The sequence below is a fragment of the Ammospiza nelsoni genome, chromosome Z (genome assembly GCF_027579445.1).
Source record: "Ammospiza nelsoni isolate bAmmNel1 chromosome Z, bAmmNel1.pri, whole genome shotgun sequence".
Taxonomy (NCBI): domain Eukaryota; kingdom Metazoa; phylum Chordata; class Aves; order Passeriformes; family Passerellidae; genus Ammospiza; species Ammospiza nelsoni.
The window spans coordinates 42086465-42373630 of record NC_080669.1 but is presented as its reverse complement, the minus strand read 5'-3'; the positions used below and the strand labels follow the sequence as shown (position 1 = coordinate 42373630).

General features: G+C 39.4%; 11 protein-coding genes and 1 long non-coding RNA gene across 24 annotated transcripts; 7 read left to right on the top strand and 5 right to left on the bottom strand.

Moving 5' to 3' along the window:
- Positions 1 to 6123: 6123 nt before the first annotated feature.
- Positions 6124 to 8634, top strand: LOC132086419 (E3 ubiquitin-protein ligase TRIM7-like). 3 transcript variants are annotated; one of them, XM_059492086.1, is made up of 3 exons: positions 6124 to 6247; positions 7272 to 7374; positions 7701 to 8634. In XM_059492086.1, the coding sequence occupies exons 2-3, from the start codon at positions 7299 to 7301 to the stop codon at positions 8207 to 8209; spliced, it is 585 nt and encodes a 194-aa protein (XP_059348069.1). In that variant the 5' UTR covers positions 6124 to 6247; positions 7272 to 7298; the 3' UTR covers positions 8210 to 8634. The 3 variants fall into 3 exon arrangements, with proteins under 3 accessions (XP_059348069.1, XP_059348067.1, XP_059348068.1); XM_059492084.1 differs by having other exon boundaries at positions 6199 to 6408; XM_059492085.1 differs by lacking the exon at positions 6124 to 6247 and adding an exon at positions 6470 to 6985.
- Positions 8635 to 9001: 367 nt separating this feature from the next.
- LOC132086418 (C-type lectin domain family 2 member E-like) lies at positions 9002 to 11995 on the bottom strand. The gene is made up of 5 exons (XM_059492083.1): positions 11938 to 11995; positions 10911 to 11009; positions 10046 to 10218; positions 9599 to 9705; positions 9002 to 9215 (listed from the first exon to the last, which is right to left on the bottom strand). The coding sequence occupies exons 1-5, from the start codon at positions 11993 to 11995 to the stop codon at positions 9002 to 9004; spliced, it is 651 nt and encodes a 216-aa protein (XP_059348066.1).
- Positions 11996 to 14403: 2408 nt separating this feature from the next.
- On the bottom strand, positions 14404 to 23237 carry LOC132086851 (uncharacterized). Its single transcript, XR_009420445.1, has 3 exons — positions 23122 to 23237; positions 21887 to 21988; positions 14404 to 14538 (listed from the first exon to the last, which is right to left on the bottom strand). It is a non-coding gene; the product is annotated as an uncharacterized LOC132086851 (long non-coding RNA).
- LOC132086850 (killer cell lectin-like receptor subfamily G member 1) lies at positions 14444 to 17489 on the top strand. Of its 2 annotated transcripts, XM_059492787.1 has the most exons (6): positions 14462 to 14531; positions 15198 to 15296; positions 15606 to 15746; positions 16186 to 16340; positions 16565 to 16674; positions 17088 to 17489. In XM_059492787.1, the coding sequence occupies exons 1-6, from the start codon at positions 14462 to 14464 to the stop codon at positions 17254 to 17256; spliced, it is 744 nt and encodes a 247-aa protein (XP_059348770.1). In that variant the 3' UTR covers positions 17257 to 17489. The 2 variants fall into 2 exon arrangements, with proteins under 2 accessions (XP_059348771.1, XP_059348770.1); XM_059492788.1 differs by lacking the exon at positions 15198 to 15296 and having other exon boundaries at positions 14444 to 14531.
- Positions 23238 to 30847: 7610 nt separating the features above from the next.
- Positions 30848 to 40071, top strand: CDC37L1 (cell division cycle 37 like 1, HSP90 cochaperone). Its single transcript, XM_059492490.1, has 7 exons — positions 30848 to 31073; positions 32351 to 32632; positions 34917 to 35007; positions 36985 to 37100; positions 37377 to 37499; positions 38358 to 38513; positions 39461 to 40071. Exons 1-7 carry the CDS (start codon positions 30969 to 30971, stop codon positions 39560 to 39562), a joined length of 975 nt encoding a protein of 324 aa, XP_059348473.1. The 5' UTR covers positions 30848 to 30968; the 3' UTR covers positions 39563 to 40071.
- Positions 40072 to 43210: 3139 nt separating this feature from the next.
- AK3 (adenylate kinase 3) lies at positions 43211 to 54256 on the bottom strand. Of its 2 annotated transcripts, none has more exons than XM_059492492.1 (6): positions 54242 to 54256; positions 53504 to 53821; positions 49277 to 49396; positions 46255 to 46427; positions 44483 to 44601; positions 43211 to 43559 (listed from the first exon to the last, which is right to left on the bottom strand). In XM_059492492.1, the coding sequence occupies exons 2-6, from the start codon at positions 53649 to 53651 to the stop codon at positions 43436 to 43438; spliced, it is 684 nt and encodes a 227-aa protein (XP_059348475.1). In that variant the 5' UTR covers positions 53652 to 53821; positions 54242 to 54256; the 3' UTR covers positions 43211 to 43435. The 2 variants fall into 2 exon arrangements, with proteins under 2 accessions (XP_059348475.1, XP_059348474.1); XM_059492491.1 differs by lacking the exon at positions 54242 to 54256 and adding an exon at positions 45449 to 45508 and having other exon boundaries at positions 53504 to 53822.
- Positions 54257 to 61847: 7591 nt separating this feature from the next.
- Positions 61848 to 95005, top strand: RCL1 (RNA terminal phosphate cyclase like 1). Of its 2 annotated transcripts, XM_059493009.1 has the most exons (9): positions 61848 to 62004; positions 64608 to 64679; positions 65511 to 65686; positions 71795 to 71869; positions 73123 to 73247; positions 75762 to 75887; positions 77383 to 77539; positions 86959 to 87062; positions 93134 to 95005. In XM_059493009.1, the coding sequence occupies exons 1-9, from the start codon at positions 61857 to 61859 to the stop codon at positions 93282 to 93284; spliced, it is 1134 nt and encodes a 377-aa protein (XP_059348992.1). In that variant the 5' UTR covers positions 61848 to 61856; the 3' UTR covers positions 93285 to 95005. The 2 variants fall into 2 exon arrangements, with proteins under 2 accessions (XP_059348992.1, XP_059348993.1); XM_059493010.1 differs by lacking the exons at positions 61848 to 62004; positions 64608 to 64679; positions 65511 to 65686 and adding an exon at positions 71276 to 71307.
- Positions 95006 to 110569: 15564 nt separating this feature from the next.
- JAK2 (Janus kinase 2) lies at positions 110570 to 197826 on the top strand. Of its 7 annotated transcripts, none has more exons than XM_059493146.1 (26): positions 110570 to 110637; positions 111238 to 111298; positions 148264 to 148408; positions 152642 to 152892; positions 158882 to 159005; positions 159800 to 159917; positions 160321 to 160466; positions 161625 to 161946; positions 163703 to 163822; positions 166174 to 166331; positions 167043 to 167154; positions 168802 to 168988; positions 171088 to 171215; positions 171733 to 171867; positions 173230 to 173317; positions 175296 to 175423; positions 176184 to 176322; positions 177596 to 177747; positions 178790 to 178940; positions 179203 to 179339; positions 180524 to 180713; positions 181222 to 181346; positions 186746 to 186918; positions 187804 to 187921; positions 191320 to 191433; positions 193627 to 197826. In XM_059493146.1, the coding sequence occupies exons 4-26, from the start codon at positions 152673 to 152675 to the stop codon at positions 193732 to 193734; spliced, it is 3393 nt and encodes a 1130-aa protein (XP_059349129.1). In that variant the 5' UTR covers positions 110570 to 110637; positions 111238 to 111298; positions 148264 to 148408; positions 152642 to 152672; the 3' UTR covers positions 193735 to 197826. The 7 variants fall into 7 exon arrangements, with proteins under 7 accessions (XP_059349129.1, XP_059349130.1, XP_059349131.1 ...); XM_059493147.1 differs by lacking the exons at positions 110570 to 110637; positions 111238 to 111298 and adding exons at positions 113271 to 113366; positions 114000 to 114111; XM_059493148.1 differs by lacking the exons at positions 110570 to 110637; positions 111238 to 111298 and adding exons at positions 135967 to 136029; positions 136132 to 136414.
- A 9702-nt stretch (positions 197827 to 207528) lies between these two features.
- LOC132086815 (relaxin-3-like) lies at positions 207529 to 210487 on the bottom strand. Its single transcript, XM_059492735.1, has 2 exons — positions 210260 to 210487; positions 207529 to 208195 (listed from the first exon to the last, which is right to left on the bottom strand). Exons 1-2 carry the CDS (start codon positions 210474 to 210476, stop codon positions 207828 to 207830), a joined length of 585 nt encoding a protein of 194 aa, XP_059348718.1. The 5' UTR covers positions 210477 to 210487; the 3' UTR covers positions 207529 to 207827.
- A 5884-nt stretch (positions 210488 to 216371) lies between these two features.
- Positions 216372 to 225431, bottom strand: PLGRKT (plasminogen receptor with a C-terminal lysine). Its single transcript, XM_059493084.1, is given in 4 exon segments — positions 216372 to 216451; positions 223799 to 223917; positions 224850 to 225017; positions 225325 to 225431. Coding segments are annotated over 4 exon segments (474 nt in total).
- Positions 225432 to 247331: 21900 nt separating this feature from the next.
- On the top strand, positions 247332 to 259710 carry LOC132086460 (programmed cell death 1 ligand 1-like). The gene is made up of 10 exons (XM_059492160.1): positions 247332 to 247515; positions 248591 to 248797; positions 249760 to 249806; positions 251896 to 251964; positions 252648 to 252998; positions 253477 to 253758; positions 254942 to 255052; positions 256651 to 256701; positions 257649 to 257714; positions 258687 to 259710. The coding sequence occupies exons 4-10, from the start codon at positions 251910 to 251912 to the stop codon at positions 258707 to 258709; spliced, it is 939 nt and encodes a 312-aa protein (XP_059348143.1). The 5' UTR covers positions 247332 to 247515; positions 248591 to 248797; positions 249760 to 249806; positions 251896 to 251909; the 3' UTR covers positions 258710 to 259710.
- Positions 259711 to 263144: 3434 nt separating this feature from the next.
- Positions 263145 to 277483, top strand: LOC132086609 (programmed cell death 1 ligand 2-like). 2 transcript variants are annotated; one of them, XM_059492421.1, is made up of 7 exons: positions 263145 to 263179; positions 269575 to 269643; positions 270855 to 271217; positions 272263 to 272544; positions 273898 to 274038; positions 274803 to 274844; positions 276929 to 277483. In XM_059492421.1, exons 2-7 carry the CDS (start codon positions 269589 to 269591, stop codon positions 277009 to 277011), a joined length of 966 nt encoding a protein of 321 aa, XP_059348404.1. In that variant the 5' UTR covers positions 263145 to 263179; positions 269575 to 269588; the 3' UTR covers positions 277012 to 277483. The 2 variants fall into 2 exon arrangements, with proteins under 2 accessions (XP_059348404.1, XP_059348405.1); XM_059492422.1 differs by lacking the exon at positions 273898 to 274038.
- The last annotated feature ends 9683 nt before the right edge of the window (positions 277484 to 287166 follow it).

Here is a 287166-nt window from a genome sequence, read left to right as displayed (position 1 = left end):
TAGCGCCAGCCATGGTTACGGACAGAAGGGAAGGCAGGCAGCGGCAGCTGGGGCCCAGGAGGGACGAGTTAGTGACGAGGCGAACTCTCACCCCTCCGGCTGCGCCGGGGGAAGCAGAGTGGGGCCAGAAGGGGGCTCCAGGAGACAAGGATTAAAGCAGGCGAATGAGCAGAGTTCCCTGGAGCTCATGTGGATACCAGCTTGCAGCGGGAGGGTTAAAGTGAAATAAAACCCCACCGCTGTGTGTATTTTAACTATAATAACGTTAACGGAGTTTCAATAGACTATATCTCATTTTAATATAAGACATATATATGTTTAAAAATAATTGCAATTTTTATTATAGAGCTATAAAATAATAAGAAACACATAATATTTAAAATACTAATCAGGAATTGTAGCTACGAATAAGGTAGATAAAACATTAAAAGCAGTCTGATGTTCCCAAACAGTTGTAAAATCCGCTCTGCCCCAAAACTGCTCAGCTTTGGCTTTTTCACGGGGAAAAATAATTAGGGAGAAATTATGAGGAAAAAAACCGCACCGGACATTCGTAAATCGCAAAAAACCGCCGTTTATAGCCTCAGATTTGCCTCTGCCGGGGGCGTGGGGTAGCATGGAAAACTCCTTGTCATTGTTTGATCTCGGCCAGCGGCGCTGTGCGGTCCCGCCACTGCCTCCTCCGGGTGTGGAGCGCGACAGGGCGGGACTGCGAAACCGAGCCCAAACAAACCCGAAGATGGCTGTCTCGGGGCAAAAAAAAAAAAAAAAAAAAAAAAAAAAAAAAAAAAAAAAAAATTATTTTTTTAATTATACTTCTAAGAAACACCCGGAAGATTACTTTGGTTATCAGCAGACCAACCTAATGCTTAGTCAATTCTTAATTGTTTCAGGCACTTACTGTTCTTTTCAAAGGAGGATCTCAGCCTACATAAGGATTCTGCAGCAGCAAGAAAAGTCAGGAATATGCTAGGTATAAATATTTTCCCAGGAGTTTTCTCCTCGGGGTGAGGTGGCGGTGAAGGGGCTACACGCGGGCGAGGCGAGGCAAAGAAAAAAGCTGCCCCTCGGAGTGGCCGCTGCCTTAGGTAGCGGTGGCAATGCGGTGTGAGCTGCCCCTCGGGGTGGCCGCTGCCCGCGTCCCAAAGAGCTGCGCCGCGGGACGGGCAAGGCGGCGGTACCGGGGCCGAACCGAGCCGTGCCGGTGCCACCAGAAGAGCTGCCCCGAGGGCGAGACGGCGCTACGAGAGGCGCACCGCGCGGGTGGTGCGCTGCGAGCTGCGAGCCGCGCTGGTCGCTGCCCAGACCCCGGGAGCTGCACCACGGTACGGGCGGGGCGGCGGCAGAGGGGCCGCACCGAGGCGGGGGTGGGGGGCGAGATGTGAATGGAACGTACAGAGCAGAATAAAATAAATAGAATTAAAGAGCCGCAGCGGGGGATGGCCGCTGAGAGCTGCACGGCGGGACGGGACAGGCGCGGTCCCGTGGGGAGCGGCCGCTTATCGTGTGAGGGCAGGCGACAGCCAGAGCCGCGGCAGCCGCTTCCAGCGGCGGGGAAGAGCGGGACGTGCTGTTCTCAGTCAAGGCTGTATAGCTTAGGACCCGGGACAGGCCCGCCACCCTGCACCCGAGAACCGGGACCGGTGTATGCCCCTTACTCGCCTGCTCCCTTCTTCCTGGCCGAGCGGAACCAAGAAATACCTTAAAATCTAGCCTATGCATACACACACACACACACACACACACACGAACAGGCGCTTGCACAAAAGAAAAATTGAGGGTGGCTTTTTTGTTTGTTGGGGGTTTTTTCGCCTTTAATTCATGACCTACATGATGAGCAGCAACAGAAGATTGGTCAATAATTATAGCAGCTGGGAGGGGAATTTTCATAAAACCATTTGTCTCCCTAGGAGTATGGGCAGCACCTAGAATGAGGATGCACAGGTGGCATCTTGCAGAGTCCATCTACTGTGTCCACGTTCTGCATCTCCTGGCAATGACCCCTACTAGCTACTAGCCAGCTCCTGACCCCAGCAGAGGGCTCTCTGGCCTCATCCTGCTCCTCCTTCTCATCCCACTACACCCTTTTTCTCTCGGCCAAAAGCTGTAGGAGAGGAGTCGTGCCAGTCTCCAGCATCATCTTTGCTGTGGGGAGACCCATGGGGGAATCCGTGTCTGGGAGGAGGGAAGAAGGTGGGGAGTGAGGAGGTGAAGAGCCTGCTGTTGCTCTTCCCTTGGACAAGATCCTCTTCCTCCTGAAATGCCTCTGACTTCTCCCCAGATAACTAAATGATCCCAAAATGCAACTGAATTCCTCCCAAAAGAACTCTGAATTCCTCCCCCCAATATAGATGAATATCTGAATTATCTGAATATATCTGAATATCTGAATTATCCCAAATACCTCTGCATTCCTCCCCAAAGCCTCCGAGTTCTCCTAAAATATTTGATTTCTACCCAAATACCTCTGAACTTCTCTAGGGTCTCCCACAGAGCATCGCTTTGGTGGCAGCAGGAGCTCAGGCTCTTCTCCAGCTGCTTGGGGAGCCCCGAGGGGAGGTGGAGCCTCATTTCACTCAAGCTGGGAAAAGAAATTAGAGGGACAGGTGTTATGTGATGGATGTAGCAGCCAAGCACCTCTCCACAGCTGGAGCGATAAGGATGTGAAGCAACCAGTTGCCACATACCTGCTTAGGATCCTCCCAACATCCTAAAAGGAAAAAGGGAGTTCAAGACCCCATAGGCAGCACTTTGGGACAGCTTTTGGGTAAGAAAGGCACTCATCTGGAGCAAGCATTTGGCCTCCAGCTGCCCGATGAGTCTATGGAGCTGTGCAATTCCCTCAGCCACCCGCAATGATTTTTCGGCGTGGGTAGCTGTGGAGGTGCCGTCCAGCTCAGCCAGCCGCCGCAGCACGGGGCGCCCCCGCTCCGCCAGCAGCGGCGCAGCCGCTCAAACTCAGCCTCGATGCAGCGCCGCTCAGCTTCACTTATCTCCTGGAGGAGACAAGAAATCCGCATGCAACCCTCAGACCTGAATTTTCCCCTTTTGAGTTAAAGGACAAAGTGCTTCTGCTGTAGCCAGGGGGGGCTGTAACACTGGGGCAGGGCTGGGGATGCAGCTAATTAGCGACTGATTACGTACTTCACCCTGATATGGTTTGGCACTGGCACAATGCCAGTGCCCTTATGAGAATACCCTCTCCCTGGTGTCTGCTGTGAGATGTGACCAGGAATAAGCAAAGCAGGCTCCTACTTAGAAATAAAGAAAATTTTATTAGCTAAACTACAAGAAAATAACTAAACTACAAGGACAGAAAAAAAAAAAAAAAAAAAACACAAGGAAAATGAAAACCTTACAAAAGCATTTTCCTCCTCCCCCCACCAAATTTCCCAGTACAATACATCTCCCAAATCACCAACTCTCAGTCCAGCACCACCCTTTAGAATACCCAATCTTCAGTTTATCAAGAGTAAGGAGTCCTTCTTGTGCCATAGGATTCCCCCAGAAACACCATTGAGACCTTTTGTGTTTCCTGTCACAGGTGACACCGCTCGGAAAAGCCTTTGTCGTGGTGACATCTTCCTTTCATGCTCAGTGCTCTCACCACTGCACATGGACCAGAGCTGCTTCTAGGGTTCCCCTTTAAGGATGCTTTGCCCAGTTCTAACAAAGAGCTTAGTCTCTCACTTTTGGGACACCTGTCCCCCCCAAATTTCACCCCCTGGGGCTGAGGGGTCTCAAAAACAGAGATCTTCTCTTCCACTGAAGTGAGAGAACCAACCACGCTCCTCACCTGTTGTCTCTGTTCGTTCACTCTTACACATAACATCACTGCACTCCCTTGGCTCTGAGCCATCGCCTCCCCCTAAATGCAGTCTCTGTGTCACAGGGAAAAAAAAATGGTTCAGTCTATGGCCACACAAGAAAAGTCCATCCAAAAGGCCACTCTGTCATCTCTTCCCCCACTCAAAAGTCTTCTCCACTTCCCTAGTGGCCCATCCCCTCTTATCTCATCTCTTATCTCTCTTCTCATTCAGCTCCAGGAGGATCAGCATTTGCAAGATTTCTATCATGCAAGAAAAGGGTTAAATATTTCAGTCTCTGCCTGTCCCAGAGCTTTGGAACTACCACGATGCCCTGCCGGGCACCTTCTCGCTGCACTCCGCCTTCTCCTGCTCGCCGGCTGATATCAAATTCAGACGCCGGCTCTCCCTCTCTCTCCCATGGGGTGAGGGGTGGGCGGAATGGCTGCCCGATGCCTCCTGGGGCTCCTCCACCCTTCCATCCTCAAGGGCCTCCTCACCCCCCATCTCTGTCCAGCCCCAGGCCTACCACATGGCTGCCCCTCACCCGCCCAGCAGCAGCAGCTGAACAAGGCAGGGAGATCCGACCTCTTTGCCTCTGGAGCCTCTCGGAGCAGCAGCTCTGCTTTTTAACCCCTGTGTTCTCAGAGGCATGTCCAAATGTCCCAATGGCCACACCAGGTGCCAATATTAAAATCTGAGCACCCATTGGTTTGACTACAGCATTCTAGAATTCCCATTTTTCAGTCAAACCACCACAACCCCATGATTCTCCTTTTGCCTCCCTTTTTGCCATTCCTCTCTATATTCTGTCCAAAACCAATCCAGGTCCTGAGAAGCAGGGGGGAGTGTTAATTCCATGTTAACACATGTCCCTTTGTGACTCAGTCTGGGATGACAATGAGCAGCACCATTACATTGATTTAAAGTGTGGATAATAAGCAGCTGCACATGGAGGTGGTGTTTGCCAAACCTGCCCAGGATCTGCGCCAACCACTCCAACTGGATGTAGGGCTTTACAGGGTGCCAGGATGCCTCTTGGATATGATCCCACCCGTTTCTTCAAGAGGGGCTTGGGGAAAAATAAATACCCAAAGGCTCATTCAGACTGCCGTAGAACCTGTATCAGGTAGTCCTGGTGTCTCTTCACTCTCTCTCCGGTCCAGAAATTCTGCCAACACCTTCCTTAAGGATTGCACATGAGACTGCATTTTCTCCTGAATACACACACACACACACACACACACACACAAAAACCAAACCAAACCAAACCAAAACAAAAAAAAACCAAACCAAAACCAACCAAAAAACCCAAAAACAACAAAAACAACAAAACAACTTACAAGTGAAACAATCAGCTTGTTTCTATAATCCTAACTTCAAAATCTTACATTATTCAGGGGAGGAAAGCAAATAATCCCCCTAAAAAAGCCCCCTCATTGCCTTCCCTGGAAAGCAGGGATCAACTCATTTTGTGTTTCTTCCACAGCTAGGAGCAGGCACTAGAGCTTTGCTTTCCCAAGAAGAAATTAAAATATTTTCACTTTGCCCCTTTTTTCCACGGGGAGAGAGAGGGGGAAGGACTGATGGGTCACAGGAAGGTGATCTCACCTCAGAGATCTCATCTAGTTCTCCAAAAGTCTTCATGACTACAGCCTGTGGTGTCTCACTCATTGCCTCCTGAGGGGTTTTTGTCTCTTCAGCACCAAGAGATGAAGTTCTGGCCAGTGTCAGCACAGGGATTTTGTGTGGCTGCTGTGGCCATGCTGCCCTCCTGGCGAGGAGAAAGGAGTGCTGGGGGTTGGCCATGGCACGGGGTGAAGCTGCCTGCCCTTGAACCGCCCCTGATTGTTCCTGTGCTCAGTTCACAAGCTGCCCCAGCTGGAAAAGCAAACGTCATCACCCACAAGTAGTCTTTAAACAAATTTTAAACAAGTTTGTCTTATTTCCAGGCATTGCTGTCACATTCCTCACCTCAAAGCTACTCCAAACTTTGCCTTGTTCACCTCCATCATGTGTAAGGGGCCAGAGTCAGGTTTGGGGAACTAGGGAGGCAAAATTTAACCGATTTTTCCTTTGTGGTGCCATGCAATAATGGGGTTTTTTGCAGTGCTTTAATTTTCCTCCCTTTCCTCCCCAGTGCCTGTGTTGAGAAAATAAATGGCCCTGATATGGGGGAAAAAGGGGCAATCAGATGGTGCAGGTGTCCAAACACGTCATGGCCCCATCTGCAGGCACGAGATTGGAGGGCTCCTCCCTTCTTGGCTGATAAAAGCTGGCAGAGGCTGAGACAGGACTGAGCTTTGGCTGAGCCTGTGCCAGAGAGAGGAAGAAAAAAATCCCAAGAAAAACGCAGTGGAGAAGCAGCCAGTAGAAGAAAACCATCTGGAGGAACGCACATACAGCACCAGGACAGCAAGGAAAATACCAAGAAGGTTTGAGTAAGAGGGAAAATCCCAGTGCGGATAGGGGGGTTACATCACCCTGATGTCTGGGGAGGGGGGAGAAAGGGGATTTTGAGCCCCCTCCCCATCCCATGAACTCAAGAAGGGAAGGGATTTACCCTTGCTTTTGTCTCAAGATCTTTGTTTTGGATTTAAAGGTATTTTGCAATGGAGGGTCATGATGATTATTTACTTCTCTTCTACCTGTAGCAATCCAGCCAGGGAATTTGGGTGAGAAACAGCATGGCTCCTGATTTTATCTCCATTTGGGTGATTTTCTCACCTTTTTCTCACTTTTACTCATTACCCTGCTGCTTTAATCCCCTTATCTGCAGATTTGCAGATGAAAACACAGGGAAAAGAAGCAACCTGTTTGTTTTCAACTCTCACAGCATGGTTTATTCAATCATTTTGGGGCTTTATTACTCATGCCAGGGCCCTTTAGCATGGGCAATCCCTTGTTTGCGTGCAAAATCCCACACTGACTTCCAGAGGAAGAATTTGAAGCCATTTGGTGCCAGCTCTTATCTCCCCCATACACATTTTCTCCAAGATCAATAACAAACTTCCCCTCTCACAAGATTTCTCTGGATATGAGAGATGAATGTGGCTTATCTCAATTTTAGGGACTTTCCTCACTCAAATAACTTTGTCAGATTTGACTGGTGAATGGTGGAGGCAGAAACAGATTTAAGATGGACAGATTCAGCCTTCAGCCAGCTCAAGGATTTGGGGGTATAATAATATCTACAATGGAGATGGGTTCATTCTAATGTGCTACTCTTGTTCCTTTCATAGTCATTAGGGAATGAATTGATTTAACCCATCTCCAAGGGTCTTCCCATAAATGAACCAAGCTATGTTGCAACTGTTGAAGAAAAATAATGCTATTTTCTTGAAGTAGTTTGATTAAATGTAGTGGTTAAACACATTTTTTTACATAGAAAGGGGCAGAAGCTGAGATAGCAATGAAGGATGATAATTGGATTTTATCCTTTCTTTCCTTGTTCTGTGCCTCCAGTCAGGAAGAGAGGACTCTGAGGGTGCAATGGCTTTCTTCCTCAAACCACGGCCACGCACATGGGACCTTGCCCTGGACTACCATACCGCCAAACAGTTTGAAGGTAATCAGAGGCAGCTCAAAAGGAGCAAAGTACCTATTCCTTGTGTTTTCTGGGCTGAGATGTTCAATGGGGTTGGAGATTCTCCAGCTCCACCTTCTGTCTCCCTAGGGCCTCTGTCTCGAACCTCCATCTCTTTGTTCTTCCATCTCCAGCCTCAACTGGATATATATCCTCCATCTCCTACTTCCACCTCTTCACACTTATATCTGCAGCCTCACCTTTCCTCTCCCTTTCTCTTTGAAAAGTCACCAGTGAAGGCATTTTGGGGGTGCATTTTCTCTGGGCTTAAATTTGGCTTCTGATCCATTCTCTGTTTTGCTTTTCAGTGGACGTAACCCTGGATCCAGCCACAGTGGGCCCAGAGGTGATCCTCTCTGAGGACCTCAAGGAAGCCACCTGGGGCAGACCTCGATGCCAGAGGCCTGAGGGTCCAGGCCGGTTCGACACAGACCCGTGCATGCTGGGCAGCAAGGGCTTCACCTCGGGCCGCCACTACTGGGAGGTGGAGGCCAATGGGCGCTTCTGGGCCGTGGGGGTGGCCCGTGAGTCAGTTCAGAGGAAAGGCCGGGTCCTCTTCAAGCCCAACACTGAAATTTGGGGCTTGCAGAAGTATGATGAGCTCTGTGTTGCCCTCACAGCTCCCTCCCACACCTCTGTTCCACTCTTCAATGGGGAGATTGGGGTCTACCTGGATTATGAGGTGGGACAGGTCTCTTTCTACGCTGTCAGCAGCCGCCAACGCATCTTCACTTTTCCTGCCTCCTTCAGTGGGGAGAGGGTCTTCCCCTACTTTTGTGTGCTCCTCTCAACCATTAAACTGTCCCCCAAGGGCTGATGCCCTGAAAGGATCCTCCCAAAAGCTGGTTGCATCACAGTGGTTGGAAATGCTGGTTGATGCTCCTCAACTCTAATTTTCCAAGTCTTGAAGTAATTTCTAACTCAGTTCATGGTCATTCCTTCATCTTAGATGTCTCTGTTTTGGGTTGTGCCATGGAGATATTGGGTCTGACCTCAGTACGGCTCATCTCAAGTTGCTAAATTCATGCAAAGCTTGTTAAAAGGAGCTGGACTTCCCTGAGCTTGTTTTGAGCTAAAATCTTCATTTTTTTTCTCCCAAATACAGCTTCCTCTGGAAGGTTCCTTTTGCTGACCTCAGTGCCTATGATTGGCTGGGCTTCCAGCACAAATTAAAAATCTTGATTTTTGCAGACTTTGTATTAATACCAGCAGCTATTCCTCATATTAAAACTTATAATTTAATATTGTTTTATATCATTTAAATCCCCTTGTTATCACAAGGATGTGCTCACATCCACTGCCCCCACTCTTTTCCTCTGCTGTTCCCTATGCTTGAGACTTATTTCCAAGTACTTAGCATGTAAATATGCTCCAGATAGAATAAATTTCTTTTTCTCTAAGAAATCTGTATTCAGGCCATCACCAAGTTGCCCCAAACCCAAAAAGAGCCCCCAGAGCTGCCCTGCCACCCCACCCCACTCCCTCAGAACTATTTCATGTGGATCCCCAAAGTCTGCCTTGTCCCAGAAACACTTTGTTGGCCTCTGGAAACATCAATAACCCCTTGCCCAGGGATTCCAAAGTCTTCTTGAGATTTTCTTTCATGTCCCTATGGTGCACCAGATATCTGGGAGTGAGAAGGCCTCCCTGCAGCACCCAAGGAGCTGACACAGAGGTTTGGAGGCCGTCTCATCCTGTTGCCCTTGCCTGAGCTCTGCAGCTCATGTTTATTACAAATCCAGCTCCTCTCAGTGCTGCAGTGGGAGGAGCTGAGCCCATTGTCATCCAGGTAAGCACAGAGCCCACTACCATGGATCCGAAACCTGGAAGTACAGAGGACATAACCCATTTCAGATGGAGCAGCAGGAAAAAGGAGAAAAGTAACATATAGGCTTCCCTTCAGTTCTCAGGCATCCTCATGGGCACCAGCATGCCAAAATACTCACACTGATCTATTTCTAATATGAAACCCAAAGCTTTGCAAGAGAGAAACAAACTTAAAATAAAAAATCCAAACTTAGGATTTTCTCACCAAATGCATCACTCCCATCTTTTAGGTCAAAGGGGAAAACAAAGACCAGTTCCAGATGCAATGTTGCCCTTCCCAAATATTGTCCCATTGCTACCTCAAGTACATGAAGAAATGCACATTTTGTGGCAGAGGAAACACCAACCAACACCTTAATAATGAAAAACATGGACTCACAGGTGAGATAGAGGTGAGCGATTCACCCACATCCATGGCTGCTCCTCATCCTCCCGCAAAAGGCCAATCCAATGCTCTGAGATGCCTTTGTACCTCATCACAAAGCTCTGAAAGAGAGGGAAAGATTTTTACCTTCTTCCAACCAAAGCCCTCCATTTTACCAGTTGCCTATGCTGCTTTAGGGCTTCTTTGGGGCTTGAACATTTCAATCTGCTACCAGAAAATGTCATCTAGAAACAGGAGTTTATCCCTACAGTCCTTGCAGCAGTTGGCTTTGGTGAGGAATTTGAAGAGACCCATGATGACATATTCTCAAATTTTCCCCAAATTCTCACCCCAGATCTTCAAAAAAGACCCTGGAAGAGCAGTCACAGAAACCAAAAGGTTTCAAATACAGTGCTTTTGGTTTTTCCCCCCCATGCCAAGCAAGTTCTCATGTCTCCTTACCAAGTCCTCCGTGCTGTCCAGCATAGCCAAGGAAGCACCAAGTGCTGAGCAGTTGTCCTGGCTGTATGTCCAGTTCCCTTCAACCTCAGAAAAATAGTAGCATTTTCCTCGGTACCTGATCCAGTCAAAGGGGCACTGAAAGCAGGGCTGGGCATGAGGCTGAAAAGCTTGCACTGTCATTAAGAATAGAACAACGTTAACGAGCAGCATCTTCCCCTTGTCTCTCTGGGGTGGAGAGATCATCCTCCACCCCTTGGCTTCCAAAAGTCTTCACCTGTCTCAACTGTAGAAGAGAAAAATTAAGATACCAGGAGAGATCCTGTGAGAAAATAAGCTCATCATGGCCCAGCTTGTGATGTTGGATAAGAAATACAGGTGCTGCACGTTCAGAGAAGGAAATAGGGTGGTAGACTTCAAAAAAACACATTTTAAAGAGGAGTTTCAGAGTAGTTCTATCGCTAAACATGCCCTTGGGTGTTGCTCTCTGTCATTAATGCAAAAGTAGTGAAAAAGACAGGGCAAATGTCCTCTTATTCCTGCACACTTCTTGACTTGGTGGGACTCATGCCAACATCTCCAGGCCCCTTCTTCTCTGAAAAGAATACTTCTGTGTGACTGTACTCCTGAAATGGCTCTTCCTGTTGATTTTCTAAGGGTTTCTTGATGACATCAGTTCCCACACCATGGGGATGGGTTTGTTCTTCTGTAGAAAGACTGCTCTGAAATGTCCTTCTCTCTCTCAGAGACTACAGCAGCTTGGGTGGGCTTTGTCTTCCGCAGGAACATGGAAATAAATCTGTCACAAATTCAACAAGCCAAAATATCTCAGAGACATTACCTGTGAGACTAAAACTTCGACATTCACCTGCAAAAGCGATGGCTGTGATGAGCAGAGCTGTGAAAAGCACTGCCAGCATCACCTGGCAGGCGACACGTGCCTCTGGCTTCATCTCCATGCTGTGACCTGCAGGAGAACAGACCTTCAGTGCCTCTGCAGGGGCTCCCAGGGCAGCAGCACGCCACAGGCCATGCCAGGAGTGTCAAGGGTTGGTCTTGTGCCAATGGCACCGGACTTGGGGTCATTTTGTGTGAGAAACACCAAATATTCTTCTTCATGTGGAACAAAAGTAGCTATTTTTTTATTTATGGGAGCTCTTTGGGGAACAGTTTCCTCCCCAGCTCCAGATGCAAACTCATGAAATGTACCACAATTAAAAATCTGATTTAATTTCTGGGATTTACCTCATTATTAAAATTCAGTGGTGTTTTTTTTCTCCACCTAAACTAACACACTTTGGGTCATGGTGCCTCCATTTCCGTGTCTTGTGATCAAGAATATGCACTTTCCCTTCACCATGAGCAAAGAAAATTCTCTTTTCTAGAGGTTTTATACAAAAATCTTAGTGTTTTCATCTAGTACAACTTCCCCATTTTTTGTTTAAGATTTTCCCTTTTTGTTTCCATCATATGAACCAAATGTTATGGGAAAAACCCTCCTCTCACCTCTTCTTCCTGGAAAAAATATTAGAAAGTAAGTCAGAAGCCAAATATTTAAAAAAAAAAAAGTTATATTAAAAAATTTAAAATCAACAAATGAAAAATCAACCAAAAAATGGAATATTTGTGGGTAAAAAAATATGCCTAAAGAATCAGTTACTCAAGAGCCTCAGGAAAGTTTAATGCTAAATCTGAATAACCCATCGTGTCTGAAATTGGTCTGTTTAGAGCAAAAATTCTTTCTGCTGAGTGCAAAAATTTTCCCTCAAGGGAAGTGCCAGAAAAAGATTTTCCCCCCTACAACCTTACTTCAGCTGGGTTTGATCCTCAAATTACAGAAGTATCAAAATAAAACCCAAACCCAATGATTCTACAGTTCACTGCCCTACAGTTACCTGCCCGCTTGTTCCTTTCCATGCCCAAAAATCCGGAATAAACTCTTATTTCCTCCATTTTTGGGGTTCCACCTCTACAGGTGCTCTTGCCTCACCTGCCAAGCAAAGTTTCATCTATCAGAGGTGTCACAAAGGCTCTCCATGCTCAATTCAAATTTTCTCACAATTTAAAATTTTATCCCTGTTCCATATTTAAACTTTTCTCCCCCCCTGAAGTTTTCCTGCACATTTAAAATTTTGTCCCTGCAATTAAAATTTCCTCTCCCCCCCAGTTAGTTTTATCTGGTTAATTATACTTTTCTTCCCTCAGTTAAAATTTTCTCCCTCTATGTCAAGTTTTCTCCCTGCAATTACACTTTCATCCCAAATTAGTTTTCCCCACCTATTAAAATCTTAAAAATTAAAATTAAAGTTTCCTCAGGTAACATTTTCTCCCTGCAGTTAAAATTTTCTGCTGTAATTAAATTTTCCTCCCTGTAAACTTTTCTCCCCATTTAAGGTTTTCCCCCAATTAATGCCTTCTCCCCTCAATTAATATCTTCTTTTCAGTTAATATTTTCTCTCCAAAATTAAGGTTTTCTCTACTAAATTAAAGTTTTCTCCCCCCATTTAAAATAATCTTCCCTTATTTAATATCCCCTCATTTAAATTTTCTCCTGCAATTAAAAACTTCTCCCTGCAATTGAAATTCTCTCTTCCAGTCAAAATTTAAGACCACCTCCCCTCAGCCCCCAAGCCATCCCAAACCCTGTTACCTGTGTCTGCTCTGTGGGAACAAGCCCAGTGCTGAGGCACAACCTGCTCCTGTGAAGAGAAACTCAGTATTTTAAAAAGAATGTTGTTTGGGGTTATTTTATTGTACTCTTAGGGATTTTCCTGTGCCTCCTCGAGGGCAACGAAGAAGGGGCCACCTGCCCACCCACGGAACCAGGGGTTCCCCTCCAGCTCCACCCAGCAACACTTCACCCTCTTTCCCAGCATTTCCGGAATTTACTCTCAGCTAGGGAGATGGACAGTCCAAAAATGCTTTCTTTAGTGTGCAGTTGGAGGAAACACTGCTGGAGATCACTCTGTTCCAGGATGTCAGGGCACCCCAGAACAGCGTTCAGGGATTCTACAAGGGAGAAGTACAGTTCCCTTCAGCACATTTTATAAGGTTTTTTACTGTAAAATTATAAAAAAATAAGTGTTTTTGCAATTAAGCTACCCAGCTGCAGGTTTTACCCTAAAACCTAATTTATTTTGTATTTTTAGGGGATTTTTGTAATCGCTGGTCACACACCACTGGAGCAGCTGCCTTTGCAGAGGGCAGGAAGGCTGGCTGATAGCAGCTCACCACAAAAACTTTCTGTGACAAAGAAAAGGCTGAGGGGGGAAAAGAAACTAAAAATAATCATGAGACAATAAAAAAATAAAAAATAAAAAGTACATAAACACAAATTTAAAATTAAACTATTTATTTTACTTTAACTAAAAATTCTAAAATTATTTCAAAATAAAATAACACAGTGCTTTTCTTACTGAGGCCTTTGGGTTTATCTTCTTATTTACCCTATTTCTGTGTGCTGGTAGCTACTCATGGAAAATTTCTGCATTTTGCTTGCTTTTTTTGGGGGGGGGTGTTTGAGGAAAAAAACATAATTTTTGCCTCTGTAAAAAGGTGTTGCTTTGGGATACTGTGGCACTGACTAAAACCTGGGCTTAACACCAAAAAACCCTAAGAAAAGGGAGGGGGAAAGGTTACTGTAGGCTGGAAATTGTTGGTGGTTCCATGCAGTAGTCAAAGAATCCCAAACCTGGAGGAAACATAGGTCTAGATGGTGTAAAAGGACACATCAGGAGTGGGAAGATGGGCTTGCAGGTGAAAAAGTCAAAATAAAATAAAGTAACAAAATAAAATTCATTAGCAGCAGGCAGCCAGATGGAAATCCAAATTCTTACCTCATCCTGGGCAGGAGCTGGGCAACCCTTGACCACATTGGATCTCTTTGCCCCAGGATAAAACAGAGACCAAATATTATGTCAAAACCAGCAGAATAAGTCACATGGAGCAAAAGGCATTTCAAGTCACTCCCAGCCCACATTCTGAGGAAGAAACACCAAATGTCACCTGTCTCTTCCCCACCTGCCTGTGGTCACACTGATCTACCTCCTCACAGTCAAAAACCTTATTTAAAGGCTTTTTGAAATGATTATTTATTAATTCTGCTTTTATAGATGTTTAACACAGCCACCAAACCCACAGATGTTTCTACACCTCCAGGTGTGCCGCCTCTTCCTGGCTGCAGGACACCCATTCTCTCTTCACCAAGTTCCATTTACAAGGGAAGGGTGTAGAATACACACACACACACACACACACACATATATATATGTTCATATATACAAACTGAAAAGCAGATAAAAGCCCCGGCCAATACCATTTCCTGGAGCAGATGCAGCTGTGAGGGCGTAGTTCACAAGGCAAGGGGTTGTCCAAGGACAGTGTCACTTTTGGGCTGCTTCTGGGACCTTCTGCGCAACCATGGCTGGGGAAATTGTTTATGCTGATTTAAGGCATCCTGGGGACAGTTCTTCTGCTGAGAAGCATCATGGTAAGTGCTATTTTGGGGAGAAAGTGCTTGTTTCAAATTTTGGGAAGTTTTTTGGATTTGTTTACTTTTAGGTTTGCTTGCTTGCTTCATCTCCATGTTAAGGTTTCCAAGATCATGGAGAACATTGTTGTGGGTGAAATGTCTTCTAAGGTAGCATCCTGGCTTGAAAAGAGGAGAATAAGAGAAAGGAAGGGATGGGAGAGCGTGACAGATATCTGGAAGCCATTTTGCTTCTGAGACTCTTCACCTGGTGGGCAAAATGCATGCCAAGAAACCTAACATGAGCCAACACACCTGGATGGGAAGGAAAGCTGCTGAGATCCTGTCTGGAATCCTGGTGGAAATGAGAGCTGGAGTGACGTTTGTCTCACCAACTCCCAGCTCTAGCAGGAGCTTTAAATTAAGCCAATTTCAGAATGGTTTCCCATCCCCCAAGATCCATCATTGGGTGCCCAAGGATGCTCCTGAGGCTCCTGCAGACCCTCCTCCACCTGAGAAGCCACCCTCACCCTAGACCACATCAGTGGTGATTTACTTCTTTGGAGGAAGCAAAGAAGCTGTAAACTTCTGCTCAAGCTCACCAGCTTGAGAGAGGGGCTTTCTTTTTCCTCTAAACCCCCAGTATTTTCATCTTTCATTTTTTAAAGCAAATGTGGCCTCTTTCAGCACCTGCCTTCTGTCCATGGTGGCACAGGCTCCTTCTCATAGCTGGGGGGCTGGGGCAACTCATCCTGCTGGTCCTGGTGGTGGTGCTGAGTGTATGGGGTGAGTAACCAGCTCTTATCTACATCTCACACTCCAGTGAGCAGCCAGGGAGGGGAAATTGGGGTTTATTTCAACATTTAAGTCTTTGGAGGGGACAAGGTTGTCCTGTAGAGATGCGACATCAAGAATAAGCCCATTCTGAGTAAACCTGGATTATACCCATAGCTATCAAAGAAGAGTGAAGAATACAAGCCATGTTTTTCAGGCTGGCTTAAGCAACTGTATAAGAAAATGAAACCCAGTTTTGTGGGGTTTGTGGTTTTTATCCTCAAATGGCTGCAGCTTCTCACCCCGGATTACTGCTCCAAGTTTTTCAGGGGTCCCCACAGCCAGTGGTGAGAAGCGCTCCACAGCTAGGCAGTGGGATCCAGGGAAGGAACCAAGTGGAGCAGTGCATGTTTTCACCCCTGGTGCGGTATTTCTGCAAGCCCCAAGGGGACAACCCCACAGGTAATCCCCCTGTCAATCTGACTCTTCTGGGAGATGTTCAGGTGAGACCTTTGTGGGGATCTTCTACTGCAAGAAGAGAGACCCTTGGGGTTGTGAGACCACAAGAGTTATTTGGCAAAGAGGAGTCTTGCAAGGAAGAATCCTCTTTTCCATGCAATTTGTGCTGATCCCTCCTCCATGGAGGAGCAGCATCAGCCCTAGGGAGGAGGTTCCTTGCCACTCTTCCTCCACCTCCACTGGCCAATAATGTCCTTGTGGTCACCCAGCCTCAGTAACCTTCCTTCTCTCCAGTGGCTGGTAAAACCACATCGATGTGAAAAACCCAGCAATGGGGAAAGAGCTGGGGTGTGGGATGGGGTACCTTCAGTACCTTCAGCTGGTGGCTGGGGAAGAACCTGAAAGCCTTTCAGAGTGTCTCATGGCTTTTTCTCCCCTTCAGCTTATGCTGGCTGCAAGCTGTGTCCCCAGGACTGGCAGCTTCACGGGGAAAGATGCTACTGGCTTTCTGAGGAACTGGGAAACTGGACTCAAGGCATGAAAAGCTGTGAGAACCAGGACTCCCAGTTGGTGGTGCTCCAGGACAAGAAAGAAAAGGTAAATAGGGAGAAGAAGGCTTAAAAAGGACACAAAAGTCCTGATTTTTAGGTGGGCAGGGAAGAAAAAAGTGCCTATCAACAGGAGGGTTTGGAGAAGCATTCAAAGTATAGGGGAAATTCATGTCTCATGAATTTGAGAGTCAGATTTACTCTGTGAATTTGATTGCCATGAAACCCTCCAGAGGGAGATTTTGGGAGCAACTGGTCACTTCTATTTTCCAGGAGCACATCAAGACTGTTACAGGCAAGAGCCCACCACCAGTGTGGATTGGATTAAGGTCACATCAGAAGGTGTGGAGATGGGTAGACAACACAACTTTCAACCACAAAATGTGAGTATATCCACAGTCTGCTGGTGTAAACAGCAGCTTTGCTCCATTCCAGACCCAATTCATGCTCTGACCCATCTCTCCAAGATGTTGGAGTTTCTGCAAGAGTCTCATATTCCCCCCAGCAAAGTTCTGTAGAACAAAGGTTGGGGAACTGTACCGGAGCACAGTAACCCCACAGCTCCCACCAAACCCATGCAAAAATGTGTGGAGCTTTTCATGCTCCACACGTGGTCCTCATAGATCTTACTGCAGGTACAGCAACTCTCCTCAAATCTGGTCATCCTCCAGCAAGAAATTATGCATGCACAGTGAGACAGTGCAGGAAAAGGGCAGAACAACCCCACCCCACATCTCCTTTTCTGCAAGATTTGGAGAGTTTCCTCCTCTTCAGCAACACAATTTTTGTTTTACAGGCTTGGCACCTCTATGCTCGAGATGGATGAAGGGTGTGGGACACTGAGAGCCAAGGACTTTGAGGTTAAAAGATGTGATGCTAAACACAAGTGGGTTTGCAAAAAAAAGCCTTTCCTTCTCTGCTCTGTGACAGCAGAAGATGGAGAGAAAAGCGATGCCTCCATCTGACAAACATGCACCCCAAAATGCCCACCCCACAGGACACTTGCTGCCAATATTTGGGGTGAAATAGCCCCATCCTCACATTACAGCTTTGCAGCAGATTTCAGGGTTTGCAAATCCTCTTACCATGAGGATCAAGACCAGTTTTGGGGGCACAGATGAACCCCTGAGCTGGAGGATCAGAAAGGCCTGTGCTTTGGGCACAGTGTTGATAGGGCTGTGGCATCAATAAAAGCTTATCAAACTGGTTTGCTTCAATTTATTGAAATAACACAGGCAAGAGCACGAGTGGCACATCATGCAAAGTTCATATATAAACATTGCAAATTTCAACTCAAAAGAGCTTTTATGAGTGACAGATATTGCCTGTATGCATCTCTCCAAGCACAGCTGAGAGTGTCAGCACATTGATGCAAGTAACTGGGTAGATGCAGGCAGCTGGGTTTTGCTCAAGTTTTGAGGATCTGGAGGGGTTTGTTTTTCTTCTGAGTTGTTTTGTTGTTGTTGTTGTTGTTGTTGTTTTTGTCATTGTTTTAGGGTTATTTGTTGCTGTTGTTTTGGAAAGGTTTTCTGTTTTGTTTTTGTTTATTTGTTTGTTTTTTAGGTTATTTTGATTGTGGACTGGGGTTTTATTTGGTTGGTTTTGTTGTTTTTACCAAATTCCCTCCCTTTTTTGGATCTCCTTCAAATGGTAGAGAAGCGTGCAAGATGCAGGGAAACTTCTTCAGCTCTGGATTTGGAGGGAAGGGAAGGGAAGGGAAGGGAAGGGAAGGGAAGGGAAGGGAAGGGAAGGGAAGGGAAGGGAAGGGAAGGGAAGGGAAGGGAAGGGAAGGGAAGGGAAGGGAAGGGAAGGGAAGGGAAGGGAAGGGAAGGGAAGGGAAGGGAAGGGAAGGGAAGGGAAGGGAAGGGAAGGGAAGGGAAGGGAAGGGAAGGGAAGGGAAGGGAAGGGAAGGGAAGGGAAGGGAAGGGAAGGGAAGGGAAGGGAAGGGAAAGGAAGGGAAGGGAAGATTTGGTTGATATTCAAGAATCACCTCCTACAAGATCAACAAGCGCCATCACAACAAGTAGAAGAAGAAAGGCGGCTGGAGACTGGAATGACTATGTTGTTCCTAACTGAACTCAAAAGGAAACACACACCGCAGTGAAAGCTGGGACAGATTGTGCAGGAGGGATACAGAGCTGTAGTGATAGCACCAGGAAAGCCAGGGCCAGCCTGGAGATGAATCTAGCAACATTTCTGCACATGAAGGGTAACAAAAGAGAGTTCTATGTGTAGTTGTAGCAAATAGCAAAAGGAATAAAAGGACAGCCAGGGAAAATGTGAACTCTTCCTGGATGGGGTAGAGGTGCTGATAAAAAAGAACATGGAAAAGTCTGGGATATTCAATACTTCTTTGCCTCCATGTTTTCTAGTAAAACTGTCCTTGAGGAATCCCAAGCGCTAGAAGACAGAGGAAAGTTTGGAACATGCCTGGCCCTCCACAAAAGGAAAAATAGATTAAAGAGAGCTTAAACAAACAGTACATATATAAGTTCCTAAAGCATAAGAAGTTGGACCCACAAGTGCTGGGGAAGCTGCATGATGCCACTGCAAGTTCACTCTTTATTACCTCAAAATGCCATGGCAACTGGGAAAGATTCCTGAAGAGTGGAGGAAAGAAAATGTTACCTCTATTTTCAAGAGTGGCAACATGAAACATCAAGGGTACTACAGGCAGAGCAGCTTCAACACAATCTCTGGGCAGATAAAGGAACAACTAATCCTAGAAGCCATTTTTCCAAACAGGTGAAGCACAACATGGTAGTCAACATGGATTTATGAAGAGGAGGCCATGCTTGACTAACCAGATAACTTTCCACAATGTGGATGATGTAACTGTTTTGGTGGATGATGGGAGAACAGTGGAAGTTGTTTACATCAATTTCAGTAAGACTTGTGACACTGGCTCTCCTAACAGACTCAGAACAGCTGGCAAAATACAGGTTAAAGAAGCATACAAAGAGGTGCATTAAAACAGCTTACCTGCCATGCCCAGACTGCTGTGATCCCTGGTTTAGAGACAAGACATTAGTGGCGTATCCAAGTTTTGGGACCAGCACTGTTAAACATCTTCACCAATAACCATGAGTACATCTTTCAGCAAGTACACAGTACACAACTAGAAGGACTAGCTGATCTATAAGGTGATTGTAGATCAGAGATAAGGTATGATTCAGAGGCTCTTGGTCCAACAGAAAAAGGATGTCAGAGAGAAATCTCTTAAAGAGCAACAAGGATGAATGCAGATGTCTGTGTCTGGGGACGAAAAACACAGCATACATGCTGTGGCCTGGCTGACTGAAGAACAGCCCTGCAGAAAAGGATTTGAGGACTTTGGTGAACAAGCTGACTATGATATAGTGATGCAAGCTGATGGCAAAGGCAGCCAACAGCCTCCCAGGCCACATTAGGAAGGGAACTAAAAGCAATGTGAAGGGAGGTGGTCTTTTGTCTCTACTCATCTCTAAAGCCACACATAGAGCACTGTGTCCAGCTGTGAGCTCCCCAGTACAAAAATAAGACAGTGAAGCACTACAAAGATGACTAGGAGACTGGAACATCTTCCAAATGAGGAAAGCCTGAGAGAGCTGAGACTGCTCAGCCTGGAGAAGAGAGGCTTGGGGGTGCCTTACCCACATGTACACATACCTGAGGGGTTGGAATGAAGAGGGCAATGCCAGGCACTTTTCAGTGCTGCTCAGAGACAAGAGGCAATGTGCACAAATTGAAAACCATGGAATTCCATCTGAATACAAGAAAACACTGTTCTACTGTGAGGCTGGTCAAACACATTGCCCAGAAAGGTTAAGACATTCAATGAGCAACTGGGCATGATTTTGAGTAACAAGTTCTAGCTGTGAGCAAGAGAGTTGGTCTCATGAAATGTTTTCCAATAGAAACAATTCTGTTATTCTGAGATTGTGCAGTTGTCTATGACTATCTAATGCGAGGATATAGGGAAGATTAAGCCAGGCTTTTTTTCAGGCAAGAATAAATGGTGTAACTTTTAATTAGATGGAGGGAAAACTCTTTTTTTACCATGGTGGTGGTCAGCCCAGAGTAGCTACGAATCCTCTGTCCTTGGAAATATTCAAAACTCAACCACACACGGCCTCAAGCAGTTTACTCTAACCACACCTGCTTTAAGGGGAATTTGGACTAAGTGGCCTCCAGAGGTCCATCTCAAGCTGAAGCATTTCATGATTCTCCATGGCTGGATTTAAAAATGTAACTCATAACAGCTCAACATATTTGTGGTAGCACTTAAAATACACATGACTCTTAAATATAGGGTTGGTAAAACATGCATACTGAGGAATACAAGACCAGGACCTAGGCAAAGGCAAGTTACTCTAGCTAGCTATCATTTTAGATTGGAAATGCTGATCACCTGAGATATGTTCCCCTATATATATAAATAATCAGAAGAGCACTGTCCTAGTAATTTTTAGTGCTTTGAAACATTCAGATGGAACACCCCACTGACTAAACTCAAAGGCTTACAGATGAAACCCCAGAAACCTTTTCCATTAACTTGAATGACTAAAAAAAGAATTTGATGGATCTAAGGGGGACAGACAAACATTGCCATATCACCAGGTGCCTCAGCCTACTTGGCCCGTCAGTAAGTGCAAACAGGCCCAGAGATTTCAGAAGGAAACAGGAGGCCTAGCTCAAAAATATGAAAAAAACCTGCTCATTAAATCCTTACCAAATATTGAAATGTACAGATTGGTTTATGTCCAAAATAAAAGGAGAAGGTTAAAAAGAAAAAATATTTTAATGTGTCTTTTGAATTTGAAATTCAGGAATATCTTTTCCTTTCCTAAATATTCCTAACTCATTAACCTGATTTTCACCAGAAATTTGTCTATGATATCTAGATACAAATGCAATAGTAAAAGTAGACTCAAACAGACTCAGTAATAGGTTGTAAAAATTGGAACCAGACCTTCATCCTTAGCATAAATGCTTACCTAATTTTTCCTTCTGTACTGAAGTGGAAGCTCTCCAATAGTTGTCTTCATGCAGAACTCTATTTTTTGGTGCTATTCCCTTGATAATAACTGTTAATCACTGCATATGCATCACTCTTATAATCAGAACACTTCAAAACCTCCATTGAAACTGCATAATCAGAAATTACTAAAGGAGGCATTTTAGCTAAAGAAGCCTTACAGCAAATTCACCAGCAAATAACAGTGGCAGTTTTCCTGTGAAAAGCAGCACTTTGATTTTAGTCTGCTCTTTTAATTGGTATAAACTGTACCAGAAGGGGAACACGATGCACAAGGCCAGCATGTTCCAAACACACACTTGAGGCACTGACCCAGGCACTTGGTAGTGACTTTGACACTTCCTCATAAAGCCAGTATTGTGAAGAAAGGGGAGGAGAAACCCTTGATCTACAAAAAACACATACAGTTTTTAATTGTAAGTAGCAGCTCCTTTTGTACCATGGTGGAGGTGGACTAGCTTAACCCAAAAGACACTTTCTAAAGTGATGTGAAAAAGAAATTCAGATTTGCTTTTCAAGGCAGGTAATGCCATGAAAAATACTGTAAAGACACTAATGAACAACAGCCATTCACTTACCTTAGACTTTGAATTGTGCATTTCTAGAAGCTAGTCTCTTTCTTCCACAAGAATGACAGAGAAATCATGGTACGGTACCTTCAAACTTCATTTGCCCCTACCCTTATGCAAAGAGGATAATATATAAGCAGTAGTGATAAAGAAGGAAAGACGTAAGGTACACTTGGAAGGAAATATGATGACATATTAGTAATTTGAATGCAGAATCTGGCTGGCCCAGACCTAGCCAGAGAAATGAGGTGATGCTGCCATTTCTCCTTCTGGATCTAAGCTAGTTTGAGGGTACCCTCAAATCACCTGTTCTTTTAAAACATGTCACCACCTTCTTTGTCTTCATCAGGTTCTTAAGGACCAAGTTAAAAAATTGTACAATGTAATGTTTAGTTAACCTGAGCATATATTTCTAAATTTCTATTCCAAATGTATGGAAAGTATTCCTGTATTAGGCAGAACTTTGTAACAGTTAGATTTTTTTTTAAGTCCAGTATTTCTATACTTGCAATTTATATATAATACCTGATTTTGTGATGTGAAATAATGCCATTACTAGTTTGTAGAGTAAGCATGAGAACCTTCTGAATGAATCAGTGCAAAAGTGAGTTCACAGGAAAGATGACCCTCCCTGTTCAAAGCTATTGTATGCTGAAATACACTCATATTAATAAAACTGAAGTCAGTTTCATTGCTTCTTTTGCATAATCTAATCCATAATGTAGTGAGAAGTATGAAAAAATAATTATTCTAGGCTGCTGTTTCTCCTTCTGGAAACAATGAACCCTAGAAAAAATAGGCAGTGGGAGGCCTTACAAAAATAAAATACCCCCAAGAGAAGAGTGAGAACAGGCAAAGTGAAAAAAACAAGGCATGTACATGAGATAAAGAAAATGGACAGCAATCTGGCATCCCCAAGGGCCACTGGCACAAAGAATCTTGAAAATCTTTTAAGTGACTGGACCTTTCACACTATCTGTGGAGGAAGGCATATAGCTCAACATAATGTTTTGTTATTAGATCTTCTACCAGCCTACAGGGTGTGACTAACAAATTTAATTGTTAGGATGGCCTGTACTTGGAACATTCTCTCAGCACTTCTATATTCAAAAGCGCACAGGAGCACTCCCCTCTGCTCAAGAAAATTAAAAAGAGAGTCAAACTCCATTCCACACAAAATTGCCACTGCCACTCCAGTCCCTTCTTCAGACACGTATGATAAGCACTAGTTTCAGGCAACTTACCGGAAAATAAGGAGAAACTGTCATCGCTAATTCTCTATCCATATCACAACAGGCAGGAGTCAGCTTGCATTCTGGGAACAGAAAGTCTCCTGTACTCCCTTCAAAAAATGCGCAGTCATCCTCTACTAAAAGAAGAAAGAGACACCTATCAAAAATAGCTGTCAGGGTTGTTATATAGAATTGCCATTGCTGTGCAATGAAAACTTCATACATTTATAAATGTGAATGAATGAGTGAATGCTTTTGACAGAATGCTGCTCGTCTCGCGCACAGTGATGCTTTCAGAAGCAGGTGGTGGTTGGAACATTAGTGGGCCTAGGAAGCGTGGTACAAGAATGGCACATATTTACAGGATTAAGAATCCTGCAGATGTTGGAAATCAGCATACTGTCCTTCTCTGTTGTCAGGGAACATTTCAGTTTGCATTCCTGAACACAGCAAACAAAACCAGAGAAATACAGCAAGCCCAAACCATTTGGTCCTGTATTTGTATATAGGAAAGAACACAACAACATCAGGGGTTTTCTGCCTGCTTGACTAAAAGATAACTACTTCTCCAGAAAATGGCTTATTCAATATATCCCCAGAACTCTTACTTTGCTGCAGCTGATTACTTTGTTTTCTGAACAGGAAATTAAGAGGGTAAGAGGTTGGGAAACCATTTATGTTTGCACTGGTTTTGAAAGATTTGGTTTAGCAGAGCAGTCCTGAAGTTTGATGCTGTCATTAACTTTCAAAGCATTAAAGAAAAGTACATTGGGGATGGACACAACTACAAGACTTGAAGGCACACTACTTATTTAGGTTGTAGAGAATGTCCACAGCTGTGATAGAGGATGTTGTGCTAGTGCATATTTTATAAAATATGTATAAGGCATATGTTTATACACAGATTACTAAATCTTGATCTTGATTTTTCAGTGTTTTCAGTACAATTAGAAACTGTCTCACACAGGGAAAAGAATTAAATATTCTAATCCACCTACTGCAGGAATAAAATAAAAACTTTTGATATGAAATTACAACACTTCAATGTTTGTTCAGCAGATGTGTCATCATAAAGTAGTGTTGAAAGATAATCACCATAATTTTCAAAATGTATTTCCTCCAGAGAGCCAGCATGTAGTAAATGAACATTGTGTAATTTGGCCAACGAGCCATACAGCATGCAAGCAGTGTCCTACAAACTGAGGGTGTAAGTATCCATGCATTACAAGCAAAAAGGTGATGCCAGTCTCTCAAGGACAAGGCACAACAGTCAACAACTTTGGCTTTGCTGAAAGTATGGCATTATCAGTACACAAATCCTAATCAAATGGGGGACCAGTGGAACTGCATGGGAGTACAGCTCAAAAGATAGCAGTGCAGGGACAGATAATAAAAGTTGCACTGATTAACTGGCTTGACTTACATATATGCGCAAAGTTCTGTTTTGTTCCCCAGGGATCTCACTGCTTTTGTCTGAATTCCAAGACTGGGAACTGGTCATCACACTGGTACCTGTGCAAAGTTGAGTGCAGATGATGAAGGAAGCAAGCTATCCTGATTACTTTCACAAGATAAAACATGCTTTATGTTTTATAACATAAAGCATATGAGGGACTCTGCATATGTGGATGGGGAGAAGTAAGGTACCCCAGATTACCATGACCAGATATGATGTACCTGGGATTGTACATACTTGGATGAGGGAGCTGAATCATCCTGGGTTACCATGGCAAAGTCTTGTCAAGCCCTACAACACACTTGTCTTTAGCTCTTTTTTCCCTTCAGAAGCCTATTAACTGTGTTCTGAGTAAAGGAGGTCAGTGCTGCGCCATACAGGTGGCACAGACAGAGAAAGAAAATACTTTCATAAGCTCCCAGCACAGGAGAAAAGCTATATGGCACACTGTCAAGCATCTGGTTTATAAACTATAGCAGAAACTAGAGCCTTCCTGAGGTGTGACACTAAGATGGCCACAATGTATATTCTGCTAAAAAAGCTGCTGCCTTCACTTGGACAGGTTCTGTGTCTTTACAGAAGCGGGGACATGTTCACTTCTAATCAGAGGAAAAGCAAACCCTGCAAACCATGCTACAAGGCTGACAATTTTCAGTAGAAGTTAATAGTGAGTTTACCACATTTGATTGTATTCAAAGTTTCATCTTTTTTAGTTGCACCGCTTTTCTGCCTTTCTAATGGATCCCAGCTTTACAACAACCAAGAAAAACTTTTGTGAGCTTTTGACACTCTGAAAAGAAGGCAATACTAAGTTTTGCCATATGAGATCTGACTTCTGCCGTACCAAGGACATAGGCAGGCACTGGTTCCTCTTGTGAGGAATAGACTTTGCGTTTGTCAATATCTTTTAAATTTAAAAAGTTGAAAGAAGATAGTATACCCCACAGTACAATAAGTAAGCCAAATCTCAAAGCTGCATAATTTTGTAGAGCCAAACAACAACAAGAATTAAAAGAGATGGCATTTGATGGATGAAGGACATGTCAGTACTATGCAGAATAAAGAACAGATATTCTAAAGGGCCAGAATATGGTGATGATATTGTTAAATCCTTTGGCATTACGTAAAAGAGTCTCATCCCTTTTAGAGGTATCAGTCTTTTCCGTCCTGACACACAGAAAAAGTATGCTATGCCCAGGGGACAAACAACCTTTATACACTACACCTACTCATCTGACAGCATGATACCCACAAAGCTTGCATGAAAGTAATCATACAAGAAAATGAGCACTCTCTGTACTAAGCTAGATCACTCTCTTTTTTTTCCCTTGTTTAGGCTTTTATGTAGAGATAATAATAATAGATTATCTCAATTTAGTTTTTGCATCCTTCTCCAGTATCGCTGAGATTTTTGAACCAGGAATAATATCACAAATTACCCTTTAATATATCAGCAACTCTTCAAAGCATAAAGCAAAAAGGAAAGGGAAAGATTACTATCTCAAGCAAAATATCTTGGAAACAAATACCAAATGTACAGGAAATATTTGTTACATGGGGAACATAAAGCATTTTTTTTTATTTGATGTAACAGAATAATAACCAATTTTAGCAAATAGCCTGCAGTTTTAGAACATACATGAATGCTCCATAATCCATGACCTCAACAGTAGCACTCACCTGCCAACCGATGTCCATTTGCCTTTTTTCCATCTTACAAGAACACACTATATGAAGCCTGAAGATGACTATCTAACAAGATGAACTTTACATTTTTGTGTTCTGGTTGAATGTAACCAGAAAACTAGACTGCTATCAGAAATAAGAAGATCAGGATGAAGAAAATAAATATCATGACTGATCCTAACAAATCATTCAAACTATTCAAATCAGAAAAGAATTTTTTTTCTACTCAAGTGTGTATCCACAATATACAAGAAATTATGGAGTAGAAAGAAATACCAGTGGAGGAGGTCCTTAAAATTATAAGGGAGAGAAAGCTAGGGGGCATGACATAAAACTAACACAGTTTCCTTAGTATCCTGATACTAATATCCTTTACAGTAACAAATCAATTAGTATATGGAAAAATATTTACTTGCCTATTACCTGAAGACACAAGATGAGTTAATTCAAATTTTATTACATTAAGTGAGAGATGAAAAATAAAATATAGCAGGGTGTCTGAATGATAGAATAGATGTACTGTTTACACCTGGGACTGTAATCAAAAGCTACCCATACAGAAAGGAATGGAGGAAGAACAGCAAAGGAATGAGAAGAGTGGATAAATGATAGATGAGAAAGGAGATAGATGCAGAGCTACTTTCTACTTTGGTTCCTTAAGTGTTTGTTCTAATATTATTTTCATTATTACTAGAATAGATACACACATAAAAGTAATATCAGGACAGTCGATCTCTGTGATTGACACCTGATGGATTGTAAATCCATCAGGACAATGGGACAGTCAGTGGCTTCTGCTTGAGCTTCTGTTGATTTTAACAGGAATGGCTTGCTCCAGAAAGACAAAAACCTGAAACCCTTTTAAGACAAAGGAATTCCAAGTGAATTAAAGCTAAGGGATGAAAATATTTTAACTAAACATGTGCTTCTGTAGGTATGACTGACTGTTGAAAGTTTACTAGCAATGGCAAGACAGAATGTAGACAGGCCATTGTTATAAATATTTCTTTTCTCTCCTACATCCCCCTACAAGCAATAGATTTTGGCTTTTAAAAGACTGCCTAACCATTAAATGTGACATGACTTGTCAGACTTCAAAATGCAAAACTGCTGATAGAAAAATCAAAAGCACAGTGTCAGGTCAGCCTAGTGTATCACACTAGGTGTCAGGACACAGCCTGTCCTAAGAATGGAAAAATCATGTAATTTATTTGAGGGCAGCTTGCTTATAAAGGCTGACATTCAAGTGGCTCAAATAAGTGCAACATAAAGGGGGACCAACATGTACCAGGTCATGTACTCTAGAAAGACAGTCATACTCATTATGTGAATACATGGATCTACTTTTTCAATTTTAATTATCACCTATTCAAATATCATACTTTCTGTATTTTCCTTTCCGCAGCAGGATCTAAAGCACCTTCAAATATCTATGGAAAAACAGTAAGAAGCAAATAAATTAATTATAACACTCATTAAACAAACCAGCATTCACAGGAACACTTTAATATCTATTAAAAATAATTCTCATATTTTTGCCAAGCTGCCACTGAGCAAAACATTTAGCTAATATTATAAGTTACTGAGTATTTTAGGATGTGATTTACATTTTTTAAGATATGCAATGTTTTGGAAAAAACAAAGCTGAAATTTTATATTCATTCATATAGGCATCAACTTCAGAACAGCCTGTAATTTGTAGGGAAAAAATATCAGGTTTACAGTACCCTGAGTAAAATTCTTTGAACTGTAAACCAGAAGAACCACAAGTACAATTGGGAAATATATGTTTGAAAAACACTTGAATTCTTGGCCAATCCTATAGGACACATCTCAAATTAAAATATTAAAAGCTGTAACTGTAAACACCTTAAAGGACAGTAATTTTCCACAGAAGTTATGGGGAAATTAGAAAATGTAAGGAAGTTTTCCTTTATGTTTCTCTGTATTATGTAAAGTATGTTTGAATGTCATATAAAAACAAAATCAGTTAAGATATCACCTGTGAAATACCTTTTAAGAAACAAATTCAAATTTGTCTGCCTTTAGCTCTTGTCTATTTTGCTACAATGAATTATGTCTTATTCAAATGCTCTTTGCACACCCTGGAGTGAAGTTCTGACCCCTTTGAAGTAAATTGGAATTTTACCACTGATTTTACTTGGGCATAAATGTCAGACATTCTACCTATTTAGAGAAGATGCATTCAACTGCATTCTTCTTGTTTTATTAATATTTGTTACTCTTTTTTTTTTAAGGCATCAACGTCCTTCTTTGAATGACAGGAGTGTTTTCAGACAATATTTTAGCAATAGTCTTTTTTAAAGAGGGTTGACCTAAGCAACGTTTTCTCTAAGAAAATGTGCTACTTCACTGTTTGTCAACACCTACTGATGAAGGTGACAGGCACAAAAAACCCTAATGTGTGGTAAGAAAAAAGATGAACTTATCTAACAAGACGTACTTCATGTGAATTACTTGGTTTAGTAAACGTGTAAGAAACTACTCTTTGGAAGTGGTTATATTTCCCACTTCTGGTCATAACATGGCTGTGGGGTTTCATTGCATAGACATCGAAGAGTCATGTGCTCAGAGCTGCATCTGCCTTGAGACTGGGAAAAGGCATTAATGAGAATAATAGTTCCATGTGTAGTTTTCCACTTGTGTCAAGGACAACCAGAGGGGAAAGGAAAAGCAATCATGCTACTCAAAGAAAAGCGTCTTGAGAGCCAGATGTAAACAATTTTAGAGAAACACACAGGTAGTAAGAGTAATTTGGAAAACCATCAAGAAGACTTTGGATCAAATAGATAAGAAATATACTGTTCCTCTAAACTTGTTGCATACCTGTTTTGCAGATGGCTTCAGCATGGGCTTGCTTGTCAGTAGCCACAGTAGCCTACACCATTTCTTAAAAAACAATCTTCAAACACAACATACATTAACATATAGTAAGGTACAGGAAAAACACTGAGACTCCTCTTATGATCAGTTCCAGGTATGTAAAGGGGCACTAAAACCACTAGTCCATCATTAATTTAGATCTTCATTTACATCATGTGTCTTCTATACAGACAGAAATCTCAACAGACAATAGCCATATTATTATTAGGGCATCATATTGATCCCAGATCAATCATATCTGAATCAAAATAACTTCAATTATCCTCATATAGACTATTGCTGTTACTAATATTAGGTAAGAACTGTCCATGTGGGCGGTGACCTCTCATTACCACTTATGTCAACATTCCAGATCATAAAATCTTAAAGAAATGTAAAGTTCCATTTGAGGAATGGGCCTAATAATGCATCTTATTATGCTGAGATACATGTGAAAGAACAATAACTTATCACTTGTAAAGATAAATAAGATTACACCTGAATTACATCTCATACAAGACTTGAGACATCCACTTCTATCCCAAAACATACAACAAACCAAAGACACCTTTTCAAAGCACACTTTATGAGACAAGAGAGGAGTAACAGGGGGAAGGTATTCATTCTTTTTGTGTTCGTCCAAGATGCACAAACTGAGAAATATCTTGGTTTCTCAGCCAGAAACACACCAGAAAATGTAATCTTATGAAAGAAAATAATACTTTCACATGAAACTCCTTGGTCTAGTCTTAGGCATGTGCACCAGTCCAGGTCTGCAGGACCCTATCTCAGAATGGACTCAGTGGCCCCTGGTGTTATTACTGATAACTTCAAAATGCTATCATTGGGAGTTCTTTCATTTTGTATTTTTGGCTTTTATCGTCCCCTGTAACAGGGACTAAATTTCATAGGCCTTAGCATTACACAGAAACATTTGATTACAAGAAAATGATTGAATGAAAACCATTATTTTCTTTTTCTTCTATCTGATGAGGACTTTTGTGAGCAACATACTAGTATTATCCCTTTGGCCACAGCAGTAATCCTTTTGTTATATAAACAACACACAGCAACAGGTCCCCTACCTTCCCATTTAATGTAAAGTTATCCTGGCGTATTTTTCTTGCAGACTCCACACCTACAACCCCCAAAGAATCAGTCAGCACCTCGTGTTTGGGAGAAGAGCTAAACAGCCAATCCATGGGTAAAAAAGTTGGGCTACAACGAGGGCACATTTTAATCTCTGCAGGGGCGCTATCACAAAGGTATGGCCTCATTATATCCTAACTTCCATTCCCAGATGAGAGCCAAGCTATTACAACACCCTAGACAGCACCCCAGGAGCTCTTAGGACTGAAGGATCGTATATATATGTACACACATACACACACGTGGTTGTTTGCCAGCGCCGTACAGCAGCCTGCAGAGAGGTGAGCGGCCTTTCAGCGGCACGGAAAAGGCAGGATTAGGGAAAGGCACAGGGACAGCCGACGGCACAGGACCGGGCCAGCAGCAGAGACAGCGATGAAGCAGGGAGAAAGGCGGACGCACGGACAGGGGCGCCCGCCAAAGCAAGGGCCGGAGCCGGGGCCGGGGCCGGGGCGGAGCCGGGGCCGGGGCGGGGCCGGGGCCGGGGCGGAGCCGGGGCCGAGGCGGACCCGCGGCAGGGCCCGCCCCGCCCGCCGCGCTGCCTCTAGTGCCGCCCCTGAGGCGCGCCCGCCACTCGCTCCTCCCGACGCGCCGAGGGCGGGCGCTCCCAGCCGCGCTGCCATCGGCGGAAGTGTCGCTACCCCAGTTCCGGCGAACGGGTCGCGCCGCCGGGACGGCACCGGGCATGGCGCTGTGGCTGCCGCGCTCCCGGGACAGCGGCGCCCTGGAGGAGGAGGACGAGGAGCGGACACAGGCTGCCGCCTTCCGCCAGCGCTTGCCGGAGGTGCAGGTACGCCCGTGCCCCGCAGACCCGGCCCCCCGCCCCGCGTCTGGCGCCCGGGAGCGCGGTGTGGGTCGGTGCCGGGCGGCGCGGCCCGCGGAGGGGCGGCGGCGGGAGCGGGGTCGCCGTGTCGGGACGGGGCCGTGCCGGAGCGCCCGCCGGGGCTCCGAGGGCCGGTGGGGACAGGTGGGGTCTGGCGGGCCGCCCTGGTAACAGCTCCACCGCGGGCAGGCGATGCGGAAGGAGCTGGGATGGAGTTATCCCGGCGTCCCCGTGCTCAGGGAGCAGATAGGGAGGCGGTATGTGTCTCTGTTGGCCGGGGCGAGGCGGCGATTTGTAAACGCGTTGTGAGGAATTCTGTGTGGTCTCGCAAGCAGCTGCCATTACGTTACCCTTCCAACGGTGGAATTTTCTTCTTGTTACTGCAGAAATAAAAATGCTGTAATTCTCAAACAAAGTTGGGACAATAAGTTTGATTTACTTGCGTTAAAGTTTCCTTCAGATAGTCTTTCACAAATTGTCCTTCGTATGCCCCTGCCAGAGGCTATCAGCACTGAAGATTTCATAACGTGGCAGTGGAAGGCTGAGGAACTAATGCATATGGATGCATTTTTCTTCACTCTTGGTGGGAAAGGCTTGGCATATTAGTGAGTGTGAATTCTGAGCACACACCTGGAAATAATATAAATAGGGTTGCTTAAGGTGTCCCTTTTCTCTCCCAGCTATGAGTGGTGACATCCTCAACAGATTTGACCTGAAGGAGCACGTGTTTGTGCTGGGCCTTGGCTGCTTTATAACTTAAATACCACTTCTTGTGCCAGTTCAAGAGAAGATGTTGGCCATTTGTTTGGGTACTAATACTGAAATGCAGGCAGCAGTTACTTTACTGTTGTGATCTGACATCGTAAGCCCAATCCTTTCTTATCAGAAGTTTATATTCAGAGTATTCTCACACTTGGCTGCTGCTAATGTTCCAGTCCTAAGACAGCCAGAGGGATTTCAGCTGTGTCAAAAGTATTTTTGCAGTCTGGAGACTATTGCTGATAGCAGCATATGATCCATGATTTTGCAAATAAACTTAGGGTGACTCAAATTGGAAATCTCTTTCTGGAAGACATAGCTGTACATTGCCATGCTTCATCACTTCTGCTGTTATAATGCTGCATATCTAAGGTGCCTTCCAGGTGCATTTTTATTAGCTTTGGGATTTAGGCCAGTCTGCTTCTATAGAAACTGTAAATCAACATTTTTCTCTCCATAAATAGCATGTCTGATTTTCCTCACAGACATACAGCCAAGGGATTGAATTAGCCTGCCAAAAAGAAAGAGAATTTGTGAAGCACTCTGTAGAATGCACATGGAACCTAGCAGAAGCCCAGCAAAAATTTGGTAGTTTAGCACTGCATAATTCAGAATCCTGTGATCAGGAATCTGCTCAAGCAAGGACTGAAGCTGCCGAGTTGAGATGGAGAGAGGAAGAGTGGAGAAGAAAAGAAGAAGCGCTAAACCAGAGAGAACGACAGAATCTATGGAACACAGATCCTGTTAGTAAAGAAGTTTTTAATAAGGTATGACCTACATCATTGTGCATGGAAGCAAGTACTAACCTGTTTTGTTCATTCCAGTTGTTACTTGTCTCTGAGTGTCTTCTGTGTCATGTACAGCACAAAAACACAATATGTCACTCGCCTCTGTGCCTGGGAGGGTCATGGAATATACCATGGAATAGACCTTTCTAGGAGCTGTGCTCAGGCACCTGTAGGACAGGGAGGTGGTTCGGGACATTCAGCACAGCTGCACCAAGGGCAGGTCCTGCCAGACCAATTCTTCAGTGGCCTTATCAGTGTCCTGTGACGAGGCGGTGGCATCAGTGGATAGGTGAAGGGTTACAGATGTCATTTATCTGGACTTCTGCAAAGCCTTGGATGTGTTCTCATACAGCATCCTTCTCTTGATGAGTGGACTGTTAGGTGGATAAGGAAGTAGTTGGTTGGTGGCATGCAAAGGGTCAATGGCTCAGAGTCCAATGGCACAAGGATGGTGTCCGTCAGGGGTCTGTGCGGGGACCAGTGTTATGTCTTCATTAAAATTAAACCGACGGATTGGGTGCACTTTCAGGAAGTTTGCAGATATCAAACTGAGTGGTGCAGTTATCAGACATGAAGGAAACCTTCCAGAGGACCTGAACAAGATGCAGAAGTGGGTCCATGGGGATCTCATGTGTTTTAACAAGGCCATGTGCAAGGTGCTGAACCTGGGTCAGGGCAACCCCCAGTGTCAGCACAGGCTGGGGATGAGCAGATCCCAGCAGCCCTGCCCAGAAGGAATTGGGGGTGCTGGTGGCTGAGAGGCTGGACATGCCCCAGCCATGGGCACTGCCAGCCCAGAGAGCCACACGTGTCCTGGGCTGCATCCAGAGCAGGGTGGGCAGGGAGGGGATTCTGCCCCTCTGCTCTGCTCTGCTGAAACCCACCCCAAAGTAATGCACCCAGTTCTGGGGTCCCCAATACAAGAAGGACTCCTGTTGGAGCAGCTGCAGAGAAGCACTACAGAGCTAATCAGAGGGCTGGAGCACCTTTGCTATGAGGAAAGGCTTGGAGAGCTGGAGTTGTTCACTTGAAGAAAAGAAGGCTCCAGGTAGCCCTAATTTACTTTCATGTGACCTTTCAGTACTTAAAGCGCCTTATAAGAAAGAGGGAGAACATTTTTTATCACAGCCTGAGCTGAAGGACAAGAGGAAATGGCTTTAAACTCAAAGATGGTAGGTTTAGATTGGATGTAAGCAAGATTCTTTTTTATTATTAGGATATTAGGACGCTGGAACCAGTTGCCCAGGGAAGCTGTAGATACCCAATCCCTAGAAGCAAGAGATTGGACTGGTTTTGGAGCAACCTAATCCAGTGGAAGATGTTCTTGCCTGGGCAGGGATGGTTAAAACTCTTTGGTCTTTAAATGTCCTATCTGACCCAGAGTATGAAACTGTTAGTTTGCCTCTAATACTGTCTACTGTAATACAAATTGTTTAGCATGACCTTTTTTTAATAGGAGGATCTTATCTTTGATTTCACAATTTAATTTCAACAGCTATCATTGCCTTTTCCTGAGCCCTAAAGTCACAAGCAAGACACAGTCGGGTGATAAATTTGGTTAACGTTTTGTGAAGGGTCCCTTCACATGCGCTACACACCGAAATACACACTGAAAAATGCACTGAAGGTGCACATGTGACATAAACTACAGTTTTATGAGTGTAGCAAATTAGCATAATTGAGAAGAATGTCCAATTAAAAACACAGATTTTGAGATAATTCCCCCTCTTTGTTCAACTCTCTTCTGAAGCCCCCATTCCTGTCTAGTGCTTTATGGTGGAGTGTTGTCCTTGGTTTCAGAAGAAACTAGATGAGGATTGAGCTTTTAGGAATGTATTTTGTCTTTCTTGCTAACTGAGTAGGTAAAATTGTAGTTATGAATCTATATAGTTATACAATAATAGGCTGCAGAGCTACAAATGGACATGAAGAACATAAAAAAGCAAAAATGAGTTTCTCATCACTATCACATCTCCTAATTTCTCCTGATCCAGACTGCAATGTACATGATTCTCATTACTAATAAATCAGTAAGTTCCTATATGAAAACAGAAGTTTTTCAGAGATTTTAAGGAAACTTTGAAATTCTGTTACTAGGTAAGACACTTTCTGAAAAAAATCTTCCTCAAATATGATACAACTCTAAAATTAGAACATAGACATTTAAATAGTAACATATTAAAGTATAATAACTCCTTTATGTCACTAAACAGTATGTGTGGATTTTATGTGATAGTACAATCTTTCTCTTTCTCTTCCTCAGAGTTTTATTAATCAAAAAAGAAAAGAAATTGAAGATGAGGCTGTGTCTGAACCACTTATGCAAAAACATGAACAAAAGATTAGACACTTCGGTGAGTGTGTTTTTCCAACATCTTGTGGCTCCTACAGAATTTGTTGATTTGCTCCTTCTTGTACAGAATGAATGCTAATAAATGAAAGACCTAAATGACAGACTGTTCAGTTTTATTTTATCAGGACTCCAGGGATATCCCACACCAGTGGGAAAAGGCAGGGACATTCCTAGACATATAAGTCATGTATATAAAAGTGCATGGGTAATCCATGGCTCTTTCCTTTTTTGAAGGAGATTAAGTTAAATGTTTTATTAAATTATTTTCTGTTACTTGTTAATTTATAAGGGTAATGGCTGATTAAATGGACATATTTGTTAACACCTGCACTGAGAGTATGTATGCTCAGAATTGTGTGTTTAAAACTGTACTTAGTTATCCGCTAGGTGTCACTTTAGCTCTGTTGTAATTTTTAAATCCGACTGAGCACAAAGCTGATCTTGTAATGTAATGTAAAATTTCTATGGTTCTCTGAAGTGCTTGCCATTCGGACTGGTTTCATGCTATAGTATTGTACAGCCATATTTGGAATTCTGGAACAATCAAGAATAAGACTGTATTGGCAGAATTCAGTTGTTCTTACAAAGTTGTTTTTACTTTTTTTTTGGCTTCTGGGTGACTTAAAGCTGTTTTAAAGAAAGGGCTTTAAAAAGAAAAGGGCTTTTAAAGAAAGGGCTGTTAACCTTAGCAAGCCTTTCAAGTATCAAGTAAAGGCAAAACACTGTCAAGAGTATGCAAATAGTAGTAAATTGGCACAGGTTCTTTTAAGTACCTTAACTGTTCAGTGTAATGATATTGGAATTAGAAAACATCTCTCCTGCTGTTCATTTCAGCAGGTAAAAAAAGAGGATATTATCTTGTAGGCTTCCTAGCTGAGAGTTGGGCAAAATTACTCTTTGTCTAAATTCAAATTAGACTGTTAAAGAAGCAGTCTTATTACAGAAGGTAATTTTTTTTTATACTTCCTGTGTTCAAAGCCATGTTATTATTTTAATTTGTGATACACAAGTCCATTGTAGAAAGCCACAGTACATTAATGCTTTCTGAAGTCACTTGTTGCATGCTAGCTGCTGCCGAGCGGCAGTGTGGACTTCGTTATTGCATGAGTCCTGCTTCTGGATCCTCTTCTGGCTTCAAAACAATGAAGAACTTACACAGAGTAACTTGAAAACAGTCAAAAGAAATACAACCTGTTGCTTTCTCTTTCAGCATTTGTTTGCTAGAACTAAGATTAGCTCAGGTCATTACCATTGAATTATCTTCAGCCCTGTTGTAATTATGTGCTGATGGACAGGTGAAGCTGTACATCCAGTACCTGTTGCCAATAATGACTGTCAGAGATAGGACAACTTGAAGAAGCGCTATGAGTATTGAGTTCTGATTTTTACATTTGGCTTGTTACTTGAAGTTAGTGCCATGATACTGCCATTCAAAGTTCTAATTAACTTTCCAATACTGGTGGGGGTTTGTTTTTTGAGATCAAACTGTTTGTATAATTAATTTGAATTCTCTAAAAGTCTAGCAAACTGTATCTTAGAAGCACTTTAATTTTTGACAGGTTACAGGTTCTGTTCTTTTATTTGCAAACATTTAGAGGAATTGTGTTTGTTAGAATCACTTAATGTAAATATCTGTCCATAAAATTTTTAAGCTATTTGGTGTTGTAACTAGTAGATATCTGCACCATTTTGTTAGCTTGTGAAAACTGATTAAAAATAAATTATCAGCATTACTAGAAGTGCATGACTGTTATAATCTACTTTTAGTATCTTCAAAGACTAATTATGCTTTCTAGTAGTGCTCTTTCAGCATTGGTTAGATGTATAAATAAAACCCCCAAATTTAGCTGCATGCTATTATTCTGAGTTTAGTAAATTGCCAAGTTGTTATGTATCCTTGGTATCAATACAGGTAACTTCCTTGCTGCATTAAATAATTTATCTTTTTAGAATATCTTAACTGTGTTTCTCTTATTAGGCATGCTGAGCAGATGGGATGATAGTCAAAGGTTTTTGTCTGATCACCCATACCTTGTATGTGAAGAAACATCTAGGTATCTCATGTTGTGGTGTTTTCATCTAGAAGCTGAACAGGTATGAAGATGTTTAAATCTTAGAAGCGCACATTTTCTTATTTGCATAGTAGAAATGTGACCAATTTCATTAGCTGTTTAACTGTTCTTCCAGCCCCCTCTACTTTATTGATAGTGCATTGTCACATTTATGTCTAGTTATAGCTAACTATGAGTCCTCTTGTTTCTGTAAGCATCAGTTCACATCTGCTTAGGAACTGGAACAAAAGGAAATTCTGCTGAATTTTAGAAATATATCTTTAAATCATAACTTTAACTTTTTTTCTTTTTTTTTCAGAAAAGAGCTCTGATGGAGCAAGTAGCACACCAAGCAGTTGTAATGCAGTTTATTATAGAAATTGCCAGAAGCTGCAATGTGGATCCAAGAGGATGTTTTCGTCTCTTTTTCCAAAAAGCCAAAGTAAGTCAACTTGGGTAATAATGTGAGAAACTCTTGATACAGTACAAGTGTTTTAGAAGGGATTTCTTCCAACCATGTGAGGCTAAATAATTTTTTGACTGATTTAGGCTTATGGGAAAGAGTTTTGATAGCAATTATTTTCTAGATAGAACATTTCGTTATAATTCTGGTTCTGCTTAAATGAAAGCTTAGTGAATTTTGCTTGTTGTAGGTGGAAAGCAAAATGCAGGTGTGTCGCAGACAAGTAATAACTAAGTAACAGCAGCAAACACCAACTGATCTTAAACTGGTCTGACTATTGTAACTAATTACAAACGTTTTCAAAGTCTCCCCTTACTGTGAGGCAGCTACATAAAGTGTCCCTTTCTCATGACTGAAATAGGACAATCCAGAGCTTTGTAGGAAAAAGGTGGGAAAACTGAAACTGTGATTTGTTATAGACTGTGTTTAGTTGTTCAAGACTCTAATGGATGTTAATATTACCTAAACTAGTATAGTTAAAATGTGGGTTAGTTTGTGCTTTACTTTTGATCAAAGGGCTTCAACAAGCACCTGTTGTAAGGATACCTTCTGAGTTGGAATAAATTACAGGCTAAAATTAGGTTTGGTTTTACATGTTCTCTGACAAATCAGCTACTTTACTTATGCATATAAATGCTACAGATTGTCTTAAAAAGAAATCTACACGAAACATAACTTTAAATTGACTAACTTTATCCCTGAGTTGTTCACAGTTGTTATTCCCCAAAAGGTATAACATGTCATTACTGCCTGGATTTTTTTTTTCAGCACTGTGTAAGCTTACAATTCAAAAGAACAAATTGCTAAAGAACGAATACTTCATTTTTTTCTTTGCAGACAGGAGAAGGCTACTTTGAGGCCTTTAAAAGTGAACTTGAGGCATTCAAGGCGAGAGTGAGAATCTGGTCACAATCACATGGCTTTCAGACCATGTTACTCCATGATCTCAATGTCAGTCCTGGCTGTGTGGGAGAATGGACATCTTTTTTACAGGTAGGTTTATTATTTCCAAAATTCAATTGAACTAAGGCAAGATTAGGTCCTGCCTAGAGAAGCTGTACCTTTCTGAGATATAAAGAGGATTATTTCTTGAATTGCTAGTGCTTAGGATATATAATGCAGTGTTATTAATACACAAGGCGTTTATGGCCTTTCTTTTTACTTGCTGGAATTCACAGCATCAGCAAAAGTTCAAAAGTATATGTTTGTTCATTGCCTTTACATTTTCCTTCCTAAAATAAACACTGCATGATAAATCTGATCAGATCTTAGAACTGTATTCCCAGTCATCACCAGAAGCAGTGTAGAATCATGGGATCAGTCAAGTAAGTTATAGAGTCATAGAATGGTTTGAGTTGGAGCAGACCCTAAATATCATCTGTTTCCAAACTCCCTGCCACGGCAGGGACACCTTTCATAGGCCGGACAGCCCCATCCAGCCAGGCCTTCAACGCTGCCAGGGACCTCACAACTTCTTTGGGCAAGAAGAGTCAAGTTTAAGGAAAGTCTTCCTGTAAAAGGGTATACTTAGGTGTTTTTTGCAGTTGCAGTTAGGGCCACGTTCTGTAATGAAGAAACAACTTAAAAGATTGTCACAAATTATGTATTAGGAAAGGAGTCACAATTGAAAGTACATGTTTGAAATAATTTGATTAAAGTACCTCTCAGAGGTAGATCAAACAGCTGAATTTTATATAAATGTGCAGTTAGGTGCTAGAAGTATTAAGACCAAATACAAGCTATGCTAGCAAATTAAAAAAATTCTTGACACAGTGACAAAATACTGGTGGAGGATGTTTTCAGATCTTACTTCCTTTCTATTGAAAATTTGTCTCATTATAACATGGACAATGGAAACAGTCTCTGTTTCTCTCTCTCTGTTTCTCCCTCCATCTATGTAATTATGAAGCATTAAGCTGTCAGTTTTTCATCTGTTGCAGAACACAGGAGATCTACAAGGTTCCATAAACAGAGATGTCTGCAGTTTCAATTCTGTGATACAAAGAGATGAAGAAGAATCCAAAATGATGGACACATTATAGTACTTTTAAGACTGAGGCCAAGTACTCCTTTATTTCCCTTTTTTTTTTTTCCCCAAAGAAACAAACATGGCTATTTTCTTGACACTTATTTTTCTGGGTACTGCACTTTATTTTTGGTGTCAGATTTTTGTTGTTTTGATTTGGTTTGGGGGAGGGATTTTGAAGGGTGAGTAATTAAGAAAAAACTTGTAATATTGTTTGAAATGTGCTGCTAGGTTTTTAGTTGTCCTTGAAGAGCAGGGTTCTTATATTGCCGAATGTGAAACTGGATGTGTTTTCTGCTACTAACCTTGCCTTTCATGACTTTAGAAATTAAACATCTGCACAAGTACAATGTTTACAAGAAGCAGCAGATTCTTGGTAGAATCTGCTATTGTCTTACTACAGATATGGATATGTTTTACTCTGAATATTGGAGATTGCAACTGTATTCATGCTACCTTGCTGACAGTATAAGCTCTCAAATTTGGTTATCACTAATAGCAATAAATCAGTATCTGGTATCAGTATTTCTGATCTGAATGGATTAGATTAAAACACTGGCTTTCTACCTCTACTAAGGGGATATAAATGTTATATTGTACTTTCATTAAACATAACTTGGTTTAATCCTAAAACATAACATCACTTGTCTACAAATGAATGCTGAGTTGTATGATTTCTGGGAGTCTGATTCTTTTCTTGTTCATCAGGCTAACTTCAGATTATTTTTTAATACCCAAGTCTTGTTATGGTTGAAGTCATTGATGAAGGGAACTTGTACAAGGTTTAGGCTAAGACCTCAGTTTAAACAAAAAGCTTTGTTACAAGTCACATAGGGTGAAGTGTCATGCACTGTTTGAAAGTTACTTCATATGTTATTCCACCAAAGTGGGTTTCTGACATTGTCAACTCAAACATTAAGTGGAAAAGCATTAAAAGCTTCTTGTTTAAGAAGCTGGAAATCCAAATACATTTTATAGACAACAGAATCTTGCACTCCAGAACTCTGCTGTGCTTTTCTAACGTGCTGCTATTACAGCAAGTTAGTCATGTATACTTTAATTGTAAAAGTAGCAAAGACAGCTTATGCCTCCCATACATATTCTTCATGCATTACTGAATTGTCCTGATTTTATGTAGGTTTGGAAGACATATTGATTTCAAAAGTTCAGTGGTCATAGCCTACCTTGTTTTTAGTTCATGCAGAACAACCCCACAAGTGCCACAAGCTGATACAGAGTGGCTGGAAAGCTGCCCACAGGAAAAAGACCTGGGGGTGCCATCGACTGAATGTGAGCCCAGGTGGCCAAGAAGGCCAATGGCATCCTGGCCTGTGCCAGCAATGGTATGGCCAGCAGGAGCAGGGCAGGGATTGACCCCCTGTACTCTGCACTGGTGAGGCCACACCTCAAATCTTGTGCTCAGTTTTGGGCCCTTTACTCCAGGAAGGACATGGAGCTGCTGGAGCATGTCTGGAGAGGGGCAGTGGAGCTGGTGTGGCTGTGGAGCACAAGTCCTGTGAGGAGCAGCTCATTGAGCTGGGGTTGTTCAGGATGGTGAAAAGGAGGCTCCAGGGGCACATTATCACTCTCTACAACTGCCTGAAAGGAGGGTATAGCTGGGTGGGGTTTGCCCTCTTCTCTCAGGTAAGAAGTAACAGGACAAGAGGAAATGGCCTCCAGCTGTGCCCAGGGCAGTTCAGGTTGGACATCAGGAGGACTTCCTTCACTGAAAGGTTTGCCAAGCATTAAAATGGAAGTGTTGAAGTCACCATCCCTGGGAGTCTTTGAGAAATGATTGGACATGGCACCTAGTGCTGTGAGTTATTTGGCAGGGTGGTGATGGTTAGAGGTTGAACTCAATGATTTAGGAATTTTTTTCCAACTTTAATTATTATGTGATTTGAGAAATAGATTCCAGTAATTTTCAGTTTTACCTACAGCCAAGTCTGCAGAATATACCAGAGTGTTAGTACCAATGCAATAGCAAATACACTCATAGAAGTAGCTTTCCATATGACTTCTGTTCTCTAGCCTTCTTTTGCAAACAGACTATAGAGCAAGGAGCAGTTCTGTCCCACATGCAAATTTGAGACAAAAAATACAAATTTCTACTGCATCTGGTTAAACTTGGCAAATCCTCCAGGAAAGGGTAAGCAAATACTGCCTCCTCCTTAATAATTAGTTAAATATTAAAGGAAACTTAAAGGAAAACAAGTAACTTCAGGTTGTTTTTTAACTGAATGTTATACGCAAGGGTAGTAAGGGCAATATAGCACAGTGACTTGCTACCCTTAGCAGTGGATCTAACAACCTGTTACACAGTAGAAGTTATTTCTTAAGTTTCCAAGGGGGTAAAACTGGATGCTGCAGAAATACATGTCAAATAATGAGATTTCCTTCCCCTCCTCCTTCTGGTTCACTGAAATTTATGTATGCTGATGAAAAAAATTTGACTTTTTAATTGAAATCAAAATGTAAGAATACCAGCAGCAGGTATTTCCTCAAGAGGACAGTACAAGTGGTCAATCTTCTTGGCAAGCTTTCTTTAAATGAAAGGAAAACTGATTGTACTGGTAGCTGCTGTTTATGTTGTTAATTTATAGTCGGGGGAAAACTTCACAAATTCTACAATGGCTATCTCTTTTTAGACTGAAATATGTCTGAATATTTTTAATGCTAAAACTCGATGTGCAGATGCAGTCCAAGGTATGTCAGCACCCCAGCTCTGTAGCTGTTTACAGTCACTGCTAAAGGAGATTGGAATCTGCATTATTAGGACACAGCTACTTCAGACATTACCTAGACCATTTGTTCCTCAGATTTTGCTGACTCCTGAAACTTCCACTCTGATGAGCATTAAAAAAGGGCTGGGAGGAGTCACTGAAAAATAGCAGTGTCTGCAGTCCCTGGACTGTTAAGAACTGTGGACTGTGGAAGTTTGTATTTCCAGTTATGTAGTGAATTAACACAAGAGCTGGTCAGAGACAAGAACCACATGAAAACCAGTCCAGTTGCTACAATAAAAATTGCTACAATAATGTGCCAAAGTTAGTATTTTGACCACTGGAAATCATGTCACTGGCATCAGTGAGCACTTGTTTCCAAAGATAGTACAAAAGGCATTCAGTGGTCAACATCATATAGCTAGCTAGTTACAGGTTTACCAGATTACACAATCTGTTCAGTATCTTTTTACTGATGAAGTCTTGCCGGGTCACACAAAATCAGAGGCTTTACCAAATGTGTTACACATCATTGAAACTCCCATTTTCTGCAAAATAGTTGCTCTGAGGGCAAAAATAGAAACATAATACTTGCTTAGATAATTTGCCCTGGTACAAGTGTAATTTATGGTGAGCAAAATCAAGTCACATCTGTGTAAGCAAACACGAAGCTAATCTTTCCATAAGATCAGTTTCCATACACAGGAGCTCTGGTCTGAAATGACTCTTTGTAGACCAGTCATTGTTCTTCACAGCTTCTGGCTAGCTCCAGCTAGGCACATGTTCAAGGAATGTGCTTGCATGTTCTTGTCATTGCTTTATTTACTGATTGAGTAAATCAGTCAATGTGCTTTCTAATTAAGATGTATTCTGAAATGTGTTTCCTTCATCAATCAATATTGCAAATGTGTTTGCCAAATTAGAGACACAAGAGTACTGGCTTTTGTTAAGGACAGTTACTGTATTTTTGAAATTAGGTATATTTAATATAAAAAAATACAGCATTGAAGTGGTAACCACAGGCAACAAAATTCAGTGTAAGTTAAGGACAGCATTGGACTTAAATTATTGATGAGTCTGGTAGACTACTTGGACAAATCCTTGATTGCAGAATGTCATATAATTGGGAGTGAGCTATGACAGATAAGCAGAAGTTTGACCCATTTTCACCTGGGGTTGGTAGCATCTTTCTGGCTCACATCTGGCAACTTGGTTTGAAGGAAAGCATAGATATGTGGCCAGATCTTATTGGTTTCTGTTCCAGAAAATGATTTCAATAACCCTTTTTTCCTAAGGAAGAAAAAGAAGAAAGCATTACAGATGTCAAATTGATTAATTGTTCCAAAATCTCCACCTCACTTGAAGATTACCCTGGCGGGAGTGTGAAAATACGCATGTGATGTAACACCAAGAAAGCTGTAGCATTGGAAATGCAGGCTGGACATTGATTTCTGCTCAACAGTCCTGGAAGAATACAATGAAGGGTGGTGAATATGGAAATACAAGAAGGACAACCATTGATGTTGTCAGAGTCTGATTTCTTTGTCTAGGCAAGGTAAGACTAGAGCTCTACATGGTGACCTGCTACGAATCTATATATCAGCAGTATGATGCTTGCAGCTTTACGTTAGGAAAGTGTGTATAATTTTGATTCTTAAAAGAACTAGTAATTTATTTCCACTCCACAATGCAAATAATTCTGAATTAGCTACTTATTCCTAAAGAGTCTTGTTAGCTGTGTCTAGTCACAGTCATGTTCTTAGAACAGCCACATTTAAATCCTCACTAACAGTTTCTCTATTTGACCCCTTGCACTTATTAGCAGTGTTCTACTTATACGTCCAGAAAACAAAATATTGTAAATTCTTGCAAAAGTAGGAACTGTCTGTTACTTCACCCACCAGAGCTGTTGTTGCTCATAGCAGTACTATGGAGGTATTGAGTAATGCATAGCGTTCTTTATGAAGCTAAATGTGGCTGGCTGCAGTGACAGGTTATTTTACCACACAGGTTCCAGGAGGTCTCATGCAGCCCTGGAAAATCATACTCATTCTGCTGGGTTGATTTCTGACTGAGTTCATGAAAGCTACACAGCTACTCACATCACACTCACTGTTGTGGTATAATATATTCTGTAGCAGAGAGATCTGCTCATCACTATGCTGATGCACAGTAATATTTTGGAGTGTGGAAGAACAGATTTTACTACTCACCGATAATATTCTAGGACAGGTTTTGTTTGTGCATCGTAAGCCTGGAGCCTCTTGCTGACAGTCTCTGGCTTGTCATCATCACGCTGAACAAGGGGCTCGCCAGTAATGTCATCAATGCCCTAATCATGGTTAAAAGCAAATACCAGAGTATACTTTTTACTTCTCTTTAAGCATGCTTTATGTAATTTTCTATTGAAATAATGATCAATTTCCACTTAATCAGGATGTAGATTTCTGCTTATAAAGAGAGGGTGCTGCATGTGTTCTTGTCTGGAATGTTAAGTTGTTGACTTTCCAGTAAAACAGTCTGTCAGTTAAAAATGTTTTTTCAGTATTGCCAATGAATATTAGATCATAGTAACTTGACTAATTTGTCCTCTGGAACATTCACAGAACGTGAGGAATATGAAGACAAAACCTTCACGTACAAGAGAAAACAATACTGTTGGTAATACATTCCTGTATAACAAGAAATAAGAGACCAATTGGACCTTCATTTGACAATACTAAAATGGGCAAAGAGTTAATGGCCCTGTGATTTTAAGTTGCAAGATGGAAGAGTTATTATTTAACAGCAGCTCTACAAAAAATTGGCATGAGAGTCAGTTGAAGCTTTCCCTACAGAGGTAGGGACCTAATGTGTAAATGTTCCTACTAAGTAAGCAAGCATTTTGCAGGTTTATTAAGATAATAGAGACAACTGCATTTCACCCGTTTAGCTCTATTCCATGTTTTCAATTTAAGTATTGCAGTCCACTGTGTCGTGGTAAGTCTGCTAATTAGTGAAAGGGAAGACAGATCCTAAACAGCAAAGCTCTGGCAGCTGAAGCCTACTCTGGTAAGCCTGAGAATTCTCTGTTCCATCTTGCCTGTGCTTTTCTGCAATTGAAAATAACCATGACTTTAAGCACCTTGTTTTAAACAAAACAAAGGCAATATTTTCAGTTGCTCACTTCCAGTGCTTACCTGGTATTTCAAGCTGGCCTCTTTTCCTGCAACACTGAAATTCGAAAGCTCCAGGGCCTGCTGTATATCTGATGTAAATTAATAGAGCTTCCAAGTGAAATGTGATGCCACAACAGCTAAGTTATTTAGAGTTAAGGATAAAATACAGTTTTAGCTGAGTTGCACTAAAGCAAATTGTTCTTGAAAAAATTTAAGGTAACAATGTACAGTCTTTATCTTCAATCTTCTCTTTAGGATATCTCAATCATAAAAATCTGTTAAAAATTAATCTGTTGAAAAGCTTCCCTGACTTGAAAGTTTCTAGATCCAGTTTTGCAATACTGCAGCTCTTCCCTTGAAAATACCCATCTTGGTTAAATATAAACACAGGGAAAGCATTAAGTGGATTCCTCTGACTGGTTTCCTATATATAAAGCATTACTCCTCTGGAGGAAGGAAAAGAAATCTACATTTTGGACTGTACAGGCTGCAAACAGGCTAAGACCATGCCCAGATCCTGTGCCAGTGCACAAGGCAGACAGTATTCCAGATCAGTGAACAGCTCTAACAAGTACTTACAAAACATCATGGTGTTCTGCTCTGCAGGGGACAAAAAACATTGTCCAACACCTTGAGGTTCTGCCAGGTCACTAACATACCCTCAATACCAGCAGGGTGTTAACAGAAAGATTCTGCACTCCCAAGACATGAGCCTTTTTGTTCTGAGCTGCTGTGTTTTGAAACACATTATGCAAACAATATTTTACTGCAGCTAGCAAACACAATGCAGTACTTATTTAGTGCCATCAGCAATGCATATTGCTTACCTGCACTTTGGGCGGACTGAATTCAAGATTGTAAACTCTGCCACTGGCAGGGTGGATCCAGCGTGCTGTAAGCCGACACTTTATGGTCTCAAATGGCACGTCTAGGTCAATCACAGTGTCTATGTGACATTCTTTATCGAGCGCTTCTGCCTGAGCAACTGTTCTGGGGAAACCTTTTTAAAGGAAACAACTTCATAAAATTCTGAAAGCAGAGTTATAGCAAAAATTACCTGGATTGAGTCATTAAAGAAAATAATTGTTACACGGCAAAAAAAACCAAAAAGCATTGTCATGTTCTATAAAGATGGAAGAGACATTAGATTTTCCAATATCTTTCAGTGTGTCATGGCATTTTAACTTTTTAAATGCCTCCAAGCTTTTATTTCTTCATTTCAGCTAATAATCTTCCCAAGAGTGCAAAAAATAAGTGCAAAAAGACCCTGTATTTATATATACACCATATACCACTACACTGAATAAAAGCACTATATACACATTTGGAATAATAAAACATTCAGTGAAGAGTTTCCCTCAGAACCACCTAGAAACATTTGTGATATATCTTACTTTCAGAGCTGTGTAAGTCTGGCTTAAGGTAGTGGCCATTACAAACCTGTTTTACTCAGTTGCAGTAAGCCAAATATATTTACCAGAGGCAGTACAGGATTTAGAAGGTTTGTGAAAGTTTTAGTATATCAATCTGCCCTCAGATATGATAACTGTGAGAACACTCAGGCTGATCAGGAATCTGTCTCTTCACTTCAAAGGTGCTGCATTTTCCCCCATGAACTCTGTGGCTCCTTATTCTATGCCTTAAACTATTAGATAATCTAGTGGAACTTAAGAGGGGTGCAGTGGGAACAAAGAACAAGACAGGCAACATCTCCACAAAGAATTTGAAATTAAGTATTGAGCAAAGACCTTCAGTGGTCAAAGCTACTGCAGAACATGCTATTGTGTCCTATACTCACTGGAACAGTTCCTCTCCTCAAAAAGCTCTAGAATAGTCTCATTTTCTTCAGTAGCTTCTAATTTGCATCATACTGTACAAGTAAACTTCTTCATAAAGGCAAGCACCGATAGACACAAACTTAAGAAACTCTTGCATAGTGTTGATCTGTCCATTGCATGAGTAAGGAAAAACATTACAAAAAGACAGAGTTTATTAACTCAGACCAAGTCCTTGCTTGTGTATTAAGTCTTTTGCACTTGGCTTGCATCACAGTCATGAGCTGCCCTCATTCTATTTCTCACACATTCACATTATTGCATGAAAGTGCTTCTAAATGGTAAGAGCCAGGTCTTCAACACTGATGTTGAACACTGTTCAAGAACTGCTGTTCTTTCTTGCTATTAGCAGCCACCATGTTTCTAAGTATTGCAGCTGGAAATTTTATTTTGCTCTGGACTGAGTAATGAGAAAATTCCTCAACAAATTGAAGTGCTTTTAGGAAAGTATTTCATTGAAATTGAACTGATATTTTCTACATAGTATTCTCTCTCTACAGAAAAAGATCTGCAAGAGGTGAGGAATTATGAAGATTCCAGGAACACAGAGAAAAGTGCTCTAGATTATACAGCATGTAAATCTAAATGGATTATACCCACAGACACATATGACTCAGACTGCTACATCTGCTATGACTCCAGAAGCCACCAACCTGTTGTAAGGCAGTAAATGGGTGTTTGGCTAAGTGAACATGCAAGCGGTTCAGCAGCTCTAGTTTGAGATAACTGACCCCATCTGTTTGTTCTGCATTGCAGTTACCAAATTTAAGATTATGGGTTAACATTTCAAGAGAACAGTGTTGTTCTTGTGAAGCCCATTATGCCAGAGCTATCCCTAGAGTAATTTACTGGGTCTCATTACAAATGCTGATGCAGACAAACTTTCTGCTGCATAAGTTTAAAGGCAGGAGCACATTAACATGCAGTAGAAATTGATTTATTCTCTTATGGTCTTGACACAATCCTCCTGCTGAGAGCTGCCAGCGGGCACAGCTACTACTACTATACTGCTACACATCCAGATCCACAAGACTGGAACTGTGTGTACATGGGACCTGAAACTAAAGGAAAAAACCCAATATCTGCCATTCTCTGCTTTATGGTGTAGGTTTCATTGTACTGTTCACTGTGGGAATAAAGGCTTTCTCTCAGGAAGGAGCCCAGCTGTGACTAAAGCCATGAGAACATATCACTGTATGTAGGAGCAACTATATAAATATAACTATAATAAAGCACTCAGGGACAGAGGCCACTGTGGATTTTTCACTCCCTCTAAATAGAAAGCCACACCAATAACTTTTTTATCTACTGAGGCAGGTTGTGACGAGAGTTTGAAAAAACACGTATCCAGCCCAGACACTATTTATGTGCTGGGCATCCAAATGTATTCCCAGGGGCTGGAATAACAAGAGCCATCCAGCTCATGAGACAACAGCAAATGCATTTTCTCTAGCAAGAGTGCTGAAGCAATGAGCTTACACTGCAGAACTGCAAAACAGTTCATTCTGGAGAACAGAACCAAACAGCAAATGAAGGAGACCTCTTAGGGCAATTGAGCAATAGTTTTAATTACACTCCACACTGCTGCAGTACTTTTCCATACTTACCTTGTTACTGCATCACATTCCTGCCTTGCTGTTTAGATAATTCCAAGGCCTCATCCTTCAAAAGTTTTCCATTCCCCAAGGACTTTAATAAGAAAATACTTTAAAAAAGAAACTTCTCAATGCCTATTTTAATGGGGAAATACCATATGAATTATCATAAAAAATACCAGAATTGCCAGTTTTGAAATTTTTCTGTAGTGTTGAACTACCTTTTTTAACATGAGTTAAATATCCCTGTAATGTTCTGAGGGCAGAGTACATCCAAAGCATTTGTCAGCCAAAGAAACTGGGGCAGACTATCTGCTGAAAGTTTCACAACAAGCTGGCTAGCAGCCACCAAAGCAGTCCCAAGTTTTCCAGAGCAGATTTTCTCTCCATATACAGTGATATCCAACATGATAACTTACCATCCAATAGCCAGTTGTACTGGTCTAAACCTTTGATCTCACTCAGCATTAGTTGTGTCATGATGTGATCTGGAATAAGCTGCCCTTGGTCAATGTAGGACTTGGCAAGGATTCCCACTTCTGCAAAAGTAAAAGTTGGATTACACTATCTCTGACCTCCAGCAAGTGAGAAAAAGCTACAAGCCTGCAAAAACATTGTTTTGATCGGGTGACAGAGAAAAGTTGTAAACAAGATAGACAGCATGCTTACCAAAATTAAAAAATATCAAGATGATCAACTAGGATCTGACCATACAAATACATATCAGATTAATTAGATCCACCTGTAGGGCAAAACACACACCCTCTGAGTAAATTTACTAGTATGTATTCGAAATATGAAGTTCTAAAAACTAAAGTGAGGAGAGACCGTTAACCAAGAGTCTTCAAAATAAAAAATAGAAAGGAAACAAGTTTATTAAGATATGAGCCCTCAGACTTCCTGAAAAAAAGTTTATTTTCTTAGCTTAGTGGCCAGTTATTAACTTACACTTAGGCTTCATTACAAACATAAATGCCTTTGACAGTATGCAGTGGGACATGCTTGCCAGATATGTATTTTTATGATTACTAGAGTGGCAAGAGCGTGTTTATAGATAGTATACACTATTTATGGGAGTATACAGACACTAGTATTTTCCCATGGAACTGACTAACATTTAGTACCAGTCATTTATCCCACTGGCTCACTAAAATCCCATCCACGCATTGTCGTTCCAGCTATCACACTATGCTCCTACATGGCAGGCAGTAGCATGCTGTAGTTCACCCAAATCATGCATATAGCCAGGAAGAAATTCAGTTGCCTGGGTTGTGTCCTAGGCACAAAGTTGCCATATCTTTCATTTATAAAGCAATTACCCAATTCTGTTACATAACCCAGAATTGCAGCTAGACTGGTTTTATTGTGGGTCTGCAGAAGCCTTTACTTGCAACCAGTTAAGGTCTAGTTACAGAAAACTAAAGAGAGAATGAGATGGATGGAGATACCCAGGCAGATATGACCACTTTCAGCAGAAGGCCAGACCCATCACTCAGTGGATGAAATGTACAACAGGACAGAGGCCCTTCTTCAGGTGAGGCAACTGAAAAGCAGTACATACCCCAAATAATGCAAATAGGATTTGCATTTGGTGATGAGAAAAAACAAAACAAAACAAAACAATTTTCCCTTCCTGGCTGTTCATATCTGTAGTCAGGCTTTGAAAAGTACAAAGACCATTTAGAAACAGGCACTGTGCACCTTGTCCAGACTTCAAAACGTGCTCACTATATGGAAAAGAGTCAGACTGTGGTGCCTGAGTCCTCCAGCACATCACAAACTGGAAAGAAGATGACTGTCTGTCTGTGTACAAAGTGTCTCTTCCCTACCTCCCTTCTTCATATCTTTTTTTATTATTCTGGTGTGCTTTGAACCATGTACCCTGGGGTTGAGAAAAAAAAAAAAAAGTGGGTTGAGAGAAGGAATAAATCATGTCTAGATAGTTTAATGTGTACTTGATGCTTGGCTCTGCTACTGATTTATGTTGCAGCATTGCTCTAGCCACAAGAGCCTAAAAATATTTACAAGACAAGGTTCACAGGGAGCAATTCTAACTTACTTTAGAAAGATTCATGAGTTTTTGGGCCCAGAAATGTTTAGAATATGGCAAGCCATTATTAGACCAACAGAGCTTGAAAAACACTGCCTTTTGCCTCCCTTTACAGAACTCAGATAATTTAGAAAGTCGCTATTACAGAGGGGAAAAAATAGGCAGAACCATACCCAAATAGTCATCTATATGCACTAGCTCCCCGGGGAACAGAGCAGGTTCCCCGTCCCCACTCCTGCTATTGGGAGTGGGATTTCATGGGGTTTTGTAGGTTTTATTTGGTTTAGGGTTTTTTACAGGTTGGATCTGAAACCATAAAGGCATGGCAATCTTCAGAATTACAGGTAACACAGGTTTCTTTTCTTTATAGGTGATGACAGGTATCCATGTTCCATGGCTTTACAAAGGATCAGCAGGTTCTAACCACATTACAGCAGTCAAGCTCTAGCCATAACCAGACAATAATTACCTTAGCATTAGAGAAGTGGTCACAGACTCTCCACTGTCCAAAAGAACATGATAATAACTGCAGAATGATAAGAACACTCATCTTCAACAGGACTTTTCAACAATGTCCATTTTCACAAGACAGCAAATAGAAAATTTGCACCATAAAACTACTATTAGCTATATCTAATTTTCCAAGGGCTTTAACTGCCCATCTTAGTGTAACTCCTTTCCCAAAGAACTGGAAATTGCAGGACTCTTCTGTTGTCAAAACTCATGGATCTTTGCCTTGACTGTCTAGGCTGTCTCAGTTGCCTCTCAGTTGATCTCCTATTTTCAGTGTACTACCTAGTCCTCCTACCTCATACTTCATGTCAACCCTCTGGGAACCATTTCTGAAACTAGTGACTGACTTTCAATGAAATTGCAATAGAGTTTCATCTAGGTTTACTAGTGAATGAGAAACTCTGTAGCAGATTCTGCTTAATTCTGCTGTAGCTTATTTAGAGCAAACTTCACCTCTTAAGCTGTCCGCTGACTTCTTTCCTTATATTCTGGTTTTTAATGTCTCTGCTAAACTTCCATTTCACATGTTTGCTCTCCTTCCTCTGTCCAACCCACCTAGAATTCTTTGCATAATCACTTCTCTGCATCACTTCAGGCTCTCAGCTCAATTCAAGCAATATGATATTTCCACTTGGAATTTCCTCTTCTCGCACAACCTTTATCATGATTCTGGTGCTCTGTGGTCTTGCACAAAACCAAAAGTATTTAGTAAATATTTTAAACCTCAAAACACTTGGTAAAATAACATTTCCTTTGTTTTCTTGGAATGGCTACCCACCACATCTTCCACTGAAAGTTCATAACAGAACAGTTTTGTGACCCTCTGTAAATAAAAACATATGATAGAAACCAAATAGAAATAGCATGAATATAATCGGGTCTGTCTACACAGGTGTACTCCTCACAAATTCTTAACTTACAGTATCTACAATATCAACTACAGTAAAGTCAGTCATTGTACTGAAGTCATTATCCTTACTGAGTAAATAAAGTTTGTGTGAAGACATGGGAATCACATCACAGCTGCTTCGCCTCCAAACATGCTTATGAGTATTCCAAAACTGAGACTGCCAGTTACCTTGGCATAATACTACAGTGATACTTACACAAGTGAATGGAATATTCTACAGCTTGAAGTTGTACAGCCTGAGATGGTTCTTACAAGGCTTTTCACCCCACCATATAGAAAAGCAGATGTGGAAGTCAGGAGGGAACCTTCCATACTGCAAAAATCCACCAGAGAGAAGGACTGTGGTATCTCAGCTGAGGCCAGAGGCCAAGCTAGACCTATTCAGCAAGAGTAATTAGTTTATTTATCTAGTATAAGCATCACTGTATGTAAACACAGACCTTGCTGAAACCTAATCATGATATGAACTCATAAGACAATAATAATTTTAAAAGCTATGCAGTTTGAAAATTTTGCACATTGTTTTTGTTTTGGTTTTTTTTTTTGAAAGCGTCACTATGTTATGCCTGCCAGATCAGGACTAGGCGTAATTTTGGAGTAGGTGTTAACAATTCCAGGTACCCCTACTTCCCCCTCCTCTGGACCTGCCTGTTAAAAGATGTGAATATTTTTCTCTTTTAAGATGCTTCCAGCTGGAGAAACCATGAGAAGCTATCAGAACTATTAGAAACATGTACAAAAACCACTGAGTGCTTACTAAAAGCACCCAAGACAAGGAAGGAATGAGGTGAAACAAAACAACGAAAACAGGACAACCCCGTCCACTTTCATGAAGAGGCTGGCAAGTGTCAGCGTGTGGAGGACCCAGGGCTACCGATATGAGGCCCACTTCGGTGGCCTCTGGCCTCCAGAAGTGCTGTGTGAAGTCACCCCACCTCCGCCTGCGCGGCGGGCACACGGAGGTGGGGAGCAGCAAACCCCATTAGGGAAGCGCCCTCCCTTCTCGGAGGGGAAGGGCAGGAATGCGTGGTGGGAGCGTGTGTCCCTTCCCGGAGCGGAGCTGTGTCACGCCGAGCTCCCGCGGCGCTGCGAGGGGACGGTTCCGGCGGGACGGGGACAGGAGGAGGGGTCGTCGCGCCGCGCACACATCCCCACCCGCGTCCCCGCGCCCACCTGTCTTCTTCTGCATGTTGTCCCTCAGCAGGTCGCCGCTGGAGAGGTGCTTCACGCCGAAGTGCTTGATAATCCGAGCGGAGATGGTGCCTTTCCCGGAGCCCGGCGGCCCCATGATGACGGCGCGCAGCAGTGGCCGCACCACCATGCTGTCCCGCTGTCCCGCTGTCCCCGCTGCTCCGGCCGCGGGCGCGCAGGGGCGCGGCAGGATCGCGGCAGGATCGCGGCGGGAGCGCCGCCTTCCCGAGGAGAGCCGCCTCGCCCCGCCGGCCGGCCCAGCCCGGTCCTCCCTGGGAACGGCGGCGGCAGCTTCTCCGGCTGTCAATCAGGAGCAGGAAGGAAAGATCCTTTACGTAAGTGCACGGGGGGAGGGAGGGATAAATTCATAACGATAATAAAAAGATAAATGAAGAAAATTGAATCTTAGAGCGTCGCATCAGGCCGCATTTATGCATCACTGTTCAACCGGCCATGACCAGCTTCCCCGCACCCCTCAGCCCAGCAGGCCCATTTTGGCTGCTCCCTAAGCCGTCAGCTCCTGCCCTCCCTCAGATACAGAGAATCAAAGAGTCGTTTGGTTTGGAAAAGACCTTAAGGGTCACCGAGCCCAACAAGTAATCCAGCTTTGCTGGTCCATCCCTAAACCATGCCCCAAATTGACACAAGCCCACCTTTTAAGTATCCCCAGAAATGGTGACTCCACCACTTCCCAAACTGAACTAGGACGTGGCTCCTTACCTGGCCGTCACCTAATGACTGCTTGGCTGCTGGCATTGTCACTGCACTGCCCAGGTGCCCTGAGGCTGTGGTTGACTTTGCTGTGCTCCCTCACCCCCATGCAGCAGCCCTGCCCTTGCTGATCTCTCACAAATAAGCTCCCACTGTCTAGCAGCAGGCAGCTGTGTTTTAATGAGCTGGGCCTGAGTTTTGTTTGTGACACTTGAATGTGAACAGCTGCAGGTTGTCCTTGTTTTGAGTAGTGTTCTTCCAAACACCAAGATGTCCTTTCCCACAGAAATTATTTGATGATCCCCAGCTACATCAGAACACAATATTTTGGCCAAAACATTAGATTGTCCCATTTCCTGAGTATTCACAGTCATGTCCACAGCAGAAGTGGGTCTTTCTGCTACAGGTTCTGGAGATGCTGATGGATCTCAATCACAGTCCCAGAAAGGTCACCATGGAAAAGTGAGCAAAAAGCAGAGCTAGGGTCAAAATATCAATTAAATTCAACTTCCTGGTTTAAAACATTGTTTCATTTCAATAGTTTTACACTGAATCAACTAAAGCCATAAGAAAATATTCAAATGACTGTTTGGTATTTTGAAACAGTAAAGAGATAAGAATATAGCCCCCAAACTCCCCAGCCAATAAAATTAATTGCCTTAACAATTAAGTAGGAAGGCAATGGCTTAGCTCATAGAGCTTACTCTGAGCACAAGTCTCATTACCCTGAGAAATGAGAACCTTCAAAAATGAACATGATAGTATCTCTATTCCAGATTGTACTAGGACACCAAGAGTTAAACGTTTGGGGCTTTAGCAGTGTTCCCAGGGCAACATATCAGTCTGCCAAAGCACCACAGCCTTAAACAAAATTTGGCAGCAAAGGCCCATTAAATGTTAGAGGCCAAACAGTACATTTTAAGCTCCACACTTCAGAGACTTCTGAATGGCAGAAGTCCACAAAATGTGTTGCTAAATCTTCCTAAAGCAAATATATGGGAAAATGGAAGGTATTGTATGAAATATATATCCAGCAAATAACTAGACTTGTCAGAGAGATCATTAAATCTAATCTCCAATGCCACCATGCATAAAAAGCAGCAACAATTTATCTGCCTGATAAAAAGGAAGCCTGAGGTTCTGCCTCTGTACAGGCCTATTGAGCAGCTCAGAAATCCAGACAGGAATGCTAAGACAATCACTTTGTTAAAGACTATTTAGAACCTTTCTGAACTTCATAACAGATTCATGAGGAAGGGGTGGTAAAGAATAGAAAGGCACTTCTCCCACACACACAGGTTCTTACTAACCTATGGCCTTTACAGAACTGAAGTGGGTACTTAGATTACAGAAAATAGGTAGTAAAAGAAATTATTGTTCCCATTTCCTTAGCTATCTTTCCTGAAGTCCAAACCTCATTCTAGTAGTTTTGTGAGTAGTTGTGACATACTGAGAAGTGGAAAAGGAAATAATGGAAGAAATGGGGTCAATGGTTCACTAATTTGTATAGAAGTCTTTATACAGCTATTCTGTATTTACAGACATGCAAGTGGTTTTTTGGCAGCCTCATTATGATGTTCGGAAAATGACATTTCATCATCTACATTCAGAGTTAATTATTCACATCTTAACAGAGTAGTCAATGTTTATGTAACACAACTTGCACTATATTCTGATTTATTTTTTTCACACATTTAATGTACTGGTATAAATTAAAAACTTAACTCTTGCTTAGTGAGTATAGAAGTAACCCTCATGGTGACTAGTAATCAAAATCTTGTTTCAAACAAATCCAAATGTTCTTACTAATAAATAATCTTTCATATTACTCAGCATTTTTTCAAACATAAGAGATGCTTTGAAGAGGCTTTTTAGGCCTTAAACCATCAGGAGAGTTTCTGTCAGGTATGCTCCTTGGAGATCTGAGTCCTTTCTTCTGAGTTTGATACAGAATTCTTTTAGTACTGTTGGGTAACTACTTCCCAAGTGTACTTTGTATCAAAATAAAGTGGTTACTTCCATGAGGAAGGAGTCATAGTACCCTAGCTGTCCGGACACGGTACTACAACATGGTCTCCCACATAATTTCTGTGCCTCATTTGGTGGAGGGGTGGAAAATTTGATGGGCATAAGTCCAGCTGGAATAGAAGTGTAGTGCTTAGTGTTTTGTACCCTACCAAAAGTTGTTAATGATCATGTTTTTCCAGGGCCTGTCCTGGCGCCTTGTTTTGTCTAGTGTCTGTGAATAACTCTGGAAGAAGAGAGAGAGCGCGCCCTCATTAGTTTCGTGAGTAACACCAAACCATGGCCTGAGCACATGGGCTTAGGGGCAGGAGGTGAAGCTCAGCAACAACAGATGGGGAAAGGGGCCAAGCAGGACACTGACAAAATTCAGCAGGAGCAGGTACAGAGTCCTGCATCCAGGACACTGCTTCCAACAGTGCAGGCTGGGGACTGACCAGCAAGGAAGAAACTCTGCTGGAGAAGACTGGGGAGAACTGGCCTACAGCCAGCTAAGCACCATCCAGCATGTGGACACTAACATCCTGAGCCATATTAACAGGAGGGTAGCCACTACATCAGGGAAAACGCTTATCCCTTTGTATTAGGCACTTCCTGGCCCACATCTGTGTGCTGTGGCCAGTACTGAGCCCTCCAGCACACACCAGGCATTGATCAGCTGGGGCAGGTTTAGCAGAGAGTGACCAAGATGATCAGGGGATAGAGAAGAGACACTGCCCCAGACAGATGGAACCATGTTTGTTCAAACTGGAGACAAGGAAGGTTCAGGAGTACCTACAGCAGCCTTCTAGCACCCATGAGAATGTTACTGAGAAGGCAGAGCCAGGCTGCTTACTAAGATGAGTGGCAGGACTCAGTAAGTCAGGCAGTGGAATTTAAGTAGTCTCAGTTCCCTGATGTTTTTAAGACACAACTGGATAAAGCCCTGAGCAACCCAGTCTGACGTTGCTTTGGTCCCAGATTGGGCTACCTGGATAAGGCTGTGATGCTGTATTTGTAAACAAGATACCCCATTAATAATGTTTTTTAAAATAATGCATTAAATACTTATCCAGTGAAGGCTAACATATATACACAACACAGCTGAAATTTCTCCCTCAATAAATACATACCATCAAGAACACTTGAGGAGCAGATTTTTTTAAATTAGATATAAGCTGAAATACAGAGAATGAAATGCTGCTCTTGAACTGTCCTCTAAAGTAGCAAAGACATAACTCTTTACAAACCCAAAATGTAGAGCTGTGATTCTTTATTTGGATTTAAATAGTGTTTTATTGCAAAGAGGGATAAAACACTATCATTTTTCTGGTGTCACTTCTACCTTTAGTAAAAAGCCCAATGAATTATTCTTCCCAGATGGCTGAGTATAGCAAATTGACATTTATACATAGCATGGGTTGTTCCAAAACTAAGTTTCTTAGGAAATGTATATTCTTCAGACAGAAATTCATTGCCTGTGCAATGAACACAATGTACACAAGCTTGTGTACACTCAAAACCTTATTTATGACAAAGGTAAAACACACATTATTTATAAAGTGAAAAATCTATTAATATATTTGAAACTTTAGCAGTGTCATTCAAGAATTATTAGTTATTACAGAAAGTTTATGCTAACTTACCATTACTTAGTTTTATTCTTTATTATAGGAATAATTAATTGCTCCATACACACATTAGTTTTTCCCATTCTCCTGGTGTTGTGTTTACCTCTCTCCCCTTTTTGCCTGGGCCCCAAGGTCATGGTCTCACTCAGGTGAGGGTGGTGGGGTTATGGTGAGTCATCAGCATCTGGACTCCCTCACCAGGAAGAATGCCAGGCTTCTGTTGACAGTTCCTTCTTCATCCCTGTAGGGTTCACTTGGAATTGTTTTTTTGCTTGCTAACACAATTTTGCACCTTGCTTTTTCTTCCCTAGTCTGTAGCTCTACATTACATCTGAATTTTTATATAGTAACTTCCACTTATGTTATATAGTTTCTTTGTCTTTTTTGCTAAACCAAATGTGTCCAGGTCCAGACCTGCATCCAAGAAAAGAAAAAATAAATACAAGAAAAATAAATTACCCATTGAAAATCTGTCAAAACTGCTCTCACAATTAAAAGAAGCAGCCAAAGCTGAAAGCAGATCAAAGAACATTCAGACAGTGCAAATCTGACTAGCTTCTGTTCTGATGCCTTGGAAACTCAGTACAAGGCTTATGTCCGGTTACGAGCAATGACAATATTTTGTTGAAGTCGCAAGTTGATAATAATCAAATACAGACTTTTATTATTTGGAAAACATTTCTGTTGTCTCAGTGGTTCTTTTGAGCTGTATTTGGAGTTTGTAATAAGTGCTATAAAAAGCACTTATCACAGATTGTTTAGAAATCCCTCAAAATAAACATAAATAGGAAAAGAAATTAAGTTCAAGTAAAAGAGAAGTTACATAGCTGTATTTCTGAGACTGTGTGTCTCAGAAAGTCTTGGGAGGTACATAAACTAACAGAAATTCAGAAAAAAGTGTTATCTTTTTGCATTCTTGGAGCCCCCATACATTAGCAGAAGGCAGATCTCTTTTGAAAGTTTCTGTAATGACCTTTTCTGTATTATTTATCTCAACTGATTAAACTATCGGGGGACTGTCATGTTCTCCACTGAGTAAATGAAAACTAACATTTCCCTGAGTACTAAGGTAAGCCAGTAATAGCTTTATATTTTGAGGTTAAATTGTAACAGCTGTCCAGATCATGACATGTATATATCTCTGAGGTCCCACTCAGTATCTCTGTGCCACCTCTAGGCAGTTGATAAAAATTATTTTACTGACTCCAGAAATCCTTGAACTTCTAGCACAGCAAGCCACTAGCATTCCCAGGGAAACAAAACCCCTCCTTTATGTCAATGGGTATTTTTATGACAGATAGAGCTTTCATTACAAGGATACTTAGATTTTACCAGCAGAATATATAGGCCAGTGATTTTTTACAGAAGTATCTTATCTCAGTTACATGAGAAAATTCTGACTGCCAATGGAATAATTTTTTGGGAAGACTGTTTTCTGTTTTGTTCTCCCAATTTTGTTTTCCCATGGAAAACAGCAGCCTTGACATAAAGCAGATACTTGCAAATTGTTAACAGATGATAGCAAGTAATTGGAAGTAATTATGGTGGGCTGGAATAATTTCTTCCTGAGGAAAGGCTGAAAGAGCTGAGATTGATCAGCCAAGAAGAAAGAGCCTTGGTGAGTGCTCACTGCTGTCTTTCAGTATTTAGGGGAGCTTATCAGAGAGACAGAGAGAATTTTTACCAAGAAATAGTGACAGTTTTTAACAGTTTTTAAACTGAAAGAGGGTAGATTTACTCTGGTCATAAGGAAAAATTTTTCTACAGTGAAGGTGGTGAGCCACTGGCACAAGTTGCTGACAGAAGTTGTGGATGCCCAGTGGGGACCCGTAAGTGTTGAAAGCAAGGTTGTGTGGAGCTTTTAGCAACTTGGTCCCTGCCCATAGCATGAGGTTGACTAGATGATCTTTAAAGATCCCTTCCAAATGAAATCATTCTGCTTTTCTGTGATACAAATCTTGCAGGCCAGTGTATCAACACAACAAAAATCCTCATGCATGTTGATCACAAAAGTCAGCAAGCAGGTAATAATAGATGGCTTAGTTCCTTCAGTTTCTGTAAAGTGTGCATATCATGGGTTTCGAAAAGAACTTTTAGTCTCTGGAAAACAATTTAGTAAAATAAAAAGTACTATCATTTGTAAGGAAAATGTCTGACTTTTGCTGTACAAGTGTGAAAGGTGCTGTTGACTCTCCTGAGGGACAAGAGGACTTACAGAGAGAGGGATCTGGATAGCACTGGGCAATCACCGGTGACATGAAAATGACAAGTCAAAATGCCAGATTCTGCACCTGGGATAAAGAAATGCCAGACACAAGTCTAAACTGGGAGAGGGGCGGCTCTGGGGTTGCAGAGAGGGTTCTGGGGGTGCTGCTTGGCAGCAGGCTTTGTGGCAGCCAGCAGTGTGCCCTGGCAGCCAGGAGGGCAGCAAACCCCCTCTGGGTGCAGCAAACCCCATCTGGGTGCAGCAAACTCCATCTGGGTGCAGCAAACCCCATCTGGGTGCAGCAAACCCCATCTGGGTGCAGCAAACCCCATCCTGAGTGCAGCAAACCCCATCTGGGTGCAGCAAACCCCAGCCTGAGCACAGCAAACCCCATCTGGGCGCAGCAAACCCCATCTGGGTACAGCAAACCCCATCCTGAGTGCAGCAAACCCCATCTGGGTGTAGCAAACCCCATCTGGGTGTAGCAAACCCCAGCCTGAGTGAGTCCAGCAAACCCCATCTGGGTGCAGCAAACCCCATCTGGGTGCAGCAAACCCCATCCTGAGTGCAGCAAACCCCATCTGGGTGCAGCAAACCCCAGCCTGAGTGCAGCAACCTTGGCACTCTAAAGGGTGACTGTCTCTCTGTGTCCAGCATTAGGGCAGGGCCTCCTGTCCAGAGCTGGGTGCAGCTCTGGGCTCCACCATTTCAGAACCATGGGAAGGTCTGCGAAGGCATCTGGAGAAGGGCAAGAAGGCGTCTGGTGGAAGAACTGGACACCGTGGCCTGTGAGGAGCTGCTAAGGGCTGAGGGCTTGTCTAGTCTGGAGAAAAGCAGCTGAGGGGCAACCTCCTTGCTCTCCACAGCTTCCTGAGGAGGGGAAGTGGAGAGGGAGGTGCTGATCTCTTCTCCCTGGGACCCAGTGACAGGATGTGGGGGAATGGCTCAAAGCTGCACCAGGAGAGGTTCAGACTCGCCATTAGGAAGCATTTCTTTACAGAGAGGGTGGTCAAGCTTGATAATGCCCTGAGCCTATCAATGTGTAAGGGCCATTTGGACAGAGCCCTTAAGAGCCTGCTTTACCATTGAGTCGGCCCTGAAGTGAAGCAGGTGGGCTAAATGATTTTTGTACATCCCTTACAACTACAGTATTCCATTCCAATAAACTTCATGTGCACATAAGTGTAGCCTAACAATTAACATTGTCACACCTCCACTGTAATCGATGTTTCTCTTAAAGTAAGAGACTGAAAGCTTTAGTCAGTCTCCTCCTTCAGGACAGCAGGACTCTGTCAGTATAATTAAGCAAACAGGCTGTCCCAAGGACCGCGAGCAGGACTCATTCCTCCGCCGTTTTCCTTAAGGTAGGAAATAAATTACTGAAAAGTACTGCCTAAGGAACATGTTCCCAGAAACCGACTCATTTGGATGTGAGGGCAGTACCCGTGTGCGGGCACCACGTTCCTCTCCGGACTGTCCTTACCCGCCCGCCGAAGGAGAGCCCACCTCACCCGGAGGAGCAGCGGGCCGGGCTCCGGTCAGACACATCTCCCGACACTTCCACACTCCTTAAGTTTCAACTGAAAACATGCCGGCTGGGAGAGCAGAGGAAAGGGCAGAGGCTGCCACCCGTGCCGCGACAAGCTCAGCCCGGCCCTCCCCCCCACAGCCCCGCCGCCGAGCGCGGCCGCCAAGCGCGGGGGGCGGCGCGAGCCCTGCCCGCCCCCTGCCCTTTGCCCCCGCCGCTGTCCCAGCGCTTCCTGTTCCCAACCACGTGGGCAGCGGGATGGCGGGCGGCGCGGCGGGCGAGGCGCAGTGCCTCAGCTACACGGGATGCAACTTCCTGCGGCAGCGCCTGGTGCTGGCCACGCTCAGCGGCCGCCCGCTGAAGATCCGCAAGATCCGTGCCAAGGAGGAGGATCCCGGCCTCCGCGGTGAGCGGCGGCACCGGCGGCCGTGGGACAGGAGGTCGGGGGGCGGCGGAGCTCCGGCTGTGCCCGGGACCTGCTGCCGGGCAGGGGCAGGCCCCCACTGCGAGCTGGGACAGCCCGGGCTTCATCTGGGCGGGCCCCACCGAGGAGTGGGGACCCCGCTGCGTCCCGGTGTCTTCCCGGGGATGCGCTCTCCCCTGAGCGCCCGCGCACCGTCTCGGGTGTAGCTGTCACACGTGGGTCGCGGGGCTTAGGGGGAAGAGGAGGAGGAGAAGGCGCGGGAGCGGCAGGGGCGGTGAAGGAGGCCGGAGCAGGGGGGCTGTCACGCACCCGCCGGCTCCTGCCGTCAGCCTCCCTCGGTGCCCGGCGGGCGGGGAGAGGGGAACGGGTCAGTACCATGCCCGTCCCGCCGGCTCGGCTCGGCTTAGCTTGGCAGCCCTGCCTTCCGCGCGTCACGCCTTTTCTTCAGAGCGGGCCGTCAAGGGACGAGGCTGGCGTTGCTCTGCCGGGCCGCCCCGATGGGACGGGGCTGGCGGGGCTCTGACCGGCTCGCTGCGTGTGCGGGAGCCTCTCCACAGCCCCGGAGCTGGTTCTCGTTCCCGTGGCAGAGCCTTGGCAGTCGGGATGGCAGAATTAATTAATTCCTTGTCTCTCGTGCCCAAGCGTCGTGTGCTCCCTGTGCTGGTGGGAGCTCGCATTCATGCACTTTGAATAGGTCACGTTTTATACTTTGATTTTTGTCAGGGTTTGCCGAAACAGGAAAGGTGAAAGAGGTGAAATAATTTACTGTCATTTCTGCATTTCTGCAGATTTGTTTAAGGGAAATCTTTCTTACAGAGTACCATCGTCCTTCTCGTACAAAACCTTTGGCATCCCTTGATGAATTCCATCATAACTAAGTAATAAAACAATAGGACAGAGTTTGAGGAAGAAACATTATTGCAGTGTTCAGTTATTTTTTGGGCAAGGACCCCCTGTTATAAAGTTCAGAACAGGGGTAGATAGTTCTCTGTCTCCTGAGGAGCCTTGGGTGTGTAGCTAAAAATTCTACTCAAAAACTGCCAAAGCATTCTTGTGTGCTTGACTTAACATTTACCACGATCCAAAGTATTTGTTTTCACTGTGGAGCGTTTGGTGGTGATGAAGTTTGTTGCTATTGCCATGTTTTTTTAAGAGTATTTGAATTTACTTTTTTAAGTATGGGTTCAAGCATAAACTATGAATGTAACAGGAAAATAATAACAATAAATCCTGATTTGTGTTGATAATTCAGCATGCAGCTCTTTTTGCTTTTCATGACTAGAGCTTTTGTAAACTCTGCAACTGGTGTTCTCCAAGAGTGAAATGTGTGCTCACATGCACTCTTGCACTGGAAGATGCCCCAGTACTTATAAAGTGATAAAAACTTTGTAAGCATATAAGCTGTCATAGTTTAGAAAGAGAGCAGAACCAGTACTGTGTTCAATACTGACATAAATCATATTATGCAAATATTGACAAACTGTAAATTCTGCAGGTGGCTTTGTGGTTTAAATATCTATTACATCCTAGAATCACATGTAGAAAGAAAAACCTGATTACTGTGTAAGAAGTAACACAGGATTATTGCTAAGCAAGTTCTGCAGCCTACAAACAATTATGCAGATGTTGTGGGCTCTTAAAACTAACTGGGTTTTGAATTCTGCATATATTCACCTATCTTCCTTAATACTGAGCCTGTACTGTATTGGGATACTAACATTAGAATGCTAACATATTCTTCCTGGGATGTTTTTTTTCAGGTATTTCTGTTTTGGTTTTGTTTTGTTTTTTGGGGGGTTTTATTTGTTTGTTTATTTTGGTGTGTGTTATTTCCTTTTTGGTTATGGTTGATTGGTACTTTTGGGTTTAGTTTGGGTTAAATCTGCTTGTCCTTTTCATTGTCTCTGGATGAGAGTCCACACAATTGAGGGAAACTGAGGAATCATTTCCACACAAACTGCTATAGTATAGTGAGCACAGTAAGCAAGAAAAGAGGCAGTGGGATGACTTTTGGTTCTCTACCCTAAGTATGTGCATAACTGTTTTGGAAATGGAAAATTTTAGAGTCCACAAACAACTAATTCTGTTTATGGAACAGATATGCAGCAACAGCACTTCACATCTAAGTGTCCCCTTCTTTTAAGCTAATACTTTTACAGAGAATAATATGAAGCTGTTATTAGCTTGTCAAGCTTCGGTATATGGGGTCCTGTTTGCTATGATTTGTCTGTTTTGCTTTGTACTGACTAAAATGTAAATTGTCAAAGGTTTTGTCCTGGACAAGAGCAATCCCTCAAGCCACTGTGGTCAGAAATGTCCACTTTTATTATGTTCTGTGTGCCGGGGAGAGGAGTGTGACTAGTCTAGCTGCTGCATCTGAAGGCATCTCAACTGATTTGAGATGCCTATGAGGCTCACGTTAACATCTCTGGTTTTACATAGAATTGCCTTTTCACAAGTGGTGGCATTATAGCACAACTTGAAGAGCGTTCTTACTCTTGTGAAAGGCAGGAAAAGGTAAAAGAACAAGTAAAGTGTTGAACTTCTAAGAAACTTTACAATTCTGTCTGTGCTCTACTCCTTAGATTTTGAAGCAAGTTTTATTCGCCTGATTGACAAAGTGACCAATGGCTCACGGATTGAAATAAACCAAACAGGTGAGATCTGGTTTTTTTTCTGCTTGGTCTCCAGGATTTATCAGTTTCTGCAGTAGAATGGAAGTCTTGTCTTGATAGAGGTAGGTCTTCAGGTAAGATTGACTGAGAAGATCAGAAATAACAAAGTTGACAAGTTTTGTAATACTTGATCACATGCAAGAAGGTCAGTGCTCTACCATAACTCAGGGAGCTAAGGAAGCTCTATTGCCCAAGAAATTTAGTAAAATTAGTATTTTGTTAGGTATGCAGGATTTCACAGTAGGCAAACATTCCTCTGTACCAGAATTGATTTTTGTAGAAGAAAAAGAAGATTTATCCTCTGCAGAGGCAAACTTCTTAGCCAGACTGCTTGCTTATTCATGCTTAGAAAAGAGTTTGATTAGAGTGAAAAGCATTTCATGTGAAAACTCAGACTCGCTTGGTGTGAGGTTTTGCCTTTTTTTAAGGGTTGTAAAAACTTTAGTTGGCAAGTAAGGCAAATTACTTAGCATCAAATATGCCAAGATTCCAATGACCTAATACACTGATGAAGGTTTAGCTTCTGTGGAGAATAATAATTGCTTATATCAGCATTTTGGAGATTCCTAAGAGCTCCTTGGTTTAAGGGTGAGGGGAAAGGAAGAAAATGGTGTGCAGGACAGACAGATACTCATGTGTTGACCTATTTATTAGTTGCAGACATGTAAATAGTGTGCTGGAAGTGATTTAGCCTTCCATATAGTCTCCTGTCTCCAATTTGCCTCATATGTTGTTACAAAGTATTTTGTGCTCTTTAATGGGCAGTGTTTTACAGTGCTCTCGTTTGGTTTGCTCCCCTGGCCCCTTCCCCAGGTACGACCTTGTACTATCAGCCTGGTCTTCTCTACGGAGGCTCCTTGGAACATGACTGTAGCCCCAGCCGTGGTATTGGCTACTACTTGGAAAGTCTGCTCTGCTTGGCACCTTTCATGAAGCATCCATTGAAGATTGTTTTGAGGGGAGTGACAAATGATCAAGTAGATCCCTCGGTAAGTAATAAAGTTTAAGTATCGAAGAAGGATTTTTTTTCCCGCTAAAATAACAAAATTGGGAAGAAGTGTATAAAACATGTTGAATTTTTAGCATCCCTCACATCCAGAAGTATCTATTGTTGCTGCATTAGTAAACTCTCTGAGTCAAAGAAGCACTAGCTAAGCTAGCGTGTATCACACTCTGAACTTCAGTTTGTAATCCCCCTTACTGAACTGACGTTCAGTTCTGTGTGGCTTCTGTCTTTTCCCCTGCAAACTCCTTTTAGATGCATTGTGAGGCCCTAACACAGGTTTGGTTCTTCTCTTCTCTTAGAATTTCAATGGATTATTTCTCTTGCCCCACACTTGTATTTACTCTATAAAGAAGAAAGTGTCTTCAAAGTATGAGTGCAAAAAGGAAGGAATCTTTCTCTTCTGTTGGGATCTGGACATAGTCATACCACTGCTGCTTCAAGCCTTCTTTCTATTAGAAACAGGAGTCACATGGTGATTAGGCAATTACAGTAGCAAAAGTATGTAATAACTCTCTGGTTCTTCAGAAACATGCCAGAAGGTGTGGTAGGTGAAATGGCTATGAAATGCTTGCCTTGGTTTCTATTACTGATCTGCAGTCCTTTGTTTTGTACCAGTGTTGTTACAGAAATGAGCTGTGGGAGACGTGATCAGAATGCTGAAGTAATGATTAGTGGTCACATGCTATATTTATTTTTCTCCAAAAACTCCAAACATAAACTTCTACCTTTAGAGAACAGCATTACTCTTTACTTTTCGAATGGTGATTGGACACTGCCTGATTTCCTCTGAGTAAATTAAGGACACATTGTAATCTGAAAATGTAACCAGTTTAAATGAATACAAATACCTGTGGTCGTTCAAAGTGTAACTGCCGATAGTACACCAGCCCCTGAGTCCTGCTCGAATTTATGACTTTTCTGCTGTGTTTCTCTGTTCATTTAAAAATCTCACTCTCTCACCTGTGGCTCTGTGAGACATCCCCATGAGTCAAGGGATGACCAAAGTGGGTTGTACACAGCACTATAAGAAAAAAAGAAGAAGTATTTTTTGCTACCCTTTCAGTCATTATGATTAAAAGTACTTATTGTATCTGGTAAGTATTAAGAATCAAAAAAGTCCTTTTTTGTTAACTGTTTAATCACAGTGGAGAAATTCTTGCAGTAATCTGGAGATGAAGAGTGGTCTAATGTTCATATTGCTTTCAAGTAAATTTGGACACTCATCTAAACAATAGGGTCTTGATTCTGGGAATTATCTCCTTTTGGGCATCAGTTTCATGGGCCTGAGATTAAACTATTTGAATTCAAATGGGTGCAATAATTAAGGCCATTTTGTACTTGAAGGGTGCTTGTTCTTGCCAAAATTTAGACAAGTGGGTTGGCATACCTCAGCTGACTCCCAAGCTCTATATGCTGATTGTAAATCACATGCATGTAAAGAGTTACATCTTAAGTTCATTGTGCTATATTAGAGACTACGTTTTTGTTCTTAGTGACAACACAGTAACAAACTTCAGTTACTGTGACTCAGCTCATAATTGCTTGCTGTTAAGTGGTTGTAACTGAATACCAGGTCCTAAAATTGGTTTCACCTTGGCTTATTCTGTTTAACTAGCCTGAGTAAACATTAATCCTGGTGCACACCAATAAGGTACTTAGAAGACTTCTCCAAGTTGTTTGGTATAACATAAGTCTCTGGTGGTTTCTGAGACAAAAAGCACAAATTTAAATGTTACCCTAATTTATTTGTATGCTTATGTAAATGGAAATTTGGTTTTAAATCAATTTTGGTTTTTATTTTTCAGTAGACAGAGGGGGTATATAAACTCAGTGAACAGTTATTACCTATGCTTGTCCAAAAAGAGGTGCTTGAATTTATCTATCTGTATGTTTTCTGCTTTCCAAAGGTGGAAAGGCAAACCAGTGTGACTGCAGTATGGAAGCTTAGGTGTTTTACCTGCTGCTCTTCATGTAGCAACTTCTCTATTTCAGCCTAGTAGCTTGTATTGGATTTGCATGGCTGGATTTTGTGAGCTGGGATTCTACAGACGTGGCTTCTGTAAGAAGCTGACCAAAGTTTCACCTTTGTCTGGCAGAGGCCATGTTGGCTGGCTCCAAGACAGACCCACTGCTGGCCAAGTCTGAGCCCATCAGTGACGGTGGTAGCACTGCTGGGGTAGCAGCTTTAAGGAGGAAAAGTGAGGGGGTGGAAGAGTGGAATAATCTGGAACTTGTGAGAAGAGTGAGAATGCATGAGAGAAACAGCCCTGGAGAGAGCAGGGTCTGTGAAAAATGGGAGGAGTTCTATGCACTGGAGCAGAGATTCCCCTGTAGCCCATAATGAAGATCATGGTGAGGCAGCTGTCTTCCTGCCACCCATAGATGCCAACAGCAGAGCATATGTCCACCTGCAGCCAGTGCAGGGCCCCATGCTGCAGGTGGAGCAGGTGGATGCCTGAATGTGGCTATGAACCCATGGGAAGCCTGTACTGGAGCAGAATCCTGGCAGGACCTGCAGGCCTGTGGAGAGAGGGGCCTATGCTGGAGCAGGTTTGCTAGCAGGACTTGTGAACCCATGGGGAATCTGCACTGGAGCGGTTTTTGAGGAACTGTAGCCAGTTCTTCAGTGGGAGGCAAGTAGCAGGAATATGTGTGCAGCCAGGGGACTGTGACCTTGCTCTCATGGTGGCAGTGAGCAGGTAGGCTGACCCACTGGGCTTTGTGAAGTCTGCTTTCAGCGCTGAGATCTTGGCTTTTACACAGCCATTTACACAGAAGTATTTGTGGGATGTAATTGCTGTGTTGTTGGAGTTTTTACCATAGACATTCTTGTCAGGTGCATGCAAGGGAATATTGTGGATCTGCTGTGAGGACAGTAGAAGAGATTCAGGTGAGAGGAAGAGTTTCTAAAGGACATCTTGTAGAAAGAAAGCTTAAGCTGAGTTCAGTGAGGCACAGGTCAGGCTGCGTTCCTGGAGTGTAAGAGCATGTGTTTACTGTGGTGTTTGTTTACATACATTAATAACCCTCCAACAGGGCCCAATGCAAAGCTCTTTGACAACTGGCATAACTCCTAAAGAGTACCGTGGCCAAGGAACATGCACTTGTTCCAAGTGGGACTGTGCTGACATTATTAATAATAATATCCCTATTATTTGATGCCTCATTAGACACTGGAACAAATCAGCCTGAGAAGATGTGAATGCCACAACCCCTGGCAGTGTTCAAAGCCACGTTGGACAGGGACCTGGTCTAGAGGAAGGTGTCCCTGCCCATGGCAGGGGCAAGTGGAACCAGGTGATCTTTAAGGTCCCTTCCAACCCCAAAACATTCTATGATTGTATGATAATACTGCATAGTATTACTGTGTGAGTGATACATCCTGAACGGGTGAAAGGAATACTACTTGCTCTCACTTGTCAGGAAGAGATAAGCCTTTGGAATACCAGTCTGGACTATTCATTGGCAGCCTACACCTGCAGTGTGTTTTCCTGTGCTGCCACTGGTGAGATCCGATGCTGGGTAGCTTGTGGGACCAACCATGTGGGACTGGTTTAAGGCAGTTAAAAGTTTCTCTGTCTAATGATTATGTATACAGAGGATGCCCTTTGTAAGGCGCCTTTTTGAAGGGAAAGGAGGTGGCACACAATTGATAGCTCCTTTTTCTTTCCTTCTCTATTTATTGTTATTCTGACATTTAGATGTAGCTGCAGTACCCTGTTTTAGAGTAATCATTATTGATGTTTGTGTTTCCATGTGTTAAAGTTTTATACAGCTATACCATGGGGGCTTTGAGTTCAAATGACTGTCATGCTGACATGAGACTAGTATATGAAATTTTATCTTAGGAGCAGTAATTAATCAGAATTCAACAGTTGTCTACAGAAAACAAGCAGGTTTTTCTGCTGAGTTTTCTTCCCACAGTTCTTTCTTCCCTGTTAAACTCTGCTTTTCCCCTTCCCCTTCTCCCAGTCTAGGCCCTTTGTTGTGAAACATAACACCATATGTTAGGTGGGCTTAATGATATGTGCAATGCCAATGGATATACAGGCCAACTGGTGCTTTTCCGTTCCTCAGGTATCCGTGTGCTGCAGAGTCTCTATTTTGTTGGTTTTTTGTTGGTTTTTTATTAATATCTTTGTACTGGATAAGGGATTCTTAAAGTTACTTTTCTACCTTTTTCTTAACTACTGTAGATTTATTTAAAGGCAAGTGATACGTGATTTGCATTTACACAACTTTGCAAATAACCAATATTTATGTGACTTAGAATGTTGTCATTTGTGGTGAGGTATACCATCAGTTGTATGATGCATCTGTTTAGATGCAACTTGGTGTTATGCTGTCTGTTCTGGAAGTGGAATAACTGCCCTCCAAGGGGAGCTAAGTGATGGGGTTTATGGCTGAGGATAGGCAAAAGGATAGAAAAGCAGGTGTACAGCTCAGTTCAGCTGCTGTTTTGTAATTTTCAGTGAACTGCTTCACATCCTGCCCAACTCCCTACTTGTCTGGGAGGCAGAACAGCCTTTTCCCATTCTTCAAATACTGCTGATTGCCTCCTCTGTTTAGGCAGCAAAATTGGAACAGTCAGTCTTATTATTTGTCTGTCTGGTACCTCTAAGTATTATGTCTGGAATTTTTCTGAGAACTGAAAACTACAAGTAGTCTTGAAGTTTTTTGCGTTCTTAACCTGCACAGTAAAGTTTTTATTTTTTACTGGTATGTTTTGTTTCATGAGAAGGAGGAAGAAACATTGGGTAATTTTAATTTGAACCAGATTGGCTTGTTGAGATTTCTGCCAGTGGTATCCACATGCTTGTGCACATGCATGTTAGTAAAGGCATTATTCCAAAAGTCAAATTTGTATAGTTAATGAATACTATTGAAGGGCCAAAGCAAGGTACCTTGGCTTTAAAAAACAGTAAACTTTTTAAGATAAAAGAAGTTAAGCATTGGCTTGCAATTTTGTTTCGTTTAATATACACATTCAAATAGTGATACTAAAAACAACACCAAATGTCTTTCTGTAAAAAAGGAGATATATTGTCCAGCTGGATTTGAAAACGAGAACTACAACATACACTCATAGCTCCTCAGGTACCACTAACAAAATGTTCACAGATTTCTAGGTGAGGTATGTGCTGCAATTTTGTCAGTGGCTTGTGCTCTCTTCAAAGCAGAGAAAATGAAATTCAAGAATTATGAATTTTGGCTAAAGGTGTGGGAAAGAGGGTGCTTTTTATCTGCCTTCTCAAATGCTGTCTACCTCATGACTGTTTCCTTCATCTGTGTTTATCTTTTCTTTGGTCATGCTGTCCTGATCCTGTCTCTCCACAGCTATTTGTCTTGGGTAACTCCCTGTGCTGTTGCACTGCTAAATAATTTATATCATGTTTGGTAACACTACTGAAGTTTCAGAAGAGGGAAGAAGAGGGCAGTCCCTGTAGTCTTAGGAATTAGGAAGAGCAATGGCAAGGATAATTCTGTTCAGACCTGGACCTGGTGAGCACCTGGCTTGAAAGGGAATACACTGATGATGTGTTACCCTCTTCAGATTCTTTTAAGTGCTTGAATAGAAGCTACCTATAAGCTTCTGTTTCTCAGGTAAAAAGAAGTTGTTGATAGAATGATCTTTCTTCCAAATCAAGGGCATGCTCTTGCAGTGATGATTGAAAAAAAATGCAGCAGTCCTTGCATTTATTTGTTTAGATATAGGAATTTTTTAGTAATGACAGAAGAATATTGTTTACTTAATAACATAGGAATGTTCAGAGAAATGTTTCACTGTTCAGAGAAATAAGTACTGTGTTTTACATAATGGCATTCAAAATCAGGCTGAGGAAGAAAGCCAGAACAGGAAATTCTATCTGCCAGTAATTTGTTCTAGGAATTTTTTTTTTAGTAATGATGTATTGTGGTAGGCTAACTAGATTAAGCTCTCTGTGCTGCATTCCCATGTTTTCCCATAAAATACCTTCTATGAAGAAGACTTGTCTCTGTTAGTCACCTCATAATTTGGTGATTGTTTAAATTACTGACTAACCTAACTTCCAATAGAAAGTCTGTTCTTAAAATTCTGTGTTCCACATAGGTTGATGTCCTTAAGGCAACAGCTCTACCCCTTCTGAAGAAGTTTGGAATTGATGGTGAAAGTCTAGAAATCAAGGTAAGACAGCTTTTTCCTTTCTTTTCAAGCATGTGTTGCAATTATGCTCCTGCATAATTTCATAAAAGTCTGGGGCCATGTTCTTGCTGTGGGTTTCTGTCTCTAACAGATAATTCATTGTGGCTATGAGCCACACAGTGATAGAGAGGGTAAGGAGAAAGTAGTGACTTTCCCGAGTCTCCAAAGAAGAGTTAGAAACCTTTTTGCTTTTTGTTGCCTTTCAGTTAATTTATTATCTTTTCGTTTCTACTTGTTCATTCTGTCCCGTGCTTAGGGCTAAGAATTAAAAATGATATCATTAACCCGTTTCACCTGTAGGAGAGCTGAATCTGTGTTTGGGTCGTTGAGGTTTGTCTCCAATTTGGAAAATAGAGGAATGAAATTTTTCTTGAAGACTACAGTCTTCAGAGGCCCAGTAAATCTGGATACAAAACAACATTTGGGTTCTTTTAGGTGGGAGAAATATGTGAGAGGTCTGGCTGCACTACTGGGTCCTGCTGGTGCCTTTCTCTGCAAAGATTCACCCCTAACCCCCACCCTGCCCACAGCCCAAGTGCCCATGTCATTGTCCTGGCACTGTCACCTCTGCTCCTGTGACCCTGCAGCAGGGCTGGCCTTCAGCTGGCCACAGCCCTGCCCTGTCTGGCTGTGGGCCTCCCTACCCAGACCCACTCACCAGACCATGTCCCAGCTCCATCCTTAGCTTGGAATGGTGGGACTGGGTCAGGCTAGACAGACTTGTTAGTGGGAATGAGTTCATTCTCGTCCCTCACATACAGAATATTCTGAGTTGGAAAGGACCTGTAAGGATCATCAAGTCCAAATCTTAAGTGAATGTTCCATATGGGAATCAAAGCCACAACCTTGGCATTATCAGCACCATGCTGTAATCAACTGAGCTCAAATCAAATAGTTCTTGTCTCCTCAGCAACGAGGGGCAGTCTGCTACTAGAGACAAGTCTTAAGCCAAGGTTGTTTTAGTAAAGATGTTTTTGTTTGGTTTTGCACTGTTTCCTATTGAGAAGCCATGCTTTACTTTACTTGAGAGGAACAAAGAAATGAATGCCTGCTTTTAGTTTTCATGCGAAATCCATTTCTGCTTTTAGGATGTGGTTTTCTTGCCTGTATTTACAAAATGCCCCAATACTTAAAACATTTTATTCTCTGAGAAACAAAAGTGTAATTCTGGGGTGTATAGGTACATTCTTTGTACTATTCACTAACCTGTATTTTTCCTCCATTGTTTGTTCTAGATCAACCGAAGAGGAATGCCTCCCAAAGGGGGTGGAGAGATACTGTTTTCTTGCCCAGTGAGAAAGGTCTTGCAGCCTGTTCAGTTCACAGACCCTGGAAAAATCAAGCGCATCAGAGGAACTGCGTATCCTTTTTGTTTGTCTGTCCGTTTTTCTATTTTTAAATGGGTTTGCTTATTAAAAAGAACTAATTTAGAAGTCGTAGAAGTGCACCCACCTTTCTGAGCATGTGTCTAGGTAACACAGGCCAACATTACACAGAGGGGTCATATTCAAGACTGTGCTTCAAAACTCCTGTGTTCAAAACATTGCTATTCAAAAAGCATCTGTAGGCTATTGAATAAATTCAAAGCTGAATGGCACTATTTAAAATCTTTCCAATAGCAAGAAAAAGTTAAAATACCTTCCTTCCCATAATGTAGGAGCACTTAAAGTAATCTTACTTTGTGTGTAAATTCAGTAGTAACCAATGTAGTTCAGTTGTGCATTGAACAGGCAGTTACTAGTCTAGCGGGAGTTAGATGGGGTGATAGTTTAGTGTGATAGTTAAATCTTAGTTGAGTTTACACCTTGCAGCACACACTGAGCTTTTTGGTGTGTTTTGAAAGAAAATTCTTTGGCTCTTCACCTTTGGGGGTACCAGTGCAGGTGGAAGTGGAGAAGGTTTTATTCCACCTGGAGATAAGGGCACAGAATACTCTTGTGAACTCCTTACTTTTTCAAATAGCTGCAAATCTAGCCAATGTTTTGGATTATTTATTTTTGACTTTCTTTTTCTCTTGTGGCCTTTGTATGGTATCTGTCATGAATCTGCTGTCACTGTAGAAAGAAGGTAGAAATCCCTTACATGAACCTGTATTAAGCAGTGGCCAACATGTAGTTTAATTTGTGTTTGAGAGTCCTAAACATGATTTGGCATTGATTACTCAAAAACAAAGCAGGAAGGAAGTCATGTTTTCTGCCAGAGGTGTAGATTTGCAGCCTATTTCTTCTTTTAGTTTATGGCATCCCATCACAACTGTGTGTATAAACTGGATGTTTTGACTACCTTGTGCAATTGCAGCATTTAGATAGATGCAGTAGTGCCAAGCAAGAGCTGTTTTACTGGATACATGTGCTGTAGAACAGAAAGGAGGCAGCTCATTGTGCTTTTGGTGATAAGTGCTGTGGTATATTGGTGGAGGAAGTAATTTTCTTATGCCTCCATTCTGCTCTGTAGTAAGTAGATATGTTTCTGTGTGGAGGAGGAAGCAATGATCATGACTTTACTGCCATTGTTCTAAATTGACATTAATATGCATCACCATTCTGGACCACTTTGACTGATATATCTGATTGAATTCTGGACTTCTACCTTGCTGTAGGCTTTCCTGGGCCTTTGCTCAGGTTTTGATTGATATACCTGGTTGAATTCTGAACTTGGTGTAGGCTTTCCTGGGCCTTTTCTCAGGGATATAGGTTTGCCTTTAAGCATGATGAGAGGCAGACTCAGTTTAGCTATTAGGTGGTCCTTCAAGGCAATAGAATACAAAACATCTGGAAGGATAAGTCCTTATGTCTTTTTTATGTGTACTTTTGTTCCTCCAAGATTCATCTGAGTAAATCTTCCTCACAGCTGTGGAGATTGTATTACAGCAGCCTTTTATATAATCCAAAATACTGAGTGCATCAACTGTGCAGAACAAACAGTTTTCTGAGTATTTTTTAGTGATTTTGCTCTAAGGTCCCAAAGTTTTGAGTTTGCCTACTTCACAGAAGATGCTATAGAAATTTGTAGAAAAGAAAATTCCTCCTGCCAGCTAGGAGTTTTGGGAGTGTATTTCTTTGCATTGCTGTGTGAATGTATGTGCAGATGGGTAGAGGGTGAGTCTGCGTTACAGTTGAGCTGGAATTTAAAGCATAATGTGCTTTCTACGTTTGAAGATCTTTGGGAGTTCTTCTGAAGCAGCACCTGAGTACAACATTAGAAAGGCTGTTCATCTCATATGGACTGTGAGGGGGTGGGTCGGGGTGGGTGGTAAGGTGGTAGGTTCTTTCCTGGAACTTTCAGGTGATGAATGACTAGACAACTAGTGAATTTGATAGCCTCAAAACACTGCAAAGTTGGAGATAGCAAAGGTATTTTTCTTAGAGCCTTTTAATTTTTTTTTTTGTTAGAACATTTGTCTTAAATTTCTTATTCATCTTCCCAGGATTTTTTTTCTGCTAATTCACAGAAACTTCACTCAGGATCGTGTTTTAATAAACTATGAAGAACAGAGCACGTGGAACTTCCTCCTACTTCCTGCTCCTTCCTCCTTTCCTCCTTCCTTCCTACCTTCCTCCAGAAAGTGCAAGATGACAGAACAGCAATTTAAATTTAATGAAGGGCATTTTCAAGATAGATATTTACTTAGTCGTAATCTGTTCTTCAACATATGTTATGTGTACTTAACTTCAAGGTATATCAATGAAAAGACTGTAGAAAGCACTTACATGCATATGGTTCTCTAGGTACAGGAACATAGACAAAAGCTCATAAATAGCTGTATAAAGCAGATGTTTTCTGAAATAATGCACTGGTGCCTCTTCACTTTTGTCAATCTGTGCTTTCAATTTTTTCTTGTGATCACAATGGATTTCTTAGCTCAGAAATGTAGATACTCTGTCCGAGTGTCACCACAGATGGCAAATAGAATGGTGGAATCTGCAAGGGGCATCCTGAATAAATTCCTCCCAGACATCTATATCTACACAGACCATATGAAGGGGGTCAACTCTGGAAAGTGAGTATCCAGAATTTACAGGAAACAGACATGTTATTCTGATTTGTTCATTTGCTAGGCTGTCCTGATCTAATTTTACTGAGTTTTTAGATCACAGCCTTCTATTTTGTTGATTTGAAATAAGTATTTCTCACAAAGAAAGAATGGGTGTTTCACTAGATACATAACAGGGATAGATGTGTTTTCTTAAGCAAGGAATGAAATACATCACTACTGCCACTAAATTTGAGCTCCCTTCATTTTTAAGTCTGTTGCTTTGAAAAGAGATTAAGATCAAGGTGTCACGATATGTTCAGGGAAGCAAGATTCAAAGTTGACTGTACACCTTCTGAAGGAAATTATAATATTAAGGATGGGACTGAGGTGTCTTAAGGAAGTGTTAAAGCAGTATGGGTTGTCTTCTGCTGAATGGCTGAAGGAGTGTCCTCTCACTGGCGAGGACTGGAAAATTAATTTATTGTACTTCCACAGATTTTGTTTAGTGACAGAGCACAGAAGCAGTGGATGCGATTCAGACAATTTTGCTGGTGTCTGTCATCTCTGATGTCTTCTTCCTTGGGGTTGAAAGATTCTGGATAACTCATTTGACAGTTTTCTGTCTGTATGCTCAAATGCAGGCATGCATGTTTTCTTTCACTGTTTCTGCTTTTTGAAATATTTTGTCAAGTTTTGTTAAATTAAAATGTTTATGAACCTAGAAATTGTTGAAGAAACTTTTAGTATTTTTTGTCTTTTCCAATCCTTCATCATATTTAATATGCCAGGGTTGTAACTTTAATGGCTCCAAACTGCTTACAGGATCAGAATTGCAAAAACATTTCTGGGAGCTGTGTAGTCTCAACTTTGTTTTTCATCTGTTTATGAAATTTAAAAACTCAAATGATTTGTGGTAGCAACATTATTTTTACTACATGCAGCTCATGCAGAGAGATAAATAATAGCATGGCAGAGGAACTGAATCACTTTCAATCTGGCTGGCTGGGTTTCTGATGCTACTGTGACATTCACCTTAAATATGAATCCAGTATGATAGCAGTATCCTTGATACTAACTAGTTAGTCTAATTTTGCTAAATATTGCAGCTTTCAGGGGAAAGAGCTGAAGCCTTAAAGAAGGGTAGTTTTGGTTTTGAATGTTGCAGAGAAGAAACACCAGATACCTTTGAAATATTTATCAAGCACAAATTAAATACATCTGAAAGGTACCCTCCTCTATTAAAAAAACCCCAGACATTTCTAAGGTTTATATGGCTCTTCATTTTCTTTTTCATTTTCACGTTTAAAGAGTTTAGTCCAGGAAAAACCAACATAAAGTGTTTTGTGGCAACTGGTACTGGGTTTAAGTACAGTTGTTAATTTTCTTTTTCCAGCGTCAATCTATTGCATCAAACAGGATGTTTGTCATCATATGGGAGGAGCCATTTATGACTTGAAGTTCTTGGCTCATTACTGCAATTTTGTCCTTAAATCAAATGCACTTTTTCCCTTTCTTTCAGATCACCAGGTTTTGGCATGTGCCTTACTGCAGAAACCATCAATGGCACTATTCTCAGTGCTGAGCTAGCCTCAAATCCTCAGGGCCAGGGAGCAGCTGTGCTTCCTGAGGAACTGGGCCAGAATTGTGCTAAGCTGCTGCTTGAGGAGGTCTACAGAGTAAGTGGCCAATATGTTTTGTATATTTGTATATAGATGTAAGGGAAGGAGATGATAAAATAGGTGAAAGGATAGATGGTTTGGTGGCACCCTCAGACAAGCTCGGATCCAAGTGGAGAAAGGATCTGATGCTGCCAGTGTCTTTTTCATCCAGGTAAAGAGTGATTTTGTATGGTTCCTTTAACAGTGTAATGACTTATTGGGGCATACTGTTTCCAATGTCTGATATGTGTTGTTATGAATCACGGGAGCAGCAAATTCTTCTTCTGTTGCTTTTTGTCTGCAACAGAATTCAATTAGCTTCACATGGGCTGTTACTCTTCTAAATAATATGGATGGGTGCCATAATCCATGCTTCGAAACCAGTGGTTGGAATGGGACATTATGAGTGGAAGAACATAGGAGTGGCAGAAGGGGAAAAAAACTTGTCAAGCCTCCGTGTTGATCGCTTTGTAATGATGATGACGACAAAGTTAAATGTGCTGAGAATTGCTGGTTGTATGAAGAATTGTATTAATGGGTTGTTGGAAGGGAGCTAGGATGGTGTTTACTTAGGAATCCTAAGTGCATCACAGTTCTATTCAGAATAGATTTTTTTCTTTATTAAAATGATTTTCATTCGTGGCAAGAATTTCAGTGGAAAAGCAGCTTTCAGTGTTACAAATGATTTGGCAAACATGAATTTCCGATTTAATAAAGAACCTTCCAGCTGCTTTGTTTTCTGTCTCCACAGATGTTTAAATAACTATGTTTTAGCATTGATAAAACATGTTTGGCCTTTAGGAGGCAGTCATCTACAAATTTTGCTCATTATTTAAAAAAACAAGTAGTTACTCTGAACTGTAATAAGGTATATGACTTCACAAAGTGTTTAAACTGCCATTATTGAGATTCTATTTTAGGGAATGCAGTTAAATATAAAAAAAGCCCCTGAACTTCATAAATCACATCCATACCTGTGTTAGATTGTTCATCTGTACCCATTTTATTTTTCTCTTTCCCTGTTGCAAATCTTTTATCTGTTTGAATTACCAGCTGGCCCCTTTTTCCAGTCTTCCATTAATATTTTGTCTATGTTTATTCAGCATATAAACCGTGTTGCTAAAGGACTTTTCTGGCCCAGGCTTCTTGTCTCACGGAGAGGCCAATGCCAAAATGTTGTTCCAGGGTTGCTGGGTACAATCTAGACCCCTTGTATTTGAAACTCTGGCCTGTGTGGAGAATGTAGTCACAGCTAGTGACGGAAACATCTGTCTGTTTCTGCACTGATGTATGTCATGAAGTTATTTTTATTTCAGGCGTGAACTGCAAAAATCTTTTGGTGCATTTGTTTGTGTACATGTCTTGGAAAACATCTTCTGGTAGTCATATGTCCAGACACATCAAAAATCCAGTTTCCACATATTTCTATCAGCAACAATAGGGTTTTTTTTCCCCTTTGGAAACCATTTAGCACTTGATAGATTAAAATAGTGAGGCAGTTTGTCCAGATAATTTGTTTTGCACAGAGTCAGATGTCAGAGAATTTACAAAATGAAGAGAGCTGGAAAGGCCTAAAGCAAGTAACTTTCTGCTTTAGTGTATGGCAGCCATTTGAATATGATGAGTCAAATTCTGCAAAGGACAGTGAGTATCTTAAGATAACAGGGAAAATGTTTGAGGAGGCAGCAGGGTTGGACAAGTCTTTGAATTACAAATAGGCTGTAAGGTTTCAGTGTCTTTGAAGATCAGAATCTGAGTGAGTGAGGTTGTTAGCTGTGGCTTGCTATGGTGCTGCTGGAAGACTCCCTTATGTGTGGATGATTTCTGTCCAAGAGAGACTGAAAAATGCTGGGCAGTGTACAGACTATTTGTCCTTCACTGTAGCAGCTCACTATGGAAAGTTCCAGTTTGCTAGTTTTTGGCTGTTGTGCTTCTTTTTCACTGCAGTGCTTAGTCATTATTTAGTGAATTCACCTCTCCCTCCATCATGGGCAGTATGATGGGTTTTGTTATGTAGTTTTCATCATACATACTTTAATTTATCTATGATACATGTGGTCCTACAGTACTAACCTGAATTTTGAAAGATAAGGTTTCTTCCTAATTTTTTTTCTTTTGTATTTTTGGGGGTTAGTTTGTTTTTGTTTTGGGATGGCCTTTTTTAGGGTGTTTGGTTTTCAAACCAAACACATTTTTGGTTTGGGGTGATTTTTTGTTTGTTTGGTCTTTTTGGTTTTTTTGTTAGGTCAGTTTGATTTAGTGTTGAACACAGAGGGGATATAAAAACATGTTGCAAAGTACACAGTGCTTGTTTAGGTTTAATGTACTAGTTGTTTATGTTTCTTTGCCTAGGTAAGATTTTTAGTGAAACTAAAAATCTAAAAAAAGCAAGAATAGATTACTCTGAACAGGCAATCTTTAAGTCTCACATCTTTTTGCGTCATCTACTTGTTGAATACAGGGCTCAAGGGAGAATTTATTTTCCTGTTTTTAGATCTTCTCTTTATGGGATTATTTCACCATCTGTGTTTTTACCAGGAGGTACTATGCTGTGGGAGCCAGGGAGGGTTGACCAGACCAGGGCACCCTGAGAGCACTGGAGACAATTCTCTGTTTAAAGGCTTTAGGTGTTGGGATCACCCACAAATCTGCTGGAGTTGCAGTTACTGTTGAAAGGGGTTTGGGGACATTTGGGAAAGTGCTTGCCATTGTGTAAAGTTTAAACCTGGAAAATCTAAAGATTTGAGTTTTGCTAAAATCCTTTTACTAAGCCTTCAAAAAGATATTAATTAGGTTGCATGATTGTTGGAATCAGCAGAGATGTTTTAATGCACATTTGTTGATGGAAAGATGTCAGAGCTAATAGAGTAGTAATAAGTGGCACAGTGCCTTAATTGCAGTGGCTCTGCAAGAGGGGGCAATGGAGTGACTGACTAGCATTATCATTACAAATCCATATGCAGTTCTTTCTGAAGCTTAATTGTAGAAGGCCAGTAAGGATTTTAACTCTTGCCTTTGAAAGACATTGTTTATGGCAGCTTTATTTAGAGAGTAATTGGCAGAATGGAAAATATGGAAGAGCTGGAAAAGGATTTAATTTTTACATTCTTGGTACTCATGAAATATAGGGGAGTACGTGTACCTATTTAAGGCTGAATTCTTTAATGAAGAAAGGCCGAGTTGCTAGGGCACCTTGAAGGGGCAGGAGGGCTAAAGCTGTTTGTTTTACTGAACTCGAGCTAAAATGTGTGAAGGATTTCTAGATGGCTTAATTTTCAAGATGGTCTTACTTCAGTGTAGTAAGGCTTTGCTCCATTCTTCTGGGAAAAAAACCAAACCCCAAAAACTAAAATACAAACCATCTGCAATAATTTGTTACCTTTTGCATAACAAATTATTGAGTCCTGCAAATATGTACCACACATGTAATGGAGGAAATTGTCTGTATCCCAAAATACTAACTAACACTTAGTCAAAGCCGGGCTCAAACTCAGAAGAAAAAATCTTTTCGAAACGCTTTTGTCCAATACGCAGAGTTGTGATATTTGTATGTACATGTCAGCTTTAGTATTTGTACAACATTTTAAAATGGATGGGATTTTAAAGGATATGTGTCTAATTGTCACAACTAACTGGATCTGGCTCTGTAGTCAGTGTAAACAATAATGGAGAAACTGCCATAGAATGAATTGATACAGTGTAGAAGCTGCATTCTACATTGGTAATGAGCACAAGCTATTTTGGAACAAATGTACCTTGGCTCTGACTTTGCCTATCCCTATTTCTTTTGGGAGGGTTGTTTCTAATTTTTTGATTCTTGAATAAGTGGCAGGTGGATTGACAAGAAAAAAATTTGGCCTCCTTGGGAATGTTAAGTCCACTTGGCAGAAGTTACTGTTCAGTCATTAGATTACAAGCAATCACTTAATATCACTGTCTGGGAACTGCCTTTGTAGGAATGGTTGCAAATGAGTGGTTTAGATTACTTAAATCAGTGGCAAAATATTGTCAAAAGCAAGTTTTTGTATAAATTTGTTGACGTGCCGCAAAGTTTGATGACAAGGTTCGCTATTGGTTATTACATAGTTGAATCATGCAAAGAAAAATTGGGTTAGAGTGAATCTACAATGATTTATACAGAGAATGGGAATGCAAAAAGGGTAAGGATGGAAAAGGATAAGGCTGCAGAAGGGGTAAGGGAGGTCCTCCCTTTGGGTCACAAAAGTGTATCCCTTGCAAAATGTAGCCTCAGACTTGATCAACAATTTGTCTGAAGAACGTAGCAGCATTTAATCGTTGACTCCTGGAATGCTGAGACAATCAAATACTTCTGTAAGGTGCATGTGCACCAGTGCACACAGTATGGGGAACAAACAAGATGAGCCAAGGACCTGCATGCAGTCACAGGGCTTTGATTTTATTGCGGTGACAGAGACATGGTGGGATAGTTCATGTGACTGGAATGTTGGCATGAAGGGCTACACCCTGTTCAGGAGAGACAGCCCTGACAGTGTCGAGCACTGTCTTGATGAGGATGATGGGCTTATGGATCAGGATAAAACAGCAGACTAGTAAAGATGTTTGCTGTTGTGGGTGTTTGCTGCCTGATCAGGAGGAGGAAGCAAATGAGGCCATCTGCAGGCCTCTGAAGCAGACTCAAAGTCACAGGCCTTGGTTCTTTTGGGGGACTTTACTCCCCTGACATCTGCTGCAGAACCAGCACAGTGAAACACAAACAGCCCAGGAGGTTCCTGGAAAGCACGGATGGCAACTTCCTGACACAGGTAGTGGAGGATCCCCCAGGCAGTGGTGTGCTGCTCAACTGATACTAACAAACAGAGAAGGCCTTGCTGGAGTAAGAGTGTGGAACTCAGCTCCAGATGAGGAGAAAGCAGGGTAGCAAGTAGCCACAACCAGAGACTTTGGGAGAGCTAACCTGAGCTTCTGCAGGGAGATCTTCATGGAGAATGCCATGAGAACAAGCCCTACAGTGTCCAAGAGACCCTGAGGGGTCCAAGAGAGTTAGTTGATATTCAAGGATCGCTTCCTTCAGGCTCAAGAACAGTGCTTCCAAATGTGCAAGAAATCGGGCAAAGGGGAAGAGATCTGATGGATAAATAAAGAACTCCCTTCATTATCAAGGGTAAGCAGGAACTGGAAGCAGGGTCAGGTTACCTGGAATTAATATAGAGAGATTGTCAGAGTATGTAGAAAAGAGACAAGGGAAGCCAAGGTTCACCTGGAATTAAGTTCGGCAAAGAATGTTAAGGACAGCAAGAAGTATTTGAAAAATCCTATCTCTAACAAAAGGAAAAAGGATAATATGGGCCTGATACTAAAATGGAAGTGGGACCCTGTTGACAGAGGACCCAGAGGAGGCAGAGTTAGTGCTGCCTTTGCTTTGGTCATCACTGACAAGACCAGCTCTCAGGGATCTCTGACCCAGGAGACTGAGGACAAGGAAGGCTTGAGTGGAGACTTTCCCTTGCCCAAGGAGGACCAAGCTGGAGTCAGGCAAACCTGGCGTCCACAAGTCCATGGGCCCTGATGGGATGGACCCACAAGTGCTGAGAGAGCTGATAGACACCAAGGTGGGCAATTTACAGCCATCTTTGAAATGCTGTGGTGAACAGAAGTGCCTGAGGACTGGAAGGAAGCAAACATCACACTGGGCATAAAAAGGGAAAGAAGGACCCAGGAAACTACCAGACAGTCAGCCTCACATTAATCCATGATGATTCTGGAGGCCATTTCTATCCACATGGAGGACAAGAAAGTGAACAGGAGTTGTCAGCATGGATTCTTTAAAGGTAAATCATGCTTGACTGACCTGCTTCTCTTCTGTAATGAAACAACTAGATGAATGGATGAGGGAAGAGCAGTGGATATTGTCTACCTTGACTTCAGCAAGGCTTTTGACACTGTCTCTTACAACATCCTCATAGGCAAATTTTGGAAATGTGGATTAGATGAGTGGACAGTGAGGTGGATTAAGAACCAGCTGAATGGGACATCCCAGAAGGTTGTAATAGTATTGCAGAGTCTGGCTGGAGGCCTGTCATTGGTGATGTCCACAACATTCAATACTGGTCCAGTATTATTTAACTTCTCTACCAATAACTTGAACAAACGCACAAATGTTTTCTCAGTGAGTTCACTGATGACACAGAGCTGGGAGCGGTGGCTGATACCCCAGAGGGTCGTGCTGCCTTTCAGAAGGGCCTTGAGAGGGTGGAGAGATGGGCAGAGAAGAGCTGTGAAATTCAGCAAAGGCAAATGCAGGGTTCTGTATGTAGGGAAGAATAACTTGGGCACCACAACAGGCTGGGAACTGACCCACTGGGGAATAGCTGTCTGTATCTTGGGGGACAACATGCTGTCCAGGAGCCAGAGTGTGTCCTGGTGGCCAAGAAGGCCAAATGATTCACTGGGGTGCATTAGGAAGAGCACTGACAGCAGGTTGATCCTGCCTCTCTACTCAGCCCTGGTGAGGCTACATATAGAATGCCGTGTTCAGGACAAGAGAGGCATGGTGCTCCGGGAGCAAGTCTAGAGGAGATGACAAAGATGGTTAAAGGACTGGAGCATCTCTCTTACAAGGAAAGGCCAAGCAAGCTGCTCCTGTTTGGTGTTAAGAAGAGATGACTGAGTGGGGACCTTATGAAGGGAGGGTGCCAGGAAGATGCATCCAAGCTCTTCTTGGTGGTGCCAGGCATTAAGGCAAGAGGCAATAGACAGAAACTGATGCACGGGAAGTTCTATCTAGATATGAGGAAGGTATTTTTACATATCCTCTACAGTGCAGGTGATTGCACACTGGAACAGGTTGCCCAGAGAGATTGTGGAGTCTCATGCACTGGAGAAACTCAAGAACAGTCTGGATGTAATCCTGTGCCATGTACTCTGGGGCAATCCTGTTTGAGCAGCAAGGCTGGACTAGTTGACCTGCTGTGATCCCTTCCAATCTTAACTGTTCTGTGATTCTGTGACTAATATTTACAAAAGTATTCAGTAAGATTTTCTATAAGCTTAGTAGCAACTTATTTGAAAAATTAAGAGATGGCAACATTCATATTACGCTTGATGTAGTATATTTAAATCAATTCATACATGCACACAAATAGACATAAAGATGTATATAAAAAGGTTAAAAATTCCCCTCAATTTTAGTAAAATAATTCAGATGGCTTTGTACCTGTAAACACTTGAAGGGTTAAGCTTTGAAGGTTGAGTGTGTCAGCACAGGCCCTGTCAACAGCTTTTGGTGATTGTTCTCTATGTACTGAAGCCTTGAGGGTTGTTGAGCCTCAAGAGCTGTACCACTTTGAGGGCGGTGCCAGTGGCCCCTTCTTTGAGCTTTGGAGAGCTCAAAGACCCTCGCTTAGTACTGCTGCCAGTAGGGTTGTGAGGTGCTTGGCTTTAGCCTTCTGTCATTCTCCATTCTGGCCATAATCTGGGTCAGTTGTTACTGGAATTTTCATCAAAAGGTGCAGTAACAATAATATTGTTCCACCTGTGCTATGATTTAGACAAAAAAAAAAAAAGTTCCAAGACTGTCCATTAGAATTTGCAGTTTGTTAGGCAGAACTTCCTAGGAGCAGACTGTTTCTGGTAAGCTAAAAAGGAGCTTAACTGCCCAGGAGCCATTAATCAAGGTTAGTGTCTAATGAGAATTCCTGAGGAGATGGTAGAGTGGCTCTAGGGGACAGCACCACAAATGTGCATAGCAGATTGCTACTGCATAGCAGTACTGAGGGTGACTGACTCACTGCAGCAATGTAGGGAGTTTATGTAAGCAGTTAGGACAGGATGGATGCATTGTGTTTTTGTTTCTTAGGACATGGTAGTCTCCATGCTGATTAAAGCTTTTGTATAAATTGTGATATAAAAGTAGATATTTTATAATGTTTTCAGCTCCAGAGAAATAAAACAAGCTCAGAAAATGTGAAGTTTTCATCCAAGTAAGAAGGAGCATTTTTATTACTGACCAAACTACAACTGCAGAAAGTCCAGTGTCAGGAATATCCTTACCAAACTCTTAGCTGCTTTGGTATATGTTTCATTGGCAAATACAGCTGGTAAGATCTGTGGCTTTAGATTGCACCAGCAAATTCTGCAAGTACCCTGTTCACTCAAGATAAAGCAAAATTTTTATCAGTTCTACAGGCAGCATTGAGTTATGTGAACTTCATTTTGGTGTGACAAGTTCACACAGTTAAGAGGGCAAGTACTGTTGTAAGAGCGTGTTTTAGGAGTTGGGTCATGGTAGTGAATGCAATAGAGCTACTTATTTTGCTGTGCTGTAGTTCCTTGCATGTAATGCACAGAGTTTTTTTCAGAAGAATGGAGCTGCAGGTTGTCACACAGAAGCAAGGCCATCTTGAAAATTAAGTCTTCAGTATCCCGCCTTGGAAAGGCTGTGCCTTTCTGCCTCTCACTGAGTAAATGTGCTGAGGTTGTCACATTGGCTGATTCTCTTAATCTGTGTAATCCAAAATATATTTTCTCCCTTGCCTTCTTGGATAGTGTTATGTCTTGAAATTATGATAGGTTACCTTCCTTGTCAACAAAGGTAGCTGTCAGTTTACCTTATTAGAGAATTTGGTTTTAAAAAGGTAAGGTTTTGGTTTCAAGAGAGTCTATTCTGAGGATTTAGCATTAGGCCTGATGCAGCAGAATACTATTCATAGATTTCATGTGCCTGGTCTCTACAGCAGCTTTGACTGAAAGTATCCCTTTAAATTTATATTCCAGTTTTGTAAACAATTCTAATTTCTAATTCTAGCCTTCCAGTTCTAATTAATGTATGCATTATAGTAAATATTTTCAACATACAGAACAATTTACCTTGCATATGACTTACTACAGTCAAATATGTACAAGAGTGTATGTGGTTCCACTTAATTTTATGTATGGCTCTTACACTAGCAATAAAAAAATCTTCTATTTTAATGATGGAGGGGAAATGTTTTACAAGTGTAAACTCATAAAAGTTGGCAGCAAGGGTTTTTGTGGATAAGTGCTAAATAAATTCTAACTTGCCGTTTCCCACTTGCTAACACTGAACTATTTGTCCAAATGTAACTGTTATAATGTAGGGCTGGAATTCATGGATCTTCAGATGCATGTCAACTAGAACTAATACCTCTTTTCAATTTACTGGAAAGAAATTCTTCAGTGTTTACATTCTGAGGTGTTAAAACAGATTAGGAGGAATATTTAATATGATCTTCTTATAGGTTTTATGGCTATTCTTTTCCTAGCCATGTGAAATTGATTTTTCATTGTTAAAAAAATCTAGATTTTTATCTTCTTGGCCCTTAAAAATTGGGAGTGGTATTTCACCTTTTAAGTGTATCTTTTGCCTTTGTTACTCTCCTCCCATCTCAATTTCTGGTTTGTACAGAGATTAATTATTAAAACATTTTGGTTTGCAGGGAGGCTGTGTAGATTCAACAAATCAGAGCCTTGCTCTGCTCCTTATGACCCTTGGACAGCGGGATGTTTCCAAAGTGCTGTTGGGACCTCTGTCTCCATACACGTAAGTTGTTTTGTTCAGTTCAATTACACAGTCTTGTTTTAATTCACTAGTTTTATTGCACAGCTATTTTTGTATATGGGAGATTTTGCCTATGGTAACAAATAGAACAACTTGTACCTGACTTCAAATGAGACAAGTGGTGTAAGTTGCCTAGGGTTTGTTGCTACATGTTAGATGAGTCCCTTACTGTTCTATATTATTCCTGTTTCTGAGAATTGCAGAGACAGGGTTTATTGATGGTTCTTGACGTGGAATGTATGTGTACATCAGTTGGCTTTTTATTGCCTAGTGTACACTACTATGTTTTCCCTGGTGATCTCTCTATAGCTGTGTCATTAAGTGTTGTATTTCAAATAGCTAGCCAGTGATTGTTCCTATGAAACAGCTTAAGACTTTGATTCATGGAGCTATGTGCTTTTTTAAGGTTTTACTGGGAAGCAGAATCCTATCTGGTCCTTCAGTCTCAGTTTTTACTAAAGCTTTGTCTGTAGCTGGTAGTTGTTCAGGGGATAGAAAAGAAATTATTTTCTTATATTGCTAGTTGTAAACACAGGTTACAGAATCACAGAATCATCAAGGTTGGAAAAGACGTCTAGGATCAAGTCCAACTTTTGATTGAACACTATTTCTCAACTAGACCATAGTGCTAGGTCTGGTTGTTTCTTTAATACTTCCACAGATTGTGACTCCACCACCATTATGGGTGGCCCATTTCAATTCTTAACAGCCCTTGCAGTGAAAAAACTCTTCCTGATGTCTAACCTGAACCTACACTGGTGGAGCTTGAGGCTATTTCCTCTAATCCTGTCACTTGTTTCCTGGGAGAAAAGACCAAACCCTCACCTGTCTACAGAGTCCTTTCAGGCAGTTGTAGAGAGCAATAAGGTCTCCACGAGCCTCCTTTTTTCTCCAGGCTAAACACCTCAAGCTCCCTCAGGTGTTCCTCACAGGACTTGTATTCCTTCAGCAGCTCTGTTGCCCTTCTCTAGACATGCTCCAGCACCTCAATGTCTTTCTTGGAGTGAGGGGCTTAAAATTGAGCACAGGATTTGAAGTGTGGCCTCACCCACCAGCACTGAGTACAGGGGGTCAATCCCTGCCCTGCTCCTGCTGGCCACACCATTGTTGGCACAGGCCAGGATGCCATTGGCCTTCTTGGCCACCTGGGCACTGCTGGCTCACGCTCAGCTGCTGTCACCAGCACCCCCAGGGCCTTTTCCTGTGGCAGCTTTGCAGCCACTCTGCCCCAGCCTGTGGCACTGCCTGGGGTTGCTGTGACCCAAGGGCAGGGCCCAGCACTGGGCCTTGTTGAGCCTCACACCACTGGGCTCGGCCCATGCTCCAGCCTGTCCAGATCCCTCTGCAGAGCCTTCCTGCCCTCCAGCAGGTCAGCACTCCCACCCTGCTTGGTGTCATCTGCAAACTGATAGAGGGGACACTCAGTCCCCTCATCCATGTCACTGATGAAGATATTAAACAGAACTGGCCCCAGTACAGAGCCCTGGGGAACACCACTGGTCACTGGCCACCAGCTGGATGTAATTCCATGCCCCACTAATCTCTGGGCCCAGCCATACAAATGGTTTTTTACCTAGTGAAGAGGGTACCCATCCAAGCCATGGGCTATTACTATAGTTCCTCCTTCTAACCCTGCTGGTATGATCATTACACTGGCCAACTTCCAGTCCTGTGGGACCTGCTCAGTTAGCCAGGACTGATGCTACATGATGGAGATTTTCTTGGTGAGTGCTTCTGCCGGCACCGTCAGTACCCTTGAATGAATTCCATCCAATCCCATAAAATTGTAAATGTCTCAGTACTTCATCGTGTATTGCAGAAGATCTATTCTGCTCCCTGTACCCCAGCTAGGGGCTGGTTGCCCTCAAGATGAGTCTTACTGTTAAAGACTGAGGCAAAGAAGACATTGAGGACCTCAGCCTTTTCCTCATCCTTGGTGACAATGTTCCCTTCCACATCCAGTCAAGCATGGAGATTTTCCATAGTCTTCCTTTAGTTTTTAATGTATTTATAAAAACACCTTTTATTATCTTTCACAGCAGCGGCCTAATTGACTTCTAGGAGAAACTAGTTAGGGAAACAAATTATCAAAAAAAATTCATCAAAACAAATTTATCAAAACAATTTATCAAAAATTTAATTTTTCAGACTTGCAAGGGATTTATTAGATCACAGTTATTTCTAGAGACTGAGCAGTTATTCTTTAGCCAGATGAAGGGAGGTTTTTTTTATCTGGAAATGGCATCAAATAGTAAGAGTATGAACTGTCCTTTTTCGGTTATCATGGTACCGGTGCTGTATACGTGAAAGGTACAGTACTGTGATAACTGAAGAATGGTGGTGCCATCACATGAGAGCTAAAAATTACCTAACTGCTCTTCTCAGCTCCTGATACCTTGGAAACAACATTCAGCAGATTTTGAGGGGAAGACAGGGAGTGTCCCATTGCACAAAGAGGGAGTAATCCCCTATAAAGTAAGTATTCATGTGGAAGGTTTCAGAAGAGTAGATATTAGTGTTTGAAGAGCACAGTTAAGCATATGAGACAATCCAATCACTTGTCATTGTGAGTATTTTTTAATTTTTTACCCTTTTTTTCTTCTGTGAAAATCAAGCAACTACACTAGTTTATTTTGTAAGCAGGATGAATTCAAGTTGGTAGGTTGTCACTTCTTCCAAGCTAGGTGTATACAGCAGGGATAAAGGTCAGGAGTACACATACTGAAGCAGCGTATTGTAAAATCTGTGATTCTGTGAGAATCTGTGACTCATCAATCCTATGGGATCTGTTCAGATAGAATGCAGCTTTTTATGTATTCAACAACTAGGGCTTTTTGTGCCCTCAACCAGGGCTGTTTATAAAGGACTGGTAAATTTGGCTCCCAAGCAACTCATTGGATACACAAGCTTATGAAGTAAATTGCAATATCATCATGTTCCATGTCTTTGTCCCTTCTTTTCTTTCAGAGCTGTGACCTCTCTGTATGTAACACTTTCACACTACAGAATCTGAAGTTACTTAAAAGCTGTATTATTGGCTTCCCTGTCCAGCATAATATAGCATGAATGTGACAGTTCAGCTGGCTGCTGAGAGCATCACATGGGGACAAAACACTTTGGAACACATCCATTAGAATGAGGAAACTTCTTATTTTCACAGGAGACATCCATTGCCTCAGCTAACTATGGGGAGTGGAAATGAAACACCATGAGTAGGGCTGTTGTGAGTGGCAGTGGAGCTAACAGTCTGCATGGCCAGCAGCTGCTCTGCATTACCCCTTTCTTAGTGTCTGTATTTCACAGAAGCAAGTGCCTTTCTGTCAAGCTGAGCTTAAAATCAAATGCAGGGTGCTGGCCTCCCACTAACTCACAGAGGTCAGTCTGGCAGGACAGAACTGTCTGCATACAGGTGGATTAGCATGAGCCAGGGGTACATGAAAGAAAGCAACAGGAAAGCCTGTTGTGCCTCAAAAGCCCGAGTGCCCCAATCCATGGCTTTGCAAGGGTTTAGGGCAAAAGGGTTAGGGTGCCTCTGCCCAGCCAAGCTGACACTTCCAGTTTCTCTCCTGACTGGGGATGCTCACTCCTGGCTCCTCAGTCTGTCTCCTCCTGGGAAGGTGTGTGGCAGCACTCAGGAGAGCAGTGCTGGGGCTGCCGCTGCTAGCAGGCAAAGCCTTGTGCAGGCCCCGGTGCAGCTCAACCAAGAATGCACTGCTGTGCACAGGTCTCCTCTTACACTGCTCTGTTAGTTGGTTGCTTTGCTCAATATGTGAAGTTCTTGTGTACTTGTTGGTAATTCTTAACAGGCTTTGAGGTTAAAGATAAACTTTTTTTGGCTACAAGGCCTCCAGTGTGGCTCATGTAGCTGTCCCTGCACCTAAGAAGCAGCTCTGTTCAGCTGCTGCCTTGTTCTTGCCTGAACACAGAGTGTAAATTTTCAGCCAAATGTACCTTCTTTCTACCTTTCACGCCCTCCCTCAGTCTTGCAGCCTGTGCCTGTGTGGTTGGTGTGCCCTGTGCTATTATTTGAGGTGCCCACCTGCGACCAGACCAACCTCAGAGCTAATACAAACCTGCTTTCTGTCACAAACCCCTACTTTCCTGCCTCTTTCTCTTCTATTTGCAGGGTTTGTACCACTTGTGCTTCCAAGCTGGCCTTTTGGTGCTTCTGCGTTCTCCCCTGGTGTCCCCAGGCAGCCTTCCCCTTGCTCGCACCCCAGAGAGCCTTTCCCATGTGTGTAGGGGCTGATATTTTTCTCACTGCTTTTATTCAAAAGGGAAAAGATGCAGAGATGCAGGGTAGCCCAGCTACGTGCAGAGAGGTGTGGGCTGAACTGATCCCACCAACATATTGCAGTTTCCTGATCACCTTTTAGGATTTTTCCCTGAATCTCTGGCTCCACATGGCCTCTGTCATTTTTACAGTTTACACGGCAGCGCCTGCTTGCAGTTCACTTCTCCTGTTTTGGGCTTGGCTGCTTTCTTGTCACACTGCCAGAGCCTGTGAAAGGACCCAGCTAAGGAGAAGGCTGATACAGAGCTTGTGGTCTGTCTGCTTTACTGAGGATTTGTGCCAGCATATGCCCATTTGCCTACTATAGCTGCAACGAGAAACCTTGCAGCTGGGGAGGCATGGAAGAAAAGGTGCTTTTCAGTTCTTTCTTTCAACTGCCAGTTCATTTGAGAGATGAGAAAGCTGGTGTGTGTGCTGAAGCAAGTTATCAGTCCAGGAAGGTGCAGGAGAAAGGATACATTGGGAGGAATGTGCCCACATTCACCCTGCAGAGGTATTTAGCAGATTGCCCCAGAGATACTTGAGATCATCCCAAGCACACACCAGTATAGATGGCACAGCCTCTCTTTTTCCAGCTCCTGCCATTTTCCTCCTCTCCCATGCATATATCTGAGTGCAGGAACAGCAGCATGCCCAGCTGAAGTGTATAAAGCAATTTTGCTCCTGCAATTTTCCTTGTACTCCTTCACAATTTCTGTGGATAGGAGCTGCCAAGAGGCTTTCAGAGGCCTCATGATGCCACAGTGGGACAGGCTTAGGCTTTTGTTCTCCTTCTTCCCATTTTGTGGATACTTACTCTTGATTTGTTGTAATGATGTATGTGTGATTAGCTTGCAGTTATGCTTTCAGCACGTAGAGCAGACAAGGTAATGTGTGAACTGGATATCCACATTCCATTTCTTTGAACTAAGAAAGGTGCATATCAGTTGCTGGAGGAGATTACATCTTTGTTCAAGACTGCAGACTTGCTTGTGGCCATGACTGGAAGAGTCCAAACTTCTGTCAGAAGCAATTACAAATTTTCTTTCGTAGTCTTTTGGTGCAATTGCATGTTCCCTCTTTTGGAGAAGCCAGCAAAAATGTTTTCTTGGATGTTTTTGGTTTTTTCTTTTTTTATAGTTTTTCGTGTTACTCACCCTCCAATCAGTGTTTGTTTAGGATCAGTGTGATTGTTCAGTTTCTTGTTGCCTTTCTGTCTGAAATTATGAAAGGAATTTTTTTTTCCTGAAAATGGGAAAACAGGAAGAATTCTAAGTCTGAATATAATCCTAATGAAACATTTAACTGAGAAGTGGAGAAGTCAGTAATCAGTCAGAAATCAAACACATGCTTTGGGATCTCTCTTAAAGTATGCACCCAAGCCTGTTTATGTTTTATTTCTGCTTTAAACATTGGGCAAGGGAAAGGAGAATCACGAGTTTGTATGGGGTTCGTATAGCTCTGATGAAGAGTCGGCATCAGGAGCAAATAACTTGCCTAGCTACATTTCTCTCCTTTCTTTCTTCTCCCCTCACCATTTTGTCTTGCTGTGTTACCAGCCATTCCTCTCTCTGCTTCTGCAGAGAATGCAGAGGTTTCAGGAAGGGTCACTAGCAACTTCTACAACACAAGTGAGAACAGTGTTTGGAGCTTGTAGCCCTGTTCCTCTGTACTATTTTCTTATTTCATTCACATGCTCATTGCTGGAATCTGTGTTAGTACATAATGCTATTGGACTTTCTGTTTTGTTTCTTAAACAGTATTATTTTCTCTCATTCAGAATTGAGTTTCTGCGACACCTCAGAAGCTTCTTCCAGATCATGTTTAAAATGGAAACAAAGACCGCTGAGGAAGAGCACATGGGTGGGGAGAAAGTCTTGATGACCTGTGTTGGCATTGGATTTTGCAACCTCAGTAAAACTATAAGATAAAAAACATCTACAGACTCTGTGAAAGACAGAAAATGCTGCAAAGATGTAATAAACCCTACCTGTCTCTGTACTTACTCTGGCGTAGGGAGACTTGTGATGATTCCAGTGCGAGGTTACCCAAGCTCACTGCATGTAAACAATAAAGCTGACTTCAGACTATTTAGATCTGTGCTATTTATAAATGCAATGCCAGTATTCTGTGCTGCTTGGAGTGGCTTTCTGGAGTCTCAGCTGACTTGGGACTCTCTGCACTGTATTCCACTGAATGGGACACAAGTGCCTCATGTCGCTGTGCTCTCAGGCCTTAATGAGGTGAGTGCTCTGGTTTTATGTATTTACTGCTTTCACTTGTAGCTTTTTCTGAGAGGTTTAGATAGAGAGGGAAAACAAAAACAAGCTTTGCATTGCGAAACAAATGATCAGAACGGAAATATTAGATTATTGAGGTAATTGCAGAGATAATATTGGCATGAAAATTAAAGGTATGACAGCAATTCTTTGTTTATACATTGTGTGTGTGTGTAGAATTTGTCCAATGCTCCACTCCTGTTTACATTTACTAAATTCACAGATCACAAAATAGTCTGAGTTGGAAAGGACCCAGAAGGATCACTGAGCCCAGCTCTTAAGTGAATGGCCTATACAGGGATGAAACCCATGACCTTGGCATTATTAGCACTGTGCTTTAACCATCTGAGCTCATCTCAGGGTTGCAGCTTCAAAGAAAGATTAAAATATCTCTCTACTATTTTTCCTAATGTTAGAATACCGTAGAGGAGATCACAGCCTATACTGTCTTATTTTAGCCTCTTGCAAGGATGGGCATGGGAGGAGAAACCTCCATGGCAGCTTTTGACTTATCACATATATTCTTTTTAGGTTTGTTTGGCATGCTATACACGTGGCTCACAATTAGTTGTTAAAAGTAGCAAAAATTGCTGTAGGTTTTGAGAAAGAAAAATTTATTCACTTTCACCATCGTATTTTGTGCGTCTGCTCCCTTTTTAAAGTGCCAATAATGCTGTATGGGATGGATTGACAGACGCAAAAACAGTTTCTACCAGGTTGTATATATTTACCCATGAAAGGCCTCAGGTAGATTCCAGGCAAACCTGTGGAAGTTAATGCTGAACTCCTGACACAAGGGAAGAAATTCATATTTGACTTCAGATTATCCTTCATGTGTCTGGAGGAATATAAAACTGTGTCAAAAGCTGCTATATAGAGAGAGCAGATACCAGTGACTGTGTTAAAATGGTTTCACAAACTTTATCTGATGCCACTGTAAAGTGGGCATTACTCTGTAGTACGAAGAATGTATATTGGACACAAAAAGGACTTGGACAGAAGTTCATTATTTGATTACTGTCTTGTTAACTTTTGCAGGCCGTGTGAGTAATTTTTTTACTGTACTTTGTTTGTGTTGCAATCTGTCAGACATGATTTGAAAAAATAAAGTTTGGTTTTTTTCCTAAATAAAGTTTTATTTCCCTTTGAAGTAAAACAGACAACAATTGGGAAAAAAAAAAAGCCTGGAAGTCTTTCCTAAGCCCTTCATAATATAAATGGCTATCTTGAATTAATACATGAAAAAACCAACTATGGGAGTTTCCAGAGAGGGAGGAAAGGGTGAAGCCATTCCTGTAATTTATTAGCTTTCCAAAATTTGACTTGCAGCTAAGGAAATCCTAAATAAAACAATAGGATGTGAAATAAAATAACTTGACTATATTTTTTACATTTTAAGTTAGAAGGAATACAGTCGTGAAAGAATTTACCTTGTTCCCTTCTGTCGCTATGTAATGAAAAAACTAGAAATTTCATAAATTAAAATTACCCAAAATGCAAGTCATTACTGATCCAAAAGATGAAATGTACAAACTAAAATTAAAAGCCACTTGAATAAAAATATAAACCTTACATTAGTTAAAGAATCAAGTTTGTGCCACAGGTCCAATTTCCAAAATTTGCTTAAATAAAAATTTGCAAGTATTGTCACAATTTCAAAAATTAAAAGCTTTATTCTTTTTAAGCTTAACTATAAAGCTGTTTTTCCAAATGTTCCAGTTGCACCAGGCATAGAGATGGCAATAAGTTGCCCAAGCAGCAGATATTATGTTACACAATTACCTGTACTTAACCTCAGTATTAAAATTGGAGTGGTAAGCCTTAGCCCTGCTGCAAATTGCACAGCTCTACAGCACAACACTTTCTGCAACAACTCAAGCCCTGTGAATTTGCTTGTTGCCTTACAGAAAAAAGGAATGGTATATGAAACTGGTAAGTTTTTCAAGAACAGTCACTCTTTGGAGAAATATTAACAATTCCAGAGGAGATTTTAGGTAAGAACTGTCTTAAAATTATATGACCTTCATGTTCTGGGAAAAGTACTTATTAGAAGGAAATCCTGCAGATAAAAGCTGTTTGTTTATCGGCAGAACAGCAACTGACATCTGCTTTGGTGGTCTGATCACACGAGCAGTAAGATAGTTAATTTTAGAGCTGGACAGAGGAAATCAATTTTTGGTGAAAAAAATTCATCGTGTTGGTAGCCACAGACTTTATGGTGAAGATGATAGTTACTAGGAGACACATCTTTCATCTCAGTCCATCTATAGCAGAGTAATACTCAGGTAACTTAAACTTGAAGTGATTAGCTGTACATGAATAATCCTGTGCTCTGAACAATCCATCAGTAATTTAGTTAATCCCTTTGGGTGAACAGCTCTGATAATAAAATCAAAATGGTTTTGGTTGGAAGAGACCTTACAGATCATCTAGTTCCACCATCCCCCCAACCAGGTTGCTCAAAGACCCAATCAGTCTGGCCTTGAACACTTCCAGGGGTTGGGCATCCACAGCTACTGAGCACTGAGCTGCTGTTAGAGCAGCTCACTACCCTCACAGTAAGGAATTTCTTCAAATAGCTAATCTAAACATACCTTCTTTAGCTTAAAGCCATCACCACTTGTTCTGTCACTACCAAGCCCTTTTAAAAAGTTCTTTCCAGCCTTCCTTTAGGTTCCATTAGGTACTGACTTAAAGGTGCTGTAAGGTCTCCACAGAATCTCCTCCAGGCTGTACAAACCCAGCTCTCTCATGAGGAGAGAGCAAACCCTCCTGTCCTCATGAGGAGAAGAGGTGCTCAAACCCTCAGATCTTTACTGTGGGCATCTTCTGGACTTGCTTTAAGAGGTCCAGGTCTTATTTTGGAGTCCCCAGAGCGGAATGCACTACTGCAGGTGCAGTCCCATGAGAGTTGCAGTCACAGTGATAATGTGAAAAGTATTTGTAAAATATGCCTTTACCTTGCATCTCCTGCCAATTTTGTAATACCTGTTGTCAAACTTTCTTCTATGATGTTATGATTGTAGTTTGACTGCACCTTCTGTGGTTATGTCACAAAATCCATGCTAACTTGCTGTAGCAAGTTGTGTGGGACAGCTTCTGGAGTAGAAGAGATTATATTGGAAGCAAAATTGTTTCATTCCAAGTGCACTTTATCAAAGGCATATGGCTAGAAGCCAGTGCAATAACTGTCTGGGGAAGCACACAGTAGGTAATTTATCTGGGCCAAAATAGTAAGTACATGGCTGTCTTGGGTAATGTTTTCAAAATGGTGTTTTGTTACTGCCAGAGCATATATACTTTCTCTCTTCTTCCTCTTCCCCATGGGTAATACAGATTTGTTTCAATCCACAGAGGCATAATTCTGTGCTTGCAAATTCTGACGTTCACTTCCCTGTTTCTCAATCATACTCTTGAGAAACCAGAGGCAAAAAAAGACAAACAAGTGAAGAAACCAATTTTCAGGATGCACAATTTTGTCTGAGTTAATTTCCCCCCCCTTTTTTTTTTTTTAATATTGTATGGCCATCTCCATGCTTTTATTTTGTGTGTCTGATGTGTGTCCACTTCTATTTAATCTGGCTCCTAAGGGATCCCAAGTGAGACACACAACTGCGTCACAGCAACTCTAAACAAAAATGTGGAAGGAGCATCTTTTCCAGTTACTGCTTAGGTCTTGGTAAGCTGTATCTTAAAAGAGCATTCACAATGGGGACTGTAGTGTCTTCCTTGTGCCTGTTGCCTCTGAGCACCACTGACAAGTTCTGAAAAACACCTATAACCTGTTGTCAGTGAGAAGGGTAAAAAGACAGAAAGTCCTGCAGGGAAGAGATTGTGTGGGCTGAATTGTGTGGTGACGGTGTTGGATGAGTAACAGAAGCAAGTCATGCACTGTGTCACAGCATCACAATGTCCAAATAGCACTTAGACTAGATATAAATTGAGTTGTGACATTGCTACAAGACAGAACTATTAGGGTGATTTGTAGTAAATCTGTAGCAATAGATGTCAGGTGTTAGTGCTAATCTCTTTCCTGGAATAGTAAGATTATGTATATACACTAAGAAGAGTGGCCAGACCTGTATTCCCTGTGTATTAGAGAGTATAGAAAAACTCTGTGTATGTAGCAATAAGGAGACCCAGAGAAGAAACCTGGTTTAAGGTGGTATTGATCAAGGATGTAGCAACAAGAAAACAAAGGCCAAAATAAATTCTTTACATGAGGGTGAGCAGTGGCTGGGTGCCCACGGAAATTGAAGCAGCAACTGCTCTGCACAACAGCACACAGAGGTAGGCTGTGTCTTTGCGTGTTTGTCCTCATGCTGTATGTTTGCCACATTGTCACTCCCTCTTCTCAGTACCAGTTTGGCCATGCTTCCCTGGCAGCCTCCGCTGTGCTGCTCACACAACAAACATCAGTGCTCCTTCAACAGTGATCCCATGGTGAAAATCTGTAGGGCCTTGAAGGTGTCTGGTGCTTAATTACAGATGAACTAGTAGGATTAAGGGCTTGATTCCAGTGGTCATCACTACATGGCAATGACACATTCCACTTTACAAAATGCAACAGGCCAGGAGGGCACTTAGTTTTGCAGGATGCCTCAGAAGTTACATGCTTCAGAACAAAATGCCTTACCCCTTCCCACTGCATTTTTAACCTGCCGCCATGTTGCTCCTTGAAAGTTACTTAAATCTTTTTTCAGTCCTAAACTGTCTCCAAGGATAAGAAAAAAACTGCTTTAGCAAATTTTGCATAAATTAGGTATATTTTCTTGACTTTGATGAATGTGGATATATTCCATAAGTTAAGTCTATGGTTCTAAATCATCATCCCTCAGCACATCAAGATAAACAATTTTCTTTGCGTGTCTGGAAATAAGTTTTGATTCTGTATAATATGCTAAAGATTTGCAAGATGCATCTAGATCAAAATATGCATGAATTTTGATTATTTACACTTTTTTTGGTTTTAACATCATGAAAGTGGGGAAAAAAGAGAAGAAAACTACAGGCATACTGTTTTGTTTGTGTGCCAGCATTCAGAAGGTGCTTGAAACAGTATGGCTTCCTGAGAGATTCATAAAACTATTTGTATTTAGAAACACATCTAAACATTCAGAATGTGACTTGGAAAGAATTTCTATTGAAGAATGTTTCTGAGCATTGTTTGTAAAAATCTACTTAATAATTCATGCCACAAGTTTATTATCTCCTATTTTCACTTGGTTTTTTGCACATAGGTAATCTACATAATATATTTTCAAAGAACACATCCACAGTGAGTCCAGGGCTAAATAAGACAGACTAGAAAAAGGTATTTCTGTTTCTTTTGGAATGTGTTTGTCAGGTTGTTAGCAAAAATACTGTACTTCACCATTTATGTCAGCAGCAAGTTTTGTCTTGAAACAGTGTCAAGATCTTGCTCTAGACTTTTTTAAGCAATGATGCATGAATTCAAAGAGAGGAGCTGTTCTGGAAGATCTGGCTTTTTCCATGCTATGTAGAACATCTTAGAAGAACAGGCTATTAGACAAGACACAGTTGAGTTCCTTAGTCAACAAGAGGGTGAGGGGGGCTAGTCTAAAGCTGCATCACCAGAGGCTGGGTATGGCAGCTGCCTAAAGAGGAATTCTTCATTTTAGTTTAAAGTACAAATAAAGAATGGACATCTGTTTCAGTTTGCAGAGTTAAATAAAAATTGTTAGCAGATTTTTTAAAAACTTGAAAATTACAGTAAGAAGCAAAAAGAGAGTATAACTAACAGCCAAGGAGAAGGATATTATAGAATTTTATTACCCTTCTTTTCCGTTCTCAGTCTCATAAGTTTGCACAGAAAAGAGCAAATTTTTGCCAGAAATTGTTGAGTAGCTGTTGAGACATTGTAAGGAAAATACAAGAAATTACCAAAATTGTCACTTGCCTGACACATGGAGTGAAAACTTAATCATATTTATGCTCATGGCATTTTCTTCACTGAATCACTTTCAAAGAAAGAGCTGCTATGAAAGAACTTGTCCGAAATGTCTCTTTTCACACTTTTAGTGTGATTTCAGGGAAGTCTCTCACTGATTTCCTCTGTCTTATGTCTTCTCCAGGCAATAATCGTATATTAATTGATTGATAACAATCAATTAATATACTATTTGAATTGTTATTCTCAAGTCATAGGCATATAAATATTAAAAGGTACATTTTTTGCATTACATGCAATGTAATTCTTGGCTTCACGCATTTTTATCCTCTGTTCCAAAGTCTGTGTTTTGTGCCAGTGGTAAAGAAGAATAAAGTTACTCATTTTTATCCCACAGGGAGCTGGACTAGAAAATATCAAGATTCACAGAACCTCAGATTTGCCTCACTTTATGATGGCTATAAGCTTTTTTGGGCTCTACAAGTCTGAATCTCCCTATTCTATTTCTGCTCTTTTTTAACGTTGGTTTTGGTTTGAGGGTGGTGGGGTTTGATTGTTTGTTTTGGTGAAGTTTACATTCTTGCTTTTGCTTTTTTCACAGAATTTGTTTGGTTTATTTTGTTTACCTCTAAAGACTAAATTTTGCCAGTTTTACTTGAGAAAGCTTTCCATTGTGATATATCCCTTTCTCCACTGATCTCTTCTCACTCCTGTTAGATCCATGATCTTTGCTGTATTGTACTAGCTGGAAGAACAATCCCCACTATGCTGCAGTGGGACTCTGAGTTGCTACATAATTTCACTTCTCTGTTCCCTCTATGCACACAGAATCCTCCCCTGGCCACTCAGCCAGACAGCTTCCTCTCTTTTTTTCCACTGGTCATTGATCTGTCTCACTACAGGGATTTTCATCCAAGATTTCTGAAATAGAAGAGTGAAGAGACAGATTGGATTTTTTCTAAGTAAATCTGCCCTAGTAGTTCCTGCTGTAGAAACAAAGCATTTTCCTCATCTTTCCGTCTCAGAGGTCTCCTTGAAGGCTTGCCATCTTGAAAAGTAATAGTCCTCTGGCTGAATCCTCTGACTTTTGGAAAAAAGGGGAGCAAGAAAGGAACTTAAGCCTAACACTCAGAATCAAAGTTTCTTGCTGACTGGCACTAACATGTATGGCCTGCTTTAAAACTGGTGGAATATTGTGCTACAAAATGGACAATGAGCACATTTTTATAAAGTCCTATGTTTCTGAATTGTACAAGATAAAATCTTGATATAAAGCTCCAGTCTTATGAAGTTGAAATACTTTATTGTTTTAAGACCTTCTGTTAAGGAAGCCAGCCTACTGTTGTGTTTGCTTATCAATACTGGGAGTTTCTGTCATTAACTTTCCACTGGTGAAAACCCTTACTGCATTTCATCGTATAAGGTGTCTACCATTGCTACTGCAAAGACTATCTCCAGCACAAAGACAAGGTTAGCTTAAAAGAAGGAGCTTTGAGGATTAGATACTACTTTTTGTCTTCTTGCTAAAGAAAGCAGTGTGGGGAATAAAAGTCATGAATATATAGAAGCATGCAGTTGAAGAAACTAATATAACTGTGCTACTGTTTCAATTATCTGTTTATATTTAAAATCTATAATGCTATTTTAAAATATTATTCTTTTGCCCACTAGCATTTTTTAGGGAATTAAAAAATAATTCCACACCCTTGCCAGCATATTTTTGCAGAGCTAGCTCATATAAAAAAATCACAGATGCTAACCATAATAGTTCAGTAGTTCCATCTCACCAACCACTTTCATGACAATCCACTTCTTCTGGTGTTACTGCAGCTGCTAGCCAAATATTAAACTCAAACAGCTCTGTGTGGGGCTTGTTAGTTTCACTTTTGAGGGTAAGCAGAACAGTAGCAGTTCCAAGTAAAAGCCATTCCCTCTGCAATCTTTTCAATTTGCTTCCTCTGCCATTTACTGAGTGGTAACCTCTCCATAGGTCAGTAGAATATTTGTTTATGTTGCCTGCTCAAACATTTCTTAAGCACAAACTGGCTCCTGTTGTCACAATTTCTGGTAACCAAAAATATCCATCTGTGTTTTTTGGTAGCTCTAGGCTTTCCGTCTATGGCTGACTCAATTCTGTAGCAGCAGAGGAAGCAGAATAGAAGAGGTTCAAAACCGGGAGGGTTGGACACCCTGTGACTCATCTCAGAGGACTAGGTTTCCTCCACAGGTCTAGCTGTGTTGAAGGCAGTGCCAGGGCTTCAGGGCACTCTTGCAGCTTCTCTGGTCCTGGAAATGCCAGATTCAACATTACTTGGCATTGATCGAAAACCATGACATCTAGCTTTCCTTCATTTCTGTAGATGAGTACTAGTTCTGCTCTTTGAAGCAATTAGATAAATACATGAAAAGTATCTTGGGAATGACACACTCTGAAGCTACTCCCTGGAAGGATCAAGTTAACTCCTGTTTCTGCCTGAGGTACAGCTACCTTGACAATATCTTTTATAACCTAAGTTTGAGGAAGCTTAATGGCAAGTGATATGTATTCTTTGCCCTAGGGAGAGCTTTTTTGCTGTATTTTGTACGTGTGCCTCAGTGTCAGGGAATATTTACTGGAATCGCTTATCTTAAAATCTTCCTCCTCTAAGAGAAGGAGTCAGAGGAAGCTATTTCTAGATCCTGAAACGCTGTCCCAGAGAGCTCCAGTATGTAGTTTATTTCCATTACGCTATAAAGAGTGGAACAAGATATCAATATTTTCAAATTTAATAGTTGCTGGGTGCTTCTTTTAATATAGGAAATTAAAAAGCTGAATGTGATTTATTGCTTTAATTACAAAGAAAGATCTTTAACTGATCTTGGAATTTGAAAATAAGGGAGGAGAAGAAATCAGTGATTTGACATGGGTTTGATGTTGTTTGTACCATTGTAAATACAAAGCAATAGTGAAAATCAGTAGTTAAATTATGTAAAGTCTGATCCCACAATTAATTAATTAAAGCTGTATTACTAAAGCAGTGGCATGTGGGACAGGCCTCTCTCAGCTGGTTTGTAGAGGTCCATACCTTTTTGAATCTAGGAATTTACTTCTTTGTGAAAACCCTATACTCTTGCTAGTTTTAACTAAAATTGGGCCAACGTTTCAAAAGCAAAACAACTATGTTAAAGATACCTAATAATTTATTTTTAACATAAAATATTTTTGTATTACAGTTTTGCCAGTGTGCATATTTGATACCAACATTGATATCCAGCTTTTTCCTGAAATAACTTTCCCAGAAATATTGATAAAGCAGTAGGTCTCATATCTATTTTCATTTTAATTAATATATTCATTTTAATTAATAATTACTTAGCACATTTGAAGAATCAGCAGACTGCATATTTTTATAATTGTATTTCAGACTGGAATAGGTTTCTGATTTTAAGCTCTGCTCATCCTTTTCCAGAGCTATGAATCAAAACACAACTTGCTGCTCCTATGTACTATTAATCAGAAGTAAAACTGAGTAGAAACAAAAGTGAAATTCAGTGTCTTCACTTCATTGTGAAATATTAAGATGAGAATACCATGTGGAAAAATTAACTACAAACAAATTTTTCACTTTGTGTTTACTGTAAGTAGAGACTTCTAGAATCACTTCATAAAAGTTTCTTGTTTGTATATTTGTGTGTGTATATCAAAGTTTCTTGCTCTTACAGAATCATAAAATGCTTTGGGTTTGAAGAGACATTAAAAATAATCTAGTTCTAATGCCCCCGTCATAGGTAGGGACATCTTCCACTATACCAAGTCACTCAGAGTCACATCCAATTTAATCTTGAACTTTCACCTTCCGTCTTCTAGGGATGGACTATTTGCAGTTTCCCTGGGAAACCTGTTCCAGCACCTCAGTGTTCTCACAATAAAGCATTTCTTCTTAATATCTAAGCGGAACCTACTTTCTTCAGTTTAAAGCCATTTTGTCCTGTCACTACATGCCCATGTAAAAAGAGTCTCTGTGGTCTTTCTGTAAGACTCCTTTACAGGAAGGTTGCTAAAACTGGAAGGCTGCTCTAAAGTCTCCCTGAAGCCTTCTCCCTGAAGCCTTCTCTTCCCCATCCTAGCTCAAGAACCCTAATTGAGGTCTCTGGTGATTGATGTGAGTACAGAAGGCAGTTAGGAAAATCTGCAAGGTACGCTTGGTTCACTTTCATGACATTGATTTTCTGTGTAGCATCCAAGTGGCTTAGTAATTGTATCTTAAATGTAGTCGAGTGAGGAAATTCAAAAACTTCAACAGTTGACTGTAACAGGGTTTTTGTTACCCCGTTGTGTTGTCTTTTGTCCTTTTAGTTTCTAGCTGTATCACCCTCACATCCTGCTACATACAAAAGCAGATGAAATTACACAACAGTTAAATAACACAAAGAAAAACCCCAAATCCAACAGGACGAAACACTACTGATGGAAATGAATTTACATAAACATTAACTTTTGAAGCTTCCTGGCTTTCACAGATAGATAACTGCTGCCAAACAAGCTCAGGAAAGTTAACTTTCCATAATAATGCATGGTAAAAGAATATGTGTGGAGCTGCATTCCATTGCATTTAAAATCAGACATTATTAAACAGTACATAATTAACTTCTAGAAATATTAATTTTAAGAATCCGTAACAACTGTTCTCATCTAAATCTCCATTCATGTCTTGAGATAGAAGAAAATAATTCTTATATATATATATATATATATATATATATATATATATATATATACATGTGAAAACACTATTCAAAGAACAATCTTACTTTCCACAAATTGATGCCAGGTCATTACATAGTCATGAACACTGTACACAACGAAGTCCCAAAGAAGGTGAACTGTGCTGGAAACCTATAAGTGTGCCTTAGAGTACTTCTGGTCAGTTTCTGAGTCCCTTTAAATATCTGGAAACCTCAAGAATGAATAGAGAAACACTAGATTGTGTATATGAGGAAAGCAGGCTGTTCCCCACATTTGCCTAGGGTAAGAAAGGCTGAGGTGATTTTGGTTTGATTTTTCAAAAGGAAAAACAGACCTGGGCCCTTCAAAATCTATTTTGAGAGGTTTTCAATCTAGTAGACTTCCCTATTTCTATGGGATTTTCAAAGACAATTTCTTTGTCAAAAGTTATTTTCCTATTGATAGGTAGACCTAGGAAGGCACTTTAATTTATCTTTATTATGAATATGAATACAATTTGTATAAGAGTAGCACTGAAAACCTTTTGAATTCAGTAGGGGGTTGATCCTGGCTGGATACCAGTATCCAACAAAGCTACTCTAACACTCCTTCACAACTAGACATGGGAGAGAAAATATAGTGAAAGGCTCATGATTTGAGATAATGTCAGTGAGACTGGTAAACCAATTACCATCTCAGGCAAAACAGACTGAATTTGGTCATTAGTTGAATTTAGGACCAAGAAAATCAGATCAGGATAACAAGAAGTAAAACAAACCTTAAAAACAGTTTTCCCCACTTCTCTTCCTTCCTAGCTCTACTTCCTCCTGCACTGGTGCAGGCAGAAGGGGAACGCGGGTTATGGTCAGCTCATCAGACATTTTTTCTCCCAGTGCTCAGGGAGACAAGTCTTCCCCATGCTCCAGTGGGGGGTGCCTCCCACAGGAGACAGTTCCCTATTAATTTCTCCAGTGTGAGCTCATCTCACAGGAAGATTGCGCTCTTCCACAGGTGCAATCCATCAGGCACAGCCTGCTCCAGCATGAGATCTCACAGGGTCACAAGTCCTACCAGGAAACCGGCTCCAGTGTAGGCTCCTCTCTCCCTGGGTCTGCAGGTCCCTGCCAGGATAGGCCTCCCTTGGGGTCACAGCCTCTTTTGGGCATCCCTCTGCTCTGGTGTGGGTCTCCTTCAGAGGTTGCAGATGGATCCCTGTGGATCTCCATGGGCTGCAGGAGCACAGCTGCCTCACCATGGGCTGCACCATGTGCTGTGAGGGAATCCCAGCTACAGTGTCTGCCTTGTCCCTCCCTTTCTCCACTGACCTGGCTGCCTGCAGAGCTGTTCCTCTCACACACTCTCACTCTGCTCTTCTCTGGCTGCAATTACATCTACCCAATAACTTTTTTTCCTTCTTAAACATGTTACCAAAAGGAATTACCATCATTTCTGATTGTCCCAGCCTTGGCCAGCAGCATGTCTGTCTTGAAGGTGTCCTGACACTGGCTTTAGCAGACATGGAGGATGCTTCCAGCATATTCCGACAGAAGCCAGTAGCTCCCCCACTACCAAAACCTGGACACGCAAATCTAGGACAAACGCATATGTTATTGTATTTAGATACCAGTTAGGTACAGAAGATACCCTGCTTTAAAGATGAAAGGGAAAACAAAGCAAAACAGAACCTATGCAAGCAAAAGTTGGTTAGGAAGCAGTCACTTGATGGAGTCCTGGCACACTGATGGACTCCTGAAGCATTTGTATTGTAATCACTAGGACTTTTGACAGCAGAGCCACTAACAAACTCAAGACAAGCTGAGTCTTCAGTGCTTGAAGGTTCTCCTTCAGCCTCAGACTGCAGTTTTATTAATTTTATTAATTCTGTTAGCAGATTTTGAGTAGAAATTCAGGCTTACTGACCCTTTTCCTCACTGTGTAGTACTAGTATACCTAAATGTTTACTAAGCAAAAAAAGTCATAGGGTGACAGTAAATTTGTTGTCCCCTGTAATACCATTTAAACCAAGCCATTTCCCATCTTTGGACTGCATTTCAAAAATTTATTTTGAAGTTCTACAGTTAAACCAATTGCTTGTGCTTACTTGCCTGCCTGCTTTTTCCAGCTACTAAATTGTTGGCTGCACACTAGGTTTTATCCTCTAATAAGAGAAAGGCACATGTTCCTTAAAAGGAAATCCCATGCTGCTGCTCTGTTGTGACTCAACTAACTTGGCAAGAAAGGAATTTACTCCATTTCTGTATCAGATCCACACCAACCTGTGCTGAGCCACACGGATAACAGTGTTCAAAGGATTGCAACATTTAATAGAGCCACAAGTGGTATGGAGATCAGTGCAGACCTTACTACTCACATGAGGCAATTAGCTTCACTAAACAGTAAATAAGCAAATTATTTAATCTTTATTTGCAGAAAACCTATCAGACACTATTGAAATCCACAAAACTGGAACAATTAAATTTGAAAGGTGCAGAGGGAAATCTCATGCACTACATATGGGTGACTTTTGCATATGCTACCAATGTTGATTAACAAAGGCAGCAATACTGCTATGCAATCCTTTTAAATCCAAGATTTAATGCCACTGGACATCTGACATACCCATCTCATACAATCTGTCAGGCAGAGAACTATTCCTGATCACTGTGGCCTACAAAGCAGGCTTCTCTGTCTTCTCCTTGTATAGTTTGGAGGGAATTCCAGAGAGCTCTTGGAAAATGAAAGCTTATCCAACTCCTGGAAACTTCTGGGAAAGGAAACAGAGCAGTTTTGGACACACAGGGAGCATTACCTGTTTCCATTCCTCTAGTTTATAGAAGTCACTGTCCTGCATTAGTCACTGTAGTCTCTGAGTGCTTTTTACTTGCTCAGCAACTGAACTCATGCTTGTTCTTGTAGGGCTTTTCTATGTTTGTTTGGGTTTTTCAAAAATGTTTCCTATGGGATTATTGTGTGATGCAGCATTTTGTACCTGATCAAGAACACATTGGGCTGTTGGAGAAGGAGCTGACAAAGAAGTGCATCTTCCAGTGAGGTACAATTGAGTGCCTTTTGCGTTCTTAGGTATATGCTCCAAAAGCTGTCTTTGCAGAAATGCATTACAGAAGGTATTCTTAGGTACTTTCTACTGTCTCTCAGAGGAACAGTATCAAATGGATGTCCGGAAGGCGACAACCTTGCGCTTCCTGTTGGGGCCCTCAAAGCCAAGACATCGCTTCTTTTCCTAAATTAGATTTTCCCAAAGGGAATTGAATTAGAAGTGTGTCCTTTTGCAAGCTGAGTCATACACAAACCTGTATTTACAGGTGCTTTTTCTTCCATTCTCCTCCAGGAAGGAGGTAATCACTCATACAACTTCAGGAAAAAGGTTTCAGAGAATGACTATAAAAAATGAAAACATTTCTTTTAAGACTGTTCTTTGCACCATATATTTAAAGGGAAAGCATGGCTTTTTAACCAAAATATATTTTTGTCCAAGGCAGAGCCTACTACACAAAGAAAATGAGAAAAAACATGATGACATATGTTTTACTAAACAGTATGAATTTCACATCCTACTACAAAAGTAGAAAGAAAAGTGAAATACATGCAGGGATTTGACTAAAATAAGTAACTTCCTTAATGTTGTAATTTGCAAAGGTTTTGCAAATAAGTCCCTACCTTTGAACAGAGAATATGCTTTGATTTTAATTTCAGATGAAAATGATAAATCAAAGGACAACTATGAGAATTTTTGAAGGAATTACTACAGAACTATTTCTGTAATTTTCAGCTTTTTGAACATGAAAATGAAACTAAGTCTGTATCCTGCCCAGCATACTAATCTCAGAATTTGGAACACAGAAGTAATCAAGTAAGTAAAATCAAGCCTTTTGCACAGATGGCAAGTTCATGACTTGCTTTGAAAAGTAAACTAAATTTGAAGCTGCTACACCACCTGTAGAAATAATGTTTTTTTGTATAATTAGTGGTATTTTTGTCCGTTATTTGGGCATATGTTTACTAAGTTTATTGTTTAGAACCCATGTTTTTGGATTCTGTGGCTATGCCTGTGTTACTACGCCGTACACAAAATGAACACACAAAATGAAATGTGTGAACAGTGTGGAGGTAAAACGGTACTTCAGCTCCCTGCCACAGACAGACCCTGGCATCCAAGCATACTAACATGCAAATGTATGGACACTGTATGATAATTTAGAAAGGGAAGGGTGTGCTTAAATGGCAGTTAGATGCAAACCTGAGATGTTCACAGTTTCTGAGTGCAGATGCCTTTTAAAGGATTTGTTGAAAATTGATATAGTAGCAAGAACTCTGATGAAAAGTAATGAATAGTGCTGAATAGATCAGAGAAAAAGGACACTTCATAGGACAATTCTGTTTCTTGCTATGTTATACTAAAATGTGTTTAATTATAATAGAAGACGAACAAAAGTACCAGGTATCACTAGATAAGCTATAAAGTTTGGAGTCCTAACACAGATTGGACTTTCAAAATCTAAGCAAGTGATGGTGTGCTTTATCACTCCAGAAGCTGAGAAATTTTGCAGGTCCAACTACACCTGACCCTGACAAACTACTGAAACTTAACAATATAAGGATTTGTCATCTATTTAAGTCAAATTTTTTGCATTTGCAGGGGTCTGTCCACAGAAATCTTGATGGACAAAGTTTTATGTCATGCAGTGAGCAGCACCAATGTAGTACACTACTCTCCTTATCTTTTGAGCGGTCTGGATGTCAGTAGCATATTAGGTAATTATGTTTAGGAGGCATCAGAATATTTTTATTTTGGGGTTTCTTTATTTTCTCTGCTTCAAAGAAGTTTCCAGTGTTGCTGCAGCATGTTTGTGTGAGTTTTCCACACTGCAAACTAAGGAGAGACGTTAAACATGAAAAGCAAATTATTAGAGAATGTAATACCACAGAAACTTTATTTGAGATGAAGGACTAGATGTTATCGAAGACAACATGCTGTAATTGACTTTATTTCAAAATCACCAGGTATTCTTTACATTGCACATTCAATAAAAACAAAGCAACCAACGATATAATTTCCAATTCTGAAATGGCCTAGATCTCGCCCTTAAAGGACATGAGACCTCTGGGATGATGTTATAGCACATGGTCATACTCTTCTGTACAGAGCAAAAGAACATCCATCACGTCACAGAAATGACATGACAAAGTAAGATTGTCCTTAAAGAATTACATTTTAACAGTGCCAATTGCTAGTTGACCCATAACAGCCTGCTTTGAAAACAAGAATGTCACGAGCATGAGTCTATTAGCATGCGTCTGAGACTCATCAACCATCAGACTTTTACATGGCTTTTTAGTTCTTCCCTGTCCCAGCTTGTGTTTATCCTTTGTCTAACAGACAACCCAGTTCCTCAGCCTTCAGGTGAAGCATGTTTACTAGGCAAGGACAAGAAAACAAGGAACAAACTCATCGGAAACAGGAAGTGACAGAAAAGTGTGCATTTCAGAAGTCAGAACTGTGCAATAAATCCCAAGAGGTGGGACAGAACTAGCGCGCGCACACACACACACACACACACACACACACACACTCTACACTCTGCTTAAAAAACAACCTTACATTTTTTTTTTTTCTTTGGCCCAGCTAACACACTAACTACTGTGCAGCCAGACCGCAGCAAGGACGCACTGTTTGTTTGCCATGGCTGAACAAGGCCAGATCTGTCCCTCCCGGTGCTGGTCCCAAGCCCTCCAGCTTTCACCTGGGCGGGCTCCCACACACGGAGACTTGTGGCAGACAGGAGAAGCCTTCGCTGCCCACACCGACTGTCGAGCAGGCAGCGGGGGCAAACAGCAGCGCTCGCCTGCTCGGCAGCGGTTCCGCTACTCGCACCGACAAAATCCTGGTGCCCTCTCTAGTGCTGACGGAACCTGACAGAGCTGAAGATGAGTTTCGATCTCAAGCACATACGCGGCTCGTGGGGATGGTACTGTGTGTAGGGCCAAGAGCTGGACGCGATGACCCACGTGTGTCCCTTGCCCTTTCCAACTCAGAGCGTGCTGCGATTCTGCGATGAGGGGGCTGCCGCCTGCAGAGCACGGCAGAGCTGCGCGCCGCCCGCCCTGCGGCCGCACGGCGTCCCCGCGGGCCGAGGGACACGGCGAGCCCCGCCGGAGCGGCCGCGCCTCGCCGGGGCAGCGCGGCGGGACCCGCCCCGCCCGCAGCCGCGCGATGACGTGAGCGGCGGGAGCGCCGCCCAGCCGGAGGCAGCGGCCAGAGCGCGGGTCGGCGCGGAGCTGCCGCCGCGTCCCCCGGCCGGCGCCGCCGTGCATGGGCAGGGAGCGGGCGGGACGCTGCCTGCGCGCCGCGCTGCACAGCCACGGCCGCGGTGAGTGGGGCCGGCAGCGCTCGCCCGCCGGCGGGGCCCAGCGGGTGGCCGGGGTGGCGGCTGCACCGCCGTGTCCCGAGCCCCGTCCCGCCGGCGGGGGCTCAGCCCCGTCGGGCGGGGGCGGGCGGGCGCTCGGGGGGCGGGAGACCCTGCCCGCCGGGCGCTGTGAGCGGGGCACCGCGCTGGCTTCCTCCCCCTCCGTAAACAGGGCTCCCGGGGGGCGGGCCGGGGCCGACCTGGGCGGCGGGGAGCTGGAAGGGTGGCTGCCGCGCCTCCTCGGCGGAGGTGCCGTGTGTTGCGGGAGAACTTCCTCGCGAATACTTATTTGTGCCGTTAAAAAAAAAAATCTCTTCGCAGAAGGAGGGCAAACAGTCACGAAAAACCACACTTGTGGTTTTTCTCTGTAAGTGTCTATTGAATTTGCTTCTGCGTGGGGAAGTGTTCCGTTAGGTGTGGGTTGTGAATTAATTGATTTGATTAATTTGCAGAAGATAATTTTTCTTTTAAGAAAAGAATTTCAGATAAAACTAAAAAACTTCCTCAGATTTTTTTTTCCTTTTCTTTTTCTCTCTCTTTTTTTTTTTTTTTTTGCGACTGAAGCCTAATTAGAACCTGATTGTGGCATTGTCTTCAAATTTTTCACTTCTGCAGTCAGCGACAGGTGAGAAAAAAAAACCACCTTCCTTTGGTTATTTATAAATTGTTTTATGCTGGGAATTGCTGACTGTATTCCTTCTGGTTGCTGTACAGAAGAAAACTTAATTGGGAAGATTGTAATGGCTATTGACAATTTTGAGTGTAATTCTGTACTTGAGATTATTTGCTTTGTGATCATTGTTTCTGACATCTTAGCTCTGTAAAGCTTACCAATTTATTATCTCTTAATTTTTTCTGTTACTAATTAAATGTAACATGTATGTAAGTAGGTGAGAGAGAAGTATTTCTTAAGTTTCTGTTTTGTGGAAAATCAGCATTGACAGATGACTATAGAGAGACTCTGTGCACACTTAAAGGTATTTTGGATCAGTTTTATGGATTAACTTTCTTTTCCTTCCCTGCATCTCAGTCTTCATAACTGATATGGTGCTAATACTGTAGTGATGTTCTTTGGGCATGCGCACTTTTCTTCCCTTTTTAGAGTTTGTGGCAGTAATTTAAGGATTCAGTAGGAATACAGTAGCCACTGTTGTGTTCTGCTTGATGAGAATGCATCCTGAGTGACTTACATGATGTAAGTCTAGACTCTTGAACTAAAAAACTTCGGTATTATTGTATGAAATAGCAGGGATTTTAAGCTGTGGTGGATGTTCCAGAGAAGACTAAATTTGACCCATTTGCAGATTTTCATTTTTTGTAAGCACCAATGACAGCAACATGGGGAAGGAGTATTTGCTGCCGGGAGGGGAAGTTGTAATGAGTAAGAAGTACATGGAATGCAGAAAATGGTCCAACATCCTTGTTGGTTGAATCAGACTGACTAGAACTGCAGAATGGAAAATGAAAGGAGGTTGCTACTGCTTTTTACTTGTAGCTGTTCAAAATTATGGTTAGGCTAATAAAAAGTTGAAATCTCTGTAGAATAACCATTTCCAAACTATGTGGAGGTAGTGTTATGCATGACCCCACAGAACAGCACTAAAGTGAGTGTTACTGTCATGTTGTACCAGCAGTGGCATCATCTTTCTGAAGTTAGGAGAAAAGCAATTGCTGAATGAGGTTGTTGCTTTGCCATTGGTCTCTTTTTATTTCAGCTTTGGGACATTTTTACAGTATGACTTATGTAAACAAAAGCTAAGTGGCGATGTTTGCAGTTACAAGAAATAACCTGAGATCTCATCTGAAAGAGCCTTAAAAGGGAAATAAACACAATTCAGAAATGTAGTAGTATTAAACAGAGACAGTAATTAAAAAGCAGTTAACAGAATTGACCATGCAATAATAAAATAAGTATTTGTTCTAAAAAATGTTATTCTAAAAATAAAAAAAAAACAACTGGAAAAAGGCAACCAAAATCTGGTGGCTTTTCTTAGAAAAGTAACTGGAACTTTAAGTAGGGGGTTGAACTAGCTGACCTTCTGCAGTGCCCTTCAACCCGAATTATCCTGTCCTAGTGCTCCGGTTCTGTTACAGGCTAGCATTTTTCTTGTAACACACCTGCTACTTTTTACCTAGGCTTGCATGCAAATGTTATCCCTGTCATTAGGCAAGCACGCAGTTATATTTTTTCATTTGACTTAATAGAGATGCTGTTTCAAAACCTCCGACCCTGGCTGTGCACTGATTTTGGTGGGTTCTCTATGTATTCATGTGTCCCATGGGGTTCTCAGCAAGAGGCCAGTAAGATGACTAATATGAGTAATACTAACATGATCTGAGTCAACATTTGAGCTCATGCTTACGTTTGTATTTCTTTAACTTGTTTCACTTACAATTTCTTTATCAAAAGGTGAACGAGGAGCTTTCTTGAATTTCTGAATATGGCATTTTAAAATTATTCTGTGAGATAGATCAGTCTTCATGCAGATGTGAAAAACTGTACAAAAATGTGAATATACAAAGAAGCTTCTTTGTTGTAGTTCTGCTGAAGGAACGGTGATCCATTTTTATTTGCTGCATACACATAGATGCTTTCTGCTGCATACTGTGCTCATCTAGAGAGTAGATCGTATGTCTCACTTGAATTGGTTGTGCACGACAGTACAGTGACAGCGACAAGGTACAAGTGTAAGGTAGGTTGTCACTGTCAGTTGCAACCTGTAAGATGCTCAGAGGGAGAGGGTGGTGCCTCACTCAAATGTCAAGCTCTGTGGTTTATGCAATACTGGATGCAGAGAGGTCTGGTTCACGTGGACAATGATGACCCCCATGTGTTATGTAGAATGACTTGCCTAGAAGGCAGTTGTCCATCTAATTTTGGTTGTGTAGTTACTGTTTCGCACAGTCAAAGCTAAATCTTTAAATCTGATTTGTAGAAAAAAACCTGTCTAGTCTGGTGCAGGCACCTATTGATTTAAAATCAATAGAAACATTGTCCCTTTCTGAGGTGAGTTTTCTCTGCATCTGTCTTTGACAATGACTTCCACAGCAGCATTACGTGGTTCCTTTTGTTGTTAGTAGTTTGCTTTTTAATCATGGTTGCACATTTCCTTGTATTAGGAAGGGAAGTGTACTCTTGCTGCTTAAATTTTCCGTCTTCTTGGTTTTCGTCTGGTTTTGTGTGGTGCTTTTTTTTTGCAGGGGTGGGGGAAGAGGGGTAAATGTGTGCATTTTCTTTTTTCTTAGAGTCTTTAGTATTTGTTCACAGCTCATACAAATCTATGAACTAATTCTGTTTTTCTGTGTTTTTTACGATGTCACAAAAGACAATATTCCAGGTGAATTGAGAATGTTTTCAATACCTTTCTTCATCAGAGCACTTTTTCTTGTCTCTTGTGTGCCTGTATTAAGCAGAGATTCTGCTGAGCTGCACATCCTGTGAGTGGTTGTTTTGTTTATCTGCTTACATTTGGCTTAAAATGTAATGTCACGTGCGAATAACTGCAAGTTTTTTTTCAGGGGTATATTATTTTATGTTTGTTGACATCAGATGTTATCTGTCTTTTGTTTTTTTTTGCTTGGCTAGCTCTCAGTTTTGATCCTGCTCAAGTCTCATGTAAGCCGGTTATCACCAAAGTTGTTTTTAGGCTAGGACTTTGAAAGTGCTTATATGCTTGCATAAATGTGTATGGTGTGGTATTTCTTGCTCTGCATGCAGCCCCACGTGGGATCTTTTCTGATGTTTACCCCAGTTCTTAATCTATGTGTTGTTCATGGTGTAAGGTTTTTTATCGACAGGTCAGTGGAGCTGATTTAGCTGGTATTACCTTTATCATTCTGCTTATGTGCTTGAGCAGCTGCAGTATATTTCAGGACTTAAGATAGTCCTTTACAGATGTTTTAATTAAATGGATTTATTATACATGTTCAAAGTATTGTGATTAAAGTTATTAGCATGTACAATTAAAACTTTTAAAATGCTTCTTATTGTGAATTCACTGGTCTCAAGGATTCATTTTTTGTAGTATTTAGTGAGAGTAACTATCAAATCAGTTTTAATCAGTTTTTTAGACCTTTTTTGCACAGTCTATATCATCCTGTTTACCAGAAACTGTGCAAGAATTTTGAGAGTTTTTTTTGGTGAGTGGATAATATGTTAGAGGAATAGTGTTAGCGTACAGGTCTGGTATGCTTTAAATGAGTATTTTCCATCTCTGATATCTGTTAGTCTTGTTTGTCTGCAAGGATTTCATAGTTGTCACAAAAATGTTCATCACTATTCATTATTTCATAATACTGGATATGGTTTGGTTTTCTAGTACTGTCAGATATTTCTAAAGTAAGAAACCTTTGCCTTCTAAATATCCAGTGTTGATACATAAACATACAGTTCATTTGGTACCTGTACTTATCAAACAGTTTTTAGAGGCCTCAGTTATTCAAGTGCATTTAAATTGGGAGGCCTTTTAATTTCAAAATGAAATTATGGGATTGCTTGCATGGATTCAGATATGGAGGTATGGGTTGCAGGTGATGTTTGGGTTATGTATTAGGTAAAATTTGACTGGGAGACTAATGTAAGACTATTTGAGGACAAAGACAGTTGGAAAACAAACATTAATTCCTAATGAAAGAGAGGTTTATAAACTATAGAGAGAGAATTACAAACCATGAAGTCACAAAGATCTAAGAATAAGGTGGAGTTGTAGTTTTATCATGTGTATTAACTGTTCTCTTAAGCTGTCTTTGTTCTCAAGACTTTTCTTTCCTTAGCCTCTCACAAACACTGGAATCTGCTGTTTCCTCGGTTGTGTAAACACAACAGCTTTTTATAGGTCTGTGCTATAAACTGTATCACAAGTGACCTAAGTTAAAATTAATTTTTTTTGTCTCATTTGGAACAAGTGGCATGAGGGAAAGGGAGCGGACAGGAAAACTTCTTAAGCTGGCTTGCAGTGTCAGAGAAAATGTTGTGTAATCGCATCCTGGACAACCCCAAAGATGGACTGAGCTACAAAAGAAATGTTGGGTTCCCAGTGGAATTGGAGGGCACTGGATTGCACAAGACCCAGATCCTCAGCTGTGGGCAGTAAAGCTTGTGTCAATCCAACAGCTGGCTCCCAAAAGACAGACTTTGGAACTACTCTAACAACTATGTAAATAGGTGCACGGTTATCTTTTAATTGCCGCATACCTGGGTTTTCATAAACCTTTGTAACTGTGCTCTCTGTCAGGGAGCTTGTGAAAATGTACTTCTGGCTGCTTTTCTCCTAACCTGGCTTCTTCAGTTAAAGGTGATTTCAAGGTAACATTAGGGCATTCTATTCCTATGTATCTTCTCTTCCCTAAAATTGGAGACTAGCCCACTAAAACCATGTTTTGGACATTGCGAGGAAGATGGACATATACTGAATTTCAGTGAGTATTTCATAAGCATGCTTGCAGAAGCTGGGGATGAGCATATTAGATTGAAGTTTGTGATAGCAACAGTGCAAAACTTAGTAAAACTTACAGGTGCTTTGCAAAGTAGGTGTGAAAATGAACTGGAGTCTTCAGTTTTCATTGTTACGCATTGGCAGACCTAAAATCAGTGTGATGAAATAGGTGTACATCAAAGTGGAGAATAAATAAACCAGAGAATTTATTTGGCTGAGGTGTAATGAGATTACACCAGAATCACTCAGAAACAAATGAATTTGAAGCTAGGTTTGCAATGTAGTTGCATGTGTGATTGTAGCATACATAGGTGTACCTGAACTTGTTCATATTTCAGCAGTTGGAAGCCACAGCAGCTTAAACCATACAGGACACTGAAAGTTTCTCATGGCCTTTGCCAACCAACGGGATGCACATGTATAAGCAGTGTTTAGAAGGATATCTTTAGACTGCAGCACTCTTAAGCTGTGCCATAATTTTCTTGGGCTTTGGTATTTTTTCCAGGTTTCTTTCCAAAGAGCTCTGCCACTTGCTGAGATTGCTATCTTATTGCCCTGGTTTCAGCCAAGACAGAGTTAATTTTTCTGCAGTAGCAGTGAGGGGGTAGAGCCTGGGCCCATGTGGCAGTGTCTAGGTTGTTATTCTATACCATGCACTTCATCCTGTTGGAAGTAGGGTGATCTCACTTCTGGAAAGAAGGGTGTGGCATCAGGTCAAGAAGAAGTGTGGTGGGAAGAGGGAACCTGGGGTCTTTAGGGAGCGTTTTGCATGTAAATCACCCTCTTTTGTACACTTCTGTTATTAATACTGTTGCTGTTACTGTCCATTTTCTTATCTCATTGCTGTTTCCAGTAACTTGTTCTTACATCAACCTGCAATCTCTGCCTTTTGTTTTTTTCACTGAAGTGGGGACATGGAGGGAACAGCCAAGATTTCTTTTTAGTGAGAATTCCAAACTGGGAATACTATTCCTAAATTATGACACTGATCAATAATTCTGCCAGTTAACCCACAAAGCTGAATTTTAAATTCACTTTGGAATGCAGAAATGTTTTTACTTTGTTTTTTTGAAAGAGATCATAGTATTTGGCAATTTTTATGGTTTTTTTTCAATAATTTTTTAACATAATTTTTTCAATAATTTTTTAACATAATTTTTTCAAACTTTTGAACCTGATGTAAAAATTTTTGGTAGGTTGATAATACATGATGTCTCTTCTTGTAGTTTGTTATGCTGTGATGTGGTTGTGCGGTTGTTATAACTATGCAGGGTGGTGAAATAATATTTTTTAGTCAGACTTTTTAGAAGGATATTTGAAGTTTGTCATGACTTGATATTACAGATATACATTATCTGCATGCCATAATATGCTAGAAGGCATTGACTGTCTGGTTTCTTATCCTTACAGTAGACTTGTGGACTGCTCAACCAAATTCTATGAAAGGCCTTTAAGGAGCTTTATATTTAGGTTTTCTGAAACCATTTCTGCAAATACTGAAAAAGTATTAGTTTTGAACAGCATATAGGGCACTTGGTGCTTTGTCCTAGTGTGTCAAACTATTTTGCTCCCTCTCCAACATCTGTAGTATGTCTTGGGTAGAAAACTCAGTATTATTTTGAGTTGATGCAACATAGCTTAAGTGTTTCTAAGTGAGAATGCCTAAAGGGAAATTGCCTTGAGTGTCCTTTATCATGCATTTAATGGGTTAAATATCCATGAAGCCAGGAAAAGTGATGGTCCCCTTTCATGCTCAGGGGACGCGCAGAATGAAAACAAGAGCATGTCATCCCTGATTTTCAGTGGACAAGCAGCTAATAGATATGAAAAGGATTTCTTTAAATTATTGTTTGTTTTAAAGAAAACTGTTTGGAGGTTGTAGTTACAATTCTGCTAAAGCCTAAATTTAGTCAAATGTTGTAACTTTTAGTTAAACATTTAGTTAGACAGATACTGTATAGAACCACAGAATAATTTAGTGAAGTGGGACCTCAGTTGGTTTCTGTTTCAAAGTTCTGCATGAAGTAGAACTTTGGGTCATAACAGGTACAAAGCTGTATCCAGGAAGGTCATAAAAATAGCCAAGAGTGGAGATAACATGTCAACCACTGGGCCATCATCTGGGTGTCAAACATTCTCTTTATTTCCTCTCTGAACATTTTGTGTTTCAACTTGCTCCTGTTGTCTCTTGTCCTGTGGATGGAGGACAAGAGCTTGGCTCCATCTTGTGCATAACTTCCCTGTTGGTCCTGGGGACTGCTGTTAGGCTCCCCCAGTCTCATCCAGGTGGGATAGACCCTGCTTCCTAGTCTGCCCTCATAGGGTCTGTGCTACAGCCTCCAACAGTGTTGGTGGCCTCTGCTGAGAACTTGTTCCCATTTGCCAGTGGTTTTTTTTCTATGTTAGGGCAGTGGAATAAGACCTAGATTCAGAATTTTAAATTCAGCTAAGATCTGAATGCTGATGAGTTGCTAAATAAAGGCCAGGACAGTAGGTGGCCAGAGACTTTCCAACAACCAAACTGGGAATATATTCTTCCCCCAGTTTGTGTAAAAATAACCATTCGATGATGAACGATGATTGGTTTAAATCCTTGAAAAATACTGTGACCCAGGCTGTTCAGCTCATGTAATTGACTGAACGTTCAATCTTTATTGAACTGCATGGTTTGAAAAACGTAGTATGTTTTATATAAATTTATTTTGTTCTATAACTTTTCATTGTAAGTATTGTATTTAATAATGTCAGCTGTATTTTTTTTGATGGTTTCCTATGTTTTTGTTACATTTCAATTTTACAAATGCAGTGTGCAAAGAGTAAGTTAAAAATTACTGTAGTTGAAAATTGTAGCCAATGTGCTCTTTGGCATAATTTAATTACTTAAAATTCAAAATCTAGATTGAACTCATTAAATTCCATCTCTTCTTACATAAAAATGCACCATAATGTGTCTTGTTTAATTAAAAACATTAGTGCAGAGAACTATTTGATTCCTTGAGTATAAAACACATGGAACAACAGTTTAAAAAGTAAACGTGCTACATGAATGGTTTATATTAAATGCTCTCTTTAATTTCTGTCATAACTTCAAAAATATATTTTTAATTTGAATAAATCAATTTGTCTGGCCATTAGATTGCTGAGTACTTAAGTATACATGACATGAATAGAACACATGTATTTATATTTTGGTAGTTTTTTGGTGTTTTTTGTTTGTTGTTTGTTTTCTTTTAATTTTATCTTTGAGTCTGTAATATTCATGGACTGTTAAACCAGCTGGAACTTTTGGAGTGTTTCAGTCATTTGTTTTTGTCAGGTCATTAAACTTCAACCTGTGGATACCAAAGCATTCTGTTTTGCTGGAATGAATGTCTTCTAGAGCTGGTTACAAGGGTGTGCCAGTGCAGTTTGGTTCTTTGATCAAGCTGAATTTCTGCATACAAGTTTACAAGTTTTAATATTTGCCTTTCTTAACTGTTTCTCTGTGATCTCATTGCATACTAATAAAGTTAATTCTGGAATGCAGTTTTCTTCCCTTTAAGAAACATAAATTTATTGTGCATCAGTGTGCCATTTTTTTTGCACCATTTAACGACCTCAAAATTTGTTTAATAAGAGCTTGTACTAGTGATATTATTTGTGCCTAAAATTCTTCCATTTCTTACTGAGGTTTGCTCTTGTACTTGAGGAGCTAAGTATATACATAATATTAGAATACTTGCCTTGTTTCCACTTCTTTTTGGTTTCTATTGCTTTTTAAAGTTCATGTTCCTCACTCTTTTCGTATTATAATGACCTAAATTATTAGGCTGCTTTCTTGATTATGAAATATTAAGGGGAAAGAAGAAATTTTAAGAAATCCGGTTGTAAAGCAAAATAACATCTTAATTACTTCCCCTATTAGGCAGAGGTATATTTTCAGAGGCAGTAAACATGCAGGAATTATCACTATGGTATTATTGGTTGAAACAATATTTTGCTTACTTCTGGTTAAGAAGAAAATCTAATTTCTCATTGAACTGTTCTTTATAATGCATTACAGTGATTCTAGTATACTTACCTGTTGTTTGGTACAGTATCTTTCTTATCTAGACATAATTTCCAGTTACTCACTAAGCCTTTAGAGGAAGAAACTGAGCAAACAAAACTGCTGTACATCCTTTTGCTGTTAGGGAATTAAGGTGGTAAGTCATTGTCACCGATGACGTTTACAGGAGAAAAAAGAGAAACCAAGGGAAGAAAGTATTAAAGCCTTTGTGGCAAAACCATAATGCAGCAACAAGGTTAAATGGGCATGCAGACTCATTTGGTAAGATTTTGGTAAGCTTACACAGCAAGTGGTAGGAAAAAATGTTTGTTTAAATTGTTAATTTGAACTTTCTAATATGAATGATACTGCACCACACACAAGATAACTGTTTTGAACTTAGAAATAAAAGAAGATTGTCTTTGTCAAAGACATGGGGATATAATATATATATATATATTATAAAATATATATAAGGTCATAAGCATAATATAACCTTAATGTTTCTAAATGGTTATATTTCTAGTGTTGTAAGAAAAGGAATTTTCCTCTTTTATCACAACAGTAAAAATACTTCTGCATTCCTTTCTTAGAGTAGTGGAGCATGAGGTGAATTTACAGGCAGAAGCCCAAACTCAATAGGATTCTGGAAATAATATGGGCTTAAAGTAAGGAGAGAGCAAGAATGTAAACGGCTTTGTCTCATCATCCTTCCAGAGGCCTCTGTTCGTTACCTTCTTACTATCTCTATACTCTTTTTTTTTTCAGAACTTTTCTCTCATGTTCAGCCACATCTCTCCTGTTGAGGCTTTGTTGCTTTCTTACATTTCTTCGTCTGATCACATTAATAAAACAACCATTAGCCATTCTGCTCTGAATCAAGTAGGTATTAAGATTGCTTTCTGATCTTGACACTAGTCAATGTCTGACCTACTTGGAATCAACCTTCATGGCCCACATCTAGCCAAGTATTTTGTCTTTCAGTTTTCATTGCAGAAACAACCTTTTGTCTTCCTGGATCTGTTGTCCTCAGATTTACTATAGCCAACTCACTGGCCAAGTTTTGAGTGCCTCTGGAGAGAAAATGGGAAGAAAATAAGATAACCAAAAAAGCACTTTACAGCACCTTAAATAAGATTAGATTTGCAAGCTGGGCAAAGCTATATTAAGATTATCTTTTTTGGAGTTGGAAAACTGACTTTCAGTTGGAGGAGAACTATTGCTGGTTTTGAAGAAGAAATTAGTTTTGATTTTTTAGTGGAAAAACCAAATTTCTTGTGAAAAACAGATTGTGAAAAGACTCAGTTCTATTAGCCTCAGTGGGTAAGGGTGTAGTATTTTGATTAGAATTTTTTTTTTTTGGTGTGTGAGGAAGGAGAAGTATCGGTATTTTGTCTGGAAGGAAAGCAGAAACTGGCAGGTTGCTTGGTAGTATATCAGAACTGATGTTTAATCTGAATACAAGGATAATGGTAGGAAGTCAAAATGTATTACAAATGAGGGAAAGAAGATACAGATGATGGGTAATTAAGAAGGTGCAAGAAACCCAAGTTGGTTAGAGAATGAGGCTGGTATTGCTGAGCTTGTGGGTTCAATCCCCACGCAGGCCATTCACTGTAGACTTGGGCTCTGTGATCCCTGTGGGTCCTTTCCAACTTGGAATATTTAGTGGTTCTTAAAGTTACAAGCGTCCTTGTTTCTTTGTCTGTGAAGTGTCACAAAAGTGAACTGAGTGTTCTGTGAAGGTGTGGGTAGATGAGTGGTTCTGTATGGAAATAGAAATGGGTGCAAATCCTTGTATGTCTTGTTAACTTTAACTGTTGCTGTACATATTTAATTATTCCAGCAGTAGTAACTGTTGGAAAGTACTGTGTAATGTCAAATTTCAGTGAGGCTGCTGTATTGACAGTGGAGAGGTCCTTTGTGATGAGACTTTGGAAATGCTCTTTTATAACCTCAGTATAGACAATTGATCTAAGAAAAGATTGATCATCTGGTAGTGTTTGAAGCAGGCATTCATGCTATCTGCAAGTGTTTTGCTCAGTGTTGGTTTCCCATGGTTAAGGGTGTGGCACTCTAGCTGTATGTGAGCATTAAAGATTTCATAATTTAAACTAAAAATTTCTCTGAACTAGTGTTCATTTCTCCAGGAAATACTGGATCTTGCATGTGTGTGCACATATCCCTTACTACTTTTTCACCAATACTTTTATAGTTTCTGGGCAGGGAAATAAGCAGAAGTATGTATTTCAGTCTAAAATTCTCAATATCTAGAACTCGAACGTCATCCTTTCATTTTTTAGGCCATGTGATGGAGTAAAGTATCAGCTTAATAATAAACCTTTTATTGATGATGCCTCCATCTCCTGACACAGATCATGCATAGGATTGGTTTTGCAATTACAGTTTGTGATGTCTTATTTTCTCTTTTATTTTAAAGTTTCATTTTATCTGTGTAATGGATGAGACCCTTTTGATGTCATAATTAAAATACTGGATCACAGTACTTATTCACTGGGTGAACTGCTGCATTATATTTTTTGTTACTGAAACAATGACATACTCATAAGTACGGTGCTGTAAGCGCAATGTTTACTTCAAAATGTTATACAATTCTGTTATTTTTATGAGAGGGAGTCTTTAATAGGCTGTTATTGCATATGTACAGAACGTTAGTCATTCTGTATTTTAAATTATGATGTGCTTTTATTTCATTGAATATTGGAGTCACTTCTAGGTAATTATTAGAAATTCATATGCCTTCCAAATGTGATAGAGCATTTTAAATGTGTATGGCTAATGCTACTGTTTCTGCTAGTTTCAAAACATTTCAAAAGTACTCTTGGTGTTCAGCAAGTAGATCATCAAAATGTACTGTTGGACTAGTTCACACAAAGTCTGGCTTTAGCAAATCTCATTATATGATTACAGCCATACTTAAAGTGTTAAATTGTGTGTACAAGTAATGAAAGAAATGGCAGGTCAGCTGTGGATTACACAGACTATGTGGGAGTGTCAGTTTGATAATTTGTGTGTCTTTTCATTTTTGTCCTTGTAACCTAAAATCCTGGTTGACTTAGGAACATCATGTTCACTGTCAAGGCTACTGTGATAACTAAACCATTTATTTAGAACAGATGCAGGATATCTAGACTTGATAACAGCAACACATCATCTGACATATGCAATGGTGTGTTTCTTTCACACAAAAAACAGAAGATGAAAAAAAACCCTTATGTAATTTTTAGCTCACTCATAGTGCTGAAACTTCTGAAATTGGTAATCTAAACTTCATCACAGGCAGAAATGAAGTAATTTGCAGTGCAGAGGTAAGAAAAAATTGTCAGTTTTTGTGGCAATACTACCTCTAGTGATTACATGAACATGACTTTTCTAAAATCTTTTTCTAGATATATTTCCTTGTATGTTCTAGGGTTTATATAAGTTTTTAACTTGTTTCCCCATTAGAAGACATTCTTTGAGGGTTGCCTGTTTGCAGATTATCGATAATTTCTACTTGCAATGGATTATTTAAAATTATCGACTTGAGAACCGTTATACAAGAAGACATGGAAGATTATCAACTCCAAAAGCAACTTGTATGCTCTTGAGTGATAAAGAAATGAAATACTGGGGAGAGCTGGCTCTTTTGTCTTCTACCAAAAGGAAAAAAAGCCCAAACCTCTCAAAGGGGCAGAACCAGTTCCTTTGAGGAGTCCAGCTGCTAGAAAAGGAAGGAGGAAATAGGAAATGGAGAATACCCTGAATAAACAAAGGAAAAGGAACTTAAAGTGGAGAGCTTTTACAAAATACAGAATAGATCCGGGATATAGAGTAAAGTGGCAAGAAGAAGAGTGGGATTCTTTCTCCTCCTTTTTTTCCTTCTGTCTTTTTCAGGGCAGGGAGAGGATTATGATGTATAAAAGAGAATGGAGGAACAAAACCAGAAAAAAATGGAAGGGAATTTAGCTACCAGCATAATTATAGTTCTGCTGGGCTAAATGCTCAGCTTGAGAAGTATTTAGAGGTTTTGCAGGACCAGTACAAGCAATATATTTGCATTTGTGTGGTAAGGGGAAAAATATTTAACCATTTGCCCAAGTCAAGCTACTACATTGAAAAAGCTTGTGAAGTGAAGGGCCAGAAGGGCAGCCCTCAGTAGCTGAACAAAGGCAGTACAGGAAGGACTGATTAGAGAGCAGCTATAGCTGTAGGAAGGCAATTGGGCTGCATATGGGACCGCTTTGGATTTGTAAAAGGAATAAGATGTAATGATATTTAATCTGGTTTGGTCACAATGAAAAACACCCTTGTTTCAATAATGTGTCCATTCACCAGAATGCGAGTTCTGATGTGTGAAGCTTTTGGCTGCCTAGCTGGTACCTCCTGTATTACTGAATTGGCAAAAGTTTCCTACCCAATCTGCCAGTTAGTCACCAACACACAGAAGCAGAGTGAAAAGGAAGACAACCATACACGTATTTCTGTGTTTGGTTTTAGAGTAGAATTGCTTAAAGGGTGAGGTAGACAGCATTAATAGGAAAGTGTTTGGCAAGGCTGAGATGAGAAGGTGTGTGGAAGCTTGCTGTCACTCTTACCAGCACCTCCTACAAACAGGAGGATTGAGGCCCTTGAGCAGAGAGCACTGAGGTGAGAGGGGGGTTAAAAGTTTGGAGTACTGACATTTTCTTCTGTGTTAAAGGCATAGCAGGCACGTTCTTGAAGGGCTCCACGAGGTGGGGTTTTCAGTGCTGCAGTGATCCTCTTTTGACCGAGTTAAAGGACAACTGAATTAACTGGAGTTGTGTAGTGTAGGTGAAGAATGCCAGTAGGTTATTATTTGTCATGTTTTATTTCTAGTCCTTCTGCTGCAGTGAGAAGATGTGGGGATTAAACCGACATCATCATTACACCTAGTTACTCAGTGTTGTTACAGTACTTGAAGTAATTTGAAAAAATACTGTTCCAGAGGTACAACATATAGGTGGCTTTCATCAAAACAAGGAGTTTTGATTGCATTCACTATAAAATAACGTCCCTAAAATACTAAGAATGAAAGACTAGTCATAACTGGAAACGTGCTTACAGCCATTGAAGTGGGTTTGAAGGAAATGTTTTGAAGTGCTTTTAAAGAGGATCTGCATCTGGTTCACTTTTTTTTTTCCGTTTCTCTGTGTTTAAAAATAACCAGATACGTACATGCAAAAGATTCAGTATTATCACTAGAAACCTGGTTTCTGATCTTTTGGCATTCAAGTTGAAATTTACATTAGATAAATATGCATAAAGCAAGTCAACAACCAAGCATGTTTGACTGCATTATCACACTGAGCTCAAATTGTTTGAGTTCTACTTTTTTTTTTTTTTTTTTTTTTTTTTTTTTTGGTATGAAGATTCATACCAAAATGAATTTGGTATGAGGATTTTGGTATGAGGATGCTTCCCTTCTTGGGATCTCATTCAAATCTTGTGAAATCAGCAAAATTTGTTTGAATTCATTTGAAGTAAACCATTTTCATTTTAAGGTATGTGGACATGATACAAATTTGAGTAATATGTGGCTCAGATAGTTGCTTAATAAATCAAAGCAGGTTTTATGTATATTATCTTTTTATTTAGATTGATTTCTGAGTTAATTCTTGCTGAGGTAAGTAGACTACTAAAAGGTAATTGTTCTAGATAAAATATCAGATGGAGCATTTTGGAGGCCGCCACCATTTAGCACCCACTGGATTTGTTACTTTGACAATATTTCTGTGTAGCAGGTCCTGTTTATTGTTCAAATCTTGAAGTTCTTGGTCTAAGTTTAACAAACTCCTATGTCCCAGAACACTCTTGCAATGTAAGCTAAATGTTGAGAAGAGGTATGGGAAAACTCCAGTGTCCATTTCCTCTTGAAACCTCTAAAGGTAACGGGGGACTAGGGGCTGGAGGATAGGCAGTGGACAGCATGAGAGAGATTATACTCCTTGCTTGTATTCATTGGCAGACTGGGTTGCAGAGACATACTTTATAGTAGTTGCAAGGGAAGAAAAACCTTTAATCTCCAAACGATTTGCAATTAGTAACATCTCTTCCAATAATAAAATGGATTGTCTGAATTTTTTTTGTCTAAGTGACATTACTTGCTGGTTGATGTAATCATCCCACAAGGTATCTTAGTTTAAAAGAAAAACAAAACGCAACCAAGTCCTTTATTATCTTTATGTAGAACCCAGAAAAAAGCTATTTCTTTCCAGGAATCAGTCTGCATCTGTGTGTAGGTTTTTTTCCGCATTTACAGATTGAGTTCGTTAGTCATTGACGTTACTTGGAGTAAAATATTGCTGTCTTTCATGTAGTCTAGCATTGTGTAACATCCTTCAGGTTTGAGGAAAGGGGTTCTCTCATTTTAAAGTTTGGTCTGCACTGCTTGGAAAAAAAAATCATGTTAGTGCGAAGAAACTTTAAATTGAACCAGCTACTTTGTGTTTGTTTTTGTTGCATAGCGAAGTTCCTATATAAAAATAAAATTTTGGATTACTGTGCCTTCTTTCACATGCAGATCTTGCAATTGTTTTGCTGACTTTTGCAAGTTAGAAGCTCTTCCAGCAGATTTAGTGGTTGTATCAAATATGTACAACTTTAACAGACAACAAATGTTTATGAATGATAGATTTATTCTTTGATGTAGTCCTGAATTTTTGCAGTTGTTAAGTATTTTTACATTTGTAATTTGTTGTCTAGATAGTCTTTAAACTAGAATAATCCTAAATAAATGCAGAAACTACAAAACTGTACTTCTGTTTTGGATTTCAGCCAGGTTGTATGTAAGGTCTCCACCCACAATGATTAAGTCCTTTACATATTTGAAGTATATACATAAATTTGAATGTACTTGATGTTTATTGTATGTGTGTATGTATAAAGAACCCATAATCTGCTCCATATATATAAGTAGTGCTTATGAGATGTGTTTTCTGCTCAAATACATTGAAAATTTATATTAAATTCAGATCTCACTATAGCAGGAGTTACTGTGATTACTACTCAGGGCATGCTCATATATTTCCCAAGTGTAGCCTGCATTTTTCTTGAGTATCTAACTTAACACTGATATCATTAAAATGCATGTCTTTTAAAAGAAAGTTCTACTTGAAAGGCTTCTATCTGATTTGTCTGATTGTGATTCCAGTTCAAAGCTTCTTAATACTAGATCATTCCAACACTGGCATGCTGGAAAAAGATCAGTGAAGTACTGCCAGAGATAAATACAGCTGGAGTACATGCTGTACTGCGTGCTGAGGGAATTGTGTATTTTCATTTGGAGAAGTCTAAGGAGACATCAGTTTGTTGTCTTCAGCTACCTGATGGAAGGCTATAAAAAATACAGAGTTGGACTTTTTCTTGAAGGCACAGGGTGTTGGATGAGAGAAAACAAACACAAGGAGCATGGGAAATTTTTGTTAGGTATTAAGGAAATCTTTTTCAGCAGGAGGACAGTCTGAACACTGGAAAAAATTGTTCCGAGAACTTGTGAAATATCCACCTCTGAACATGGTATAAATTTTGTTATATAGGCTTTGAGCCTGGTATAATTTGACCCTACTTTGAGCAGGGATAACAAGCCAAATCACCACCATAAGTGCCTTCCAACTATATTAATCTATTATTATTAGTAGTAGTAGTAGTGTTATTATTTTTCACTTTCTCATGTATATTATTTTTCACTTTCTCATGTAATAATTGTGACTTTCAGTTTTATTGCTGTATGAGAACGGTGTATTGTTTCACACCAAAGAAAATATTTGCTTAAATTGCACCTGTGTATGAATAATCATAACACTAGGGTAAATAATATTGCTTGGTTTTGATTCCCTTTTTATTATTCCTTTGCGGTTCTAATTGGTGTGTCTAACAAGCTTTCTAAAGTGTGGGTTTATTCTTGTTTCTGAAGGTGGAATGCAATGGGATACTAAGTCTAAATCCCTGCAAATGTCTGCTGAACTTGTATGGATATTTGTGGTTAAATTAAATGCCTTACTAAGTAGAAAGTATGCTCATGTCTTTTTTTCTGTATGAAACCTTTTATTTTCAGATTTTCCTTGAGTATCTTCCTAAGAAAATAGAAGTTTTTGGCTACAAATCAGCTTTTTCTTAACTCTGCTGGTTTTTCTGCAGATTTAGAGAAACTTCGGTTTCCTGTGGTGCATTTTCAAGTAGGATACATTTTCAAGTCAGCGTTTGGCAGTTGGAGTGGAGCATGTTCCCATACATGTCTCTGCATCTGTGCTAGCAATTTTTGGAGTGAAAAAAGTGCAGAAAACTTCAGTAAATGCTGAAAACTTTTGAATAGTACCAACTGAAACTGGTTTATTGAATGTTGTCCGAGTACAAAGACAACTGCTAAGGAAGTAGGGACCAATTAGGAATACCAGGTGAAAGGGAGAATAAGACTTTAGCTTTCCAGATTTTCACAGATTTAAGCTAATGTGAAACCACTGTAGTTAAAAACTAGACTGTACTAATTATATAATAAATACATAATTATACATAATAATACATAATCTTAGATTTTGGTGATGTTAGAATAGCAGTGTGGCTTGTTTTGTAAGCATTCATAGTTAGTTAAGCTGCTTGTTAAGTTCTGAACATAGCCCTTTTACAGGTGAATTTTCCAGCAAATGCCCTTGGTTCACTGAACTTTTATTTCTTTGACATGTTTATAGAATATACATCTTTCAGAGTTTCTCTGGTTTTTAATGGGATTTAAATGGTTAAATATATCTGTTTATGTACTGAAAAATAGCATGTAGAAGAGTTAATTGGAAAGCTGAGAATTGAAGTGAGGTTTCTTTGGAATTCATAAATTACATGTTGATCCCTCATGTATTCAAAAGATTTAGTTGAATTTGCAGTAATGTTAACACTTACCTCCTCTGCCTCCACAGTTTTGCCAGCAGCTCAAGTAGTAGTGTAAATTGTGTTGATTTCAGTAGTCCAAATTGTGTTGATGTTTTTTGAAGTGCCACTTTCATGTAAGAACTTTCCATAACTGCATTCTTCTCATGTGTTGCCAGGAGGCCTACCACTTCTGTATGAAAATTGAACTAATGTGTTTGTGTGGGTTCAGTTCTCTTGTGGTCTGTCAGTTTGTGTGTGTACCAATCTGCATACCTTATATCTTACATTGTTAATTAAATGCTGCCCCTACTGCTGTTCCAGAAGGTCTGTGTTGTCTGGTGCCCCATTTGGGAGGCAGGCTTTCCAGTTCATGCAGCTCTCTCTGGTGGTCAGCCTGTATAATCAGTTATGCCTCAATAAACGCACTGACAGGATTTTTTCTTTAGTGTATGTCTGTCTTTCCTACTTAAGGGTCAGGAGGCTTCATTGGAGAAGGTCAGTTGCCTTCCTCCTCAAGTCCTTTAAAGATCTCTAGATAATTAACTTAGGTAGTTCTGCCTCACCCCATGATGTATTCCAGTGTGAGTCATTGTCCTTGCCAAACGGGTCTGCAGTCCTGCCTAATTTTGCTGCTGTAATCTGTGTTTTACCTGGCAGCAAAACGGCCTGCATTCTTTCTTTTCCTTTCTTGCCCTGTTTACCCAGTTATTTTAGTGTGGAATTGTTATTTTATTATGACTTGTCTGTCCTAGGTCATGCAATGACTGCTCATGTATGTATTTTTCTTGTTTGAAAATACCTATCAGATACGCTGCTCTGAGTTTGCTTTTTGCCTTGCAAGTTGACTTCCTGAGTAATTGATCATGACTATCTGTCTTTTAAGTCAGTAAGTTACTCTAATTCCCTTCCCCTTTTGGGTCACAGAAGAAGAGTGTTAGTCAGTAGGATGGGAGAAAGAAGTAAACTGTAGAAGGTGACAAGAAAAGATGGAGAAAGGAAACAGAAGAAATTACATGGAAATGAGGATTGGATGTTCTTAAGGTTAATCGTTTGGGGACACTAACCTAGGACACTATGTTCACCATGAAATTATATCCCTGTGTGCCACCTCCATATGCCTTTTGAACACTTTCAGGGATGGTAATTCCACCACCTCCATGGGCAGCCTGTTACAATGCCTGACTACCCTTTCAGTGAAGAAATTTTTCCCAATATCCAATCTAAATCTCCCCATGTGCAGCTTAAGGCCATTTCTTATTGTTCTGTCACTTATTACCTGGAAGAAGGTACTAAACCCCAACTCACTATTACCTTCTTTCAGGTAGTTGCAGAGAGGAAGATGGTTGTTTTCAGGTAAATATCACAAAGCTGTTTTTTTAAATTTGTCTGGGTTTAAAATATTTGTGAATCTTGGATCACTATGAAACTACCCTGGGAAAGTACTGTTGTGGGCTTGTTCTGCTCCTAGCTCTTTTCTGGGCACTTTGCTTTTTACTGGCCACTAGAACTAGATGTGCCTTTGGTCTCATCCTGAATGCCTGTTCTGAAACAAGTGAACAAACAAATGGCCTGGAAAACATGTACTGAGACAGGTTTAACTCTTAAAATCAAGTTGCCTGTTGTAGTTTAGGTAGAGAAAAAACACAAGTATCAGAATTGTTTCATGGGCAGTTGAAAATTAGTCTAAAAATTAGTCTAACAATGCACTAAACAATGACAGTAGCTGAGAAAAGACAAGGTTCAAAGAGTGTTTAAAGTTAGAAGGTCCGCAGTGGGTTGTCTGGCCCAGCCTCTCTGCTCAAGAAGGGCCATTGCAGAGCACATGGCGTAGGATTGTGTCCAGACAGCTCCTGGATATCTCCACTAAGGAAGACCCCACAGCCTTTCTGGACAATCTGTTCCAGTGTACAGTCACCTGCACAGTAAAGAAATTCATCCTTGTATCCAGGTAGAACTTCTGTTGCTGTTACTGTTAATTTTGTTATCTCATTGTTGTTTCCAGTAACTTGTTCTTATCTCAACCTGTGATTGTCCCCTTTTGTGTCTCCAGTTCTCAATTCCATTCTGCCAGAGTGGGAAGGGAAGATCAAGCAAGTGGTGTTGGCTTGGGAGAGTACTGGTGGGGGCACTGAACTGAGGAGTGCCATTCCTTAACCACAACAAATGTTTAGAAAAGAAGATGACTAAGTACATCTAGTTAGCTTTGCATGCATTAAGTCAAAGCCACTCCAAAGTGGCTTTTTTTTGGCTTTTTTTCATAAATAAGTAAAAGAACCTTAATTGCTGTTGCTAAATTCTCTAGAGATATTTCAAAACTGGAGTTTCTTTTCTTGTTCTGTAGACAGTTGAATCTGGGCAGTAGTCAGTAAGAAATTTATGTCACATACTGGTACTAAAGGGAAATTAAATTTTTCAAACTCATCACATTGCTAGTCTAGGGAAGTTTAATAATCACAAAACCATTTGTGATAAACTGTTTCTTGCTGTGATACTGATCACAAAGCAAGTACTTCACCAACTGTAGAACTGCATACTATTAACAAGGAAAACTTCTGCAATATAGACAAGTACTTGAAGTAGAAAAGCAGTTATCTTTAATTTGAATTATTTTGAAAAACTGAAGGAAAGAGAACTATTTTAAAGGCAGACTTGTCTCTAATTTCCCATAAATTCATCATATATATTATGCTAATTGTATGTAAAAGAGCTGAGGGAAGGAGATATACTGCAAATGTATTTAATTAATTTTGATGGCTGAATAGATAAAACATGCACTAACATTCCACATGCACATTGTGGGAGAGTTTGTTGTGTGTTTGATGTAGTACAGCCCTTTTCAAACTTAAATGAAGAGGATGACCGAGAAATCACGCTGTAGAAAGACCAGTATTAACTTAGCATTGACAGGTGAGAATCAGCTAATTGTGTTGCTCTTGCTTTTAGTGCTTCTGAACATCTAGGTTTGTTTCTCTGCAGTCTGTGCTTTGACCTTTTCAACTTCTCTATGGCTGCACAGCCTTCAGACTCATTTTACAAAAGCAAGGTATGTGGGGTGAAAGCTGTGACAAGACACGAGGAAATGGCAAACTACTTCAGAAGCTGTTGGGAGCTGTCCTTGAAGACCAGCAGCACTTCATTAGGGCATTGAAACTGGTAGTAGTGTTTTTTGGTGGTTTTTTTTTTTTTTTTTTTGACTGGAAAAGAAGTTGGCTGGCATGGATGTATTTTATAAACCAATGTTATAAAAGCTGGGACAAGTTTTACCCCCCTGTTAGACTGGGTGTTTTAAAAGCTCTGTAGAAAAACTATGTACTTTCTTTCCAGGAGGAAGCAAAACTGGTTTATCTGAGCAAGGTGTTTGCATAGACTGCTCAAGAAAAATCTGAACAAGTATGAAATCCATACCTGTGAGTTTGTGGACTATGCAAACTATTCCTTCAATTCGATTTTGTGTGTACTTGCAAGAAAGCCAGATGTTTATAGTTTTTTATTTCATTCATTGTATGTTGCTGGTGGTAAAGAAATAACATAGCTGTTTTGTTCTCTCTCCTTTCTTTTTGAGAGTGGCAGATCAGAGGGTACACAGCTGGAACCACAGGATTAGAGCTGCTTTGTTCTTCTGGAGGATTGTGTTGTTACAAGTATTTACTGTTCTGGTTTCTTTCAGTAAGGCTAGTTGGCTGTGCAACAGGTAACATTTGCCAGTAGTTGAGACTAAACAGTAGTTGAGACTGACTTATTCTGTCATTTGGAGCATGCAAAGCATGCTATAGAGACATAGAATCATAAAGGTTGGAAAATGCCTCCAAGGTAAGTCCAGCATTTGACTGAACACCCCCATGCCCACTAAAACCATAGCATGACGTGCTGTTTCTACTCCTTTGAACTCTTCCAGGCATGGTGAATCCAGCATTTCCTGAGCAGCCTATTCCAGTGCTTATCCACTCTTTCAGTGAAGAATTTTTTTCATTATATCCAGTCTGAACTTCTCTTTGCACAACTGGAGTCGTTTCCCCTTGTCCTGTCACTTGTTACTTGGGAGAAGGGACACTGCCTTGCAACAACCTCCTTTCTCATAGCAGCTACAGAGGCTGATAAGGTCACCCCTGAGCCTCCTTGTCCCTAGGCTGAAGAATCTCTCCTCCCTCAGCTGCTCCCCACAAGAATTTATGCTCCAGACCCTTCACCAGTTCCTTTGCCCTTCACTGTGCATGCTTCAGCACCTCGATGTCCTTGTCAGGACGGGGCCAGTACTGACCACAGGACTGAAGGTGTGGCTTCACCAGTGCCAAGTACAGGGGACAGTCAGTGCTCTGCTCCAGCTGGTCCACGGCCTCTTGTGCTGTGGTGGCTGAAGTTCATTAAGAAAAAGCAGTCACTTCTACTGGTGTTTTTTCTTACCCCACAATGGGAAGACTAAAACAGTGATTTGAACATTTGTTTTAACTTGGTCTAGCTCAAGGGCTCTATTGAAAGACTCCTTAAACCTCCGCATTTTTATTTTCTTCCCCAGATTAGCTCCTGCAGTCTTTGATTTTTTTGTTTTTTTTTTTCCCCATTAAGGTATTTACTTCTGCTTCCTTTAATTTTATGTCAGTTTAAAATAGGATTTCTGTAGGTTTCATTTGTTCTAATTTAATTTGAAAAAAACAGCCTGAAGATGTTCAGCAATAGGAGGCTGGCAATGGGTTTTAATGCTTGAAGGCTGCAGTTGTAGTGCTCAAAGGCATGGGCTACCTCTTGACGTTTCCCTTCCATGTTTAAAGAGGGAATAATGACTAAAATCTTCAGTTTAAAGTTCCTAATCACCACCCCTGACACTCAGCAATGTGATCTCCTCCTCCATCAACTTTTTCCAGCCCACTGAGAGAATAAGTAAATGCTGCTTGGAGAGTGACTGAAGAAACATTTGCTAAGGCTTAAAATAATCAGTCCTCCTTCCCTGTAGATGGGGAGGGGGAGAATGAGGGCAAGGAGGGGAACAGAATGCACTGAACCACCTGTGGTATATTTTAAACTTCAACTATTCATGCTTCTTATTTTTCCTCATGTGTAGCTGTTATTTGGACACCATGTAAATGAGAAGTCAATGAGTTTCTTAACCTTAGTATGGGAAGTGTTCTTTACCGTATGCTCTGCAGTATCTGATTTGTTAGACTGGCAATGCAGGGCATATTCAATAGAACCAACAAAAACTGGAACAGGAGTGTCCTTGGTGGTGAGTGACATAGCACTGGTTAAGTTGGATGAGTCTGGGACCTGATGAGGAGAGACCATATTTGCCAGAGGTAGAAGAGGAATAGAAGAGTCCTAAGTACTCTTTTGTACAAGACAATGATGTAGAGGTGTAGAAGATTAAGTGGGAAAAATATTTATGCTTTTCTTGGTTTTCTTGATTTTCACCATGTGACTCAGTGCACTGTTTTCATTTTCCACCTGAACTGACACTCATGCTTTTACATTTTCCTCTGGTCATGGAGTATCCCCCTCCTCTGGTACCTGTCAGTGCCTCCCAGCAAATAATCCATGAGAAGATACTTTCTTCTCAGGAGTACTTGGAACTTCTTCCCAGGTTTTCATGTGTGTTCAGTTGTGTTTCCTAAGTTTAAAACATAATGGTCTGGAAGAACTTAATTTTCGCAGGATGCCTCTTTTTGGATTTTTCTAGGAATCAAATGGCACCCAGGTGTTCGGTCATGTTCAGTAGTTACTGTTTTCCTGTGACAATCGAGATGAAGCAGGCTCCAACCTTTTTCTCATCTGCTTAAGCACAAGCATTGATTTCACCTGTATTAAGGTTATGCCTGCCTTTGAAACATGAACATTTAATTAGTTTTAAACAAGTTAAATTAATTTTTAATTAGTTTTAAAAGGAGTAGAGTAAGTGCTAAATCACTGAGGTAATTTCAGCTAAAATTTGAACCTGGTTTTGTACCCAATTGTAGGTGAGAGAGGAGAGGAGAAATTCTCTTTATTAGAAATGCTTAGTTGGGAGGGGGAGCGGGGATGGGGAAAGAGATGAAGCAGCTGCTTTTGAGAGAAGTTTGGGCTCAGACTTGGCGTACTAATCTGTGCTTTTGACGACCTAGTAATGCATTCTACACTTGTAGACTATTCAAGCAACATCCAGGTTTTAGAGTCAGGGGTACTCAGATTTTTCTGGAAGTTCTGATGTGTCATTTTCTAATACAGGTCATATTGTCCTTTCTCTGTCAATTCACTCTCATTTTTTCCCTCAAAGATTTGCTTGTTCTACCTGTTGCCCACTCTTTTTCTTCTTTCTGGTGGAGATTGTGTACAACACATAAAATGCCATAAAATCTTCAGTGTGACTCAGCTGCTGTGCTTACGCTGCCTAACAGGACACAGTCTGAGAGGGAGATAATTTGGTTTTAGGAAGTTTCCGTATCAGATGAGATAGGATCCTTCATCAGAGAAGGCATCCTTCCATTACCCTGTCTTGCTGTCTGCAGAAGCTTCTGGTAAAAAGAAGCTCAAGAACCACTTCTTATGTTATTTTGATTTCAGATTCTAGGTTTCTAAAATCCTTTGTCAAGTACCAGAGTTATTTAACTGCCATAACCTCTGCTGCACCTCTTTGTCTTGGGTCTGGCTGGGATGGAGTTCAATTTCCCACAGGTGCCCTCACACTGCGGTGCTTTGCATTGGCCCCTAGAGATGTGTTGGTGACACACCAGAGTTCTGGCTGCTGCTGAGCGGCTCTCGCAGCACCAGCGCTGTCTCTCCACCGTTCCACCCTCCCACCAGCAGCCTGGGGCTGGGCAAAATCTTGGCAGAGGGCATAACCGGGACAGCTGACCCAAACTGACCAAAGGGACATTCCTTACCATACGATGTCAGCTCAGACGGAAAAGCTACGTAAAGGAGGAGGAAGGGAGAGCACTGGTTGTTTACAGTGTTTGCCTTCCAGAGCAGCTGTGACATGTGCTGCAGCCCTGCTTCATGGGAAGTGGCTGCACATCGCTTGCTGTTGGGAAGTGGAGAATAAGGGTTTGTCTTTGCTCATGCATGCATGAACTTTCGCTTTTGCTTTACTAAACTGCCTTATCTCAACCTATGAGTTGTTTTCCATCTTTTTTCTCTCCTGTCCAGATGCAAAGTGGAGTGGTAGAGTGGCTTAGTGGACATCTGGCCTCCAGCCAAGGTCAAGCCACCAGCCCCTTCTTGCGATTCTGACTGCCTGTCTGAAGTGACAGGCAGAATCCATCCCAGCCTACAGCTATCCTGACATATGCTGCTTGTGCCTGCAGTTAGGCCAAGTGTTCAATGGTGATCTTTGTGAACAGTTTTCAGGGAGGTGGAAAGGGAATGCATCTGGTGAATGAAAACTTATCATTTCTTAGTGCAGATGGAATAATAACAAGACCATGTTTTTGTGAGTTTGTTTTATTTACTGCTTGAAATAATGTAGAGGGCATTACGTCCTGCATAGTAAAGACATTTAGAGTGGAGCAGGACCACAGTCACTAAGCATTTTGTTTCTGTTGCAGGCATGAAGAATATCTTGCTCACCTATGAGGTACTGCATAATACACCTACAGCTTTCGATAGAGTTGTTCACAGTAGTGTAACGTTTGTTACCTACTTATATATCTTTTCTGAACTCTAAAGAGTAATTGAAAACGGAGTTAATAAACCCTGTGCAGAATCACTGTGTTTAGTTACTTTGAGAGGTGTTACATATGTTGATATATTGCATCTATGTCTTTCCCTCAGTGCTTTTCTTTTCCTTGGTTTCTTCCTTATTCCAAGGACGCTGTGAACTCTGTGTTCAGAGGAGTTTTTCTCTTTTCTCTCCCTAAGGTTTCCTCTGTATACTAAAACTGGAAGATCAAACATGAGGAACAGTTTGGGAAAAGTTAAAATAAGAGTTGAAATTTAAAATGGATTTTTTTTTCAGTATTCAAGCAATTTGGAGATTTTTCAACTATTTACCTTATATGAAAAGAATGAGGAGATAAAGCTTCCTTTGCAATGATTTTTTTTCTCTTAAATACTTTTGTATTAGATTTGGCAAGTAAGAGAAGTGACAATGTTTAATGTAAAGCATCCTGGTATTGAACTCCAGTGGAAACTGAAAATATTAGCATTATTATGTGTCGTTACAGACTTGTTCAAATATATAGAGATTATCTAGAATAGGGGAAGGGTTCTGGTGACAATGATGCTACCTTTGTCACTGACAGAAGCATGTTCTCTTTTGTGGCAAAGCCACATTGTGGAGGTTTGTTTTTAACCAAATTTGATACTAAAGAGTTTTTTAGATCAGTGATCTAAAAAATTAAGGCCTTGGTCTGACTTCTTCTGTCATTTAACTGGGGGATTTTTTATATTTTCTTTTTGTCTGTGTGCCAGTCAAAGGGATTTAGTGCCCTGTATCTGTATTTACTTAAATGGCTTGAAACTTAATTCACTTATTATTTGGTGGATTGACAGACAAATATTGTTATGTGTAGTTTGGGCCTAGATATGGGTGGCCTATTTATTGCAGTTACTAGTAATCAAAGTTCTTACTAAGTCCCAATTGAGGAAAAAAAAAGTATTTAAAAGCCTAGTTACTGGTAGACATGATAAACTCTAAAAGGGCTGCAGAGGGGAGAGGGATGTCCATTTATAGGTGCTGGAATGCCTTGTCAGAAGTGGTCTGCTCAGACATTTTTAATTCCTGCCTAGGATTTTTAATTGGCTTTTGTTTGCTAATTGGAATTTATATTTAGCAAATCTAAGAACTACTAGTATTTATAGTGATTTGTAGTTTGTTTAGGAATACCTTTGGGGGCTCAAAGCATGCATAAGGAGAGGAGAGGCCATGGTTGGTTTTAATCTTTGAGTTCATTTCAGTGGGCTTCAAGCAATTTGTCTTGTAAATGTATGTACAAAACTTTATCTCTTAGAGCAGCTAGTTCAGATGGAGACAATTCCTACTCAGTATTTGAGTAAGAATTTATTATAATTAGCAAATTATGAAGAGCCTTGGGTGTAATAAACTGTGTCGCACTTGTATTCTAGACTTAGCTCCAGCTTGTCTAAATATTGCATTCAATGAAATAAAGTGTCAAAGAGTCTGCAGTACTGTTTACAGGCATTTTTGGGGAGCCTAGCTGGATTTTTCATTGCCTCATGGTCACAGCTTGCTTTTGTCAACTTTGCATTAGTCGTTCTGCTTTACTTTGGGAAGTGGTTCTTGAAGTCCACACTTGTGTGCAACAGCTGGTTCCAAAACCTGGAGAGAGAGATGAAATTTTTTTTTCATCACAGCTGAGGTGAAGTGGGAAATAACTATGCCAAATTTGCTGAAAAGTTCTGTAAAAAACTAAGTGACTTGTAAGTCTGAGATGGTCTAGGAAAGAGTTGTTCTTCTGTAAATTAGAGAATGGAATATCTTAGATGTTGAACAGATCACCTGAGGTAGATTCAAATTTCCTATCCATGAGTGGGTTGGAAAAAAATGCTTTTAGACAAGATTAGAACAGTATGATTGCTGAGTTGGAGTGGGGACTTGCAGGGAGATCTGAGGTGCCCTGGTTCGTGTTAGTGAGTGCATACATCTGCAGAACATTTGGGTGAGTTCCCACAATGCTGAGGACATTGAAAGGTGGGTGAAAGCCCTCAGGGCTCAGAGGCAAAACTTGTGTTGGAGTTTGACTTAGGTACTGAGACATCTGAGTGTTTTCAGGATTTCTTTTTAGTTTTCTGTCATCAGAAATAATTTTAGTGGGAGTTAAATAATTCTTTAGTGGGAATTTTGCAATGTAACATTTTTTCAACAACTTACCAGTTATTAAATACTGTTGAGCTATAAATGCTTAATCTTTATTTTATAATGCTTTGTCATAAAGGAACTGATAATAGCACAATCTGTAACAGCATATTTTAAAATCCAGAAAAGAACACTGTATCCTCCTGTCTAATCTTCTATATATCATAAACCAGTCAGTTACACTTGGGCTTTTCTTCCTCCCTTCATCAAGTTCAGTAACATAGGATTATCTAAAACCTGTTTTGTAACAGTGCATCTACTCTTTATGTTTTAAAATCAGGAAATACAGAATCTATGTCTTTCTTAACTGGTTTTTTTCAGTAATTTGACACTCTTGTTTCTGAAAGGAAAAAAAAAAGTTATTTAAATAGGTATTTATTCTAAAGCTGTTGTATATCTCATTTAAACAGTTCCTTGTTTTTCCACTATGTTTGTTATTTCTTGAGACTGTCAGGTAGTCTGCTAGATCTTTTTAGTGTGTTGGGGCACAATTTTCATGCTCTTGTCTTGTGCAATTTTCTTATGGTATTTCAGGATATCATTTCAAAAATCATGTAAAAAGGTTTGTGTCATTCTTGTTTCAGAGCTTGGGGGAACAGTTAATGTGAATATAGGAAGTTCTAAGTTTATCTTATTTTGGAATATTTTCTTTCTCTTTGAAAGTGAAGTGCACAATTGAATGCTTAATCATACTCAAAACAGAGTTCTGTAAATACTGGATACACATGATGATAATTTGACTTTTCTGCAGTGTTTGGGGAAGCGCCAGTCTGTTCTTTTTTTAAAACGTTCAAGAGAACACAGACTGTTTGAAATGCTACATTGTGAAAATATGCTTGTCTTAACGTAATGTTTCTTTCTCCTTGTCACTTCTATTAGACTCCTGCAGAATCTCTGCTAGTGGTATATTTTATGAAAAACCTTTGTTTACTTTCAGAGCCCTGGGTTTTCTGGTCAGCATTTTTTTCTGACAATCTGCGTTTATGGAGATAACATGATCTTGGCAAAGCAAGTAGTGCAGTATCTTTGCAAAAGCTGTCTGGTGTTTCAGATAGGGAACAAGTGGAGGACTCGCAGGCCATTGATGTTTAAGGAAACACTAAATGAACTATCAAGCAAGTACATTTTCCTGAATTGTAAAGATAAAGCATCAACATTGCTGTCATAAATTATTCAGCAATACAAAGCATTAACATAGGATTTAAAAAAAAGAATGTATTCTTTTGCAAAAATACTTCAGCTCTTCTCCTAAAGAGTAACAAGAAGCTGCAGTATTTATATGTTATAATATCTTTCTATATAATTGCAATGTTAATATATTAATATAAGTATTTATATATTGATACAGTAATTGAACTCTGAATCATTATTTGATAGGTTTGTGAATACATTTACATAGTTCTGACTTTACTATTTAATCAAACTTCTACAAAAATAATTTTATTTGAAATATTTCTATGGCAGTTGCTTAAATATCTCAGATTGTTGCTTGCATGTCTCAGATGGTCTTTGTTATGTTTTGTTGTCTCATTTTATGTAATCAGGCCCTGACTCTACTTTCATAAAAGTACCTAGTCAAAACCTTATTGAAACTGTATGGGGTCTAAGTTGGAGAGCAGGGAGGGGAGTGTTCTGGGTTTTTGTTGGCTTTTCCTTTGGCTGTATTTTTGGGGGGATTTTTTTGTTTGTTTGTTTGCTTGGTTTTCTGGGGGGAGGGTGTTTTTTAAGGCAGAGTTGTAAACAATATTAGTGGCCTGGGTTCCTGTAACTGATGTGTCGCTGTAAAGAGCCAGCTTGGTTTCCTTTACAAGACTTTAGGCACTTTTCCAAAGACAAGGAGGAAGGAGGGCAATGACACCAAAATCCCCTAGAAACTCCCGCAACTTGAAGAGGGAATTTGTACAATGAAACTTGCATTAGATCTGACCTTTTGAAGTGCAATTTCTTAACTGAAGCTGAAAAAGCAGGGTAGGCTGAAGAAAGTATTTTCGGAGAGTCCAGAGGAGACACTGACATCTATTGCTCTTGCCTGTTTGGAAGAGTTTGCTGATTCACTCTGACTTAACTGTTATCCTGTTTACATGCTGACAGTTATTTCTGCAAAGAGCTAATTTGTTAAAGCACATGTTTCCAGATTCTGTTCAGATAGTGTAGCTGGCATAGGAGTAGTTCCTTCATCCAGATGTTTTCACATTTTTGATGTCTCTCTGTCTCAGATTTACCAGATTTGTTTTCTCCCATATTTTTCCCAGAAAAAAATGTTACAGGAATCAAGGTAATGCATGTTTTATCACAGCCTATTATTGCAATTTTCTTGTCCAAGACCACTTTACCCTTTGCTTTGGTCAGATGATGAAAACTGGGGGGGGAAAGAAGCCAAATAATGTGTGAAATTGGGAGCAGCAGGAGTGACATCTTACAAACATAACATTGTGTTATGTTGAGCATAGTGGATCTTCTTGTGGTTTTTCTTTTTGTAGACAGAAGAGGTGGTTGGGGTTATGATTATTATATTCTCCATGGTACTTTACTGTGTATGACAGACTGTAAAAGTGTACCTTTAATCTCTAATAGTAGATATTTAGAAGTTTGGCAAAGAGTAGTAGTTTCAGTTGGGATATTCTGGAGTTGAAACTGGAGGCACCATTTCACCTAGAATGATAGAATGAAGAGACCTGGTGATACTGTTCCATGGAATTATTTCTCACTTAAGTGACTACAAATTTCATTAAACAGTCTTTGAGGTTTGAGTAAGAGATTTTTTTCTTAAGATGTTCTGATTCTTGGGTAGGAATCAGAATCATTAATTTTCCTCTTTTTTTTTTTTTTTTGTCTCTTTTTTCTATTATGTTACTAAATGCAATCTATGTTGAAAGAGAAAAGCCACAAAATAAACCGTGAAGGGGAAAGCATGTTTTTAAACATTGTTTTGGCATTTGCCTTCAGAATGGTTCTTCCTCTTTCTGTTTACCTCCTACACGCCTAGAGGATACTTAGTGATGTCACTGCCCTTTCCCCCTACTACATAATCTTCTGCTCCTGGTTCTCAGGAAAATTCTAGCTCTTCAGCCTTCTTGAGCTCTGCATGTAGTGTAAACACATATGACAGTTACTGTAGAGGCTGTACTGTTACTAAGCCCTGAGAAGGGAAGTTGCCAGACTGGGGAAGTGAGATAAGAGTGCATGAAAATGGAGATGACAGAATTCAGAAGGAAAGTCCCAAAGAGTTTAACTTTTTAAAACCCAGGTCTTGGAAAAAGCTTCCTGAACAAATGCAAGCAGGGCAATTTATACTAATAGCCAATGGCAACTGGAAAGAGTTATGACTGGTTTTCCCCACAGAAGTGTTTGCTGTGAGAAACTCTCTCTCTTCTGTGAGGAAGAGAACTTTTTAATATCTATCAGTAAATAACTCTGCTTGGTTAAACTGTTGTGTTGATATTTACTTAGAGGATAATATTTTTTATAGACTCAGAACTCCGGAGTCCATCTGTAGAGGGAGAGGATAAAGAACTTTGTCAAAAGTCAGACGTCTTTCAGAAGTACCAGACCACAGAAAGTGGTGGGTCTTGGCTGTTCTCTGTTCTATCTATTCCATAGGTAAGCTGCTAAAACCAGAATGTACCTGGGAAATCCCTGCCTGCCACAGAAGGCTGAGAGAAGAGCAACTGGTTTGAAACCTTTTCCATTGTGACACAGCTGGTGCCTGCTGTGCCCCTCTTCAGCACTTGCTGACTGCAGTGTGAAATGTGTATGACTTGTGATAGCTCAGCACCAGCCTGTGTGGCTCTTGACAGCATCTGTAGGCCAACATCTGCTTTGCAGCTGCTGATGCTATTCTTTGGCCCTGCAGTACTGTAGAGACAAGTGCTGGTTCATGTTTTCACAAATGGCTCTTCAATTATGACAGCAGGAATTGCATCTGGGAAAGAATAGCTAGCTTTTCAAAAGTGTCTTCCAGCATCACCTCCAGACTGTCTCAGTCTTGCAACATTTAAGAAAATGAAGTAATTTCACAGACTACTTTGGTGTTGTAATTTTTGCTTTTGTTTGCACTTCCAGTATTTTTTAACTTGTGAGTGAGGCTGTAACTGTCTTATATATTCTCTAGAGGTTGTTGAAGGCTTTTTCCCTAAGACAGTATTTTTAACAAAAATGACTTTTAATAGAAAAATACTTTTTTTCTTCTTCTTCTTTGGTGGTTTGTTGGAATACTTTTTAACATTGATATTTTTTCATTGAATCTTTTTTTATCATTTCTTAACTTCTTCATAATGCATTGGTAGTTTTTCCTGTGTAGAAACTGGTGCTTTGATTGCTCACTGTAAAATAGTTTTTGTAACCAAAATCCAGCTAGGCAGAATGAGACCAGTAGCGAGAAATCCTGCTTTTTACCTTGAATTAATTTCCTTCATGTGCACAGGAGCATTGGGAATTCCTATTTAATGTCTTTCTGAAAGAAATCAAAGAACCAATTCAGGAAGACCGGTGCTTTAGTAAGTAACTTGGAACAATCTTTTGTTCCGTGATCTGAGCTATTAAACAGTACTCAATTTTCAGTACCGTTAACAAAAAAAAAATCTGGTATGATGTAGCATACTTGTGAAAACATCACTTAGTCCTAATTTTGGTGTTGTCATCTTTTATTGTATCACTTTAAAAGAATTTGGGAGATATGTAGGCGAATAAAGGTAAATTGGTGGTATTTTTCACATGCTTCATGCAAAAGGCCTTCCTGACCCATTATTGGTACTTTTCCTATGTCTTCTGCATATATAAAGATGTGCAGAGAATGGTGGCTCTGAATGGACTAAGGACCCTCAGATACTATTATCTTGGGACATAATCTGTGCCAAATGATTGGGCAACTGTTTGAATTGCTTGGAAATTTTCTGATGAAATAGACTTTTGCTGAAATTTGTCACCATGGTGAAACTGAAATGTTTTGCAGATATGGACCAACTTTTTCCAAAGTTCTAATGGAATCTAAACAGAGCTGTTGCTTCTGGGCAAGTCTTTGATTTGATTACTTCTCTGGTATCTCACCTACTTGGCATGTTACTGTGGTGTTGAGGCTTCTACCTGAGCACGGTCCTCATTCATTTTCTGACAGCAGCCCCAGGTAGTTTTCTTCCTCAATAAGTACAGCAATTACTTTATTCTCTTGTGAAGAACTAAAAAAATCACAATTTTTAAAATCCTCATATTAACAGCTATCCACTTAGTCCCTGTGTGTCATGCAAGCAGATCAGGCCAGGACCATTATTCTTTTCTTACACACAAGTTCATGGAATTGTGGATACTGGGAGTGGTTTTCCAAGTGAAAACTGTAAGCAAATGTTATCTTTGCTTCTCTACCTTTTTTTTTTTTTTTGAGCATGTTTTGTCATTGATATGTTAATCTTTCACCTTCTGTATGTATTTGCTTGCTACCACATGCATTCAAATTTTGGTGTATGAAAAATTCTTGTGTGCTATTAGTACACAGCTGATAAAACAGGAAAACTCCTTTGGAATTACTTAATTTTTCACTTGTTACTTGTAGGAGCAGTTGTTTTCTTGTGTGGCTTTACCTCATGGCAGGGGAACAATAGGCAGAGCATATCAGAAAAATGACCATGAAAACTGAAAATGCACTCGTTGTTAACTAAACATCTTTGAATATGCTTTAGGAGAATATTTTATATTTTTGTGAAAACTGTTTTTAAGGTCAGAATAAATATTACCTGAGAAACGGCAACAGAGTTTTAATGCAGAAGATGGTGCATTTAAAATGTAGGTTAATTTTATTTATGAACTTGCCACCTGTTATCCAAATAATGGAAAAAAGTTCTCAGATTTTCCAGATTGCGTAGTATTTTTAAAAGTATTGTTGACTATTTTGGCAAAGTTACTCAGGAGGATATTTTCTTATGAATATATATTGGAAATATATGAATCTGTTGCTGTGATTTTTTTGGTGAAATTCTCACTGATGTGGCATGTTTGGACTGAACAAGGACTTTGTAACCTTTTGTTGGTCCATTAAAAAGCGCTGTCCTTCTGTAACAGGCGATGTTTTAAAAATGCAATACTTTATTGCCTGTGTATGCATTTATTGCATTGTGTATGCATTTGCTTCCTTGAATTTAGTATACTTCTGTTTTTAAAGCAACCCACTGAAACAAGCTTGCACATGCAAAGAAATTCAGATTTGCAAGGATAACTCATGTCATATATGCAGAATATGGGCAAGCTTAATTGTGCTCCATTTGTCTGTGTATTCAAACTGAACTGCAAAGACTGTAATTAAATATTAATTATACATATTAAGTGTAAATCAAACAAACTAGCCAAAAGTATGGCAAGTGGGAAGCTGACTGACTTTTTTTCTCAGTCTAAGTTTGGATTTAGAAGTAAAAGCTTGATTTTGGTCATCTTGGAACAAGATGCATAATACCCTTGTGATGTTCTATCACTGCTTGCTAATGTAAGATTTGTTAGTACTTTTTATGATACTTTGCTGCAATCTTAATCTCCTGTCACAGGTAGAGTGAGACCTTTGTACAAAGTTTATTAGAAAAGTTCCCATTGAGTCATGAGGTGCAGAAGGGATGTGCTTGCCTTTTAAATCCTTCTCAAAGAGGAGCCTGGTGTGGCTAGATCCAGTCTTAATGCCAAACTAACAATTTTAGGTCTAAGAAATTATAGGGTTGTGATTGAACTTTGTACAGCTTTGTCCCACAGGATTAAGGGAGGCAAACCAGATCTAGTAATATAAAAATGAATTATTTACTATAATAAATGATTAGACATGAAGATCTTAATTAGAATTATTTACTATGCATTATAGAAGCTAAAACTAGGATAGTATAGTGTGTGCTATGTCAAAACAATTTTATTAAAGCAATTCCACTAAAGCTAGCAAAGAAACCCCCTAAAAACTATTAAGTAGAGGTTGATGTTACTTACCTGTATCGCCAACTGTGTCACCTTAGCATTTTTACATAAGAGTACTTTACCATATCTGCCACATCTCCACCTCATTATCAGCATGTTAAACTTTGGTGTTGATGAATCAAGCTGGTTTTAGCATAATCCAACACCAAAAGCAGCATGACACCCTTTTTAGTTCACTACAGATAGCTTTGCAAAATAGAGCATTGTTCAAGTTGGTTCATCCCGTTCCAGGCAATGTATCCTACTGTACCACCTACCCACCATTACTTGGGAAGGCTTTCATTATTGATATTCATTCAAATTCCTTGAAAGAAGGATATGTATATAAGCAGATGGACAGTGTGCGCATTGCTGTCATCTTTGGTTTACTGGCAATAAACAAACTGAGTTATTGGGAGACAGCCTATGTCTTCAAGGCCTTGCTTGTCAATAGAAAATACTATTTAATCTTTCTTCTTTCACTAGTAAACTGAGCAGTTGGTGACACAGGCACAAACATTAATTGTATTTATAGCAGTTCTGAAGACTTGTTGAAATAACAAATGCTGTATTGTGCTCTTTGCAGACAGTGGCAAATCAGAGATGATGGAGTAATTTATTTTGGCTGAGGTTCATTAGTCTCTTAAGTTCATTTTGGAATTTGGCATTTACATCCTTGCAGCTACCAGAAATGTAAGATGGTGTAGACTTGAACAAATAGAAGGAAGGAGGAAATAGGGGAGCTAGATCACTGACAAGGTGGTGCGCTGTGAGATTGGTGCAGCAGCTCTGCTTCTAAAGGAGTAATTTGTCTTAGATGAGTGTGTGAACTGAATAGTTTTATAAGGCCTTAATGCAGATCCTGTAGATGGGGTGAGGGAGAGAGAAATATGTCACATGTACCTGTTGAGCTTGGAGTTTTTGATCTCTGAGTTTCCATGCTTCTTGTTCACAGCTGTAAGCTGCTCCTTCATAAACAAGCAATTACTTTTGTTCGTCGTGTGAAGAATAGATTTTCTATTAGGCTGCTTCATTGGTTTTTTTGCCTGTGAAGCACAGGCTACAGTATTGTCGAAGGTATTCAAAATGTTGCAATCTTTATTCCGCTGGATTTGTGGAAAAACAACATAGTTAAACATAGATAAATCTTCATGCAGTTTTGGTTAAATTCAGGAGCCTGACTAGGACTTACAAATGCTAGGCAGTTCTGAGCGTGGAACAATACTTTAAAAATAGAAGATAAATTAGAATACCCTCAAGGCCCCTTGATCTGAAACCTGCATGAACAGGTGGTTGTTCTCTGCTTTGTTTGAAGGTCGTGCTCTCAGATCAGTGTGCATGGAATGTGTGCTCAATAGGTCAGAGATAGACAGCTCTCCCCCAAACAACCCTTCCTCTCTCCTTCCAGCATTTCAGCACAGGTCTGGAAAAAACTTGTGCTGACTGTGCTGACCTTCAGATCAGATCCTGGTGTGGTCTGAAGCACCTTGAAGAGGTGCGTACAAAATACACAGCTGTCCAAGCAAGGCAAAACTCTGTCTCTAAAGCTAGTGTTGCAAGAGGAGAAATGCTAGTCATTGCCACCAGTCTGACTTCTGTGGGGAAGGAAGCTGAACTTACTGCTCACTGAGATGGGTTCTTTTTTGGGGATGGAAGAAGGTAGTGTGGTATTCGTGATAGACTCAGTCAACACAGCACATGCCACTGAGGAAGCTGTGTTGAAGTCTTCACTCCTGTTCAGGATGATACCTGTCTGAAGAGTCATCCAACATAAAATTTGAAGAGTTCTCCATTCTGAATTCTGCCCCCTTCAAGCTTCCATTTTGTTTCCCTCACCTTTGTTCAGTTTTAAAATCAATTTTTGGTCCTCTGTCAGGCCCTTTCTGTGTTGGGAGGGTCACAAAGGGAATATATATTTTTTTCCTTTGCTGCAGGAAGCTGCTGTTGTGCTTAAGCACTTTCAAATAGTTTCCTGCAACCACAGAAATGTTGTGCAATGAGAGCAAAGGGTGGGTGTGCCCTTGCCCTTCCTGCTGCAAGACAGTTGATCTTAACTTCCACATGAATTGAAAGGAGTGGATGTTGTCAGTTTTCAAAGAGAATTAATTGTTGTGGCTTATTACATAAAGTGAACATACCATGTCTCTTTTTGTGATTACTTTCCCTTTTTCGTTTCTATTTTCTCCATGTAATGCCATCAGCAGTTTTTTTTTTTAACTTGTGCTGTATTCACAGAAAAGAAAAACGTGTGCAAAAAACCCTGGTGATAATGTTTGAAGTCAGGTATCTGGCTTCTATACCACTTTCTTGCTAGAACTGAGAAGCAGTCTCAGTACCAAAAATGTGGTTTAATTTTAATAAAAGTTTTGTATTTAAAAAAGCCTAAATTTAAAACGTTCTTGGCAAAGATGACAGGAATTTGGGCAAATAAGACAGGAGGTGATCACTTCATCTGTATCTAAAAGAAGATTTGATTTCTTCAATAATCATGCATTTTGTATTGTTCACAGCCTTTAACATTTTTTAATATTTTACTTTTAATGCAGATACATTATGGTCCACCTCTGCATATGTGCCTGCTTTGTCTGACTTTCTGTGGATTCCTGCAGCAAGTGGATGTCTTGTGACATGCTTATTTAAAGGGCTTCGTCACTCCCATGAGAGTACAGAGATTTCCCAAGTGATAAAAAGGTAATTAACTGTTGAGGATTTATCTGTAGTGAGAGGATGCTCTCATTTTTAAACCTTTGAAATTATACATTTGAAGTGATATGGCTAAAGACTCTGGCTCGGGAGGCTTCCCTTCAAGAGCCACCTGTTGCCTCAAATGCTCCCGCCACCCCCTCCCCAAAAAGAAACCCTGTAAGTTGAAAGCCAATCTTTTGAAGGCTGTGAATGATGTATATTATTAAATTGTGAGAATTTTGTATGTCCGCCATGTTTTAGTGAAATGTCTTCTCTGAGTCATGATTTTCGATTTCAGTAACCATTTTCTTGATGGTTACCTTAAAATTACTGAATTATTGCAGCACAGTGTGGCTGGTGAAAATAATTTTCAGGTGCATTGCTGATACAAACATCAACAGAGGATTGTATGTAGACATGTGTTGTTGTAGATGCTGGTGATTGTGGTTAGAGCAATGTATAGAATGATTAATCTTATCCTTTAGAAGCCATGGCTTAAAATATTATCTGTATTAGGAATATAAAATAATTCTATTGAATCAAATACTCTGTTCATCAGTACCAGAATCACATCTCTTACACCTAGTAGTTATCTCCAAAACATCATCCTTACCTCAGACTTTGTTACCTATTCCTATTTATTACTTGGATAATTGGTTCAGCCAATTTTTTTATTGAGCCTTCGTTATGTCAGACATCCACTCTAAAATGTGTTTGGACTTGGTATAGGGGCTTTTGTTGTTCAAACAAATACCTTTGTGGTACCGAGTAACTTATCTACAAAAGTTGCTTTCTGAATATGTTAAATCCTTTCATACAACAGTGAGAATTATTTACATTCTTTACAAAAACACAGAAATTATTTTGAATTACAATATGAACAAATCTATATATCCCAGAAAATTATACTCAGTGAGTTCTGCGAACAGGTAGGCTATTGTCTCCCAGTATATTTAGTCTCAAAATGCTTAGCTCCATCATAAGAATAGGTCATATTTTAAATATACTAGATCAACAGCAGTTAATTTTTTTGCCATGTTTAGTGTTTCTGTTGTGCTAAGATAGTGGTCTCTGAATGGACCAAAGCAGGGAAAACTGAGTGTGTCCAATTTGAGACTTGTCTGGTGAGAAAAACAAGTGAAAGGAGTTTTGTTTTGTTTTCACTAGTGAGTGGTGACCTTCTGTTTCAGTTACTTTGCAGGTGAGAATCTGCCCCATAAAACTGCTTTACTTAGATGTAAACATGTAAGAGGCCAAGAAAACATGTTTTCTATTTTCAGTGAAGAAAATAATGTAGGACTATTTCTTGGTTTCACCTGCTTTGTCTGCACTTAAACATAAAAGACAAACTTGAAAGTTACTTAATTTGAAGTGATGTCACTTTTTTACAAATAGTGTCTCTTGAGTTTTTTTTCCCATTGTCACATGGACTCTTTGAAATTAGCGCAACAAATAGCACAGAGTATTTACTTTGCATTTTTTTACTGCATTTTATTGCTATTTCACATTCTTAGGTGTGATTAAGCAAGGTTCCCTTCTTGGTTTATCGATTTTTTTTTAATTATGGAAACAAAGAGGGAATGATGGGAGTTTTTTGAAAGGACAAATATGTTGTAAATACACAGACCTTATGAAGGAGAGGCAGGCACAAGCACATTTGTTTAGTACACTTCTGAAACTGGACAAGTTTTCGGTTAGGTTGGCAAATTACATTTCCATTCAGTTTGGATAGACATAAAGCTGAGTGACCAATGAAAAATCTGTCAGTTCAGGTTAAGGTTTGAATAAAAAGAGGGTTAATTTTGGAGTATTTTGGGAAAACTACTGTAGTAATTAAAGATGTAATAATTAAAGATGGCCCTCTGTGTTATTAAAGCTGTGAATGTTTTATATAAAAGCAAGTTGTAGAGCACAAGCATTATGTCTTGCATAACGTTGACAAAGGTAGTGAGAAATCTTTTAAATATAATGTTTATAGTCATGTGGTGTTTTTTTTCTTCTAAAAAACGATTATTCCTTGTTGAGTGAGGAGGAATGCTTTTTTTCCTTAGTTAAACATGGACTTGTTACCTGTGCTACCTTTGGAGCTAAAAGCACATATCTTTTCAGTTAAAGGTGGCTGGCTTTGTAAATGAGGCACAGGAAATCTGTATATCCCCTACATAAGGGCGTAAGCAATGTAGTGAATGACATTTGTGTCTAGACGTTCATGTTTAAATATCTATAACACACTGGTTCTTTGTGTTGCTTAGTTTGGGAAGTAAAAGAATAGATTTTTCACTTGGTGATGGTATCTTTTTTCTTTTCTCTTTCTCCCAGAATTAGCATAATGGTAGCACAGTCTTATCCTCTTGTTTATGTAATTGAATATTTTTGTCATCTCAAAACTCATTAAGTTAATGTTTTCCTTATTTAAGATGTTCAGCATTTTTTTTCCTGCTGATATAACTGCTGTGGTTTCCATAGCACACATCATCTTTAGCCCACATTGATTAATACTCTTAGATAATTCTAAGCCCACATTAATAATAGATAATTCTAGTTAGGAACAAAAAATTTTTTTAAAAACCGTAGAATATGTTCCAAGCAGTTATTTCCCGATAAAGCAACATAATTCAATACAAACAAAAGCTGTTGAACATAATGCATTAACAATGTAACACCCATATGCCTATGCAGAACAACATATTTTTAACTTAGACATTTACATTTTCAAGTACAATAACTTTATTAACCATTCAATATATTAAGCAGCAACATGTAGACCCTTAGTGAGTTTGGGAATGACGCCAAGTTGACTAGTGCAGTTGAAGGGACTGAGGGAAGGGACACCAATCCAGAGGCCCCTTGGCAGACCTGAGAAGTGATTCCATGGGAAACTCATGAAGTTCAACAGTGCCATGTGCACCAGGTCTTGCATCTAGGTTAGAGCAATCTCCAGGATCAGTACAGGCTGGAGGGTGAATGGATTTGAGAGCAGCCCTGTGGGTGAAGTCTTGGGGATCCTGGTAGAGAAAAACTGAGGTGTGAGCTGGCAATATGCACTGGCACCCCAGGAAATCAATTTCACCATATTCACAGAAGCATTGCCAGCAGGTCAAGGGGTGTGATTCTCCTCCTCTGGTGTGTTTTTGTGAGACTGCACTTGGAGTCCTGTGTCCAGCCCTGGGGCCCCTAGCACAGGAAAGACAGGGAACATTTGGAGTGAGTCCAGAGAAGGGCCACAAAAACAATCAGAGGGCTGGATTGTCTCTGCATGTGAGGAAGGACTGAGCCAGTTGGGGTTGTTCAGCTAAAAGAGAAGGAGGTGTCAGGGCAACATTATTGTGGCCCAAACCATACTTTGATTCTAAAAAATAAAATATTTTTAATTGTCTTGTTTGAACCTATTCTGCATTTTCAGAATAAGAAATGCAGAATTCCAGGTGGTAGCTACTTGAAATAACTTCTAATAAAAAGCAAGCTTTTCGACTGTTATCTAAGCTTTTGTCTATAAGCAGGGATTATTCCAATTAAAATTATGATGCAGTCACAGAGAAGCAGAAATATTCTTCAACTGGCTTTTGGAATATGCTGTCTAATCTCACATTTTTAAACTTTTTTTTCATTATCAGATATATCTGTGGTTATTTATTACATTATTAATCTTCTTTGATTACATTTATCAGAGAGGACTGTTATTTTGATGGCAGATTAAATGATTTTTTTTTCTGAAAGAAGGTGGTCTTGGAAGATCTCCCATTCCTAGGTGTAAACCATGTCTGTTAGATTCTCACCTCGGCACTTTTTTGAAGTGTCTGCTTACAAGGAAAACTCAGCAGCAAGGTGCTTTTTCTATCCTTCTCTTCATCAGTGCTAGTTCTTTTTGTCTTCTAAATTTAAATTGGGAGTAAAATGAGTTGTACAGATCTCATTAAAACAATTCTTTTGGCTTTCAGGTTTAATTAGCATGTTGCAGGTGAGCACATGCTGTCTAAAATCCAGTGAGAAGTGATAATTCTCTATCTGGACTCCCAAGTTTATATTTTGTTTTTTCCTCTAATACTGTCAGTTGCTTTTCCTCTTAGGCTGTGTAGTAAATTGAAGAGAAACGTAGCTTTTCATAAATCACCTAAGCTATTTGCTTGTCTTCAAGTTCTAATGATTTTTCAATGTCAGAACAGTACTGTCACTGAACATGAATATTACAAATAATACCAAGAACAGTTAGTCAAGAAGTATTTCTTACATTTCTTTCAGACAGATGCTCTGAACAGAACCAGAACAAACTATGGCTTGTCTTACAATGACAAATATGGAAAGTACAGCCACTTCTACTGTCCACCAGAATGGTGACGTCCGTGGAAATAGCAGTGCACCCAAGCAGACAGAACCATTGCTTCAAGTGTACCTTTATCATTCTCCTGGGAAGACGGAAGGAGATTACCTTCAATTTTCAGCTGGAGAATATGTTGCAGAAGAGATTTGTGCTGTTGCCTGTAAAGCTTGTGGTAAGTATATACCTAACAGTTTATCTAATAAAGCCATGAAATCCAACTTCCTACAAGAAAGTTTTCAACAATCCAAAGCTCATAAAAATGGTGGCATTTAGACTGAAGTGCTAATTTCACTGTTCTGTCAGATGTAGTTAGCAGCAGGCTGTAAAACTGTTCCCATTAGAATGGCTGGGAAGCTGAATTGGGTGACTGCCATGTTTTTTCAAACAAATTAAAGGTACACCATCCTGTAACTGAAAGTCTTCTTTCATTGAGCTAAGATACAGTTTGAATAGTAAATCATAGCAGGAGCTGCAAATAGCATGAATTACTTCCTGATGCAGCCCTGCAAAACAGATTGGTCCTGGAAGTTATGTGCATATGTTGTATATTATTCATGCTTAATCACGTTGCAGAAGGAAACTGTTCTGTTAGATATAACATGAATGCTTGTGTGTGTGGTTGATGCTCTTTGTAATGGTTTGGGAAATAAAGTATGTAAATAACAGGGTGGTGTAATATAAATAAATAATACATTGATATCTAAGAATGCCTTTGAATTGTAGCATTTACGTAGAGTCTAACATACACCAATGCTGAAATCTGTAGTAAAATAATTCAAATATGCATTTTGTGCATACATCTTTCTTTGCAAAAGTACATTGAATTTTTTAATAAAACAAATTCGTTTCCTATAATCTCTGGGTATGAAAGTGATTATCTTTTTGTTCTTTTTTCTCTTTCATAGCAACCGTTTATGCTTAAATCATGAGGCATTGCTTCTTGTTGTTTATTATTCTTTTTTTTTTCTGAGAGGATTTTTTGGTTGTACAGCAGAACACATATGACTCCACACTGTCATGTAATATTTGTTTGCAAGACTCATCTTTCAGGAGTAAGCTGTGAGTCAGAATACTTGGTTAAGAAGGGAATTATTTGGGTAGTAAGCAAGACTGAAATATAACAAATTTGGTAATTGTTAATGAATTTTGTGATCTGAACAACTGATGGATCTTTTGATAGCAGAGCTGATTATATCCAAGTTTGACTGCTGTTGGAGGCAAAGCAGGACTGGATCTAGGCAAACATCAGCAGTCAGAGTCTTGTTACGTATCTTTTAAACAGTTCAAACAATTGAAAATTTTTCAGTCACTGCTAATTTGACATTAGATCCATTATATCTGGTATGTACTGGCTATAAAAATATTAGTCTGTCTAAATATTTTTCTGCCAGTTTCATACATGCATGCAAAAGCTTGGCCATTTTTTTTAAAACTTTATTTAAAAACAGTTTTCTGGTTTGGGAAAATATAATAAATATAAACATTTTTGTGGGTTTGTATTTTTATAAGGAAAACTGTACATAAAAGTGACTATCACATTTTCCAAGCAGAAATGCAAAAATAAATAAGGTGTCTTGAAATTAAATTTAAATCGATGAGTTAGTCATGGTTCAGTTCTTGCATGTTAGCTAGTTAATTGTTAAGTAAAAGATTAGAAATGTCACACCAAATTGAAGAAAAGGTATTGTTCTTACCCTGAGGGGGAGAGTGGTATTAGAGGTACTAACTGATGATGGAAATGAAATATATTATAGAAATCATTCTAGAGGTTGCAGAATCTTTGTGTTAGGTGTATCTTCATTTTAATTCTCACCCATCTGAATTGCAAATTTGCAATTTGTCAGAATTTCCATCGTACAACCCTTGAAAAATTCTGATCTCTCTTGGAAAACCATAAAATGGCAGAGAGTTTTTAATAAGTAAGTAAAAGCACTGTTTCAAAGCATTTAATGTGACAAATGGTGGCAATGTTTGCAGTCAATGAAATGTTTTCAAGGCAGAGAGTGCATTGCATAATGTTATGATTTGTAGTCTTTGCTTCTATGCTCGAGAAGAGATTCTGTGCTGTTAACAAGGGAATTCTATGCATGCTGAATTTCCAGAATTGACATGACTCAGTGTTCACGTAGCTCAGAGTTGTCACTGAGTGTAACTGTTCACTGAGGGTTGGTTTTTTTGTTCGGTGGTTTTGTTTGGTTTTAGGGGTTTTTTTTTTTTCATGTGTGTGTGAGTGTGTGTGTGTGTGTGTGTGTGTGTTTGCTTGTTATTGTGAGGTCGTGTTGTTGTTTGGTTTTTCTTTGTTTGTCTTCCTTCAGATGATAGCCTTTCCTGAAAATCCACCCAGAACATGCAGCCCCCCTGCTCTCCCCCTAGCTGGGGAATGAATTAATCAGAACTCCGGGCAATTCTGTTTTTCCAGGAAAAGAAATAGAAGCTTTGATTGACCATTCAGAAACCATTTTGTTGACAGGATAGTGACATTGAATGTGATATTTAGGGTTTGGTTAGCCTCCACTTTGTATGAATGATAATGCAAGACACTATTTTTATGTCAGAAAAGGCAAGCAATGGTATATGCGGGGCTATATAAGTTTTAAACAGTTACTTCCAACTGTATGAGAACTAATGTATGTATTAGACTTTTTATATCGAAAATTTGAGACTTTTATTAGTCATTCAACTAATTGCTTTCATCTTTTTATATCTAATAACTTACACGCTTGAGTTGAGAGTTTCATACAACAGTATTTCTATTGCAGACTCTTCTTGACTTTAACATTTCATAGTGGTGTCATGGCTTGTTGTGATTTACACTTCCTGTTTTTTATTTTTTCTTATGAATATATACTGTGTGGGAGAAGGGGTTCCTAATGCCAATAAAGGAGGAGATACAGAAAAACTGTATTTTCTTAGCTGCTTCAGGATAAATGAAGTAGTGAGACTTGTCTGGATGTGAAGCTCTAAAATCATAATGAGGAAAAGAAGACTCTACTTTTTTATAGGTTTGAAACAAGTATAAACTTATGCTGTGTTGAAGTATAAACTTATGCTGTGTTGTAGTCTTTTGTGATGTTACTTGACTATACTCAAGTATATATCCTATGTACTATATAGTATGAATATACTATATATATAGATATATTTATATATTTAATTTATATATGTATATATACTCATTTATTTAGCCTTATGAAATAAGTAAATAAATTTTAAAGAGATCTTGTCATTGAAATATTCCAGAAAATTTACTTGATATCCCTTGCAGGAGAAACAAAGCAGTAAAAATTCTGATTAATTATGTCTGAGTCACTATCTTCTCTCTTAATTCCTCACAGATTGAGCTGATAGCATGGTTAATGAGGCACAAAAATCCAGGGGAGGCTTTTCAGTACCTTTTGTGAATGGCTCTTATGATTTTATTTACCTTCATGTACATTTATATTTCTCCTAAGTTTTCGCTATAGTTGACATAGCTAGGCTTCAGCAGAAGACTTTTATTCCCCACTCCAGTTTTTAGACTTTCATTGTTTCTAGAGAAAACATTTAAATACTGCAGTTATCTTCACTTTAAAGTACCCTGCAGTTAATAGTGGTCGTAAGAATTACAAGAAAAGAGAAGTTTCTGGTCTCTCTGCTTTTGTCAGATTTTTGTGGACAATTTTCAAGACTCTATTTAATAAAGGGATTTGCTCTGTTTTATAATTGTTGAGCAATTGTTGAGCAAAGCAAATTAATAGTTCTAAAGGGGAAGGGATAAAAAAGTGAAACTCATTTTCTTGAAAAATATGCATGATCTCTGTGTCCTTAAATACTGCCAGTGAATGGTGCAAGTTACCATTCAGAACTATAAATGCCAAAATATGAGGGATGGAAGAGTGCAGTTTGCTTTTCATACAAAGGAAGACAGTGGCAGGGGGAGGGCTAAATATAAGTACTTCTGATTCGTAGGGGGAGTTCCACAGTCATGTCTTGGTTAAAGTTTCAGAATGGCAATGGTAGGATCTTGAAATCCCTGTGGGGTTTTTTTGAGGTGTGAGTGGCATGGTGATTGTGGTGTCTGTAATGCATTTGGTCAAATACAGCAGCTTAGCATTTGAATTTAAGAGTATGGTTTTGAAATGTTGGTCAGTAAGCATAGACAGGAAGTAGTTTGGGTAAATGTATTAGGGAGACTAGCTAGGTCTCACTAGCTATATAGTAAATATTCAGCATTGCCCTGAATGGTGTTTAGCACCTAGCAATAGTCATGAAACAGGCTAGTGACTCTCACGTACATTACACTGTAATTGATCTGAAATTGTTTGGGATACATACACCACACGGCTGTAAAACTGCCAAGTTACTGCTTTATGGACAGCTAACATGTAGTATAGTATGGTTCATCCCACTTTACACATTAAATGAGAACCATGTTTAGTTGTACGGGGTAGGTTTCTTTTTAACTCCATTAAAAAATCCTCAAAACTTGGATGGATCAAATATGTAATACTTTACCATAAATTTGCAACATTTAGAATTACAGCCAATCTTTCAGTTACTTATCCCTTCAGTTTTATTCCTGTGGGGGATTGGTTTTGTTTTGGTTTCCCTTTCATTGCCTTATATAATGCTTTCCGTTTCTCTAGTTTCCTGTAAGTCTGTGACTCCTTTTCTTAGAAAATCATGTGTTAAAACCTGCAGTTCTGGTATGTTTTGTAGAGCTTTAGTTCAAGAAGGTGTCAGATGATTAGCCTACAGATTTCAGCAGTTTAATCTTCACAAATACACAATAGAACTCTAGTTCTTAGCCCTCTTACTAGACCCCTATAGAGGCAAACCCTTTTCTTTATCAAATTTAATAAGCTAGTTGCTGTTTAAGACTGAAATATGTTTTATTCCAAAGGGTTATGTGGTTTTTTATGTGGAACTGGTTGGTTGTTTCTTCTGATTGTCTTACATGCTGTTTAGATGTGATGAAAGAAGTGTGGGGTCTGCCCCTTTCAGTAGTTACCTACATGTGTTTCAGAACAGAAAAAGAAATAAAGGAGGTTTTTTTTTCTCCTGGTTTCTTGTGAGAATTTCTATTCCTTCATTCTAAGTCTTTGAGCAGGGGTGTTGGTATTTTGCCTTTTCCCAGAATTCTTTTGTCTCATAACATCATTTAAAGTTACTTTTATTGTCATTACCTGTTTGTTTTTCCTTTTTTTTTTTTTTTTGCCTTCTTACCCCAAAGTATATTGTTTTAATGTAAAGTTTTCTTTAGATATGACCTACTGTAACTTTGACATTGTAATTTTTCATCCTACTCTCTGGCCTTTCGACCTGTGTCTCTTTCTGTCTTCAAAATATGTGAGTCAATACCTGCAGTTCATCCTTTTGTGCTGTCAGTTTTCAGGCAGTTAACCTGTTTTCCAGATCTAACACTGGCATCACAGGGATGCATAACACTGCAGCACAGTACAATGATGAGTCGTAGGCTATGTTTCAGCTGGGAGCATTAAAGTCAAATTAAAATTCTGGTGCTGCTGAAGAGTTGATGCTCAACTGATTTTTTTAGTTTCTGATTAAGTAGGATTGCTTGTCAGTTACCGTTAGCATAAATCAGAGTTGTTGAGGGAAAATAATATTTTCCAGTTCTGTTTTATTTTAACAGTATATGTTTGGGTTTGTTGCAAACTGAGTTACTAATATGGAAATGGCTAGTGGTTGTCCTAGTCACTACAATTTTCTTTGTATTGCTTTACTTCTTATTTTTAATCAGTCTAAAATCTTAAAATCAATGCTTAGTTGTAAAATCAATGCTCAAATCAAATGATCTGATTTTGGAAAGGCAGGAAAAGAAATCTACTGTTGTAAGCTGTTTCTAAACTGGGAGGCTAAGAAGACATTTTATTAAATGTCATGCAGAGAAAATGAGAAAATCTTGTTATCTAACAGTGAGTATAGGACAACAGGTGAACGTGGTCTTCAGTCAGACAGCATAAAGGAAGAATGAAAAATTTAACCAGCAAAGCAGCCTGCAGGTTATGGGAATGTGATTGCAGTGTTGTTGGCAGTACTGATGCCTGTTGCCCGTAGTAGTAGAGCACTGTGGCAATCTGCTGCTTTTAACCCACAATATTTTAAAAATATTTTGTGAAAACTGTTTCCTGCTGATATTTGCTTCTCTGCTCCTCATGTAGGTATCATGCCGGTGTATCATAACATGTTTGCACTCATGAGTGAAACAGACAGAATGTGGTATCCCCCAAATCACATCTTCCATGTGGATGAAACAACCAGGCTCATCCTAATTTACCGCATAAGGTAATTAAATAAAATGTTGTGCACTTTTCATGATAAAACAAGACTGTGTGAGAGAACACAACCAGTATGATATTTAGTTGAACTGTAGTCTCTTAGAAGTTATGGACAGTTTGCTGGCTTCTTCTGGAAAATAGGGAGCTAAAAGAATCAAAAATATTGCAGTGATTTGAATTATGTATTCTTTATTAATTTTCTCTATCCAATATGTTAACCAGTGTCAGATTGAAGAAACAAACAATAAAAACACACTAGAAGTAAAAGGCTTTCATAATAGTGATACATCTCATCTCCTCTGTGCTTGCCTGTTTGAAATAAGTAGTAGTTTCTGAAATGCAGAGTAATTGTCCTGCATAGTCAGACATGTTTTTGCAATGCAGCCATTTTTCACTAACCTTATAATTGAATGTGGAGAACTGAAACTGTAGTCACAGTTTTACTTTTGTAAACTGCTTAATTTATTTACATTCTATAATTTGGACCGAGTGTTTTTTTGGGAACAGTTTTTCAAAAGAAGCTGGAAGGTACTAATAAAATTCTCTGTATTCTGATTAGTGAGAATAACTTAGCAAAGGTTCTCATTCCTCTCAGTACAGCTGATCACCTTGCTAGAGTACTATAGTACTTTAAAACATCAAGAACTGGATCTGAAGTCTTCATTGAGTAACTGGGGTTTCATAGTGCTCCTCCAGATTAGCAGCACTAGTTACATGTATTTGAGAGCAGTAATGTCTGATACTGGTAACCAAAATATCTGTTTATCTGTTTATTATTTGCTTGAATTTATTTCCTACCAGGTTTTATTTTCCCCACTGGTATTGCAGTGGCAGCAACAGAGCATACCGGTATGGCGTTCTTCGAGGTGCAGAAAGCCCCGTCCTTGACGATCTTGTCATGTCTTACCTATTCGCACAGGTATGCTTTACTCTCCTGTTTTTAAATGCAGATTGGTGAGGGTTATTAGCATCTATTCCCTTTCCATCTTCTCCTAGTAACTCTGTAGGCTCTTGAAAGCCTGAAGCCCTCTCAAGCTGGAAATTAAATTCCATGCCCTATTGTGTATTTGGAGAAATGAAGTTCAAAACAGTGCTTCTAAGCATGATAGCAGCTGGTATTCCTTATGAATAAGTACATCTTTTTGTGGATGAAGTAGGTCATTCAGTCTTCAAAGACCAAGCCAATAAAACCCTCTAAACAAACCAAATATAGACAATCAAACAACACAATCACAGCTCCCCCAATAACTGCACCCCAAACCTCCATTCTTGTTAAGCAGCAGTACCCCAGGTTTCATTTGCTTTCTTGCATTCTTTTTCAGTGGCGAGCTGATTTTTTGGATGGATGGGTACAGATGCCTGTTACTCACGAAACACAAGAAGAATGCCTTGGAATGGCTGTTCTAGATATGATGAGAGTGGCCAAAGAAAAGGACCAAACCCCAATGGCTATTTACAATTCAGTCAGGTGATTCCGCAATTTGTAACCGTTTCACATCTGTCTCGTGCCTAAACGTTGTATTTCTTTGCATTAGTGCCAAGGAGAAGGTGTTCACCTGTTGGCAGTTGATGTGTTGATGTAAAATAGTTACATAATTTTACCTATTATGTAAAATAGAAATGAATTAAAAAATTGTGTCGTGATGGCCATTCATGATTTGGAGACATGGATTTGACTCTCTTGATGAAAGGTAAGGCAGCAGCTTATTGTGTGAGAAAATATGTAAGCAATAATTTTAGGTGAGACACCTTCTGTATGTCATCAGATCCAAGCCCCTGCTCCTGTCAGGGTCGAATTCAAAGTTAGATGAAGGGACTCAGGGCCTCATCCAGTCAAGTTCTAAAAATGTCCAGATATGGAGATTCCCCTGTAACTCCTTTGTCCTCTGCATGACCATGGTCAGTGTGAAAGATTTTCTCTGTACCTAATCAGTCTCTTCTATGATACTCATAATCCTCTCTTGTCCTTTCGTATTGGTAGATGACAATTAATAGAACACCATACTTGAGCCTACTTTTCTCCAGGCGGAACACATCAAGTTCCCATATGCCTCTTCTCTCATGTCATGGCTCTTAACCATCTTGGGCAGATCTCTGCTAAACTTTCTTGAGTTTATCAACTCACTTGGGTGTATCAATCCTATCAGTTTCTACTCCAGCTGAGTTAATTCTGTCCCTGCCATAGGAACTTCAGTGACAACCAAGCACAGTTTTTTATTCTACCACCTGTTTTTCAGCCAGGAAATCTGTCCTTTATCCATGTAGTTGACATGCAGTATCCTCTTTACAATTTCTACACCAAACAGCAATTTTGTAACTTCTGCTGCCTTACCTTAGAACTTCACTAATGAAGGAACAGACATCTTTGAATTATGGAAAATGGTGTTATGTAGTTTATGTTGCAATTGAATGAAGGAAAAAATGGAAAATGGAAGGGGGGCTCTATTTGAAAGAACATACTACAGATCTAAGAAAGGATTTTTGTTATCTTACAGTTGTAAAAATAACAGTACATTTAGAGATAAAGGTGTTTTCAATGTTGTCTTGTTTACCACAGAACTAATTATCTTTGCTGGATTTAATGGATAAAATTAGTAGCTTTTTTTGTCTGGTTATGTATTCACAGCTACAAAATGTTTTTACCTAAGTGTGTGCGAGCAAAAATCCAAGACTACCACATTTTGACGCGAAAAAGAATAAGGTACAGGTTCCGCAAATTTATACAACAGTTTGGCCAATGCAAAGCTACTGCCAGAAACTTGAAACTTAAGTATCTCATAAATCTGGAAACCCTTCAGCCTGCCTTCTATTCAGAGGTTTTTGAAGTAAAAGAACCTGGTGGAGGTCCTTCTGGAGAGGAAAGTTTTGCAACCGTTGTAATAACTGGAAATGGTGGAATTCAGTGTTCAAGGGGAAAACTTAAAGACTGTGAGACACTTGGAGAGCAGGTAATTTTAAAAAATTATTTTAATAACTTTTTATGGAACAGAGTAGTAAGCTTGTTTTAGAAGTTCTGATTTACCTCAAGCAGAGTTGGTAGGCAAATTTTACTTCACAATGGCATACAAAAAATGTGAAAATGTAATGACTGTGCCCCCAGGTGTAGATAAAATGCAGAAATCCCCCAAATCTTCTTTGAAAGCTGTGATCTAAGGACTCCAAACAAGAGGCAAATTCTCTTCTATCTCTTTCCTGCTGCAGTTAGACACCTACCAGTGTCTCAGCAAATTTAAAATGACATCTGTGTGATTGTGGAGTCCCTATAGTCTTTCTTCAGGAATAGGTGCTTAGTGGTTCCTATAAGCACTAGTAATCATGTACTGCTGCATTTTTATTTTTTGGTATTACTTTTTGTGCGTGTGTGTGTGAGATTTCCCATCACAACTGTTCATTATGTTGAGTTTACCAAAACTCGATAGAAACTCAAAACAGTGTACATTGAGAGTGTGGGAGTTATGCAGAGGTAAAAGTAAAGGCAAACTGGAGTATGTGTGTTCTTTTCAAAATCATTTCATTGGTTTGGTAATTTTGATTTGTAATATGTAGCAGACAAGACCAAAGTACAAAAAGTTGCATTTCTATAGTGTGCTGTAATAATTTGTAAAAAATGCTATATGCTAGTGGGTTTTTTCAATACTTAGCAAAAAGTAAATCTGATTACATGCCCATATTTTTTGAAGTGTGATGTTGGAATATTTGTAGATTGACAATTACTTCATTAATAGTTGCTATGTATCAGCCCTCTGCCTTCCTTAATTCTCCTCTAAATGCAAAGTGCTGTGACAGGAGCTGTCATAAATGTCAGATTCTGCAATTTCCAGTTTTAGGTGTACACAGTGTATGCATACTATGCTGTTTGAGCTTGGCAACCAAGCCTTTAGTAGGCATAGTGTTTGAATGAATGATGTTTTTGTATAGATTGCCAAATTATTTTTTCATAAATAAAATGTTATCATCCTATTATTGACAGACACTGCATATATTTTTACTGGTAAAGAAACTATGTATAAAGTTGGTTTTGAAAATTGGATTAATTAATATGGATGCTTGTAAACATGATTGTAACTCGTTTCGGTAAGCTTTACTGATGAATTGTTATTTAGATACTGAACTGAAAAATAATTTTTATTTATTTGTATGTAATGCCATACGTGGGTGGAGTAGATTGTGAAGAAATTTGTTTTGCAAGTTTACATTTTCACCAACCAGAAGAACAAGTAGGTAGGACTGAGAGGACTACCGTACACTTTTTCTTCATCCAGCTAGATTTGCAGCTTGTATCACTCTGAATGCAGTTATGACATTTTGTATTGTTAACGGGCTTTCTAAACCTGTTTAATCAGGATACCAATAATAAGCTCACAAAAAAAAAAAACCTTCTCACAAAAGTAATCTAAATGTTCCACTGTTCATAAAATACTACAGAGTGAAGAAATATCTACAATGATAAAAACTCAAGCCCATATGTGGATATTTCTGTTCATGGTTCCTGGATCTCGGTCTGTTCTTCAATTTATTTTCCTAGTGATGATTCCATAAAGGAAAAAATGCTTTATTTGCTTGTAATGGCATGGTTAAGGTTTTATAATCCTCTTTGTTGTTAGCTTACGAGTTCAGAGTTGTAGAAGTTCCAATGCTGCAAATAGGTGAGAATTTTTAATTGCTGTTTATGTTATTACTGAAATTGTATGATATTTGTTGCAGGATTTACAAACATACTGTGATTTTCCTGATATCATTGATGTCAGCATTAAACAAGCGAGCCAAGAAGGCTCCAGTGAGAGAAGAATTGTCACCATTCACAAACAAGACAGCAAGAATCTGGTCTGTTTACTTTGGTTGCTGTTCTTTCTAACAGATACTGCTTTGAGCAAGCTGTGTGATTATTGTATGCATAGTATTATATAATCCATGACTATGTTAATTAAGCATGAGATAAAACTAAACACTATCAGCAGTGTAAGGGGTGTTATCAGAATACTAAAGGTTTCCTGCATTCAAAGCTGTGTGCTTGAAATGAAATAGAAATGGATGTTTATATCTGAGGAAAATTTCTGGTGCACAGATTGGTTCTTTTGTTTATTAGTCTTAAACCTGAGTCCATGGTTTCATTTCTCAAGTGTGCTGTTTCCATGGTGTCCTGATAAGCTGTCTGCTAGAGACCAACACATTCAAAAAGGCTTCAAAATGTTCTGAAGAAAGATGATACAAAATAAGTATCAGGACAAAATTAATGTTACTGCTTTTACTGTGTACAATTCTTTGAAGAAGATCTTAAGAAAGTATTTTATGCCCAAATATAAAAAGCTTTTTATTTGAACTACAACCTTGCATTTGAGTTAGGCTTTCCAGCAGGTATAACTATCACAGAATTGTGGGGTGGGCTGATCCTGGCTGGGCACAAGGTGCCCACCAAATCTGCTCTAATCACTCCCCTCTTCAGCTTGAACAGAGGAGAGAAAATGCAATGAAAGGCTTGTGGGTCAAGATAAGGATAGATATTGCTGATGTATTAACCATCATGGACAAAACAGAATTGACTTGGGGAAATTTTTTGAATTTGTTTCAGAGTAGGGTAATGAGAATAAAAAATCCTAAAAATATTTTCCCACCACCCCTCCCTTCTTTATGGACCAACTTTATTCCTTATTCTCTACTTCCTTCCCCTCAGCAGTGTAGAGCATTGAGAATGGGAGGTGTGGTCAGTTCATTGCGTGTTGTCTATGCCTCTCAGTCTTCCTCAACTCATCCCCTGCTTCAGCAAGGGATCCCTCCAATGGTGGAGAGTCCTTCATGAACTTCTCCAATGCATATTGTTTCCATAGGATGCAGTTCTTCATGAACTGCTCCAGTGCTGGTCACTTCCACAAAGTGCAGTTCTCCAGGAACAGGCTTCTCCACAGCTCCATAGTGGCTCATGGGGCCACAAATCCTGCCAACATCTATGTTTCCTTGTAGGCTTCCCATGGGGTCACAACCTCCTTGAGGCATATCCTACTTCTGTGACATGAGGTTCTTCATGGGCTGCAGGAGTATCTCTGCTGCACTATGAACTTCCATGGGCTGCAGAGGCATAGCTGCCTCACCATGGTCTGCACCATGGTCTGCAGTTGTGTCCTGGTCCTGGTCCTCTTAAAAAGGAGTTTGAAGACACCAAATTCTTAACACTTAGTCAAAAACACCTCTTTTTATTGCTCTCTAGCAAAGAACTTGCCAAATGTGCTCAGCTAAGTATGTCTCAGGCAAAGACATCCTAAGGCCTGTTCTCTTGGGTTACACTACTGAATGAAACCTAGGGTGGCTCAGAAAATGCTTCTCTGTTTTTGTTTTATTTGCAGCAATTAATATGTTGTTGCAGATTAATGCATTTTTCCCCCTGCTTTTATCTGTTAATCATACTGTGCATAAGACCTTTTTTCACACCCATTTTCCTTTGACCACACCATTTTTCTCCCTGCTTCTCTCCAGTGTAGCAGTCTTCATAGTAGTAAAACGTCATCTTCTGTCTATGATCCACCTGAGGATGCTAGTTTTTGCTGACTAGTAGTTCAGTTTTCAGGCAGGTACTTTCCTGGAGATTTTTCTTTTCTGCTTGAAGGCAGACATATAAATCTTTGATAAGTGAAGGCTTTCCTTTAGGGAAATGAACCAGACTGTATTGGCAGTGCAGTAGGTATCTGCATGCTGACTTGTATCTACTTGTTTTTCCCTTTCACATGCTTTCATATTGGCATTACTCTGCTGTTTCATCTACTTAGACTAGGGTTTGTTTTTTTTTAAAGGCAGATTTCATAGAATCGTGGAATGGTTGGAGTTGGGAGGGACTTTAAAGATCAGCTGGTTCCAATGCCCCTGCCTGGGCTGGGACACAGTTCATTAGAGCAGATTGCTCAAAAGCCTGTTCCAGGGATAAGGCATCCACAACTTCTCTGTTTTCTTTGGTTTGGATTTAATATTGAACACTGAAGGTTGCTATCAAGTTTTGAATCATAACAATAAGGTAGAAGGTACAAACATCAGTTAAAAACTGCTTTTATTAATGTCTTTAATGTGCATAGTGCATAGATATGCATATCTTTTATATCATTAGCATATTCAGGAATTTTTTATTGCCTATTAAAAACTGAACTTCTCTCTCCCTCCCTACCCCACATTGTTTTCTGGCAATTGAACAGGAGGCTGAATTTCAGTCATTAAGAGAAGCTCTCTCCTTTGTATCATTAATTGATGGATATTACAGATTAACAGCGGATGCCCATCATTATCTCTGTAAAGAAGTTGCTCCACCATCAGTCCTTGAAAATATCCAAAGCAACTGTCATGGGCCAATTTTGTAAGTATTTTTTTTTTAGTAATATGATAATTCAATATTTTTTTGGAAGATGAGCTTTAGTTGTCTGTGAACTGTGGTAGGCATCTTAAAATGTTTTTAATTGCTTTTATGTAACATAAAATGCTTTATATTTTTCATCTTATTTTTCACTTGTAAAATACAGTGCCTTTGTGACATGTTATAAAAATTAAGTGGAAAGATAATTCCTTGATAGGGACAGAAATAGTGAGTTAGCAAGACTTGTTTAAGAGGAAATTAGTTCTTATAATAATAATGAATGTTGTTTTATTTCAGCTCTTTTTTCTTGTTAGCCACTTTCCTGGTTAAACCCATCTTTTTTAGCCACACAAATGTTTTGCTAATTTAAGCTTATTTGTTAGGTAATTTTATTGTAGCTTCTTTCATAATGCATGTTGAAAATCATATCATAAGCTGTGGGGAATATATTTTTTTAGCCCTTAACATTTCTTATTGGATAAATAATTGTGATGGTTTAGTATAAAAAAATTTCAATATGCTGCTCTCTACATAAGCAATCACCCTATATATTGGAAAATAAAGGGCAGAGAGATTATCTTAAAGAAAGCTGTACAAAATTGAAAGTTTTACTTATTGTTCTATTAGATATTTGTTAATATTGCTCATTACTCAACATCTTATATTTATGCATTTTGCAATTATGCAGCATTAAACATTTTCTTTTTACTGCAGCATGGACTTTGCTATCAGTAAACTGAAGAAGGCGGGTAATCAGACTGGTTTCTATGTCCTTCGCTGCAGTCCTAAAGATTTTAAAAAATACTTCCTTACCTTTGCTATAGAGGTTTGTATTCTGTCTTAGTGCCTATTTAATTTTTGTTGTGATATAACAATGAGCCTGAGATGTTCGGTAAATGATTCTGAATTTTCCCCCAGAATGTTTGTCTGGTATGTATATTCTATAGCTACTTTTGTCAGACAGGGCAATTTTCAGGGTCTTGTGAGAAAAGTCAGAGTTGATACCGAATTGCTGATGCACATGCCTTGGAGACCAAGGGAAGAGAGCCTAAGAGTTCTGGAGATGACATGGATCTTGGGACTGTAATGTTGGGATAAATATTTGGGAGATGGAGCTGGAGCAATCTGATGGGTTTTCTATTTTTTTAACATTTGGGGATTTTTACTTGAGTTTTTCCCTGGGTTTTCCACATACCTCCTCCCCCACCCTCACAAGTGGGGCTCCATTAGATTGGGTATACAGCCTTTGACAATCTGAGAGTGCCTCCTTCACAGGTTCTTCTGGGTTTGGGTCTTGTCCTCATCCCCAATACTACTATATTATTTGGCAGCTGTTACATCAACACAAATCTCCTGGGTATTTCTGTTGTTAGCTAGAGAGAAGACCACCCTGGAAATGCATATGGGTACTTAGAGAACCAGATGTACCTGTTCTCTCTGGCATTGCAGCTAGTGATGACATAATGCTTTATTATTGCTGTTAAATAATTTCATGATCTTTTTTCAAGAATGGATTTATCCTTAATTACATTAGCAGAGCTCCCTTTGTGTTTTTAGCTAGGAAAGGTAATACTAGAATTTTCCTGCTGGTATACAGCGAGCTAGCAAGTTTGCTAATACTGTCAGAGATAGGTACATTTCTGAAAATGACCAAGTAATGCTGATGTGTGAATGGAGAAATGTTGTGTCCAATCAGTGAGGTATGTTTGGTAGGGAATTTTGTAGACAAAGAAATCAGTTCCTGAACAAGCTTAGAGAGGCAAAGTTGAGAGTCAAGCTTGTGAGAGAAGACTACCATTGCCTTTAAGTGACTTTACTGCAACTTTTTTTTCTTTTTCTGAGACTTGAGCAAGTCATTGGAAGACTTTTTATATTCAGAATTTGTTGAAACATTTGTTGCAGGATTGAGATACAGCATCACGAAAGCACTGTTAAGAGTTCATCTTGCTTAAAAATGTTTAATGGTATCTTTTCAATAGTCTTTGTGAAAATAATTCAGTGCATATTAAAAACACATATTAGGAAGTAATTTCTTAGAACTGTGCTGGAGATGACACGAAAACAGAATTACAGCTGAGATCTCCAAATCTGCCAAACAAACATGGAGCATAAGCATTAGGGCTATTGCTTCCAGCAAAATTTTGCTTTGATGTAACCCCATGTCAGGGTGAATGAGCTTTCCTTAATAGCTCTGAAGGATTTTTCCTAGGATCCATTATCTGTTTTCTCAGCTCCATCTTTTCAGATTTCATTAACATTTGTTTTTCTCTAGCATCAACATGCTAGTTCCAGTAATGGGAGTAGAGTCATGTTTTCTCAGAATCAATATTACATAGTGAGAACAAAATAACAAATTATGATCATATTTTACTGAAGCATCCTTTCTCTAATTAGTAGAGTGCTATACATTTAGATAAGCTTTCAAATATTAAATATTAATCAATTTCATTGTTAATGGAAAATTTTTCTGCAGCGTGACAGTACTACAGATTATAAGCACTGCTTAATTACGAAGAATGAGAATGGAGAATATAATCTTAGTGGAACCAAGAGAAGTTTTAGTAATCTTAAGGATCTCTTGACCTGTTACCAGACAGAAACTGTCCGTTCAGACAGCATAATTTTCCAGTTCATCAAATGCTGTCCTCCAAAACCAAAAGGTAAGAGAGAGATTTCTAAGCAGAAAGTTTTCTATTTTCTAGATTAAAGACTTAAAAATAAGTTAATACGAAATGGCTCTCAGGTAGATGCATGATACAAAACTGGGAGGAACTATTGGTACCCTTGAAGGCAAGGAAGCCCTTTAAAGAGACCTCAGAGAATGGGGCAATCACCTGCCATACGAAGTTTCATATGAAGGAAAATGTCAGATCCTGCAGCTGGGATGGGGCAACCCTGGATGTACAGACTGGGGAATGAGTTGCTGGAGAGCAGTGCCATGGAAAGGGATCTGGAACTCTGGTCTGTGGCAAGCTGAACATGGGTGAGCAGTGCCCTGGCAGCCAGGAGAGCTAAGCATGTCCTGGGGGCCATCAGGGACAGCATGGCCAGCCAGGCAAGGGAGGGGATTGTCCTGCTCTGCTCTGAGCTGGGGCAGCCTCACCTCGAGTGCTGGGGGCAGCTCTGGGTGCCACAGTGTAAGAGAGATATAAAGCTACTGGAGAGCGTCCAAAGGAGGGGAAGCTGTATGAGGAGTGGCTGACGTCAGTTTTTCTGTTCATCCTGGAGAAGAGGGGAATGAGGAGACGCCTCACTGCAGTTACAGCTTCCTCATGAGGGGAAGAGGAGGGGCAGACACTGATCTCTTCTTTGTGGTGACGGTGACAGGACCCGAGGGAATGGCCTGAATCTGTGCCGGGGAGGTTTAGGTTGGGTATTAGAAAAAGCTTTTTCACCCAGAGGGTGTTTGGGCACTGGAACAGCTCCCCAGGGAAGCGGCCACAGCACCGAGCCTGACAGAGCTCAAGAAGTGTTTGGACAATGCTCTCAGGCATGTGGTGTGACTTTTGGGGATGGTCCTGTGCAGGGCCAGGAGCGGGACTTGATAATCCTTGTGGTTCCCTCCAACTCAAAATATTTTGTGATTCTGTGATACATTTGTGTGGGTTTTTTTTTATTTCACTGATCTATTTATTCATCTTCTTACTCATAGTTTCCAGTCGCGGTCTGCAAAATTTTGGTGTAAGATAGTCTTTCAGAAGTAATCATGGTAACCAGTTTTGTGATTAGAAGCAAAACTGGTTTCTTAATTGCAGTGGATTGTGTGCAGCAGCATTTCTTCTTACATCAAGTATTTTCATGTCTTGAGAAGGAAAGAGCTACTAAATGAATTATTTATCACTGAGAATACTTCCAAAGGCAATGGAACCAACAATGTCAGTGAATTTCTGTCATTGTTGATCTTAGCTGAGCTATGTCAAGTCTGCAGTGTGGTTTCAGCTCCTTTTTAATACTTAAAAATTACACATGGAATAGGGCGTCTGCCTGAGGAGGGGATTTTTCTTGCATTTGCATTTATTTTTTTCCCCTGTCTTTGATATTCATATCTTCCTCCTTTATGAAATCTTTAAATATCTGCCCTTCTAAGTAGTACTACATACAGTTTAATACTGTCTTTGTCTTTATCAAAGTTCTTATTTAAAGACAAACTTGCCAGAACAGACTATATGATATAACTTTTACTTCTCTCAAATTTGATTGAAAGTAGCCACTGGATTCAAAACCTTAGAAATGATGTAACAAGTAAATATGTATGCACATTATAGAGAATAAATTTTTAACATTATTCCATTAAAATAAAAAATTTATATGCATCAGAATGATAAATTATTGAATAAATATAATCATGGATATGAGCAGATACCCACAAAGACATACTTTTCAGATTTAGTTTTAGTATAAGACTTGCTCGACTTTGTATTATAAAAGAAGGTAATTTACGTCCCCTTTTCCATCCCCAGTTGTTATTACAAATAATGCAGCAGTTAAAATGTGAAAGGGGCTAGGAATATTTTCATTATGTTTGTCAAAAGAAACACAAAACTCATGAGTGAACCTAGATGATTTTGCTGATTAGAAAATATCAGACTTTGATTTCAGTTTAATGCTGTGTGGCTTTTAAAATACACTGATCTCAATGTGCTATCTTGTTTGTGTTGAATCAGGAGCCCCTCATTATGAACCCTTCTGAAACACTATTGGTTTAGTTTTATATTTTACAAATTTACTTTGGTTTTCCTTTCCCTCTTTCTTCTCCCAGATAAATCAAATCTCCTAGTCTTCAGAAGCAATAGTGTTTCTGATGTACCTTCATCACCTATGCTACAGAGACACAATAATGTCAATCAAATGGTTTTTCACAAAATCCGTAATGAGGACTTGATATTCGTAAGTCAGTTTGTTGCTTTTTCTACTGCAGATTTTGGGTTTAATATGCACCGATTTTTAAAAACCTAGGCATGTGTTTAAAAGAATCTTACCTGAGCTGGGAGATTTTGCTGTAATCTTTCCTTAGAGTTGTGGAAAATAATTTTTTTTATTTTTCAGTAATGCAAATAACTATTTTTTTATAATTAAGAAGCATTGTTTGGACAGCAATAACAGTTACTTGGTTCTAGAGATGTCTAAATACATAGCATTCCGTTAAATAATGGAATTGCTTCCTCTCTGGTTCTTGCAGCAAGTTGTTTTCTGAGATCCTTGAGTAATCAATAAAAAACAAGCAAAAATTTAGATGTTTCTCATATAGTTGCTCCCTTTCCTTCTCAGCTGGACTCTACAGCCAGCACACCTCTAAAGACTAGCATATGCTTATACGGGGCGGGGGGGGGGGGTTCTAAAGATATCTTTTAAAACAGGCAGATATTTTTGATTTTATTCTGTCTGTATCCTTCCTTCCTTTTAGGAGGAGAGTCTTGGACAGGGCACATTTACTAAGATTTTCAAAGGTGTAAGGAAAGAAGTGGGAGACTATGGCCAGCTCCATCAAACTGAAGTTCTTTTAAAGGTGCTGGATAAAGTGCACAGAAACTACTCTGAGGTTGGTGTGATTGTTGACTGCTATATAACATTTGTCCATGCTATGCTGAGCATTAGTCTTCTTTTCATAAGCATTACCCATTTACTTGATAAATGAGTATTTGTGTGGTAGAGTTGTTTGTTGAACCAAGCTCATGCTTAGACTTGTGGCACTGGGAATATGGATTTGAGACTGGCTTTGGGAAGTACACCTATGTACTTTATTTCCCCTGTTCCCACCACCTGTGAGAGAATTCAGAACTACCCACTGAGATCTGAGGAACAAGTAATTTATACAATTAAAGTACCAGAGGAGGGGTGGTATGGCCACAGGATAGTCTTAACCAGTAAATTCATTATTTATAGACAAGGGACCATTTATGGAAAAAACTTCCTCTGGATAGAGTGTCTTCAGATTTTCCAATAAAATCAAGTAATCAGAAGTATTTATGCATGAGAAAAACTCGGCATACATGGATTCACCCATAATACTGAGCCCTCTCACTTTTTGAGTGGTGCTTTTAGCAGACCTGAAATGCTTTTGTGCGCAAACTAATAAACTGGTAGTGTAATAAAGCCCAAGGCTCTGTATGTGAGAACTGAATTTCACAAGATGTAGTAATGTTTATTATAGTAATGTAACTTTATAAAACTGCTTTTGATAACATAGGTAATAAATTTATATTTTAAAGTATGAATCAGTTACTAAAAGTTCAGAGGATATAAATAAAGATATAGTCACCTGAAGGAAAATGTTCTCATTTTCACTTCACTTTGTTGGGTGAGTAACCAGTACACAAGGAAGTGTAGGTGGAGATGCCACTGAACATAATAAAAAAATAAAGCAAGCAATAAAAGTACTTGAAACTTTCCTGAAAAGGTTGGAGAAGGTCTTGCTGTAGTGGATGAATTGCATAATAATTTTTGTGTTTTAACTTAATAATGTGCTACAAAGAAATAAATTGGAAACTGAACAGTGCATATCGCAGAATAAATTAGAAAGTGAATAGTGTATGATAAATTTGCCTTCAATTTACCTAGGTAATTGATGCTGAAAAAAAAGAAAAGATTATTTTAAAAATGTTGAGATACACTTGCCGGTAGAGAAAGAGGTTTTTAACCTATCTGGAATGTGTACCGCCAGTTATTTAGAAAAAGAAAATTAGGAAAAAACCTCCACGACAAAAACACTGAAGCAAAAACCAACCAAACAAGAAACAGTTGCCAAACACAAACCAACAACAATATAAAATATGTTACATAGGGTCTTTGCAAAGAGATAGTTGAAATGTTTTGAAAAAATTTAGTAAATTTATTAGAACTTCGGGGCTTTGTTTTTACTGATGTATTTTCTTTCTCAATCTCTCCCTCTCCTTCCAAAAAGTCCTTTTTTGAAGCAGCAAGTATGATGAGCCAGCTTTCTTACAAACACTTGGTGCTAAATTATGGAGTCTGTGTTTGTGGAGAAGAGAGTGAGTAGAAATTAATTCTTTTTTTACTAATTTTTATAAGTCTCTACTAGAGTTTGACATTGTTTTTGGATAAAACCAGAGAAAAACCATCAAAACAGCAGAAGTTCAACACCAGCTGGACAGCTAATACATGCTCATGCTGCTGCAGTATTAGCCGTGGTATCTGAGAGCTAGTTAATAGTAAAAAAAAAGAAAAGGGAAAATTGTTTAAAGTACAGTCAGTGTGAATAGTAACCTCTGTAGATGACTCAGTCATGTCTGTTCTGTCTGAGATGAGTTTTGCTGTGCCTCTGGAATGAGCTTTTTAAGTGCCAGAAAAATTGCATCCTTACATTGCATCAGCTGTGGTTAGCTAGAAAGGGAGGTACTGTGTTATCCAGAAAAATCTTCATTTATTGTGATTAGAAACAGACATTGCCACCCTTTTCCACCTGTGCTGACTTTATGAAAACAAATATAACTTTGGGAAGTTTGGTTTAGAGATCCCGTTCTGAAAAATATGAGGTCCTGGTAATTCAGCAAACACACTACAAAATTGTAGCAGCAATAAAATGTTTGCGTTGTCTGCAAAAGTTTAATGTCTTTCCAGTTTAGCTTACAGCTTTGTGACTGTGTATCAATAAGATTTTTTTAAGAATACCTGAAATACATTTATACCATCTTGAAATGAAATGTTAAGTTTGGATGGTTGCCATATGCTAATGTGACTTCAAATATGACTGCTGGATCTCACTTTGACATTTTTTCTTCTTCATTCAGTCTTTGGGCTGAGATGTCAGTTTGCTCAAAACCCTTTTTTTTTCTGTGATTAGAAATTTGTATGAAAGGAAGCATTTTATAATTGTATGGGCATATTATATAGGTGGTTACCTTCATTAGGGAGAAAGAATTTCCAAAACAGACGGTGGATTCAGTAATCAGAATTTACCTCTGTAATCAGAAATTACCTCTCATAGAATGCTGGAAAAGGCACAGCATTATGTTTGGCCAAGACAACCACATGGGGTTTTTTGTATTTTATTCATTTTACCACACACAGGGATGATATATAAAATTTCAGGTAGATCAAGTTTATAATTGAAAAGCAAGAGGTATATTTCATACATTTATTTACACATTTCACCTTTAGATTATAGCTGTCCTGTAGGAGTGATTCTATTTCTGAAGGCAAGAGACTTACTACATTTTAAGGCTGTTATTGATTCAGTGGTTTACACACTTGATGTACAAATTCGATAAAAATTTTTTCACATAATTGCAAAAAAAAAGTATTTGCTCTCTCTAAAATGAATTTGTTAAAAAAATCGGGGTTATTTTTGTTACAGTCAGATAATACTAGTAGCTTCAATGTGAGCATCTTGCAGCTGAGAGCAAGGATTCAGTCATGTGATTTGAAATTACTGTGTTGAAAATTATGAAGATGGCAGTTCTTGTTTCTGGAGTAATTTGCTAGATGGCTGCATGAAGGCATATGTCATACACATATGCACAATTTTAGGGCAAATACTTGTCTGTCTTCAAGCAAAGCATCTTTTGTCAATAAAGCATTGCATTTTCCAGTAAGAATATAAATAGTAAACAACTATGAAGTGAATGACTTGAATGTTATTCAGCTCACCACATTGATAGTGCTATACACTACTATGCTTCATCAACAGTTACATTCTTGTGCCTTTCAGGTGAGGGTGGAAAGATGCTCACTGGATTTTAAGATAATCTGTAAAAGATTAAATCTAAATTATTAACCCTAAAAGATTAAATCTAGTAAGAAGAAATTAGGTGAACTTCCACACTCTGAAAAAGTATAAAGAACATAGAGTATTCTTGGTGGTACTCAGATACCACAGAACTTGAAATTTGTAGTTAGATCACCAACAAGGTATCAAAAGAAGAGTACTACTAAAGTCATTAATCTGTCTTGAAATTTTATTATTTGTTGTTGATTTTAATTGTTACTCTTTTTATCATTATGAATCAGACATCCTTGTACAAGAATATGTAAAATTTGGATCCTTGGACACATACTTGAAAAAGAACAAAAATATTATCAATATTTTGTGGAAGCTGGAAGTAGCCAAACAGTTGGCATTAGCCATGCATTTTCTGGTAAGTGGTTCAGTTTTGTTAATTGCAGAATTCAAGTGATTCTGACTAATGTGTGTAGAAAGGCTGAGCTATTACCTGAATTCTTAAAACTCTGGAGGGTTTTGATAGTGGATTGGCTATATACCAGCTATTTAGTAGATATCCAGAGACAGACTTTGTATCTTGAACAAAGTGTAGTTGAATGTCCATTCTTTTTTAATGCTTAATGTTTTAGCATGAAATATAAACACATTTGCAGTAATGCTTTCCCCCCATCCTCCCCACAAATCAGTCCTTTCTGGGCTTCCCACCTCAGCTCACGATGTTGAACATAAACCATTTCCTGGTAGTATAATTACTTAACCACTGGGAGGGGAAAACACTGTACTGTTCACTCCTCTACTGCATTCTTCTTGGGCATTAGGTCTCAACCTTACAGTCATTCCAGTTAAATATAAAGGCCATTATTCAAGACAGGATACGTGACTAGATAAGTCTTTTCTTAACAGGATTTAAATATTCTTATATTAAATGGATAGATGAGCATTCTTCTGAGTTCAAAAACGTCAAATTGTTTCAGACTTTAAGCAAATAACAAAAATTGGCTGAAAACTGTAAGTTTGAGAGAAATTGATGGTGTACCTGGAGTTTGATGAACTTAATCTGTGATCATTATTTTAATTGCTGATGTTTCCCTCATGCTGTACAGTATTTGTTTTTAAATATCTCTTCAACAGTAAGACTTTTGGTCAGTTTGTAAAAGATGGATTTCTGTTTATAGGAGGACAAAGGCCTTGTTCATGGGAATGTCTGTGCAAAAAATATCTTGCTTATCAGAGAGGAAGACAGGAAGTCTGGAAACCTCCCATTTATAAAGCTAAGTGATCCTGGCATCAGTATTACAGTTTTGCCAAGAGACAGTAAGTCTTTGCATCAACTTTCTTGTTCAATGCTTCTGACTTGAAAAATAAGTTTAAGGGTGGGGTTTTTTTTGACCACCATCTAATCTAATTTTGTCACAGTAAGTTCCTTGATCTGTGTGTCATTTTATAATTATCGCTACAGTCTTAGCCAAGCAGTTTTGAGTGTACCTTTTAAATTAGCAAACAGCTACAGGAAATAAGGCCACAGTTCTCCATTGTGTGAGCTTTTTTCTCTGCTGTTCTCATTTTCAACCCTGTTTCATTGGTAGTACTATTGTTACATTATATTGTAAATATATAGTATAGTCTCTTACATTTACAGATAGCTGCTGAACTTAGTGTCTTGTAATTGATCAAGAACTTTCAGAACTGAAACCAAATGCACTTTTGAAAATGCTGACTGGCAGTTAAAAATCATGTTCAGTGCATTTCTTAGTGACTACCTAGAGCTGTTTGATGATGTTAAAAATACTGGGTTATCATCCACTCTTAAGACTGTTCCAATGCTTTACAAACAGCAAAATTAACTAAATGGAAAATGTGTGCAAGGTTGTTATGCTAATGGAATGGAAGTAACCTTACTATTCCTTTTATGGTCTTTCTTTTTAATGAAAACACTTCTTACTTGGTACTTTTTATCGATGTCTAAAGAAGTAATGTATCTAACAGCTTATACATAATGCAGTGTCATTATTTGCCAGTAAACTATTTAAATTCTCCCTGTTTTAATATGAAGCTTACATTATTCTTATGAGATCTCATTTTAAGGACCTCTTAATCCAAATCAGTACAATCCCATGTTTTAACTTGTTACTACAGTCAGTAGCAATAGCTTAAAAATCACATAGTGTAATATTCCTTTTCATGGTGCCTTTTGCTGTGCCATAATATGCCAACCATTAGCAAAGTATTTTTTATTCTTTGATGTCTTAGTTCTTTGTGATAGCTGTTGAGTCTTGGTAAGATGGGGAAAATAGAGAAATTACAGAACAAATATAACATGGAAATTATATTAAGGCAATTTTATACTTTTAGGCTTATTTTACGGTAAAACGAATGGACCTCCTCTTTGATTCACAAACATGATTTTAATTTTTGTCCACATTCCATAATTTGATTTTCTTTGTGGGAACAAATACTTGGAAAAATATTATTAATACATTGCAAAATACCTGTCTGTTTTAAAGCAATTTTTGCCAAATCAAATATATTAGGGAATTTTATGGTATTATTGTTTATCTTAACAAGTTTCCTTTGTGTGATTGCACAGTTCTTCTTGAGAGAATACCCTGGGTTCCTCCTGAATGTATTGAGAATCCCAAACAACTGAGCCTAGCTACAGACAAATGGAGTTTTGGTACCACTTTGTGGGAAATCTGCAGTGGAGGAGACAAACCCCTGAGTGCACTAGATTCTTCAAGAGTAAGTATTACTGGGTCTGCAATCATAGAAGTTCTTTGAACACTTCTAATTTAGAACATCTGCTTTGTAACCATATCAGCATGTAAAGTGGTGTGGCCTATGACCACTGCAGGAAAAATACATATTTGCTTGTAGGTAATAACCAGAAGAGATGATTTGAAGTTTGTTTTTATGTTGTTTATTTTGATTTTTAGGGGGACAAAGAATTGTCAGTATTATCTAGTTCATATTTTTGTTGCTTTGTTGCAGCAGTGTGTATCACTTTAAACAGAAAAGTACTCATAACAGTGTGCATGGATTTTAATTAGCATTCTTGTAATTGGACATCTTAAATACAGCAGGACTTTGTGTGTTGCAACAATTCTACTATTTTAGCTAAATGAGTAATGTTAACTTTTATCTCAGGTAGGGGCAGGAGATGGAGGAGAAACATATTCCATTAAAAAGCTAATTCATATGTATTTGCTTCTTTAGTTGGAAGCAAAAAGAATACTTCACTATGCCACAAATGTACTAGTAGAATTACTTTTGTAAAGGTACTTAACCTTCCCATAAAGCCTGATTTGATTTCTCAGGTATTTTAATCAGCTCTTATAATAATCTCCAAGGTTTACCTAGACCTAACTTATAGATACCTAAGTATTTCAGAAGTTGCCCTACATTCTTCCATAATGCTTACAAAGCTTTTCACAACTGTCAGTGCAGCCAGTTCACAGGTCAGTAGAATTTTCTGCTGGACCTACCCAGCTGAGGATTTATGAACCCAGCTGAGGATTTATGAAAGTGCTGATAAAGGAGACACTACTTTTCTCATCTTTCTCTATCATCTTGTCTTCTACCAGTAATTGGCTGGAAATTTCTGAACTGATCATTCTAAATTATACTAGCTTTGCCTTAGATTAAAATTGGTGGGATGGACATTTGGTGAGATAACAAGTCTAGGTTTAGAGCTGTAATTTTTGGCTGCTCTTAGGAGAATGTTAAGGCTTCTGCAACTCTTCATGGTTGTAAAATGCAAAATGACTTACCTATTTAATTCCAGAAACTACAGTTTTATGAAGATAGGCACCAGCTTCCTGCCCCCAACTGGACAGAACTTGCAAACCTCATAAACAACTGCATGGATTATGAGCCAGATTTCAGGCCTTCTTTTAGAGCAATTATACGTGATTTGAACAGTTTGTTCACTCCAGGTGAGTTTGCGATATAATAGGATCAAAAAGACTCCTGTTTCCTATTGGTTCACGTTCTTTTTAGTATGTTTTTTGCAATACATCATTGTATTTGACTGCAAATTACTGCACAGAAATAAAGGTGGCTGTCAATATGCTACTGAGCTTGAAGTATGCCTAACAAAAGTCGAACAGGCCATGACTATAATAAGGTTCTTCCTTTTCTTGTTCACTACTCTGTGCCTTCTGTTCCCTTTCTTCCCTTCTTCCTTCTACCTCTCAGATTATGAGCTATTGACAGAAAGTGATATGTTGCCAAATATGAGAATTGGAGCACTTGGATTTTCTGGCGCTTTTGAAGATCGGGACCCAACACAATTTGAAGAAAGACATCTTAAGTTTTTACAGCAACTTGGCAAGGTAAGATGTTTCAAAATTCTGTAATACTTTAGGAAATAACTATGGTTTTCAGTTAACCTTTGATGACCCCATTATTTGCAGTGAAATTTCTGTTTTAAAAGTTAATAATTTCAGTCATATCTCAGCAACACGTGCAGTTCCTTCTAGCTCTTTTTTTCACTTTCACAGTATTCTTAGAAGAAAATTAGCTAACCTCCACAATGAATATAGTCACACCAAAAGGCTAAGTACTTTTAAGTAATGCAGAGCTGCCTGACATAAATGATAGATGGATAGATAGATGGATACACACATGCACTAGATATTCAGTTAACAACACTCTGGAGCATTCTTGTGCAGAACTAGTGGGATTAGTGTTTTTTTGCATGCATATTCTGAGAAATCTGAATATACAGCCTCTAAATTCAAAAGGAAAATATATGTCTTCAAGATACATGTAGGCCTTGAAGTTTTGGTCTTAGAAATCAGCATTTGGTTATTAGTTTTGCAAGTCATTGCAGCCTGGCTGTGTGAAAGCAGACCTAGACAGATGACCAAGTGCAGCTGGCAGTATTTTTCTAGAATGGTTCTTTGCTGTTTTATTTGGTTTTTACCAGTATTCTTTTGGCTTCAAGTACAGAAGCAGCCTGAAAATGAAGTAGCAGAAGTACTTCTGTTTGCAGATAGTTGTTCACTGTGATAGCATAGCATAGGGAGAACAGCAGAGTGGTAGGTGTGGCTGCATAAAGGAAGACAAAAGACAATATAAATGAAGAAAGAGACAAAACCTGAACATTGAAACAAATTGGAGAGGAGCCAAAATGAAAAAGAGCAGAATTAAGAACCAAGACAAAGGCATTTATGCAAGTGCAGGAAAACTATTAGTCCAGTGGAAGTGGAAATTTGCGAAAGGAGAGAAAATGGATGGACATCACCCTCTTTCCTTGTCCTCATTTCTTGTTCTGTTTGCTTCCTTTCATGGAATATATTTCTTTTCAACTGTTACCCTCAGTCCTGCACTTTTCATCTCAGGGAAGTTTTGTGGTCTTTCACTTAAATAATTAATCACATAACCTTAATGCTTAGTACTGTGAGCACTGAACAAAGACTACACTCTACATGAACAAACATGTTCTCTAGGAAACACAAAGAGCAAATTATGTGGACTTGTTTCTAATTCCCAAGTGTTTCCATTTGTGACCTAGGGAAATTTTGGCAGTGTTGAGATGTGCCGGTATGACCCGCTGCAGGATAATACTGGGGAGGTGGTTGCTGTGAAAAAGCTGCAACATAGCACAGAAGAGCATCTTCGGGATTTTGAAAGAGAAATTGAAATACTTAAATCACTGCAGCATGATAACATCGTTAAATACAAAGGAGTATGCTACAGTGCAGGTATGTGCTGTACTGAATACACCTAAATATACATACTGAGAAGTTCAGAGAGGTAAGTGTTTGTGACAGTCACTCATTTGTTATAAATTTGCCAGGACTGAGAGAGTACAAAACAAAGGAAGTTTTTTGAAAGATGATAACATTGGTAACAAGCTGATCTTACCATTCTGAGTTTCATCTTGACAACACAGACATACAGACTTCTACTTTGCCTTAGCAATAGTAGCTGAAGTATTGATGAGATGATGTTGATTAGTGATATATTAATTTTCCAAGCATATCCACATTGTTGTTGAGTTTCAATAAGTGGCATTTTTGGAAGAAATGCAGTTAATTAGTATATGAAACATTGCATAGTGATGTATAGATCATAAATTAATATTTTTGTATTAAGTCCATTTTATATTATGGATACTGATAGAGGAATTAAAACGCTTCTGTTAAAAAACTTGTCTTTGGAAAATTACAGAAAAAATTACATTTTTACTTTTTGTTATTGCTCTAAAAGGACGGAGGAATCTAAGATTAATTATGGAATACTTACCATATGGAAGTTTACGAGATTATCTGCAGAAACACAAGGAGAGGCTGGACCACAAGAAACTTTTGCTGTATGCATCTCAGATATGCAAGGTAGGACATTTCAAATTATATATATATTTCAATGAAGTTTTTTCTCCTTTTTCCATCCCATTTGTCTCAAACCAACAATAACTGGTTATTTTGGTGTATCTTCTATAATGTGGTTGTGCTGCTAGCACCACATAACCCTCAGAAAAAGTAGCAATGTAATCAAGACCTGAAAAAACTTCTGGGTGTCTTAACACAGGATGCTGAGACTGGTCTATCTTCTGACTGAGGCAGAATATATTCACTTTTCTCCCTAAGGTGACCTGACATAAAGTATTGTAGGAGTTAGTATACTCACTCAGGCAAAACATTCTATAATGGAATTTTCAGAAATTTGACATTCAGCTATAAAAACAGCATAACAACATGTGTATGTTTAAACAATTTACTTTAAACTGTAAGAGCAAAGATACATGACTTCTGTATGCAGAACTAGAGGCCTCATAAGTACCCAAACCTGTAATAAATTGTTTGGTACCAAACCTAATTCATAAAATCCTGAAAAGTGGTACAAACATCTGATCTTTCTTGTGATCTCATTTTCCTTAAAAAGAGGGCTTATACCTTCCCTATTTATATTCTGTAATTATGTTTTAGATATTAGAAACTAGAGAGACCTGAGATCTCATTGCATATTTAGAAATTTGAGAAAAGAAAAATAAATGGGAGTGAGGGTGAGAGAGACAAAAAATATAACTGCACCCCCTCAAGGCATGTACCAGAAATATTTTTAAATTTCTTTTCTCAATACCTATATCAAAGACATGGAAGCAGTAGGTTACATAGGATCACATAATCACAGAACCAACTAGGCTGGAAGAGACATTTGAGATCATTGAGTCCAACCTATGAATGAACGCAGCCATTCAGGCCATGGCACTGAGTGCCACATGCAGTCTTTCCTTAAACATTTTCATGGACAGTAACTCCCCCACAGCCCATTCCAATTCCCAGTTATCCTCCTGAACAGCTCATTCCAATTCCCAATTATCCTTTCTGTAAACTATTTCTTCTTAATGTCCAACCAAACCTCCCCCTGCTGCTGTTGTGTCCTCTGATCCTATTGCTGCTTGCCTGGGGAAAAGAGCCTAACCCTCATCTGGCTACAGCCTCCTTTTAGGGAGCTGTAGAGAGGGATGAAGTCCCCACTGAGCCTCCTTTTGTTCAGGCTAAACAACCTCAGCTCCCTCAGCTACTCCTCACAGGAACTTGTGCTCCAGAACCTTCACCAGCTTCATTGCCCTTCTCTGGACATGCTCCAGCACCTCAGTGTCCTTCCTAAATTGAGGGCCCAAGAACTGGACTCAGGATTTGAGGTGCAGCCTCACCAGTGCCAAGTACAGGCGGTCAATCCGTGCCCTGCTCCTGCTGGCCACACCATTGCTGGCACAGGCCAGGGTGCCATTGGCCTTCTTGGCCACCTGGGCACTGCTGGCTCACGCTCAGCTGCTGTCAGTCAGTATCCCCAGGTTCCTTTCTGCCTGACCACTGCCCAGCCACTCCCTCCCCTGCCTGGAGCTCTGCCTGGGGTTGTTGTGGCCAAAGTGTAAGACCCAGAACTTGGTCTTGCTGAACCTCATACTGCTGGATTCAGCCCTTTGATCCAGCCTGTCCAGGTCCTCCTGCAGAGCCCACTATACTCCAGCTGATCAACACTCCCACCCTACCTGGGCTGTCCATGAATTTACTGAGGTTATATTCGATGCCCTCATCCAGATCATCAGTCAAGGCATTAAACAGGACTGGGCCCAACACAAATCCCTGGGGGACAGCACTGGTGACCAGCCATCCACTGGATATGGCACATTCACCTCCACCCTCTGGGCCCAGCCACCCAGCCAGTTCTGAACCCAGCACAGAGTGCTCCTGTCCAAGCCAGGGGCTGCCAGCTTTTCCAGGAGTGTGCTGTGGGAGACAGTGTCAAAGGCCTTGCTGAAATCCAGGCAGACAACATCCACAGCCTTTCCTGCATCCACCAGGCAAGTCACCTGGTCATAAAAGGAGATCAGGTTGGCCAGGCAGGACCTGCCCCTCCTAAATCCATGCTGGCTGGGTCTGAGCCCTTGGCCATCCCGTAGGTGCTGTGTGATGGCATTCAAGATGATCTGTTCCATAACCTTGCCAATCACTGAGCTGAGGCTGACTGCCCTGTAGTTTTCCAGATCCGTCTTTTGGCCCTTTTTGTTTCCCAGATCCTTCTTCTGGCCCTTTTTGTGGATGGGTGTCACACTGGCCACCTTTCAGTCATCTGGGACATCCCCCGTGAGCCTGGACTGATGACAGATGATGGAGAGTGGCTTGGCGAGATCTTCTGTCAACTTCCTCATCACACTATGATGGATGAGGGTGTTTATTAGAGTATGTTGTCCGCAAATATTCTTATGTCTGGTAATTGTGCCCTGCCACCTTAAGATCCTAAGACTTAGCTTCTGCTATGTCTACAGAAAAGGTCTGACAATCAGGGGAGAATCTCTGCCAGAGCCAAGACCACTTCCTGACATTCAAACTTTCTCATGATGAAAAGAGCTTGCTGGTTCCCTGCTTGAAACTGGACTAACCTTTTAGCTGCTGCACCTCTTGCATGTACAAGGAATGCTGCACCCTTAACAGCTTATCTCACCTATTCATGTGCTTCACTGAAGCACAACAATGTGGGTGGTCTCTGGGAGAAGCTCATTCATGGGCAAGCAGTGCGGAATGTAGAAAAACAAAAAAAGTTAGCAAGTCTATGGCAAGTGTCTTTGGAGAGAGAAAGGATTGAACAGGTGACCACCCACTTCAGAGGGCTGAAGAGCTCTCTGATGTGTGTCTCCAAAACAGGAAGTCATTCTCCGGTAACAGGCCTAAGAAATTTTCTCACAATTACTTCTGCAACAAAATTACGTTTTTATGCTGGTGAGTCATTATAAACAATCTTTGTTCAAGCAGAGACCTGGAATAATCTTAAAACTCAGCACCATCTATGAGGGTGGTGACCAAATCTTTCATGGAAGTAAGACGCAACATGGATTTTTGAGTACACAAAGGCTGCAGACAGTTAGCTGTTATATTCTGTCTCCATCTCAGCCTGCTGTGACCTCAAGGTGCTGGCCTTGTGCACTCTCATAAGAAGCTGCAAAGCATGTAGAAGTCCTCAGGCTTTCATTCAAAGCTTGATGAAATAACAGTGGCAACATGTCTCAGGACCCTGGTCTGAGGTGTCCATTGGGAGGACTGGAAGGTGGATTTTTACCCTTGAGGGCTGTGCAAATGTGGTAGAAATCTTTGGGAAAGGAACTGTATTCAGAAACTACAAAGAAAAAGGACCTTAGTGTGTATGTACATACACATACATGAAAGAACTTTGAAAATATTACAGGTCTCAGGATGGTGAGAAATTGAAATAGCAGATGAGATTATTCCTTCCTAAGTACCAAGCACCAGCCAAGAGAAAGGGAGATAAAATATGCATCCTGCAGATACTAAAGCAGGAAAACATTCAGCTTTGATAATTACATGGGGACAATGTATGAAAATGTAGGAAATCTGTATAGACTAGAGCTTGCTCTTAAAGAAACGTTTTCATTTCTAAGAAAAGTGAAATCTAAGAGTTACAGTGTATGTGCCTTGCTTTGGAGTGTTTTTGCTGTACAATCTGCAAAGTAGAGGTTATATCAATTGCTTTAAGATTTCTCTAATCTGTGGCATTCTGTTTCTCCAAAACAACATAATTAGTGAGTACCTGATATTGTGAAAATGGAATCTGAATGCTTTTTCTTTGTTTAGCTGATCGTGTTACACTTTTCAGCTGGTTTTGCTTTTCTTGCAATGTTTGCTCTTTCAGCGCCTCACATCTCATCTTTCTGCTGTGCATTTCTGTCAGTCTGTAATCTTGGGGGTTTTCATCAAAAACCTTTCAACCTCTGCCTTGCTGTTTTCCTCTGAAGTGTATGAGAGAAATGAAGGCACACCCATTTACCTGAGAGTTAAGATGAATGTGTTTGGTTGTTTATTGTGTTTTGGTTCCTTGCTACTATACTGGGAAAGGGTTTTCCTTCTCTTAATGTTTGAAGTGTTTCAGGTGTCCTTGCTGGTGAACCAGTTTTAAAGACAGAAACATTTTAAATCACATTTAAACTCTGTTGTTAGACTAGAGCCACAGGATTGTGATATCCACTTAGAATTTGCATGATTTCAGTTAAAGATCTGTCTTATGTGTTTTCCAGGCTAACAGAAAAGTTACTGTCATCAAACTTCAGGGCTGTTTTCAGAATAGTACATTGTCGTAAGAAAAAGCTGTAGCATTTTCATAGGCTAGTTGTACCAGTAAGATAGAGCCCTCACTTTGAAGTAAAGTTTGGTATTTATGGCAGTGAACAAGCTGGCAATGAGGAATAGGGCATTTGAACAGTTTTGGAACGAGCTGTGAGAGAACACCAATGCCACCCAATGGTACTAGGAGGTACTAGAATCTGAGAGAAAGATTGTACTTTGTAGCCAAACTCTGAGGTTTCTGACATTAAGAAAAAAAAATAAGAGAAGGAAATAAGCCTTTTGGCATGACTAGTAATAACATTGCTTTTCAGAACTTTTGAGATCACCAATGCTATTTGTGTAATTTAACTTTTCCACTGTGTTGAAAGGGTGATATGCTTTCTTACAAAACTATGAAACTGACAACTTGCTTGGTGATTACTTTCATGTATGAGTTGGGTATCTCTTGACATTGTGCAGCATCACTTTCAGTCCTCCATTTATTGCTGTCTTAGCAAGACCTTCTTGTTTTAGTAAGGCCACTACACACGCTGGCTTTTTCCAAATTTCACTGTTAGTGAAAGTAACTAAGTGCATGGGTAAGAAGGGATCAGCAGCAGCAAAAGACAACATGCCTTCAGACCGTGCTTTGTTACAGCAATCTCTGGGAATGTAGCAATAAGCAGAACTGTACTGGTGAATAATTGTCCATACGAAAGAGATACAAAGCACACTGTTGGGAATCAGTGAATAATAGTCAAATTCAAGGAATCATAATACAAAATTTCATGGAAGCATTCAGGAAAGCAGATGCAGAAAATGAAGAAAAAAGCTAAATGAAATGGATATGTTGGACAATCTTCTCATGTGCTTTGGATTGTGTAGCTTAGCCCAAATTTTTTCCTTCTACATATCACCAGCCAACTGCATTTGGGCACAGAAAGGAGCAGTAGCATTTATCCAGCTACATAATCAAAAAAATATTTGGATCTGACAGGTGATTAGTCTGTCTCCCTCCTGTTAAATGGAATTCACTGAGCTTGGACTCAGAGAAGATAAACCTGGTTTTGGTTTTAACTTTGAGGTTAATTCATCCCCTTAGGGAAAGTGCAGCTATGTAGTGGTAAAAATAATTATTTTCCTGTTCTGTTTGTAACCTCTACACCTAGGGCATGGAGTATCTAGGAACAAAAAGATATGTTCACCGAGATTTAGCAACAAGAAATATCTTGGTGGAGAATGAGAACAGAGTTAAAATTGGAGATTTTGGATTGACAAAAGTTTTGCCACAAGACAAAGAATACTACAAAGTGAAAGAACCTGGTGAAAGTCCTATATTTTGGTAAGTCTTCTTTTGGTATGTGAAATCATGGCATGTTTTCAGTTTTTACCCTTCAGCCAATTCATTTTGCATGTTGTGGAATTCTTACTTGCAAGCTCCGTGTCAGTTTTCCAGCATTGTGAAAGTCACTTGCATGATATTTCACTTCACAGAGTGGCATCTAGAACTTTTCAACATATTTTTTAAAAACCCAGGAAAACACCCAAAAAAAAAAAAAATTTAAAGGAAATAGCATCCAACAGAAAACATATTCAGATATAAAGGAAGTCTAAAAGGGCCCATTTTCCTGGATTCTTTCAAGTTTTTAGGTATTCTAGTTCCTTAGAAACTGGTCATTCATGTCTTCCAGCTGAGATCAGTTGGATAACCCCAAGAGAAAATGCCATTCCACACATGCAATTTTAGTCTGTATTTTAATTCTGACTCAGGCACTGTTTACCTAAAGAATAAATTATACAAAATGGCATCTTAATAGGTGTTATTGGAGAAGTACAGTTTAATTCCAAAAGTATCTGCAACACAGTTCACTGAAAGTGATGGAAGGCTGTAATTGTCTTTCTTTACAGGTCTAATCACATCAAATTCCTATCTACTTGCACTACAAATAAGAAATATATCTACAACCTTGTTGGAAAAAAAATCAAACTTGGTTATAGTTATCACCAACTGTGTTTGTTTAAGGTGGATTTCGTTTTCAAAACCAATTAACTATTATTAAAGGAGTAGTTAGTAATTGAAGGTACAAAAAGGAAATGAGAACATGCTGATATCAATGAATAAAGAACACTTACTCATGAAAAAGAAATATCTTACTAAAACAAATGTTTTCAAAATCAAAATGGCACATGTTGCAGAGAGCAATTTTCCTTGTACTGTGTGTTGCAGGTACGCTCCAGAATCTCTGACAGAAAGCAAATTTTCTGTGGCCTCAGATGTGTGGAGCTTTGGTGTGGTCTTGTATGAACTCTTCACCTATATTGACAAAAGCAAAAGCCCACCAGCTGTAAGTATATAGTTAATGAATCTCAGAGAATTTGTTTATTTCAATTTCCTAGACTGTCGTGTACCTCAATAGGTTAATGTTTACTGATCCTTTTCTGGAGATACCTTAGTGTTTGAGACAGCATCCAGTCTGAAGCAGTAACTAAAAGGTAACTGGTATCAAGCCATAAGAAAGAAAGAAGATCTGAAAATTACTTCATAGTCTGTGCATATCTTATTCATTCTGTAACTTCTGTTTGAAAAATATTTTAAAATCTCTTGTTATAGGTTGTTCTTTCTGATCCTTTGTGGAGAGTTATCCCAGCTGCAACCAGTCCATTTATTTTTAATGCTGTTCCAAATTTAAAGCTGAGCTAAACACATATATAGAAATTAAGTTAACTTACATAAGGAACTTAAGGTATTTTATGTTAGCAGAACCCAAGTTAGTAAGTTAGCAAAGTTCAAGGAAAAAAAGGAGTGGCCTTTTGCAGACTGCTGACAGGTGTCTGAAGTCAAATTTACAGTGGGTGAAGAAAGATACTATTATCCTCCAATTGAAAATAAGATACATGATCTTATTTTCACCTAGCAGTAACCATGGGCATAACAGAGGAGAGTTCAGGCTTCTGTATTTACTGTAGCTGGCCTCACCCTTGGCCAGAACTGTCAGTCCTGGCAAATCTGGTTTTGAGAACCGAATAGTGATGATAGGCAGAAATGCATTTGGAGGATACCTCAGCACTGGCCTCAGTAGACCTCTCAGTAATTCCATACAGTGAGCTATCAGAGGTTTCAAGGAAGAACTCAGGACAGCTCTTCCAGCATAAGAACATAAATAAAGACCCCTAGAGTTCTTCAGAAGGATTGTGAAATGAAAAGTGATCGAGTAAGTTAGGAGCACAAGTGGACTATTCTTTCAATGAATCAATTCTACATGTGCATTCACCACTTCATCAGGTTGGTTATTCTATTGGTATGCATCAAGAAAAGGTAATTTGGTAAATTTAACCAAAGTGGTCTGTTCAACTCTTGTAGTCTTTATACTTTTATATTGTTTTCAAAACCTGGCCATTTACACATTCAGCCAATGGGTGTTTCACACTTTCATGTCAAGGATCATTAAAGAAATTTTGAAGCATTGGAGGAAAAATAAAAAAGTCCTTTATGTTGTGCTTAGAAATTTATTTCAGTTAATACTACATCCTCATTTACTTTGGATGTCTGGCAGTCTGAGTGAGGTTTTCATCTGCTTTTTGGGTATTTTGGTTTTTTGGAGAGCAAGGTTTATCTATGCCAGTTTTTCTGGCTTTAATTATACTAATTTTTCTGCTGTGTCGTTACTGATTAGTCCTGCTAACCATTTTTTATATATCAGCATGACGATATCTGTTTTCTATTTAGCATTTTTCAAAGCATTAGTTCTTTTAGTGTTCCACAGAGCTCTTTAGAATCAGCTGTGAGTTTAATCCTTTTAAAACTAATTAATCACAGAAGCACAGAATGTTATGTGTTGGAAGGGACATTAAAGATCATCTCATCCCAATCCTCCCTGCCATGGGCAGAGACACCTCCCACTAGATGAAGTTACTCAGAGCCCTCAGCCCAGCTTTGAACCCCCCCAGGGATGGGGCAGCCACAGCTTCTCTGGACAACCTCTTCCAGTGTCTCACCATCGTTACAGTAAAAGAATTTCTTCCTAATTGCCTTTGTTTCTCTCCTTTCAGTTTGTACCCATTACTCCTTGTCCTATCACTGCAGTTCCTGATTAAGAGTCCCTCTCCACCTTTGCTGCAGGCCCCCTTCAGATCTGGAAGTTGCTGTGAGGTCTCCACACAACTTTCTCTTCTCCAGGCAGAACAGACACGACTTCCTCAGTCTGTCCTCATGAGGAAATGCTCCAGTTCTCTTATCAGCCTCATGCCCTTCTCTGTACTCGCTCCAACAGGTCCATGTTCCTCCTGTGCTGGGAGCCCAGAGCTGATGCAGCCCTGCAGGTGGGGTCTGAGCAGAGCTGAGCAGAGGGGCAGAATCCCCTCCCTGCCCTGCTGCCCACCCTGCTCTGGATGCAGCCCAGGACACGTTTGGCTTTTCTGGGCTGCCAGTGCCCATGGCTGGGTCACATGGAGTTTTTCACCAACCATCACCCCCAAGTCCTTCTCCACAGGGCTGCCTGCATTCAATCACACCCCCTCCCAGCCCGCAGGTGTGTCCAGGATTGCCGTGGCCCATGTGCAGAACCTTTTGCTTCTCCTTGCTGAACATCATGAGGTTTGCATGGGCCCAGCTCTCCAGCCTGCCCAGGTCCCTCAGGATGGGCCCTTCCCTGCAGGACGTGGCTGCCCGCGCAGGCCGCGGCCAGGGAACGTCTGAGGGTGCCCTCGGCCCCACTGTCCACGTCCCCTGCAGAGATGTTGAGCAGTTTGGGCCCTGGTGCTGAGCCTCAGGGACACCACCCATCTCTGCTCTCCCCGTGGACAGTGAGCCATTGACCACAGCTCTGGGTGCAGCCTTCCAGCCAGGTCTTTATCCACGGAGGCACCCATCCCTCAAACCCATGTCTCTCCCATTTAGAGGCAAGGATATCATGTGGGACAGTGCCAAAGTTTGTATAAGTCTAGTTAGCTCCATCTTAGAAGGTTACTAGATTTCTCAGGAAAAAAATTTGTGCCCTTAGTAAAGCCATGTTGTTTGTTTCCAGTCACTTCTTTGTTTTCCATATGCCTTAGCATGATGTGCAGGAGAATTGGCTCCATGATCTTGCCTGGCAGAGGTGAGACTGACTAGCTTGTTGTTCATTGTGTCTTTCACTTTCCCCTTTTCAAAAATTAGGGTTATCTTCCCCTCTTTCCAGTCATCACAAACTTCACCTTAACAACTTCATCTGCCAACTCCCTCAGGACCCTTGAATAAATTTCATCAGGTCCCACAGACTTCTGCACATTCAGTTTCCTTAGATGGTCATGAGCATGACCCTCTCCTACAGTGGTCTTAGGGTCTTCATTCTTTCAGTCCCTCCATCTGCCTTTCTCTACTTGGGCAGTGTGCCTGGAACACTTGCCTTTGAGGACTCAAGCATAGAAGCAATTTAAAACCTCAGTCTTCTCTTTATCCAGGGTAGTCAAATCATCAGATGATGATCAACATTTTTAAAGATTTTTCACCTAGTGCTTTAAATTGTGTATGTATCATTCCATTTTATTCTATTCCATATCATTATTTAATTTTACACACACAAAAGATAGATTCTCTAGACATGTAATTTATAATTTGATCATTGTTATGTGCTATTCAATTCATTCTTATTTATATATAATATATATATAAATTATTCTTATTAAATAATTTGGCTTGGTAAGAATATTGCAGCATCTTTTTTTCTTCTAAAGATTATATATTACAATTGGCCTTTTGTTCCAGGAATTCATGCGCATGATTGGCAATGATAAACAAGGGCAGATGATTGTATTTCATTTGATAGAGCTTTTGAAGAATAATGGACGACTGCCAAGACCAGATGGATGCCCTGATGAGGTGATGTACTGTGTTAAAATGTTACTGTAGTGTGAAGGGTGCTCAGTTAGCATGAGTACCTGCAAGTGCAAAACTTACATTTTGTTCTGCTTGGACCACTAAAGTACTTATTCAAGTGGAATGGCTGTGCTGTAATTTTATCAGTTTCATGATGAGTATAATCTTTTTTTTTTTTTTTTGATTCTTTAGCTTGTACTCCCTCAGGAGCAAGACTGTAGTCTTGCTGAATATATGAAGTGGGACTGCTGTAACTTACTGCTGTACTTGGGCATTCACACTTCTATTTCAAAAAGATACATGTATGAAGGCAACAAGATTAGTGTATATATAACTTGTTCTGTGTAAGTCCCGTGTAGAGATTCTCATTCAAAGCTGTGAACTTTGGAATTTTTTTTTAATATGTAATATTCAGCAAAAAAATCTTAATATCCACCTGAAGTTTTTCACATTTAATTCCAGGATGTAAAGAGCTTCTTATCTTGATTACTGCCTTTCTGTTACTGTTCCCTTCTCAAGTGTGGAAGGCTCATGTTTATAATGTATATTATTCACCATCAAGCATTTTCAACTTGCAGACATTAGGCACAGTTAAGTATATGAATCAGATTTTCTATGTTCAGACTCTTCAGGTTTGTATTAATGTTCTTTGTAGATACTAAAGTACAGCTGTAGAGCTGTCTTCAGAGCACATAAATTAATTCAGTGTTCTTCTGGTTTTATTTATACACCAGATACTTTTAAAAATACTGTCATACCACTCCTACATCTTCTAGTATTCTATTCTTCAGAGCAGGGTGCACAAAGCCTGGTTCGGTCAAACTAACCTGGTTGGGCTGTGTAGGTGAGTCAGTAGTGAAAAAATGGAAGGAAAATAATTATGGGTTGTTGTTCTTTACATATGTAATTGCCAGCTCAGATTAATTGCTGCATCCCTTTAAAGTCAAGCACACTTGGCAGTAAGTCAAGAAATAATACAGTTAAAACTGGTGAAAGAGAAAACATCAGGGTCAAGTGATCTAATAGAGGAGAAAAAGAATGGTACAAATGAGGCAGGAAGCCATTGGGGAGGAAAAAATATATAGAGAATAGAAAGAGAAGTCTTTGAAGAACCTTTCTTGCATTTTATGTACCAGTACAGCAACTGTTGAATTGGAAAGGTTTGGCTTTTTGTAGATAACCTGAATGTCATATGTATAAGATAATAAATCTGTTTTACTGAAACTGTATTTTAACTAACGCAAAGGTTTCGGTATCTGACATTTCTCCAGCTATCAAAGCAAGATGGAAATGTCTCTGTCAGAAGCCGTATTCATCCCCTTTTGATCCTGGAAGGCCAGTCATCACAGATAATAAATCTTCCAGATACCTGTAGCTTACAGCAGCTTATCTTGCAGCTTACAAGCTGCTTGAGACTTGGTTCTAAAGCAGCTTGGTCAATGCAGGTGTTTCAAATCTGCTGAAAGATAAGGAACAGTTTCTAATTTTTTTCCTGGTAGCTGTACAGACTGTTCTTAAGCAATATGTGGAAAACTGTTGAAAGTATGAGAAATTAGTAATAACAATCTAGATTGAATGAATGAGAAAAGTACAGGTGAAGAGCTTGGCAAGTTGTATGAGACCAGGTATCTGGTACATCTTTGCGCAAAAAGAAAACTGTTGCCATGTAACTACTGTAGCAGAAACATCTTTCAATGTTGGTTCAGTTTGCACAGTAACTTTTTTTTTTTTTTTGCTTATTTCTGATTATATATGAAGAATAATTAAGAATTTAGTATACAAATTCTGGAGAAATATATGGTAACTTCTCAGGGGAAGTCTTATTTAGAATTACTGTTTTTGTAAATCTGATTTCTGGTCATACTGGTGCTTGTTATGTTAAAGCATTTTTGAGCTTCTCAAAAAAAAGAGCAAGAAAAAAATATAAAAACTTATCAAAGTAACATAAGTCTTGTAAAAATTTCAAAAAGCAGCTGAATGAATTTTCATGCTAACTTTTTAAAAAATTGTCTTTCATTATAAGAGTTTTTGCAGAGCCATCTATCCTAGGTTCTTGCTGTCACTGGGCAAGAGTTCAGGTACACTCTTCTGCAGCTGTTGTTTGGAAGCATAAAGTTAAGCTGGATGTTCTTTAGTCCAGTTTCAAGTAAATATGTATGGTATCTGTTTACCTACTACCTTTTTTTTCTTCTCCAGATTTACGCTATCATGAAAGAATGCTGGAACAATAATGTTGCCCAGCGCCCCACCTTTCGGGATCTTGCTCAGCGAGTGGATCATATAAGAGAAAACATGGGTGGATGAAAAAACTCCTTCAGAGGATGAGTTGGAATGCAGAACAAAATGTACTTGGTCAGCTGTGTATATTTGACATATGTACATGTGCACACATCTTATCCTTGCTGGAAGTAAAATCTGTGTGGCAAATACCCTATTTCAATCTGCATACTGAGAATCCTGCTAGGCCTTTTTTATCAGGATATATTTGTTACTATGAGAACATGTTGAAATTCTCAATAGGGAAAGAAATTATTTTTCTAAATTTAAAAGTGGATGGTCATTCAGCAACACCATTATTTGCCTTACTTGGCAGTACAAAAAAGAGGTGACTTAAAATGTGACAAAACTAACAGATAAAAAACCAATGTATTTCTTTGTTGAAGTAGAGATGCCCAGAAAAGACTTCTAGAAATGCTTTTACACTGAGAAATAGTGACTAGGCACCCTGTTTTGTGTGTTGCACAAAGACTTTTGTCTGTTAATACAGTTTCATGATTTTTTCATTGTTGATGCAGAACTGGCTTCTCTGTGTAACAAAACAGTAGTGGTTTGCTGTGCCTGTCTGAATCAGTTATCAGCCAGCAGTATATCCAAAGAGATGTAGCTGTGTGATGTGCTGTAAGTATTTTGAGGGACAGGGAGCAAATTGCGCTTTACTGGGAGAGACAGACAACTTACTAATCCATGCAAAAATTTTAATTTAAAAATGAAAAAGCAAAGATGTTATCCTTTTATTCTTACTCCTCCCTTGATGAATATTAGATTGCCTTTATAGTACTGAAGATACAGTGATAACACATAGAAGGGAATTCATTTTACACAAGGCAGTGTCTTCAATGTAAATAAGGAAAAGCTAAGTATACTGCTTTTAAATGCTGCTCTTTTTTTCTTTCCATCCTTGTAATTTTCATGGAGTCATAAGTGAATGAATTGAAACTTTCAAAGCAGGATTAAAAATCTAAAAAAGGCCCTCACTTTCTCAATTCCTCACTTTGCTGTTAAGATGATCATCTAAATATCTTCCTTCCAGCACAGAAAAAGAATACTTACAACTCAGTATCTGATATGGCCAGTCACAACCACATCAAGCCTGTTCTATATTGAAGTGGCCCAAGCGTATTTATTTCTGTGGAAATACCCAACATGAGACTGTTTGGAAGGAGTTGCAAGTGCAATTGCTCACACTCACCATAGGGCAAGGACAGGATTCCAGTTACTGAGAACTGGAAGGAGATCAGAGCTACCTGAATGCTGTATAATTCAGCTTTTGAAATAAGCAACAAAAAATTTTGGAGAAGAGAATGCTTCTGTTTTGCCTTGAGGCAAAAAACTTGGGGATAATCTCATATGTCAAAGCAGTATAATTGCAGGGTTTGTTTATTTTTAGTTCAAATAATCTTGTTTGTTTGTTTTTGTTTTTACTTAAGCATTATTGTTTGCAAAGTATAATGCTGGTTCTTTTTGGACTTCTGCTGAGAGAAGTTCAGTTAAGGGGATATACAGCTTGGAAACTGACCTGACATCCAGATTTATATTTAAAATGAAGTGTTAGTTTTTAAAATTTGTGGCAGTGAGTTAGTGAAACAGAGGTTACTTTCACTGTGGAGCCTCCTTAATATTTGGGGTGAACTACATCCATCTTATCAGAAATTGAAGAACCTCAGCTTTTAAAAAAAACTAAAAAAACAAAACGAAAACATCCTCACTTGGTGTAATAAAGTGCCAGTATAGCAGTATTTTGTACCACTGTGATGTTTCTCTCCCACAGTCACTCCCTCAAAATTACTATTTTATAGTATAAGAGAGTGCTAAATATGGAGAGCAGCATCAACTTTCTCTCTGCCTATTGCATTTAAAACTATTTCTGTTAGTGTTCTTGCCACCAAGCATTTGCATAGATGATTTTTCAAAACAATTTCACAGTCAGTTTTTAAGCTGCAAAGAACTTTGAAGTGCTATGTTCAACTTAACATGTTTTCTCAATTTCTATACATTGCTTTGAGGATTTGAAATTTTGTGCAAACGATGTCTTTGCATTTGTAGTCTCAGTTCTGTGTATGTGTATTTTTGTAACAAAGGAGATAAAGCTTTAAAGTATCAAGACAGCATTTTAGCTGAATAACATATGCAGGAATTATGTAACATTTGCAGTGTATGACACTCAGTAGCTCACTGGTTTCAAATACATAGTAGACTAAACATAATTTATGTAAAAATCTCAGGGAAGTTTGTGTAATGCAATGAAGAAATCTTCCAGTCTGCTAATTTTTCAAGTGAATTAAAGGTCTTTTTCTTGTTCTACTACAGTTTGACTATTTACATAGTCTATTTGATTGCAAAAATGTAGTGGTGAATTCAAGGATTATTTGTAAGTGTCTTGTGGAGTGTTTTTGTTTTGATCTGGGTTTTGTTCAGTTTTTTTTTTTTTTTTTACTTTAGTACTATATCATTTTAAGAGAAAGCCGTATCTTTACACTGCAGTGTAACTGTGTGCTGTTGGCCAGAGACAGTCTTTTTTAACAACCAGAGGCCTGTGCCAAGGGCTTGAGCATTTAGGATTAATGTTCTTAGCTGGGAGAATAGGACCAAGTAGTGCTTAGGACTTGGGAGATGTATAGTCTATAGAGATGTATGTGTAGTGTCAATATTTAGGTCCCAGAGCAGACCTGGTGACTTTCTCAAAAAGCTGTTGAGGATGTAAATGTAGTGATTTTGCTGAATTTGCTACTGCCAATTGTGTAACCTTTAAAAAACCCAACAAAACAACAACACCACCAAAAAACACTGTATTTTTTATTTTAAAAGCTCTCAGATCTACAGTAGCATTGATAGTGTCATATTTTTACATGGCATTTGTATTAATAGACTAAGTACTCTGTTTTAGAAAATGTCTTCAGTTGGCATTGCATTTGTAATACATTAGTGTAATCATTATGCTACCCAACATGCTGTTTGATTTTGTTGGTAGAAAAAGTGCTGGTTTATGTATACATGACTGCTACTACAGTGTAGAATTAAAATATTAACTACTGCTTTGCACTTACATTGGAAGTGAAAGAATTTTTTAATAAGTGCACAATGTATCTTATAGAATCTCTGCAATCAAGTATTGTGTTGTGTAGTATTGATTTGTTGTCTATCAGTATAAATATGTTAAGTTTCAAAGTTAGTTTTTAAATATATTCCACACAGTATTCCACAAACTTGCAACAGTCATGTAGTAAGCCAGAGGAGAAATGAATTTTCAGGAAAAGAAACACATGTTCTTGTCAAGTCCTAGTACTGGTTAAAAGCTTCCATAGCTGAGATAATTGTTGTTAAATGTGCTGATGAATACAACTGTGAAAGTATATGTAAGAATTATATTTTTTCCCCAAAATTAAATTTTTAATTGTTGCATTTAGTTAAGATGTTGACCAGCTGCCCTGAAATGTATGGGAAAAGATGTTACTGTATTAAGTATGAAGAAATGTAATTCTTGTGTAAAGAAAGCAAGCTTTTCAGGAATGTAGGATCACAAACACCTCTAGGTGTTTGAGAGTTCTGAGAGCACAAGCAGAGGTATAGAAGAACAAGACTAAAGGAAGAAGGATGATGTTCAGCATGGGAGAAGCTTTCTGAAATGTGAAATGCACAATGAATTATGAAAAACTGATAGATTTTTCTACTGAAAATGCCATATCGTGACAAATATGTGGTAATATATTTCTAAACTGTGTATTGCCTGCCTTAAGTCTGAAATATTCACAGACACCTAACCTGGCTGAAAAAATTTCAATCATTACTATACCAAAATAAACTAATAATGTTGTGCCATGCCAGAAAACAATTCTGAACAGATGCTTGACTAAGAAGTTTTGTTCTGAATTTTTCTTTTTGAATAAGAGGTTTACAGTACTTTATATTAAAGTAGAAAAAGTCCCTTGGTGGTAGGGAGCAGGGAGGAAAAGATACCTGCCACTTATGATTGAAATGTAAACATTTGAACACATGGTTTAGTCAAGAGAGCATGAAAGGGATATTTTTAGAAAACTGTGTATCCATACCTGAAACTTAACTGTGTGTTTCTTTTTGCATTTGGATAGTGAAAATAAAATAAAAACTGAATACAATGGATGACACATGCCTGCCAACATTTTCTTTTGCACACTAAAATTTGTTACTGGTATTTAAATCACTGCTGAAGGCAGCCGTTCCATTTGATGAGGTAAAATACAGCACATACAACTTTCCAACCTTCCTAGAATAGCCATATTAAGCATTTATCTACTGGAAGAAACTTAGATGTACCAAAGTAAAGGTGTTACCTACTGAGGGCTTTTAATCTCTTTTTAAACGAAGATTTTTACTGAGAAAATTAATTTGGGATGAAGCAATACTTCCTTTTGTTCTCAGTATTTAAAGCGGTGCAAGTCTCTAAGACAGAAGTGCCTTACACCACCTTACATTTCTTTGTTAGAAATTCTGATGTCTTGATTTTCATTACTTTACAATCTTTCCATTTGACTTTGCTTAACTTATGGGAAAATTACCACCACTTTTAATGAAAATTACCATCATTTACCTTGAACCGAGTTGAATGCTTTTATCAAATACACAACTGGTCCCTTGGTGTTACCAACCATTATACCTGTGTCCTTGAGCAAAACCAGTCTCACAGATGAGTTGCCTTTGCTTGAGGCAGGACTAGTCCAGTTTTCCCTAACACATTCCCCGTATGGCGCACAGGGACTTTACTCCTTTCCATAGTATATGGAGGTTTTGTTTGGGCAGGGCACCCAGTCAATACTGTGCTCTCTGGTCCAGATGTCTATGAGGTTGTTTTTGAAATGAGTCCCACTGTCCAGCTGACTTCTCTCAGGGGTGCCATGTCCCAACAGGACATGTTTCTCAAGGGCCAAGGTGGAGTTCCAGCTGGTGGCAGGAGGCACAGGGCACCTCTCCAGCCATCCGGTGGTTGTGCCACTATTTATAACCACATAGTGCTTGCCTTGGCAGGTTTGGGTGATCTGCAGACTGCCTCCCCCCGTATTTTTCTTTTGACCATCATCCACCATACCACAGGGGTTTACCTGCTTGATCTGCTGGACTGCAGCACACATTCACAGCGCCCTGGTTACAGGGAGTGGGGATGGAGTTCACAGTACTGTGTGGGTGTGACAACACAGTTTACTGCAAACCACACACATATCAATGGGGATATGGTATCAGCAGGAAAAGCCAAGGATCAGCAAGAAGGGGAGGTGTGCCATCTTGGCTCTCCCTAGCCAAGAAGGTGTCAGGATCACCTGGTGCACTCAGCCCTGCTCTGTCACCCTGGTCCTTTCTCTGTTCTTTTGGGCCCAGTGGACTGAACACCCTGGCTCTGGCAGAGCAGAAGCAGCCATGCAGAGCCCAAAGCTCCAGCTGAGCCAAAACAAGCCCCACTGGTGCTGCCCTTAGCCACATGGGACTAAGCTAAGCCTGGGGAACAGTGCCAAACACAGCTGAGCTCAGCAATCCAGAAAAAAAAAAAAGAAATGAGCAGCGCAACATGGATGATCTGTCTTCCAAGTTTGTTTTATTCCAGCTCTTAGTTGTTTTCAGACTGGCGGAGGGAAGGGACATAAAGCTGTGTGAGCTTTCTGCACCTTACTGCTTTTGGGCACTATCTTGTGGAATGTTTTTTTTTTTTTTTGTTCACAGCAGCAAACACCCTTTTGTGTACTAGTCTTCCTACAAAGAACACCTTTCCCTCCCATTTGACAGAAATCACCTCTGGAGGCTAAGAGTTTCTGTCCTCTTCCCAATCCCCTTGTCATTGCCCAAATTCTGTGACAGGGATCTCAGTTCCTTGGCTTTGCTACCATCTGGTTTCATACCATGTGACACAATAAAAAGCTTTGGAGCAAACAGACCAACAGAGCCTCCCCGCTCGGTGGTTGAAATTTTTTCCTATGTCTTGTAGCTCACCGAGGGGTGGGGATTGCATAATTATCTCTGGCCCTGCCTCTTCCTCTTGTGGTGAGGGTTCTGCTTCCTCTTCATCTCTCACCAAGTAAACTGATTTGGTTTCGGATTTCTTCTTCTGTGCAGGGGCAGCTGCTACCAGCAGGGGTTACTCCCCTGACTCAGCTGCAGTTTGAGTGGCCACAGTGCCTTCTGGTCTGCTTTCCTCCTCCCCCCTGAGGGCACTGTCTAGTAATGAGCAGTGTCCAATAAATAGTAGCCAGGGTCCAACACACTGGATGTCCCCCAAACACCATTTTCTTCTATTGTCTGTGTTTTAGGATCTTCAAATCGAATGATTGAACAGAGAGGAACATGTCAAGCATGTTCTGCTTGCATAAAAAATGACAGAACAGAATACTTATAATTTTCAGTCAATCTTCGGTCTTGAACTACTGTACCTGTGGAGATAAGTCTGATTACACACATCTCAATTTGTTTCATTGTAATAAGGGACAATAGTAAGATTGCAGTTTTGTCAGATGACTTCAATAAAGGTACCTGCCACCCTGGAAAACACTCTCAGAAGAAATGGAAATGTGAAGAGAATCAAAAGCTAGATTAAGCATGTCAGGGGAAAAAAAACATACTATTGCAGAGTTGTATCAGAACTGCCATAAATCAGACTACCTAAACAAGAGTAGCAAAAAAATTCTGTTTAAGTTCAAAGTATGTGATCAGTACAAATATTTTAAATATATACAATCAATTTTATCTGGTTGATATCTGGTAGAATGTTGCATGGGGAAAGAAAATTATCATTTTGTTTCATCTCCTCTGTAATACAGCTGAATCATATTACTGTCTTCTTAAAAAAAGAATAAGTGTCCAACAAATGTAATTGTATAAGGGATTTCACTTTGACACTGTACTCTTGTCTCCTCTTCTAGTGAACCTAGACAAGTCATTTTAGCTTTGGTCTTTACATTGTATAGAACAAATTTCACATAACTTTTAGAAGACTTCATGAAGAAATTTAATGTTAACAAATCAATTATTTAAAATAGTTAAATTTATCTGAGTATCTAGCTTAAGGGTATTGCAATGCATTTAAAATTGCAGTAATTTCTCCCCAACAAGAACTTCTCTTAGCAATAATTAATCTGTTATTGAGTTTAACTAACAAGAGCAACAAAATGACAAAAAGCTAAACAATTACATCAAGAGCAGTTGAAAAAGGCAGCTATTAAATGTGGATGTTGGATGTGTTTCCTGAGCTACATCTGGTCAGATCAATGGACTTTTCTAACTATCAGGTCACTTTTAGCTCTGGCTTCTTCTCAAAGATACTGATCTATAAATGAAAAAGGTAAATCAGCCTTAACATCTAGTCTGCATACAGCAGCTTTTGCATGGGGAGTGTGGCGCTTACAAATAAGCAGATTCTTACCTCTGAAAATACGTCTGAGAAGATCCCAAGTAACGTTTAAGGTTGAACTTAAGCTTGACTTCAGTCTTCAAGAAAAAAAGGACTACCATAAGGGTCCTTTCTCTCTATTCATTTGTGTGCCAGCAAAGCCAGCCAAAGACATTGCTGTTTAAAAGAATGTTTTGATAGCAAAAGATTTTGATTGTTCCTAAACATAGGAAGTAATTTCCCTAATTTTTGAAGACCAGATTGAAGCCTTCCAATGTAATTCCAGTCCCTTCCTTCTCAATACTGTTTGTAAATTCCTCTGCATCTGTTTGCCAGTTTCTGCAACTTCACTGTCTCACTCCATGTAAGCAATTAATAGAAATGTCAAATAATACTATACCAAAGGGAAGATGCTGTGAATTCAGATGATCTGTCTCTCTGCCTTGAAAACACACCTTTGTTAAATAGCAGAAACATGATTCAAAGAGGATCTGACAGAATGAATCTTTTCTAGTAATTAAGTTTGTTCTGTCTTACCCTGGTTTAATTATGAATACTATAAGTTTTGATAGCAAGAAATGTAACATCTAATCACAATATTTGATTTGATTTTTTTAATCCATGTTGATGGCACTTCATCATCTAAGTACTCATAGTGTTCACTTGATTGTTTGCTACATTTCCTCTTGCCCTTTGAATTAGACTAAATTCTGATCTGTAGTTTTCTGTCCAGTCTTGCACAGTTTATATTTTTTTTTCCTACCACTGGAAACCTCTCTCATCCTCTTTGAATTCCCACAGATAACTATTAACAATTTTGGAGTCTAAGCCTGGGGGAGGCAAACACCTAACTTAACAAGCCCTGGCCCTCATAAAGGGCATAAATGTGGTCTGGAAAATATTCCAGATTTCAAATGGTGTTCCAAACCTAAGAATGCATGTAATCCAACGCAGGGAACAGGACACCATAGCTAAAATTAGGGCATCTGTCTAGCCTCTACTGTTCGCCAGCAGCCAACTACTTCACTCAATAGGTACCACCATCAGGATGGACCCAGCTGCAGCTCTGCCTGAACTGCAGCTGGACTGTGCAACAGATGACTGTCCCCATGAGTAGGGACACTTCTTGGGATTTCAGATTCCTTACCTGACACTGACAGATCCTGCCATGCCTGAGGCAGATCATTAATCAACAACAGATCCTTGGTAAGTGACTAATAATGTGATGAATTAAAATCAGGGAAATACTTTTAATCCTTGTAGCTACTCTATGTTGGTAAATTCTTTTCTTATGGTGCCCACTGTGTCCACACTCTCAGCTAGATCTTTTCTTAAGTAGCACACTTTCTTCCAGTTGTTTTCTCCATCTTCTGCAGAGTGCTTCAACACCTTCCTGAATTTTCTATGTAGTTTGTGTCCTTTTGTATCACTTTCTCATCAAAATGGTAATTTAAATTTCCCAATAGTATGACGTTTTTCTGTTAAGTCCTTTGATCACACAGAGAAAGACTCATCTCCATTAACAACTTTATTTGCAGCCTACCATAGTCCCCTGCATAACAGCAATATCCTTTTTACTGAGAAATGTTTAGTCACTCCAGTTTCCAAAAGCCCTTCTGGTCTAAGAATAAACATCCTGGAAATACCCTTTTAGTGTTAAAGATCTTTTCTGAAGGGGTCATACATGCCTGTGTCCACCATCCAACCAAGTCTCTAGCATGCCAATTAATACATGATTTTAAATATTATTTAAGACATCAAGCCATTTTTTGTTTCCTGTCCTCTTCCTTGTCCTTGTCCTATTCCTATGTAATAACCTAATTATAGTGTAAGTATAGATATATAAATGCTAGTTATCTGCTAGTATGTAATGAACAATATCATACAATGAATAAATATTTGTATATAATTAACTAAGATGTGTCAGTTTAGCTCCCTCAAGATCACACCAGGAAAATACTTCCTTCCACATCTAAGTCTTTATATCAATTACTGTTTTGTATCAGGTCAGCACTCCTGAAGGAGAAATCTCAGAGGAATGCATGCTGGGTGAGGCTCCTGTCCCACACTCTGCCCATGGTATGCTCAGCTGCAGGGTCAGACCAGGCTCCTTCAGGCATTACCCCGACAGGCCTGAAAATTCCTCAAAACTGGGGGCAACTTCTCTGGGTCATGGCCCTGCTGCCAAAATTACCCTTGTGGGCTAAAGGCTTCTTTTCATCTCCAGCCTGTGCCTCCATGTTTCACTTTATCAGTATTTTCTCTCATCTTCTCCCCACATACTGCTGTAAAGAGCCTAGCTTCCTGATGGCCTCTTCATTGATAGCAGTGGACTGTGTCATAGGGATCTTTTGGATCTCCAACCACCTATTCAGGTCAACTAATTTAGTTTATCTGTAATCTAAGTTTATAGTTAAATTTAGACTCAAAGATAAATTTTAAGAGATTATTGTGTTAATGAATTTCCCAGACTGACCAGGTGTGGCCAGATACTTTCACAGCTGGGATCAAAGCCCCTCCATAGTGGGCATCTCCAGAGAGCCGATGGGTGCCCTCTTGACTCTCTGCACTCACACCCAGTCAGACTAAGTTTGCTCATTGGTTTGAGCCCAGGTTTCCCAGGTGTTTGTTCCCAAGATACATGAAAGCTGTGTGAATAGAATTCATTCAATGTGCGGTGGCAGTGTGGCAAAAATTAGGAAAGAACCCCCTTTGAGCTAATTGCTTATACAGGTGAGTGACTGCAGAGCAGAAGGTGGGATACAAATCTATCCATGTTCCATTTGCTGAGTAGGAAATGAGCTGTCATTTTCTACAGTCATTTCTCTACTGCCAGCTGAGTAGGAAACACTGTAGTCTCAGGAAGTCTCCCTAAAACTCAGAGTGCTAACTCTGAGTCTGTCTCCAGCTCTGCCAGAAGGCAAAAATAAATGTCAGTGTTTTTCCTGCCTGCAAGTGGAGGCTAAAAAAGAAAAAAAAATGGACAGCAGATCTTCAGTAACTCATGAATCTGGACATTTTCCTCTATGGTTTAAACAACCGACAAAATAAAGAATTGGCCAAACAGGACTAGAGTTAGGAGGGAGATGTATCTTTCAAGTCTCTGGGACTTGCAACACAGTTCTCTGTAGCACATTTAGCCATCTTTGTTCTTACATATCATCACTACTTGAGGTACTGGGCTCTAGCTATACGGCAATCAACACATTGCATAATTGCATTAAGAGTTTTCCATCAGATTTAAAACAAGGAAATAGCAGGGAACAGAGCTGGGAAACCTGTTATTACATACTGCTCTGAATTATTCCCATGTCTTTGGGCATTGTTCTAGGAGGTCATAGTCAGACCTGATTCAGACTACCCCCGTAGTGAAAAAAATTCCCCAAAACATTCAGAATACACTCATGAGGACACAAATGGCAGCACTAATATGGGAATGTGCTGGTATACCTCTTTGTGCTCATCAACTAAAAACAGCTGTTCAGAAGTTGGCTCACACATCTTAATAGATTACCCAGAAATTGGACACTTCCCGTATACTAAGATATAATCAACAGGACTTTGGGAATTTCTGTAAGTGGCAAGTTGCTAAAACAATGTTTTCCTCAATATCTAATTTGTGTGTGAAAGAAATGTTGGAAAAAACCTCAATTTTTTCCTCATTAAAAAGTGTATGTTTCTGAACAGTTGTGATGGTAAGCAGAATGTGATCCCTTACACTGTGGTCCTCATGTTTATGCTGCTGGATACACATGGCAGCACTCCCAGAGGCACTTTCAGCAGTGTCCCTGTGCTCTGCTATCTGGATCAGTACCCAACTCAATCATTACTTTACATTCTGAGCTGTCTGCTCCAAAGTATGTTTACTTCAAAGTGTGTTTGCTTTCCCCACCCAAATAGTCAGACACCTCATTTTACAAAAAAGCCTTGTTTCTCCTCTTAAAAAAGTACCTCTGGACACCAAGTGACACAAGCACCAGGCAGATGGCATCCTCAAGACCTGTTCAATTGAGTGACACATAATTGTCACCTTTGGCTACATGGCAAAGAAACCATTAGAAAATACAGCCTAGTGCCATGGGAGAGGGAGAGGGAGAGGGAGAGGGAGAGGGAGAGGGAGAGGGAGGGGAGGGAAGGGAAGGGAAGGGAAGGGAAGGGAAGGGAAGGGAAGGGAAGGGAAGGGAAGGGAAGGGAAGGGAAGGGAAGGGAAGGGAAGGGAAGGGAAGGGAAGGGAAGGGAAGGGAAGGGAAGGGAAGGGAAGGGAAGGGAAGGGAAGGGAAGGGAAGGGAAGGGAAGGGAAGGGAAGGGAAGGAAAAAGGAAAGGAAACCATTTGCACACTGTAATATGTACACAAATATTTTCTTACTATAAAACACAGACTGTTGTCTGTGCCTTTGCCTTTGCTATGGCCTGCCTGGTAAAGTTGTTACAGACTATGACAAGGCCTATTAGAGAAACCAAATGAAAACACAAATTACACCTTTTCTCTGGGTTGACTCATGCCTCTGAGAAAAGCCTGTTTATATCAGTCTGATTTTTCTATTTATAATCCCATCTCAGCCTGAAACACTTCCACTCAAACACTATTTTCACTTACACTGTTTATAGTTTTACCAATGGCTTACATCTAACCCAGCAAGTTAAACTCCAGATTGTTCCATTCAACTCACAAATTTAAGGTTTTAACTACATCTTTGTTTCACTCAAGTCTGCTATAACCATTTACTGGCTATAACCATTCACCTTCTCCAATATTCCTTTTCAAAAGTTTGGGAGACGGTTTTCTAGCAAGACAAATGCATACAGGATAATTTTCACTTTCTTCTCGCATGGAATTCTCATATTGTGGCTTTTCGTAGGGATTCTATTTACCTCTTATTCCTCACCTTGCTACTAAGTAATCTTAACTCCAAAAATTCTTGAAACTGCTCAAAAATAAGGAGTACTTCCCCTCAAACTCCTCCTGTAATCTTATAGGAAATCCTAATCAAAACCCAACCCCAAAACTATCTGTGGAGAGAAGTTTCTGGAAGCCAGGCTATAGACATTTAGCTAATCTGTTGCAAAAACAAACTCACCCAAACTATAGCAGAATGTCACACAGTTGCTGTTTCCATTCAGAGTGGCAAAAAGCATCTTAGAGTCACTACAACTAAGACATTTAAGAAGACAACTAATTTCTTCATAAATATTTCTACAAGGACAGAAGAGATGGTTCTTTTCACGTGGAAGATAACAGCATTCATACTGAATGTCCATTCTGCCCAATCTCTACTGAATTAAACTCGTGTCTTAAAAAAATAAAAAGGATTGATAGATGCCTAATTCCTGCAGTAACTATAATATCTTAAGAAAAGGCTTTTTAAAAATATGCAATAATTGCAGAGAGCAGTAGTCTAATCAATGAATACTTGTCAAAAGATAATTTGAAGAACAAAGCCAAAGGCATCAACCACACAGCCTAAGTCCTGAAGCATACTTTGAGTCAACTGCTGGTACAAAGTTACCTTGAGCATCACAAAGAGGTCAGGAAAACCAAAACCCTCACCTCAGGAACCATATTGCTAGAAATATAACTTTTTTTACAGCTGAGAAAAACTAATCCTTTCTTTGCAGGAAGGCAAAAGGATTAGAAACTACAAGGAATAAATCAGCTATTCATAAATACAGTACCAATTAGCAACTTAGAAGAAAATCCGAATTAGTGTAGACCAGCATACTTTAAGAATGCACAGAAAGATGTCTGAGTGTCTGTACAGCAAGTTACTTGATGCACATCCAGCACTCTCAGCAGCAGTAGGGAAAAAATGGGGAAGTAAAGTAAACAAGGAATGACTGAAGTGTTAATACTCTAACTATTTAAACCTAGACATCAATATAAAAAAAAAAAAACAGGCTGCAAATGTTGTGTTGCAGTAAAGTCTCTATAAAGATAACACTGCATAAAAACAATTCTGCAGCTACAAGGAAATGGAAAACATGTGGTCAAAATAATCAGCAAGCTGAGTCAGTGTCAAGTGGGATTTCAAGTGGCAAAATATTCTTCCTCTACAGCTTTGTACCATGAATCCCATTTTATTATTGTTGGATGTTACAAGGAAGCTGGTGGAACTCTTCATTAGAAAGTTAGTAGCAGTAGAAATAAGGGGTTCAAACTAAAAGAGCGAGAATTTAGGATAGACATTGAGGAAGAAATTGTTCTCTATGAGTTGAGACTCTGGAACAGATTGCCCAGAGAAGCTGTGGATGCCCCATCCCTGGCAGTATTAAAGGCCAAAGTTGGATGGGGCTCTGAACAACTTCATCCAGGGGAAGGGGTCTCTGCCTATGTCAGGGGGGATGGAACTGGGTGATCTTTAGAGTCCCTTCCAACAAAAGCCATCCTATGATTCTATATTCATTATTTCGACAGAGGAACAATAATTTGGCAACACTTAGTATAATTACATTTTATTGAAATATTGAAGTTCTTCTTAAAGTGTTACAAAGATATAATACATTCGTAATATAAGTGTAAAGGCTCAACATTAAAATGAAAAGACTTAGTAAAAAATATAGATTAGAAGTTACTGCAGCAAAACAAACTCATTGCAATTACATTTATGTTTTGTTTGTTTTGTTGGTTTTGGGTTTTTTTTAAAGAAAACCAGCTATATTGACTGGCACATATAGACAAGATAAAATACAGCAAGTGTTTTCTTCCTCCATGAAGTAATCAATCAAGTAGTACTGCAACAAACACTGATTTCATGCATAAGTGTAGAGAGGATTTTAAACTCTGCATATAGTACTAATTTCAGCTTTTGTACAGCCCCATTTGCAACACATTCCTGCCAAACCCAGAGACTCCCGTTTTCTTCTGGGATACCTGGCCCAAAGGTAGCTGCTTGATTCCACAGGATTTGCATTTCCTTTTCCCCCTCTGTCCTTCTGAACAGCTTCCTCTACCTGGCGAACAAGCTTTTTAAAGTCACCCGCCACAGGTACATATTCATTATAGTAATTTAAACTATACAAGTCCTTAAACGTCTCCCATCCAAGAAATGGGCTGCTTCTCTGCAGCTGCTCCACTTCAGGATCCAAAACTGATTGCAGGTTGAAGCTTCCCAGTAGTTTGTTACTTGCTGTTTGTGCAGAATCTGTTTTAAAGAGAAAACTTATCTTAAATTCAGACTGTAGGAGCATCAAAAGGATTACACAGCTCTAACAAACAGCAACAAAACCCATTCAGTTTTAAATGGAACACTGTTATGTAGGAGAACTGCCAGTACTTGGAGTCTCCCCACCATGATTTACTTGTAGCTTACTTTTAGCAGAATCTGTGTTTTAAAGTCTATACCTCTTGTTAGACATGCAGAATGCACAGAAACAACTGTAACTGAAGTAAAGGCATCCTGTCACAACTGCAGTTTTATTGATGGAGAAGTCTCAATTTTTCCACAGAAACAGAATTTTGTTGTAAAGGCACATATCCAGAAACACCACAGAGCTGTGTCTTGTTGGATGCATTAGATCAGACCCCTCCTCTCCTATGCACAATCACACAAAGTAGCATCATGTGAAGAACAAATGTAGGGAGGACTAAATAAGCAAAGATTGTATGTAAACTGAGTCCTAGATTGTATTTTTCTATAGCTATTTTAAACTGATGCTTTACTCTCTTTTCCTTCATTTCTCAAGGCATATCAGGGGCTTGCAGAATTTACTTATGAAACATTCTTCATCTCACTGACTAAAGTGTTCTCAAAAATAAAGCCCTACTTCCTTTCACCTTACACTGTTTCTCTTGATTTTACTTCTGCAAGGCAAGTGGCATTGCTTACTTCAGCTAATGTGAAGAAAAACATCTTCTTCAATTCCTAATTTTAAAAGAATCCGAAACAAGTCTTTGTCTTGTGATCTTAATGCTGTTAATACATTTTTTTTTGTTTTAGAAAGCTGAAAGAACATGAGAATATCCAGCAAGTAAACACACAATATTTACTTAAATATGGCTAATTAGTATATAGAACCTAACTTTCAGGTAGAACAGCAGCCTGAGTATGTGCAAAAATATAAGTAGCTGTAGTTACTTTAGTAATTAGACAGTGACTGCCATTTAATACTCTTTTGGGGTGAAGTCTTCTAGTTAGACTTCATGCAGCATAGCAGAGGCTCCTTAGTGACTGCTGTTATCAGAAGCTGCTGTTGACAAAAAGGAAAGCAAAATTTGCGGGGAAAGGACATAACTCCCACAGAGGCTGCGTGTAAGTAATTTGGTTTAATTACAAAGGTTACTTTTATCTTTCACTCAACCTGTTGAGAGAGAAAAAAAGTGGCAAAAATTCCCAGAATACTAGCTTCATTAGCTGCCTGAATTCTTAGGTTATTTCACTAAAGTGTGTATAATCAGAAGAAAATAATCTCTTCCATTGCACGTTTTAGTCATAACTACAACTTCTGTCCTTTTAAAAAACGTTATTTTTCAGTATTCAAAATACCAACATAAATTAATAACTTAAAATTACTGTTACGTTTACCGCAGCTTGAGAGCACAGCCCAAAGACTGTAACCCGGAGCACCAGAGTGCACGCTCCCCAGCGTGCCAACTCTCTGATGCAGGGAAGCACCGGGGAGTGGTAACATGGGCGCGATGCCCCGTCCGTGCGCTCCCGCGCATCCCGGCAGCTCCGACGGGCTGCGCGGCGCCAGGGCTCCCGTCCGGAGGGAAACCCCGCCGGAGCCCCACTTCGTTCTGCCGCCCCAGGAATTACGGAGCCTTGGGAAGGGAGAGAAGCCATAGCGACAGGCTATGGCTTCTCTCCACAGACCTCCCTACGCGGCCAAGAGAGGGGAAAAGTGGGATTTTGCGGGATTTTGTAGCAGAAGCTCCTCTGCGGCCGGCAGCATCTCCGAACTGACCAAAAACTTTGCGGATTATCCCTGCAAATAATGCCCCGGCGCCTGCCGTCCCCTTCCCTCTGAATCTCACGGCGTCCTTCCAAAAGTCTCGGAAATGCCAACTAGGATCTAGAGGGAAAGCGAGAGAGGGACGGGGACCTTCCCTCAACGGCGCAGGGCGGGAGGAGCCAGAGGCGCCGCGGGGCGCTCACCCTTCCCCATTCCCTCCCATTCTCTCCATCCCTCCTCGCAGCCCGTGGCTCGGCGGCGAGCGAAGCGCCTCGACAGCCGCCTGCCGCTCTGCTCGCTCCAGGGACACTCACCGGCCGCGGGCGCCGGCTCCACCGCCAGCAGGGAGAGCCGCTTCCAGCGGGACCCGCCGCAGGTGAAGATGACGGCGCGGATGAACTCGCGGCCGCACAGCTTCACCCCGTACCCGTCCCCCTCGCCCGCGGGCAGCACGGCGCCGGGGTACCCCGGGGGTGCCGCGCACAGCAGCGCCACGGCGGCGCACAGCACTCGCAGCTTGGCCATCCCCATCGCGCCGTCGTGTCCCGCGGGCGCGTTCCCAGCAGACCCGACGGCCGCCACAACGCCCCCGACCGCGGCGGCCAACCCAGCCCCGCTGCTGCCCGCCGCCCGCCTTTTATGCGCTGCGAGCGGCGCTGAGTCACCGCCCCGGCCCCGGCCCCCTCCCCTTCCCCGGTGCCGCGGCTGTCGTCTCCCGCCGGGCCGTCCCTGTGCTTGCAACAGCCGTCGAGGGGCCCTCGGGCAGCGTTTTGCCCTCTTTCTGCCCTTGCTAGCTGTCCCGGCTCTTCACGCCGCCGTGCCTCACCTTCGGCCTCCCTCCTCGGGTTCCCGGCCCTCACCTACCCGGAGACGCCCCGGCTCTGGGCCTCAGCCAGCTCTGGGCCTCAGCCGGCTCTGGGCCTGTTTGTGGCCAGATAGCAGTACCGATGCCCTTTCGTGTTGTTTTGAAAACGTGAAAAACTTAATTTCGACTGTTTTTTCCTTTGTAGGTGTAGAATCTCCAAAACTACGTCTGTGTCCTAAAAATGTTGTCTTGACATAAAAAAGACAGAAACAAGTGAAGTAAAATAAATGCCCTTTCAAGGAAGTGGGGGGATTGAAGGGGGATTTCAAAGCCTGGGTTCCTCTCAGGTTTGTTGTACTGGAGGCCTGAGTTCAGTAGCAGCCATAGGCATCCAAGTGTCAGAGATACCCTGGCTCCAGTGTGGGCATCCTAGAGATTTGGAGCTCCACATTTGCGTGTCTCCTGAAGAGCCCAGCAGGCTCTTGCTGACAAGAGTGGTGGTCTTTGGACTCCATGCAGAGCTATGCACCCTGTGAAAGTAAACTTTACTTCTGGATTTGTTTGTTGGCTTTGTTGTTATTTGGTTTTTTTCCCCAGTACGACAGGACAAGAAGTGGTTGCTGTCATCTTTTATAAGAAGTCATACTGTGAAGAACCAGAAAAGTTCATCTCTCTTATAATCCTTTGAAGCTGTTGTCTGTAGATCCTTTCATGCGAAGGCTATGCTTTCAATCCCTTGAGTATTGTTGGCTTATAAAAATCCCTCAAAACTCAATCCTGAAGGAGAGCACAGAGAAGACATACATCTACAGAGTAGTGTACAAAGGTGTATGATTCACTTGTGCTGGCAGAGAAGTTACAGACTCCACTCTCCTTTTCAAGGAGGACTTGCGTGTTTTACACTGATCTGGATCTAGAACAAAGCTATGCAGGGCTAAAATAGCGAGCAAAGTTGTGTTTAACCCGAGCCAGCCACCAAGCCCCATGCAGCTGCTCACTAATTCCTGCATTAATATGACTGGGGAGAGACTTAGAAAAGTGAGAAAAGTCCCGGCAGTTTAATAGGGAAAGCAAAACTGCACACAAAAGCAAAGAAAAATAGGAATTGATTCAGTGCTTCCTGTGGGCAGACAGGCATTCAGCCATCTTGGGAAGACAAATGCCGTGGCTCCAAATGCCATGGCTTCTTTCTCCTTCTTCCATTTCCCCCCACTTCATATACCAGCATGATATTCCTTTAGTCATTTTGGGTCATCTGTCCTGGCTGTATCTTCTCACAAGCACCCTGGTCCCCTCACCAGTGTGGCAGTACCAAAAGCAGAAAGGGCCTTGGGTCTTATCTGTTCAGCAATAACAAAAACATCTCCTTATTATTAACCATGTGTTCAGCATAAATCCAAAACACAGATCAATACTAGCCACCAAAAAAATTAAAATCTACCTCAGCCAAATTAAAAATTAAAATCTTCCCCAGCCAAAACTTGGACAGTTTTCTTTTTGGTCCAGTCTTAAGTGTTTAAACAGTAGTACCTCTTCAACAGTAGGCACCATTATCCAGAGTGTTGCTAGGATGCAATCTGCAGGAGTCTGCTAATCTGAAATTCCTGAAGAACAAAATCTTGATCTGTTCCTCCCTCAGCTGAAGTCATACCTGCTATATTGTTACAGACAGAAGTTGTGCAGGAGTGATTACAACTTGAATTTTGAGAGCAGTACCTTGATTTTGTTGGTCTCGTGGACTTTTTCTGAAAATACCGTCACATCAGGTGGACTTCTGCACAGACTTTAAGTAGTCTTCTAGACAAAATATTTGTTTTCAGTGTCTGAAAAGCTGTAGTAATGTGAAAAAGCACTACCAGGACAAGGCATGAAGGATGGTACCTCCTGAGTGACTAGAAAAACTACTATTCAAAACAAAACATCCGGAAGAAGATGTAATTTAACAAATCTGAAGTAACTATATGACTTCCTAATGTTTGTTTTATAAAGAAGAAAAAACAACAGCAGGACAAAGAAACTAATTTCCATTCATGATCCATAGGATGCTTCAAGGCAAGTACATCCAGTGTATTGGCTCAATGCAAGTACTTTTTATCTTTAAATTTCTTAAAAAAAGGTAAAGATAATTGCACTACTTCTCTCCTTGTACCAAATTATTAATCTGTTGAGCAATAGCAAAGTTTATAGAAGGTAAAGGAGGTTTCATGTAAACTGGGGGCTAAATAAAAAATATATCCTTTACCAATATCTCAGTAGCCTTGAATACCTTGAATTAAAGCCTTATTCCCATGACTTACAAGTGTCAGACAAAGAAAATCAGCAGTAAGACAAAAACTTACTGATTTCATTAGACATTTTCCAGAGACTCTATTTCAAATTCATGCAATTCACTTTTGAAAGGAAAACTTAGCTTTTGAAAGCTGTCCAAACATGAATTTACTGCATTTCTAAAGTTTGCTTAGTATCGTACAGGATTCTGCAACAAATGGGAAATACCACTTCATCAATGTTATTGATGAACAAGCATGAGCATTATCCAGTTACCTTCAATAGAGGATTGTGCAGTTTAGAAAACAGTTCAATCTTAAGAAAGCTCATAATTGAAAAAGTTAAGAAATCCATGCATTTTTGCATAATGAAGTCCAAGGCTGATTAAGAAAATTAATAGTAATGCAGAAACAATCTTGTTTTTATTCATCCACATAAGTGCTTTCCCCTTCTTTTAAAAGCAGTGACATGGAGTCAGCAATAAAATAACTCCAAAGCACATAGGAAGGAGCTGTGATTTTCAACTTTCCTATAGTAAGGAAGGGGCCCAAACTGGACTCTCCAAAGCGACTTTGCTTGTTTCTCCTCAATGCTCATACGTACTATCACAACCAGATAAACAAGAGTGAGGTGGAGGCACTTGTGGCTTGCAGGTGGCATGTACTTCCTGGGGTTCATACCTATAATTAGGACAAACAGCTTAGTTTTGGCATCCTTATCATGACTGACTTCTCCCTTTTCCAGAACAATCCTGCTCCAAATGATACTGATTCAGGATATATGGTTGTCAGACGTAATAACCAGAAAAACCCAACAGAATTAAAGTGGTAAAAGAGTAGTGCCTTCAGGCCAGAACAGGCTCCCCCTGGAATTGCTCTCCTTTTTTTCCCCAGTGATTCATGGAGACAAAACAGTTGTTGTGATATATTAAAGTAAGTCTAACAGCTGAGGCCAGTTGAGCACAAATGACAGAAAGGATCAGGATGTTTTAGGCACTTTATTTATTTCTGTAACAAATATGATGAATGTGGGCAACTTGTGCTGTAAACATGTATTTCCCCAAAGTAAACCTTGTTACTGCTAAGCCCCTGTTTTCTTTCATGGTCCTCTGAAGGAAGTTATACCATTCAATTATTCTGTATCTGTTACTATGTCATAGATTTGACTGCACACAGCACATGCAAGCATTTTGATTAATACACTGGCAGTAGAATACCTAACTCTGCAACAAAGAACAAGCATCTTCAAAACAAAACCAGGCATTTTTCACAAAACAAAAGCAAGGCGAACAGTAAAAAATATGGACAATAAAGGTGAATAACCCTTAACTCCTTGATGATTTTTGGCACATTCTATATAGCCCATTTAAATCTAATTCTGGGTTACACCATCTTGCTTAGAGCCTTTTCCTTGATAAATTTGGTACATTTCACTGATACTGTGTAATATTGGATGAAACTTACTTCATTTCTGTCACATTTTAGTGTGGAATCTTGCAATAGACTAACCTTATTGATCTAAGTTCAAACTTCAGGAGAAAAAAAATCAAATTTAGTTTGGATGGATTAATATATAGCTACCCTATTATCCCCTAAAACTGCTACCTGGACCATGATTTTGCTCCCTTTAACAGTGGCTTTTGATCAAACGTCATAGTTAGGAATCTGTCACAAGCACACAGATATCGATTCTTAATTCAGAGTAGAAACAATTAGGGTATTTCCTAATTTTCTAAGTAAAAACTGTTGTATGGCCTGTTAAAACTGTTCTTTTGTGAAAATGCCTTTCATAGGATTAAAATGTGGGCTAAAAGGCACAGATGGAGACATAGAAAAAAAGAGAGTATCAATAGATGACAGATATCAAAACATACAAGTCCTCTTCAAAATTAAAGGAAGGCGGACTTCTGAACTTTGAGGAAACATAGCAAATGCTCTCTTATTCCAAGCAAATCAAGAAAGTGGAGTACTTGTGTTCATTTTCTTACACTGACCATTACAACTCATCACATTTGAGATCTGTATGCTTTGTTAGCATGCAGGGGACAGAACCAATTACAGAAGTGACTGAATGCAGAAGTTAATGCACTTTCAGAAGTCAAACCATGGAAACGGTGCTATTAATTTCTTCTGCACTGAGAAGCTTTTGTTTCATTATATATTTGCCTATCTTATTGTAGTAATATTCTAAGTTTAGTTAAGTAGTCTTCAAAATCATATTTGGGGCATTATCTCCAGCTGGAATTTAATTTTTAAGTCAACAAATTGTCAGTATAGACTTTGGCTTAATTCATTTTTGGATGCTTTTTGAGTATTTGTTTTTCATTCCACAATTAGATAATTGCTAGAAGAATTTCCATCCAAAACACAAAATAATTTGTTTCTAAATAAGCTTTCCAATACAGAAACAATTTTTCCAAGTGTGACATCAGAACATTAAAGTACACTAAAACTATATTCTCAGGATATACCATGTTAAAGGCATGCAAAAAAATCCTTCAGTTTTTCAGTACTTGTAAGGCCACTTGGATCTACTCATTACAAAAACATACATTAGTAATTTTGCTTGCTGTTAGCCTAAGTTAATATTCATCTTAGTAGTGAAACTCTGATTTCAAGTATTAAAAAACAAATTATCCTGAGTTTCAGAATGTTGAACAAGCATGAAAAAATTCAGGAAATAGCTACATAATTTGTTTCCTCTTCTTCAGAAGCTATCTCTGCTCATACTTTAACACAGTTTTCCCTAACAGTAAAACACACAGTTAGCAAGTTATGTGTTTACTTCTGAACCTACTTCTGATAAAAGCTGTTTATTCCAGAAGCAGAGATGGTGAGTTCACTGCCTAAAGATCAGCAAATAAAAAGTGTCTAATTTTTCAAAGAAATTGACTGCCTGCTCCTGACTTCAAATTGAGCTGTGTATCCTGAAATGCATTTGAAAACGGTATATATTTATTTATATATTTATACAAAATTGTAACTACCAATTACCGTATCTTTATTGGTTATACTGAGTTTGGTCAGTACCAGACTTTTTTACTACAGGTGAAAGTTATTTTCAGACTCTGAATAGACAGTGCAAATACAATATTTCATTATAAACAAGGAAAATATACTACAGAATAATGATTCTTTTTAACAGATACATATAATATGAAACCAATTGCTTTAGAAAGTACTAGTTTTAAAAAATACATCAATTTTTTATTTTATAAAAGCTCATAATCTTATCAAATTTTTAATTATTTAGTTATGTTAAAATGCAGTATTATAATCACATTTCAGATATGTAGCTTTAATACCTTCTTCCTATTTTTCTATGAAGAAATTGCTATGAGATATTCTGATATTCTACAAATCTTTAAATGTAAGAGGTCCTTTAGGCAATTCCAGCAAAGTGCTCTGTGTGTCAAGTAGGTTCTCTGCTTCACCTTAAAAAAAGAAAAAAAAGGGAAAGAGGAAGGAAGGAAGTGTCGGAAGGAAGTGTCGGAAGGAAGTGTCGGAAGGAAGTGTCGGAAGGAAGTGTCGGAAGGAAGTGTCGGAAGGAAGTGTCGGAAGGAAGTGTCGGAAGGAAGTGTCGGAAGGAAGGAAGGAAGGAAGGAAGGAAGGAAGGAAGGAAGGAAGGAAGGAAGGAAGGAAGGAAGGAAGGAAGGAAGGAAGGAAGGAAGGAAGGAAGGAAGGAAGGAAGGAAGGAAGGAAGGAAGGAAGTGTCGGAAGGAAGTGTCGGAAGGAAGTGTCGGAAGGAAGTGTCGGAAGGAAGGAAGTGTCGGAAGGAAGGAAGTGTCGGAAGGAAGGAAGGAAGGAAGGAAGGAAGGAAGGAAGGAAGGAAGGAAGGAAGGAAGGAAGGAAGTGTCGGAAGTGTCGGAAGTGTCGGAAGGAAGGAAGGAAGGAAGGAAGGAAGGAAGGAAGGAAGGAAGGAAGTGTCGGAAGGAAGGAAGTGTCGGAAGGAAGGAAGGAAGGAAGTGTCGGAAGGAAGGAAGTGTCGGAAGGAAGTGTCGGAAGGAAGTGTCGGAAGGAAGTGTCGGAAGGAAGTGTCGGAAGGAAGTGTCGGAAGGAAGGAAGGAAGGAAGGAAGGAAGGAAGGAAGGAAGGAAGGAAGGAAGGAAGGAAGTGTCAGAAGGAAGGAAGTGTCGGAAGGAAGGAAGGAAGTGTCGGAAGGAAGGAAGTGTCGGAAGGAAGGAAGTGTCGGAAGGAAGGAAGGAAGTGTCGGAAGGAAGGAAGTGTCGGAAGGAAGGAAGTGTCGGAAGGAAGGAAGGAAGGAAGTGTCGGAAGGAAGGAAGGAAGTGTCGGAAGTGTCGGAAGTGTCGGAAGTGTCGGAAGGAAGGAAGGAAGGAAGGAAGGAAGGAAGGAAGGAAGGAAGGAAGGAAGTGTCGGAAGGAAGTGTCGGAAGGAAGTGTCGGAAGGAAGTGTCGGAAGGAAGGAAGTGTCGGAAGGAAGGAAGTGTCGGAAGGAAGGAAGGAAGGAAGGAAGGAAGGAAGGAAGGAAGGAAGGAAGGAAGTGTCGGAAGTGTCGGAAGTGTCGGAAGGAAGGAAGGAAGGAAGGAAGGAAGGAAGGAAGGAAGGAAGTGTCGGAAGGAAGGAAGTGTCGGAAGGAAGGAAGGAAGGAAGTGTCGGAAGGAAGGAAGTGTCGGAAGGAAGTGTCGGAAGGAAGTGTCGGAAGGAAGTGTCGGAAGGAAGTGTCGGAAGGAAGTGTCGGAAGGAAGGAAGGAAGGAAGGAAGGAAGGAAGGAAGGAAGGAAGGAAGGAAGGAAGGAAGTGTCAGAAGGAAGGAAGTGTCGGAAGGAAGGAAGGAAGTGTCGGAAGGAAGGAAGTGTCGGAAGGAAGGAAGTGTCGGAAGGAAGGAAGGAAGTGTCGGAAGGAAGGAAGTGTCGGAAGGAAGGAAGTGTCGGAAGGAAGGAAGGAAGGAAGTGTCGGAAGGAAGGAAGGAAGTGTCGGAAGTGTCGGAAGTGTCGGAAGGAAGGAAGGAAGGAAGGAAGGAAGGAAGGAAGGAAGGAAGTGTCGGAAGGAAGGAAGGAAGTGTCGGAAGGAAGTGTCGGAAGGAAGTGTCGGAAGGAAGTGTCGGAAGGAAGTGTCGGAAGGAAGGAAGGAAGGAAGGAAGGAAGGAAGGAAGGAAGGAAGTGTCGGAAGGAAGGAAGTGTCGGAAGGAAGGAAGTGTCGGAAGTGTCGGAAGTGTCGGAAGTGTCGGAAGGAAGGAAGGAAGGAAGGAAGGAAGGAAGGAAGGAAGTGTCGGAAGGAAGGAAGGAAGTGTCGGAAGGAAGGAAGTGTCGGAAGGAAGTGTCGGAAGGAAGTGTCGGAAGGAAGTGTCGGAAGGAAGTGTCGGAAGGAAGGAAGGAAGGAAGGAAGGAAGGAAGGAAGGAAGGAAGTGTCGGAAGGAAGGAAGGAAGGAAGGAAGGAAGGAAGGAAGGAAGGAAGGAAGGAAGGAAGGAAGGAAGGAAGGAAGTGTCGGAAGTGTCGGAAGTGTCGGAAGGAAGGAAGGAAGGAAGGAAGGAAGGAAGGAAGGAAGGAAGGAAGTGTCGGAAGGAAGGAAGGAAGTGTCGGAAGGAAGGAAGTGTCGGAAGGAAGGAAGGAAGGAAGTGTCGGAAGGAAGGAAGTGTCGGAAGGAAGTGTCGGAAGGAAGTGTCGGAAGGAAGTGTCGGAAGGAAGGAAGGAAGGAAGGAAGGAAGGAAGGAAGGAAGGAAGGAAGGAAGGAAGGAAGGAAGTGTCAGAAGGAAGGAAGTGTCGGAAGGAAGGAAGGAAGTGTCGGAAGGAAGGAAGTGTCGGAAGGAAGGAAGTGTCGGAAGGAAGGAAGGAAGTGTCGGAAGGAAGGAAGTGTCGGAAGGAAGGAAGTGTCGGAAGGAAGGAAGGAAGGAAGTGTCGGAAGGAAGGAAGGAAGTGTCGGAAGTGTCGGAAGTGTCGGAAGTGTCGGAAGGAAGGAAGGAAGGAAGGAAGGAAGGAAGGAAGGAAGGAAGTGTCGGAAGGAAGGAAGGAAGTGTCGGAAGGAAGTGTCGGAAGGAAGTGTCGGAAGGAAGTGTCGGAAGGAAGGAAGGAAGGAAGGAAGGAAGGAAGGAAGGAAGGAAGGAAGGAAGGAAGGAAGTGTCGGAAGGAAGGAAGTGTCGGAAGTGTCGGAAGTGTCGGAAGTGTCGGAAGGAAGGAAGGAAGGAAGGAAGGAAGGAAGGAAGGAAGGAAGGAAGGAAGTGTCGGAAGGAAGGAAGGAAGTGTCGGAAGGAAGGAAGTGTCGGAAGGAAGTGTCGGAAGGAAGTGTCGGAAGGAAGTGTCGGAAGGAAGTGTCGGAAGGAAGGAAGGAAGGAAGGAAGGAAGGAAGGAAGGAAGGAAGTGTCGGAAGGAAGGAAGGAAGGAAGGAAGGAAGGAAGGAAGGAAGGAAGGAAGGAAGGAAGGAAGGAAGGAAGGAAGGAAGGAAGGAAGGAAGGAAGTGTCGGAAGGAAGGAAGGAAGGAAGTGTCGGAAGTGTCGGAAGTGTCGGAAGTGTCGGAAGGAAGGAAGGAAGTGTCGGAAGGAAGTGTCGGAAGGAAGTGTCGGAAGGAAGGAAGTGTCGGAAGGAAGGAAGTGTCGGAAGGAAGGAAGTGTCGGAAGGAAGGAAGTGTCGGAAGGAAGGAAGGAAGGAAGGAAGGAAGGAAGGAAGGAAGGAAGGAAGGAAGGAAGGAAGGAAGGAAGGGAGGGAGGGAGGGAGGGAGGGAGGGAGGGAGGGAGGGAGGGTGGAGAACTTAAGAAACTGATTTGTTTGGCCCTCATTCTTGTTTGGACCACATTAGCAAAATAGCAAGTCATAGCTATGTATTTTATAAATAAACTTATATCAAGGTACCAGCAAAGTTGTCTCTAAGGAATTTTGGACTGGTGGGGTAATTAGGAATCTGAGAAGAAAGTGGATCAGACATTCACATGAAGGTGTACAAAAGCTTTAACAAGTAAACTTGTACACAGTGTCACAGATATAACATATTTGGGCACAGTCTTTCTTTGTGCCTCAGGACTAGCCTAAAAGGTGTTCAGAATGTGGGCAGCACAGGACTTGAAGAAGCATTGCTCAAAACCCACTGCTCACAAAAACTTTGCTATGACAGTTACCTAAACATTAAGCATAGCAGGGAAAAGTTGTAGAGTGCAGAATGCTCTGGGGAAGGCTGGAATGAAAACATCTAGGACAGAGAATCCAAAAAACAAAGATACAGACTGAACATCATACATATGTTGTGGTGGTCTGATTGTGATATAAGAAGAGATGAAGATTAGGCAAAGAATGCATTTGTTTTGGCTGATGCCATTTGGCACAATGCCAACAATCTTGTTTATCTATGCCTTATGTCCCAGCTTTGTGATCCTTTTAACAGTGGTTTGGGACTGTATTTATGTGTGATCAGCCTGACTGAATATTGCAATGCAGTCAGGATTATGGTTATTCTATAAAACAGGTCTCGGTGCTGACATCTCCCAGGTGTAATTTTTATAGTACTGCAGTGCCTGGGACCATCAGTAATATCCAACACTGGTTACCACTTGCACAACATCATTCAGTTGCATATAGCATCTGATTATGAAATAGCAAGAGATCTTGGGGACAGGGATCTAGACAGACAAATCTCTGTGCCTGTTCCTCACATGTACTAGAGGACATTGCCCCACTGACTGCTCAGGACACAGGGACTCATCTATTTAAAGCTCAGAAAAGGCAGCCAGAGCTCCATTGCTGAGTAGAGATGTTCTGTGCAATTAGAGGCTGGCCATAAAATCCGTCCCCTCCTCTAGTAATTTGTGTGGAAAACACCAGCAATGTGTGCCTGGACTAGGAGGAAAAGCAGGTTGATTTTTGGTGTCCTCAGAGGTTTAGAAAAGATAGTTTGACAGCTGTTCTGCAACCCTGACCTAAAAGATTAGGTCCTGATACACAGCCCTGGAAACTTAGGACCTTCCAACAGCACAAGCAGAACTCAAAACAGGTATTTACCTCTATGTCTTCAGTTTGGGTTTTACTTAGCCCAAGCTATAGAGCAGGAAAAATACCCTTCCAATATTTCAGTGGAAGAATACTAAAATAATGAGATAGTGTTTGGTCAAGTAGGCTAGAGACAGAAGAAAAAAATAGCTGTAAGCAAGATCAGAAACAAGATGGCTAATGAAAGAGAAACAATGAAACCTTTCAGTGGTATAAAATGATGCCAAAGGATGAAAGGCAGCAGATGCAGATGTTATATGATCACCTTAGTTCAGATACAAGGTTCACCATGCAGCACAGAAATAACTGCAGATTATCTTAGGAGAAGGAACTGGCTATGAGTTTGATGATAGGCGTACCCTGGAAGAAAGAGACCATTTAAAGAAAGAACAGTAAAGGGAATGGTGTATACATTCATTATTACACCAGAGAGATTAAGCATTGCATGCACCAAGAGAATAGATAGACAAGCAGAGAAATGGTTGCAAAGGTATGGGAGTGAACACGGGGATCAGTTGAGTATTGAGAATAAGCATTGTGACTGCTGGTCAATTGTGTCATAAAACCTTCTCTTCAACTACGTAATTTTAATCATAAAATAAAATTGAACTCCTGAACCTGATTTCCAGACCAGATTCATCCAGGCTATTCCATTTCCTTTTAATCTGGTGCTGATATTGGTAATTAGTTTAATTTCCTTCTCTTACTTTCCTTTATCCTATCCTGTAAGTAGGATCTGTAGACCCAAATCTCTCACGTCTTTTTACAAAGCTAAATCAAATTAATCACTTTTCTTCCTCTTGCAAGGCAGCTTGTCATTCCCTAATAGTTTCAGCTCTTCAGTAAAATTACAGATTCCCTTTCCAGAAGTGATCTGAATTACATATAAATTTCCACAGGAGTTCTTTTCCTGCACCTTCCCATCTGTACTCTGTACTAAGGTTGTGAAATATGCACCCCTGGATATATTCAAAAGCCTTTTGGACATTTTCCTGGGCAATTGGCTATGGATGATCCTGTCTGAGCAGGGGGCTTGGACCAGATAACCTTCAGAGATTCCTTCCAACTCAACCATGCTGTGATACTAGGAAACCTCACTTGATGCTTCTAGACTTTGCTTAGCTCAATTTCATCACATTATTTGGATTATATTCATTCTGCTTATCATCAGCATTCAAGTCTTCCCTTTTTCTACCATTTCCAGCTGATGAGCTCAGGTGGTAGAAATCCCTATTAATCCCCAGTTTCTTGCTGACATTAGCAAATTGAATCCTATTTTGTTGTCTCATTTCTTCAGAACATCAATTCTTCTTGCACTACAGCTTATTTCTTTTCTGTTGATGAACTTAATCAAGTTTGTCACCCAAAGATTTGATTAGGATAAGTTACTCATAATTTAACATATAAAGCAAATGAAGATCCAGACCAAATCTTGAGAAATATTGTTAATAACCCTGCTGAAGCCTATCCTTCCTTTTCAAGCCCAAGATTTGACATAATTTATTTACTCCCATGCTTACCTCTCTACTAATTTCCATGTCTTTCATGCTAACTTAATCTTTAGGTAATACCCCATCAAATGCTTTCACGAGTTTATAATGGATCTACCACATTTCTTTTAGAAAAAAAAAAATCTGGAAAAGACAGAGTTAGTTTGGCATATTCCATTTTATTTTTTATTTGGTTCCACAGTTTCTTTTCTGCAAAACATTTTCACAAGCCTTACACGCTGCTGAAGTTCTCCTAATGGATCTGAAGTGATGAAGATGACTTTTGATATTTGGAAAGCAATAGGATACCACATTGCTCCTCTTCAACCTATGGACCACATGATACACAGTAAACACATTACATATAAATTCTAAATTCCAAGTGCTAATTCTGCTCTGTGTGTACTAATCTCCTTTTCAACACTTTTATTTCTAAGAACTACCCCTTCTTCCCTGTGCTTAGCTGACTCTTCATAATAAAATCCAGAGAAGTTTGTTTAATGCTGTTGGGGAAATGGTCACAGGTATACAATCCTGCATGACCAAAATGTATTTGCACCTGCATGCAGCAGGAACTACAGCAGGTGTTGTCTAATTAACCTACCACTATTTCCCATGAAGCATGCAGAGTTAGGAAACCCAAGTGTTAGATCTGGAGGCTAAAGACTAAGTGCTGAAACAGGTTTTTATTTTGTTTCAATACAGTTGTGCCAGTAGCAGACAAGACAATTAGTTAGATTTAGTTAACTAAGTCAGTTTGTAAAGGTGACATGCCATGGTCTGATGCTGTTTTCACTTACAGTCTACACTCACTGAGCCAGTCTCCTTCACTAGGAATCAGAATTAACATAAATGCATCTCCATGAACTTCAACACAATGTATATAATTTAATCATATAGACAAGGGACAGCTATGAGGCAAGACCCCACTTTCCAGGACTCACCTTTCTTCAGTCTTAGCAGGACACTGCAGTAAGATCATCACCTGATGGCTGTGTTTGGTCATGAAGGTGTAAGTCCATGATTCATGTCTCTGTTCCTTTATATTGTAATCCCTAACCCTTTCCCCAAAAAACCAGCAAGAGAGTGGAATACAGAAGTAAATCACTACATCTGTCACTTCTTCCAGATATCCAATTCTTACATCAGCTGTATTTGACACAAGAAGATAAAATAACAGTCTTAAAAGAAATGAGTACTGTTGACTAGCAAAATATCTGATTTCAACAGCAGGAAAAGAAATGAGACATAATATTTCTGTCAAAGAAACCGTCAAATATCTATTACAAGATTTCTCCCAGCCATTTAAAAAAAACATAACAGGTTATCTGAAGCTTGGTTCTCTGTGAGAAGAGGACAGACTTACATACCTTTAATCCTTTTGCAATAGTGTCCCATAGCCCACATCATAATGATAGGAAAATACAAAGCATAAGGGAAGTATTGGCAGTAAAACTGCTGGGTTCTTCCTTTTTATTGCTCTGTGCAAGAAAAAAATATTTAGTATATTCAGCACATCAGCACTGTTACTCTAGGCTGACCTTGCCTGTCTAGGACTTGTGTATTCTTCTAAAAATCTCTAATCAAAGAGCAAGTTTTTATTTCCTCAGAAACATTTGTCTTCTGGTCGCCTTCTTTCTCAACCCAAGAGTATTTTAAAAATACAGTGGTGATTTTTGAAAATATTAACAAATATGGGTTGATCTAACTCGTTTAGCATGCATGTGCAGTGCCATATACCCAGCCACTTGCAACACATAACAATATAGATTCTATGTTCATTTCCAAATGCTACAGAGAACCCATAATGCATAAGGTGCATTTAATCTTCACTATATACACAAAACCACAAATATTTCCTAATTCCCTCTAAATGTTTTACAGTCCAAGAAAACATTATCAACCAAAAGTACTGTAGGGCAAGTTCTTCCCTATTCAATATAGCTTTATTAGCCAGGTTTCTTTTTCCCTTGGGTCAGTTGATTCAAATTTAGGTGAGCAGACTTCAGAATATGTCCACTTGTTCCCTGCATTAAAAAAAAATCTAGATGGAGAATGTGCTACTCACTAACAATTCATTAAATCTCAGTACAGACAATAAAATAGCGTGGCTTTTAAATACTCTCCCCTCTTCCACAATCAACTGTTATTTTATAGTGGACTTTTTGTACTTCAGATATTTTATTGTCATATTATTGTCAGCTCATGTCTCCACTTTTAAATAAATCTGAAGTACACACATAACCAGAACACACTCAAAGCAGTGTCCATTTGTCATTTGATCAATCTCTGAGCAAATGGATAAAAATAATATCTGGATAAAAACTGGATAAAACCTGTAATGCAAAACCAAGACCCAGCAAAATAAAAATATATAATGTAATATACTTACATTTTCTGTTAGGGAATAAACTTCATATCCAGTTGTTAAAACTACAGTAGTAAGTGTCCAAAAAATGTCCTAAAATATTTGAGAAATTCTCATGTCCAAGCAATCAGCATGGCTATTTGCCTGTCTCTCATCAGGTTCTGCAGTCCTAGTTGCCTTTCCAGCTAAAGAAGGGAGACAATTTAAACAAATCTAAGTCATACATTTATTTTAAAGATTGACTCAATCTCTCAGTGATCTATAAATCCAAAACACTAACTAAGAAGGCAGTCTTTCATGGGTTTTGATTGAGAATGGCCTTCTTCAGTAATAGTTTCTACCCAAAAACCATTTAGGTCGATTAGCAAGTGCTTTTATGCAGAAGCTTTCTAATTGTGCTTCTCAAGGTCCAGACAAGCAAAATTGCAGTGTTAGGTTTTGAGTGGGACCCAAGTCTCAGCAGGACTCTCTAGATTAAGATTCTCTGACCTTTGCATTTCCATGCTGATTCATAGCATACCTGCTTTCCCAATTCATTCTGCTTAATTCTAATATAGTTGCAATAATTTTAGAGTCAATCTTGGCAGCTCTTTGCCCTTTCAGGATTTCTTCTTCCTCATGATGCATCGTAAAGCTCATAACTCTTCTGCAACACCACAGTTACAAATATAGAAAAGCACTGTGAAGACAACAGATTTTTAATAGATAATAAATATATATCAAAAGTCCATAAGGAAATACTTCTATAACTAAAATTTAAAACTGTTCAAAAATACAATATAGTCAATATAATCACATGTCCAAGAAGAATTTTCTATGGTACAGAAGAATAAAAAAGCAGACTATTAGATTTTTTTTTTACTTACATGCCCCATCTAAATCTACTGTTACATTTTCATTTAAATAAGGTAAATTCAGTATTTCTCAGAAGTTCCTGTTAACTATACAGAACACAAAAAGAATTTCCTTTTTAGAGTGATGAAAAAATAATAATTGTGCCAAAAATAAGCAGTGTGAAACCAAAATGGAAAAGTTAGTTAACAGAACAAGAAGAAGTCTTCTTCACAGTAATGTTTATAATCCATCTTGTGGGGGAAAAATTGAATACCTGGGTTTGTATGTCTAGGCTAGCTAACCAAGTTGGATGAGAAGTTCAACAAGGTACAGGAAACAGAATACCAGCTGCCTAAATGAGTGTATTCTAGGGAAGAAAGAACAAAGACTGAATTCAGAAAGTTCTCTTCTAATGAATCTCTAAAACTAATTAAATATGTTCTTTTCTCCTGCTTTCTAATTCAAGAATAATTTAAAGGATTTGTAATTACTTAAGGTTTCCACCCATTTATTCATCTCCATTATTATTGATTTAGCCTGAACAGAACAATTTCTGTTAAATTGTTACTAATTATTTCTTCAGACTATGTTGATCTTGCTGTCTTATTTACAAGTTCATTCAGTGTCTAGATAGGTAGAAATCATTTTGAGACAGCATAATGAAAAAAGGACAGATCTAATTACATATAATTGTACACAGTAGGAAAAAGAACATTCACTATAGTCTCACAGTACTATTTCATCTGTTTCTCTTTACTCAAGACTTACATTGCAATTGTTGTTCTCACAAAAAATATCAACAGGCTTTACCTTTCTGATAGCCATAATTTTCAGATAGCTTTGTTTTGGTTTTTTTTTTTCTTCAGAAGAAGTAATAATATAATGGCTGACTGACCACTTAATAAAATATCAAAATAATTAGATTTTATTTTGTCACCTACAAGGCAGTTGGAAATTCTAAAATAAACAAGTACGCTGCCCATTAATTAGACCCATTTTGGTCCCAAATATCCTAAGCCTGGTAAATTGCTGAGGGCTGACATGATAAGATAAAATAATGACATGTAATATCCATTTAATGACTTTATTTTCATCTTCAGTGTGATTATAGGTGTAGTTTGCACATATATGAAAAATATTAAGGGATCCTTTGTTTGCCTGTCAGCACAGATAAGGACCTGTGCTTCCAAGATGCATAGTATTACCCTAAATGAGCTTCAATTTGAAGAAGCACATGGTAAGGAAGTGGGACAAGGATATGCTGATGAAATACAGGTCTTGCTAAAAGGGAACAATGGAGAAGAAGAAAAACAGACAGTTTAACATGCACAGTGTTTAGAAAGAAGTAAGTATGGGATAAAAAGAAGGCTGTAAGTTCAAACTTAGAAAAGTAAAGTAAAGGATCCTAACAGGATTTCTTTAAAAACAAATACACACACACACACACAAAACCCCAAAAAAACCCCAACAAAAAAACCCCTCATACTTGTTATACTCTGACATCTCTTGTGCTGAAAGAAAAAGATAAGTCACAAACAATAAAGTCAAACAAACACCATGCTGCATGAGACTGTCATGTCAAATTCCAGAAGTCCAAGGGTACTTCCATGTATATCTACAAGTAGTTCATATAAATAACCTATGATAATTGAAAACAACTTGTTTTCTATATTATAGACAGCAGCCAGATAACATTATCAAACATTTTTCATATTCTTTTCTAACTAGATCTTTTTTCTTTCACTTGAGTGAAATAACCCTCAACTTTCTCCATCCAAAAACAAGTGGTGGAGTGAAATGCATAGAAAAATGCCTGCAATTTCTTTTCTTTGAGCAAACTTCTTCTATGTTGATGTAAAATTTAAACTAGATGAAACACAATACTGTATTTAAATTAATTTCTTTAAAAAAAATATATATTGAAGGGAAGTTTTGGAATTACAAATCTTAGAAATGAACGTTCTCTTTGTACATGACAAAATGTGACAGCCAAGAAACAATTATTTCAGAGGAATACTAATCCAGAGAAGGCAGTAAAAAGCAGGTCTAGTGACATTTGGCTAAAAAAATAATTTAAATCTTGCTGCTACTGAAGGTTTATGTTTTTACAATGAATAGTCTACAAGATAGCACAGTGTAGCCCCAAGAAAGCCCTGAGATGAGTTTGGGGATCCTAAGTAAGCTACAGTACTGATGCTGAGATTTGTAAACCAATTTTTATTTAGTCACAATTTATACAGAGAAAACTTAGTAAAAATACATCAACACATGCTCCACAACCCCTTTGAAAATTCAGATACATGAATACATTCTTCAAAACCCCTCCAAAAACTATGTGGTTTTATGCCAAACCCAGATTATGTCTCTCAAATGCCAGAAGTTCCCTTTGTTCTGTACTCCGTTATTTCAACAAATATCTTCATTCACGCTTTCTATTTTCAAGATCAGTTTTGTTACTTTGTCATAGTTTCATCTTGCAAAACAAAAGACTACAGTGCTGTAGTTGTTAGGATTACAACAGGAATCTGAGTAATTAAGAGATTTAGTCTAAGTGCTCTAAGTGTTCCAGGGTAATTCCACACTGACTCCACTGGATATCAAACTCTCCTTAAGGAGAAGGAAAAACTGAGCAACAATTATGGCCAAAGTAGTCTTACTAAATACAGTTTCATCACATGACTTAAACTTAGCAGAATAACTGTAGAAAAACCAGTTTGGAGTACCCCCGAGCTCTTTTCAGGGAGCTCTGTAGCCACTGCGCAGCACAGCAGGGAACACCTCTCTGGCATATTCTGACAAAGCAGACAAAAGGCAGGGCACCTGCCTATCCTGTGCAATCAAATACTGCTTTAGCATTTCCAGACCTGACATCTGATCAGTTAAATAGATTTAAAATCAATTCTTGACTGTAAAAGCATATATACCTTTAAATAAATTTTGGATGCTCTAAGTATCAAAATGAAACACCTACATGTGCACTCAGGCAACTCCTCTAGACTACTCTTTTAAAAATTAAAACAATTCCTGTGCAATATCCTTATGCCTATCCATTTAACATGCCAATATTAAATGAATATCTGGAGCTTGAGTAGTTTTGAATGACCAAGATATCCTGACGTGCTGGTTTTAAACTGGTGAATAACTAGATGGTGGTAGACCTTAAGGCAAAAAAACAGTGCCTTAAGCGACTGCCTTAAGACCTTAAGGCAGTCAGAATTTGAAAACATATGTATATAGGAAAAGAATCAGAAGTCTACCACAAAAAATGACTCGAAATTAGATGAAAGAAAACCAAACCATGTTTGACTGCAGTTCAAATCAATATTCCATTTTCAGCTGTTAATTTCCTAGTAATTGTGTCTTATTTTCCTCCACATGTGTTCTGTTGAAAATGTCAGTCACACTAGGATAGTGAAAGACTTTTGATCTATTCACATGCAGATTTTAGGAAAAACACCATGTCCACTATCTTAGGACTTTACAACAATTTTTAAGATTACTTATTTCTCATTATGACAGAACAGAAGTAAGAATTAAGAATAGTAGGTATTGATTTTTACTGCAAAACATTTTATAGAATTTCATAGGCAACAAGACAAAAAAGTATGTCATTCAGACTTAGCAGAGATGGGCTGTATTTTATTTAGAAAAGTCTTACTGATGGGAGAAGCTGATTATTGAGAAAACAAGCCACAGGTGCACATCACACTTATCAGGTGAACAACCATCCAAGTGCCATTGTCTTAGGGAACAAATTCTCCTTCATTTTAATTACACAAATGGCCCATCTACATAGCCATAAAAACTTCAATAGGAATGATTTACACGACTAAATTTGTACTAAAAACTACAGATAAAGGATCTGAAGTGTAGCTTTAGAACAGGAGGAAGAGAGATACTGTAATTTTCCTAGCCAGGTTGCTGTGCATAGCACAAGAGAGCTGAAGCTGTAATGTGGATACATGGGTGCACATCCCAGCATGCTTTTCAATTACTTGTATCCTGTAACAATCAGACCATGATTTTATAGACACAGTTAATAAAATAATAAAAAAGTGGTAATAGCAACTTCTATATTGGCAAAAATATTGATTGCATAATTTTAAAAATTAAGTATAGTATTTCAAAATAAATGGGTACCAGTAGCAAGTGACATTTTAAATTTTATAGCACTCTCAAGACGGCCCAATTAGAAATAACTTTCCCATTTTTTCTTTAAATACAGCTAGTAGTTTCTCAACACTGTGTGAGCAACTGTAAGGGGTGATTGGGATTTTGAAGTCTGTCACACAGAAACTGTTAGAGTAAAAGGAAATCAATGTTACAAAATGAATCATGACAGATGAAGAGAAGTGAGGCACAGAGGGAAAAGGTCAGTTACTGGGAAACTGATAATGCTAATAAACTAGTCAGTGGTAACCATCCTTATCATTTCTACTGATTATTCTTCAGACTGCCACAATGATGTCAAACCACACAAAAGAGCATTTATACCATCATTTAATTGATTAAAATCCAGTGGGAGAAAATTCTTATCTGAAATAATTTAATCGACTTTGACAACTTGCAAAAAAACCCCTTCTCTGGATTACAAGTCACATCTTCACTTGACTAGAAATTTCTCATACTTTAGACTCTTAGCTTGTTTTCTCTCTTCCATGTGTAGATGGAATGGATGCTACTTTGATTTTGTACCCCCAAATGGGATGGAAGGTGGTGTACAAATACTCAATAGAAATTAAAAGGAGAGCCAGTGTGAAATGCTCTCTTCTTCACTGCCCACACGTATTAAATATTATTTCAATGGTGTATTTTGTGTGTCTAAGTGTCTATGCAGAGGAAGAGACAGTAATCACCCCTCAATAAAGAGTCAATTTGCAACCCAATATGCTTAATGGCTCTCCTGGGAGATATGCTCTTTTACCCAATCTATCTAAAATACTGGGCTGAACAAACAATTAGCTTGAGAGCAGTCATGGTAGTAAATCTGTAGAGAACGTATTTCATGTCACTATCATTAAGACATAATTATACTGATGTCCTGGTAAACAGATATTTGGACAGGAAAGGAATTAACTACCTTAAAAGAAATAATCACATAAACACAATTTTTACTTATGTTCTGAAACCCAGTATATAAATCTAAGAAAACTGAAACTTTAAGAAACTTTTGGGATTCCCTTACACTCATGTAAAAGAGCTCTTCAGTTTTGTCACAGATTAATACATCTGTTAGAGGCCATGGCTACTCTGCCTATAATAGGTTATTTTCACTTACAGTTTTTCAGTGTTCAGACACTCTGAAAGCATTCTTTTAAAAAGTACTAGCTTCTAACTTCTGAGAGCTGTAATGAAAAATAAGGCTTAAATGATAAAAAAAAAAGTGACAGTCACACATAAAAAACAATCTGCAAATCCCTTCCAAAACATGTATGAAAGTTAGTGTGCAGATAGTACAGCTATATGTGGCATTTCACCAGTAGATGAAAGACTAAAAGCTCACGTGACTTATCCTTGGTGTCCTTCTTTCTAATCAATAAGTAAAACAAGAAGCTGCTGCAAATGGTTCTTTGGCAAAAATAAATGAAAAATAGAATAGTGATACCTATCTCTACACCTCCATTGTAAGCCAGAGTGCAATACAAAGATGACAACTTAAAATAATTATGCAGTGTCTGCTTGTTTCTATGACCAGCATGCCCACAGACATCTCAGGAAATGGGCCTCTAGATCAAACAGTTAAAATAAATCAGACCTAAATGTTTTATCCTGCTGCTTCAAAGATTGTTTGCAGATATTTTTCACATCAAGTACACACAGCAATTAAAATTATTGGCACTGCAAGAAACTGCACTTTAAAAAGAAAACTTAATTTTTAAAGCTTCCCCACGCAAAGACAGATTACAAATTATTTACAAGCAAAGAGTTATCAGAAAAAGAAAAGGGTCTCACAATATTAGCCACAAGCCAGAATATAAACTGCACTGAAAAAAATCACACAGAATCACAAAATGTTCTGAGTTGGAAGGGACCCACCAGGATCAAGTCCCAACCCTTATCTGAAGGGTCACGGATTGAACCCATGGCCTTCATATTATTAGCACCAAATCCTTTATTTTCCTTTTTTTGTCAATAAGGTACTGAAATTACACTCTTTACAAAGAAGAAATAATATCAAAAGCCCTTAAATCCATGTGAGATTTTGTGCTGCCCAAACACAGACTCAATTTAATGGCACTAACCCAGCATTCTTATTTTTCTTCTATGTGGCTTTTAGGCAACAAACATGCAGCAGAGTGCAGAAGAGCATACACCACCTGCATTTAATAATCTTATCAACAAAAGTAAGTGAAATTTTAAGGTACTGTTACCAGCATTCAGAATTCTTAGAAGTTTTATACGAGCTTTATAGAGACAAACCAAAGTAATTGAATAGCCAGTTATGTAAAAGCAGGTATCAATGTTGAAGGAATAGTAAAATAGATCAAAACATATAAAACATAGAGTGAATATTACAAAATCAAGTAATTTATATATCTGACTAATAACTGAGTAAGAGCTTTCCCCCACCCTCCCAAACTTAACATTCAGGAAATAGTATTCCATAGAAAGCAAGTAAAAGACTAAATTTTACTTCAGTGGACTTAACAATAGACTAGAACGACAGGTTTGCTCTATTAAGAGGAAAGGAACTATGGTAAATTTGTTGTGGCACAGGAAGCAGTTTAAGAAGGCATTTTTCTTTGAAGTCAGTTAAATTGCTCCAACAAATTGAGACTAAACATATAAAGGTAAGCTGGAGGTGCACTTCCAAGCAAGACAAAATTTGCAAGCTTTATTCACAATGATATGTACTAGTCACAGACATTTCCCCAAAAAATGCTGGTATAATTGATTCAACTGAATAAATTGAATTAATATTTGTCTCACTACTAGTGCAGCAACCAGTCTGTTTTGCATCTTTTGTTGGTAGTCATTACATATTAGAAATAGCTATTAAAATCTGCTCTGTGTTAACCACTTCATTTGCCTCTTTACAGTGATCAGGCAGAGTACACAATCTGTCAGCTAATACCAACCAAACTGGCTTTTTCCCTACAAGACAGATGGTTCTAATCTTCCTCAGTACAGGTATCATTTATCTTGTTCTGTTCCATTTCATGAGGAGAAACTAATAAGGACATAGAATTGTTACCAAGAGCATTTATTTCCCAGAATTAAGCCCAGATCACCTAAGGGGCAAAACAATTTATGTAACGCTTCAAGACAAATGCATTAGTGATGTCGTAAGCGCTACTAGTATCTTGTCAATAGAAAACAAATCTAGCTATTTCCCACCCCAAAGGGAAACAGATGGTAGTAATCTGGAAAGGCAAAACTTGCTTACATTTTACTTCACAAGAAAGAACGGGAACAATTGGTTTCATTTTACTAGAACTAAAAAAAAAGTCCTTTAGACTAAATTTCACCAAAAACTTTGGGGAGGAAAAGGTTAGGGATTTTCATGACCCTGAAGAAAATGACTCAGTGTCTGAGCCATTAAGAGAAATTAAATTTTTCAGGCATCATCATAGAGGTGGTTGATCTTTTACTAACAAAGATAAGGTGACAAATCTATAGATGGAAAAATGTCATCACAAAAAGTTTTATTAGGCTCAGGAAGAACTGCAGAACCTGTGTCAGTACTTTCCTTTTTTATCAATGAAAGAGAAGAAGCATGAAGAAAATTTTCTTGTTCAGAAACTCATTGGCATTTCAACACTAGCCATGTTTCCTGCCAAGAGTCAAAACATAGTGCACACATGCATTTTAAGCACCATTTCATTTTAAGATCAACTGATAAATAATTGATAGCATTTTGACTGAGTAATGAGTTAATTGAATTTATTAAGGAAATAAAATAAACAACCGAACCCCAAAATTGTATTTGTAAATATAATCCTCTTTAAATGAAAGAGATGTCATCTCCCCCCTGCCCTTACTCACACTTTCTCATACTCTCTTTTTCATTTCTACTTACAGCTCATTACTCAAAAAGAGTTCCAGAATAAAGGACCAGGACATGCGCCAGATCTAAGTCCCTACCAAGAACAAACAATAGGCTTATGAGGTGCAGGGCCAGGAGTTGGACATGATGATCCTGATGGCTCTCTTTCACTCAGCATATTCTATGATTCTATGAATTCCTTGTACCTGTTTAAGATGGAGTACCAAGACTGAGCCTACTAGGTGTCAAAAAGACTTTAATGTTTTTGGTTTTCAAGTCTCGGTTTTTCCTCATCTAATTTCCATTAACATTTTGCATTTGTCTTTAAGAATATAGTCCAGTGTCTAGTTTCGCATAAAACCTCTACTGATCTATCTTAATATTATCTATACATTCTTAATATATTTTTAATTCTAGGGAATTTAAAACAAACTGAGGAGAGGAGATCAGAGGAGACCCATGAGCTGCCTGATAAATAAATCAGGTCTTCCTTATCTCTCACTCACAAAATTCTCAGTATCTGTAGTAAAGGAAGTCCAGCAAAGTGCTATGTGTAGAATCCATGATGCAGTTCAAATATCACAAAACCAATAACTTAAGGAAGTTACTTATTTGTACAGAAACATTATCTTCTTAAATATGCAGATACAAATACTGCTTGTACTTTATCTCTGCTAAATATGTAATCTCATTTTTCACTTGAAGATATGTTTAAAATGCTTCATTTGTCTCTTTTACTATATACATCCTGTCACATTTTACCATAGCAACTTCACTAGAAATTTCTTCAGAAGTAAGAACTTCAAAAACCACTAGAGGGTTACCTAGATTATCAAACAGAATCCAATAAGAAACAAACTTAAAACTCCTGCTGGAAGGCTGAAACTTATTTCTTACTTGGCAAACACAAATGTTACACCTTCTTTGTATATTTTCAAAATTACAAAGAGAACATACATTGAGAAGAAAATGTACAATACATTGAGAAGAAAAGCAAACAGCAGTAATAAACAGCTGTATAACTGAAGTTACAACATCTTGTTTTGAGATACACATGAGTGTCTGGATATAAACTGAAATGTAGTCCTATTCCATATCTTATAACAGATCTATATTTTTCAATTGTTTTTACATTTTTATTTCAGAAAAAAATTTGATATAATTTAGTCAAAAGATATGGCCAATTAATAAGCATCTATGGGGTACTTCTTTCATTTCAGATTTAAGGATAAACTGTTAAACATGAATAGAAAACTGCCTTGTAACTTTCATTTATTGCCATTCAAAACAAACCTCTTAAGGCAATACAATCCTGGCAGGAAGGTAAAGCAATCATTCTATGGTCTGCCCCTAACCAAGAGCTGACAGTGTAAAGGAAAGAAAACATATGATATTAAGTTGCATGTATCTATGGTTTCAGTGAGTTTTTGGTATATTTCTCCAAAACCAGATACTTTTGTCACACACCTTTTGTAACATTAAATTACATTCTAATGATATTAATATTTACACATTAGTATATATGATGAAATAATATCCCGAAGCATTTTCTTACAAAACTGAGAGCTTTAGTGCCATTTGTAGATATAGCAAACACTCACCAGCAGTTTCACTTCAAGCTGATTTGTGAATGCATGTGACTTGGCTTGTGCATACAGTGTGCAATGCATAGATGTTTCTCCACAGGCAAAAGCTGAAGAACAGATGAAAGCACAGAACCCTTGAATACCATTTTCAGAAGTAGAAATCTAACAATTTATAATTTGAATGAACTAAATAAGATGTTTTTTCTGCAAGAGATAAATATGTTTGGCATTTCCATGTTGTGTAAAAAGAAAATTTCACTTACAGAAGAAGATGCTGTAAAATTTGTATCTATGAAAAAGCAGACTATGCCTTACTGAACTAGAGGATAAGTTTCCCTAGCAATGTTTTATACTATCTGCCCACTTACTCCACAGTTTTAACTAGCTGAGGAAGAAATGCCTTTTGTTTTTATTTCCTTTATTAATTTGCATCACTGCCAAAACTTCAAAAGAAGCTGTTAAAACAAAGTGGGGCGGGGGAAGGGGGGGGGCAAAAGTATCCACTGAGATACAGAACTATAAGGGATTTTCCATACCACCATCTGGTCCTAATTAAAATAGGACAATGAAGTTTTATCATGACTCAAAATAAACCTAGATGATGTTAGTGACCCCAAAAGAAAGAAAATATTAAAAAAAAACAAGGAAAGATGTAAAAAAACAAGGGAAGATTAAAAAAAAACAGGAGAAAAAAGAAAAAAAGAAAAAAAGGGAAGGAAATTATAAGTACTACCACAGCATTGTCAAAACAAAGAAAAATAAGCCCTTACTTTTCTAGATTTACTTGATCTTGACTTTTTTTTTAAACCAAGAATATAGAATCTTTTCCATGCCCACACAGGAGGATACAGGGAGCAAGTCTATAAACTCTCAAAGAATAACTGCTATGAAAGCAGATCTATGACTGTTTCCTGGCTATCCAATATTACCTGGAGAAAAGAATGCACTTTAGAGTCTGACATAATAAAACAGAGAGAGAGGAAGGACAGCAGCAAGTTGGGATTGAGACTATCCAGAGATTCATGCTGTAGACAGGTTATAATAAAACATTTTTATTATTGGAAAATACAAGATCTGTCAGAAGTATATTATTTTTCTAGCATGTTTATTTTCTTACAAGTTTAGTGGCTCCCATCAAAGATTAATTTAGGAGACTGTATTTGACTCCTGAAAGCAATGATGTTTTCCCACTGAGAAGAATATCTTTTTGTTTGGTAAGAAATCCTCCTGCTAGGAAAGAAAAAAAAACCCCAAAAGTCTACCAAAAAAACCCTCCAAATCACTCCAACTGCAACTCCCAAAAACCAATAAAACAATTACATGCCATAAGCACCAACTGTTTTTTTTTTTTTTTGTTTCCAGCACTTTCAATGATTCTTGGCTCCTCCTGTATAACTTATTCTCAAAAGCTACACTTCTCAAGAGTTTCAATCCTCCAGTCTGAGCCTGAAAGACTGGCAGAGCTGACCTGCTGTAATCTCAAAGCAATACTTTTCTAATATGTTTTGCTTAAATAATGGTTATAATCTTGTACTGAAATTTCTGATTTCAACTGACTTATGTATGTGCTAATACTGGATATATAATTCCGCATGCAGTGTAGGAGAAATGTATCTGCTAACACAGCAATATATATTACAAAACTTCCAAAATATACAGGAGATTGAACAATTCTTTTCCAGGTAAATTATTTCCACAAACAAGATTTTTGCTTTGTTTTTGCACTCTGGCAGGCAGGGCACATGGAGGCTTTAATTCCCAATTCCCTTCTCCATCCCTTGTCATGTTATTTCTGTGTCATTATCACTTAACATACTTCTAAAGTCTGTCTGACAGCTGTCAGTTAAAAGTTAGACCAAGTCACATCTTGTTTCAACAGACTGCTGTTGTGCATGTGGTGCCCAGTACAAGTGCAGACATCAAACAGTAACTGCTCATAATTCTCAGTCTGGGAAGAAAGAGAGGTAAGAAAATCCTCCCTCACAGGATCCAAAAAATACAGCGAGCCACAGCCTGCTTCTCTGAGTGTTAGAGAATCATGAAATAACTTGGGTTCAACCTCAGCTGTCTTACTCAGAACAGCTATGTGATCAGACCAGGAGACCAGGCTGCTGAGGGCTTTCATCCTGCCAGCTCTTGAAAACCTCCAAAGATGGAAGTATCACTGAGCTTTTGCTCCACTGCTGGATTGGCCTTGCAGGGGAAAAGGTTTCTCCTTACACTCAGTCTGCACTGTTCCCCAAGTCCTGTTTCAATGTATACCCATTACCTCTTGCACTTTCTGGCTGTACTTTCTTGATTACTCGCGGTTGGTGGGAGGCTGCCCTCAGGTCCTTCTTCCCAGAAGGCATCTCATTTCAGGCTAAGTAAGCACAGTGCACTTGGCCTCCTTGCAAGAAGTGCTCCTGCCCTTGGCCATCTTGGTGGTCTGCTGCAAAAGCTGCTCTTTTTCACCTATGTTATTCTTGCACTGGGGAAGAAGGGGGGCAAAAAGTGGATGCAGTATTTAAATGGATTTAACAAAGCACTGAACAGAAGACAACAGAAAATTTTGTCAACCTACTAGCTTCACTACAGCTTAAAAAGCCCTCATTTGTCCTTTTGACTCTCTCTTCTGTCAGGGTACACTGCTGACTTATGCCCTAGTTGCTGTTTTCCAGTGTCCCCTCATCTCTACAGAATTGCTCCCATTTTTCAGCTCTCAGTCTGTGTTGTGGCCAAGGACACTTAGCTGACATTTAAATCATGTCAGCTTTCCTGAACTCTTCTATTCTTCAAAGCTCCTATGGCACCTCGCCTACCAGTTTCCCAAGCAAGATTAAATCCTTTCTCCCAGTGTCCAGGATCTGCAACTCATCTTGCTACAATCAAGCCTGACTGTAATATTATAGTTCTCCCTCATTTGTAAATAACAAATTCAGCTGTGCATGATGGCTCTTGGACGGCCGATCTAGTACATACACACCTGTATCAAGCAGTTATTACTCACATTTTGCAGAATGTACCCAATTGTTTATGTCTTCCTATTTATGGCAGATTTTCAGAAGATATTCAGCAGATTTTAGGGAGACTACAGTCTCATGAGAATCAGTTAGTAATCCAGAGACTTTCTTCAGTTGTTTAAAAGAACAACTTGTTTCTTCATGTATTTTGTCATTCTGATTGATGACCTGCAGCACGCTCCCTCCAGAGTGCCACGTTTTGTGGACTCTCCTTTGATCTTAACTCACACACTACACCTTCTCATCATGGGCATCACTACTACTTGTCTTTCCTTCCTGTCTTTCCTAGAGAGCTAGTACCTCTCTGTTAGAGATTTCAAGGTGCATGAACTGTCCTGCCATATCTCAGTTATTCCCATGATGTTGCAGTACTGTGACCAGAGACAGCTCTTGTTCTTTGTGCTTGTTTCTCAGGCTGTGTACATCTGTGCTTGAGCATGTACAGCCTTCCTTTCTCCAGAACCATCAACACTGCAGAAAATCCCAGCACACTGTCTCATAAAAGTTTCTGCCAGGACTAGATACATTCTAGGCTTCTTTATTTAATATCTTCTGCAACAGCAGAATGCTCCTATTGTGCTGCTGTAGTAGAAACACCTTTTTTAAAAATTTTTTGATTTGGAGAAAACACAGAGGTTTTTCATGTCCTGGGCTTTGATGCAAACCCCAGGAATTCAAAACCAGAGTAAGGTGCTCTGCAACAGCTTAGAGAATTCTTTGTGCTCCATTTACTACCCTATTTACTTCACTTCTCTAAGCAGGCCCTTATGCAACACAATTGTCTCTTCCTTTCTCTGACTCTGAATCACTGCTTCTCTCCTCACTGCTTTTTTGTAAACTTTTCCCAGAAATGCATCTAGGTGAAAACTTCAATGGCTTGATAACATCAAGAGACGCACTTAAACCCTAGGTCTGATTATATATATAAAGACATTAAAGCAAATCAGTCTTTTCATCCATGCCTTTCCATCTATCATCTCATAATAGAGAAAAGAGTGATACAACAAAATTACAAAGTACTCCTTAATTCAGATCTCATTATTGATGAAGCTTATATGAGAAACAGTAAAAAAGGTCAGTCAATAAAGGATTCAGTGTATCACCAATTATTTGTGGAGTTCCAATGAAAAAAATTCTTCTAATTAAGTAATAGAACACTTATACACTGAGAATATATCTGAAAACGGTCATGAAGGATTTTAAATGCTACTAGGACTTAGTTTTTTAGTTGTATGCACTAAAAACCACTGCTTACTATGCAGTACTATTCTTATACACATCAAGATATCTTCATCTTCTTATAATACCACTGGAAAAATAAACAAAATCCCTGTTATTAAAACAAAATCTCAGCTTTCTCCTCTGTAGGGTTACCTTTCAAGTAGTGCAGACATGCTATATACAGGAAAAGTGGGATATTAATAAATTTCCCCTGAGTAGTGCTTCCCAAGGAAAGAAAGGAAAAGCAACTTTTTAGAGCCAAAAGCAGTATAAAAATAACAGCAGAACATAAACTAAAATCTAACTGGCAGAGTGGAGTGGGGTGTCACAGGAGGTAATAGCATAGTACAGACTTGGTGGGGTTCTGTTCAAAACTAAAGACAGAATTTTTGATTCCTCTATATGTATTAGGAAATCTGGCTAAAATTTGGCAGGAGAACTTGGGCTTTTCTATGTGAGGCCCCTAAATCAAAAGCCTTTTGAATTGTGCTAGACTGTCTTTTACACATCACTGCAAAAATACTACTCTGAGATGCAAAGTTAGTAAGCTCTACTGTGTACAATCATAGAATCAAATTAATTGGCAGTAAATTAAAATTTAAATCTGTACTGTGCTGTGATATTCTACCATGATTTTGCTTCTTATCATTCTAAATAACACTACACAGAGTATACAAGATTGTTTTCATATTTTTAATATTATTTGAAGACAATAAACTTGCATTATGCATTTAACCAAACTTAAGTCTCTCTCATCACCATAAAGTCTTGAGGAAGTATCTTCAATATATCTTCACAGTATGTGAAGTCAGACAATTACTTATTTAAAAAGCAACCTTTTTATTTAAAAAGGTGTCAGGCTTCTTGACACCTAATTCTAGCCAGTAAGGTCACTGTCTAGAAATATTAATAAGAAATATTTAAAGTGTTCTGATCCATATTTAGGAAAGCATAATAGGCCACAAACATTTCTGCATTCTTACTTGCCACTTTCAGATATGCATCTTTTTCCAGGCTGCCTTGTACATCCTAAATGGCTTTCTTAATAAATAGTTATTACAATAGATTTCTTAAGGTATACATTTGGGATGTTAAAAAAAGACAAGGAATAGAAGAGGACTAGAACAGAAAGTACAGAACATAGCACTTTGACTAAAGAAATACATGCAATTCCCATATTTAATTGTGTTAAGAGGACACACAGAACTCATAAAAAAATTAAAAATCTGCCATAACTGCTCTGTGGCCTGGAGCAGAGACCTGCTCTAGCCTATTCAGCCTCACTAAAAGCACTCTGCAAGGCCATATACTAGTCTTGAGCTGTAGATCTGAGATAGTAAAGTGTTTGAAAATAATTTTGCAAACTACACTTTAAGGAGCAGGCTTGTGATAAAAACGAAGCCTCAACAAACTTCTACCACAAACAGTGTCCACTTGACACAGACTGGTATTTCATTCTGGAGCCACACAAAGACAAAACAAACAACTGGCAAGTCCTTCAACATCAAGGCTAACAGTTGAGGTTTTATTATTCTTCCAAAAAGCATTAAGATACAATTTACAAGGCCATAATGCCTCCTTTCCAGAAAGGCATCCCCAGAAAAAAACCCATGCACAACATCTTTTAATATTCTCTTATGCTAAAATAGTCAAGCTGGTTTGGTTGTCCAGCACATATCAGAATGACTCTAAAACTGACTGAGCTTTAGCATGCATCACAGTTTGTGATGTGGAGAAATCTTTATCAACTTCTGTCATGTTATTGTCTTCTTATTTTTGCAGCTGTCTCTTTCAATTCTACAATCTTCCACATGAAATAAGTCAATCACTAAACAACTGCATTTTCTCTCTCTTTAGAGGAGAGCATACACCTATTTGGGATTGTTTTCTTAAAAAAAAAAAAGAAATAAAAAGTGTTCTGTCATAGAAATTAATAGAACAGAAATCTCTGACTCTCTCACCAATACCTACTGTGTTTCATTCCAGGTCTACCCAAAGAGTAACTAGCTCATTTCTGTGCAGTGTCACAACATCACTGATACTAGGGCAAGCATTCTAGGTGAAACAATTTTGATGACTTTTTGATCCACATCAATTAGCTTGGAGTGACAATTTTACCTATTCCTTTAACATCTTAATCATGGGACTCTTTAAGAACGTTCAGAAGCTATGAAAAGCTCTGAGAAGTTTGGATCCCACATGTTGTTTTGGGGTCAATTTAGTCAATTTACATTTTAAAACAAATCACTATTTTTTAATATCTTATAAAAGATTGTATTGTATAAGTACATCATATTGCTTCAAGTGTAAGCTTCTACTTTATTAATAAATATGATGGTTTTCAGAGAAAGATGGGTGAACTGACAGCATTCACGTCCCAGTATTTCACCTTAAGAATACATATAAATGCTTTAAGTTAAGCTGTTTCATTCTGGTCCTAGCATGACCTAACTCCTCCAAGCATTTCTAGTCACAATTTTGTCTAAAGCAAATAAATCAGGTTATATAATTTTCTACAAATAGCTTGAAACTCTAGCAGAAAACCCCACATCACAGGTTTTGTCACATATGGAAAAGACAAATGGCAATCTTCCCTCTTCCCTACACTCTCCCCAGGTTTGAAGCAGGGTGACATTCTTCCATCCCCTAATCACATGAAATTTAGTTCTCTTCCCTGCCCCCACTGAATCTTTTACACCCAATTCAGCTGTACACTTCATGTATTTTCAAAAGACGGGGGTTTTCTAACATGGCAGATGTGTCTGCAAACAGTAGGAATCGGAGATGATCAGGTGTTTGTAGTGCTAGAAAGAAATATACTATTCTCAGCATAACTATTGTCAAAAAGAAGAAATACAGTGGAGGGGAAGTTCCTGAAGAACAACTTGCAAGAATTTTGGACATTGATGTATAATTTTGAAAGGGCATTTTTGTAAATGCTTTCAAAGTTTGTTCTTTATAAATGCCTGGGCATTTGAGCTAGAACTAGCCAAGGCAAAGACAGACAAATGTTAGCTACCTCTACAAATGTTAGCTTGAATTCAAGCACTTTCCTCAACTTTATTTACCAAACAGAGAAGCAGTTTGTGAAGCAATCTTCCACTGTAATTTCACTATCAATCTGTCAAACTGAAAATCTTCCTGTTATTTGGATTTCCAAAAACCTTGGGGGTGGGAGGAGCACCTCTCTGCAGGAGGGGGGAAAAAATTGAACACAAAACTTGTGGTTGCATCTAAGAAACATGTAACACAGCACAGACAGAAAATTATGTCTACAAGTCATGCAAACGGTTGCTCTTCGTTGAACACTTAAGAGTTATCCACTCTTATTATATAATCTTTCTTGATGCTATGTTTCTTCTTCTTAGGTCACATTCAGAGTTTACTTGTGATCCTACAAAACCTACTACTGCACACTGCTTTATAAACTAGAATACGCCATCTACTGGCAATTTAGTAAATTGGAAGTTCATCCATCACTACTTTAAACATTCTAAAAATTTTACTTGTGTTCAATTTAAATGCAAAACTAAAGGAACGGACTCCAGCTAAATCCTGCAGATTGCATTCCACCACTTGGCATATAAATATTATGAGTAAGTTACAAGATATTTAACAATAAATCAGAAAGCTAGTGCTATACTGTAGGTCTGTTCAGCACAACTTTCTGAGCCCTAATCAAAATGGTTTTCCTTTTTCTCTGTTGTTATTTTCTTATTTTATGAGAGAGAATAAAACATCCCCATGCCCTATTCTGAGGTTTCTAGAAAAATTCAGTGCAGCTACCTGATTGAACTTAAAGAAAGAACTGTTCAAAAGATTTTTTAATGGTGGGAGAGTTGAAACATTTAACTCATATATTTTAAGAGTATAAGATCCATGTTTTAGCAACTCCATTATAACATATTCATTTCAACATATACATGTTTCTTAACACTGCAGTGTTAAGAACAGCTCAGTAACACAGCTCAACTTCAACATAAATGTACTTTTCAAAGTAGGTTTCCAAGCTTCCCCCCTCCTCCCTCAAGCATTAGAAGCAAAAGGATGAACTCACATTAACTTGTTGCTTAATGCTTCTTATCTTGCTCCACCTTTCATCATGTGTCAGAATGTTTTCATGACATCATCATCCGTAACTACAGGCTGGCTTTGAAATCCAAAGAAACTACATTTTCATACTTTTCATACTTAAATTTCTGACTCAGTATTTTTAACTAAATTTTCATACTTAAAATTACTGAGTCAGAAATTATGCTCTGTCAATTGGCCTTTAAAACAGTGATAAAATAAGTGCTAGAATTACAAAATCACAGAATATTCTGAGTTGGAAGAGACCCACAAGGATAATCAAGTCTGACTCTTAAGTGAATGGCCAATATGGGGATCAAATCTACAGCCCTAATAATATTAACAGCATGCTCTAATATCCAGAATTCTTTTGGCACTAAAGAGTATCTCGTTCAGTTTTCCAACTTGAGTCTGTGAGGATACACAGCACTTTGAACACCACCTCACAGTGCAATTTGACATCTTGTCTTACTGCAAAAATTAATATTTTTCCAGAAACTGTCTACTCCTTCAATTTGCTGATATCTTGATTTGCAAATGCTGTTTTTGACGATATTTATTTTCTAAATTCAGGCATTTTCCAAATAGTTTGGTTTAAAAAATACTAAGAAGACAGTTGTCTTTCCATTTTTCCTTTTTTTTTTTTTTTTTTTTTTTTACTGATAGAGCAAAAATGACAAAAAAGTAAGGAAAAAATATTTTTCTCTTGTGGAAACTTGCTTAGCAGTTTTACTTGAAGTAAAAACTTGAAGTAAAGAACGTCCAAGAACTTGAATTATTGTAGTGATATTTTGAAAATGTCTGTGGCTTTTTGAAGTATTCAACAAGTATTTAATTTCTCTCCTAGATCTCTATGCAGCAGAGAACCAGGGGAGAAACTTATTGGTATACTCCAGCTCCACTCAAGATGGCACTACTGCACTGACAGCCACTGGCAGGTATTTAACAAGACTTCATCAGAGAGAATTGTGATTGATAAATTTGTGAGACTATAACATTCTTTCAAAGCAGGTTACCAAAGATACCATCCACTTCACCCGCCAAGCCCCTTGCAACCAAGCAAACCATTTTGGTCTGTCCAAATCTTTCCTTGAGGAGAAAGGAGTTTCAGAGTGCAGTAGACCTCTGTAGTGCAGCCCTGGCAAACCTCTGTGTCACAGAGATCTGCTTTCTATGGAGGGGTTAGCACGATGGGGCAGCAGATTTCAATAACACAGGAATAGATAAGGGAGAGGTGGAGGAACAGAACTGTGACTTTTTGCTAGAAAAACAGTACAGGTTTCTGAAGAAAGGATCTAGGACTTAAGAAGTAGCATGGAGAATGGAGATTAGTTTCCATAGGGCATAAGAAACCACTGTGGAAGGGAGACTGGCTTGAGCTACATCAGACTTCAAACACTGGCAGGAGCCCACTTGCAGCAGGGGCTGCAGCTCTTGCCTCGCTTGGTTGGTACCACTTGTGGCTTGAATTATGTGATTTCACTGATATTGTAAATATTCATGGCCCCACACTGGGGAATATAGCCTCTCTTGTTCTAATTCTCAGTCTGTCAGGTCATGGTATGGAGAGTTAAAAATCAGACAGCATCATATATTGCACAGTGCTGTTAGATTGTCAGCATTTCTGGAGGTAGGCAGTATTTCTCTAGTCCAGAAAGCAACAGGTATTGCTGCCATTAAAAAAGAGCCACGCAAAGTGATAAAGACATTTCAAAGTAACACAAATCTGGTATCCATCAGACAGGCAGTCATGTCTCCCTTGTTCTTGTAATATTTTTTAAAATAATATTTAAATTATAAGGCGTATTTTCTCCACAAACAGCTGGTCCAAAAATGATTGAACCTTGGAAATGCTGACTGTGATACCTAATTTAAAAAAAAAGAGTCAAGTAAAAACTGAAATAGTTATAATTTGAGCTGATGCAGATATCTATTAGGTAATTTATTTGTGATTTTTACATGATGAGGAAGAAATAGGAACACAGAATTAGAACTAGAAGAAATATTTGAAAGAAAGCAAGTGTTCTTCCTCTTATCTTTATATATAACGCACTTGGATGAATCAGTTTGAATTCTACCATAATGACTTGAATGTTAAACAATTCATTATTCTCTTCAATTATGTAATCCAGATTAAGAAGGAAATATATTATGCTAGAGATAGCTTGCAGAACTAGTATCTGGAAAGTAGGCTGTATCTGTATCAGTCTGCCTGACTGATTTAATTGAAATATTATCTACAAAATTGAATTCCAAAATTTATCAATCAAAATAGTAGGTTTGAAAGAAACTGAAGAAATAAATTGAAGACCAATGTCCTGAATTTGTAGTATTTAGCAAGCCAATTTCCTTGTTTTACAGTATATTTACTTAAGTATGCCAGAAGTGTACTGACTGTAAACATAGATGACCATAAGACATTTTAACCCCATAATAACTAATTATTTAACTTGTAAGAGTAACTTTTCCTTTTACATTTTAGGAATGAATATTCAGCAAAACAATCCAGACTTCTAATATTTTACATTAATGAAGAAAGATTATTGCAACCTTGTAGATTTTTACCTATTTTTTTGTTTTACTTTTTGACTTTTGAAAATAGAAACTGTGTGAAGGAAAATCCTAGAAGCTACATAGAACTAAGATGTAGCTTTGACACAGCATTTTTTGTTTGTTGTAGGGGAAGTCCCTATGTTACTGGTCTTCTTAGTTAACTTAAAGCATTTATCATAAACTAGAAGCTTCCACTTCATTCTGGGAATGTTTTTGCAGTCATTTTTTGTTCTTACTGAAAAGAAACTTCATAGATTGGCTTACGATTATTTTGTCTGGTTTTATGACTCTTTTGTAACTCATGTACACCACATAGTTTTGTAAGTAAATTTGCCCTTTACATGTTTATTGCTAAACAATTTGAAGCTTCTTAAAATATGAGCTTTCTCTAAGTCATCTGTTTGGGCTCCTACCTGCCTTGAGACCTCTGTGCTTCTCTGTGCTTGTGGAGATATGTCTCTGTTGGGCTGATATCCCATGGGAAGGGCCTGGAAGCAGCAGGGACAGCAGTCTTTGTCTGTCTGTGTGAGGGATGTGCAGAGGAGTTTTTATTGCATAACCTAATATCTACATTCTCCTTTCTGAGGGACTCATGTTATGTGTTTTTGGAAGATTTGAACACAATTAAACCGATTGCTGTTAAAAACCTCCACATCAATGTGCTGTATCAACAGAAAACCCGATGGCTTCCAGGTAGGGATTCCTGTGGTTTCTCAAACACCTGCTGGCTTGTGGCCCACAAAACCATTAACTTCATACTGCAGGTTTCAGTACCTGATGCTTAGGGTATAGAGAGCACAGGGGTTTCGGTGTCCTTCCCTCCTTCAGTGTACATTTCTTAGACGTGTATGCTACCATGTATCACAATTTTGTATTTGATTTATATTTTACCCTGTAAATACACTCATTAGTAAAACACTCTCATAACCACTCTTTGGTTCTTTGGTAATGTCCTGAGTAATATTCTTATTTCAGGGTTGCTTTCTCGCAGAAAAGTTATGGCTGATCTTGTTATGTTTCATAACATAAGAAAAATTATCGCAGCATAAAAACGATGCACAACACTGAATGTCCAGATTGTATTATCATTAAATTGGAGGTTGTTTCCCAGAAGGCTCCTTAAGTGGCAGGGAATAGAGCTATTAAAATAAATTACTTCTTTGTCTCTGGAGAAGCAGGACATAGCTCCGGGAATTCAGGGATATCCTGGATACTGTGTCATTTCCAGTCCTCCGCATGAATAATGGAAATGCATTCGTTTAGAAAGTGCAAGCGACCCGTTTACAATAAATGATCTCACCATGTTGAAAAAGAAAGGATTAAGGACAGGCAACAGACGCAGGGTGAGGCAGTACTGGTGTCGCTTTTGGTTTTGTTGTTTAGAGCTCACGGCTCTCAGGAACAGAGAAGTTGCCTAGAGAACTCCCTGCTCCGCCACAGCTGAAGCGCTGGGAAAGGTGAGGCGCAGGAGCACGGCGCGGGGATTTTCGGCACGGCCTTCCGCGAAGGGCCGCGGCGGGGAGCACTTCCCGGCACTGCCGCGCCCGGCGCAGCCGCAGCGGGGGAACCGGGGCTGGGGCCGGGGCTGGGTAGTAGCACACCTGGTCCGACAGAGGCCTGGCCGAGATGGGGCGGGAGACGCTCCGCAGAGCTGCGGCGGCCGCGGAGAGAGCCCCAGGCAGGGAGGAGCCGCCAGGCTGGGAGGAGCCGAACGGCGGCAGTGCGGGGCGCGGGGCTGCCGGCGGCCCGGGCCCGTCCCGGTACTGCACCGGCCTCATCCCAGCCTGAGGTGAGCACGGCACCGGCGGCCCCCCGAGCCTGCCCGGGGCGTGCTCCCTGGAGGCGTCTGCTTGGCAATGCCCGGTGGCAGGCTGGACTGAGTGAGATAGGTGTCTGGGAAGTTCGGCAAAACAGGTGAAAAACCCCCAAAACTCAAACTCCACCACAGCAGTATAGAACTGTGCAGTAAAATGTGCTTGTGTGCATGTAGATGTGTATGTGTGCGTGTGTATATATATAGGAGTGTATGTGTATAGACAACAAAAATAAACAATAAGAACAAAAAGAAACTTAACAAAACACCACCTGTCCTGGTCCTTTATTTGCTGCTAAAAATTTACATGAAAAATGCAACCCTGTGACCTCAAGGTAAGCAGTGAAAAAGCAGTAACTAATTTCCTGACATTGAAAGGTCACTACATTGAAAGGTGGCTTCTGTGATCTCACGGTATTTAATAAATGTGTTTCAGTTTCTTTCTGTTACACCTTTTTTTTTTTTCCCCCTCTACTGATTCAATATAATTTAGCCTGTTTTTAACAGCAGCAAAAAAACCAGTGGAAATTAACATTTATCGGTCTCACCTACTGCAAATATCCACCTCCTCAATCTCCTAAGGTAGTTTCATGTTGTTACAACCTAAATGTTACATCCAGCTATTTTATATACCACGGTTTCCACATTCATCTCACACATCAAGCAAAACCATGAACCTTATCAGTTTTGTACATTACGTGTTTTTTCTTCCACGACAGATATTGTGAGCAGGCTGTCAAGTGGAAAGAAGAAAACGGTGAAAAATTTTAGAGTGTTCATTTTGCAGTATTTTAATTCTGAGAACTTCAACCATTTTCTGATGTATGTGAAGACAACTTAAGAGAAGGAATTTACACTGAAACATATGGTTAGAGTTGTATTTTGTGCTCTTGACTCGATTCTCCCTCTACAGTCTACAAGTTAATGTGAGTTCATCCTTTTGCTTCTAATGCTTGAGAGGGGAGGGGGGTTCTGTATTCTTAAAGGACTTCTAGAATCAAGAAAATGAAAAAGACAGTACTCTATTTTTTGCTAGCATAGTACGTAGGATTAAGAACTCTTTTTTCACTACACAGTAGCAAGGCAAGTGGCCTTCACTGTGTCCAAATCTTGGGAAGAGAATATCTGTCTTTACAAGAGGAGGGTAGGAAATGCTTTTCCTGTTATTCCTACGTTATTTCTATTCCTATGACCTTTACGGACATGAGAAAATTGTGTGGAAAGTTCTAGTTGTTAGCAGCTTTTTGGCGTGGCTTGAGATTTATAATCTAGGGACCCTGAGTATGTGTAGATGGATGACCACCTGCAATTGGTATTCCAAGGACTAGTGCTTACACATAGCTTTGATTAGATTATGTGGTTTTAAAATGCCCATGGCATTTTATGTTCAAATTTTTGCAGCATTTGTCTGTTTGGTTACAGTGAACCACTGTTAGCAATACAGAATTTTCCCTGCTGGGGAACTTTCCAATAATGGGGAAGTTTCCTAAAGAAGTAGGTGTACTTACATCAACATTTAAGTTGTCACATGAAGTCTTTTGACAGATAGTTCTGGTTTTTCCTGTCATTTTCATTTGATTGTGGCAGAAACGTGCAGCAGCAGTACTGAGGAGCAATTTGTACAGTTTAGAATATAATTTGCTTTTAAAAAACTTCCACAGATGTTGGAAGCTGGCAGGAGGACAGAAAAGACACTGTGGTAGGTACTGTAAGAAAAATAGCAAGCTTTAGTAAAGGACTTTGATTGATGTCAAGGTCTCAAACTATCCAGAGGATTCTTCTGCTCAGGGTAAAACAAGAGAAGGTTCTATAATGGTTATTGGAGTGGTTTTCTTTTTGCATGTGCACCTGGATTTGACCTGGACCTGCATTTTTTTCCCTCTGAAAGTGAAAAATTGAATACAGCTGCAAACTTTCTCAGTCTTGAGGAAATTTGTAAGTAGTAGTCATACTTCTTTTGTGTATTGTAAAGCTTGTTTTCCTCTACAGTGGGAGAAGGCATTCTAATAAGTGTCAGCAATTGTAGGACATAAACATGGGTCTTGGGACTATAAAAGCTAACTTGCTGTCTGTCTTCCAGGAGTTAATCAGAGCACCCCTCCTGGACATCATGCCAATAATTCGTTTTCCTGTTAAAAAGGTGGATAGGGGTTGCAGGCAGGAGTATGGGTATCTTTCCTGACTGTAGAGCACATACTGTTTGTTCCAAGCAGTGTACTAGTTCAAGCAGTCTGCTTTGTTATGAGCAGTCTACAGCCACTACTTTAAAACAAAACAAAACAAAACAAAACAAAACAAAAAAAAAAAAAAAAAAAAAAAAAAAAAAAAGGAAGAAAGTATTTTGAGTCTGAGTGTGCTGCAGCTCTGGTCATTCTGATAGGGGGAGTGCACAATACCCAGTCAGTCTCAGTGATAGGCTTGTCTCCAGAGTAAGGGTGATTATGGTACTTTTGTGTGATGGGTATACCTCTGTCTCGTTGGAGAAGCTTTACTTTGGAGCTTAGTTGGTGGTCTGGAGTGCTTGTTACTCTAGCAGGGGAATCATGATGGAGGCATACTGATGCATACACATTCAGAGAAACTCTTGGGGACCCACAGGATTGGGCTGCAATTTTCTAGTGCTTTCAAGGACATCACTTGTGGCTAAGGAGTAAGTCTGGCACCTAATTACTTTTTGAAGCCTAGGATTTATCAATCAGATCTTGCACCCTGAGAGTCTTCTTTGAATTATTCCTGTGCCTATTTTTAGACTATGCTTACATTGTTAACAATGTAATGGATTGCCTTCCTTTCTCAGCTCCATATGCATTGCTTGCTGCAAATCAGCCGTTGGGATCAGGCAGCAGCAGTCTGAGGAAAAGAAGTAACTTGAATCAAATTGTTAGAAGGAGTCTAGTTCCCTTAAGCCACAGCACAGTAAGGGCACATGTGTCTTATGAATTCAAGACAAAATTGTTTTTTCACTGTCATCTTAAAGTTGACAATCAGAGAAGGAAGGATGAAACATAAAAATTGTGAAGAATGGCAGTCAAGATAGAGTTTCATCAGTTAGGAAGTTTCATGAGCGTTACAGTTGTCTAATTTCTTATACAGATTCTGAAACTACCACTAGAAAATAGCTAAAGGCAATACTTCGTTATTTTTGTGGATGTTTATGGGTCCAAAATTAAAACTTTATTTAGAAAAAAATTACCATTTTCTGCGTTTAGGGCTTAAAATACAGACTTACCAAAAGCAGTGGGTGTGTTAAGATTAAATGTATGAGTCGATATTAATAAGCATTTTAAAATGTTAAAATGTTGTGTAGGACTATAAAGCCTATGTCAGTAAAGAGGGGAAAAACTTCTGACAGAAAAGTGAAATGACTTTTGTATTCAGATGTAAAGCAGCAGAAATTCAATGCAATAGATTCTGCTTGTAGATTGACTGGCTTTGTCACTGTTTTACAAAGGCACTACTGTGTGAATGGTTGATTCATAGTTGTTACTGCATAAATATATGTTATGAAATGAACCACCTCATGAATTGTTTTCACAGTATATGTAACTTTGTGAGCCTTCTGGTATGTACTGTGGGACCAGGGTAAAAAAGCAGGGTGTATTCACAGTATGTTAAAATAAAATGAACAGGTGGGGAAGAACCAAGTTCTATTTCCTGCACTGACAGTATAGAAAATTCTTTCATTCTCCTAATGGGAGCGACATTCCCTGCTATAGTTAGGCTACAACTGGGTATTTGTGAGTATTTATTCACTTATCAACAGATAATGATAAAGGATTTATTTCGCCATCTGTCAAGAACAGATGTTTAAAGCAAATAAAGTAATATGTTTTTCCTGGACCCACCCATTCAGGAAGATTTCTGCCTGATTATCTACTGGGTGCAGTTTCATCCTGTTCTTAAATAGGGTGGGATCCAGTGTCTCCTGTCCAATTCTTTGTGTGGATTGCTATGAAGTGTATTTGACAGTGCAACTCAGAAAATGAGTATTTATTTATATTTGTCTTATTTTTTATTGGTTTAGGTTCCATCTGCATCATGGGAAGGCCTTTGTTTTTGTATGTATTTTTATTCTACTGGCATTTCCTAAATGGTAAGAAGCCGTAAAAAGCAGTAGAACTATTTTGGTGTGTTTTCTTTCCATGTATAAGCACAGAAATGTTAATTTCTCCAGTTTTCCTTCAGCTGCTAGCATTTGAGGTTTTTTCCCTTAATGCTTTAAGTGAAAAGGTCTAAGCATAGCTTTACATTAAACCAGATGCATGTATTTTGATATGGGGCCAGGTTAAAATCCCTGTCAGTTCCAGCAGAGGCACCTTTTCAAACAAGGTACCATTAGCATTACACCAAAGGTTTTCTAGACTCTATCAGACCTGGGAAATGTTGTGTATTGTTTAACATTGTGCGTAAAAAACAATTGGCATTTATATAAAAAGAACATTCCCATTGCTAACACTTGCCTGTTACCACAACAGAGTTTTCTCAAAGCAACAGCTGATGGCTGTGCATATACAGTTCACTGTTTTTAGTACAGCATCACACTGTGTGTGTACACAAAGCAGGTGTCTGCAGATATGAGTGCCCATTGTGTGTGTATACAGCAGAGGTCTTGTGTTTTATCACATACTTGGACAACTACATACCAAAATGTTTAACTTTTCAGAACAGAGAATGTACTTTGGTCCTTAAAATTTCCTATGGATATGGTAAGACATGACTTTAAAGATTAGGTGTATTATTTAAAAACTAAGTTTTCTTCCAAATTTTGTTTTTCAGCTTTATTCACAGTTGAAGCTCCTCAGTCACTCTGCATTGTGGAACGTGGGAACAATGTGACCATGGAATGCACATTTCCAGTGAATGGGAAGTTAGAGTTTAGAGATTTAAGTGTCAGCTGGGATAAGAAAGATGAGTTGAAGCAGGTTTATGTACTTCACAAAGGAGAGGAAGACCTCAAAAATCAGCACAATGACTTTAAGGGAAGAATAAAATTGTTGAAAGAGAATCTGAACTTGGGACAGTCTGTCCTTCAGATCACTGACGTGAAGCTCAGAGATGCAGGAATTTACCGCTGTGTTGTTGCCTATGGGGGAGCTGACTACAAGACAATCCACCTGAAAGTTAAAGGTGTGTATGCTACTATCAGCGGTTCAATATTGAGATACTCTTAAAAGATTTCAGAGGAGATCCTGAAGTAAGATATATCTGGATTAGCAGTTAAAGAAACCTAATTGGAGACAGGGGCTGTCTGATGGTGCTTGCACAGCTGTGTAACTTAGGCTTCTGTTTAGGTTGAATCCGTGTTCTGTCCTTTAAACCTCCCATTACATGTAAGGTATCAGGTTGCAAATCATGTGTAGAGTACAAAGACCATAAAGCCTAATGAGCTTTCTAAACCACATCAAATTTGTAATAAATCCTGTACCTCCAGTTACAGACTCAATAGTATTACTTACCTTTCCTGTCAAAATCCAAGCTGAAACTTGACCCTGGGGGCTGGGGAAAAAGAAAAGGTGTCTTTCCTTTAATACAGGCTGTTCTTCTAGAATACAGGCTGTTCTTCTAGCTTCCTATTGGTAATGATTTTTTTCCCCCAATTGTTTAGCTCCTTACAGAATTATAAACCAAGGAGTGGTGAGCACAGGACACAATGAATGGAAGCTGACGTGTCAATCAGAAGGATACCCAGCAGCTGAAGTGATATGGCAAAATAGAAACTACGAAGATTTGACTTATAAGGCAAACACAGAATTTGAAACTGCAAATGACCAGTTGTATCGTGTGACAAGTACCCTCACAATCAAAAGTGGAATTGATGACATTTTTTACTGTATATTCTGGAATAAAGAGCTGCAAGAAAATACAACTGCCATTTTACACCTAGCAGGTAACACTTCTGAATTTCATTTATGGTAATACACTTCAAGGTGCTAATGTAATTTTGTCCCAGTCGAATTAGCTATGATTTGTTTCTTTTTCCAAATTTTGAAGAGGCTAGACAGAAATACCTGTGTCATTAAGTTTTGTTATTAATGTATACTTTCACCATACTAACATGTTCACCATGCATGTATGGTCAGAATTTAAAGACAGGGATTTTGTGTGACCTGCAGGTATCTGGAAATTGAGTCTAAATCTTTTAAAAGTTCCATTATTTGGAAGACATGTAACTTAGCATCTGAAAATTAAATCCTTCCATCTTCCAAGATTATTCTAGTTTGTTGATGATTACTGTCACATAAACTTAAACAATATGGTCTTTTCCTGCCACTACAGCCTTTGCTTTGAGCATATTTAAATTTAAGTACTTGTATACAGATTTTTTTTCCCTCATAAAGTCAAAATTAAAGGAAAATTCCTATATGGACAAGACTAATACAATTCCTAATTAAACCTTTTAACTGGGCAGCTCCTCTTCTGCTTTTGCTTTTGATTATTCTTTTCGGCACTGTAGCCTGATATGTTTTCAACCAGACAGGAGACCCAATCCAACTCAAAAACAGTATTTCTCTTTGTCAGACTGTCACTGAGGTCATTTCCCTGATGCAGTTCACCATCTAGTTTTAAGAACACCTGTGCAGTCACGCTTTTTGGACACAACAAGGGTTTGAAACAGCCGTGTTTAGAGTGAGAAAACCAAGTAATTCTTTCAATGGGCAAGTCTGATTTTAACAAGAAAAATATCTGGGATTCAAGGAGACCATTTACCCTTTCCATCTGGAGCAATCATTACCAGATGAAAAGAGCCTCTTTCTCAATTACGTTTTTCGTGTAATCCTGGGAAACTAAGCCTGATGTAACACTTTCACAAGCAGGATTCTGATGGGATCAAAGGCACTATCACATGGAATGCAGAGAACAGAGAAAAATATTAATATGTTCTATCTTCCCCCCGCCTTATTTGAAAAAAGTGTTATGTACATCATTAACACCTGACCTTAGACACAATCTATAAAGTTGTTATTATGTCTTAATTGCTCATAGCAAAAATAATACAATGAAAATGAAAGACAAAGGGAGGATCCTATGCAATTATGTAATGTCTTATCTCCCACCTGTTTTTCTTGAAGATTCAACTGATGGCATTCTCCAGACTAAGAGCAGACGCTTTGTTGGAGCAATTCTCATTGCAACTGCTTTTGTGGGATCAGTGCTTCTATTTCTGCTCTGCATAAGAAAAGGTATGCAAATTATTTATTTTAGAGTGTCTCAGTTATTAGCAATCTGCTTTGTTAATTCATCCTCACTGAGTGGAATGAGACAGTTTTTTACCATATAATTTATTTCTCTTTCTTTACTGGGCTTGAGTAGATACTAGCAAGTTGACAGAGGGAAACAGGTTATCAACCCCTCACAAACACCACTTAGCCATGCATGTTTGTTAATTTTTCTTATAGGTAAGGATGTAAGCAGTAAAATTAGTGTCTAACCTATTGCATCATCATCATCTTTTACCTACTGGAAATTGAAGGCTCCTCTTCTGTGTCTTCCTTTTTGACTGGGGACCAGAATGCTGGTAGCTGGTAGTAGGATACTGGAGGTTTTTTAGTGGTTCTTATTCTGCATTCTCTGAAATAGAGAATTTCACTGACCTGTGAGAGCACCTGTTTTTTTTTAAAGTGAATATTTCATTGATTTCCTCACTAAGTTTTGAGCTTTCTCAGTTCACTTCCTGAATTAATATTGGATATTTTCAGCATCACAGTATGTACAAAAGCTAAAGCGTTTGGCAATAATTTGTTTTCACTTGCTAGCTAACAAAAGAAAAACTTGAAGATATAATTTGTAGGTTGTCTGAGTATGAAAAGACTATAGCTAGCACCCAAAATAAAGGAAAAAAAAAGTTTTAAACTTGTTACTTAAACGGAAAGAAGTACTGTTAATTTCTTTTTCTTTCATAGGTTGGGTGGGGGAGGGGGGTGGCTTTTTAAAAGTCCTTAGAAAAGTATTCATAAGCTTAACAGGCTTGCAGGTGATTCTAACAGGCTGCAAGAGGACTGCAGATAATCCTGCAATTATAAGAATATACTTGCCCTAAGAACATAATAGGAATAGGAGGAGAACATGAAAGTGGAAGAAGGGACAGCAAAATCCTTGACTGCTCGAAAGAATCCCACTGGGGATTTCATTGAAGGTCAGAAGTTTCCTAGGTTGCTTGACTAAGATTTATTGTTTGTGTGTGTATGTGATAATGCACATCACATTAGCTTTCATATCTATCTATACACACATACACGTGTGAGTGTGTGTGTGTTTGATAAACTACAAGTTGATTCAAAAGCTAAACTGTAAGTTTACACTGTAAGTGACAAGAAGTTTTTATCTTGAATCCTAAGCTGTCCTGGGTTACTGGACAAGTGATTGTTTCAGAACAGAATCTTCCCAGAATGTGAGAATTTTTCCCCTCAAAAAGCACTGAGAAGATGATCCCCTTTCTGTTCCCTGTTTTCTGATATGTTCAAATTCTGGGTGAAAAGATGCAGTGGGAAACCATTTGAACAAGTATTTTCCAGTGATGTTAGTGCATAGTATCAATGGAGTTCCAGCTTAGAAACAAGAAAAGGAGGTTGGAAAGGAAACCAACAGATTGGGAGTACTGAAGAATTTATTTTAGAGTTTTGGAAGAAAATTAGTATTTTGAGAACAAATGTAATGTGTTATTACATTTGTAGTGTAATGGGCTATGTAATGTGTGCCCCTCCCACCAATGTGTTTAAGCTCCTCAATAGATCTAAGGCAAGTATTTTGGGTTGTTTTTAATTTGTTTTTTTTGTTTCAGCTAGAGCAAATAAGGGCAACAGAACACCTGTGGCGAGTCCATCAATAGCAAGTATGTACATACGACATAAATCTAGCAGAGCGTGATTCTTGTGGAAATAAGAAATTCTCTTGCTTGAGAATTAACTTTGTAATGGTGACAACCAAATGGAGATTTAAATTCTATTTTATAATGCTTTCTACATTTCATTTACATAACAACTATAAATTACAATTGAAGAATGGCTTTTCATGACTGTGTCATCCTTTCAAAAGGAATGAAAAGCATACTTGTTCCAGGAACTGATGCACTCCTGATATGCACAAGAAAAGGACAGAGCAGTATATTGTGTTTTGGAAAGTCTGCAATAGGATGGGACAGGCTCCCTGGAACGTAATAGCTCTGAATGGCATCACATCCTGATGTGCAGACTTTTTGCTGCAATTTGAACTGTGTTGGCACATTCCTCTGTTTTTTCCAGTATCATAGCATGCGTTTGGGGGTCTTTGTCACAACATTCGTGACAGAGAGTTTGGCCCCGTTGAGAGAAACTCAGGGAAGCTTTAGTTTCTGTGTTGATATTGATGCTATTTACTATGAGCAAAGCTTAGTGGAAGGCCAGCACCACCATGACAGGTGCTATTGAAGGAAATGAAGAAAAGAGACTTAATATTTACAGCAGGAGAGAAGAGATTAAAATCCTTTTGCTGCCTGTCAAGATGGTTACTGGCTGACTTACTTTTAAGTTGTGGTATGGGTATTTGGAGACCACCACAAATTAAATTGCTGTGTGAAAATTGGTTCATGCTGGCTATTGGCATTTTTCTGAAGAAAAGCTCTCTTGAGAGTACTTGCTCAAACAGAAACAGCCTTTACTGCTAATCTCATCCCTTGCTCTACATTCAAGTCACTCTAGATCCTGAGTGGCCTGAGGTGGCAGTTTCTAACACATATCTATCACTATAGGAAAAGTTTAAGCTATGCTCACTGCTGCGTGTATATATGTCCTTTGCTTACAGAACTTGCAAAAGATAAGGATACACACAGCTGCAGAGATGCTTCTTTTGAAGACAGAGAGCTGAAATGTAAGTATAAATGATGAAGGAAAAATTAGTAGCAAATTTTACACAGCATAAACCATCCTGGTCACTGGAGCATTGATTAAGGACTGGTTTATTTAGCCTCTTGTTTCAACAGACAGAGCCTTCAAGAAATAATACAGCTTTGCATTCTGTGTCTTACAAACTCACCATCATAACTCATTGTGTACTGTTCTTTACATCAAAGAATGAATCTAGTTTTTAAAATAGAAAGATATACGAAGGAAAATATGATGTGGAGATATATAAAACCCCAAACCAGTCGCTTTTCCCAGCTTGCACTTTTGCTATAGAAAGAGCTGTTCATGCATATCTGTAAGGGTGGTGGTGGCAGTGAAGGAGGGGACAGGAACCTGTCACAGCTACTTGAGCAGGTCTCAAGCTGTACGATTTGCTCTCAACAAAGCAAGAAAATATATGAATCAAATATCTCAAATCTGTGAAATATCCTATGGTGTGGAACAGGAGGGTGAAATTATTGAAGTTTTTCTCTCACTTTCTTGCTGACTTCTAAAGCACTTCAATTAATTGCATCCCAAATCCCTCCCTGCTACACTTTACTACAGTAAACTTACAGGTAAGCCTGCTGGTCCTGCAGGTGTAGATCTCCAAGCACAAGAGTTAGGGTCTGGGGATATACCACTGGGAATACTCACAGAGGGAGCACTAAAGGTATTTAAAAGAATTTTAAAAGGTTTTGAAAGAAAGGGGGACCTGAGCAACAGCAATCTCACTGTATTTGCTAAAGAGCACTTCCCACACTGTTTTATGTTTGAACTACCACTTTTATTTACTTCCATGATCATCTTTTCCTGTTTGATCTTTTTAATTAATTTAATTTTAGATGAAGGAAACTTTTTGGTACCTTCATACTCTAGGAAAGGCATGCAAAAAGTGTTCTGTGCCTTCATCATTTTGTAATTTGATAATTTTTTCATGTAATTCTTCCTGTTACAGATATGCAAATTGAGAAGACCTAGAGAGAACAGGGGAAGACTTTTTCCCTCTGTTGTGAAGATTTGTCAGCTCAAATGTTCTGTGTTCTATATACTGAAGGGGATATTATTTTTTTGTATTTATTGTGTGATGGCAATCTTCTATATTGTTGTAACACAGGAAAAAAATTAATGAAGTTAAAAAAATTATTATAGCATAAAAAATATTGAATAGATTCTGTATATGTGACTAGATAGTGAGGTATTTATTTAAACATCAAAGTTTCTACCTTCTCAAGTTTAGGCAAATGTGTCTTTCAAAGATTTCATTTAATTAAATGTATCTTTCAGGTAAAGCACTTTAGGTCTATGACCATCATGAATTTCATAGCTAGCTCTTGATAGGTCGTCTTCTGAACCTTTTTTTCTTCCTTCTTCACCTGAGCTCACAATTTCTTGCACATAACTGGTTTTCCATAGTTTAAAGAATCTTTTCAATACTTTGATCCTCATAAAAGGTGCAACAACACAAATTGCCATACATGCAGGGCATTTTCATTATTAAAATACCAGATGCTCTCAGCTAAGCCTGAAAAAGATGATTTAAAATTCTTGGTAATTATGGTTTGGAAATTAAATAATACTAAGCTTTTTGATATTTTCTTTGAAAAGCATCGTGGGCTTTTAATTTCCTCATGATATTGCTGGCACTACTTGGTTACTGCTCACTGTCTTCTGATTTACAGTCTGGGGATAATGCAATTCTTTGGACATTTAGGAAAAACAGCCCTTGCTTTAGATTATCATTTTGTTTTCTTGGGAATGGGAAAAGGAAAACATACTTACTTCTAGGACATGAAATAACTGCACATGTGATTACATAGAAATGCTGAAGTAACCTGTTCTTGGTTCCCATTTCACAAGTTATTGTTGTCTATATTTTGCTAAGTGCCTAGCTTTTTGTGGGGGGGATCATACACAGGTGAAAAAAATTATTACAATGGTATTCACAATTGTATTTTTTTAATAAAACATGTTTTGCTTTTCTTGTGGTTTTTCCTGCTTTCCTTAACCTGTCAGCAAGTAGTGTAAGCTCTATTTGCGTATTTCTGAGAAAAAACAGTATCTAAGGATTAGGTGTAGGAGAGAGCCTACAGCCATGACATTCCTCTAATGGCTCCCACAAAGAACAGATGGCAGAGAACTGGAATCTCATTGGACTCAGATTTTATTTTTAATTTGAAAATAAATAATGTATTGTGCAGTCCCAAGAATGTGGACACAGTCCTCATTTGTGAATGCCAGGGCTTCACTGCTGGCAGTATTCAAAGTAGCTAATGCAAGGTTGTGTTTAAAAATCTGAGAAAGCTGTCCTCTTTAGTAGAATAGAGAAATGTCTGTCAGAATCATAATGGGGTTGGTCAACCACAGTTCAGTAAAATAGTTACTACAGAGTCATTTCCCTGATTCATTGCAGACCTTGTGTATTCTGATACTGATTATTCCCATTTGACTCTTCAAGGTTACCATGTGAACTTGAATATCTCCTCCTGCTTCCCAACATGCTTTTTGAATCTAGGTGTCATTGAAGGTGATAGCCAAATTTTAATTATTTACAGAGAGGTTTTTGAAATATCAGGGCCATTTGTAGACAAAGTACTGACTCAGCACAAAAATATACAATCATATCACCACATAAATAATTCCCTTTCCAGACAAGATAACCTTTTCACTTTCTACTTCCTGTTTGGGACTGGACAGCTGTGTGCATTTTACAGTAAAAGTGAAGAAGTCTCCTCTTGTTAGTTCTTATAAACCTTTGCAAAGCAGTGCTTGCTTTGTGTTATGGAACTGAAGTTAATGTCTTTATCAAACTCTACTCTACAGCAGGAACTGTTACATTTCTCTTTTCCCAGTAGGAGAAAGGGCAAGTTACTGTTGAAAGTGCTGTATATCAGATGAGTAAGATAATGAAATGAGGGGATAAAATTAGAAATTCTTTAGCTGAACCCTAACTTCTAAAATGACAGTGATTGAATTCCTGAGTGGTTGATGGGAAGCATAAAATTTTGCTACTTCTTTAGAAAAGCAGGACATGAGGCAAATAACAGGTAAAGCAAAAAGCCCTGCCCTTACTAAATAAGCTCTCTTTTATATTTCTCTGAAATACAAGGCTGAACTTGTCTAATCTTATTTTAGAAATTAAGCTTTTAGTAGAATTTAAGTTTTGTGGCTTCACTTTTATGAATACAGGGAGACAGGCCCACATGTTTATCCTTCAATGCCATAAGTGGTTTCAGGTAAAGTACTTTCTGCTCATTACACAGGGATAATACATACCAAAGTGAAAATAGAGCATTTAGTTCATGAGAACTAGGTAAGTGGAAATCCTTCCTATCCTAAGACAAAAAATGTAGTTAAACACTATAAGTGTAATAACATTTTTTCCTTCCATTAAAAACATTTGCATGATGCTTCAGTGTTTTTGGATATCTGGAAGACAAAATACAGCAGCAAGCAGGAGCAGACTTAGCTTCAGTAAGCTGCATTTTACTTCCTAGTAGCCAAGCATTATTAGATTTTCAAAAGTGCTCAGAAAAGCCTGGTTCATGTGCACAATCAAAATTGGCTTATTGGTATTTCAGTTCAGGACTCATTTATTTTACAAATGTAACAATGAACCAGTGTGGTGGCTTGCTTTGTGATGTGGCATTTAATTTTGTAGAATATGAAAGCTATTGAAAATTACAATTCCAATAAAGATCTAATAATATGAAAAATAGAATCATTGCTGTTGACCTGCACAGCTTTCCATGGAGCAGAACTGCAGGACTTTTGACTGTGTCCCTTTTCCCCTTAGGTTAAAAAAATTCCAATGGTACATCATTCAAGCATGGGCTAGACAGGAAAACAACAGAGGTGTTAAGAGTGGAATTTCTGCTTTTGCAGACCTTAACCATAGGACCTCTGTTTTTTTCAGCATATTGTCCCAGATTCACTGTCTCTCTCTCTCTCTCCATATTTTTCTGGCTCTGCAAGTGTATGATTGTCCCAGGCAAGTCAGATGCTACTGGGTTCTTGTGATGCCCAAGACAAGTCACTGATTCTTGGGCGATTTCACTGAGCTGACTCCTTGTTCCAGTATGGGAACACATGAAGAAAACATACTGTAGGCAGGACTAGCTCAGAATGAGCAGAAGATGGTGATGGTGATCGTGAAGTAACTTTGGTGTTTCTTTTCTGTCATCCAAATCATTGACTTCTGCCAAAGAAGTCATTGGAGCTCTTCCGGGAAAAGGTGAGACTACTCGTGAATTACTTTGTGTGACGGGGCTACACATGATAAGCTTACTGAAGAAGAATAAAGTAATGTAACAGTGGTTTTGTTGAGCTAGTTTGCTCTGCACTAGGCAGCAGGAGACATAATTTCATAAATCAGTCTGGAACTGTGAGGCAGGCAATCATCATACCTCTTCCCAAACCAGCTAGGATTTGCAGGAGTAAAGCCACAATCATTTTTTGTGTTGAGGTAGAGCACAATTCTCGCAAGCAGTGAGAATCTAATAGGAGACAAAAGAGAATGTGTAGCACAAACACATCACAGAATCACAGAATCACAGAAGTTCAAGACTGGAAGAGACCTATACTGTATCTCTTTTATGTCTCTCACTCATTATGACATCATAAATTAAAATTCACTCATTATGTCATCATAAATTAAAAGATAGAGTGATGAAAAATGAAAAGATGTGTCCATTGATAAAACTGTTTGATAGAACAAAATACTTTTATATTGGAAGGAGATCTATCAGTCACCTAATCAAATCTTCCACTCAAAGCAATGACATCGTAAAAACAATTGCACAGGCTTTGTCTTGTAAAGTTTGGTGCATTTGTAAGCATGGAGATTCACAACCTCACTGAAGTGTTTGATTAGCCTCCTAGTGATTTTTGTTTTTTGGTAATAACATCAACCTAGATAAAAATTAAGAGGAAATAGATTCTGCAAATATTAGGTAATTGCATGATGAATTCTTGTAAAATTCATCTGATGAAAGTAAGAAAATGTAACTTGATGAAGGTACAACAGTCCTAGTAAATGCAAGTTCAGATGCCAATGCTGTACACTGCTTTAAATGATTATAAACCCACTGAAAATCATGGGCATAATCAAAAACAGAATTTGAACACATAGATTTTACAGAGTGATTTGTATAATTTTGTTGGATGCGTGCACATTCTCAGCAATGCAGAGAAATGACCTCAGTGTACATTCAGCATGAAACTGAAACTAACAATGTCCTGAGAAAAGTCCTTTCAACAGAGTCAGGTTTTCTATGACATAAAGATCAGCCTACAAGCTGAATAAGATCAGCCTACAAGCTGTGCTATTGGTGCATGTTATACACTGTCATACGACTTGGGTAGTTTCTGCTATTGTGCAAATAGGATAGAGTTTTGGGAATCTTTGCTGTTACATGAATCAGATTGCAATGACCTGCGTAAAGATCTGATGTGAGTATAACACTGATAAAATGCAAATTGATTTTTCCTGTATTTCTGGCTGATGGATTGAGGGTTTTTTCCTAGATTCTTAAGATTTACTTAATTTATTTTCAAAATATTACTGGGATACAGAATCTGATTGTGAATGAAAGACTGGATAAGTTCCAGATCTTAAAACACAGGTCCATATAAATTTCTAACCCTGATGTTTTTAGAAGTTGAAATTCTCTTACAAATCTATCTTCTCTCATAGGCAAAGGCAGAGGAGTGGTGCTGGTGAGCCTCTTCAGCTTGTACATGAGGATGTAGCTCTTAGTAAATATTTCATCCTGAATTTCAGGGAGGATTTGAATGGAGAAAAAAACCTCTGTATATATTTGTATCTATATATTCCTATTTACATTCTTTCAGTTGTTAGTAACATACTACCTGCAGGTTGTTTTGATTGTACAGCAAGTCTGGAGACTTTCACCTTCTGCATCCCACAAAAAGCATAGGCTATGAAGAGGAGAAGTTCTTGTGCCTCTAAGAAGTCTTTCTTTCTGTAGAAGCTAGAGATAAAAAAGAAAATTTGCAGTGTATCATGCCAAAATGTCAGTCTGTATTCAGTAATGCTGCTAAGAGTGGAAAGGCTCTGAAAAGTTCTATGATATACGGAACTGCTTTTTAAATGTAACAAAATTTCACCCCAATTCTATCCTAGTATCTACAGAAAAAAAAAAAATTAGCTGTATTAGAATGATCATATTTGTCATGGAACAAAAAACTGACAGTGGAAAATATTCAACAGGTGACAGTTAAACAATGCAGGGAAAGTGAGAATTCGCAGATAATGTGAGCAAAGGAGGAAGTGAGAAATTATATATCTTCATCTGAAGGCTGAAGGAAGATGGAGAGCAGACTGAAATTATGCAAATAGGCTGTCACGTGTAAACATCAGGGACAAACCAATTGTCCCAACAATAAATTGCCTGTGTGGTGAGATGGGCAATAAGGGACTGCAACGAGTGTGCAAAAGACAAAAAGAATGGCAGGTGAGGTGGTATTTGGATAAGGCAGGTTTGAGAAAATAAGAACAAGAGATTATGTCCACAAAATATACTGAGACAGGCTGAAGAAATGGCCTTGGAACAAATTTTAATATGTATGGTTAGGATTTTTTATTAAATTCCTGAAATAGAAAATAAGTACCTTCTTTCTGATGGTGAGATACAGAACAGTTGTAGTTTGTATGAGTATCTAATGCTTGTTTTTTGTTTATTCTCTTGTTTATTTTCTGACCTAGTATTTTTAAACTTTTTTCTTTAATTTTTTTTGTTTCTTTCTTTTTTTTTTAAACTAGATCCTTCCACAGAAAGTAAAATCAGTTTAGCCTTTTCATGAAGATGTCAAAAAGTGGTGTCTTTTTGCACATGTGAGAGTGTTAAGAGGAAAGCTGTTGAAAAAACTTGCTTCCATGCAAGTTTTTGCAAAATGTACAGAAGGCAGGGGAGTTTCAGTAACAGAAAAAGACAAAATAATCTGTGACCGGGACTATATAATCTTTTGCTGTGTACATAGGTGCATGAGAAGATAGTCTCTTTGAGAAAAATAACTCCATTTCACACAAGGAGAGTCAAATGGAGCCAAGTCAGATTCCTGTTAACACAGCTGGATTGCTTTTGATTAAGATGAGTTTGTAATTTTGGATTATTTCCAGAAGGCACTGTCCTGTGCTTAGTATGGGTACTAGCTTTGCAGTACAATTAGACAGAGAGTGCAGAAGGAGAGGGATTAGGAAAAGCATAGTCATTAGGAAAACATAGCTGATCTAGGCTCACTAATGTTGCAGAGTCTGTCAGCAGAGGAGGAAAAACATTGAATGTAGGAGTGAGCAGATCAACTGCAATATTTGTATTTCAAATCTGTAACAAAGTCTACCAGCTCAAGATGTCTCAGGTTGCAAGACCGCTAGCAAAACCTTCTTTGCAGAAGTGTACAAGGCAGTTTGTGTGGAGGTGAGCACTGGCCAACTGGCCAGCCTGGTGATATTTCCATCCACCCAGCTCCCAGCCGTGGAGTTCAATGTCCCCACTTCTCTCTGTGTTGTAAAAACAACTGTATTTTACCTGCTACAACCCAGCAGGATCACATCAAAAATGCTGCCAATGGGACACCTTGGTCTCAGGGAAATATGATTCAAAGAAGGGTCTGTCTACCATAGCCACTTAAAAAGAACCAAGTACCCCTTCCTTAGTCCTTTAATAGTTTGGTATTCCAGAGTGAAATCTGAGAGATTATTGTGAACTTCTGTGTTGATTTGACTCCTGCTTTAAACCTGGAGGAAAGCCAGTGTGCTTGAAAGCTTGTTTAGCTTTTCCAGCTGGTCTGATTATTCTATTAGAAGCTATGGGTCTAAAAAGCTCACCTTACTTAATGCTGCTAAATTTCATTATGTAGACACCAATTGTGTTTACTGTTCTAAATCATCCATTTGCTAGAAAAAAAATATTTTAATAGCTGAAACAATGTTTCTGGGAAAGGGTTTCCCATTATTTATTAGACTATAAGGTCCCTGTGTCAGTGACTGTGTCTCTGGTTGTTTTGTTTAGTGAACAGCACAGATTCTCAGGATATTCAGGATCCTTTGTTAAGCTTGTGTTGAGAATAATCATAGAACTACAGAACCATAGAATGATTTGAGTTGGAAGGAAACTTTAAAGGTGATCTACTCCAACCCCCCTGCCATGTGCAGGAGCAATCATAGCAAGGGTACTAATCAAAGGTAGAGGATCTTACGTTAAGATGCTTCTTTTACTTAAGAAAAGCATTATGACCTTTCATGGATGAAAACAGTAGGATTTAATTTACATTACTCAGATGTGGGTTTCAACTGTTATTACAGAGGAGTAGATTGCAAAATATTCCGTGATCTTCATGTTCCTTTGCTTAAAATACTTCTTGTAAACTTAACATTACGAACATTGTGAGAGTTGTCAGTAATGCCAAATCAGTCCTTACTCTTACCACCAGACTGGTGCGAACTTCAGTTCCCAACGCACTGTGGTAAAAACACACAGGAGTGTTTTCTGAAAATAACAGTAAATAACAATAAACACATACCAAAGAGGTCTATACAAAGCACAGCTACTTAAATGAGCTACCCAAGCTTTTGCTCAAGAGCTTGACAGTTTAAACATGTAGCAGATTGATGTTCATATTTTGCCACCTGTTTCAGTTCCTGAGAGCATCCTTGTAACATCCAGTCAAGATAAGCACCTTTTCACTTCTGTCTGTAGAATGGAATAAAATCTATACAGTATTTTAAAAATTTAATCATATAGTTGTATGGAGCTTAGAGCTTGTACAGTTTGAAATGGGAGTCTAAATTTTCCGAAGGAACAAGAAATATCCTTCTCACTCCTTAGAGAAGGATTTTGGACTACCACTAAAATTTTTGTAGGAAGTAAGGCCAAAAATTACCAAATTTTTTTTAGACAACTGTTATAAACCCTCTGGATTAGTGAGCTGGGACCAGGGTTAAAGTTACAGGCATGATCAACTGAATGAATCAAGAGGAGAAAAATAATACTTAGTATAATTTCCATCTTTGATGGAACTTCAGTAATTTATTATCATTACCATCTGGATTTCAGTCAGCATTCACTAAGAAAATTTACCATAATATATTGCTTGTGGCCCAATGAAGTCAAATATGGGTTTCAACTTTATACTTTCAGTAAAAGCTAAAAATCTGTACAAAAAGAAAATAAATATTGTATTCCTCATTTTCCTTGATCGTTGTCATACTTTTGTTTTCATTGACATGTTCAAACTTTTTGTCTTGGGCCCCAAATCTTCACTGAAACTATTAAAACTCTTAAAAATCCATGATGATCTTTAGATGTTTGATGTGATGCTTTTTACCACCTCAATTATCCAAGGTTTTTTCAACTTAACTCTCATAATCACAGAGCACTGTGTGATAACTTGCTTTTTCTTCTGCAGATTGGTCTGGGAAATCAATTTACTGACTCCATCTGAATTGCTCTTGAAATGTCATGCTACTTCATACTGTTCTCAGAAGTGTATTTTCCTCACTTTGCTGTAAGATGCATTAAGTACTAATTTTTATGGCACGGTGTTCCTTCTTTTATCCCTGTGAATTTGTAACAAGCATATGATGAATACATTTTAGAAGTGGCCTTTTTCTTAACAGAAAAACAAAAGACTTTTGCATAAGCTTAGGATAAGTTAGGATAGTTGTGTACAAGGGACTGTTGAAGAGCAGGCCATGACATGTGTTTTATGAAGAGTAGGGAGAACATGAGGGCTATTCTGTAACATCATGAATGATTGGTAGTGCAAGCTCAGAAGAAATCACCTTCTAGATGCTGGTGCAGGCTTTTCTATGGAAGTGTGTCAGAGCCACATGATGAAGGTGCATGGGTAAATTGCACTGAGATTGCACAACAGCTTGATGTCTGCTTGTGAGATTATGGAAATAAAGAAGGATGCCTTCTAATACAGATCCTTACTGACAAATCCTTGATATTTCTAATACACATCTGTGCTAATAGATCTTTGATCTTTTTAATACTTCCTTCCTCCTTCCCACAAGCATTCTATGACTGCTTTCAGTATCCCAAGTTAAAATGTTCTAATATTTGGTTTCTTTTCTGTATTTATGTGTAATGCTTTTCTAAAACTAATCCCTCTGGTCAGACAAGATTTTCTTGATATGTAATAATTATGATTATCTGCTGGGGCAGATTGTGTATCTTCTTATTTTTACTATCAGTAATATGTATATTTTTTAAAATACTATCTCTTACATTAAAAAATAAACATCTCTGCATTTTCAATGTACTGTAGATGATAAAAAGAGAGCAGAATACCTAAAATGTCTCACATAAGGTTAATACAAGGATCTAAATATTGATGAGAAATAGTTTCATTCTTCATTCAGTTCTTTCCCTTATGTCCATCTTCTAATAGGTAAGCTGTGTGGAGAAGTGAGTGTAGTAGGAGACTGAGGATGGTAAATAGTAACAGTCTTTACTTCTGCATCTGGAATATAGAGATACTGATGGTATCTCTTTCTCACACAGCCATAGTAATTATGATTCATCATGTATTAAATGCCTCTGATAAAGGAAACTAGCTTTCATTTACATATAGTAAGTCCGCTTACAGTAGTTTGCATATAAACCTTTATTTGTTACATCATATCAAAAAGTCCCATAATTTTGGCTGCTAATTTGCTACGCTTTGAGCCTCGCTTTCCAAGATACTGAAAGCTCAAGGGTAGAAACAATGAGAGAAATGCAGCACCTGAGAAAATTGGAACCAGAATGTTTCAAGCTGAGCCCACAAAAGAATAGGGAAGTAAAATAAAACCCCTCCTCCAGTAAGTCTAGCTCTGGGGAAGTCTAAAATTGCTCCTTCCCTTCTTTACTTCCTTGTAGCTTATTTCTGGATCTTATTCACTATTTCTTTTCAGATTATACTACATGTTAACAAGCTTTATTCAAAGTAATTCTTCTGTCTTTTCTATTATCTCATTAGTTTTGTTATGATTTTTGCCTCTGGTGCTTCTTTGCTGTTTGGCGTTTTTCCTCTTTTTTTAGTTATGTTGATCTGTATACAATAGTATGAAAAATATGTGATAGTTTGCTTGCTACTGGAACACAAATACATTCACTCTAAAACTGTACTTTTCTCCTTTTGCATTATTCCAGGGATGATGGTTTACTATCAGTAATACAAGGCAATTTGTACACATCAGACATTGCCATATGTAAAATGAAAGAATAGCAGCAGTAAGTCTTCATTCTAATCCTTTCTGAAGCAAACTTCAATTTACCCATCCTGAGATTTCCACTGCCTAACAATGTGTTCCAGGTATTTCCTGGTCTTTAGGTTTAAGGCAATAGGAAACTGCAAAATACCCCATGCAAGGCAAAGCTGAAACAAAAGCAGGGTTAAAAATCTTGTAAACTAGATCATGTGTAAGTACGGACAGTTATAACATCTGCTTGTGTTTGTTCATGAATCTCTCCTACATGGGCAAAGTCAATTGCAATTGATTATTATTTGTGGATAGTAAAAAATATAAAAGCATTTCCCTGTCAGACTATTTGAAACTGCCTGCAAGCTACAGATTCTGAAAATGTCATGACTGAAGTTGTGGAATTGTTTCATTTCTCTTTATTGCCACTGTTTCATTGCCATTGGTTCATGTTCTTTGTGTGTGCATGAGTTGCTCTAATGCAGATTTTCCTAGTTTCTGCTGGTAGCCTGGAGTTTGTTTCTTTTTTTGCTGTTTATGAGCTGTGATGGATTTTAAAGGCTAGCATGGCTCTGATCTGCCTCAGCAGAAGGTAGTTGTTGCATGTTCTAATGCAATTCTACTTTTATTTCAGATCTACCTGAGAAAATGTTCCAAATCCTCACAATACTGTTGCTGGAAACACAGATCTCCATGGTATCAGGTAAGAGAGAAACTCCTTTTCAGTTCCACTAACAGAACTAATGCAGCTTTTAGTATGTGGGCTTCAGCACCCCTCCAGCAATACTTGCATGAACGGTCAGTAATGTCTGGAGCCTCTGCTTTCCATGTTATAGAAGGCACAGGCACTGACTGAGCACAGGACAGGTGTCTGTCACTTTCCAGAGTCAGAGTTCTTTAACATATTGTGTATTGGCAGCTGAGATGTCCAGCATCAGTGGCATGGCTGTGAGAAGGAGAATGACCAAAGCAACCAATGCCCACTGGGAAGTGTGAGATGGCATAAAGTATAATCATTTGTGTTCCCCTGTCCATGCCTGTAGCAGAAGCAGCTCGGCTAAAACCCAGAAGGAGCTTGGCACTTTTTCACATAATTTTCTCCCTTGCTACAGTTGCATGGACTTTTCTTCGCAGTGTCACTACCAACCCTTCCAAGTGCTCCTGAATTGTCTACCAATACGCAGCACAACCAATATGAAAGTAGAAACAAAGTATATTGAATGATGTATTAGAAATAACCATATCAAGTTCACTTTAAAATAGCAACCTAATGATAACAATATTAATTTCAGATTGGGTGAATGGCTGAGATTATTTTCATATATTTTCTGTAATACTGTTGCACATATCTGAGAAAATGTGTGAGATCAAATGATACTCACATGGTTCCAGGTTTGTGGAGACTGCAATTGCTACATAGCAATTTTGAGCTATACACATTTATCCAATGCAACTCCATTTAACAGGAACTACACTGGTATTCCTTTTTGTAAAGGATAGAGAAATTAGATTTACAATTTCCACAATTAATTGTTGCTTTTACTACAACCTTAGAACATGTAACAGACCATATCAGAGTTTGATAAAAATGGTCCCTGTGTAACCACTGGCCTAGCCTTAAGTAACTCAAAAAATGCAAAAAAACCCCCAAAACAAACAAAACTCACCACCAAAAACTTGTTCACTCTGACCTCATCTTTCAGATTCCATAATCAATACAGAATATAGATGATTTGCTATTATTACTATATGGTAAAAATATTAGTGTGAATATGAACAAAAAAATGCTTAAAACTTTTAGTCAAATCAGTAGCCATATACTCCTGGCTGTGTGACACAGTTTTGCCCAACTTTAAAAAAAATCAGAACATATTTTGATGAAACAAATGAAACTGTTCTCTTTTCCATACATAGCTTTATTTACAGTTGAAGTTCCTCAACAGCTCTACATTGCGGAGTATGGGAGCAACGTGACCATGGAATGCAGATTCCCTGTGAATGGCTCAGTGGATCTAAGACTTCTGACTGTTGTTTGGGAGCAGAAAAGGCAGGGCTTGTTGAAATCAAAAGAGGTGTACACATTCCGCAATGGGAACACACTCCATCCGTCTCAACATCCTGATTATGTAGGAAGAGCATCACTTCTGCACAGTGAACTGGAGCTGGGACGAGCCATCCTCCAGATCACCAATGTTAAGATCACAGATGCAGGATCATACCTTTGTCTCATTGACTACCAGGGTGTGGACTACAAGTACATTGCTTTGGAAGTAAGAGGTGAGTGGTTAAATTAAATGTAATTGTATACTCATTGATATGTCTCTACTAAATTCCCACAGGCTTGTAGAAATTGGTTAATCTGAAGGAATTTGTTGCTAGTTGTCCCACTAAGACTTTGTGCTCAGCCCCCAGCTGAACCAAAACAGTTGTCTTAGTGGTGGCTAGCATTTCAACAGCTGAGCTCCTCCCGGGGCACCTGCTGCAGGGGAGGGACACCATCTGTTGTCCTTCTGTCCTTCTTTCTACAGCCTTCTTCTCCAGTGCCACCACCTCCCTCCTCTCCTTTGATCCCCTTGTTGGGCCACCCTCTGGTCATTCCAAAAAGTTTCTCAGAGATGCTCTGATACACTTTTGAATCCTGCTGCAATGACCCAAGTGGCAGGGGATTCCCCAAGTGACTGCATTTCCCAGAGCAAGGACGTGTGATTTTCTGTGTTCACTGAAGCCAAATGGGCATTAGTAATAAACGTATATGTTATGGAAAGTAAGACAGACTAGATCTTTGAAAGATTTTTGGTGTTTCCTACTAGTTGCATGGCTGTGTGATGCAAGGCAGCATTCATTTTCCACCCAGATATTTAAATAAAAATATTTATCAAATGCAAAATGGACACAGACATTCTTAAGACCCACATTAGTTCCTATTAAAGGCAATTTTTTTCTAATATGATGAAAATATTACACTGTTTATAAGCTACGGTAAAACAAACATGAAATCAGGCTTTCTGAAAATAGCATATTCCAAATGTGAAAATAAGAGTCCCATAAGATTCCACTTGTCTCTTCTATCTTAATAAATCATAAATTTAGTGCCAACTGCTGCCCTGCATAAAGTACTGAAGTGTGTTCTTTTGCTGTAAGCATGGTAAGGATTGAATAATCCATTTTGCATTGTTCTACAAAACATTCTTCATAATTTTAAATAAGTGTTCCACAGATATAGCCAGAGACAATGCATAGGATTAAAAGGAAGCAGGGAAAGTGAAGTGGGAAAATCAGTGTTGTTGCATTCAACAATTTCACTCAACAACTTCTCATGCAGCACCTTACAAGAGAATAAATACTCAAGTAATGAGAATACCAGGTGAAGACAAGTTTGTTTTTATGTGCCAGTCAGAAGGCTTTCCTCTGGCAGAGGTTTTCTGGCAAAATGAGAACTTCAATCTCAGCGGATCTGCAAATACCACCTATACACTGACTGCAGATGGTCTCTACAATGTCACCAGCATCCTGACATTCAAACCAAATATGAGTGAGAACTACACGTGTGTCTTCTGGAATAAAGAACTGAATGGAGAAACTTCAGCTCACTTTTCCACTTTAGGTTTGTATGACCTTGAACTTGTTCATGGCACTGTTCATACATACATCATGTGCTATGCTCCATCACTGGAGTTCAGTTCCAGAAATCAGTGTAATATTGATTCTTGGTAAACTGAACTAGTCACTATTATTTGTGTCTTTGAAGTCTCAGCTAGCTTCCACTCCAACAAACCAGTCTGTATTTTTCTGTATATTTTAATTTTAGAGTAGCTTTCCTTATTTTCCTGCCAATACAGAGGGAATTTTTTCAGCTGCATGGGCATCTTCCCTGATAGTCTCCTACTTAATTGTTCTATCTAGCTGTCTACCTTGACTTCAGCAAGGCTTTTGACACTGTCACCCCTAATATCCTCATGGCTAAGCTCAGGAAATGTGGGTTAGATGAACAGGATCAAGAACTGGTAAATTACAGAGTCCACAATGTCATGATCAGAGGAATAGAATCCAGATGGAAGCCTGCTGTCAGTGGCATTCCCTAAGGATCAATACTGGGTCCAGTCTTATTCAATTTATCAACAACCCAGATAAAGGAATCAAAGGCGCTCTCCATAGGTTTGCTGGTGACACTAAACTGAGTGCAGTGGCTGACCCACCTGAAAGCTCTGCTGCCATTCCATGGACCTTGATTAGCTAGAGGGTTGGGCAGAGAGAAATCTAGTGAGGTTGAACGGAGTCTAAGGTCCTGCGCCTGGAGAGGAATTCCCTCATGTGCCAGCACAGGCTGGGGCTGACATCTGTGAAGTGGTTCTGCAGAGAAGGACCTAGGAGTCCTGGCAGACAAAGAGCTCTCCATGAGCCAGCCAAGAAAGCTAATGGTATCCTGGGGCACATTAGGAAGGACATTGCCAGCAGGTTGAGGCAGATGAACCCGCCCCTTTACTCAGCAGTAGTGAGGCCACATCTGGAATGCTGTGCCCAGTGCTGTGCCCAGTTCTGGGCTCCTCGGGACACGAGAGAGAGAAGGTACTGGAGAGGGTTCAGCAACGGCCACAAGGATGATGAGGGGTCTGAAGCATCTCTCTTATGAGGAGACACTGTTTAGTGTCTTCTTCTTGGAGAAGACTGAGAGGAGGTCTCATCAATATATAGAAATATTTCAAAGGCAGATGCCAATAGGATAGTGACAGACTCAAACGCCATACAAATGAAAGATTTGACTGGCTTTTTTAAAGGCTTTTCACAGTAATAATTCAGACCAAATTATTCGTATTATGAGTGTAAATCACTATGTTGATAAATTTTAAAAATCCTTTGTTCAGTCAGTGCAAGACTTTGGAGAAACAGAACCAATAACTTGATAAACAATGCCTGTTTTATAAGTTATAAATTTACTCTCCTTTAATGTTTTTAACAGCTTTAATGAATACACAGTATAGTGGACAAAAATTCCTGATTTCTTTAATCATCCCCACATGTGTGACTGTAGCTGTCCTTCTCTCTGCACTAATAATATTTCAGAAGAGAAAATCATTCAAGAATGAGCAACCCAAAAAAGGTACATTTTACTTCAGATGGTGAAACTTTTCACTATTTCTTTACTTTTTCCTGTGAACAACCTTGAGGAAATTTCAATAAGGCACACTTGCATTACTCCAGTCACATTTTTTTTCTAGATGACAAGAGGGTAGAATATGAGATCTTGGATAATTTGAGTTGGGTTTTATTTTCCTCACTGTGTTACGTATGTGAGACAAGGTGTATGGAAAGATACATTTTTAAAGCTGACCAGTTAGTATTCTGTACAGAGCACAAACTTTGCCTTGCGTGAGGACTGTAAAAGCATAGTTTGAACAGTGTTTTCTTCATAGCTACAAAGACACTGTGGCTACAGTATATTACACAGAACCTTTATTTTTAAACTCCATTATGGCTCTTCAACTAAAATGGTGTGATACAGGACTACTGCAGTATTTCCTTTTTTGTGTGCATGTGCAGTAGTACAAAACTAATAAAGCAAACAGACTGTTATTCTAGTGTTTTCTTGCACATGAACAAACTCTAGTAAACCAGACTATATGTATTTATAGTCACGAAAGGAGAGTCTTAACTTTATGACTTCAGAATTTGATTCAAGTTTTGTAAAGTTTTTGATTCAAGTTTTGTAAAAGAAATGTAGAGAAGTTTATTTATTTGATATGATTTAATAACAACTGCGCTTACAGCTCAGTTTAAAGATTTGTTGAATAGTTACAGTTACAATATAGTTTCTTTCAAATCTAGAAATGTTTATGCTAATTTTGTATATATTTACTTTAACAGGCAGGAAAAGAAAGCTGAACCCTAATGCAAAGAATGAGAAAAGTAAGTCATAGGCAATTTTTAAAATTTACATTTACAGATTTTTCTTTCTTACATCTAAAATCTTAAAAAAAAAAAATGTAGATTGAAACCTAAATAATGTTACATCAGAATAGAGAGTACTTTTGAGTTTAAATTCTTTTATTCTTGCGTTTTTAAAAATGCAGTTTCTAAAGTTTTGACTTTCTCTTGGGCAATGTAAAAATTTATAAATATTGGTTCCCTTTCACTGAGGTACCAGTACCTTTCATATACAACTCAGCACACCCCTCTGTATACTAGTTGGGGTTCTAGTAGTCTTGGCTGAGGATACTCACAGAAAGCTGGTTGTTTTGGATAGCATCAAGATTTGTGGCAATAGTCTTATACTTTTAAATCAGGCTACAGGTTTTAACAACAAATAAAATGATACCTCATTTATCTGGAATATTATATCATTTCCTAGGCTACTTCTTGTCTTATGAGAATCTGACTTGCCGAGACATCCAGAAATTTTTACATTTCAGAGGAAAGACAATACCTAAAAAACTGTCAGGTTGTATCTAACTGTTCCATACTAAAACTGAACTGAAAAAAAAAAAAAAGATATGACCATAGAAAAACCATAAATCAATATGACAAGAAAAGTCGTAATATACCTACTGACATAAATCAATTTTGTTACCTAGAGATAACAGTTTGACAGGCTAATGCACTGTGAGGTGAGAGGCTGTGGCCAGTGTTAGGTACAGAGGTACTTGGTTCAGCCATAATTCCCTTGGTGTCAGAGCAGACCCTCACATAGTGTATTGAGGTCAGCCCTGAGGCTGCCAAGGAGGACAAATGGAGTAATACTGTGATGCAGCTAACCAAGTGAACACAGAGACAACTTAGGGCTTTTCCAAGTACAGGATTTTTTTGAGAATCCACCCATATTTCTCACTGCTAAAAAAATACATTAAGAAGTCATCAGCTTAAAAAATAAATTTTGTAGTTGAAATGTAGAGATTGGATGAAGAGGGCATGAATTCACTGATTTCCAGATCACCTCAGGTTGTCATGTGTGCATCTTAACTGTACGCATTTGATCCACTGCCATCAGTAGACATTACAATTGAAACAACACTTTCAGAAAGACACTTTCACCTTCCAGAAACCTTGCTGCAGGCAAAGTCTCATTCTTCTTTTTCATGTGACAGTGTGAAACTTTAGTGGCATCACGCCATGCACTAATGAACACAAGCTCAAGGCAAGCAGCATTCTGGAGAACAGCGTTGGTGCATGTCCGGACATCATTCCAGGGCATATTGTCCGAGCATAGCTTGGCTTCCCCCGGCTTTTTGTATTACTTTTGTATTTTTCCCCTTTGTAGCCTTTTCTATGCACTTAGTGAAATGAAGAAATTAAAGGAGACAAGGCCATTCTTTGTGGTTTTACTTCTTCATTTTAATGACAAAAAAACTTTGTCTTACTTGCAACATGCAGTAAGTCAGATGACAAACATTTATATTTCTCAGCATTGGATGTTTTTAAGAAACCCTGGAAAGAACCTTTTTTCCATGATGAGTAGGTAGTTGAAGCATAAAGCCACAGATACTTTACCACAGTGCCTTGGAAATGACCCATACAGTCCTGGTTACAGTAACAAGGACTGTTAATGTTACCACCTTTAACTAACAGCTCAAGCTATATCAGAACTGAATATATAGGACACTTAAACTCATCACTGAAGTCCCAGTTCTGCACACTTTTAATCACATGCACATATTTACTGACAATCATTACCATGGATGCTCTCTAAACAGATTTCAGTTTTGTTATTTCATTTAAAAGGCTGAAAATGAGTGATAGCTTTGTTGTAATAGAAAACTCAGAATTTGGACTACAGATGAAAGACATAATTCTTTCCTCAGAAAAGATTACAGTAGATGTTCTTGTAAATTATAACAGCTTTAAGGAGCCATTGTAACTTCAGCATGATAGTCTCCTGACAACCAGGAGACTGGGCTTTCACTCTTTATCACTCAGTTGTTAAAATCAGGCTTTTTATTCGTAAATCACTACAGATTTATTTTTAAACTAATACTATCACATTTTCTTTCTTTAAGGTGATGATTTTAACTCTCAGACTGAGGCTTTATACTTGTCAACTGCCACAGCTTCAAGAGACAGTGGGAGTGTGGGTCTGTGAAAATTCTTCATCTACATTCCATAATTTGCAATTTTTCCATCAGTTTTTGGGGACTTCAAAGGAAAATTACAGCACTTTAGCCTTAGGATAGAAAGTGGACTCATGGGGATGTATTTACACTGCTGTGATGGAAAGCTGTGCCTCCTCAGATACTGTATCTTCTTGAAGTTACTGAGAACTATGCTGTCACCAAATGTGGTTTACCACTGTGGAGAGGTCAGCTGAGTGCATCTGATACACTTTACTTTTGGACTTACTGTTGCTCAAGGGATTTTTCTATAAGAATGCCTTTATCAACTGTTCCAGTCTCAGGAATGGTGCTTGGAGTAAAAAACTCTTGTGGAATTTGAATAAAAGCTGTAAATGCTACTTTATTATTATTATACCCAATTATCTTTCTGCTGGAAACATCATCACAAGCCCATATCCCATTTCCAAATTTTCTTATACAATAAACTGCGTATTACCAGAAGTATCCTCTTGCATCATTGTATGCACTTGTATAAAACTTTTATCATTGCAACAGCTAGAAGATATTTCATATCACAAGAGCAATAAGAGGTTGAAATTAAATCAAAGGACAAATAAATAAAAAAACCAAACCAACCCAACAGTAGCAATACGTCAACATGATGTTGCATAAGAGAATTTTAACGTCTATATAAAACCTTACAAGTAAGTCAGGTAAAAAAACATGAACATAAAAAGTTTCAAATTTGAACTGATTATTCAACAGAATTTTCTTTAGGAAGAATTTGGAAGCAAAAGTGAAAATGAAGCTCAGGTAGATTTCTGCACTGGTTATTTTTAAACAGTAATTTTGCCTTTGTTCAGATGAAGAAGTGAGTCTTTTCTGTGCCAGGCTGCTTTTCTTCCTAATACTGGAATGCCAGATTTGGGAAAACATCCAAAATGAAACACCTTTTCCTCTTAGTCAGTCATGCGATAGTGAAGCAAGGGCACTGGGTAAGATCTGTCATATTGTGTTGAAAGACCAGTGGCTTTGGTAAGCTGTGTTTTCTACTAAAATAGATGTAACAAGATTGAAGAAAGGTGTTCACATGGAAGCCACTTCTGCTATGACCTTGCTCTTAGAAGAATTCCACTGATAGAAGTTTTTGCATTGCACTTGCTCTGAATTTGGATGGGAACTGCTTCTCCAGTGTCACTTTGCAGCTATTTATTCCAGCAAAAAGTGGACCTACAGTGCTGCTATGAGACCAGAACATCAGACCCTCTCTTGCTTCACCAGGATATGTGGTTTTAAAAAGCAAGACTGCCATTGATTTTACTTGGGAGGAGAAAAACTAATATCTCTCTGACATCATCTGTAATTTAATATCTATGTATTGCACATTTAATTACCCATTTGTAGCCACGGGATTCAGCTGAGACAAATCCACACTAGGCTTGCGATGTCCTTGCTGACATGACAAATCTGGCACATGTCAGAGAATCCGAGGCAGCTTCTTAAAGCATTGGTTAGCTTAATATGGAATAGCAGCTTGGGAACTGCCCTGGCTAGCACCATTTGGCAATATTTAAGGGTCAGTACATAAGGTCAAGCAATTTCTCTCTGTTCCAGATTTGTACTCTGCTGGGAACTATGAGCCCTTGCTTTTCTGTCAGCCGTGGTGAAATCTAACCCACTGTGTTCCTGGAAAGAGTTAATTTTGCATTTTTCTGTTTATTTTTTCCTCATGAAAATGAAGTCGAAGTAATAAAAATGAATTTATGTGGATGAACATAAATACTACACTGCAGTCTTTGCAATTAGTGATTATGATTGTTCCTCGCTGAAATGGAAGTCATCTTGTCATTACTTTATACTGGTGAGTAAATGCTGCCTTGGTGTAAGCAGCAAAGAACAAGTGTGGGTAGCATTTCCTGCCCATTTTTCAGGCAAGGCAAACACTGCCCTGCTTTCCCTCTTACTGGATTGTACACTGAAAGGTTTCACCTGGCATCCCTAGGCAGAGGCAGCTCAGCTTTCCACAACACTCCTACGACCTATCCACTCTATTTCATTATGAATGGAACAATAGCACTGTTTACTGCAATAACTATAAGAATACCTAGAAAAGCATTTTGGCTCATGAGTTTCTATTTTCACCAGCTCTTGCTGGATGCTTATGAAGCTGACTGTCACATCTGAGTATGTGAAAGTTACCTTGTCAGCAGCTTGGCAGTCTATATATGTCTATGAATTCATGCAAGACTTGTCTTTTACTGTAAACCACTGAGCATATGATACACGTGTGACATGATGAGTCTCTGTTCTTTCTGCTTCACCTACTGTTTTACATGCTGTTATCCCCAAACAGCTGAAGTGAGTTCTCACATACACACTGCCTGCAAAATGTTTGAAGCGTTTGTGTTCTGTTTGTCTGTGGTGTTCTCTCTGTGGTTTTTGTTGTTGTTGTTTTGTTTGTTTGTTGTTTTGTTTGTTTGTTGAGTTTTTAAAAAAATTTGGGTTGTTGGGGGTTTTTGTTTGTTTGGTGGTGTTGTTTTTGGTTTTTTTAAATAGTTTTGAACTTGACCGTGAGTCATGATGTTGTTAGACCATAAAACTATTTGGTATTTTTAAAGTTTGACTTAATTTTACTGTCATCTGACATTTTTGAATGGCAGAGAGGATACCTTGCATAATAAGATACTGTTACCCTTTCTGATATATACTGCCTCTATTCATCTCCATACATTTTTCTCAACTAGGTGCATGTCATAAGCAATAGCATCTTAGTGTACTGGAAAAAGGTAGGGATTCAACTGAAGTCGGTGGAATGTTTGTGAAAACCTGTGCAAAGAATCTACTCAGTGGTTTATAGTCACCTAAAACATAGCTCACTGAACTTAAATGATGACCATTTTTCACAAGCAAGTAGAGAGTTTGTTGTCAGTATTGAATTTTTCTGGTATGGCTAAGGAAAATCTACTTTTCCAATCCACTGACCTGCTTTACTATGTATGAGTGAGGTACATGCCATTTTAGCACAGGAGGAAATGGCAAACAGGGTGATTAGTCTTTCCGTTAATTCCTCACCTCTGCTATCGACCAGAGATTTTAAGGGCTTACAGTAGGTTTATTTCAGCTTTTCTACAACCACAACATTTTCAGTAGCTGTGAACTGCAGCTTGATCTGTGATTAAGAGCATAGAGCAGAATAAGATTAGCTGTTTGTACCAAGTTCACTCTCATACTGGCAGCAGCCTAAACTCCTACTATTTTCTTGATTCCCATTACCACAGACATGTCTGAAAGCAACTGCTAACATCAATAAGGTTAATATCTCTGGAAGAAGACTGAAGCAGAAGAGATATTCTAATAGCCAATTGAAATGCCTTACAAGACTTAAGTCTGCATCCTAGAAAACCAGCAGCTGATTCTGACTATGGGAGCAATTGGAAACGCCTTTTAGAATTTTGGACATCAAGAAACCCCTATTCTTTCTTAAGAAATACTGCAGTCATCTTTTCTTAGAGAATTTCTTTCATCTGACAGAACCATACAAGTTACGACCAAAACCGATACTTACCTACTCCACAAAATAGTTACAGAGATAGGTTTTATAAACCACCTCTATACAGTGAGGGTCACTGTTACAGGAATAAGTCTAACTTGTCTTTTCCTTCTGTGGGGATGGGGATCAACTAAGCAATCTTAGAAATCCCTTCTAACCTAAAATGACCTTTGACTGTAAACTTGTTGCTAAAATTACCTTCCACATCCTTTGTAATTATCTGATTTTTCTTTTACTCTGATGAACACGTGGCCTTAAAGTATAGCCTTAGATCAATGACTATGATGTGGTTCAACAAGATATCCTGGTTCTCTTCACCATATGTCAAGCATGCTGTGTAATACTTTTTTACAGCCAGTGCTTGTTAATATTTCACTCAAACTCAATACACAGCCATACAGTAAAAAGTAGCTGAAACAGGTAAGTGCACTGTACAAATATTGTTAAAAGCTGACTTTAATGAACTACTGAGTTCACTTCTGGGTTTATTTTCAATGCAATTTTCAGCAGCTAATGTTTATTTACTCACAAGCACATTTCCTTAATGGGCTTTTCCAAGTGAGAAGTGAAACATCTTTTATGCAAAGTCTGTGTTAGAAACTACTTTACATAAAGAATGATGCAGTAGAAATTTGCACACTGGGCTTAAGCTCATTCCTTACAGGTGTTTTTCAGGCAGTAGGGCGAGATGATTACCTGAGTCTCTGCTGGTGAAGGTGGTGCTTTCACTGGTGAGGGGAGGAACCTATCTAGTCAGAAATCTGGCGTTCTAATCACAACATTGCTAGCAAGAGGATTTCTGTGCTACTGGACAACAGTATTTGTGTAGGAAATTAACCTTTTTCAGGTGATACAATGAACATAATCCTTACAGAAGTAAAACAGATAATTGTCAGTCTTAACTATGCAAACGAGGTGAAACAGAGGCTAGTATCAGTGAATAGATGCATAAACTTAAGAAAGTCACTAAGAAAGGAGAAGCTGTTGGTGAGAATAGGGAACAGGAGAAGGTCAACTTTTTTATTTTTCAAGAGGGACACAGAATGTTTGTGAAAATAATAAAGTCAGATGAAGCACTGTGAGTTCAAAGAACTTCCCAGTTCATATAAGTTATAACTGCTGAGCCATGCTTCTGTACAACCCCAAAATATTGCAGTCCTAGTGCACAGATCTCCCTCAGACTGGTAAGAAAACTGAGAAAGCAAGACAGCTTTCTGAAAAATTTATAGAGCACAAGCAACATTTTACATCTCCAAGCAAAGTCTTAGATTTTCTCTATGTTTGCCATGCATGTACTTTATGCTCCTAAAGAGTTGTGAAGTAAAATGCAAGAGAGTAGACCTTGCTGAGATTCTGGGGAAGATGTCAGGGGTTAGAGCCTGCTTCTGGTCTAGTTAAATGCTCAAAACCAGGCACAGAATCTAATTCACCAAACCTAAGAGATGAAGAATCTGGTGAATTCCCATCTGTGAAGCTTATTTAAATGAAATTTCACAGAGACGGATGAAAATTAGTATATGTTGTGATTTGGAATGATTTCTGCTGTCCCATACATTCTTCTCTTAATATAGGTTTAACTTCAGAAAAGACTAGTCACTCCATTGTTTTAATTGCCACTATCTTAGAGTGTATGAAGAACTGTTTGTGTCCTTTATAAAAAGTCTCAAACTTCTTTTCCACAGAGATGTTCAGTTCTCCAAAAGTAAAATTGCTTTTGTCAACTGCTGCAAGAGGACAGAAGGTTAGAGCCCCTGTCCTCCTAGAACCTCCACTGGAGGAAGCTGGGTTGGGTACTCCCAGGATTTCCACAATGCTGAGTTGTACAATTGTATCCGAGACTGTTGCAGTGTGTTGCAATTTCCTGTTTTACTTCCCATTCCCTTCCCAGGTGTGGCAATACCTCTCTCCCTTCCCCCTCACCCCCTCGCTGAGTGAGTTCTGTCAATCAGGCTTAACATTCCAGCAAGGCCTCGTGTGGTTGGTCAAGTTCAAAGGATGCCCTTCAGGCCTGGGGTCATTGGCCTGTCTAGGTGTCCCTTGTCCCCTGACACCCTCTTCCTCCCACCTGGTTGGTGCTCACCTGTCCCTTCCCCTCCCCCTGTCCCTAGGCTTAAATTGAGCCAGGACCATGTGCTTGGTATTCTGTTGGAGCTGTTACCTAAGATTCAGACGTCTGTGACCATGGAATAAAACTTTGGATATTAACCCTCCGGCAGAATCCGTCTCCTTTTCCTCTTCACCCTAGCCTGAAGCCTTCCACCTGAGGTAAACTGAGTTTCTACAAGCCTGGGTTTGTTTCAGTGCCCAGCTGCAACATCCAGCCAGCCAAAAGTGTCTCTGAGGTGAAACACCACAGTTGTCGCCTTTGGCCCAGCAGCAAGGGTCAGAGGAGCCAGGGCACAATCTACCTGGTAATATTGGGATCATATTCCAATATGAGACTGCAAAAAGATGGGTGAAAACAGTCCAAGGCTGGGAAGCATTTTCTTTTCTTCAGCCAAGGCAGACTTGAACAAGACATACTGTGGAAGCCAGTTCAGGGCACAGGCCAACTCTGCTCACAGATAGTCACTGCCGACTGTCTGGTCTCTAATACTGCAGACATCACTGTTCTGGAAGCCATACCGTGCACAAGGATAATGTAACACTCCTAGTGCTTCAAGGCGACTGGTTATTGTCTAAAACCAGTTTAGTAGTGAATTTGGCCTGACAGGAGAATTGTTCATAGGTAGAAGCTAAAAGTTTCTTGCCTCAAATATGGAAAGTTGTGAAGAATGATAGGAAGTGATTACAAAAATCAACCAGACAGACAGGATCCCAGGACCATGGAGAAAAGGCCAAGAATATTCTCCAGTCAAAGGTCATCATCTATGCATCTGCTGTGTGCTAGGTATTGATACAAGTCATGCATCTTTTGTTGATATGCATGTTTTGAGCTTCATTCGTTAACTGATATGCCTCAGGTACTGCAGCAGAATGCTCTGTATTGGGTATTGTTCACTCTGTCCTAGAGTGGACAATACCCAGCTTGAACAATACTCTATTTGAACAACTCACCAGCAATGGACGGAGGAGAGGGTGCACACTGCTTTTGCTATCGCAGAATGCTGAAACTAGCCTGACTCATCAATTCTGAACTTTAAACATTCTAGGGAAAAACAATGTTTCCTGGCAAACTGGCTATGGTGATACAAGGCTCCTAATAAAGGAATCAGTTATATTACTGGTAACGTATTTAAAGTTGCCGACTTGACACAGCTGGCCTAGAGACATTTGCCTGATAGTCACTTTACCCTATAAAACCCAGTCTGCTTTCATTAAGCATCTGCCCAAGAGCAGGCCATACAGCCTACCATCACATTACTATATTTATTTGAAATTTGGGAAACAGTTGCAGGTAAAAGTAGCAGGAAAGTAGCTGACTATGTTTCTGAAAAAGAGAGAGTAATTACATTGAGAACTCCGATGACTGCTTTCAGAAGCAATAAGGTTTGGCCCCATTTTCTATCTTTGGTGTGAGTTCTCCTAAGAAGACATGAGAAAGGGACTACTTTTTTGTACTGAATCTTGCTATTTGTCATCTGATCTATTTCACAAGAAGTAAGAATTTCCTTAAAAAGGGATTTAATTAGCTGACTCCGTGTTTCTTAAGCGAAGCAGCAATATCTCCTATCTGAGAATCTAGAAATGTTTTCCAAATGTATTTTACGGATGGAGAAGGTCAGTATGTACCTTAATAAAAGCAGACAGAAGGAGATCAAAGAAATAAGTGTCACATCTCTGAAGTTTCATTACAATCTTCATGTAACTAGTTTTACAATCTATGCAAGGTAAACTGTCAGTGAGCTTCAAGAGCAGGGTTGCCCCATGAGGGGCTATGAGCCAGGAACAGAGGGCAACCTCAGCACCACATCCTCCCCAGCAAGGCTTGACACCAAGGTTAAGTAGGACAAAGGTTGGTAACACATCTCTAAACAACCCCTTTTCAGTCAAGGTGATTGAGTCAAGTTCAAAACCCACCCAGGAGTCCTGACTGGGCACAGCCAGCCACGTCTGGACACAGGACAATCTACAACAGCATGCACCAATGGCCCAGTCAGGAAAAGCAGCAAGTTGGGATGCCAGGGGACAGAGCTGGGCACAGACCTACCTATAGCTTGGCTCAGGCAATGCTTGGGTGCCTGACATGAACTTAAAAGGGGGTTTGTGGGCCCATGGGCACAGGATACACTGCTGGGGTCACCAGTGAGTCTGGCCAGGGTACCTAAAGCCCTCTGTTAGACATAGCCACGCAACAAGGAGGAGTCCATTGCCTTCTATAACACATCTTGTGTTCATTATTCCGAGTTTTAATAGCAATCATCTTTGTGTTAGAGTAGGATGACTCCTATAAGTCCTGTTTTTCAAGCAGACACTTCTGGAGTAATCATATTCCTTCTGCTTTAACTGTAGTATTTAGCCACTGCCCTGCATATTGCCATTTTTAAATATTAAAAGGCTTGGAGTTTCTTTTGCAATAAAGAAACCCATATGCTCAAATATATTTATTCATACTTACATCTAAATGTCTGTATACAAAAGTTAAGTCAGTAAATTCTTCATTGCATGGCAGCCCTACTTCTTTCCTTGTGAAATTCAGAACTGTTTGAGATCTCAGCAGAGCTTTGGAAAACTCTGAGCAGAAGTTTAGCTGACATGATCCCTGCACCCACTCAAGATTTTTTTTTTTTCTGAAAGTTTTAATCAAGGAAAAAACCTTGTCCCAGCTTCTCTTACCGCTAAGTTCTGCTGAACTGACCACAATGCTGCTGACAGATCTTATCTCAAGTTAGGAGGATTGGTTACATGCTTTAGTGACCTATTCTCTCTTTTTCAAAAGAAACTTGGTTATATTTAAGGAAATGTCATCTGACATCTGCTTCTGACAGACACATAGTGTGACTTTGCAATTTTGCTACTTCTCACAAGTCAGCAGACCAAAAGACTGGTAGTGCTGATAATGCAATAGCAAGTGCTAGAGATCTTCTTTGCAGCAGTTCTGCCTTTACTGAATAATCATGTTCAGACAAGGCCTCACTGACTAAGGAAAAGAAAACAAACTGCAAAATGCGAGAACAAAGCAAGTACTATTAAAAAAAAGAAAATGACAAAAATAACTGATACTTTCCTGCATCATCTCCACCACTCCAACAGGGAATACACTGCTAAAAATCTGAAACAAGTTTGACTAAAGCAGCCCTGAGGATGTGAAAAGAAAATAGTTAAATAGCTAAGCAAACTGTGCTGATATGCAGTTATTTAACTGCTGTGCTGGCATACTGTGTGCCTCAAACAGCCAAAGGATTCTAATGGGTATCTTTAATCAGGAACATCATAGTTAAATTAGTAAAGGTTTTTTGTATGCTACTCTAATGGTTTTTAGTCCGATTTGCTGTCTGGTCCTTCTCCTCTCTTGCTGCCTTCCTCTGCATATTTCATATTTTAAATTTCTCTTGAGCAGTATGTGCTAATAGCCACAAGGAAAAAAAAAAAAAAAGAAGAAGACAATGTATTTGTTAACATTTTTACATATATAACTAGCACCAAGTCAGAGCACCACTGTCTGGCTGATGTTTCAAATAATCCCTTTCTTGCTAGTAAGTCTCTAAAGACTTTATTTTACTAATACAGAGATCTGAATATTTTATGCTGTTTGACTAAGATGCCATTTCAAGTCAGAATTTTAAATACAACCAGAGAAGCTGTCTGATGCCCAAGCACTGTGCTCTGTACATGGATGTTGTAGGCATGCGAGGGCTGTTTCTGTATGTCATGAGAAATACAGCTCAAGTCGCTTATCATAGAAACAGTGATGGAAAACAACAATATCACTCAGAAATCTGGTTATCCTTCTTCTACTTTAAAAAAAATTCTTGCTGTGTTTTTTCTTGTTTTAAGAATATTTGCTGTGCACTAGCATCAATGTGTGCATGCTAGTATATACTTTGTAACAAGAGAACTTTGGAATCTAGGTCTGGCATTCCTACATTTTTAGTGACATCTAGCCCTGGTCAAAGAGGCCAAACAGTGCTATCAACATGAGAGAGGTTTCTGTTTTACCTGTCATTTACATCTTGAAACACCAGATTGCTAGTATTTTCACTGGGTTTGTCAATATTGAAATTATAATGTTCTCTTCTTGTGCAAAAACCAGTATTACTGCACCTCCATTATTCTACCGGCAGAAGCTGAGTTTTCAGCTCCTTAATTCTAATTTGCATGTCACATTCGGAAATTTCTCTTGAGACCTTTACAGCAAAGCACAGGACTCTGCCTGTAACGTGGGAATTTTAGTTTGCTGCCTCAGCAAGAGGAATATTATTTTGAAATTTACTTCTTAGTGGGAGTAGAAGAAAGAAGGAATGAAATCTCAGTATTTCAAGGACTACATAAAAGTCTCACATGTCACCTGATTCAAGACAAGACTTCTTTTAAATACAGCATTTCTTCAGATTTTGAATATCAAGGCATACCCGCTTTTCCCATGCTTACACAAAGCTAAATCCTGAGGTGTGCTGAGCCGTCACAAGGATCTACGTTCAACAGCAGCTCCAAAACTGTTGCAGGACTAGATCTATAAACCTAATTTTTCTAC

Bases quoted from the DNA above. Each gene is read 5' to 3' on its own strand.
- LOC132086418 (XM_059492083.1), bottom strand. From the start codon at position 11,995: ATGGAGGAAATAAGAGTTTATTCCGGATTTTTGGGCATGGAAAGGAAC. The intron at 10,219-10,910 runs GTGAATGTCGAA...TCTTAATGACAG, and splicing joins CACAGCCATCGCTTTTGCAG to TGCAAGCTTTTCAGCCTCAT. The intron at 9,216-9,598 runs GTGAGTCCATGT...CTGTACTTCCAG, and splicing joins CGCTCACCTCTATCTCACCT to GTTTCGGATCCATGGTAGTG.
- LOC132086850 (XM_059492787.1), top strand. From the start codon at position 14,462: ATGGCTGGGGAAATTGTTTATGCTGATTTAAGGCATCCTGGGGACAGT. The intron at 15,747-16,185 runs GTAATCCCCCTG...TCTCCCCTTCAG, and splicing joins CCAAGGGGACAACCCCACAG to CTTATGCTGGCTGCAAGCTG. The intron at 16,675-17,087 runs GTGAGTATATCC...TTTGTTTTACAG, and splicing joins ACAACTTTCAACCACAAAAT to GCTTGGCACCTCTATGCTCG.
- LOC132086419 (XM_059492084.1), top strand. From the start codon at position 6,343: ATGAACTCAAGAAGGGAAGGGATTTACCCTTGCTTTTGTCTCAAGATC. The intron at 6,409-7,271 runs GTATTTTGCAAT...CTGTGCCTCCAG, and splicing joins TCTTTGTTTTGGATTTAAAG to TCAGGAAGAGAGGACTCTGA. The intron at 7,375-7,700 runs GTAATCAGAGGC...TTTGCTTTTCAG, and splicing joins TACCGCCAAACAGTTTGAAG to TGGACGTAACCCTGGATCCA.
- RCL1 (XM_059493009.1), top strand. From the start codon at position 61,857: ATGGCGGGCGGCGCGGCGGGCGAGGCGCAGTGCCTCAGCTACACGGGA. The intron at 65,687-71,794 runs GTAAGTAATAAA...TGTTCCACATAG, and splicing joins ATGATCAAGTAGATCCCTCG to GTTGATGTCCTTAAGGCAAC. The intron at 87,063-93,133 runs GTAAGTTGTTTT...TCTCTCATTCAG, and splicing joins GGACCTCTGTCTCCATACAC to AATTGAGTTTCTGCGACACC.
- LOC132086460 (XM_059492160.1), top strand. From the start codon at position 251,910: ATGGGAAGGCCTTTGTTTTTGTATGTATTTTTATTCTACTGGCATTTC. The intron at 251,965-252,647 runs GTAAGAAGCCGT...TTTGTTTTTCAG, and splicing joins CTACTGGCATTTCCTAAATG to CTTTATTCACAGTTGAAGCT. The intron at 253,759-254,941 runs GTAACACTTCTG...TTTTTCTTGAAG, and splicing joins TGCCATTTTACACCTAGCAG to ATTCAACTGATGGCATTCTC.
- CDC37L1 (XM_059492490.1), top strand. From the start codon at position 30,969: ATGGCGCTGTGGCTGCCGCGCTCCCGGGACAGCGGCGCCCTGGAGGAG. The intron at 35,008-36,984 runs GTGAGTGTGTTT...TTCTCTTATTAG, and splicing joins ACAAAAGATTAGACACTTCG to GCATGCTGAGCAGATGGGAT. The intron at 38,514-39,460 runs GTAGGTTTATTA...CATCTGTTGCAG, and splicing joins AATGGACATCTTTTTTACAG to AACACAGGAGATCTACAAGG.
- AK3 (XM_059492491.1), bottom strand. From the start codon at position 53,651: ATGGTGGTGCGGCCACTGCTGCGCGCCGTCATCATGGGGCCGCCGGGC. The intron at 46,428-49,276 runs GTAAGTTATCAT...TCCTTTAAAAAG, and splicing joins GTACAACTGGCTATTGGATG to GTTTCCCCAGAACAGTTGCT. The intron at 44,602-45,448 runs GTAAGCACTGGA...AACCATGATTAG, and splicing joins AGGCCAGCTTGAAATACCAG to GGCATTGATGACATTACTGG.
- JAK2 (XM_059493146.1), top strand. From the start codon at position 152,673: ATGGCTTGTCTTACAATGACAAATATGGAAAGTACAGCCACTTCTACT. The intron at 159,006-159,799 runs GTAATTAAATAA...ATTTCCTACCAG, and splicing joins ATCCTAATTTACCGCATAAG to GTTTTATTTTCCCCACTGGT. The intron at 181,347-186,745 runs GTAGGACATTTC...CTCTACACCTAG, and splicing joins ATGCATCTCAGATATGCAAG to GGCATGGAGTATCTAGGAAC.
- LOC132086815 (XM_059492735.1), bottom strand. From the start codon at position 210,476: ATGGGGATGGCCAAGCTGCGAGTGCTGTGCGCCGCCGTGGCGCTGCTG. The intron at 208,196-210,259 runs GTGAGTGTCCCT...TCTTTAAAACAG, and splicing joins GGAGCCGGCGCCCGCGGCCG to ATTCTGCACAAACAGCAAGT.
- LOC132086609 (XM_059492421.1), top strand. From the start codon at position 269,589: ATGTTCCAAATCCTCACAATACTGTTGCTGGAAACACAGATCTCCATG. The intron at 269,644-270,854 runs GTAAGAGAGAAA...TTCCATACATAG, and splicing joins ACAGATCTCCATGGTATCAG to CTTTATTTACAGTTGAAGTT. The intron at 272,545-273,897 runs GTTTGTATGACC...TGTTTTTAACAG, and splicing joins AGCTCACTTTTCCACTTTAG to CTTTAATGAATACACAGTAT.